Here is a 288358-nt window from a genome sequence, read left to right on the forward strand (position 1 = left end):
TGTTTGGTAGACTCTTTTATCCTCTTTATTCGATTGCGAAAGGACAAATTAAAACAAACAGCTCAGTATCAGGTGTTCTGTGAAGAGCATAACGAGTGTGTCCAAGGTTAGGTTTCTCAATTCTGATTTGTGTTTCCTTGAGATACTGGGTCCTCTGATTCCCATCATTGCTAATGTAGTAGGCCTGGTTTATATTATTCCGACTCCTGCAATCATCTCTATCTTCTGAAACTGCAAGGTAGGGGTAGGGTACGCATACATGTTCTTTTCCTGATTGATTGGGATCTGTCGAGACCAACGAGACCAATTAACTATCGAAATTCTGCGGACTGTCTATTATTCTGTTGCGAGAAATGCAACTAACAAAATCAAATAGCTTAGTGGGTGAAAAATATAATTTCTACATTAAGTCAAATAGGTCAAGAAAGATGATGTGTTAGCTTTCCACTTAACAACTTTACATATCTTTTTTCATTTATGGAATGTATAATGTACAAAGCTAGGGCAAAGAATACTAAAATAATCAATGACGAAAAGCATACCATAAAGAAATTATTTTTAAAAAATTATTGATTTCTTCAATTCGAACCCAAGGCTACAGGAAGATTTCACGTTCCCAAGAGTGAAAAGTTCTGACTATTGTCCATTTCAGCATGTTTACACTAAAATACGGAAAAATGTGTTTTTCGAGATATATTTTTAAAATGCTTTCTAGTAGTAGGAGATAATTATTAGTAACCGATATTAAAAACTTCCCACCACACACCTACACACACACCCACCCACACACACACTCCAAATTTAATCACTCTATTCACAAGTTAGTATAAAATCTACCCTAAATTTGTTTATGCTCAAGAAGCAAAATCTATATCCACTAATGCAAAACAGAAAGTTTCTTTTATCTTATTTAAATTTAATATAATACATGCATTTACTCCTAAACAAATTTTCAAAATAATCCAGTGATTTTGTTTAAATCTAAATTTAATGTACCAGATAGATCATATAAAGGTAGACCGACGTAGTATTACCAGATATTGTCCGAAAGAGTAAAAAAAAATAAACATCTGCCTACTAGCATGTTACAAGAGATACCGAAAGTATTCCTCGTCAATGTTGAGACACTTTTGTGAATGTCGCAGCACATTAAGTGACACCCAATAGAGTTTTACAGTAGATGTTAAAGATGGACTGGGTAATGCTTTGCTGCAATTCAGCCAGGGTAGGGCTATTTGCTTACAGCTTCTGCTATAAGCATTCCCGAGATCACAGAAAGACAAATCCTCGAAACGAGTTGGCAACAGCACCTTTCTTACTGTGGCTTCTTCTGTAAACAGTTCATCCACCAATGTCAGGGATTCCTTCAAAATATGACAAGTAACTCAATACTGTTGGAAGTAGAAGTATTTTCTTTCTTGTGGTGTCAGTTCACGCTAAACTATTGCAAGAATCCACGGCTATATTTTACTGTTCACTGTTGTTTCAAAGAATACTGGGCCCTCTATACGTAACTCAAACTGCGCAATAAACACCAATCTTTAGGTGATGGAGAGAGGTTTTAAGCAGAATACGTCGGTTTTCAGCAGACCAGTGCCGCTTTTTCCTCAAATAACGCGATAAATAAAATCACACTTCGTTGAATATGCAAAGTGCAAAAGAGAGTCCAAACGTTCGTCTGCAATCAGTGTGAGTAACCAATTAAAATATAAGACCTGTTTCTCTGTCCGGATCCTTCAGTTTCTGAACACATGTTACTCCGTATGGATTCTACTTCAGAGAATTCAAAACAATCTGCTACCTTGTTGTCACACACCAACCTGCTGGGATAGTTTCCGGATAGACATTTGCGGGCTTCGTTTTATGCGCTGTTGAATATCACGGACAATCTTCGCTATTCAAGTATTGTTTTGTTTCTACTAACTCATAGTCGCCAAAGACCTAGTTTGATGCCATTTTTGCATCAGGTTATAAATACAGTGCTTCACAAATGATTTTATTCCTAGATACATAGCAAATGATTTTATTCCTAGAAATCATCTTGTGCTTACTTATTTAACTCCATCTGCACATATTCTTCAACTGTCACAATTCTAAGCACAGAAAACACTACCTTGTCGAAGCAACCAGTTTAACAGAACTGAAGGATCAGAAAATTCCAGTTAAATACTTGTAAATAGAGCGACACATCGTTATCATCCAGTTTACTCAATGAATTACACTCAACTATTTGCTCGTCTCTTCATCCTGACTACAAGATGGACGTTTATGTTGTAAATTATTAACTTGTACAAGTAAAACGATAAAATTTTGTAGTGTGCTGATACGTTAAGAAATATTGCTTGACATAATCAGCAATACTACCTCATTAGTAGTGTTGCCAAACTACATAAAGTTGTAACTTTTCAAATGATATTTGATCACATTATTACATACGAGAATTAACGCAAAAGTCATGGTAACTATCTTTTAAGAAAACGAGAATGAAGCGAGAAATTTCCTTAATATATAAGTGGAAGGTTAGTAACTAAGTATGTATGGGATGTATGTACAGCCACCAGCAAAAGTATCTCTCCTCTAAATGATCTAATTCCATTACTTGGTGTTCAGATAATTTGCAGTTGTGAGAATGCCTGGACAGATGCAACCTAACTTACATGTAACTTCTCTCGTCACTGACAGCAGTTGGTAGCACTGAGTCAAGTCTTTATGCAAGTAAAATTGTGAGTAGATAACGTACGAAACAGTTCTCCATTCTGAGATGAATCTCTATGGTTCACAGCATGTTGCTCAATACACACCATATATTATGAACAATGTTGTTATAATGTATTATTTCGTTAGCGGCTGTATGTTCAGAGGAATAAAAATATTGGCCACATATGAATCAGAAAATGCTTGAAAGTAGATGAGAATATCAAATCTAGAACAACTGCTGGAAATAACTTTGTAAATGCTTGCCTCCATTCACAAACCTTCTCCAATTCTCTTCATTCCAACATCTTTTTCTTTCTGGAGAGGAAAAGATTTTGCTTGTCACATTGAGTATGCATGGAAATTGAAACATTTGAAAAAGTTTGAACCTGTCTGGGATTTGAGCCTGGGTCTGCCGAATAGAAGTTTAAAGCGCTAACCACTTAACTACCGCGTTACTTCTTCTTCCACCTAGACTATTAGCTAGCTAAAATAGTTGCGTGCACTGGCGCAAATCCCGGGATAATTAGGGGGCATGCCTCCTCCAATCTTGGAACTGAGGGGGACTGTCCCCCCAATAATACGATTTGAAATATGTTTTTGGAGGAGAAAGGTGTTGATTTGTGTCCGATTGCCACAAAGCAAAGTGAAATGAAATTGATGTCCCCGCACAATAAGCCTCAAATCTGTCAGCCTCCCAATGCTGGAAACAACTCTACTCCCCTGATCCTCCACAGCACTGTCTTCCAACTTCAGAAATATTTTGAATACCGCTTAAAAATGAGAATAGTCTTACCCGTTCCCCCTAATGTTGGAAACTGATTTGCGCCGCGCGCATGAAAGACCAAACACAAATTACTAATTCTCGTATAAGGAGACGTTCCTTGTGTGAGTGTCACAATGGTTTACTCAAGATTTCCTTCTTTAACTCAAAGAACTTATATAAACCTTCGTCAATGGGGAAAATGTCACGAAGGGTTCTTCAAGTTGAGGCTATCTGATCGTTCTGATCTACATTATTACTATTCTTAATCACCTTAACTTCTAATTTACAAAGAGGAAAAGACAACAGACATTATTTTCGCTTTCTTTGAATTGTATCTACACGTATAGAAACAGAAGGTTCTATTTTTGTTTTCGTAACTTCTAGTTTATTGTCTTATCTTTGTATGAAGAAGATAACACTAGTTTATGTCTTACCTTTGTTAGCGGAGTGGTAAAGTATTAAACTTTTATGGTAGAGACCCGGGTCAGTATGCCATCGTTGCAATTATTTTTTCTTTATTAGGAGGTATTGTTTACGTAATTGGTATTGTAATTCTGTTACTCCTATTATTATTATTATTATTATTATTATTATTATTATTATTATTATTAATGGAAAGTCAAGACTTGTGAACGACTATATTCCCACTCGCATTAGACTCTTTCCTCAAAACGTTGGACACCTTGCACTCCCTGGCCCCTTTCGTTTCCTGAGTCAGAATATATTTGGGTATGCGAACGACGTCACAATTATAGGCGTGGATCCCCTTCTTACAGCGTGGGTTTTAACAGTGTTGCAGCGTTTCGCACTTTGTTCCGAGTTAAAGTATAATGTACAGAACCCTAACCTATTAAAGTTCAATGGTTTTCATTTACCTGCCAACGAACCTGGAGTGCTGTGTGAATCTCACGTCACTTCGTTGAACTTTCTACCTATTAAATTTACGTTAGAACCTACTCCCCTTTTCGAGGAGATCTGGTTTCCGCTCTTGCTACAGATTCGTCAGCTTTTGTTCTCCCAGCTTTTCCGCCACCTTTATGTAATTCATCGTATCCACTTCATCAATATTTGCATTGCACCCTAACTGTGGTACCGGGCTCGATTTTTCCTATTACCGGAATTGTTTGCCACAAACGGTTTGACTGTTTATTTCTATGGAATATTTGGCGTGGCTTCCTTTTTCGCATTGCACATCCAAGACTATATCTTCTCGTCCTTCTCAGAGTGAAATATCAAACTTTGTTTATGATCGATTTCTATACTGCCGTTGCTCCTAACGATTCATTTACACACCAATGGATACGATGTTTCTGGCCAAGCTATGAACTCCCTGTGAGCCCCCCGTTTATTAACTTTGCTGATTGTTGCTCGGCGTACATTGCTTCATTAATACGTTATTCGGTATAGGCCGGTGCAGTTCTCAGACGTAATGAGCAAACTTTGAATACCTTGTATAACTTCCTTTGATTTACGATCACATTATTCTCCAAATTCCTTACCGATATCCTCAGACTATGTTGTCCCAAGTATAGGCTAATATCTCCGTCCTGGTATTGCCTTCATATATACAGATTGAATGGTTTGAAGTGGTTCGTCAGCTGGTTCCTACGAGCGCTCGCTTATTTGAGCTGAATCGTGTACCTGGCCCACTGTATTCTCGGTGCACCAAAGAGGATACACTAGCCCATCGGTACGATCAGTGTCATGTGCTCCAGTGATCCTGAATTGTCTCACGTCGTTCTTAGGACGAATTTGTCGACGACCTCCACATCACTTAACAGTGACATGTTATTTTGTTTCCGGATTTTCCTTGTTTCCCACAAACTAAACATCAAGCTGTGCTTTTGCTTGTGGCGTGTAAAATTGTCTATATACATCGCCATGTGTTTTTGCTTGATGCTCGCAATACTAGGATTTTTTAAAATGTACTCATCGAAAGCTCTTTTGCTCCGAGTTGGACAAGCAGTATTTTAGACGGTTTTTAGAAATGGTGTTATAGTAAGGTCCCTCTTTCTAGTATTGGGAAAACAACAACAACAACAAAAAATCAGTTATCATTTATGTATGTTTATCCTTACGTTTTTACTTTAATTCTGCCTATGATTGTTGTAAATTTCGGTGTTTATTCTTGTATGTAAGAACTATTATGTTGTACTAAAACCGGAGTAAGCCCGTTTCTAGTACACCTATTTGTATAAAGACAAGCACATGAACAATAAAAATAAGTAAGTTGGTAAGTGGTTAGCGCATTGAACTTCTATTCGGTGGACCCAGGTTCAAATCCCCGACAGGTCCAATTTTTTTCAATTGTTTTAATATCAATTGCAATGCATACTCTGTGTGACAAGTAGGATATTCTCCTTTCCAGAAAGAAAAAGACGTTGGAATGAGGAGAATTGTAGATGGTCTGTGAATGGAAGCAATCATTTACAAAATTATTTCCAGCAGTTGTTGAAGATTTGGTATTCTCATCTACTTTCAAGCATTTACTGATTCATACGTGGTCAGTATTTTTTTTGCTCTGAACATACAGTATATAACGAAATAATACATTACATACACAGCAGTATAGAGAATAATATATGGTGTTCATTCGACAACACGAACCTAAACATAGAGATTCATATTATAATGGAGAGCTTTTCGTTAGTCACCTACTTTACGATTTTACCTGCGTAAGCATGTTGCTCAGTGCTACCAACTGCTGTCATTGCCGAGAGAAGTTACGTGTAAGTTAGGTTGCATCTGTCCAGGCGTTCTTACAACTGCAAATTATCTGGACTCCAAGTAATGGAATTTGAACACCTAGGGGGAGATATTTTTGCTGGTGGCTGTACATACATGACCCCACCAGGTGATAGTACGAGAACAATTAGTAGAATGAATGTTTCATTTAATATGAACTTTACTTCGAAACTGCATTGCAAACCATTACAATTATATATAACGCCCAGCAACAGATACCTGTTACATTTAGAGTCCTTTGAAATAGTTTCCCAATGAATCCAACACATACTGTCAACAATGTGTAAAGTCCGAATACCCGTGATAGTTTCTTAACGTGTTCGGTAGCGTGTTATACCAAAAGACTTCTTCAGTTTCGCTATGAGGTTTAAATCTTAAGGTATCAAATCTAGTGACTATGACTAATGCTCAAGTACCTTCTATTCTCATCAGGGAAGAAGATTCTACACACACGCTACCATATGAGCTGTCCTATTGTCACAAATGATTAGTGTATCGTGCAGACGTTCAGGGCGTTTCTCTCGAATAATTCAACGTAGATGTTGTTGAAAGAACCTGTGGGATTAGTAGAATGCACTGCAGTTTTCCCTTGTAGCAGTTGCTATATTTAGTGTTCTGGCATTTGCCTGGTGGGACTGGCAGTGGATATTGGAGCAGTTTTTGTTCACCTCATCTTTTCTGTTTTTTATTCTACTTTATTTAACTTCTGCATTAGGCGCAGCAGCGAGCAAAAGCTTCGTCCCATCAATATCTAATTGATAGTCCGGAAATATAGGGCCCATTATTTCTGATTCCGAACTCCTGTGAAACGAATGTTTCCACACCATCTTTTCTATTCCTATTATCTACTCCTACACCAAATTTGGTGCAATTATCTTGAATTGACATCACACCTTTCTCTAGTAAGTACTATTGGTTACTCAGTGACTCCACTTTTGATCAGAAAAACTCAGAGCACATGTCAAAAGAAGTAAGATATAAGAAAATTGGTTTTGAGACAAGAACTGTCCGGGTTAGTGAATATTTCCTGATTTTATAGAAACAAGAAGAATACATGGTTCGAGCTTGATCAAGTTTGCGAAAAGGCTAGAAGCTGACGATATCAAGGTAAGATAATGTCGATCCTGCGTGTAACAAAGCTGTTGTGCCGTTAATCGAAAAATTAAGAAGAAATATCTTATTATGTTTTTTTAAAGTGACACTCACTCACTCAATTTGATGGGAATACATGCAGCAAACCATGAACATTTTGATTATAACTTTTCCTGGAACTATCGAAGTCTGAACACCTTGTTCTCTCCAACTCAACGGTGGAACAAACTAGAAATTACGTTCCTAAGATTCTAAAATCGGAGCCAGAAATTAAGTGGTGCGCAAAGATAGAAACCGTGAAGGGGATTACTAAGTATACTGTAGATACTGTATCAATTATCACAAGAAACATCATCCAAGTGTCCGGCTCCGATTTCAATGATGTTTTTTTCTGATAGAGGGCATATATGCATTGTTTGTGATGACAGAACTTTTTGCCCTGGTGCATATTTTCTATTTTTTAAAAAATATATAATTGTTAAGAGTTGTGATGTGGTTATTAGGGATTACTGCAGAAGTCCCTTACTACTCTTTGTAAACGAAGTGTTAATGAAAGAACAACCATGTAGATACATATAAGACCTAGGGGAAAGTCGTATGGTAGGTATGATCTTGACGGCAGCCATCTTGAAATCCGCCATTTTGAATTAAGGTCATGTTTTTTTAAACAGTAATATGGTAACTTGATGCATAATTTCGGACTAGAATTTAATCAGGGAAACAATGGTGAAGTTAGTTCTAAGATATGCGCATTTGGGGAAAAGTTACAGGCATATTAATTCTTTATAGTTACTATGTGCGTAAGTCTCTTACCTCTACTTCCAACCCACGTATTAATGATAATAAGTGGAAAAAAGCTTCGGTAATAAATATTAGGCCTAAAAGGAATTAGTACGGTAAGGGGATTCTTTACGGCCGCCATCTTGAAATCTGCCATTTTGAATTCAAGTGAAGTTTTGAAATATGACAATCATAGCATGTGCCACCTCATTTTAATAGCAAATTTCCGCAAAAATCCAATGGTATGCTTTTTTTGTTTTATACTTAACCATTATGACTTTAGGACTGCTTCTAATGTGCACCAAAAGTCCATTATTCGATCTTTCAAATTGGCAACACTCGTAATTTTCACTGCATGTTTTAAGATTCTAACTGGCACTTTGAAATTGTTGCCATATCTCATGTTTTCTAAATTTATTACATATGGACGTTTGGTGCACATTGAAAGCAGTCCTAAATTCATACTGGTTAGCTATAGAACAAAAATAAGTATACCGTTGGATTTCTGAGAAAATTTGCTACTGAAATCAGATGTCAAATGCTATGGTTTTCATTTGTCAAAACTTCACTTTAATTTAGTATGGCGGATTTCAAGATGGCTGCCATCAAGATCATACCTACCATATGACTTTTCCCTAGGCCTTATATGTGTCTACGTGGTTGTTCTTTCATTAACACTCCGTTTACAAACGGTAGTAAGGGACCTTGCTGTAATCTCTAATAACCACATCACAACTCTTAAAAATTATATATATATATAAAATAGAAAACATGCACCATGGCAAAAATTTGTCACCACAAAAAATGCATACATACCCTCTATCGAAAAAAAGATCATTGAAATCTGAGCCGGACACTTGGGTGATCCCTTGTCAGGTCATGAAAGAAAGAACAATGAAACAAGTTAAAATTTAGAGTTGTACGAAAGCTTGCTTATTTACAGATTGATAACTAACTTGTTGGTGATTTGGAGCAATGGTATCACTTCAATGAACAGCGTTCAAAAATGGCTCCATGATTCTGAAGCGGTTTCAGAATCCTGAGGTGAACTTCCACGACGTCTTCTAGATGAAAAATGTCAAGAAGATCTTTTTATGCTGAAATAAAACTTTAATTTGTGTAGTTCATAACAAAAGATTTAACCTCTGGCAAAAACTTTATTTTAAAATTGAAATTTGTCAGAAATGAAGAGGATTATTTCCAGAGACGTCTCGAGACACGAGGGACTAACCACTAAGTAAGAAATGGAGGAAGTAATGAATAATTATCTCGAGTGTGTTTTCATAAATTGTTAATATATTCACTTCCGTGTAAAATTCTGGTTTTAAGATTTGGTTCGTTCTGGACGTCAACACTCTGAGTTACAGTACTGGAAGTAACAAATTATAAAGCAATATAGCAAGACATACAGCAATAATACTAATGCATAGTGATTACAAGAAATTAATGCATACATTTTAGACTCTCAACTCGCGCCGCAAAAATTTTTATGTGTGAAAAGAGTGGAATTGAGGCTATGTTTCCCAATCTGTGAAACCGCATCAAGAATAATGGTATTTACTGTTGTTTTCATTTCTAACTATGCAATATGATTAAGTTATTATTAAGCCTATTAAAACATCCATGGGAGTCTTTTCAACACATTAGACAAGTGTGCTGCAGTTAATATAAGAAATATAACAGTAATTTATATATAGAAAAAATATGTTAATTACATTGAAAATTGCTATAAAATTCCTTTAATCGTTTCAAATACTTAGAACTTCCAAATGATTGGAGTAAACTGAAAATAAGTATTAAATAATTAAAGTTTGTTTTTCTCCAAACTCTACTTACATTCATATTTAACATGGAAGTAAAATGAAAAATACAGAATTGAAATAACGCATTAAAATGAGGAAATCAATATGGATGATGGGGTTGAGATAGAGAGTGCAAATTGTTTGCTTTCCTTAGGCGCTATTTACGCTATATGCACAACTGGAATGCTTTTTCCTCTCTTGGCATATTACTTTTTTTTCTTTTTTTCTAAATCAAAAAGTGATTTTTAGCAATCTCGTGTTGTTCATAGAAATACACACTGTACTAGTAATCATCAAAACTTACCAGTTATATCAAACTCCAACTTATCAGTTATTAGACCCAGCCGTAGGGTAGTGACATCATTTGGCGCCTCATGCAGTAACTTTATTTACCACATCTCCCCCTTCCCCAGAAAGAACACATGTCCTACTTGTCACGATTTTAAGAACATTACCTCGTCATAATTTTACGATCGCTAATGAAAATATCGAATTAATAAAAAAATGCAACATCAAAGAGAATGTATAAAAACATTAGAACAGGCAGGAAAAGAGCAGTCTTATATTTTTCGTGATTATTACTTTTTTGCATTTGCTATCCTGGACTTCATTCGGAATTTCAATATTCCAGTGTTTCGGTATCGTCTAGCATGTTCTGTATTTCGAAATCGTTTGATATTTTCAAAATTTGCACTTTTAGATATTTCAATATCGTTCGGTATTTAATATATCAATATTTTTCGGTATATAAATCTTTAATTTCCAACAGCCCTAAGTTAAACCACTGGCATTTGGAGTTCTGCAGAGCATGGGTGGATCTTAATTCTCTTCGAAGTTAAAACATTCGTGTCCCTGTTGTAACAATTAAAATACAAAAGAAAATAAGTTAACGAGGAAGATAAATGTCCTAGTTGGGGCGATAGGTTTTAAATTGAAACTCACTAACGTGCTCGCCTTTGGTACATTGGATCCTTTGTTCGATTCTCGGTTGGAGAAACTTCAAAACTTTTAATATATTACGTTGGATCAGAGCCCGTGTCTCATGTAGCCTCAGTGCTTGAAGAGGCACTAAACTCTAGCACAATAAACCACCAATAGTAATTAAGAATGTTCTTGAAGGGTTCTTGGGCATTAAGTCGTGTAATTACAACATAGATAACTTTTAATTTTGTAGTCAATACCATCAAGATTTATAAGCTGACCAAACTATCATCAAAAAGATAATTAGTTCTAAAATAAGAATTACACGACGCAATAATCAGTATCTCTTGATGAAGAATGTCGAAATATCGCCTTGAAGGTTTCAAACTACTCACAGTTATTAATGTTATTGGTGGTACATAAAATTATGCTGAGGACACTAGTCAATAACAATAAAGGGTAACAATGCAGTCTATTTTTTAATATGGCTATCTCACGTTCTTTTGATGAGCGAGCTCCTGGGTTCGATTCTCGAATAGAAAATATGAAACATTAGATTGGTGGAGATACAATTTTAAACAGCAGATCTCATTTCCATATAACGTCGATGCTGGTGCTGATAAATGGCAGAAATACAAAGCAATCAATAACTAGTGTACTAACAAATATGATTAATTTAACTCTTTGAAGCACGGTGGTACTTATATTAAACCATCTTTTACATCACGTTTTAGAAACACCGTGCTACAAAGAGTTAAGATGTCAATTAATTTTATTAAATAATCAGGATTTATAATTATTTAATTGATTACATTTCTTATATATCCTCTTGAAGGTCTTAATGATTATAGCAAATTGAAATAAATGTTAAGTTAGTTATGTAGTTCGGACGATATATAGCAACATACAAAGTAATTTTGATAGAACACTAAATCCTGAAAGATGTTCATAGTATCTACTTTGAATGGTGATGTGTGAGACTAGGTTGTAAAACAAAGAAATACAACATTGACATTATTACAATATATGTCAAACTAACGAATTTATTTTACAATCCTATTGGCGTATAGTGCAACATATGTACAAAATAATACTATACTAATCGATAGACCTCATTCAGCTGAACAAAAGGGTATTAATAGATGTAAATCCTCATGCGCAATTTTCTAGAAAAATGACTAAAACTAACTTTCAGAAACTTAGAAATTAATTTTGTACTATAAGCAAACAATTAATAAAAATTAAATTAATACTGGAATGTGCCCTCATCAAGATTTTCGCTCTGATACTAGAAAAAATACAGTATGCCATATGGTTAATAACATATAGTCAGAAAATATTATTATCTTTCTAGATTTATCTTTTTAACTATAATATTGTGCAACGATGATACATAAATGAATCTATACAAGGTGAAGGGTAACTACGTGGAGAAACTCAGACGGGTGATAGTGTATCTAAAAAGGTCCCAGTGAATATGGGGGAAATTCCGTCCCGTTTAGAGGTGACAGAGTGTCAAAAGCATGGGAACATAAACTTCAGAGACTAACAGCTTAAAAACAAAACATCGTAGAGAGTGTGGTTAAAAACGTCACTTAGGAAGTCATACCTACTCTATTGAAAAATGCATGTTTGAAAACGCAGCTATGCGTGCGCACAAGATTTCCCAAAGGAATGGAGGGATTCCCGGACATGATGTAAAGGAAAGAAGTGTCACACGTTGTTAATCCCGTGCGCACACGTAGCTGTGTTCACTGGGATTGTTTTGCTTCTTTTTAGATGTACTATCACCCGTCCAAGTTTGTCCACGTAGTTACCGTTCATCCTGTAGACAGCATTGAGTTGAACAAAATCATATACTTGAAAGTAAAATCTCAAGTTGACTTATTGGAAAATTCAAGGAATTAAATCTGTCTGTTTCGTGTTCGCTAAAATGTATGTTGTCAGTTTCCCATCATAATTGATTGCGTTTAATCTGTTGAAACAGATTGTCAGATTACTTTTTTCATTACGTATTGGATATGTAAAGAAATTGCAATTAGCAGATTGTATCTATTGTTTTTTGTCATACAGCAAAAACAGTTAATTGGTGTTGGTTGAATTTAGTTTAGCGTTCCGTTCAGTAGCGAGGCTACATAAGAGATAGGCATACAACTTAACGTGAAGTTCGAACCACATGAGTTCCCGCTGTAACGGAATTAACACATACTGGTAATGGTGACACGTGTGATCCTAATATTCATACATATGCTACTAACAGTGGTACACATATACAGCTTCAGTGCTGAAAGGGAAGCTTAAACTTGAATCCAACCTAACAGAATAAAAAATACTACTTATAAATATCAATAGTTACAACAAGGATATGAAAGAGGTCATATTGAATTTAAGAATATTGCAGCTAATAATTTTCTTAATTTTTAGTTCAATTGGTTACAATCGTCATTCTTAGAAGAAATTTGTAAGAATTATGCTAAGTTAGAAGAATAACTAGTTATTTTCATTGATTTAATTAAATGGTGAATGATTTAACAAGAGAAACACAAAATATTACTTTTGGTCACGCTGATCATCATAGGTATTCTGCCATTGTTGCCAGGTCAGTTGTCACAACTGAGAAGGTAACATCGGCTACGGTCTTCAGCTTACCTCTGCATGTTTACGGACGGCTTTGATAAACGTCCATCAATTCATTACCATCCTCCCTCTTTTACCTAACACAATACTCTCGAGCACGTTACTCATGAAACAGCGAATGTCAAAAGCAGTTCCTCTTATTCTTTTAAATTACACCTAAAATCGTATTTTCTGCCCTACTATTTCAACACTTTCTCATTCTTTTTGTATTCGATCCAGCTAATTCCCTCCATTCTTCTACACACCCACATTTCGAAGGTTTTCCATCTTTTTAAACAGTTCTGTCTAATGTTCATGTTTATGCCCCATGCAGTACAACACTCAACACGAAGCATTTTATGCGCCTTTTTCTGAATTGATTGTTCTAGTTTTTTGTCATAAAAAAGAGGGAAAAACAGTAAACAATAAAGCTTGTTTCGTAAGAAAATGACCTGTATCTTTTTAATCTGCAGCATTTTCCTAATTTTAAGAGAGTACTCTAATTATGATTATGGTTAGGAAATTCGTGGATTATTTCGTTAAAAGTTACGTGTAATCTTATTTTCTCTTAAAGTTCTATGGAATGACTGAAGTATTAAGCTTTGTGGACAAGTAAGAAAGACTACATTTACTTCAATCAAAGAGTCTTAAGAGTGCTGACTCCTTTCTTCTATCACAGAGAAAGGCAAAGAGTAATTTGTGGTTATTCATAGATTGCTCTCAGCCCTCTTCGCTGTTTCCTTCTGTTGGTAGCCACGGAACACGTTTGAAGTGATGCTCGAACCGCTTCTCATTTTCTCTCTCACGTCCACACCATACGCTCTCTCATCTCTCTCGCTATCCTTTGCTACCCCCGCACACAGTCTCAAACATCTATACATGCTCCCACACACTCAGATTCCCGGCAACTGGATGCTCTCGCTTCCTCACTCTTTTTCCCTCTCTCATTTCCTTGTACTTCCCTTTGCGCACGCCTGTGGTCCTTCGTTCAAACTTCTGATGCCAACCATTTGTTGATGTGCGGGTGCGCTGCTTGCATGGCATTGCTCAGTTCTAATCAAACGATCGGGGCAGTGCGTTTAACTTTTAGAAAATATTAAGAAATTTTCGATTTAAAGTTAACGCATTTTTTTCCTTCTATTTCCAATGAGTGTTTCGTGTGGTTATTTCGTTCTCTCGTAACGATTAAGAACTTTTTCAATTTTCTGTGAATTCTCCGTTTGTGAATAATAAAAAAATATTTAAAAAGCCCTGAAACATTTAAAATTAATAAGAATTCGCATAAAATTCTAAACTATATTCTTGACTAATCTTGGATAATATACTGAGAAAACGTAACTATTCAATACGTAATCTATGTAACGGTTGTCGGTGTAGTACCTAATTCCTTTTCACTATTGTGTATGTGGTTTCGTTTGAAGTATATGGTGTTAATAGTTTCACTTCTTCGTGTTCGTATTAGGAAATTTATAGTCTATAACACTAATAAAGCTGTTGTTATAAATTTTGTCAAAAGAAATTTGACGGAAGTGTTGGACTTAACAAATGTCAAAGAGCCATGGATGGAAATTACATTTCAAGTCTAGTGTACTACAATAATATTACTGTAACAACTGACATTTCAAACACCTTTTCCACTATGTCGTCTTATGACCTTTCTTTATCTACCAGTTTAATGTTTCAAAATGACACTAACATATCTACTTTTACCATATTCGAGCAAAAGAGAAAATTTACTTCAATATGGGAAGCTGGAAAAGTGCAAATTCCTCTTTACAGTTTGATATTCTTATTGGCGGTTGTTGGTAACGCTTTGGTGATTTTGACTTTGGTTCAGAATCAAAGAATGAGAACAATTACCAACGTGTTCTTGCTTAATTTGTCGATTTCTGATCTTTTACTCGGTGTGTTCTGTATGCCATTCACTCTCGTTGGTACCCTACTTCGTGATTTTGTTTTTGGAGAAGCAATGTGCAAGATGATTCCCTATTTACAAGGTAAGTGAATTTCCTTCAAATGTTTGTATCATTATCGTATGATGTATGTTTGTTTCTTTTTTTCTCGTTAGGTGAGAATTAAGATACAACAACGAATTAGACATTGTGAACAGATTTCAATTATATTACAGCTTGGCAGAGAATCTCCTAAAAGCTTCTGATTTCCAAAGATATTTAGCATTTTGATAAATATCCTCATATTCAATACTGTATTTTCTGCTTTTTTAGAAATCGCTATTTAAAAAAGGAAGTAACAAAATTTAATTTATATTGCATTAAGAAGTATCTTGTTCAACTCCTCTTTGGATTATTTTCTTAACTACTCACAATATACAGCTCAGATCCAATTTCGATTACTAAACTTTCTTCGTTTTCTCAGGAATTTAGAGTAACATTTAAAGCTATAATAGCTTAATATGTATTATATAGCTACTGTAATTTAATTGTAAGTGATGTTAATATGTTATGGAATAACATGTCGCTTGGGATAATATTAGAAAGAAGAAAACCAAAAGGAAATTAAATTGTCACCTTTAATTTATTTATTTATTGAGAATTTCTTGAAAGAGTTTCATTGCGCTTGACACAACCTTTTTTTTTTACTTGGTGAATAGCTTTATAAAAAACATAAAATATCGAACATTTAGTTAAACTGAGTTGAGTTTTGTCTGTTGAGTTACTGAGTTGCTTCCTCGTTCGACACTGAATGATTAAGATTAGGAATTAAATTTCTGGGATTTCGGCATTTATGATCATGTTAGAACTCACACGTCACTTGGCGATCACACTGCCTGGGATTTGGAGGGAAATAAAAGAATGGAGGAGGAAGGAAGCGGACTGGGACTATTGTGTTAGGTACCGTCCCAACATTTGCCTGATCTGAATGAGCAAAACCAGGAAAAACCTCACTTAGAATGGTTGGCCTGAAAAAGCTGTTACATCTTTTCAACAGAGTGTTCCCAACAGGAATAGAACGCTGGACCGCTCGTAGCAAAAACGAGAGTGTTAGTGTCTACGCTACGCGGGACCACTTCAACACCAAAGTTATGAAGGACGAGAAGTATTATTAAAGGTGGGTTCGGACTACGACCGAAACTTGAACTTGGTGCAGCTAGCTGGCACACAATCGTATGAGATCCACCTTCATGGTTAAAACATTTCTTGAACTCCTCCGTGGCTAAGTGATTAATGTACGAGTCTTTGGTATGGGAGACCCGGGTTCGATTCCCGGCGGGAGCTCATGAGGTTCGGATTCCATGTTAGTCAGTAGGTCCTGTTTCATATAGCTCCGGTGCTGAAAGGGACGTCAAACTAAAAATCAACTCATTTCAACCATTTCTTATAAGTCTATTTTTCCTCCAAGACAGCAGGATCACAATAACATTACCGTCCCTGGTGATCAAAACTTCAGAAAATGACGATTACTGCGGTGGCTCAGTGGTAGAGCATTCACCTCTGGTACTTGGGGTCCTTGGTTTGATACCAGCTGTTGGAAAGTGAGCTTTGTAGTAGACAAACACCATATGCGTGTGTTCTCTTGGTTCCTCCCACCTTCTTCATTTGAATATTTCATGAATTCCTTATCATCACCGTCTCTTTTAGCCTAGTCGACATAATCGTGTGACGTAAACCTTAAAGATTTCATTTTTTTTAGAAAGTAACCTAGATAGAACATATAAACTGATACTTAATGAACTGATAATTGTTCCTAGGTTTCCTTTTAGTTCTATAATCTAGAGGTCTAAGGGCTCAGTTTATGACCTCAGTATTTTCGGACGCCAAGTACTTTCACCACACAAAAATCTTGAAGAAAGCTTTTAGTTTAGTAGGTTGTGAGGAGTGATGCTGAATTTTACTGAAATAATCTACCTATATATTAAAATGAATGTATGTGTGTATGTATAGATGGATGTTCCAGTATAACAGAATAGCTGGAACAATTTTAACCAAAATCGATACATATATGACTTACACTCTGAAAATAGCACTATGGGGATGTGCTACGCCTAGCACCCATAGAGGGGACGATGAGAAAGAGTGATATGTAAAAATAATCAAAAACGATCGACGTTAGTGTCTACAGCTTTATGGGTCGCTCAGGTTAATAGTGACACATCCGATGCTGTTTAAGTCCAAGTTCAGCTCCATGATGAACGGGGCTAAGAAAAGGTTAAATGTAAAGGGCCTTACGCAGAGGGGTTCTGACGCCTGATTAGTGCCATATTAAAAAGTTCGACTAACATATGTTTCCAGCAGTAGTCAGGCCTGTAGTATGACGATAATCATAAGTCAAAACGACTCTGCATAAGGCGGAAAATGTGGGTCCTATACAGATTGGGTACAGTCCATATTACATTTGTGAATAAGTTAAGTAATATAGCTACAGGATCTTATGAAAAATTAGTATTTATATAAAAAGATGCCGTTCAATGGTTAAATTTGTACTATATAAAGTGATTTAGTCTTCTCCGTGGTAAAATACTTGAGATATCTCAGCATCTTCGTTGAAGAATTATTCAGTTCAGAGTTTAATAGCGTGAAAAAAGTTTACCAAGAAAAATTAACATTGAGTGATGGATTAAAGTTCGGAAGGAAGTGAAGTCTGGCATTTTTAATTTAAAGCTAAATGCTTAATTGACCTAGTGGCATAAAATAAGTGAAATGAAATATTTCATTTAGCATCACACATACATACATTTAGGTTACAAGTAAATGATTAATGAAGGTAAATGATAATGAAAACGTTAGTGAAATGAGAAAGTTAGAAAGAACGTGAGAACGCCACGAAAAAGATAGAACATGAGCTCAATGTTGTTTCCACAAAATCACATGGCCCGGCCTGGAATGGAACTGTGGACCCCTTATATCACATAAGAGATCTTTAATAGTGAATCATCGTAGCATGTAGTTCTCGGTGAGAAATTGTACTGTACATATATCAGCAATGATAGAAGTTGTCAATGTTTGATATTTCACATTCTTTGTCTTTTGATTAGAAAGAGAAAGTAAGAAAGAAGGAAGGCAGAAAAGAAAAAAGAAAGAAAGAAAGAAATAAAAAATGTCACATTCAAGTAGAGACGGGGAAGATATGAAATGTAGATAGGATGGAAATGGGAAAATTGTGGAAACACACATAGCTCATAATTTTCCCAACTGACCGGTATTTTACCGGCAGAACCGGAAATAATATTGCTCTTGTGAAATACTTCTGTATGAGATTCAACATCACTATTGCATTACTAAATCCAAGTTTTACTATTTTGTGCAAAGGAAGAAGATGGATGACTGCTGACTCATCAATACCTAAGCAAAACTGCTAAAATTACAAATTTATAATTTGGACACTAACGAAGAATTTTCCAGAAATTGAACGTTAGATGAGAATGGGGTTTACAGATGTCCTTATTCTTGAATCCCATATGGCAAGAGGAATGAAATTTTATATTTGAACTTTTCACTTTAACGCTAGAGCTCCTCCGTGGCTAAGCGGTTAGCGTACGCGCCTTTGGCGTGGGAGACCCGGGTTTGATTCCCGGCGGGAGCTCATGTCGTTCGGATTCCACGTTAATCAGTAGCTCCACGTCTCATCTAGCCTCGCTGCTGAAAGGGACGCTAAACTAAAATCAACTCAACTCAACTCTTCACTTTAACACTTAAGCACACTCACTAGCGGGTATTCCCCGCATTAGAAGAAAAAGGTGATTGCTTTACAATAGCTTTATGCTTGTAGGTGAAGCGCTTTGTACCTTTCTAATTTGTTTCCTTCTTCGTGTAAACGGCCCGCTCAGTTTTTTGTGAACTTTTGTTGTGGAAAGACCATGTTTTGTGGGGAAAACCTCCATCGCGTGTGCATGCGTTTCTATTTTTTAATGATCATACTATACTCGTGTTACTTATATCTGTGATCAGAATGGAGTATGAAGAAGAGCAGAGACGAGTTTTAGAACTGTTTAACTCAATAGGAGAAGACAAGGGTGAAGATATAGCTGAACCACCACAACCATTGTTTCCTATGTCAGATCGTGAAGGTGATGCTGATTTTATGTGTAGTGATGTGGATGAACCTACAAATATATTAGTTTTCCAAATGTGTTTACATTGAGATGTTTCATGTGTTTTCACTTAGTATAATCTACTTTTGCGTGCGTGGTTTCAAGTAAGAATAAAGACAACTTTTGGAAAACAGTATTAGAGGCTGCGAGGAAAATAAATTTCTAAAGTGCAGGCAATTCCCATCACCGCGTGCTTACGTTTTAAAAATTTTAACTTTTTTTGTTGAAATTTCAACATATTTGCAAAAGGTTCTTTTGGCGCTCAATCAAAAGCAATTACAAAACTTTCTTGACGTTTCCAAGAAATGGATGCATAGGTTAAAGTGGAAATTTATGGGCAGTTATTTTCAGAGTGATTGAAATCCCTGTACCTCGTGTGGTTACGGCACAAAATAGGCGCTTGTGCTTGAGTGTTACTCTTCAACAGCAAAATTGGTAGGAGTAGCAAGTATCGATCTCCATATCTCGGAATACTCGGAAGTTTAGATATACGAAATTTTGTATTTGAACTTGACATTTAAAATACTTATACACGTACTGAGGCATTCTTTTTATAGTAGTCTTACAAGGTACATTCCTGAAAAGTCCCCTTAGGAGTCGTGTAAAATTGATTCAAATGCTAAGTTCTCCGTGGGCCAATGTGTATATTAGAGGCTCATACCGGTAATTTGCATATTTATAGGTCTTCATATATCCGGAATTCAATCAAACACTATAATGCTCGGACACAAAATTGATTTTAGTTTCTTTATAGAAACTAGACATGAATGTGGGCATTTGCAAAACAAATTAGAACAAGTACTGCTTCTCTCACACATTTTACCCACTCCGGCCGCCATCTTGGATACGCCATATTGATTTCAACTTTGGGTTTTTCAAATGGAAATGGTGCAAGTGATACATGAAATTCATGTAAAATTTCCTCGAGAATTTACTGGAGTAGTGAATTTTACCCTAGCTTGTACCGTTAGGAAGGTATTGCCAGGGGCGAACCAAGGCAAAGTTTCCAAGCGGGCAAAGTGACTTTTTGGCGATCCCCTAGTCCTAGCCTATATTTTACATTTTATTACAGTAATTTTAATATGTTAAACCCATTTTTCAAAAAGAAAAATTAATACTCAAATACATGATATAAATTACATTGTGTTTATTATTATTATTATTATTATTATTATTATTATTGCTATTATGTACCGATATGTGTAACAAAAAACATCGAACAGCATTTATTGAATACTACTAATGGTGACATGATTACTGTTATATTGTAAATCGTTTTGTTATATCAATAACATTCGATGTCATTCTACCATATATACGACTATGTAACAATTTATTCTAATAAAGTGAAATACCAATAAATACATTTCACATCTGTTGAACTTGTTTCACGCACAGCAACACAAACAATTCTTTTTATATAGGTCCTAGTAGTTGAAGTCCATTGCATTAATAAAACTTATCTCATAAATTTATACAAAAGCTGAACCATCTTATAAGACTAAAGCTTAATAAGAGGTTTTGCCAGGTATTAGAAATAGTCTAACTTTCGGAAGTTTGATAAATAAGTAAACCATATCAAAGTCAATTTAGGGAACTTTATGAGTCCATATCTTTTTCTTCCATAAAGACAATATCTTAAAATCTAGAATAATTTACACAAATTGCTTTCCTAATTTTGCAACATTTGGCCTCAGATGTAAATACGTTTGTTTTAAGCACCTCCCAACAATTACAATATAACGTTATGAGCTTTTTATGTGTAAAAACTCTGACAATGACATCTATTTTAATGTCTTGAAGAATGTCGAACTCAATCGACATTATGGCGAATCCCACGAGTAGCTCCTGAAACATGGTAGCTCTCAAATATTTTAAAATTAATTTTAATTTTGAGAAGCTCGTTTTGCCTGAAGCCACGCTGACAGGAAGAGTTGGAGCAATTCTGAGTGCAATTGATACATTAGGAAAATTTTCAGTCAGCTGGTTACTCGTCAAGTATTTTAATACTTCAAGGGGGCTTTTGACATTTTCGTCTGATAGTAGGGAGAGTAAAACCAATAGTTCCTGTTGAAATTGGAAACTCTCAATATCAGAATGCTCTTCATCTGTTAAAGCCAGATGAAGGTTAGCACATTCTTTCATCAGCGAATCTTTGTCTTCATTTTTGATCCTGTATAAAATCTCAAATATTGCATGATGGTAGTTTAGTTGAGAAGACCGTTCTTCAAGTGAGCTTATGGCTTGATCAAAAACATGAAAATAGAAATTACTTTTGAAATAAATTTTGGGACCACAATGCGCTCATTAGCGGCCTCATGCTCAAATTGACATTTGGTTTTCCGTGGCCGTAATTGCAACTCATTTGGAAATAGGGGGTCGATTTCGAAATTCTCTGCAATCTCTCTTGCATCCACTAGTAGCTCTTCAAATCCTCTATCGGTTCGCATTGCTACAAAACGACTTTTCATTTTGCTATCATTTTAACTGCATTTGAAACGTACATTTCTTCTTTTTGAAGCATTTTGCTTACAAGATTGGTTCTGAATAGGACTGCATGACAAAGTACGAGACAGTAAAGGAACTTGAAACTCTTAATCTTGTGTACTAGACTATTAGCTTTGTTTTTCCAAACGCATCACTTCTGGGATCAATAGATAGTGCATATAATGCATCGTATGTTTTGCCTGCAAACCAAAAGTGTCAGTAGAAAATACGTTATAAAATTTACTTTTTGATACTTGTTTTGGCGCCTCCTAACTATGACTCTCCTAGCAGTTGCCCGGATGGCCCGGCTCTTGGTTCGTCCATGGGTATTGCATATTAAATCCCTCCAGGCACTTCATGGATAGACACTGCAGAGTAATATCAGTTGCGCTTACGTTTTTAATGTTGACAAATCAAAACAATTTCTAACTGGAAAAATACTGTAGCTATATACAAACTCTTTGCAACATTGGTGTCATAGCACTACTAAATGTCTGTGAGTTATTGTTATTACTTTCATGTTATACTATAACAAGGAAATATTGTATTACGGTCAAAATGCCTAATGTAAATCCAGATACGACCAAATTTAAATGAAGACCTACCATTTCCATATTGACGTCTGTGTGTTTGTATGTATACACGTTCAGAGAATATTTCATCAACGATAAATCACGTAAAAGATTACATATACACACGGGGCCCTGCACAACTTTCTATTTGGTTCAATATTCATGAAGTGACTGATATTTAACACGCAATAAGTTGCAAACGGTACAAGCTACGGTAAAACTCGCTACATCAACGAATTTTCGAGAAAATTTTACGTGAATTTGATGTATCACTTGCACCTATTCCTATTTGAAAAAACGAAAGTTGAATTCAATATTGCGGATCCAAGATGGCGGCCGGGGTAGGTGACATGTGTCAGAGAAGCAGTACTTGATCCAATTTATTTTGCATATGCCTACATTCATGTCCAGTTACATATAAAGAAACTAAAAGCAATTTTGTGTCCTAGCATTATAATAGGCCAAGTTATAATTGAATTCCGTATATATATATACAGTATATATATATATATATATATATATATATATATATATGTGCGTGTGTGTGTGTGTGTGTGTGTGCGCGTGCGTGAAGGCAACCATAAATCTGCAAATTACAGGTATGGGCAGCTAAAATTGCTACAATACACACTAGACCACGGAGAACTTCTCATTTGAATTAATTTTACACAAATCCCGAGGCAACACTTCGCGAATGCACCTTGTTAGAAAGGAAAATAAAAAAGAGATTAATAGTAAAATGCGCTAGGGTTACAATTGTGACAGTATATTAACATGTCCATATTTCGGAATACTTTTAGCCACACGGCATTTTGTATTAATATTTTTAATTTAAAATATCTAAAGCACAATAGAATGAAAACGGATGCTACAAACAGCCATATCGTTGCCTATTCAAGATAAGAAAATATATTAATCAAACAAACTTGAGACATTTTACACATACTTCCTGAGACACTTAGCTGCTACTAAATAGGATTGTTTTTCTGTTCTTTTAAATCTATCTCTAAGAGGGTTGGGTAAATATTCAATATCACTGTGGAATAATTTTCTTTTGGACCGTTGGGCACCTAGGTATAGAAGTTGTTTATATGAGATTTTTAAGTACCCAATATTTTAATATCTCATATACTTACGTCAATTATGACAATTCCCCAAAAAACAATACAAAACGTAAATATTTCTGGTGTTATGTAAATGTTTTTTTCAAACTATTTGACATTCATTCACGAAGTCCAATAATTTTCTTTCTAGCATGATTGAATATGAATCTATTAATCACTTGCTTGAGCTGAAAATGAGAATACTGAAATGTGGAAGGGGAGCAGGGAGCAAACGCTTTGATTGTTATGGGGATACAGTTTGCACTTTCTACTTCATCAATGGGACCGCGGTCACTCAGTGTTAAGAGTTCTCACCTTCAAAGCGTGCGGTCCTTAAATCGAACCCAGCTCCCGCCAAGTAGGTTTTGTGATCAACGAACTTTTTTTTTGCATGGATTTTCTCTCGTAATTTTCCCAATTTCTGCACTTTCTTCATTTCTCCGCTTTGTTCATTCTCATCATCACCGCTTCCTTAGCCTCAGGGCGTAAACGTGAGACGTCAAATTAAAAGAATACCCTACCCATAGATATATTACATAAATGAAATCGACTTGTCTGTTACATTACAACACGAAAAGAGCCCAACCTTTTGAAATGAAGTTTTGAACATATATAGCTAGAATTTATAATAACACGTTGAAATCTTTATTTCAAAGGAGAGGGATGCAGTTTGAAAGTATGCAAAGTGTAGAGTACCTCAAGAACTTCTCATCTTAGGTAGATTAAAATACATATACAAATTCTTTAATTAAAATAATCGGTAATGTGTCCTGAGTTTTAACAAATTGTGCTTCTAGGGTGACAGAAGTGGGCAAAGTAAGAAAAGGGTTTCAATCGTTTAGAAAGGAAATGTTTGGACGTAGTTAACACTTGCGCCCACCTGGACTTTTATCACATCCCTTAGTTGAAAGCATCCCTTTTATCACATCCCAAGGAGTGAAAGCAGTATAAATGTTTCGCAAGTAGTGACCGCACTGTCCGAAATTCACTTTTTATTTAAAACACAGTTAGCAATTATATCCATCTGAGTTTTCTTAATTCCATTTTAACTCAAACCTACAAGCCTACAATAATTAATTTTCTTCATTTTTGTCCTTCATTTGCCTTTTCTCTTAAAATTCAACAGCACTATATATTGTGCTAGTCCGACTGAAAATATCCGATCGAAATTATACTTAGCATGGTGGTAGATCCTGATCTTCTATATACCTGTGTGAGACAATATGATGTGCAGGTTTCCATTTCCAAAGTTGTGCACAGTCAAAGTTTTAAATCAATTCGTCGGGCATAAAAAAAGGAAACGTAATAAATACTCTTTAAGTAGCAAAAAAGACCAGCCTTGAACATTAAAATCGTCATATAAAGGACGATTTTTTACGACTATGACCATTTAATTTTAAAGATAAATCTATTTAGTTTGCACTAGAAAGGAGGAAGTTGTAAGTACCTTGTAATATAACAATTTTCAATGTGCAATAAAAATGGCATATTTTTTTCTCAGAGTTGCAATGTGTCATATATATATATATATATATATATATATATATATATATATATATATATATATATATATATATATATATTCAGTAGCGGATCCAGGATATGATCAAATGAGGCTAACCAAACCATAGTTTGCCGTTTTATTCAGTGAGAAGCAGGATTAAAGCCCATTTTATCCAGTGTCTGCCTGAGCGTCAAGGCGGGGCTGTAGCCTTGGATCCGTCACTGTATATACATTACATTTGAAGTACATGAGCTGCATTTAAAGTACATGAGCTTCTTTGTGGAGTCAGAATTGAGTATACTACTGCTACAGCTGAGCTACCAAAGATTCAGAAATAACAATTCGAGTTTAAGTACGGAAACATTGCAATTGATATCTTTCAGAAATAAGTGCTTCTAGTGTCAGTGGCAACGCAAGTATGGCTCCACGTTTGTCCGCTCACTTCAAAAGATATTATGGATATAATAAAGTGTCCATATAAAATGTCCGTATCTCCGAACGTCTGAAGAAACGTGATATTTATTCTGTACACTCGCAGAAAATATATTTTCCATCGCAAAGTATGTACGTTTGACAACATTGCATTCGATCAAGGATAAGAGCTTTACAACATGTTGCAAGATATGTGTGGCATATTGGTTTGTTGTTGCTTAAAGGAGCAGTTCGACTTAGAAATGCATTTTTTACAATTTATTTCCATTTGTAGAGTTGAAAATTCTAAAAGGAATGGTGTTTGTTTGATCGCGATACGTTCAGTCGTTAGCCAGTAACAGAGGAAGAAAGATTTTGTGATTACGTCATAGGTGGGCAAGGAGCGAGAGCAGGCTTACATATACATACTACACAGTGCCAAGCATTTCGTTTGTGAGAGGTGCGGTGGCACGTTCTAAGTGCGGCTTCCTTTTCCAGAACTGATTGCAAAGACTTACAAATATCATCTGCATGTAGAAAATGATATCTGATGGTGGGCTGTATAAACCTTTTTATAATATTATAAAACGTATCCTATAAAGCATTCGTTCAGCGTTTCAAAAAAAAAAAAAAAAATCGAAACGTTCACGTTTTGTTGCAATTTTTAACGCTGAACCTATAATTTTGTGCTTCAAGGTAAGTACAGGAGCGCAACATATGAGGCAAAAATGAAGTAACATCTGTAAAGTTTGCCAGAATACGAGAAACACTTCACCGATTAAATTTCTTTTATTCTTATAGCTGTTCGCGGAACAACTCTCATCACCCGTTTCATCATCATTGCCACATGATACAGAGAAATTAAATGATGAATCAATGTCTTGAGGAACAGTCATCGTCACTGATTCCTTCTACAAGCCGGTATATTTCACTTTCTAATTCACATTGTATAGCTTATTTCTAAAGCAGTATCTTCAGAATCATGAGTGACATCGTCTCTAGTACCCTCTAATGCCTCGTCTTGACTACAACCGTCAATTGCGTCTTGTACGATATTTCTACGTTGGTAACTGGACATAGATCGGTGCTTGTTCAATGGCTCGGATTTTAAAGCTTTCAATAATATACTTGAAACAGCATTCTTTCTCAGCTTGCATGTAAATAATTCTCCTGGCATTAGCCAGAAGTGAATCTAGACGGTAAAAACTCAGGGGGTGGGAGTCAGAACCCAGACTATGATATGTATATCATGTTTACTAAAAACTTTCAAAAATATCTAAATAATAGCTTAAATCAATTTCGTCACTCAAAAACTGGGGGACCTAGGCCCCCGATCCCAGCCTAGATCCGCCACTGGCATTAACTTTTCTTTCAGCGAACTTGACTTCTCGAAGGCAGGCTCTGCAAGACGTTTGGAACACGAGAGATTTTATTTGGTACATTTTTCCCCCCTTGATTTTCTTGAGCCATAATTTATATCGATCTGGTGATTTCTCACAACTTAGAAACGCAAGAAAAGATACTTTACGTCCTCAACTTCAATTGCACAAGAATTACAACCGAAAACACAGCAGGTGTTAGGCATTTCTACTTCACTTCACAGACACAGCACGCGCTGTACTAACACGTGTTTTCTACTTCACACTAGTGTTTCTTTCAGAAAAAATCCGGGGGTGGGGGGAAAGGGACACTTAGTATTCGGAGAGGCACATTATTTTTACACAGTACTATTATATTTATTACATTATAGACGTAATATTTTGGTCTCCTCCGGGGGAATCTCTCAGAGCTCCGGGAGACAGTGTCACCCTAAAAACATGTCTGGAAGAAACTGTTTCGCACAACAAACGTAATTATTGCTCTCTCTCTACTCTTTTTTATACTAATGCTATAGGAAAAACAACTAACAAAAACTTCCCTCAAGAATCAACACAGAGCAAGACTGCTAACAAATCCAAAACACAATCTATTAAATCCAATGCACTATTAAAGGTTTATCAGCTGCGTATAAGGGAGTGGTTGCTGACTCACATTGAGTTTCTCGCGTATCCCACCAGTGACGTCACTATTTACGATTCATCAAAAACAAATGTCTGTAGAAGCTGAACGAGACGGCCTATCAAGACATAAAAAAATACGGGTCTCTTATTTTTTGTTACTCTTTCTATTGCACCAAACTCGTTTTTAACTCGAACTGCTCCTTTAATGTATTTGCCTTCCAGGATACGCTATGAACTATGTCTTGACTTCTGTATCCGTTCTTCTCCGCCCATGGCTATGCTAGGGAAAATGTTTCTTTTCCACCTTTTGCATTGGATTTGCCATATTGTATTATCAGAGACTTAGCTTCAAGAAATTTTTATAAAGGAAGTTAATACGAGAAAATATATCTAATTAACGAATGACGTAAAGTAATAAAGTTGCTCTTTCCTTCTATGAAAAAGAGGTGGAAGTTTTCCAGTTTAGTATTTTGGTAATTCTGACTGCGATACTCGTTGAAAAGTCTGATTTACTTTTCTCTGAATTTTCTCATTCTTAGCCACATAAAGCAAACAATGAGAATAACCGAAGCTAGTCAATTTACTATTACTCAATCAAAAAGAATGTATGTTTTTTTTCTTTTCCGTATGTCCTGAAACACACGCACACCCACACCCAAAAAGAAAATACGGCCTTAGGAGCTTCCACTGCATTTGCCAGGAAGACGCTATTCTTCAATTGTAAATAAATAACTACGGTTACCCATTTGGAAGTGGAAAACTCATCTTGAACTCAATTTGACATGTGATTCTTTTAAATTCTGCACCAAGACTAAGAAAAATATGATAATGATGGAATGAAGTAAGAGGAAACGGAAGAATCTTGAGAACACCCACTTAGTGCAGGCTGGGATCATGCTCGAATCTCATCACAAATTATAAAAAACAAATGCGAGCCTACAATGTAAACAGTGAAGAATTTGCAGACAAACGTCTATGTGCACACACACACACACGCACTCCTAATAATGTGAATATTGCAGACGTTAAACATATCACTAAAACAAATATTAACTAAAATTGTGAAACATTTGGCTTGGCTTGGCTCTTTCCAGGTACTTTCTGTTCTTGGATTCAAAACATTCTTCAGAACGTCGTCAAAGTGGTTGTCAGCCTTCTAGTTTTCATCGATATTCGATGACCAACTTCATTAATGAAATTAGATCCTTCGTGACCCCAAGACCCACTGGTTTCTATTGCTACTGTTACAAACCAATATTTGTCCAATAGGTTGGCGTATTTTAGCCTTTTGTCGGATTCTTTGTGAGCGGCGACGAGACCGGCCTGAATTAAAGAATGGGTTATGTTGGAAGGAGCAAACGTATCGGAACATGTGAAATCCCTGACTAGTGCTTTTCCGTTTTTCCACGGCACCAAGGTCATGGCATTGTTCATTTGTGTGGCAGTTGTGACAATTTCTGCATGTGGGAGTTTTGACCATTTTTGTGGGAGTTTTGTCCATTTATGTGGGAATTATGACCGTTGCTATGTGTGGCTGTTTTGTCCATTTGTGTGGCAGTTATGACCGATTGTGTGGGCGTTTTGACATTTCTTGAGTGTGGGAGTTTTGGCTGTGGGGGTTTTGACCGTTCGTGCGTTTGGGAGATTTGTCCATTTGTGTGGGAGTTATGACCGATCGTGTGAGCGTTTTGACATTTCTTGAGTGTGGGGGTTTTGGCTGTGGGGGTTTTGACCTAGACCCAATTTATCATCCTGCCAGGTAGGGGAGCAAAGGGGAAAATATGGTACTCTTGGAAGTGAGAGTAAAGCTCGTAGTAAACAATAAGCGGAGCGTGCAGAAATTTTTGATAATTGAGAAAAGAAGAATTCTAATTTTGATATCTTGCCCAATAAAATTTTACTCCTTCATTCGGCAGAGATGGCAGCGCCTAAAAGTTCCGCATTGATAGGTAATAAGAGTTTGATACCACGTGCTACTTCGTTAAATGTTTCATAAATATCGTTCAATCGTTCCCCTTACAACCCTGACCTTGCCCCAATGATTTCTTCCTTTTCCTTCACCTGAAAAACTAGCTTGCATCAAAGTGTTTCAACTACAGTTTAGTAATGAAGACATCAGTTGTGGGCTGGATGCACTTTCAGGATGCAGATTTTTTAGATTTTTACATTGAGGGTAGGCTATACGAAAGTTTGTGACACGCTACCAGGAATGTCTGGAGGTTCATGGTGACTACGTTGCAAATAGCCAATATGTCCATATATCTTAATCATAATATATTTCTTCACCTACCATTTTCTGGTTTTCCATTTTCGTTTTTTTTTTTCTTTCTTTGTTTTTCTTCTTTCTTTAACATGAGTCTCGCACACAGATTTTAACTACAAACAATGAATATATTTTCCAAAAACGAAAGTTTCACTTTAAAAAATGTTATGGACAGGCTTGCCAACCATACGATTAATTGTCTTGATATACGATAATTTAAGCCTTAATGCTATATAAGACAATATCCTTGCGATGATATGTGAATATGCGATAATTTTAAAACATACTTTTTTGCACTTTTTGAATGCGCCAACAAATTGTAAATACACATTAAATAATTGTAAAACACACACATTTAGGTTTCTAATAGTCATTCCATAATAAAGTAATAACGATTCGAGAATTGGCAAATGGCAACCCCCCATCCATTCTTTAAATTCAATCATGTTTACGAGGGGCTATAAATATTGTTGTTCAGAGCGGTGTTAATAAGGATTTCTTTTTCTAAAATGGCAAATACTGTGACTCCGAATTGAAGCTCAAAGTTGTTATTGCTAGATAAGTTATTATATGCTATTGCTATGATTTTATTAGTATACTTATTTCTACAATTAGCACGTGCATAACAAATGTAGGATAATTTAAAGACGAAAATCGATTATATTTTTGTGTGAGGTTGGCAGCTCTAGTTGCAGAAGAACAAACAGTTGAGAAGGAGACTTTAGTCTCGGTTCAGACGAGCAGAAAAGTCTGCTGCAGACCCGCGGAAGTCGGAAATCCTACATTGGTTCTTATCATTTATACCACATGAGCAGACCTTTTCGCGATACTCTGCTGCGGACCCGCAGCGGGCAAAAATTGAGTTGCGGGGACTGCTGGCTCGCACTGAGTCCGCGCAAGGTGTAGCGGCTCGGCAAACCATTACTGGCAATGAGTCAAGCCACACAAGAAGATTCTCCCGCGCCCGCAGAAATGGAAATCGAAGGCCTCGACGAAAAACTCTTTATAAACGAAATTCAAAAATATCCCGAGATATGGTATTTAAAATGTAAAAAATATCGAGACAGAAAAAAAAGGCGAGAGGCATGGAACAAGATGAGTGACACCGTAGGCCTATGTGAGAAATTTATTGAAAAAACAAAGAAGAAAAACTGCAGTGATATGTACTGTTATTACTTTTTAACGTGAGAATTGATTTTTGATTTTTTTTAGTTTAGCGTCCCTTTCAGCAGCGCGGCTATATGAGACGTGGACCTACTGATTAACGTGGAATCCGAACCACATGAGCTCCCGCCGGGAATCGAACCCGGGTCTCCCACGCCAAAGGCGCGTACGCTAACCGCTTAGCCACGGAGGAGCTCAACGTGAGAATTGAATATTCATGTTCTGTTACTAATGACATAGTAACACTTTAAAACTAGAGGCAAGATATCATTGTCTTAATTGTTTTGTTTTTCGTTTGTTTGGTTTTCATTTTTGCTTTGTTTTGTTTTTGTCTATCAATCCCCTGTCTGTGGTTGTCCCTGACCTTCCCTTTCCTTTCCTGTTTTTCTCCCTTTTTCCTTCACTTATGAAATAAAGGATAACGAAAATTAAAAAAAAATAATAAATAAACATTCCCAATGATGATACCTCGAAAGTTTTGAATGCTCAAGGCACCGGCTGAGAGTTACGCGCCTGTATTATCAATAATAATAATTTCATGTAGTATTTATATTTAATTTTCGTTCAGCATCCATTTTCAGCAATAAGGCTATGAACACTTTATTATATTAACAACAATAAACAACAAATAGGTTGGAGAACGAGCCTCTATTGTTAATGCTGTTCCTTGATATTTCTTATATCACTTACTCCGGAGTGAATGGGCCATTTATAACACAGCATTATACTTTAGGTCGGGGTCACGTATTACATAGCCTCTATGCTGAAAAGGGACGCTGAAGTCTAAAAAAGCCATCAACATAATAGCAGAACAGAAAAGAAAGAAAAAAACATCGTTATTCGGCTGACAATTTGTCTTCCATTATTAACCTATTAAATTTTTAAAAAATATTAGATTTAAGACGAAAATTAGTTGAACATCAGGGTACTCATGAGGTTAAAAAAGAAAAAAGCGTACTGGATGCGTAAAAAATATTATTGGTTCTCGTGTAATTGATAATATTGTTCATATCGTTGCAATTTTAGAGATAGCAACTAAATGTTTCTTGATATAAAGAACAACTTAAAATTTTGCCATGGAACTCTACCTATGTAGCTTACAAAATAACCAGCCCATATTTTCCTGTTTTCGTTTGCTGCATTGCCTCCTTGATACACATATTGGGGATTTTCTCAAATTCTTTTATAGTTATTCGTAAAATGTTTGAACCACCTTCCCCTGATGATCGCATTTCAATAAAAGTGTAATTACAAAACCTTATTAGATACTCTATTTCTGGCATAAATTTTGAACTCCCCTTTCCACTTAGACTGTAAATAAATAAGTGGAAATTTCGATATTACATAAATGACCGCCCTTCCTCTTTTAGCAATGGAAAATACGAAAGCCTTGAAGCATGTTCCATTGTTTTATGTAAGAGTTCATATTTGGAATTCACTTCTTTAACTTAAGAGACTCTCACACACGGCACTGTGTGAATAAATAAAGTGAAATGTTACAATTATTTTAAAAAAGATATTCCCCTTTTCCCACCTTAGAAGTGAATTATTCGAAAAACTAAATTCAATATTTTTATTTAAGAGTTTACACTCGGAATTTCACACCTCCAATTTAAGCGAATCCTCACATTGAACACTTTCTCTTGAACACTTTTAATAAAATGAAATTTTTCTACTATAGAAATGAAATGAAATCTTCGAGTTTTACGTCCAACGATTATGACGGGTAGGGTAAAGGAAATGGTGATGATGAGAATAGATGAAATGGTAGAATGAAGAAAGTGGAACGAAACGAGAGAACCCCGGAAAACCCAAGCACACGGTGCTTGTTCACCACAAAGCCCACTTAACGCGAGCCCCGATCGAACCAGGGACACCACGCAGCAGAGGTAAACACCCTGACACTGAGCCACCGCGACCCCACTACTATATAGAAATCCCCGTTCTCCTCTTCAAGAGAAAAATATCAGAAACCCTGGAACCTGTGCTCGATTATTTTTATTTAGGGGTTTACATTCCGAATTTTACGTCTGTAACCGAAGTGATTCTCAAGTTCGTCTCTTTGTGAATAAATAAAGGAAAATTTTACTGTTACTTAAATGCCTTTCTTACCCTCTTAGGAGCGGAATATTTGGAAACGCTCAAACAAGTGTCTAATTTTAAATTTAAAGTTGCCAACATATGCCAAAAATTGAAATTAGTCACGCGACAGTTAAACCAGGCTAGTGGACGCTAATAACAATTGAAAATGCCTATGAATAGGTCTCCGAATGTTTTACTTTCTGCATTCATACAAACGATAGCTATTTAACATAATTAGCTTACATTTAATGTTACAGTTAACATTTGAATTGGTGATATCGGAAGTCTTATGATAGTACCTTCTGATTTGGTTTTGTCACTTAACTTATTATAATTAAGAGTTCACTAAACGAAGTGCTGCTCATACGAAAATAATTTAAAGAACTTCTCTTCGTCATTGCGTAAATCAATAAATATGGAAGACAGCTGTAGCTGAAAATAAAATAAACTGTTTCCTATTTTGGACTGAAACTTCCCTCCCCTCCCGAATTCATTGCGAGCCCACAGCAGACTTTTCTGCTCGTCTGAACTGGTTGATCTGTGACGCTCGCGCGAGTCTGCTGCGGGCCTGCAGCAAACTTTTCCGCTCGTATGAACCGAGTCTTAAGAGTTTCTAGTGAGTCGAGCAAATTCTATGAAACGTTGTATGTTATTTATGGATATAAGTTCCATATACTAGTTCTTTAGTTTATATCATTCAGTCAATCGTAAGCTAGTTTTTCCATTAGACTTCACGGAGATATGTCTGTCTGTTTCACGATTTTGGTGTAATATATAGACCAAGCCGTATCTACAGAGGGCGAGCGGGGCCGTCACCCCAGATGCTCAAACCAAGAGGGCGCCGAACGAGCAAGAAAAACGAAAAAGTGTTGGAAAAGAGTAAACGACATTGAACCCCGTAAAAGCATTGGCGCTCTGTTAAATCAATATTCTTGTTAGTTTGCAAACAAATAGGTTTGGTAAAAATTTTCTTGCTCACAACTTTCGCAACATAAACGTTTCAATAAGAGTCACAACAAGTTTTTACTTATTACTTAATAAAGGTTGTTACATGCTTTGTTAATGACAATGCTGTGCCGAGTAATGACTCAAATTGTACGAGGAGTTTTCATAATCAGAAACGGTCAAAGTCTGAAATACATGTTCGCCGTTTTGATGGTGATAAATTTATTAGTTAATCTCGCTTTTCTACAGAAACGGATTAATTATGACGGTAAGAATGAAGGAATGAAAATGACAGGGCTTTAAAGACACGCACAACCTGCTCTTTGAGCAGGAAAATTAAAAATGAAGGTAAACAAGGAGAATAATGTTTCCGAACTTGAAGCGGTTGTAGAATAGGGGGTTAAGGGATAAGAACCTAAATCCAATAAAATTCGTCTTTTTCAAAGACTAATCACTAAGAGTGACTTTTTATTCCATTGAGATATGAAATGCCTCCAATCTGAAGGAATTTATTGTGATCATTTCTCTATCAACTATTTGTATCGCCAAGATTTTTTATGTAAGTATTCGTATTTAGTTATGCTATTTTTACCTATCTACACACACACGAAACATACATACACATTATATATAGCCTGTATGTGTGCATGTATATTACTATATTTTTAATGTGTTAATAACCATAAGCAACCTTAAATTGAGCACATTCATTCATTAAGAGATTAAGAAATTGCTGTAATTTCAAAAATATGTTGTAGCCAACTACATTTTGGATTTTAAATACTAACATTAAACTTATTCTTCAGCTCCCTCGATCAATATTGAGAAATTCGCAAAGGAGGCTCCTTCTGAATTTCGGTTATATGCCACAAAATATTTTTTATCGAAAAAGAATCGAAATTAATATGCTATTTGTGTGGTCACATACAGAATAAAATTACAAAAGTTTACAATTATTACTGAAAATTAACGCTGTCACCCATTTCGAACATTTTAAAAACACATAGTTTCTAATGTGTTGAAATTTCATTTCTTGTCGATGATATGAAACGTTAGAAATAGTTATAAATTTCTATAACTGTTCTCCAAGTGGATACCAACCACAGGTAGCTTCGTGAAGTTTAACACTGCGTTGGTCGCGCCCTTCAACTTTACGTGAGTGGTCGCGCGTTCTACTATTGTAGAACATCAGTATTTTTCTATAGTAATATGATTTTTAGCGATATTCGGTCTTGGGTATGTTAGTTATAGTAATAAACAAGTTTAAAAATATTTTAAAATTATTTTGTTTGATTAATACAAGAACATTAACAGAAATAAACATTTGGTATATCGTATTTAATATATGACAATGTTGAACTGAAAATCGAGCAAGTATTTCGGTATAAGTGTTCATATAACAGCATAAATCATTTTTATTATACATCGTACAGGTAGAATGATTTGATGTACTCTTTTTGAATGACTGCCTACTCCAAGCAATCGTCACACACGATTTTCTGCTTGTCTGGGCTTACAAATCTCTGGCATTTTCCAAACGTTTTTACTTGTTGACTTGTTGCGAGAATGGCAACACAGGACACATTTTCTAAACCCAGAATCTCCGTCTTGTGGTAATGGAACACCTTCATTGAAGCCAACCAGAAATCTTCCTCTACGTCGAAGCTCGTTGGCAAGGATTCCACGGCTAAACGTTGGCTTATTGCTGGTTTTATAAACCTAGATCATGGGGGAAATTCTTTGGTCTGACATTCTCATTATTCTTATTTGCTCTAAATATATTAACCAAAAGTCCAAAATAAGCCTCTTGAAGACATTACTTATTTGTAAAATGATACATAATGATCGCTTTTGACTGTTGTAGTGGTCTGTCTAAGCAGATTGATAAAAATTCAGCGTAGCATAACAACAAAAGCTGTTTCTCTTGTATGTGAAAGAAACAGTTGGTGAGATAAGTATGGAAGGCAACGAATTCTACTTCGCCCGGGGCGCCAGAATCTTTAACTACGGCTCTGTGTATAGAATATTTTCTGTGAGCTTCTCAAGAACATCCATAGCTTAAAGTTGAAATTAGTTAATATTGTGGATGTGAATTTAGTACAACACACTCTGATTTAAAAAAAAAAAATGCGTTCCATTATTGTAACAATTCAATTTTATGAAAAAAAAGTACGTTTTGTTTGAGACTTACTTCAATTGCTTGACAATGAAATCTAATACAGTAGGACTTCAATAATTCGAACGTCAAAATCCGAACGCGATCCTTAGAAGCTTCCTACATTTTGTCATAGTGCTAGCGATAAACAAACAAACAAACAAACAAAAAAAGGTCGTCAATCGGCGTTATATGAAGACAGTGTTTTTAAGAAATCTCATTCATATGTAATTGTTTGTCATTTGTAATTGCTTGTCACATATTTTTATTTTCCCTTAGGCCTATAGTAGTTAAGTCTTGTGAGTTAAAGAACAGTGTAATTTAGTGTACAAGTAGGTTCTTCAGAAACATTAAATGTAAGTAGCCTTACGTACGGTATTGTCATTACTGTATGTACTGTATAACCACTATATCGATAAAATAACATACCCGTACATTTAACCCTAAATGAGGTTTTCAAGGTCATTTTCGAAAATCTGAACAATTTGAAACTCCGGATTACCTCTGGTCCCAATTAGTTCGAATTTTCGACTTCCTACTGTACAAATAAAATAAAGAGATTGTTTGTCTGTCTATCTGTCTGTGTGTCTGTGTGTGGCCTTGGGACCGGATGAATGGACCGAAAGTTACTAAATTTCGGTCACGGATACCTTGGACCAGGCCCCAGACCAAGACGAAGAGTTTATTTTATTTTTAAATTCGAACCAGGGTTGACTCAGGGGGTCCGTTTACCGAGACATGTAAAACTAGTAGAAAATGACCGATATTAGTGTCAAATTCATAGATTTCACGGCTACTGAGATCAATGTGGAAACTCAGATCGCATTAGCTTCCAAGTTCACACAATTCGGCTGCGGGGCGGGGGTCACCGGGGGATGGAATACCGAGAATGTAAAAAAAAAAAAAAACTCCAAAATAACTGATATTAGTGTCAAATCCATAGTTTTCGCTGTCGATGAGATGAATAGTGATGCTTTAACAGGTGACTTCCCAATTACAATCCCCATCGGCTGGGGGCAGAGGCGTTTTCTTTTCGAAATTCGAACCAGAGTTCTTAAAGGGCGTTTACCGGGATATCTAAAAGTAGTAGAAAATGATCGGTATTCTTTCCTTTCGTTATTCAGTTTGTTTACATAGATATTTGATCTGACCCATGCGAAGAATTGGTATTTCAGCTAGTTAATTATAAATAAAAGTGCAAATTGCCCAATTTAAGGAAGTGCATTTTTAGCTTATTTTTCTAGTTAATTTCTGAGATTGTTAATGGCTTTCCAATGTTGTCTCGTGCTTGTAATTGGCATCAATAACGGAAAAAGGGGTCAATTCATATCACCAACTTTGAAAACATGTTTCATTTTTATCGGTCGCTCATTGTTAAATTTACTTATTACCTGATGACGGCAAAAATGTCTTCTACCATGCACCTAACACTGCTAATTTGTCCATGGCAATACAATGCGTTCGATTTTAAATTGATCTCAAGATATATTCTATTTAAAAATGTCAATTTTGTTGCAAATAACTTTTCTTATTTCAGTGTTATGGCCGGCTTGTATGAATACTTGCAGCAGATGGATATGTGGGAGTGCTTTCAAGGAAAGGGGGAAAAAGGAGAAAGGAAGATAGGGAAATATAGTCGGAGAAGGCTATGCTATTCAATGAGTCAGCTTCCTCTTGTGTTGTTACTTGATTACTAGTTACATATTGAGTCTTTACTATGAATATTTCAAAGAACTGTCTCACCAGATCCGTAGACCACATCAGTCAAGATATTTTGCCGTGCGGCTATTTAAAACAAAAAAGTTTTACACAAAAGCGGGAATACGCATAACGTACCAGACTTGAATAAATGTATCATTGTTGTAATTCAGCATATAACCACAGGAGTTGTTCACAAAGTTGTAAGAACATTAATCCTTCTAAAAGAAGAACAAATAATTATTTCCAGCACGCATTTTCTGTAGCTCAAGACTTAAAGAATACTATGTATAGTATGTATGTTTAGCTTAGGGCTGGCCGGTTTAAAAATGAACGGGTTGTGCAGAATTATTTGACTCGAATTGTTAAAATTCAGCTAGAAGTGTCTTTTCAGATTTTACTTTGGGATTTTACTTTGGGAAGCAATACCCTCCGATATAAGTAAATTTCAACGATTTTCATGAGAATATTATTATCCTATTGATAAAATGTATTCAAATCTCAAACACAAGGAGGTGAATTGCCCTCCTGGAGCCCCAAATTATGTCCCTGATTCCAACTAATAGGGTTATGTACCTTCTTTTATTCCTCTGTTGTGTTGGAAGAATTTTAGATTAAGCATGGCACACATTTTCCTGAAGTAAAATAATTGTGTTTATTAGTTCGGATTTAAATTGGTCATAGGTAACGAAATTACAACCTTCATTAAAATTCTCGATTCAACATTAGGAGTTAGTGGTCTACTTACCACGCATAACGCACACTGGTAAGACGTGCTGCGGCCGTTCGACCTATTTAATGGATGAGTACCGCTAATTTAGGCATCCAGTCCGTAGTTTCTCCACCTGGTTGATAGACCTTGTGCACGAAGTGCACCGTCAAGATTTATCCTTTGACCTTCACTCCATTTAACGATGTAACCCCTATAATCTAAAGGAATGGGATACGCCCATTACATTGCTAGACTGAAGTCCTGAGTGTCATCCAGTTGAATACTATTTGAGGCGGTCTTGCTTGCGAGTCAAGTGCTGCAGGCATGGTGCCCGAGCGTTAAGGCAAGCTCACATCCCACCCATGCTCACCATTAGCTAGCTTCCTGGTACAAGCCCACACAGGCTACCGAATCCCACGATGTGTCCACAGCCCGGCAGAGTCTAATCCAATCCGGAAACCCATGCATGCCTAAGGCTGCTTGTTCGATCCCGGCCTTGCCTACCGCTACGCGTTTTATGGCTACCTCCTTCGCGTGTAACGGTACCATGCATACTTCGAGATACTGTATCTCATCCCGGATCAAATGGCACGCGTTAAGTCACAATTTGGTTTTGATACTTACCTAAATTTCACAGAGCTTTCTCCCATTTACTGAGATCAGAAGTCGTTACCCAGATTCCTGGGATAGGTACTTCTCCCCAGTCATCGTTCAGTACTCCTGAGCAGAGGGAGCATACTTCCTTTTAGGTTTGACTAAACAATACAGCTACCTATTTTTACGTCTTTAGGTACTACGTACACATTGTACATAAACTACCTTCCGAACCCAATGCTACGTATAGGCCACCATTAAGAGGGACCATCACACCCTCCCTCAGTAGAGTAATTCAAGCAATACGAAACTTCCTCTAATTACGCAGAGGTACACTGTACATTACCAGACCCAATGGCTGATGTAGACAGTCTCCTTTTACAGACAATGATGACTTGGGCTGCTGCTTCCATGGCAAACTCGTGGATCCTGCAGCCAGTAAGGATCTTCAGGAGAAAACTAGGACGAAGGATTCCATTACTCCATTCACTCATGAGGTACAAATGTGCATTGTCATACTGGGTATCCCATCCCAGACTCAAGAACACGCACGAAACGCTCTTTGATTGCAGTACCTACATCATCCTTCTGGTAAGGCGTGGGTACTCCCCTTATTTCTGGTATTGGCTCATAGTAACCTCAGAGGTGGTTGATGAAAGGGATACTCATTTCCTCATCACAGCCTCAGGAGAAAGGATTAAAGAATATCTCCGTAGCTCATAGAGGTCTCCGGAGGCAATTAGGTTGGTTAGCGATCAGCACTAGCACTGATGCCTCTCAGACCATACTTTATAGGCATCCTTTTGAAGAAGAAATCCTTGAGGAGAAGTCGGCCGTCTTCGTTTCCCTTCCAAAATATCTTCGTGTCTTCCTAGTAGCTTCCTTCTGTTGTCTCCTGCTGTTCATGTTCGAACATAATAACACATCTTCCTGGTAAGAGCATGTGTTTATAGTAAACGAACACAGTTACTATGCTCGAGGGTATATAACCTTACAATATTATCATTGAACCATATTAATAGTACGTGCTATGTAACATTAACCATGCTGGTCATGCACTTCGTAACTTTTGTTACCAAGAAACTGAAAAGGGGTTTAGTTTAGAATTATTATACTTGACAAATTCTTACTATAATTTAAAAATTCTGGTGTTAACAGAGAAAATATTTCCTTAATTTAAACAGTAGCGTTAACTATAGGTTCCTCCTCTCTTTTTAAATTCATTTATCCATTCATAATATTTAAAGTTAACATCGTCATGTGAGCATTGAATTTAATCGGCATTTAGTCTTTTCTATCCGTAAGATAAAGCATATTTTGTAACTGTTACGTGAGGATGTCAATTGTATATCATATTAATGGGAAATACGTATGGTTATCAAAATATCAGGAACACATGGAATTGGAATCACGTCAGATGTCTGAGTTAGCAAAGGTCAGGCGGAGACCGCAGTATTGGTAATAGTGTTTTAGAACAAACTCAGTAATGCGTCAAGAGCAGTAGATTGGTAGTACGCAGCAAACTAAGCATTATGAGAGGGCGATCGTAGCGACAGGTTACAAAATTCACCTCAAAAGCATATGGGTGGAGAGGAACAGTGGACGGAAAAAAACACTTACATACAAATCTTACACAGCATTAAAGCAGATTCTCGTTCAGAACTGTCGCGTGAGTGCGGTGCAAATGATGGAGAAACTCAAATAACTTCCCCCACCGCCTGTGTCGACAAGCACAGATCACAGTTTGTATGTTACCGTATGTTACATAGACATAAGAGTGAGTTGCACAGGCGGAACTACTCATAAGGGACCATAGCTCTTTAAAATACCTCCAATGGTACTGTGAACATGTAACGTGGGTTGCTGATGAGCAGAGCCGTAGCTAGAGATTTCGGCGCCCGGGGCGAAGCAGAATTCGGCGCCCCCTACACTCAACTTACCAATCATTATATATATATATATATATATATATATATATATATATATATATATATATATATATATATATATATATAAGCAAAACAGCTTTTGTTGTTATGCTATTTTGAATTTTTATTAATCTTCTTGGAAAGACCATTGCAAGAACCATGTACCTTTTTCAAATAAGAGCTGTTTTCAAGAGTGTTATTTTGGACTTTTTTGTTAAACTTGTTAAAACTACCTTTGGTTGTATACAAATTCACTAGGAGAACAGTTATCGAAAGTTACTACTATTTACAATGCTTCGTACTAACGATAAGAAATGAAATTTCAATATATTTAGACTATGTTCTTTTAATTGTTCGAAATGAGTGACAGTATTAATTGCCAGTAATAACTGTAAACTATTTAATTTTATTCTGTATGTGACGACATCAATAGCATTTTAATTTCGATCTTTTTACGGTAAAAAATATTTTGTGAAATGTAATGGAAATTCAGAAGGAGCCTTCTTTGTGAATTTCTAAATATTGATCGATATAGGTGAAGAATATGTTCAATGTTTGTACTTAAAATCCAAAATACAGGGTTTTCATAAAGTCTGGACGGTTTTAATTTGCTTATAATTTTCATAAAAATGCTCATAATGAAATCAAATAAAGTGCAAACGGTAGCGGAAGGATTAAATTTTTAGTTGGCAACACTGTTATATAAGCGGCAACTCTGAACACGTTGAGAGAGGGAGAGGGAGAGCAAGGGTCAGTTTCTTACCAAATTCCATCCATTGTTGTTTTCATTGTTGTTTCAATGTTGACTGTTAAAAGTAAGTTGTAAGATGTATTGGTGTGTGTGTCTTTTAAAGAAATAAATAAATGAAAAACTCCTCTGAGATGACTATTTTTTTTACCGTATCAATGTGTGGACGTAAATGTACCGGACGTAAATGTACCGTAATATGTGGACGTAAATGGCGCCCAGTTGGAGGTGTGGCGGTGAATGAACTGAGCTGAAATTTAATCCTTCCGCTACCGTTAACACTTTATTTGATTCATATGAGAAAATTATAAGCAAATTAAATCCGTCCAGACTTTATGAAAACCCTGTATATATTTGACTACTACATATACCTGAAATTAAAGTAATTATTTAGTACTTAATTTCTTAATGAATGAAAGTTCCGAATTTAAGGTACTTATTATTAATTGACATATTAAAATACACTAACACGTACATATATAAAGAATGTGTGTATGTAGATAGATAAAAACATCACACGACTAGACACGTATGCACAAAATAATATGCTGGCCATACAAAAAGTTGATGAAAAAATGACTCCAATAAATTCCTCCAAATTGGAAGCATTTGATATGTCAATGGAATTTTAAAATAAATCATAGGTAGTGACTAGTGTCTGAAAAAGTCGAACTTCGTTGGGCTAAGTTCTGATCCCTTAAGCCCCTATTCTACAACTGCTTGAAGTTCGAAAATGTTATTGTTCCCCTTGTTTACCTTTATTTTTAATACTCCACGCAAACAGCATCTTGAATGTCCCTTCACTCTTCTCACTTTCATACCTTCATTCTCACCGTCGCACCAAAGTGGGTCCAAACGCGGCAATTCTGAGCAAAAACTCGAAAAATGAAGTTAAAGATTGACTCGATATGATTTGTTATAATGAAAGCTTAATAGTGTACACATAAGCTAGTGTACAGGAAAAGAAGTGATAGCAGTTTACAATGAACTCATGGGACGTGTATATGTGGTTATCCGCCGAAGCCGGAGAGGCGCTGCTTAGCGACAGAAGATAGGAAATTGACTTTGAATGCGACTATTCCTACATTGCGTGTAGATATTCAGTGGCTGGTAAACATGGTGACACGACCGACATGTATGTATCGTTTTGTATATTTAGAATGTTGATGTGATGTGTAGTCAATAGTCATATTTGCAATGATGCTAATATCATTATCATATTCCTATGATAATCTCCTACTTAATATCATATTTGGAAAATGCTGTGATACTGAAAGCATATAAACTATGGTCAAACGATAGAACGGCATTTTAGTAGAAAATATGGCATAATACGAATGTCTGTGATTTTTTAATATGTCGTAGCGGAAACATTGTTCTTACTGTATGCAAAGAGAAAACCTGCACATATTCGCACTTTTGGGAAGTATAGTACATGAAAATGTTTGAAGAAAACCGCATTCTGGATGCAATGCTGCTTTTGAATTTAGCTGGGATGAATGTGAGAGTAAGTGTTAGATTATTAGACGTGTGATCCCCATGCACGCAGTGACGAAGTTGAATATAGGTCGATTCTGAGAATTTTGCCCCCAGACCTCGTTGGGGGTTTCGCCTCCAGGACCCATCTTGTTTCCAATATCTAGTCATACTTCTCTGGCATTCACCAACAGAACTAAACTCTAGTCAAATATATTTGATTAATGGTGGTGACATTTTGAAACGCCAATGCTAAACAATCTATGGACCATAACGTAGAACCATATTAAAAATGGTGTTGATCAATTTAGTATTGTGTTTTTTGTGATGTGTGCACAGAAGTGACATTGGAATCAACTGTAATGAGCCTCCGCTCGCTCCAGCTGAGAATGTTCCAATCAAGCCCTGAAATGAGCTCACGTAATGCACGATGCAATATATAAAACAACCTGGACAGGTTACAGATGCTTGTAAATCATAATATGTTTAATATATCTGATAATATATTCATATCGAGAACTTGTAATGAGATAATTTTTATGTATTGAAGCGTCCTTGCATCTTCATTGTCATAACGAATCCTCCACAACTTTGAAATAATTTTGAGAAACAAGAACTTTTCTTCAATTTTATTACTCTTCAGTTGTAAAATGAATAAGTACACTTTTTCCTTTCATGCGTAAGAATATAAGCCAATTGTAAATTGCCAAATAAATGCATATTGCCCACGCGTTTCTTTATGCCAATCACACAATCTGTTATTTAATTTAGGCGCGAATATAAGGAATAGACCTATTTCATTTTATGATGTAAAACTCTATGCTTTTGATGAAATAATGTCAAAATAACATTATTGTAGCCACTGCACACACCAAACTAATTGGTTTTCTCTCAATTTTCTGCTTCATATTGCGAATTCTTATTTTTGCCAAGAATTCAGTGCTTTGGCCCCACTGTGCGTCGTGTTTAATCTGATTGGGTAGATTTAAAAAAAAAAAAAACATTTTGAACTAAGCAAACTCATCACTGTTAAAACGCCGAACACGACTTTGATAGTTTCTGATTTTTAAAATGCTCCTGCATCAGTGGCGTATTTAAGGGGGCTTCGGTGCTTAACCCCCTCCCCGAAATCTTACTTACTATAGTAAATTATATGAAATATCTTGCAGAATTTTCACATTTTCAGGCAAAGCCCCCCCCCCGAAAGTTAGCAAAGCCCCTCCCGAAACAAAATCGTAAATACGCCACTATCCTGCATACACTATAAGTCATTACTCGGGACCTTGTATACCACATGTCATTAAGAAATCATCTATAATAAACTCTTTAAGTAATAAGTAAAAACTTGTGACTTATTTAAACTCTTGGATTGCGAGCGAAGCGAGCAAGAAAATTTTTAAGAAATCTGCGATTTCATTGATAACCGACAGCAATATTGATCTAATAGGGCGCCAATACTTTCTGGGGGCGACTCATATTTTACTCATGTCCAACACCACGTTTTCTTTCTCCTTGCTCGTTCGGCGCCCCCTTGCTATCAGCGCCCGGGGCGGGCGCCCCGCTGGCCCCCCCTTAGCTACGGCTCTGCTGATGAGTGGGAGCACGTGATATAGTCGGATGAACCATTGTTTAAGTAATTTCAAACCACGGACTATGTTTATGTATAACGGAAGCCCAAATAAATGTATGGTCCGTAGTGTCTCTTCCCAATAATGAAATGTGGTAGCTGTGAAATAGAAAACCACAGTATCCTGGTTTACAGTGAGTCCCATGCAGACACCTAACGATTGCGTCACTGATTATGACGCCATCTTAGGTGAATATGCTAATCCTATGGTGGAAATAGTTTTTCTTGTCAATGATGCCGTATTACAGAATGATAATAGCCACATTCACACAGCTGAAGCTGTTCTACCATGGTTTGAGAAGTTGAAAACTTTCGCTGAATAAAGGAGCCTGAACATAATTGACCATCTGTGGTCTGTTTTGTAGACACTAATCTGGCGGAAATTTTAACATTCATTTTTTGTTCTCACTTATGAGAGCTATTCTTAGGGCGAAAGGTGTCCCAATGTTATATAAATCTCTTAAGATGCCCATTTTAGTTTCTTTTACTATTATGTCTAATAACCGTCTTTATTTCACACTGTACTTTGTTCTATATTAATATGAAAGTTACAATATCCAGTAATTAATAATTTTCAAAGTGTATTACAAGCTGAGGTTTTCTGTCAGTAAAATTTTGAAGATAACGCTTGATGCAAGAAGTGTGGAGATTTTTCTAAATGAGAAAATTTATAACAAGTTCATGTAATCGTGTATCTTGTAATTGGCAAGTTGGATCTATCTCAAATGAGAGAAATAGTTATCTCGAAGAGAAAATAGTGCATTTTTTACCTTTGTGTAAATAATGCAAGAAAATAACTTATAAAATGTTTAATTGCTTTTAATGTCTCATGATTATGCCATTAGACTACAGAAAATAGACGATTAATGAATATGAAAACACGCTGAAACGGCGATATGGTAGAATAAACAAGAAAGACAATGTTGTTCTTCATAAACTCACATGGCTTGACATCGAACCAGAGACCTCTCAAACTCGAAATAACTGCTTCCTCACTAAACCACCGTGCTCCCAAAATCTGCTGCGTGGAACATTACACTCTGACAAACAGAAATATGAAAACTAAGAAAAAGAGGCGGAACAACCAGAGACAGTAAATTTTAACGTAGGGACAAATTAATAAAATTACTTGTGATCAACGGGAAACCAATGAGAAAGTGCTCAGAATAGTAGAAGGAGTAACCAGATGAGAATCTAATATGGAGTGTAATTGAAAAGAAGAAGAAGAACTGATTGAGCCATTATCTGGGAAACGAGTGTCTTCAGGGACCTGACTAGAGATAAATTACTTACTAAGAAGAAGAGGGAGGAGAAGATTTTCAACAAATTATTTTTATGACAGCTTTTAGATTACTTTTAGCTTTCACTTTAGGAAATCAATTTTCCATACAGCAGCACATAAGATGTTATGTTATTTTCATGTTGCTATGTGTTTCAATATATCACTTTTACATTGCTTACATTCTAGTTGCATGTCTCACCTGCAAATGTAATGTTGCATAGAATGCGCACTGCAGAATTGAAGAAAAAGCTATCCTATGTATAATGAGGTGATGTGAGTTTGAGTTTAACGCCCCTTTCAGCAGTGAAGCTATATGAGGCAAAACCTACTGATTAACGTGGAATCCGAACCACATGAGCTCCTGTCCTGAATCCCACCCCAAAGTTGCGTACGCTAACCGCTCATCGACAGATCCCTATGCATAATACATGGACATATCTGCATGTTAGTAGCACTAGTATGCAAATTTAAGAAAAGGAAAGAATTACGGGTTGCATAAACAACTAAGCGAAAATATTTAGATATATTTTAATTCTTATTATAAACGCTGGATGTCTCATTATGACAGTCACGCTAATTCTTAATAGTTCACGGTCAAGTTAATAGTTGTCGCTAGCTATTCTACCTCTGAGACACTGATAATGTCCATGCAACTGACAAACTAGCCGAAACAGAAAAAAACAGCTAGGCGATATCAAAAAGATAGAATAATTCGGAGGGAAGTGAACAGAGTAAGGATGAAATTGAAAAAATCATACACAGAAATAGTAGCATGGCTGATTGACAATTATATATGAATAGAATAGATATTCTGCAATCTGAAAGTGTAAGGATAGTGCAAGGATAATTCACATCGTGTCTCAAGTAATGTACACAGAAAAAAATCATACAAGGTAAATAATTCACTTCACCCCACACATGGGGATGAAGTGAATATACATATGGGATGAAGTGGTAAGAAGAAGTGTTCTTGAGATAATATAAATAACAAAATATAAACTGCTATATAGTGAGTATACAGCTAACGAAGAAAATCTGCAAGATGTAAAGGTACATAAACTATTGCTGTAGAAATGCTTAAATAGCAAATAGACGTACCAACCCGAGATCGTGTCCAAAGTACCGTCTCGAGAGCATTGAGTTGCTTGACCTTTCAGGAAAGAGCACAATATTTGAGTTCCCAATAGGTCTTGAACCCAGACTTCTCCTATACGAAACTGTGGTTTGGAGGATATACAAGAAATAGTTAGATGTAAATATGTTCTTTGATCCATATTGTATACCTGGGATGATTAACAGGACTATTCACATCACCCCAAAATAGGTTAGTCACTTCACCTCACCTCGTCGTCATTTATCAAAACATGTTTTGTATCTTTAGGTTCGCAATATATTGAGGCACATCTATGCGTACCTAATAATCGCCTCAAGCTACTGTGGAAATATTGGACACAACACGATCACTTAAGAAAAGAAATGCCTTAGTTTCTTACTGTTCCATATTACAATATCAATAAAAAAATGGTACAAATCTACTCAATTTGCCTGATGTCCGTGCTCGCTGCATTCAATATTTCGCTTCTTTCCAGTGTACAGTACTTTCTTCGTCAGCCTCAGACACAATCCTGTACACACCACAGGGGCTTAGCAAGGCAGCGTTGAACATGCTTTGTTGCCACATATCATTAACTTTAACTCTATTCACTTCACCTCTATGGTTACTTTCCTTCGAATTAATCTATTTATAGATAACATAGTATGTTCAATAGTGCACTGTGCTGATGATTAGCGATCCCACGTGACGTAATCGCTAACGCACTCGCCTTTGGTGCGAGCAGTCCCGGGTTCGATTCCCGGCGGGGAAACTCGGTCGAAAAGGGGTAACAGCTTTTTTAGACCAGCCATATTGGGTGAGGTTTTCCTGTCTTTCCCTCATTCACACCACGCAAATGCCAGGATGGTACCTAACATAATGGTCCCAGTCAGCTTCTTTCCTTCCCTTTCATCGGATGGTGTGCTCGCCGACGGGCTTGGTCTTAGATGCCAAGAGCCCAGAAATCTCATTCCTGATCCAAATCCTAATGATTACACTTATTACTTTCTTACCGAGGAGTGGAAATAGAAACGTAGATAGACGTTATAAGGAACATTATTTGGCAAAGAATGCGGCAATTGCGTAAGCGTCTGTTTCTTAGAGGTGAAGAGAAACAAGGTTTTTACTGCAATCAAATCAAAAAGGTGATTGTTTAGCTTTTCAATGAGATGTCAATGGAATGTAGATGGTAGAGGAACGAAAAACACAACAGGGACTATATAAGTAGATCCCAATTCAACAAGCTGTTACAGCAAAAAAAAAAAAAAAAAAAAAAAAGTGCGCCGAGACGGAGTACTTCGCTATCTTAGGAATTGATCTGTCAATGGTGGTAGACCTAAATATTAACAATAATCATTTGATGGCAACAAAAAAAATTGCGCAACAAAAAAAATCAAAGTGGCTCATATATCAAGAACAATCGCAACTGAAATAAATCGAAATAAAATAAACTTAGTCTATGCAAACAGATGAAGTAAAATAGGCAAGGTTTTAAACTTAAAGAGAAGTTAACGCGTGAATTTCATCTATCCGTGTTGTTAGTTTAATCCCACTGCTACGAAACTAGAAAACACAATTAATTGGTTTCGAAACCTTGCTGACAATCTGTTCCCTCTCCATTTAACATTTGCATAAACAGAATTGCTAGGAAATGACTTTGTAGTAGGCCAATTAAAGTTAAACAACTTGTAATGAATGAAGCATCAGCAAACAATAAATTTGCGTAACTGAACTTGTGAATTTATCAACGTACTTTCTGGAGGCAACAAAGGAGGATTTTGAAACGAGAAATAGCCAATTTCATATTAATTATGCACCAAAGTATAAAAAGGAAGTATTGAAACAAAGTTCAGTCTTAAAAATGCACTCAGCGGCGTGGGGGAAGGGGGGACAAGACGGTTCGGTTCATATATATATATATATACGAGAAAGGTTCAATAGTTATAGTGCGGTCCGTAAGTGCAATAATTTGTATGGATCGTGCATTTCCGGTTACCAGCACGAAATTTGGTCAGAGTGTTTAACTCGACATGTAAATGAGAAAAAATCTGGGAGACAGCTTCTCAATATGTTTCGTGTGACTCTGGACGCCATCTTAAAAAATGGCCTACTTTCCACAAGTTCTCCAAATTTTCTACAATTTACACCGTCTTTGGGCTCAAATTCACAGGCAAAATGACTATAGAAGACTGTGAACTGCTAGACAATAGCGGCAATAGCTTTAATTTCTTGAGGGGGCTAGTGAAAGGGCACAGGTATTCTAGGGGGGGCAGTTATTTTGTGTACAACTAAAATAAGACTATTGTTCTACTTGACCTATATATCAAGTCAACGTCTCTGGGAAGGGTTTCACGACAGGCCCGTATCCACGGGGGTCATGGGGGGCACCCCCTAAATTTCTACTGCCCCCCTAAAGTTTTCACGATAGGCTTGAGAAAAGCAGATATTACAGTTAATACAGTATTTTTGGATCGGGCCCCCTAACTTCTACCGCCCCCCCCCCTACATTTTTGCGATGGCTACGAGCCTGGCTCACGATGCCACTAGAGGGTGGCATAGTGAGAACAGAACAACAAACTTCTCTATGGGGAGCTTCCGATAACCCATTTACTCTTTTGAAGAAAATAGTCAGTTGTCCCGAAATCGCTGGTTTACTGGCTGAGTATGAAGACAGCAACTCTGTTGAGTTGCACGTATCGAGGTCATACCACGAGGACACGAATGCACTCCAAAGCAAATACAGGACACATGTGAAGAACGTAATTGATGTACTTCGTGATACTGGTAATCCTTTTAAAGAAGAGCATCTGTCTACAGTTGGGTTCACCAGATGTATAGCGCCGGAAGACTCGTGTCAGTCTGCCCGCATCGCAGTTACCAGAGGAACCTAAATATATGAGGACTTCGTTTATAACCGTCTAATGACATGCAAGCAGTCCATACACGATGTTATAAAGAAAGTTAGTATGCAGGTTTTCAACTGTAGCTGATTGAAAGTTCGTTGCAAAGATAAGATGAAACTTGCTAGTGCACACAAAGATTCCAACCTGTTCTGCAAGACGTTCATAGCATGTCAGGAAAGGGAGGGCGATATCAGAGAATTCTTTTCTCATGAGAACACAACTTATCCTCCATCAATATCTGAATTTGGAGATCTCAGACTTACTACCTCTAAATCAGATATTTTGAAATGTTTTGAAAAATTTGAGGGGTGTACAAGTACTATCATCCTCCATTCCTCTTGTCTTCTCGTCGATGGAGCGATGTTGGTACACCAACTGCAACCAGGAGCAGCGAAAACATTTGCAGAATATGCCGCAGTTGTGAATAAGTGTTGTTTTTTTTTTCACACTTCGAGATCCTCTTCCTCAGACAGATATTACTGGTATTTCTCCCTCATCCCCCATAGAAGCTGATGGAAGAATCCTTCTGCTCGTCCGTCATGCCGCCGAGAAGGGACACAAAAATATTACAGTTCGTACAGTTTACTCCGATGTTGTTGTTATCGCTCTCTTTGCGTTTCTACATCTGTCACCCACTCTGGAGAAACTATGGATTGATTTTGGTTCTGCAAAAATGCGACGTTTCATTCTTAGACACACCATGTGCACGAACTTACTTTCTGGAACGATAGATTTGCTGCAGATTTTTCCACAGGTTTACGGGATGTGACACAGTGTCAGCCTTCCTTGGCGTTGGCAAGACAAGTGCATGGAATACGTGGATGGCGTTTAGCGAAGTGGATACGCTTTCCGGAAACTGTCAGTCAATCATTCTCACGATGTTGCAAGCTACCAATCTCGCATGCTAATCGAGTGATTTGTGACGCTCATGTACGACAGATCAAATACTTGCGAGGAAGTCAACGAAACCAGACGTATTCAGCAAGAAAAATCGCACAATAGACAGAATACCTTCAACCGAAGACGCATTGAATCTCCATACAAGAAGAGCAACTCCAGTGCAAGATCTGGTTAACAGTGCCTCGAAAAGGATGTGCATGATGTTGAACCCCTGAACTGGGGTTGGAAGGAAACAGATGACAGACTCGGTTACCAACCTGTGTGGACTATTGAGGAGTATGTCTGATAACAGTCGACAACTAGTGACATGCCGTTGCAAACTGCGCTGTACTGGGAAATGTACTTGTATTAAGAACGGCCTCGTCTGTACGTTGTTTCGCGAATGTGAAGGACAATGCTCACAGTGATATCACTATGAACACAGCAGCTGAACTTTTTCTTTAAATGTGAAAGTGTATATGAGTTATGTAAATATGTAACATTGTAGCAAACGTATTAAAGTTGTAGAATGATAAACTGTATTAGTTTGTACTTGATATACAACACATCTACAATAAAAACTCACAGTGAGGTCGGGTGACCGGGAAAGCCATTCATGCAGTTAACCCTTATAGGACCTTGCCTTGTATGTAAATTTTAGATTTTCAGTCAAGCAGCTATTGCAACGAGACTATTTATCGTAGGATCATGGTTCATACCTCGTTTTTTTTGTAATGAAGCTGCGTTTCCAACTGTACTAGTCAAATTTCCTTATTTTGTACCTAAGACGGGAAATTCCCGCTTAAAGTGGGAAAAACGGAAATTACAAAAAAGAAAAAAATTGGCACCAATATCTCCCTTCGAACATGCAAGTGGTACATGACACGAACATGAAAGTGGTACCAAAAAAACTTTGCTTTATAGTAAATAGAATGAGGTATGAAGAATGGTCCCCCAAAATGAGTATAGATGCTCTTGCCGATTTACCAATTTCTCCCAATAATACATTGTCAGTCAATTGTTTTTCAATGAGCTTCAGCATAAAGACTATTCTTCGTAGGAACATGAATCGTACCTTGTTGTCTTTGGAATGAATCAACCTTTCGAGTTGTACCACTTATATGCGGGTACCATGTGCCTGTGGACGGAAAATTACCTCCAAAAGGAAATTTTGTCAGAAAAAAATCACTTTTCCAAGTTTGGGTCCCTCTCCCCCCTGTGTTAACGCTTGGATCTCAAAATAGCCTAAAACACACTATATGGTGTGTGTAATATCTGTGTAAAATATAAATCTCATATCTTGAAAACTAAGGGTGGTAAAGAAAATTTTCCCACGTGGAAAGCATAACCCGTCCTACTTTAAGGGAAAAACAAAAAATCCCTGACAGGTCCCTATTTATCCGAGGATCATAATTCTCAAACAATTTCGTGTCAAATTAGAATAGCTTTCAAATGATACCACTCGCATGTCCCTATTATGTCCCTGAGGGGGGAAATCCCGGAAAAGGCAATTTTTCCCTGAAAAAATCACATTTTTTTCAATTTGAACCCTATTTTCTCGCTTCTGATACACAATAGGGAAATTGTAATATTACAGTTGGAAACAGTGCTTTATTACGAACACAACGAGGTAAGAACCATTATCCTAGAATAAATAGGAACGTGTCAAAAAATCCCAAAAAAGCTCTAAAATTTACCCATTTTTTCTTCAATGTTCGTGACGTCACCAGCCGTAGGCATCGCACGCGTGACTGGAAAATGCCCATGAAACACGTTTTTTGATGATTCCACGCTTGAATAAATGCAAAAAAAAAAAAAAAACAAAAAAAAACGATGTGAAAAGCTTAACTAGAGTCTTATAAGGCAAATTCCAAACGTCGACACTATGGTACAGATCTATTCCATCGGTCCCCAAAGGGTTAAATGACTAAAATCGGAAAATTTTTGCTATTAACTATTTCTTATTCTGTTTGGCAGCAGACTGGAGAAGAAGAAAAGTGTTTTCTAAAGCTCTCATGTAAATATTTAGATTAAGTTGTTAGAATTTAGCCATTTTCCAATATGGCGTCCAGTGTCGGCCATGATGATCCTACGAACTGTCTCCCGGAAATTTTACAACCTTGATTGGACATGTAACAAAATGGCGAACTTTCATGTTGGTAACCGGAAATGCAGGATACTTACGCTAACATACCACACTATTATTGTCCCCGGCCATTTAAAATACTTGAGTTGGGATGGCTGATGAGAGATATTGTAGCCTAATGTCTTAGATGGCTATATGCTACATTTCAGAACCATAGCTGCTATATTAATATTCTTTTTTGTTGTTTCTGGCGTGAAAGGTGGCACCTAGCTTAAAAAATGAAGAAAACCAAACAACGAGCTGTCATCAAGTACCTGCAGAAAAAGGTGTTAAGCCCAAAAGAGATTTATAAGGACATGATCAGTGTGTTGGGTGATGGGGCTCCAACCTACCAGGTGGTAAAGAACTGGTTCCGCGACTTCCATTGCGGCAGGGAAAGCTGTCAACAGGCCCATGGGGCTGGTCCTCCAACAACAGGTCCTCCCAGAAAACATTGATACTATGCGTGATACGATTATAGTAGGCAGACGAATCACGGTGCAACAATTAGCAGACATCATGCACATCTCTGTAGGCTCAGTGGAAACCATTGTGCATGAACACTTAGAATTCAGAAAGGTGTCAGCGCAATGGGTATCCAAAATGTTATCTCGTGAAAATCAGAAAAACAGAGTTCGATGTTCAAGGGCTGGTTTGGAGGTTATGGGGGCAGACCTGAAAAAGTTCTGTAATAGATTTGTGACAGTGGATGATACGTGGCTCCACCACTATGATTCCGAGTCCAAACGACAGAGCATGGAGTGGCGGCACAGCAGTTCACCTCCCCCACGCAAGTTCAAGGTACAAGCATCAGCAGGCAATGTTATGGCCACAATTTTTTTGGATGCGAAGGAGGTTGGACACTTATTGACTACCTGGAGGTTGGACACACTATCACTGGGGCCTATATGCAGCCCTAAACCCTAAGTTACGCGAAGCAATCAAGGAAAAACGGCGCGGGATATAGCAGCGAACAGTGCTGTTCCACCAAGGTAATGCTTCGGCCCACAAAAGCCATCTTACTGGTGCCAAAATCCATGCTGCTGGTTTTGATGTGTTGGAACATCTTCCCTACTTACCAGACCTTGCCCCTAGTGACTTTCATTTGTTCCCAAAGTTGAAGGAGCGCCTGAAGGGGAAGAAGTTTCACTCAAATGCAGCTGTTATTGAAACTGTGGAGGAATGGCTCACGGCTCAGACAGAGACTTTCTTTGAAGCTAGCATAGTGGCTTTACAGCGTAGGTGGAAGAAGTGCATTACTACGAAAGGTGACTTTTTGGAAAAATAATACTGCTTGTAGGTCACAGACAATAATTACAAAATCGCGAAAAAGCCCAATTTAACCAGGCAATATTACGGATTCCAGAAACTTTAAATGTTTGTCCTAATCAGCGTAAAGGAAGCCATACATACGTAATCCAAAAATGCATATTTTATTAATTTTCAATCAGTATTCAGAGTATTCCATACAGGGTGAAATATCCTGATATGCCATCAACCGAATTTTGAGATATGCTCTGACTTTATGATTGGTCCAAAGTAGGCAAACGATAAGCCTTTATAGCAGTGAACACAGAATAAATTGACGCGATGCCGGAAGTGTTAAGGATCGTTAGTAGCACGGTTTCTCGTACTCGCTAAACGCATGCTGCAATGTTTTTTTCACTTTTAAGTGAAGGAACAGTGAAATATACCCTGACGAAACACATCGCGTCACGCATTATTCCGGACACACACACACACAAAGAAAAAAAACATGGAGCTGCCGGTTTCTAACACTTCCGACTTCGCTCCGAAGCATTGGATGTCCATTGTTGTAAAGGCTTACCTTCTACCTACTTTCGATCCTCCTTGAAATCAGGGTATATCTGAAAATTCTGTTGAGAGCATATCTTGGAATTACACCCTGTATACCTATTGAAAATTGACGAAAAACGGTTTTGGATTGTGTATGTGTGGCTTCCTTTATGCTGATAAGGACCACCATCCACAGTTTCTGGAATTCGAAATAAGGCCTGTTGAAATTTGGCTTTTTCGTGATTTTGGACAGCCCAAGCTCTGAAACTGTGCACTTTCCCCCATAGGTCCATATGAACTTTTCCTCTTACTTTGATGTGAGGAATCATCTCTTACAGTTTGTCGGTATAGTTCATTACCATCCTGCTGTTCGTGCTATCAAGCGTAAAACGAATAAACAACTAATAAGTAATTAGAGTTTTGTTCAGAAGCAGCTGATGCTTCATTCATTACAAGTAGTTTAGTATATATATCTACTCGAACAGTGTTTTGCACTACTGTAATATGAGGCGCCTGTTTACTTGAGTGATCCTTGGCTTATGGGCTCCAGCTTATCGATGGGATCAGAGTGCAAAATCCTCGTGACAAAGAGCACTATTCCCTCATCACTCGCAGATGTCAATCTCAACTCAGTGGTTACGGTGTCCAACGACTTTTGACAACGCGTATCTTGCGCTTCTATGACATCGTCAGTCCCTATCGTGGCTTTTCTGGTCGGGAGTGGGGTTTTACGCCTTCTCGTTCTCAACGCATTACTACGATACACACAATACCAGGTGAGATTTCAAAGTTGTCGAAAATATCACTTGAAATGGTCGTATCGGTTGCCTTTAATGATCATGATTCTTCCATTTGTATTTAGCTCTCGCTATCCTGTTGTTTGAATTGCAAACGCTTATATGGTCCTCTCCCGATGAGGTATAGTCGTCTCACCGCCACACGATACTAATTTGTCATAAGATGACGAGACTATCTGCCTTTCAGAGGTGTCCGGTGATTACTGACATGGTGTATATTGTACGACATTCAAATCCAACAATTAACCATAACTTCCCAAACACTTGAATCATAACGCTCGGAGATTTGCAAATGACTGCAGGTACGGACAATCACTAGATTGAAGTGTGTGTTTTCTTTCTAGTAAACGATGAGATGATGAATGTGTTGTTTTAGTTTAGTAAGCCTAAAGAACACAAATCATCACATTTCTCCCCAATAAACACATTTCAAATCGGATTATTGGAGGGACAGTCCCCCCAGTTCCAAGATTAGAGGGGACACGTCCCCCTCATTCCCCCGGGATTTGCGCCAGTGGCAGCACTGATTAGTCTTGAAAATTCAATTATCCTATTAGCACAACCATTCTGTACCGAAGTAGTCAGTATTTCTCAGTTCCTTCTAAGGAAAAAATAGAGTGAAAACAAGAATTAAACAAGTTTTTCACTGGGCTGATGAGACCTTTTCCTTGTAACGTTATGTACAAGTTTTTGTATTCTTATTTCGTCAAACAACATAAATTATTCATATTCACCAATAAATAATCCGTTACAAACGTAATTATTTGGGCTAATAATTACCCTTCTTATTTCTTTATTTATCCATTGATGATAACTATTGCACAATTATTGACCAGCTTTACATGATATTTTATGTTCATTCAAGTCAAGCACTCAATCAATAACTTTTTGAGACTGCATTTATTTATTTATTTCCAACGCTATTTAATTATTACTGTTAAAACTTCCACTTCAATTCCTTTAGTAAAGAATACTTTACAGTCAATGAACATTTTAATTATAACTCACGCATTAGGATCCAGAACAGTGTTGAAACCAATTTTTATGGAAAGCCTTAACGTTTCCCGTTAAACGAAGTAAACCGATGTCAAATGGAACACGATGCGATACACCGATCGTACGTTCCAGACAAACACGCTTACCCGATGGAGAAAAGGGACACGCTGAAACCACAACCAAAAATAATTTCTATTATTATTATTATTATTATTATTATTATTATTATTATTATTAGTAGTAGTAGTAGTAGTAGTAGTAGTAGTAGTAGTAGTATAAGCAGTATGATGAGTAATAATAATAATAATGAGAAGAAGAAAACAAATGTATTGTTGGCCCGTTCAGTAACGAAAGACTTCGGCCCGTCTTGAGTGTATTCTAGCACTGCTTTAATAGTTTTAGAATCCCAGCCAGGATTCGAAGTCAGGACCCTAGAGTCGCTGGCTTGACACCTCAATCCACACGAACACGAGGTCTGCAAGAAGAAGAAATAGTATAGGACAGAGTTTCTCAACCTGAGGATCGCGAAAATAAGCGAAAGAGATAAATATAATTAGAACCTAATACCACAAAACCTTTTTAAATAATTATTATTTTGAATTTTGTTCTGATACACAATTTTTATTTATATATATAATGTCAATAACAACAGACAATTGGTCTACTAAACATTTTCAACAGGTGCAAAGCTGGTTAAAAATCAATTTAAATGAATGAGGTACGATATGAAACTAGTGGGACCTGCATATTGAAATACCAGAAGAATGAAAATGCACTTTATTATTATTTTTTTATCATATGATCAAAATTGAGGGAGTTATGAAGTTTTAAAATTTTCAAACGGCCTTCATTTTGAAACAGTATAACGGATCGGATTCGATGTTTGATTTCTAGCAGCTACAAAATATATTTGAATAATAGTATAGTAATATTTAATATGTAATATTTATATTTAATATTTAATATGTTATAATATATGTAAATACACGTCGAAAAAGAGTAAATTTTGTTTTACAATGTTATTTTTTTTAAGATTCCTAGTCCAGTATAATAATGGCGAACCGTAGACTTACGTTGTAGCAGAAAATCTCATTGGTGCCTTGGTTCATTGAATCACGCTCCCTTGTTGGTCTCCAACGACGGTTCGAACTGGAGAATCATTGTGCATGGGCACCATCCACCAAGTCCATATGGCGTTATGTTGATCAGTTGAATAAGGCTGGTAATGTTACAGGATTTCGAAGAAGGGGGATCCAGATCAGCTGTGCGTACAGAACAGCGTATTGCAGTAGTGCGAGCATCTATTGTGAATAGCCTGAGTAAAAAAATCTCTGCAACGTTTGTCAGCAGAAAATGCAATATCCATAATATCATGTTGGCGTATTCTGGGAAAAGATCTGGAAATGTTCCCCTACAAAATGAAAAAGCTTCAAAAATTAACAGACATCGCAAAAAGGAGTCTGCATTTTGCAAATCAGTTAAGTGCATTAATTGCTGATGACCCAGACATTATTGAAAACTTGTGATGTACAGAAGAAGCTTACTTTTGTTAGACAGGTGAAGTAAACAAACAAAATGTAAGATTTTGAGCAACAGAAAATACGCATGAAGTGGTAGACTCACCTCTGCATCCGGAAAAGGTTTTGGTTTGGTGTGCTGTAACAAAACGTGGCATAATTGGACTTTCCTTCTTTGCTGGCTATGTCACATCAGAAAATTATTTGGAAATGCTTGAGCATTACTTCTGTCCTAGTCTTCGTCGTAAAAGGTGTCCACTTCGTCGGCAATGATTCCAGCAGGATGGAGCTAAACCGCATACAACAGAACCTGTCCTTAGTTTCCACCACACAAAATTCCGCAATCGTCTGATCTCTAATCGCTATCCATTGTTTTTGGAACAGGTTTAGAGTGGCCTCCATGCAGCCCAGACATTAACCCTTGTGATTTTATATTGGATTACCTCAAGCAGGAGTTATTCAAGCTTAAACTCCGATATTTAAATGAATTTTGAGCACACACTGAGCAGTGTACGGCAGCAGTAGGTCACTTCATCCTTGGTAAGGGTTTTGATGACATGCGCATCAAGATCAGGAAAGTGTCAAATCGTCAGAGTGGACACTTCGAACACGTGTTACATTAAACTTTAGTATTTCACTTATCATACCATGTAAATTTCTTTTACTATGATCATCAATAAAATACGTTGTTGCACTTCAAAATCACGGCTTTTTCACTGAAACACCCGTTAATATGAATGAACGGACCAAACTTGGTTTCAATCCATTCGCTTTTAGGAAAGTTACTGTATCCATTATATACAAGAAATGGACTCTACTATTATAGAAATACATGGATACAGTGAGACCTCCGCAATAGGTATATTACAAATCTAACACGAGCTTATTACAAGCCAGAAATTATAAGGGGGTCGCTGGCAAGAGGATGTGATAATATGGGGGTTGTAATCAGAATTATTTTAAGAACACTGGTTAATAACATTACTAATTATTATTATTATTATTATTATTATTATTATTATTATTATTATTATTATTATTATTATTATTATTATTTCTTTGTCGTCTTCTTCGTCTTATTGCCGACCTCATGTTCGTGTTGGTATGCGTCAAGCCAGCGATTCACGGGTCCCGACTTCGAATCCCGGCTGGGAATGGTTGTGGATTTTAAAAACTTTATAGCAGTCCTAGAGGAGACGGGCCAAAGTCCTTCGTTACTTAAAGGGCCCAACAATATTGTCTATTTTTTATTCTTCTTCTCATTATTGTTATATTTACTCATCATACTGCTCATATTAATAATGATAATCATACTACTACTACTACTACTACTACTACTATAATAATAATAATAATAATAATAATAATAATAATAATAATAATAATAATAATAATAATAATAATAATAATAATAATAATAGAAAGCATTTTTGCGATGTGGTTTCAGTGTGTTCATTTTCTTCATCGGATAAGCGTGTTTGTTTGTAGCTCACGATCGGTGTTACGCATCGTGTTCCCTTTGACATCGGATCGCATCAATGATGTAGTAGAGATTCCAATCATCATCGATTGTTATCATCTTGAGTTTGCAATATTTTTCTTCGTGAGAAAACAAAATCCAGTGTATCATATTCTGGCATACATGACCAGAGTATAATTTTCAGGGGCTATGGAGAACAAATCATTCTACTTCCGGTTCGATGACGTTGCGAATCGTAAGAGTAACCGTATTTCCATCTTTCAATATGTCCTTCCACTTGCGCAAGTTTCAATGCGATACTACTCGAGGAGTTGGATACTTTCCTTGTAAGTAAAGCACAAATCGTGTTTTTAAATTCTTGCAACTTTCTTCCACGTTTCAGCCATTCTACATTTATATAACACTTCTTGTTGTATTCCTAAATTTTATGTTAAAAGGGACAGCAACATTACAAGAAGTTAAAAACTGAATTTCGGATAGATTTGCAGTGTTCCTTCCTATGTGGTTTTTCCAACTATATCTTGTGCAATTGGGATATACTTTAGTGGGTAAATACTTACTAATTTCACATCATTTACGTATGCGTTAGTGGATTGTCTCAATACAACTAGTGGGAAACTAGATTTCTTTACAATACGCAATACAGAAAACATAAAAATTTAGTGCTTTTTTACCAGCGCTCGGGTGTTTCTTTTGTAATAAATTGGCAAGGGTGTAAAACTTGGGTGAAAAAGTTTGACTCAATTCTTACAAAGAACAATGACAAATTTCCGACAAAGAAGCAAACACAATGACGTTATACAGATAGTTATTTGTCAGCTACATAACTCCAGATTTTGTTTTAACTTTCATGCACTTGCAGTAAAATAGGAAGAAACATTTGTCAGTGTGGTACGTACATTTACGACATCTGTAGTATTCAATTTTCACGGAACCCAAATTCACTTCTAGCTTAAGCTCGTCACCAGGACTGTGACTATAAGGCAAGCTAAAGCTGCAACCGCAGAAGAAGAAGAAGACTGTGACTACTGTTGCCAGCACAGTCGTTTAAATTTCCGTAGTTCCACTTCAAGCTGGTACACAAAGAAATAAAATAGATACTGGTGTTTGTTTTCTTGTTAAATCACCAATGTTACTTGATAACACGTGATAAAGATATGCTATCCACAGGATCCGAATTAAAGGGTATTTTACAAGGGGAATAAAGTGTACGTCCCAGAAAATTTACGTGGGGAAATTGAAGACACTTTGGGAGACACCCAGTTCCACAGGAGGTTATTTCCCCCTATTCCCGTGATAATTCGGACACTGGATATCCGTTGTTAACACAAATACAAATTGACAATATGTGTCCTACAGTTTCATATTAAGAACTGTTTCCGGAGAAAACATTTATTCAAGCTTGCCTCTGTATTATTCAGCGCATAAGCCCACATATTTCTGCACGGCTGATTGGAATTTTAAAATGGGTGTAGTGTGGAATATAAATGTTGGGCGATATCTTAAAGACCTGAGGTGATAGAGCAAAACGGATTTCAGGTTTGAATTCTGTATGACAAATTGTATCAGAAAAAGTGAGTGTCATGTAAGATATCCACAGCTCGTTTTTCAGTGTTATCGAATCCGATCCTTCATACTGTTTCAAAATAGAGACCGTTTAAAAATTTTAAAACATAATAACTCCATTAATTTTGTATCATATGATAAAAATCTAAAGTGATTTCTAATTTTGGTTCGAAAAAACTTGACAGTTGTTTAAAAAGTTATTCATTATTTTTATTGACTTGATAATATACATCACGAAGATTGAACGGACATTGCCGCACTACCCTAACAATACAGGATGTGCTAGGCATGTACCATTTAGGTGTCCCAGCTACTTTTTAGGTACCCGACACTTGGCACATATGATATTCATGTGCTAACTATGTACTTCAGCTACCTACAGTTTTAGATACTTGTTACACCTAATTGATATTTGCAACTATGTACCTCAAATGTAGCATTTATATACCTGGATAAGTTTGGCACTCTAACAGTTATTTGTTTTTATGTCGTCACTTGGGACATATATCTGTCATGTTCTAGGTACGTCCTTGAGGTACATACTGTTTCAGATACTCTAACAGCACAAGATGTGCTACGCATGCTACATTTAGGTATTCTAAATTTATCTTCCATATTTGATGCATTTGTTGCTTCTCTTTCTAAGCGATTGTGTACAAGAAGCAACAAAACGCATCAAATTTATTAGATGGGAAGTGTCGCCGATTATATGAAAGTGAATATGGAAGAACCATGAAATAAAGTAAATATACACTCGTCATTTTGTTATAAAATTACATGGCGAGTAGATTTTATCTGATCCCAAACGGTTATAGTCGAGTATACGCGGGTTAAAGGAGCACTCTGGTTAGCTAAATTCAAAAGACCTCAACAATTTATCCCTCTACAAGCGACATTGTTTTCATTGCCTCCGTGGCTAAGAGCTGGTGGCAATAGCCGAGTGGTCTCGGGCGTTCGGTTCGGATGATGAGGTGCAAGCCACTAGGTGTTTGAATCCCTCTGAAGAGCAAGGTCATAATTTTAACTGTTCGGATATGTATGTGTTCATGTCCATGTCGAATATGGTAAAGGTCAAAGAGGCCTTGTATATGAGAAAACTCGGGATGCTTAGGAAACTGAGGCATGATCGGTTGATCTTTTTATTATAAAAAAAAGTCGGTAGAGCACGCGGCTAGTAATCCAAAGGTTGGCTATTCGCGCCTACCGTACTCTGGGGTAAATTTTTTTCACTTGTTTAAAGTGATTTTTAGAGTCATCTTAATGTAAACAAATTACACATATAAGCGATTTAACATATTTTGGGGGAGTAATTTTGTGGTTCATTGACGCTTACGGCATGGAGAACATACCTAGAACATACTACGTCCGTTCCGCAGGTACATGTCAGGGATGTGCCTAGGGGCGGACATAGACTGTCACTATCACTTGTTATCTATGTGATTTCTCTGTCATAGGTACATAAGACACATACTGGACACATTCCCATATACCGGAGAGAACATGATTGGCATATGCCTGCTATGTACTTGTGCTGTTAGGGTAGTGAAATCACCCATGCTCAAGTATCTTATTATCTTTTAATTTTAATTGTATTTTAATATGCTGGTTTTGCTGCATTTGTATTTTTCTGGTATTTTAATATGCAGTTCTCATTAGTTTCACACCATGCCTCTTTCATTTAAATGGGCTTTTAAACAGCTGTGCACCTATTGAAAATGTTTAGTACACCATTTTTTGTTATTCTTGACAGTATATACTGTATACAAATAAAAATTGTCTATCAGAACAAAATTGAAAATAATAATTTTAAAATATTTGCATTTAATAGCGCAGGCGAGTAACATGCAAGGGAAAGAGTGATATAATGAATGCTAAGTGAATTTTCCCTTTCTGCTCAATCGTTTTCCCGGGAAGAGGATTTGCTGTGTGAAGGCAATTGTCTTACGTAATATGCTCCGATATTAACACATTCAATATATAACTATGTCAAAATGTCTCGATCCGTGGCTTAAATGCGAACTAAACTCACATCCTCGACACATCCACGCTTTGAGCCAATAAGGGTCCAGTGTTTGCTAAACGAGAGAGCCTTGCAGCCACGAGAGTGGAATTCCTTCAACCAATAGCAGCGCTTGAAACGGAAGAGTAGATGTCAAGTCAATGTGATATATCTATACACCATTTGCATTTTGTAGTACTTTTCCTTGTGAGATATAAACAAGGAGATAATGGATATTAATTAACTTTTTTAGTTCATTAAGAAATTTGGTGTTTTATACGCAGAATATAAAACTACGTTTGCTGCAGTGTCAATAATTTACATTAGTTTTAAGAATAGTTACAATAAAATTTGTTTGTGGTGTTTCTATCAAAGATGAAGTCCAGTCAACTAATCATGATGGGAGAGTTTCTTTCATTTTAAAGGGAAACGGCTAAACGAGTTTTCAAACCCATGTGGTTTGTTGTGCTATTCTAACAAAACAATCCCAATTTAACCAACAAAACAAGAGGCAGTAGTTTTGGCAAAAAAAAAAAAAAAAAGTATTGTTACTCAGTAGCACTGTAGAGCTTACAGATGCTGCAAAATTGTTTTTAGTGGGAAGTTTTTTCTATAGCTTTTCTGTGGTTCTGTTTCTGTGTTTTCATCGATCCCTTTATTTGAAATAAAGTAAAAGAACAGCAATTGTCTGTTCGAGGTCAGATTTCATCAGAAAAAAAATCCAATAGTTGTTTGAAGTCTTTATTGAATAGGACAATTCCTTTAGTGCAAAACTGAGCTACGGTCATTTCTCACATGTAGTTTATATTAACTGTTAAGTAAAGATATGTATTAGGTTCTCATTTTTAAACATTCTATTTATTTATGTCTTATGTGTTTATCTCTTTCTTTTCCCTCTCTCAATCTATCCACCTATGTACCTATCAGAGTTGGCGTGGGTCAATAAAAACTTGACACACGACCCACTGACCCGCCGCCCACCGTGACCCACTCTGACCCACCACCCACCATGAACCACTCTGACCCACTCTGACCCACCGTGACCCACCACCCACCATGAACCACTCTCATCCACTGTGACCTATTCTGACTTACCAAAATTAATCGTCATCAACTCTGAACACGGCCTCTTCTGTACTGACTAAAGAGTTTACACTTGTGATAAAACAAGACTGTGAAATTATCACCAATCTGAGTTTGAATTTCTAGTCAATCGCTCAAGCACCACTCTGTTACAATAACGGTGGATCTGACCTTTACGATATAAAATGGTAAAGTGTTTGTCAGTGAGGAAATTGAAACAGTTCAAGGTGAGGGGAAATTAGTGCGTGCCTAAAATATACTTGTACTAAAAGAGTATTCTTGCAAGTGTTAATTTCTCAACGCATTCCAAAAGAAACTTCTATTCGCAGGAAAATACCGCTGTACAATATAGAAAAGGTTATTGTTTCTCAGTTCACAGTTCTCAGGTTATTTTTCTCACAAAAGATTTGAAAAATCAGTTTCTCATAGTGTATATAGGTGCTCGGGTACCCTATGTGAGAGCATTTCCATAAAGTATGCTATAATTGTACTTTGTGTAATCACTAAAACACCACGTTAAATTTTAGTTACAAATATGCATAATTGCAATTATTACGAATATTTATTCAAAGTAGTTTACCTAAAGCAAAGAAGAGACTTACTAAAAATTAGGTACAAAGTTGAATAACGCAAATAAGCCATTAGTGATACAAGTATACATTTTCCATAACTTGTAATTTTCCACCTTAAAACAAATCTGAAATCTGGTTTAATTCCTGTTGGTAACTTTTTCGTGGTAAATCAGCCGCAGCGGAATGATGTCCATCCTTCAGCCAAGAAATAAGTAGCTCGTCTATTTTGAGCTTGTCTAGCGGTGACCCATTAACATTGATGAACAAGTTAGACAATGTTTGAGCACTTAGTCTTTTTTTAATATCAGTCACCTGTAAATTCATAAGGGGAAATCCCCGTTCACACTCTATTATGGAAATTGATAATACTTCTACCCGATTTCTGCAACTCCTCATCGACAATCTGCTTGTTAGACTTAAGTCTGATAACGATTTTTCTTGGTTAGTTTGAAATACTCAGCAAGAAGTATCATCTCTCTATCACCATACAACATCTTTTCCATATCGACCATGTCAGTTCGCAATGTCGACTCATGGAGAACAGAAACTTCATCTACTACATCTTCGATAGGGAATCTTGTGAATAAATTATCAATTAAAGCCTGATAAACTGATGATTTCTTATTTGTTTATAAGTTTAATTTATGTAATTACACATGAAGGTTTGATGCCATTACCAAGTTCCCTCCCCCGTCTAGAAAGCGAAAGGGAACGAGGTTCCTGGAAAGTGTTCAGAGGTGAATGGGAATTTTCCTCCTTCTTTCTCTTCAATTACCACACTGCTGTTTGCCATGTGCCAAATTACGATGAATTTAAATTAAATTAACATAGTATAGTTATTTCCTTGTTGAATTATCAATACTTTCCAGTAGAAAAAAAGGATGAAATTTGAAAGTTCCAAATCAAGGTAAGTAGACCAATGTAAAGGGAAGAAAAGTGTAAAATTTTCCATACAATTATGCGTACAATCAAAACTTAAAATTTCCGTGTAATTAAGCTTACAGTACAAATTTTATGCCTATTTTTCTCACAACTTTAAGGGTTGATTGCCCTGTGCTGTAAGCGCTCCGTATTATAGTAGAAAGCAATGGATATATGAAGCCAAGCACTGTATTGTTTTTTTCTGATTTTTTTTTAATAACATCAATCGTTTTCGATCATTTTTACAAACCAGCTCAGTACCAATTTTCCATATATAGAAAGTGACCCCCCCACATAACGGAGAATTTAAAAAATGCTAGGACACATTCTGTTTATTTTCAATAAAGAGTTAATACACTGAATTTCAGCTCCGTAAGTTTAACGGCTTACGAGATACTCATTTTTTCGCAAAAATTCGGATCCTCACTACCTCCTTAGAATATTATGCATTATAATAAAATCAATATAACATCCACTTTGTTAACAATATAACAATAACAATATAAAATCAATATAACATCCATATATATTAACAAAAGTAATTTCATTTGACTTTGCAATTTGACCGTGATGATCAGGCACACATAGTTACATTCAATTTTTTATATAATAATTTATATTACAGTGATTCAAAAATGTATTTTTTCCAGTAGTTAGCTCCTCTAAAAACTCACAGGTCTCGAAAGCCAAGTAGTAGTATGAGTCTTATTGCTATTATTACATTTACAAATATAAATATTCAAAAGTGCCTGAAGTTCTTTTTTCACTTAGATATTGAGTTGATTGAGTTGATTTTGAGTTTAACGTCCCGTTCAGCAGCGAGGCTATATGAGACGTGGACCTACTGATTAACGTGGAATCCGAACCACATGAGCTCCCGCCGGGAATCGAACCCGGGTCCCCCACGCCTAAGACGCGTACGCTAACCGCTTAGCCACGGAGGAGCTCTTCACTTAGATATATTCTCAGGTAAATAGACAGAAACAAATGGAAAAGCAAGGGAAATGAAGGTCTTGCAAGTAAAACGAAGACAAATTTAACAGTCTTCAGAAGATACTATCTACAGTGCAGTGAGCAGAGAGGGTCGGTAGATCATACTGAGTCGGTGGGTCGCAGTGGGTCATGGTGGGTGGTGGGTCGTAGTGGGTCACGGTGGGTGGTGGGTCACAGTGGGTCATGGTGTGTGGTGGGTCGCAGTGGGTCACGGTAGGTGGTTGGTCACAGTGGGTCACATGCTGTTGACCCACGACCCACTGGCCCACTCAGAAAATTTGACCCACTTGACTCACTGACCCACTCCATCTCTGGTACCTATACACTTTGTATATTCATATGTACACAGCATATGATAGTAAGGTATCCGAGAAATTATGATAGTTTGGCTATCACAGAGAAAAGTGTCAGTGTAAGTTTTAGTTTATTATTTAGTACATACTACATAAAGATTTTTGTGTATTTTTCATCAATATACTTGCATAAACTAGATCACAACTCGATATTAAAATTTGTCCAATACTGTTACACCTCCTATTCTCTTTTAATCTAAGTACAGTTCTATATAATTAACAATGATGTAAATGAGCGTTATTAATATCGCAAAAGAATAATAATCTAAAATTTCTTATAATTAACGAATATTGATCATAGAAACTGTGGTAACATTTTAGCCTTACTCATACGTGTCCGGAACAAATATTTATCTGTTGTAGGTATATTTATAAATTGCATAAACACCAGGATATGTTGTTTTTCTTTAGAGTTAAATTAAGTATAGAGTGTAGTTTTTGTGAGAATAAAATACCAACCGGGAATCAAATCTGGTTGCATCCACACAGAAAGTAAATGGTTTAAATACTTGAGCACCAAGAGATACGTGCTTTTGTTGTCAATTTCGTTTGGAATACTAATGTGCCAATATCTCAAAAATAATGATAAATATCATACCCTCAATTTGACTTTTAAAATCCTTCCTCATGCTTTTACCACTTTCTTGCTTTAGAAAGCTATACTTTCCGCACGTCACAAATCTGTGGGCAGGTTCCATTTGTGCTTGAGTTCTACTTTGCTTAACTTAAGGCCCTAACGACAAAACTATATGTCTAACATACTGGAAGGCAATTCACAATCTTTTGTATATATTTCATTCACTGTATATCAAGTTGGCTCGTATGTTTTTATGCTACTACTGTTTATATCACTCAGAATCTTGTGCACAGCTGTGCATAGTATATTTTCATACTTGAGTTAAAACAATTCTCACTACCTCTCCTGCTGTTTCTATGAGTTCTAAGCTAGTGTTTTCACTAGAAAAAGGGAGAGAAAACCCACAAATTTAAAATAATTGCCAGATGTATATTTGTTGATTGTCAGTAGGTACACTTGAAAGCTCAAGAAAATCATAAATTTCGTCAGTGTACAAATGATAAGATTATATGGTGCAATTGGTGAGTAACTTGAAACGAACACAATGTTCTATTTTTTTTTACTCGCTTTACATTGTGTTTGTACTAAAAGGAGAGCTTTTATGGATAGATATTTTTACCGCGCTCGTATTTTATTTTGACTATTGGATGTGTAATAAATATAGTTTAAAAATCCGAAAAGTTTAGTGCGTATGAAGGTCTTAAAATATATTTTGTTTCATATTTAAGTTTTACATCCAACAAAAACTCTGCGAAATCCATAATATTACTTCAGATACATCAGGAAGTATTATATTATTTGCCCAAGGATAATTCCATGTAACTCTCATGTATTGTCAGAGAAAAGAAGTTTTAGAGAATATGAGCTATAACATTTTTATATTTTTTTATTTTATGTTCTTTATAGTCCGATTTAATTGCTATCTTCGATGATTATTTTGTATTTTGTAACTGTTTTTATTTGGGATAGTTTTCGTCGTATTCTTCATAGAGATATACAGAAAAAAGGTTTGGTCAAACTGAACAAAAACAATTGTTGCTGGTGACCAAATCGTTTGGTCAATATAAAGTCAACCAAACGTTGGGTCACCAACATGAAATTATTTGGTTACGATTAGTTTTGTTGCAACAACCTAGTATTTGTTGCATCTACTAAACATGCATTTGGTACTCCTGACCAAATATGTAGGATTTGGTTGGGAATACTAAAATAGTTGGGTAAAATTATCCAGGTTTGATTTTATGAACTAAATAATTTTGTTGTATTCATTTAATCTAAATAATCATATTCTAAAAACTTCAATCACTAAAACATTTGGTAACAATTACCAAATACTTTGATTACAAGAACTAAACTGAAAGTAATACACATAGTATTCTGTAAGAAAGACATGATGAAATAAAGTGCTATAACAAACTAGTGTACAAATAATCATACAATTGTAGTTAAATTATACAAGGCATGAATTTTATGCTATATAAAGTATTTCTCTACTATTTCCGTTTATGCATACAGTCACCGTCGTTGAGGCGGCTACTTCCCACAGACGCATCCCTTCGATGCTCTCCCTGTTGAGCTCCTGCCCTGATTCAGTTAGATAGCAGTTATGGATTTTAGTGACAACTTAGCACAAGTTGGTTAATGTACTGTAGTTTCCATGCCATACGTCCAAACTCTATTATACTCAGCCCGGGTTAGATGCCGCTGATGGGGCCCCGAAAGTGAACTAAAATTTGATTATTTTTTAATTTTCGTAGTTTTTATTACACTTTTGTTTAAAACCAAGTAGACGCCAAACTTCGAAAGAAATGCGCTTGTTTATTGTACAATTTACGCGCTTGAGTAATACAACTTTTATTAATGTGTTTCTCAAGGAATATCGATCTCACTGGTAAGGGTTCACATATTTGGATTCCTTACGAAATGTGTTTTCAAATGTATATATCGAATTTCTTCGTAAATATGAAATTTTTAATCTGTAAACTGTGAATCTACCAATTATTTTGCAAACATTTGGCTTTTGTGTTACTTTATTTATCCCTTTCCGGAAGTTTCTAGTGGTGGAATAGGAATTGTCCCAACCCTTCGCCATACAATTTTGCACCATGTTCTAGAGTCGTCACTGGACCTGGCCTCCTTCACTGGACCTGGCCTTCTATATAAAAGCCTATTTGTTACACCAAATTTACAGCCACTAAAATAACCAATATAAATTACCTAACAGTAAAGAAATATACACGAGAAAGTAAGCTTACCTCGAAACTTGTTTTGGTTCCTTTACGCACTAACCGTTCCGCTAGTCTATCTGTCATTTGAATTACTTCGAAGTCAGTAGATACATGTGACCTTGTAACTAAATAATTTGGTCAGAAAAAACAAACAACTTTTTGGTTGGCAAACAAACAAGATTAGGTTGGCATAACAAAATTAATCAACCAATTGATCTGGTCGAAAAAATATAGTGTTAATGACCAAACATATTTGGTATAACTGACCAAGTTGTGGTTAAACTGAACAAATAAAGTGAACAAATGCCCTGACCAAACAAATTTGTTATTCCTGACCAAGTAATGTTTTTAAGTATAGATTGGATGCCTGTGATATTATAATATGCTGTTCACTTCCCAAGAAATTACACGGAGCAGGTAAGAAACACTTCTTCAATAAAGGACACCAGTAATGAAGAATCAAATTATCAATATCGTAGTTCATAGCTTTATATACTGTATGTAGTACTAAAAAAAAAAAAAAAAAAAAAAAAGAAGAAGAAGAAGAAGAAAATAACTTCTCCAAAACTGCGAACACTTAATAATACATTTTCCTATCCTCTCTAAAGCCTTCTATAAATTTCACTTTTCACCTACTGATGTAATTATTTTCTAGGTATAGATCCCAGTAGTTCTTTCCTTCTTGCAATAATTTACATTTTATCTATGTTTTTCTTATCGTGAAAAATATTGTTTATATATATATATATATGGCTCCAATATTTTAAAACACTTGCACTGATCATTGTTCTCAGTTTCACAATGGCTTTATAAAGAATCTTTCATGAAAAGAAAGTCAGGATACGAAAGTGAGAAAGGAAATAGTAAGTATATTTCCTACAATAGAACGAAAAGTTAGATTTAAAATGTTACGGATTTTGAGACGGTCTAACAAAAGAAAGACACAGCAGAAGTTGAGAGATGGAATTCTAAGCAAAACCTTTCCTTCATTATTCTTGTTCAGTTCTCGTCATCGAAGTTTAATAATATTGAGTCTTGATTGAAAAAGAACTAGAAACTTTTCATCAAGTATTTCTAATACTTGCTTCCTAGAATTTTTACAGTTTACCAACAAATTTATTACAATTCAAAATTATTCGACATTCAACTAAAATAACAACAGGCATAAATGTTCCTAGAATATGTGAAATATGCTGAAAGTATTTTCATTTTATACGCTATGGTTCCTTTGTTGATAATAGTGCGCGTTAGTGCTTTGGACGTGACAAATCTATCATTAATCATCTTTGAGAATTCTATGATTCAGGTAGCAGGTTTAACTGTGCTTTAACGTGTGATATTACTTCTGTGCTGGAAATGGATTCAGAACTCCTGAATAATGAAGTAACGTATAGATGCTACAATGACAACTATGTGCATTGCTGCATTGTTTAATACAGAATGTTTATTTTGTGGGACAACAGGAGTGATAGAATTCCCGTGATAAATCGATGTAGAAATTTCAACTAATTCACATATTTCACATCCTTCCATGTCGAAAAGCGAAAAGGTTTTCGTTCCTCCTGTTGTTTCTTAGTTTCGTTACATGTTCACAGGCGTAGAGGTCATGCCGTTTAATGTCTGTAGAAATATTTTCAACTTTAAGAATTTTTAAGTGATTCAGCGCGAAGCTTTTGCAAATTTAGTATATTTTCTATTCGTTCTCAGTATTTTATAAATCTATATTTCAGTGACAACCCTACAATATGACATATGGTACGTTGAAAAATTCTTAAGGAATAATTTGTTAATAGGTGCACATTTTTAAAATGATTTCCTGAGAAATTCTTTAGGTAGTTTTGTTTACAGTTTATATACAACAAATTAACTAAGAATTTATAACACGACACAAATAAATTCTCTTAAAATTTTGAGTGTTTATTTTATTGGTAAGAGTGACTTTTTGGACCGTTTCTCATTCACAGCTTATGCGATCTTGTTTCTATTTTACAAAAAACTATATATATATATATATATATATATATATATATATATATATATATATACCGGGTGAGGCATTTAAAAATGTTTTTTTGAATATCTGGAAAACTACAAATCGAATTTTAAAAAAGTTGTAATAAAAGTTGTTCGTCTCGAAGGGGGACATCCAATGATACCACACTCGACCCCCTGCCCCCACCCCCCGGGGGCGGGAGGGGGGCAACTTTGAAATCTTAAATAGGAACCCCCATTTTGTATTCCATATTCTGATTCCCCGTGAAAAAATACGTAACTTTTGTATTGAACATTTTTTTCGTTGCGTGATAGATGGCGCTGTAATCGACAAAAATCTAAATGGCTCACAAACATTTGAAAAATGAGGCATTTAAAACTGTTTTTTGAATATCTGGAAAACTACAAATCGGATTTTGAAAAAGTTGTAATAAAAGTTGTTCGTCTCAAAGGGGGTCATCCAATGATACCACACTCAACCCCCTGTCCTCACCCCCTGGGGGCGGGAGGGGGGGCAACTTTGAAATCTTAAATAGGAACCCCCATTTTTTATTTCATATTCTGATTCTCCGTGAAAAAATACGTAAGTTTTGTATTGAACATTTTTTCGTTGCTTGATAGATGGCGCTGTAATCGACAAAAATCAAAATGGCTCACAAACATTTGAAGAATGAGGCATTTAAAACTGTTTTTTGAATATCTGGAAAACTACAAATCGGATTTTGAAAAAGTTGTAATAAAAGTTGTTTGTCTCGAAGGGGGTCATCCAATGATACCACACTCGACCCCCTGCCCCCACCCCCGGGGGCGGGAGGGGGTTCAACTTTGAAATCTTAAATAGGAACCCCCATTTTTTATTCCATATTCTGATTCCCCGTGAAAAAATGCGTAACTTTTATATTGAACATTTTTTTCGTTGCGTGATAGATGGCGCTGTAATCGACAAAAATCAAAATGGCTCACAAACATTTGTAAAATGAGGCATTTAAAACTGTTTTTTTGAATATCTGGAAAACTACAAATCGGATTTTGAAAAAAGTTGTAATAAAAGTTGTTCGCCTTGAAGGGGGACATCCAATGATACCACACTCGACCCCCTGCCCCTACCCCCCGGGGGCGGGAGGGGGGCAACTTTGAAATCTTAAATGGGAACCCCCATTTTTTATTACATATTCTGATTCTCCGTGAAAAAATACGTAACTTTTGTATTGAACATTTTTTTTCGTTGCGTGATAGATGGCGCTGTAATCGACAAAAATCAAAATGGCTCACAAACATTTGTAAAATGAGGCATTTAAAACTGTTTTTTGAATATCTGGAAAACTACAAATCGGATTTTAAAAAAGTTGTAATAAAAGTTGTGCGTCTCAAAGGGGGACATCCAATGATACCACATTCGACTCCCTGCCCCCACCCCCCGGGAGCGGGAGGGGGGGCAACTTTGAAATCTTAAATAGGAACCCCAATTTTTTAAATCATATTCTGATTCTCCGTGAAAAAATACGTAACTTTTGTATTTAACATTTTTTCGTTGCGTGATAGATGGCGCTGTAATCGACAAAAATCAAAATGGCTCACAAACATTTGAAAAATGAGGCATTTAAAACTTTTTTTTTTTTGAATATCTGGAATACCTTATCAAATTTTCAGTTATAGACGGTGATAACACAATATTCTTTCTTGAAGGAGAAATGAATGTAAATCCCGTGAAATTTAATTGTTTATCACTATTATCTTGCTTGCTGATGCAAAGCATAGCATTGGGACAAAAGACAATTTGAACCAAAAATGGCAACTAGTCATTCAATGGTTATAGAAAGGAGCCGTTTTGGAATTAAAAAATCCTTTCCTTATCAGTGCGCCATGTTGTTGTGGACAATATCACTTATGAACAAAAACCTACTTTCCAAATTACTTTTTTTTAAATGTTTTAGACAGTTTTGGCAAGAAACCAATTCATAAACAGAAAGATACGACCTGAAAGATTTCAAAGCTACTGATATCCAGTGTTACCAGACTAGTCAGTTGGAAAAGCAGGAGATTCCAAGATAAAAAACAGGAGAAAGCAGTAGACACATACAGTGGTGGCGTTTGAATGTAAATCCGGGGAGGCGGCAATAAAATTTGCCATTATTAAGGGGGCAGTAGTCAAAACAAGCAGTCCAGAATTCATTTCCGATGAACTACATTGAGCAAATGAAAGGGAAAAGTCCCGATTTATATTAATATTATTTGATACACACATGTGTGAAGTAAAACGTAGTGAAAGAGCAAAGTGGAGTGGGAAAATGTTTTTCATGCACGTAGCGATAACGTAGTTATATAGTACAGTCACACATGATCGTAGCGTAAGACGATTTCTTGCTGACGATCGTGGAGAAATGATCTAAGCCACTCTTCGAACCCAAGTCCCAATCTAAACAACACTTACTTGTAATACGATAACCATAATGCATATAGAAGATGGCGTACAGTTGTATTCTTTGGATTCATATTATATACAGTAAAACTCTATAGCTATATGCACTACAGAGCTTTCTGTATACAACAGAGGGAGCAGCGGTGGCTCAGTGGTAGAGCGTTCACCTCTGGTGCTTGGTGTCCCGGGTTCGATCCCAGCCCCCGCCAAGTGAACTTTGTGTTGGACAAACACTGTGTGCGTGGGTTTTTTCGGGGTTGTCCCGTTTCCTCCCACTTTCTTCATTCCACCATTTCATTCATTTCTCATAATCACCGTCTCCTTTAGCCTAACCGGCATATCTGTGGGACGTAAAACTCAAAGATTTCATTTCATTTTTCGTATTATAACAGAGAAATTTCATCTTTTCATGTGAGGAAACATTGAAAATTCAATATTAATAATAATATATTTGTTCAACTTCTCGAAGTAAGGAAAAAGCAGGAGATTGTTCACTTTTCATTTTCTTTCGCAGTAGATCAGTAGAACGTAGAAAAAGCAGGAGATCTTCTGCAAAATCAGTAGATCTGGCAACATTGCTGATATCTCAATTTAAAAAAGAAAAAATGGACAAGATCCGTTTTGAAAATACTCGACAATTAAAACTACTTTTAGCGTTACCCAGGAACAACGACGTGGACGTAGTAGTAATTTGTTCCCTTCGGGGTGCTTTTTTAATATGAGTCCCCTTGCCTCTCACCATGGGGGTGCTTGTTTTAGGTGAGTCCCCTTGCCTCTCACCATCGGGGTGCTTGTTTCAGGTGAGTCCCCTTGCCTCTCACCATGAGGGTGCTTGTTTTAGGTGAGTCCCCTTGCCTCTCATCATCGGGGTGCTTGTTTTAGGTGAGTCCCCTTGCCTCTCACCATCGGGGTGCTTGTTTTAGGTGAATCCCCTTGCCTCTCACCATCGGAAGCTCAATATTTTACCGAAGCAAATGTTCAGAATAGTGTCCGTTTTCTGCAATACACATTACAACTCTGTTTCTGAAGGACAATTCTACTGCTCTAAGTGTCTCTTCGCTAATGTTTGCACATGCATTGATTATGCGCTGCCGCATATTTTCTAGGGTTGTTGGTTCTTCCGTGTAACATTTTGCTTTTAGCGTTCTCCACAGGAAAAAGTCGGAAGAAGTTAAATCAGGGGATCGCACTGAGAAAAATCCATTATCCGGACAGCGGTATATTGTACAAATACAAGGATTCGTTATGTTTACTAAGGAAATCTGTACGGAGCGTACTTTATCCATATACTACATAGGTACTGCCTTTTACCCGCTTAGATATTACATCATGTCGCTGCAGGATGTCTGACATCTAACAATCTTCCGTATTTTACATACGTATACGTATGTTAAATACTTCAGCTATATGTTAAATACGTCCATCTGTGTGTGAGATCCAGGCCGCCTATAGACACCTCTTTCTTTCGCCATGGCTGACGTCATTGAACTACCGTCTTTTGCTTGCGAAACGAGGTTGTTTACAAACGGAAAAGAAGAGAGGAAGGAAACAAATGCTTGAGTAAGTACACTAGTTAACTATTACTTTAGTTAAATATTCCATTAATTATATATTCTTTTAGTGTAACTTGCTTTAATATAGTACTAAGTAAGTAATGTAGTTTATGAATACAATTCTTACTATTGTAAAACTCGTTAATGATTGAGGACAATGGAATGGGTGAATCTGAATTTTGAGAAATCTTTGAATATTAATGTTTTGAAACATTTTACATTTCAAGGTAGCAAAATGAATGTTATGTGTTTATTCATTCCGTTTTATATGTGACGATTTATTACTTGGTGCAGATTTACTACAGGGCTGCTTAACATAATTGCTAATAAACCGTTTTCAGCGCGAAAATTCCCTTGTGTAGTGAAGATTTAGGATTTAGATTTCTGGGCTTTCGGCATCAATGGTCTTGTTAGCCCGTCGCATATGAGGGATGACTTCCCTCGGTGATCACACTATCCGGGGAAAGGAAGGGAAGAATGGATTGGGGAAAAATGGGGCCGCGGTGGCTCAGTGGTAGAGCGTTCACCCCTGGTGCTTGGGGTCCCGGGTTCGATCCCAGCTCCCGCCAAGTGAACTTTGTGGTGGACAAACACCGTGTGCGTGGGTTTTCTCGGGGTTCTCCCGTTTCCTCCCACTTTCTTCATTCCACCATTTCATACATTACTCATCATCACCGTCTCCTTTAGCCTAACCGGCATAACCGTGGGACGTAAAACTCAAAGGTTTCATTTTCATTTTTGGATTTGGGAAGGAAGAAAACGGCCTGGGACCTATATGTTAGGTACCACTCCGGCATTTGCCTGCTGTGAATGAGGAAAAGCCAAGGAAACCTCATTCAGGATGGCTGGACTTAAAATCTTTTGATACTTTTTCGACCGAGTTCCCCCACCGGGATCGAACCCGGGACCGTTCGCACCGAAGGCGAGAGCGTTAGCGAATACGCTACGCGGGGCCACTAGTGTAGTTTAGAAAACTCATTTTTACTAGGATATTTGCAAGATTTTTTTTTCTTTTAGTTTAACGCCCCATGATTGTACATCAATGTAAGAGAGAAGGTGACGATGAGATACATGATAATGGTGAAATCAAGAAAATGTAAGGAAACTGGAAAGTCTTAAGAATAACCACACCTACAGTGTTCACCAAAAGCCTATTTGTCGGGAGCAGGAATCGAACCAGGGACCTACCGCGTCAGAGGTAAGCGCTCTCAGAGCTTTCTTTTGTTTAAAGAACTTGTTTACAATGAATATATATATATATATATATATATATATATATATGTTACGAAGATATTGACATATTTTACAGCGTTACTGAAATTTAAAAAAAAAGTAGTCAGGGAGAGCTTACTTGTCAGGTTTTTATTTTTTAATTTAATTTATTTTTATTTATTTATTTTTGCTTTGTTATGTTCCCTAGTTAATTAATGTTTGGGTTACTGAAAATTAAAACCTTTTTAGTATTATTGTTATGTCATCACTTTGGAACCAAAACGTTAGATTTTTTTCTTGTGTTTTCATATAGGAAGTTGGTGAGTTTGTGCCTTAGCACTGGTTTGGTTTCTAGAACGTAATTGAAGGTCATGTTGAGTTGAGTCTTGGTGGGTTTGAGTTCGTGAAGTGTCAGGCACTGCTTGTGCCCCTGTCTTCTGTTTGTGATGTTTCCTGGCTTTGGGCTGTGACGTATTTATGTTGAGGAGTACCAACGCAGGCCGCGTTATATACAGGTAGCTACAACACAGCTTCAACAGTTACGAGTGCCAGGTCTTTGAATTTCAGCTTTCGTTACGGCGTGACTAATGCAGTATAGTGCTAGGTTGAAATTCTATGGGTGGTAAAAACGGTATGGTAAGAAATACAACGTAATTGTTATTAGTTTAATTAGTGTTTCTTCATAGTATTGTTTCACTATTTCTAGAAGGAATTAAGTATTAACGAAGTAATGAATAAGCAAAAGCACACATTGATTGACGTTTACTATTTCTCATACTCCATTGAGAATGTTTTGATCCTCAGTTGCGCAAACATCCAGTGTGCGTTTATTGTCTTTCTTTTTTGGGGGGTTTACACTGCCTCACAGATGAGCTCCCTCGTGGCTAAGTGGTTAGTGAACACGCCTTTGGCGTGGGACACCCGGGTTCGATTCCCGGCCGGGGGCCGCGGTGGCTCAGTGGTAGAGCGTTCACCTCTGGTGCTTGGGGTCCCGGATTCGATCCTAGCCCCGCCAAGTGAACCTTGTGGTGGAAAAACACCGTGTGCGTGGGTTTTCTCGGGGTTCTCCCATTTCCTCCCACTTACTTCATTCCACCATTTAATTCATTGCTCATCATCAGCGTCTCCCTTAGCCTAACCGGCATAACTGTGGGACGTAAAAAGGTTTCATTTCATTTTTTCTTAATCTCTTGCACCGACCGACCGATCTCGATCAAATTTCCAACGTAGATGCGGTTCTGGCCTGGGAGTGTTTTTAGCTATTTACTTTGACAGTAGAACTTAGGGGAGGGGGAGGAGGGGGACAGAAAAAATAAATGACTTAATTTACTTTGAAGTGTAAAAGTGCGAGCGTTTTCTTCTCTCTCTCTCTCTCTCTCTCTCTCTCTCTCTTCACTTCTCCAGTCTCCTCTCACTTTTAGGGCCGCGGTGGCTCAGTGGTAGAGCGTTCACCTCTGGTGCTTGGGGTCACGGATTCGATCCTAGCCCCGCCAAGTGAACTTTGTGTTGGACAAACACTGTGTGCGTGGGTTTTTTCGGGGTTGTCCCGTTTCCTCCCACTTTCTTCATTCCACCATTTCATTCATTTCTCATAATCACCGTCTCCTTTAGCCTAACCGGCATATCTGTGGGACGTAAAACTCAAAGATTTCATTTCATTTTTCGTATTATAACAGAGAAATTTCATCTTTTCATGTGAGGAAACATTGAAAATTCAATATTAATAATAATATATTTGTTCAACTTCTCGAAGTAAGGAAAAAGCAGGAGATTGTTCACTTTTCATTTTCTTTCGCAGTAGATCAGTAGAACGTAGAAAAAGCAGGAGATCTTCTGCAAAATCAGTAGATCTGGCAACATTGCTGATATCTCAATTTAAAAAAGAAAAAATGGACAAGATCCGTTTTGAAAATACTCGACAATTAAAACTACTTTTAGCGTTACCCAGGAACAACGACGTGGACGTAGTAGTAATTTGTTCCCTTCGGGGTGCTTTTTTAATATGAGTCCCCTTGCCTCTCACCATGGGGGTGCTTGTTTTAGGTGAGACCCCTTGCCTCTCACCATCGGGGTGCTTGTTTCAGGTGAGTCCCCTTGCCTCTCACCATGAGGGTGCTTGTTTTAGGTGAGTCCCCTTGCCTCTCATCATCGGGGTGCTTGTTTTAGGTGAGTCCCCTTGCCTCTCACCATCGGGGTGCTTGTTTTAGGTGAATCCCCTTGCCTCTCACCATCGGAAGCTCAATATTTTACCGAAGCAAATGTTCAGAATAGTGTCCGTTTTCTGCAATACACATTACAACTCTGTTTCTGAAGGACAATTCTACTGCTCTAAGTGTCTCTTCGCTAATGTTTGCACATGCATTGATTATGCGCTGCCGCATATTTTCTAGGGTTGTTGGTTCTTCCGTGTAACATTTTGCTTTTAGCGTTCTCCACAGGAAAAAGTCGGAAGAAGTTAAATCAGGGGATCGCACTGAGAAAAATCCATTATCCGGACAGCGGTATATTGTACAAATACAAGGATTCGTTATGTTTACTAAGGAAATCTGTACGGAGCGTACTTTATCCATATACTACATAGGTACTGCCTTTTACCCGCTTAGATATTACATCATGTCGCTGCAGGATGTCTGACATCTAACAATCTTCCGTATTTTACATACGTATACGTATGTTAAATACTTCAGCTATATGTTAAATACGTCCATCTGTGTGTGAGATCCAGGCCGCCTATAGACACCTCTTTCTTTCGCCATGGCTGACGTCATTGAACTACCGTCTTTTGCTTGCGAAACGAGGTTGTTTACAAACGGAAAAGAAGAGAGGAAGGAAACAAATGCTTGAGTAAGTACACTAGTTAACTATTACTTTAGTTAAATATTCCATTAATTATATATTCTTTTAGTGTAACTTGCTTTAATATAGTACTAAGTAAGTAATGTAGTTTATGAATACAATTCTTACTATTGTAAAACTCGTTAATGATTGAGGACAATGGAATGGGTGAATCTGAATTTTGAGAAATCTTTGAATATTAATGTTTTGAAACATTTTACATTTCAAGGTAGCAAAATGAATGTTATGTGTTTATTCATTCCGTTTTATATGTGACGATTTATTACTTGGTGCAGATTTAGTACAGGGCTGCTTTACATAATTGCTAATAAACCGTTTTCAGCGCGAAAATTCCCTTGTGTAGTGAAGATTTAGGATTTAGATTTCTGGGCTTTCGGCATCAATGGTCTTGTTAGCCCGTCGCATATGAGGGATGACTTCCCTCGGTGATCACACTATCCGGGGAAAGGAAGGGAAGAATGGATTGGGGAAAAATGGGGCCGCGGTGGCTCAGTGGTAGAGCGTTCACCCCTGGTGCTTGGGGTCCCGGGTTCGATCCCAGCTCCCGCCAAGTGAACTTTGTGGTGGACAAACACCGTGTGCGTGGGTTTTCTCGGGGTTCTCCCGTTTCCTCCCACTTTCTTCATTCCACCATTTCATACATTACTCATCATCACCGTCTCCTTTAGCCTAACCGGCATAACCGTGGGACGTAAAACTCAAAGGTTTCATTTTCATTTTTGGATTTGGGAAGGAAGAAAACGGCCTGGGACCTATATGTTAGGTACCACTCCGGCATTTGCCTGCTGTGAATGAGGAAAAGCCAAGGAAACCTCATTCAGGATGGCTGGACTTAAAATCTTTTGATACTTTTTCGACCGAGTTCCCCCACCGGGATCGAACCCGGGACCGTTCGCACCGAAGGCGAGAGCGTTAGCGAATACGCTACGCGGGGCCACTAGTGTAGTTTAGAAAACTCATTTTTACTAGGATATTTGCAAGATTTTTTTTTCTTTTAGTTTAACGCCCCATGATTGTACATCAATGTAAGAGAGAAGGTGACGATGAGATACATGATAATGGTGAAATCAAGAAAATGTAAGGAAACTGGAAAGTCTTAAGAATAACCACACCTACAGTGTTCACCAAAAGCCTATTTGTCGGGAGCAGGAATCGAACCAGGGACCTACCGCGTCAGAGGTAAGCGCTCTCAGAGCTTTCTTTTGTTTAAAGAACTTGTTTACAATGAAATATATATATATATATATATATATATATATGTTACGAAGATATTGACATATTTTACAGCGTTACTGAAATTTAAAAAAAAAGTAGTCAGGGAGAGCTTACTTGTCAGGTTTTTATTTTTTAATTTAATTTATTTTTATTTATTTATTTTTGCTTTGTTATGTTCCCTAGTTAATTAATGTTTGGGTTACTGAAAATTAAAACCTTTTTAGTATTATTGTTATGTCATCACTTTGGAACCAAAACGTTAGATTTTTTTCTTGTGTTTTCATATAGGAAGTTGGTGAGTTTGTGCCTTAGCACTGGTTTGGTTTCTAGAACGTAATTGAAGGTCATGTTGAGTTGAGTCTTGGTGGGTTTGAGTTCGTGAAGTGTCAGGCACTGCTTGTGCCCCTGTCTTCTGTTTGTGATGTTTCCTGGCTTTGGGCTGTGACGTATTTATGTTGAGGAGTACCAACGCAGGCCGCGTTATATACAGGTAGCTACAACACAGCTTCAACAGTTACGAGTGCCAGGTCTTTGAATTTCAGCTTTCGTTACGGCGTGACTAATGCAGTATAGTGCTAGGTTGAAATTCTATGGGTGGTAAAAACGGTATGGTAAGAAATACAACGTAATTGTTATTAGTTTAATTAGTGTTTCTTCATAGTATTGTTTCACTATTTCTAGAAGGAATTAAGTATTAACGAAGTAATGAATAAGCAAAAGCACACATTGATTGACGTTTACTATTTCTCATACTCCATTGAGAATGTTTTGATCCTCAGTTGCGCAAACATCCAGTGTGCGTTTATTGTCTTTCTTTTTTGGGGGGTTTACACTGCCTCACAGATGAGCTCCCTCGTGGCTAAGTGGTTAGTGAACACGCCTTTGGCGTGGGACACCCGGGTTCGATTCCCGGCCGGGGGCCGCGGTGGCTCAGTGGTAGAGCGTTCACCTCTGGTGCTTGGGGTCCCGGATTCGATCCTAGCCCCGCCAAGTGAACCTTGTGGTGGAAAAACACCGTGTGCGTGGGTTTTCTCGGGGTTCTCCCATTTCCTCCCACTTACTTCATTCCACCATTTAATTCATTGCTCATCATCAGCGTCTCCCTTAGCCTAACCGGCATAACTGTGGGACGTAAAAAGGTTTCATTTCATTTTTTCTTAATCTCTTGCACCGACCGACCGATCTCGATCAAATTTCCAACGTAGATGCGGTTCTGGCCTGGGAGTGTTTTTAGCTATTTACTTTGACAGTAGAACTTAGGGGAGGGGGAGGAGGGGGACAGAAAAAATAAATGACTTAATTTACTTTGAAGTGTAAAAGTGCGAGCGTTTTCTTCTCTCTCTCTCTCTCTCTCTCTCTCTCTCTCTTCACTTCTCCAGTCTCCTCTCACTTTTAGGGCCGCGGTGGCTCAGTGGTAGAGCGTTCACCTCTGGTGCTTGGGGTCACGGATTCGATCCTAGCCCCGCCAAGTGAACCTTGTGGTGGACAAACACCGTGTGCGTGGGTTTTCTCGGGGTTCTCCCATTTCCTCCCACTTACTTCATTCCACCATTTCATTCATTTCTCATAATCACCGTCTCCTTTAGCCTAACCGGCATAACCGTGGGACGTAAAACTCAAAGATTTCATTTCATTTTTTCCTCTCACTTTGATTTCATGATTTCGCACTCTGATGAAAAGTATTAAATACCGCCAGGAAAAGTACTAATATATAACCTCTCTTTTAGGCGCCCCTCCAACCACGCGCCCGGGTCACGTGCTTTGCTTGCTCGCCCATAGCTGCGGCTCTGTGAGCTACATAAGTAACATACAATGCTTACGTAATACTTTGGGTCATAAGTACTATTAAGAAAGGAAGAATTGCATTTTTTTAACTTTGGGAAAGGAGCTACTATGGGATTAAAGATAAGGTAGGAAAGGCAACACATTCCAGTCTATGCTTTCACCCAGCAGACATATTGTTTGGAACCAAAAAAATGTGACTTTTGGAATCTTGTACTTAGGTTCACAGCGGAAGCGACGAAATAACTTGAATCATCCATTGTAGCTCTCCCCGCAGCCAGTTCCTAAAATGTTGGCAATAAGTTTGCGAAACGAGAGGTGACGACTCCAATTTTGGGTGAAAAGTCGCTATAAGAAATAATCGAGAAATTCATTGTCTATAAGCATTGTAAAAGTTGTAGATGTAAACTAAACAATATGTTCTACTCACTGGCGCAAATCCCGGGGGGGGGGATGACGGATACATGTCCCCTCCAATCTTGGAACTGAGGGGGACTTCTCCCAAATAATCCGATTTGTAATGTGTTTTTTGGGAGAAATTTGATGATTTTTGTCCGATTGCTACAAAGGAACGTGAGATGTCCCCCAGAATAAGCCTCAAATATGCAGCCTCCTAACGCTAAAGACAACTCTGATCCTCCACAACATTGTTTTTCAACTTCATAAGTATTTTGGACATCGCCAAAAAAAGTATGGTAACGGTCTTACCCTCCCCCTCCCCCCCAATGTTGAAGACAGATTTGCGCCGCTGGTTCTATTCACATCTTTGTAAACAGGGCGCAACCAATCCTTTAATTCAGGGATCATTTCAGGTTGTTTCGGGTACTTTTGTTCATGTTGTGGTCAAAATAGTTCCGAAATAATTAACACTACAGTACTTACGTTAAGCAATTTTTTGTAAAAGAAAAAGTGCAGAATAATTAAAAGACCCCAGAGGACAAATATAACAAACACCTTCTTCGCCTTTTTTCACGCATCTATAGCTAATCTTGTTGCTATCGGTAATGATGTATTACGTGTGTCTCTCAACGGAAACTCTGCGAACTAAAGGACATCAAGTTTGTAGTTATTCTTCGTTAGAGGGCAAGGGTAACATAACAATGCAGGATTGTGGAGTAGTGAGTACGCTGTATTTCCAAACTCTTCATCACTTGCGCTGATTAAAACAAACAAACAGAAAAAAATAACGTAAAAACTTTTTTGAACTAATAATGCTTCTCTACAGATGAACATTTTGTTTGCAGCAAAAAGTCGCTAAATGTGTAAGTAGGTAAATCGTCATTTAAAAATCACCAAAAAAAGTCTCCAATCGGATTTTTTTTTGTCGTTATCGTAGGGCGACCATACGTCCCGTTTTGACCGGGACAGTCCCGTTTTACGGGCGTGTCGCGGCCGTCCCGTCAGTAGATGGAAAAAAGTAGTATTCGTCCCGTTTTATGTAAATGAAAGAAGTAAATAACAAACCCAGTACCTTTACTCCTTTTAAAAGTATTAATAATAACAAAGCGGCAAAAATTGAACTGAAAATCCCTATATTAAACATACTCTATAGTTCGCAGTACTGCTCGAAAGGCAGCAGAGGTTTTAGCAGTTGGTTGTGTGTTAAACAAACTTCAACGTGTCTTTCCTTTTTCATAAGTACCCGCTCTGTAACGAAGAGAGAGAGGGGGAACTCTGATATCAAGGCACTGATAAGAACAAAGGTAGATCTAAAAGTCTAGTGTTGCAAGAACCTGTCCCGTTTTTAACTGAAAATTTTATGGTCACCCTACGCTATCGTTGAGGTCGAATTCCCCTTATTTAGCGACTTTACCCAAAATTGGCCACATTGACCCCCACCGAACAACACCCCGTCATCTTGAGCCTAGCCAGCATAATAGTAGGACGTAAAACTTAAAGATTTCATTTCGAACAACACTCCCAGAAACCTACTGTTATACTATTCTCAAACCACCCTTTCGTACAGTTCTCCCTATTCGAAAAAAAAAATGTAAATAGCAGTGTTCATACATAAATATGGAACTCAATTTCCCTGAATTTTGCAGGTTTTCCAGGTATTAATTTTGCAATTTCCAGGTCTAGTGGAAGAAACTAATAGTACGAGAACACATAAATTTTAAGAATACTATATTTATATATTTGAGAATGGCCACCCTTCTCCCCAATGAACGATTGCAATTAAATATTGAGTCACAAGAAAATAAATAATTAAAATAAATAAAATTTAAGTTGAAAAATATTAAGTTGAGAAGCCTACTAAGGGAATTATATAATACTTTTGTTCCATACTTGAATACATTCAAAATATACAAAAAAATATTGGCTTGGGGAAGAAAAAAGGGCCCGCGAGATTTTAACTGATTCTTGTAGTACTCGACGACAGAAATAGATTACTGAAAGAATTTTCAAAATCGGCACAGGTAAACATGAAGAAAATCGCATTTTCAGGTACCGGTTCAAAATGAGAAGAAAAAAGGACCGCGAGATTTTAACTGATTCTTGTAGTACTCGACGAGAGAAATCGATTAGTGAAGGAATGTTCAAAATCGGCACAGGCAAGCATGAAAAAAATCCCACTTTCATGTACCGGTTCAAAATGGGGAAGAAAAAAGGGCCCGCGAGATTTTAACTGATTCTTGTAGTACTCCACGACAGAAATAGATTACTGAAAGAATTTTCAAAATCGGCACAGGCAAACATGAAGAAAATCGCATTTTCAGGTACCGGTTCAAAATGGGAAGAAAAAAGTGCCCGCGAGATTTTAACTGATTCTTGTAGTACTCGTCGAGAGAAATCGACTAGTGAAGGAATTTTCAAAATCGGCGCAGGCAAGCATGAAGAAAATTGCATTTTCATGTACCGGTTCAAAATGGGAAGAAAAAAGGACCGCGAGATTTTAACTGATTCTTGTAGTACTCGACGATAGAAATCGATTAGTGAAGGAATGTTCAAAATCGGCGCAGCAAGCATGAAGAAAATCGCATTTTCATGTACCGGTTCAAAATGGGGAAGAAAAAAGGGCCCGCGAGATTTTAACTGATTCTTGTAGTACTCGACGACAGAAATAGATTACTGAAAGAATTTTCAAAATCGGCACAGGCAAACATGAAGAAAATCGCATTTTCAGGTACCGGTTCAAAATGGGAAGAAAAAAGGGCCCGCGAGATTTTAACTGATTCTTGTAGTACTCGTCGAGAGAAATCGACTAGTGAAGGAATTTTCAAAATCGGCGCAGGCAAGCATGAAGAAAATTGCATTTTCATGTACCGGTTCAAAATGGGAAGAAAAAAGGACCGCGAGATTTTAACTGATTCTTGTAGTACTCGACGAGAGAAATCGATTAGTGAAGGAATGTTCAAAATCGGCGCAGGCAAGCATGAAGAAAATCGCATTTTCATGTACCGGTTCAAAATGGGGAAGAAAAAAGGGCCCGCGGGATTTTAGCTGATTCTTGTAGTACTCGACGACAGAAATAGATTACTGAAAGAATTTTCAAAATCGGCACAGGCAAACATGAAGAAAATCGCATTTTCAGGTACCGGTTCAAAATGGGAAGAAAAAAGGACCGCGAGATTTTAACTGATTCTTGTAGTACTCGACGATAGAAATCGATTAGTGAAGGAATGTTCAAAATCGGCGCAGGCAAGCATGAAGAAAATCGCATTTTCATGTACCGGTTCAAAATGGGGAAGAAAAAAGGGCCCGCGAGATTTTAACTGATTCTTGTAGTACTCGACGACAGAAATAGATTACTGAAAGAATTTTCAAAATCGGCACAGGCAAACATGAAGAAAATCGCATTTTAAGGTACCGGTTCAAAATGGGAAGAAAAAGGTGCCCGCGAGATTTTAACTGATTCTTGTAGTACTCGTCGAGAGAAATCGACTAGTGAAGGAATTTTCAAAATCGGCGCAGGCAAGCATGAAGAAAATTGCATTTTCATGTACCGGTTCAAAATGGGAAGAAAAAAGGACCGCGAGATTTTAACTGATTCTTGTAGTACTCGACGAGAGAAATCGATTAGTGAAGGAATGTTCAAAATCGGCGCAGGCAAGCATGAAGAAAATCGCATTTTCATGTACCGGTTCAAAATGGGGAAGAAAAAAGGGCCCGCGGGATTTTAGCTGATTCTTGTAGTACTCGACGACAGAAATAGATTACTGAAAGAATTTTCAAAATCGGCACAGGCAAACATGAAGAAAATCGCATTTTCAGGTACCGGTTCAAAATGGGGAAGAAAAAAGGGCCCGCGAGATTTTAACTGATTCTTGTAGTACTCGTCGAGAGAAATCGACTAGTGAAGGAATTTTCAAAATCGGCGCAGGCAAGCATGAAGAAAATCGCATTTTCATGTACCGGTTCAAAATGGGGAAGAAAAAAGGGCCCGCGAGATTTTAACTGATTCTTGTAGTACTCGACGACAGAAATAGATTACTGAAAGAATTTTCAAAATCGGCACAGGAAAACATGAAGAAAATCGCATTTTCAGGTACCGGTTCAAAATGGGAAGAAAAAAGGACCGCGAGATTTTAACTGATTCTTGTAGTACTCGTCGAGAGAAATCGACTAGTGAAGGAATTTTCAAAATCGGCGCAGGCGAGCATGAAAAAAAATCGCACTTTCATGTACCGGTTCAAAATGGGGAAGAATAAAGGGCCCGCGAGATTTTAACTGGTTCTTGTAGTACTCAACGGGAGAAATCGATTAGTGAAGGAATTTTCAAAATCGGCGCAGGCAAACATGGAGTAAATGGCATTTTCATGTACCGGTTCAAAATGGGGAAGGAACAAGGTCCCGCGAGTTTGAACCGCTACGATGTATGTTCACGAATGTGCCCGTCTTCTCAAATTTAGTTAATTACTGTGACACTGAAACATGTGACACAGAGTCACATTGTGGATGACTCTGCAATCGGCAACCACTGCACATATACTCCTCCCGCCCCATAGTTTGATTATTTCGATCCATTCCTCACGTGCTAATTGCATGGTTCAACATCTGCAAGAAAGAGGTAAATGTAACGTTCAATTGGCAATAGCTTTCCACCAAATTAAGCTACATGAAATCTGATTGCATATTTGACATACTGAGAAAATTCTAGCCCGTGGCCATATGTATCACATATCCCACCAGTTCATAAAAATTTTGAACACAAAATTACGGTCGTCCGTGTGACGTACTCCCAAAAGGCCTAATGTGTATCACCCACCTCACATTCAATTTAACCACATCCGTGTAGAATTTAGAAAGGAACTTCTTATGATGTATACAGGATGTCTCAAAAGTTCCCTAACATAGGGTAACTCGGTTATCAGAGTTACAACAAAATGTAAGAGGAAAAAAAATCTCGAAATATGACGTTTTCAATCTAAAGTGAACACTTTAAAAAAATCGGACGAGATGTTTGTGCTGCATACTCTTTATGCACCCAATTTTAAATGAAAATGCAACGTTGTCATTTATCTGAACCCACAACATAAGTGAATGAAGTTACTGTTTGAAACGGAGGCTGGCCATCAACATGTTAGCGTAAAAGACAGTAACTTCACTCACTTATGTTGTGGGTCCAGGTAAATGGCAACGTTGCATTTTCATTTCACATTGGGCGCATAAAGAGTGTACAGCGCAAACGGGTCATCCGATTTTAAAAATTCCTTCACTTTAGATTGGACACATCATATTTGGAGATGCTTTCCCCTCCGACATTTTGTTATAACTCGGATAATAACAGAGTTACCCTATGTCAGAGGACTTTTGAGACACCCTGTATATCTTATTTAATATATGTTTGATGTCACTATATCTGTAGTATAATTTAGTTTGTTTAAATTTACAATTTAATAAGTACATTCGGATTTACATACGTAGGATTTTGTATGCATCTAACTAATGAATTCTTTTATATTCATACTTAACTTAGTGACTTGGCTTTGGACTGCAACTGATTATTGTAACCCATTATTGCTTGAGAAGAAACAAGATATCCGAATCTTCATTTGGAGAAATCAAAGGTCTATTGGAAAGCTGGGAATTACAACCATTAATTTCTACATTTCAAGGTGCGTAAATTATATATTCTGTGTTTATTATTACTATTATTGGGTTTAGAATCAATCAAGCATTTCATGATATTTTAGAGGGATCAAGATGGGTGCCGGATAGATAAGTATTTGAGCGTCAGGCTCTTATTTCTTTTCAATTTAATATTTAATCAATGATTATTTTTCTCCCTCATTATTCCACCAAATCGTATTCCAAGATCATAAATTTTCATTACTCATTTGTGACCGTCAGCCTACATAACATATTCGTAGGACGTAAAACAAAGATTTCGTTATTATTGTTTCTATCTCTTTTCTCCATAGCTGTGAAAAATAATGCCTTCAACATCATAAATTTGTATGCCACTTGCCTGCTTTCGCCTTCAGTCGTCTTACTCTTCGGACATCACGAAGCAAAGCAGGTACTTTGCAGTTTTCATAGTTTTGAAAGGATGTGACATAACATAATGATGTTGGTGTTGCGATGTTCAGTACCGTAGATAATTAAACAATGCTAGTAAACAAATCGAGTAGCAATTGTAATTTTTTAGCTTACATGCCTTTCAGACCGGCCATTTTTTTTTTTTTTACAACATATTGTTATTTCTACTCTATATGAAATATATTCTGAGGTTGTGTTTTGGGGGACGTGGTAGCTCAGTTGTGGAGCGTTCACCTCTCCTGCGTGAAGTTCCTGGATCGATCCCAGCACGTGCTAAATGGGCTTTGTGTTGGAGAAACACTGTGTGTGATTTTTCTCGGGGTTTTCCCGTTTTCTCACACATTTTCATTCTACTATCCCATTCATTCTCATCATCATCGTCTCCTTGAGCATATCCGCCATAATCGTGGAACGTAAAACTCAAAAATTTCATTTCATTTCATTTCATTTCATATAAACTTTGTTGCAAAGTAACCTGATAGCTGAAGATACTTTGCAACACATACAAAAAAGTATTTTCAGCATACGAACATAATGTTTCTGTGCAGTGTTTTCTCTCTTCTATTGATACATTTCACTTCCTACACAAAACTGCATGCAGTCTACAAATATTGAGGTTGGACTTACGGTACCGGTGTCAGTACTTAGTACGAATTATTGATATTTGTAAAGAAAATTATGTATTTTCTGGTACCGACATAGGAACCACGTTCTGATAGTTTAGTATGTCCCACAAAAATGGCAACTCAAGAACAGCAAAAATCTTCGAGATCTGATTTGCCTTGGTTGCTCTTTATATCCAAGAATATCATCCCAACCGTAATCAGTGGAAGATTTACGGGATTTGAGGCTTTCAGGCTGAAGCTCACCCAAATTACAGGATTTCTTTTTTACAAAATTCTGATGTTAGTCATTCCTATGCGTCTACGCTTCAAGCCCTTCAAAAAGTCTAGTCGTTTCTAAATAAAGGAAGTCTTTCTGTGTGAAGTCACTCTCAAACTATTTTTCTGAATCCGCCGCTTTTCGTAATTTATTTTCCAACAAGAAATCCATCCCGACATTTACCTGAATAGGAAATTTTCCTAAAGTTAGATGGCAGGAGGTACCCGTAGTAATAATTTCCTATCTGAGGGGTTACGTTTGATCGGTGCAAAGTAGCCCCGATTAGAGGCTGAAACAACCTTCTCCCAGTTTTATTTTTCTATGACTTTAAAACGTTTCACACTTCAATTTCAACTATTGTCTCAAAGTCCCATTATACACAGAGTATTCTACGAAACTGACTTGACTTTGACGAAAATTCTTGTAGGTGATATCTTTCAAATTTTGTCGGCCTTTACAGTGACTGCTTTCCATACCTCTACAACAACAAACCCTTCAGGTAATTAGAACTGATGTTAACCGCCAACCAAATAGTCAATGTTCTATCTTACGGTGACAGTTGAAACTTTCTCTTTACAGTCCATCATTTTACCGACAGAGGACTGTGAAACTTTTGCCGTATTTTGTGCAAAGTTAATCCTGAAGTGCAAAATAATCCCGTCTTATGGTACTTACAGAATATTAGTCAGTAATTTTCACATTAATTTTAAAGGTGACAACAGTTGGAGCCTAGGGCTGTGTGATATTTAAATCGAACGGTTGATATTTTCAAATATCAAAACATCGATATCGAAATTTTTGATCGATATATCCATATTCTTTTCTCTCTTTCGTATTTCTATATTTTCGATTTTTGATATTGTTTATATTTCGATATTGCTGTATTTTTCAATATTTCGAACAAGTTTCGATAGTTTGTCGATATCGATTATCTATATTTAAATTCGGATATCGCAAAGCCCTATCGAACCCTTCGGAAATGAAGTTTTTGGCTATGGACCTGATTAGGGATGCACACGAGACAAGACGAGACATAATTTTTGTTACGAAATTCGAGACGAGACAGAGCTCTTCCAATAGAAACGGATCCAGTTTTCGAGACGATACATAACTTTCGCGGCACCTTTTCGAGAGGAGACAATCTCAAATCTTTTCTCTTGCGCATCCCTAGACTTGATCACGAGTTCTCAAAAAAAAAAAAAAAAAAAAAAAAATTGTTAATGAGAAATAACATCTAAATACAATATCGGTAGCTAAAACATTTTTGTTTTCATTCTTCAGTAATGCATTGTTATTAATCTCAGTATTTTATAGTGTATTCTTAAGCTTAAGGTGATGTATAATTAAATTTTGAATTCAGTTAACTTATTTTGTTTCTTAGATTGTTTTCAAAATGTATGTACAAACGTTTATTTTCATTTTTGAGTGTTTAAAGTGACGTATAGTTATTAAACATAGTATTTAATATTGTACTCTTAACGTGAAAGTGATATACAGTTAACTTTAGAATTCAGTTAACATTTTTCTTTCTGAAATTGCTTTAAAAAGTATGTAAAAACTTTTTTTCTTTTCTTTCTTGAGTGCTAAAAGTGATGAAAAGTTATTAAGCTTACTACTTTATATTGTATTCTTAACCCTAAACTGATACACAGTGCGTTTTTGAATAAATTATGTCAAGTTATTTGAGTGACGAACACTGATAGAAAATCCTGACTATTACTGGAACATTTTGATTTTAAGGTGAGGACTACTGGTGCAAGGATTTTAAAATATTGTTTTTCCTTCTACTCCTTTTTGAATTCTGACTACATGGTCATTATAGGAAGGATCAGTGAGTCTTTCCAACTACGGTATAGCTCCGACAGATTCACAATGCTCAGAGAAAAGACAAAATAGTATGTTTTCAACCTTAAAGTGAGAACCACTGGCGTTTTTACCCTGCTATGCAAAAGTAAGTGAGTACTCCAATGGGGTTCCAATGCGGTCCCTAATTTCTGCATTTTAGATATATGGAAATACATGTCTCTGAAATGTAAAGAACTGATTTTTTTTTTAACTGAAAACTGCAATTCGGTAAGCCTTATGGATACCGAGATATGGGAAAATAAAGAGAGATACTATAGGTATGTGGTTCTTGCATACTTGACGCTACAATTCGGAAAATGAATTAAAATATGACTAACGGCCATCAAGATGATGTCAAATAAAGGGGGACCAACACAGTTAAGGGGTTTTCGTGTTAGATTTCGCTAAAATTTCCGAAATCGTTCATGGACAGTTAATAAACACCAGTAGCAATTTCATCTTAAAGTAATTAGATATATTCATGGGGTGTTAGAACATCATGGAGTCTACCAATATTAAATTTTAAAAACTTTTGAAAATATAATGTGACATTTGTAAACAGTATTTGAAATATGTGTTTACCCAAAACTTCCAGCTAGTACATCTAACATCTGGAGAAACACTGTGAAATAAAAGTGTATGAGGTCTTGAAATTTCGAAAACAATTATTGGTCGCAACAAAATTAAATAAGATGGTACTTCTATGGGTTAAAGGAGTACCTCAGTACAATTTCGATCGAAAGATTAGTTCAGTCCTAGGTTTTCTTCAGGCAATTCCAAGGGTTCATCGAGCTGTACAAAAGAATGAAAATTCGCTGTCAATATCTAAGATAGTAACCAAGATAAAAGGAATTATATATTTTATGGCGTAAAAATAGAGATCTTTATATATTTGTACTTTTGGGTCTTTCCTATAAGAAAAAAAATCAGAAAACTACTGTATATACCTTAATAGACAATTCAATGGGCGGGGACACAGTAGCTTAGTGGTAGGGTGTTTAACTAATCTTTTTTTTTTTTTTTTGCAGAAACTATTGGAGTATTCACTTAACCCATAGAGATACGATCATACTTAAATCCCTATTTAATTTTAAATTAAATAAAAGGAAATATTTCAGTGTAGCGACCCACGATTATGCATTTCAGTCTCAGGGAGATTTTGATTAAAGCAAGTGAATGTCGTTGGCAGAATTGATGGAATGCAAAGGTGGGAGGAAAGAGAGAACCCCGAGAAAACCCACGAATACGATGTCCACTACAAACTGACTTGGCCGCGGATAGAACCAAGAACCCAATACACCAGAGGTAAGCACTCTACCACTAAGCCACTGTGCCCCCGCCAATTTAATTGTCATTAAGGTATATACGGTTGTTTTCTAAAATTTCTTCTTCTTACAGCAAAGACTCAAAAGTACAAATCCATGTGGGTCTCTATTTTTACGACGTCATAAAATACACAATTCCTTATATCTCGTTTGCTATATTAGATATTGACAAAAAATGTTCACTTTATTTCAGAGCCCGATGAACGCTTGGAATTGTCCAAAGAAAATTTAGAGCTGAATTAATCTTTCGATCGAAATTGTACTGACGAGTCTGCGGTACTCACTTAACCCATAGAAGTACCATCTTATTTAACTTTTGTTAGGATCAATAATTGTTTTCTGAAATTTCAAGATCTAATACGCTTTTATTGTATGGTGCCTCTCTAGCTGCTAGATGTACTAGCTGGAAGTTTTAGGTAAATATATATTCCTAATACTCTTTATAAATGTCAAAATATATTTTCCAAAGCTTTTAAAACGTAATCTTGGTAGATCCCATGATGTTCTTAAACTCCATGGAAATACCTAATTACTTTAAGATGAAATTGCTACTGATGCTTATTAACTTTCCATGGCCGGTTTCGGAAATTTTACCACCTAACACGAAAACCCCATAACTGTATGGATCCTCCCTTTATTTGACAATATCTTGATAGTCATATTTTAATTAATTTTCTAAATTGTACTGTCTAATATGCAAGCTCCACGTACCTATGGTGTCACTTTTTATTTCATCATATTTCGGTAACTGTTAGGCGTACCGACTTGCGGTTTCGGTAAACACACACCTCTAAGGTTCTTTAAAACGTTATTAAAACATATTTTAGAATGTTTAGAAATGAGAGTTCTGCGAATATTATGGTATCCGAAAACCCCCATCAGGGCGTGTGTGTAGTGTATTTAATTGAAACTACTTTTGAGGTGGTTGTAAGCTCTCGTAATTACGTTTCCGAAACTGCCCATCTAGTACGCAAACCCCACATTTCTATGGTGTCGTTCTTTATTTTCCCATATCTCGATATCCATAAGGCTTACCGAGTTGAGGTTTTCGGTAAACAGATATCAGTTCCTTACATTTTAGAGACATACATTTCCATATATCTAAAAAATACAGACATTAGGTACCCCATGGTACCCCGAACACCATTGGGGTACCCACTTACTTTTGAATGGTAATACATTTTGAGTTGTTGTTCAGCATCAATAAACACCTCATATTTTTTCTACGTGCAACCCAAAAGTCCATACCTGACCGAACAGATTTTTCCATTTAATCTCAAAAAGGTTAAGATATTTTGTATTGTTAAGTACAACCAAATTAAACACACTGAATATAACATTTTAAATATTTTCTGATTTTTGTTGCAGGTATTTCGTGCTTCAAACCAGGATTCTGCTTGAAAGACAGTCAAAAGAAGCAGTGTAGGTTGTGGCTAAAAGTACGTCCTTTCTGAAGACAGACCCAGTTGTACTTACATTATTTTGTACGAATATATAACCCTAATAAAGATACTGTACTACAAATTATTTCTTTCTTCCATAAATTATAATAAAATATTATCTCTGTTTAAAGAAAATGATTGTTAATGTTAAGTCATTTTAATTCTTTTTCTCTGTAATAAGAACATTATCCCTCGCAATATTTTTTATCTTTGTGCTATTGCGATTGGATGAAGTAAAATTCTATACGAAGCACTATTATTTCAGACATGCATTAATAACTAATGTATTGTTCTGTATGTAAGACAATGTGTATACTGAACATGTCTAGCGAAGGTGTTGTTTTAATACAGAATCTATAACTCAGCTTTTCAGTAGTCAACTTTATTGGGAATCCGAAGAAAGAAGTTAAAAAAAAAAAGTTGGACTTGTGTGTGTTCGTGTTGTGTGTGTGTTCGAATTCTGGACTAATCCAAATTATCCAGAGAAATCATTATATATTTCTTTGTTGCTATTTCAGATGTATCCTTTATCCAAGTCGTATGAAACGGAGACTTCATACATCGCTATACTTTCTATGAACTATGTTCCGTATTTACTTAATCACTTTGTAACTTTCTCTAGTGTTGACAAGACCGCAGGTGTCAATCGAATAGTTTAGTGTTTCACTCATGTCACCTTGTGACTAAGGTACGTCCTGTCGGTATATATATGGTACTGGGTTCAATTAGCGATAAAATACATTTTTAGCGTTAAACAAATGCAAAAATCTACACGAAATGAGATACCGTGATCTCTGACTTACGGATAACACCAAGCAACTAATGGTACTGAGTGTGATTGAGTTTACTAATTACTATTTGGCTAAAATCAGTGTTCCTTTATCTATAGTTCTTTTCGTGCTTTGAATTGCAAAGTTTGAAATAACCGTTTTAAATTGTGTATATATATCTTCCGAGTAATTCTGAGAATCATTGCTCTTTCTTTAAGCAATGTATGAGACTGTTAAATTGCTCGTTGCTTAAAATGTTGCACTAAGAAGGATGCATCCAGGAAAGTCCAAATTTGCAGAACGTCTATAGCAGGGAAGAATAAATATGTTTAGTCGATGGCTGCACAACGCCTCCGCTGTCACCACGTTGTCACACAGCGAATACAGCGAATGTTTAAGAGTATTCTGCACTTACTATTAGGTATCGGCCTGGGAACTTTGGCGCATCTACCCAGTCTCCTTCTTGGTGTTGCATTTTTAATAGCGAGTACTGAGTAGGAATCATCTTGTAAGCGAATACGTTTTCGGCTGACACTACACTTTTAATTATTGCGACATTAAAAAAAAAGAAAAGACATAACTTACCTGTTAATTAAAATGTACAGAGAAGTTATTTCTGGAAAATTCTATTCAGGCCTCTTGTGGTAACAACTGCACTTTAGAAGAAGATACTATTAAGGAAAGGAATGAGGTAAACTAATCTTTATATCGTACAAGCAATGGATAATAACAGCTTAATAAATGATTGTACGTAAATCTTGTTTGAGTTTGAATATAGGATTGTATAAGGCTGTGCATTTTGCATTATTATTGAAGTGCTGCAACTAACTGCAAACCATATGATAAATTCTTACAGTAATATTGATTTACTCTGTATGGAAACGAAAATAGTTTAATATATGGTTAACCTCCTTTGTGCCCATAATTTTAAAATTAACGCTTGTGTCACTTTTCAACACTTGGCTTTGCAGTAGCTTTCCAACGAATTAGCAGGAAGCCCAAACTTATAGGACACCCTGCAGGTAAATACATTTCTTTGGACAGTTTCACTGCTCCAAACTAAGATTTGAAAACTGTAGTATTGTTAATTTTATTATTATTGGCACAAAGGAGATCAACCATATTTTAAGCTATTTTTGTTTTCATACAGAGTAAAACAATATTTGACAACATTACAGTAAGAATGTATCATGCACTTTGCAGTATGTTGCAGCACTTTAATAATGGTGCACTATACGTACACTCTAGATCCTGCATATGTCCGATCCATACATTACAAGAAGGCAATACGTATTCGATACAAGTAAAATCTGTATATTTCATATGGACAACCTATTAGCTATATACATCCGATCTATACATTACATATGGCCAACCTGTACGCGACATACGTATAATCTATATGCTGCATGCAGACAGTCTGTAAGCTACATATATGCACTCTGTATGGTGCATACGGATATTCTGTATGCTGTATCTGGACAAGCTGTGTGCGACATAAGGAAAATCTGTATAATACATACGTACAATACGTATACTGTATCTAGTCGTACGTATGGGGCACAAGTACAATATAGATGCTGTCTCGGGGTTGAACGCAAGAAACATACGTACAGAACGTATATTGCATACTTCTTGAAATCATGCTCCGTCCTGATAGTCAGTGTATGTCGTCATTATTAACCCACATGCTACATACGACCCTGACGTCACAAAGCTAGATATTACCTCCGTATATACTTGTTACTGCAGATGACGTCACACGAATGACGTCATTGCACTTATGCAGACAGTACGTATAATACATACTTTTTCAGCTATACGTTTGCTGCAGGATGTTATATACGGTTGTACGTTAAGTCCAGAAACTACAGGAATTACGAATGTAACCTACGTTTTTAAGTATGCCACCTACATTTTTTTTCTCAGTGCGTGCAGGCCAATTTTGAGGACCACCTCGTCCAACCCATCGATCAGGATATTTTCTATTCAAAACCTCACGAGATATCCGTGAATAATGCGCTGGATATCCGTCTTGTTGAAACCAAATATTCATTCTTGTTTGAAGTGGGACATCTTCCAGTAGTGTTGGCAAAATATTATCTAAAAAATCGGCATACATTTGACCATTCAAATTCCCGTCTACGAAGTATGGGCCAATTATTCGAGTACCTAAAACACCGCACCAAACGCTCACACTCCATGGACGTTGACGCTCGGCTTGCCTTAACCAATGAGGATTATCTACTGACCAATAATGCATATTATGCCGATTCACTTGACCAGTATTCGTGAAAGTTGCCTCATCAGAGAAAAGTATCTGTGAAATAAAATCATCATTAACTGCTAATTGCTGTTGTATCCAATTGCAAAAGATCAAGCGGTGTTGAAAGTCGTCCCCATATAGTTCCTGATGCAACGAAACGTGATATGGATGGAATCTGTGTTCATGCAGTATGCGCAGAACACTTCTTTGCGACATTCCTGAACTTCGTGCGATTTGCCGAGAACTGATGTGAGGATTTGCAGCAACTGCAGCTAAAACATTCACTGCGGCATTTTCGTTCTTCACAGGCCGTGATCGGACTCGTTGTCTTGGTTGAATACTTCCAGTTTCAATAAATAATTGAATAATACTGCGAAAAGTCGTTGCAGAAGGAACATTCCTATGAGGGAACATGTTAGCATACCTTAAACGTGCTTCTTCTACTGTCTATTTGACTCAAAGTACTCCTTAACTTCGTCACCTAATGTTACTGATATCTTCAATTGATCCATAATAAGAATTTTTCTGTAACTAATGAACAACTATTTTCATCATTATTGATCACAGACTCCAACTACATAGCAACGTCCAACTTCATCATACGATACGGACTATTGTCTTGTTGCCCATATTCTTTTCTTTCAGTTAACATCCCATTAAAAGTGAAATCCACAATCGAACTCCACTCAATAGAATTACATCAAGAAACTAATCCTTGAAACTACAAGTTATTCTCACCAATACAAAGAACGACATAACCCTGAATGACATGTGAACGTACTTTGTGAGTACGTTATGTAACATTGTCTTTCTTGGCGCTGTCTAATAGATGGCGCTCTAATAGACAACAATCAAAATGAGTAAACACCGCTGACAAGTGATAAGAAAATGTTCGAAATTGTGACTATTTTTTTGCGATATATTTTGCATTATTCAAACTACCGTCTACGAAGCAAGAACTGCTATCACGCGTAGCAGTCCATGGTTAGATTTCCTGTAGGTGTAACACTTGCAATTAGGGAGGGCACGAGCGAGTTCGAGCAAGTTTTCTTTGACACTCGACTCGACTCGAGAAACTTCCTCCAACTCTACTCGAAATTCTACTCGAATTCGGGTTAAGTTTCGACTCGAGTCGAGCCAATTCGAGCTAAATCCTGTGTGTAGTTCCAAATACTCTTTTCAAATATCCTACGTAGATAATATAATTATCAATGATATTACTAGAAATATACTACCACTACTACAACTTATTATTATTATTATTATTATTATTATTATTATTATTATTATTATTATTATTATTATTATTATTATAATTATTATTATTATTATTATTATTATTACTATACGAAAGATAGTCGGTTTGTATCTGAATACTAAAAACTAGTTGATTGTCTATCTGCGTAGTCGACAAGTCTTTAGGAGGCAAGGACATCGGTCATGAGGTTCTGGGTTTGAGTTCCGGAGGAGCAAGCCAAAAATTGATAAACATTATAGGGCGTCGGTCAAACATGTTCAAAACTGCTTGGTCCGGGTTTAGGGTTGTCAAGCGGTCGGCTCACAGCTTATTCACTATCAAGCCAAACAGAAAAGTGAGCCAACAGCTCACCCAAGCGAGCCGGCTCAGCCATAGGCTCAGTTAAGCTGAGTCGAACCGAGTCGATGGGCTGCTTTTAATGGAGCTGGCTCGAGCCGATGGCTCACATGAGTCGAGTTGGTGGCTGATCCGAATGGAACAGGCTCGAGCCATCGGTTCAATTGTGCCGAGTTGCTGGCTCGTCCCAACCAAGCCGGCTCAATTGAACCGAGCCGATGGCTTTCCATTCCAACCGAGCCGGCTTGAGCTGTTCGCTCAGTTCCAGCCGAGCCTATTGACATCACTGCGCGTATTGGGCTTCTTCTGGGGCTCAAAAAGTCGACCGTGCAGGTCTAAGCCTAGACGGTAAGAACAGTATATACTTATATTGGTGCTCACGAAATTTGAAGCTATCTCGTTATAAAAAGCTATTGTTGTCTCGTTTTCGAGACGAGATGACATATACTAAACGTACCCCCACCAGATGTACCTCTGTCGTGAGAAATATTAAAAGTATTCGACATTACTGCTTACATTTCTCATGGCTTTCGCTTTCCAGTCTAAACAGGCCATAATTTAAAAACGAGTTAAAAAGAGCTGAATGTGCGAGCCATTTATCAAACTCGACTCGACTCGAAACTCGAGCTCAAACCAGTGACTCGGCTTGGAACTCGACTCCAGAAAATTACCTTTGACTCGACTCGAATTCAACTCGAGTCGAGTTTAAGCTCGACTCGCGCCTATCCCTACTTGCAATGTGTAGTCTATTGCAGAAAAGGGGGACCATTTCGAACGTTTGTTCGTTTGTTCAGTAAACAATGAAGATGTGTGAGAGGCAAAGAGACAACCCCAAAACAAACACCCGAATGGTAGGATGCAAGAGGCTCAACTAAAACAAACACCTCGATGATGAGACTCAAGGGGACTTACCTGAAACAAGCACCTCCTTAGTGAGAGGCGGGGACTCACATTGAATCAGCAAACCAAAGGCAACAAGCTAATAGATACTACGTCCACGTAGTCCAATTGAAGTAAATTTCACCTACATCGGTAACAGAAATTACGCCAAAAATTTGGGCAAAGTAATGAATTATGTTCTGGAGAATCAAGTATTTTGCTTAAAACATTACAGTTTCTTATTAAAGATTTTAGAATAACCACCTTTCAGAATAACTGATATAGCGTTACGGTAGTCAACTATGGTGTCATTTGATAGCATTTACAAAGATATCAAAACTATCTACTTTAATTTTCTTAATCTGATGCGTATTTCTTGGATATTTTTCAATTGTTCGTAACAAATTTTCGTCGATTACAGCGCCACCTATCACGAAACGAAAAAAAAGGTTCAATACAACAGTTACGTATTTGTTCCCAGAGAATCCAAACCTTTATTAAAAAATGGAGGTTCTCGTATAATATTTCAAATTTGACCCCCTCCCGCCCCGGGAGGTTGGGCAGGGGCTCGAGTGTGGTATCATTGGATGTCCCCCTTTGAGGCGAACAACTTTTATTACAACTTTTTTAAAATCCGATTTGTAGTTTTCCAGATATTCAAAAAACAGTTTTAAATGCCTCATTTTTCAAATGTTTGTGAGCCATTTTGATTTTTGTCGATTACAGCGCCATCTATCACGCAACGAAAAAAATGTTCAATACAAAAGTTACGTATTTTTTCACGGGGAATCAGAATATGGAATACAAAATGGGGGTTCCTATTTAAGAGTTCAAAGTTGCCCCCCCCTCCCGCCCCCGGGGGGTGGGGGTAGGGGGTCGAGTGTGGTATCATTGGATGTCCCCCTTCGAGACGAACAACTTTTATTACAACTTTTTAAAAATCCGATTTGTAGTTTTCCAGATATTCAAAAACCAGTTTTAAATGCCTCATTTTTCAAATGTTTGTGAGCCATTTTGATTTTTGTCGATTACAGCGCCATCTATCACGCAACGAAAAAAATGTTCAATACAAAAGTTACGTATTTTTTCACGGGGAATCAGAATATGGAATACAAAATGGGGGTTCCTATTTAAGATTTCAAAGTTGCCCCCCTCCCGCCCCCGGGGGTGGGGGTAGGGGGTCGAGTGTGGTATCATTGGATGTCCCCCTTCAAGACGAACAACTTTTATTACAACTTTTTTAAAATCCGATTTGTAGTTTTCCAGATATTGAAAAAAACAGTTTTAAATGCCTCACCCGGTATATATATATATAGGGCTATATATATATATATATATATATATATATATATATATATATATATATATATATTCGTGAACGTATCTATGGTAGTGCGTTAGCAATTTCTCTTTAAAATGTATAGAAAGAATTGTCATTGGGTATGACAGTTTTGATAATTCTTTTCTTCAGAAATCGAGAGGAGCAGTTTCCTTTCGGGATAACTTTTCCTTTTGAAAATTTAGTTAAATGCATACAAAAGAACCAGGGTGGTTTACCAACATCCGTTAAGGCACAAAGGAGAACCGTGTGAGACTGTGAAATGCGAAATGCCACAATTACTCACTGGACATCGATCGCACATCCACCATATCGAAAAACAGACTCAAGTATTCAATCGTTGTGGAATAGCGAGAGTGAAACTGCATCGAGTGCAATCGAAGCGCTCGCCAAGTGTGTACACCATGATGTAAATCGATATTTCGGGGTGGAAGTTCATAATATAGTTGCAATTCATTGTTGAATGATTAAGGATTATGATGGGAATTTTAAGTGATTGATGTTGAGTTGAGTTGATTTTAGTTTAGCGTTCCTTTCAGCAGCGAGGCTATATGAGACATGGACCTATTGATTAACGTGGAATCCGAACCACGTGACTCCCGCCGGGAAGAAGTAATTGATGTGTATACAAGTGCTGCAGAGAGTTCAAAGAAAAACTTCCCAACGTACAAACAAGAATAGGCATAAAAAACTCTGCTGGAAGACGACTTTCATGAACAAGTGAATAATGTAGTTCGTGAAAGATATAGAGTATGAATTATCTGACCTCGAGGTTTTAAGTAGCCCAACAGCCACTTAAAGGTTGAAATAAACTACCCTCGAATCACATGATGTGTCCAAATGAAACCTCCCGTGAAGAAAAATAAAAATGAAACTTGCTCGTGATGGATCAAACGTTGGTGGTTAGTAGCCACCATGAAGGTTGGGACAGGCGTTCGTGTGCTTTACCAGGAGTCGCATTTCGACTTAGAAGTTCAAGTGTGCGCTGAATCATTCAATCGTTACATCTTTCACCTCATCATACTATTAAACATTTTTCTCTTGACATTTTTTTTCAAGGGCCCGAGCAAGCGGAAGTCACACGATAATAAATCCAGGTTGTAGCATGAGTAGGGTAGAACCTTCTATCGTGACCTGAATGTGGTGACCTCCGCCAAGTGAACTTTGTGGTGGACAAACACCGTGTGCGTGGGTTTTCTCGGGGTTCTCCCGTTTCCTCCCACTTTCTTCATTCCACCATTCCATTCATTACTCATCATCACCGTCTCCTTTAGCCTAACCAGCATCACCGTGGGACCTAAAACTCAAAGATTTCATTTCATTTCTCTGAATGTGGGGATTGTGTCGTGTTTTTAAACTTTCCGATATTCCTGAAGTTTTTTACAATTGTCTTCGATAAACTCTTCAATTCATAAATTACACCTATTTTCCGTGAATTTCACCGGACAGACGTCTTCTGCTGCCAAGAATTGAATTGATGAACGTTGGCCCGATCTGGAATCACCATTCTGCCTTTTCTCTCATAGTCAAATTATACGCATTAACAACTGGTCTGGTATACATTCACTCACTACTTTGCCAAGAAATGCTTTCGTTAATACCCAATGTCAGTAGAATGAGCAGTGTTACTCGAGATGATTTCATCTCAATACGCTTTGTAGTTTTATTTATACCGTAAACAGATATTTCACTAATGTTTATCGTATGCCATTATTAATGGACTTCATTTACCAAATGGGGACCGCGGTGGCTCAGTGGTAGAGTGTTCACCTCTGGTGCATGGGGTTCTGGGTTAGATAGCAGCTCGAGCCAAGTGGGCTTTATAGTGGACAAACACAGTGTGCGTGGGTTTTCTCGAGGTTCTCCTGTTTCCTCCCACTTTCTTCATTTCACCATTTTAATCATTTTTCATCACCATCGTTTCCTTTAGCCTAGCGACATAATCATGGGACGTAAAACTTAATTTTATCATTTTTGAAATGGAAATGATATAGTTTACTGCAGAGGCATGTACTTCTTTTCGAGGATATGATCAAGGGTAAAATAGGAAACAAGGTGAGACGTAGACCTAAAGCTTAAGGGGGAATACGAACTACGTTAGCTCCCACCAACAATCGAACCCGGGTCTTCTGCTCCGAAGATGCGTACGAAAATCATATTGCAACGAAGGAATTCAAGGCCAGAACAGAGGAGAAAATAATCTGGATAGTGACATTCTTTTCCTAACGTTCCAAAAATTTTACTTATGTCATTTATTTGTATCAATTGCAATATGAGTGCAATCATAGATTGAATTTCATTTCCTGAAATGGTAAAACGAATACCATATTTCTCTTTCCTGTCACGGTCAGCACATATTAGTGTAAGATTAAGGATGGTGGATGGGTACCATTTGGTGTGTGAAGGTTCGTAGTTAAACCTAGAAATGAACTCAATAGATAATACATATCAGTGTCCTGGACTTGCTCAATGTTCTTTAGTTTCTTCTCATTTTGTGTTTCATTTGGTTATTTAACTTTATGATTCATCATCTTTAATCCACACAAAATAAACAAGAAAAAAATAATGAAGATTTCATTTAATTTCATTAATATCTATTACCATATTTGGATTAATTTCATTTTTTCAGGTGGTTCGGAAAAATATATTCGTAGGTAGAAATTTTTATTACTTTTAGTGATTAGTGCATTATTACAGAATATAGTTGGTTTAATTAGATTATGGTTGCTGTTATTAATTGTTCTTCGATTTTTAATATTTTGTAGCGTATATGCATCTGTATAAAGAATAGTTTTAGGCAAAGAGAAAGTAACTACTGAGCGATAAATAACGTGATACTTGAAACAATAATTATCAATGTTATTAACATAATTAGTGGAGTATATTTTATTCGAATTTGTATTCGTAACTAAGTTATTACTACAAGTAAAACAAAAGACATATTCGAACTGTAAAGGAACGCATTCACTTTGAATCTAGGACCCAAGGGAAAATCTATATGTATACCTTGTGTTTGTGCGCCAAAATCGATATATTGGACTACTTTGAATATGACAGCTACAGTAAGCCAGTTTCTCTTTGTTTATTTATGTAAAACAAAGTAATGTAGTTTTCTCGAAGCGAGCAACACGGTAAAAAGCAAATGAAGACATGCATTAGCGTGCATTAAAATTCATTTTTTTAAGCAGCAAACTGACAAATGTTTAAATTTGGTTTTCATTTAGTTTTGTTGTGTGTCGTTTTATATGGGACTGCATTCACAAAAGTGTAGCGTCTAGTACTAAGCCGTAGCTGCACATATTAAAACCGGAATAATTCATGCATGTAGTTACCACTTCTTCCTTTTACATTCATACTGAATTATGTATATGTAGTTCTTTATTCAACTGGATATATTTGAAATCCGTTTTGGAAACTAGCCACTTGAATAGACTTTTCATTTTTTTCATCGTTAGTATTCTTTGCAATGTTGAAAATAGGCTCTGATACAAAATTTACGATTGATAGCTCCGCATATAATATTCACTCAGTGTTCTTTATATTCAAAACCTGAAGCGTCTCAAACACTTTTTTCAGTGTCTCGTATCATGTTGTACAAATATGAGATATAAGTTACAAATTTGTTTATTCTGATTAGTTATAATTTCAAAGTAGTTATGATATGTTAACAAGTATTCCACATAAATACTGAATACTGCATATATTTTTCCTGAAGTTTTATCACATTATTTACAATATTATTCGGCACACAATACACGTCTGCTCCTTACTTTAATTTTATAACATACATTTTCTACGTTGAAGGACATCACAGGCAAGACAGTGCAATTTCTGAGCTTGTGACACGTTGCTAAGAATAGAGATATTAAATTATTTCTTTAAAATCTTTGAATGTAAATGAATGCCCGGTTGAACTGTAGACAATCTTAACAACACCATCCATAGTCAGTGCATAGCTCAATTCGTCCTTGTGCAAGTTCTTCCTTAGGTAGTAACACATTTCAATGCAAAGATGATGCACAGAAGCATTTTGTTGGTTTATTTCGTGGTCTGGCAGTTCTTTACGTACTCACTTCGAAAGACATTGTCAACTGTAACAAGAAACAAATATTTCCCGCATCACAATATAAATGTCTTTCTGACATAAACTCACTATATAGCAAACTAAACACGCGGTGTTCAATGACAAGGACATTTCAATAACCTAATTTGAAAGTTTCAGAAACATGGTTTTGTTAAGTGATTTTGCTACGTTAAATTCAATCCACTGCTTTGGAATTAAAGTAATCTCAATAAATTGTTTGTAATAATGCTATAGAAGAAAAGGGGAAAGCATTCAATGCTTCCAGAAACTAAAATGGAATATTTAATTTTTCTAACTGTGAAATGGGCTTACGCCTACAATTAGAGCTACTAAAATTAGGTGAATATTGCTTAAATAATTTGAACAAATATGACAGTACAAATTGTACGTCCTACCTTTCTTTTCTATAGTCATTCGATTTGTACCATTAGTCACCGGTCGGTACAATGTCATAACAGGTGAGTTTCGTTTCACAGTGTGAAACTATGGTAGACTTACAAATTACATAAATTTAATACTCAAACTTCAAGTAGTACCCATATAACTTTTGGCTGAAATAAAGGGATAATATCAAAGATGGATTGCGTTTCTTGCACACTGAATCCATATCAAAAACCTATATCTAACTATCTCTTCCTATGTTTATCTATGGGGATTAACACTAAAAACAGATGTGGTAATGATTTGTATATCTTCGGTTGTAATAAAAAGAATAAACTGAGAGATTAAAAAAATCTTGGCACTGAATCCATATAATAAATCTGCTTGTCGCTATTTCCGTTTCATCAGTTATAGGATCAGTATTGTAATCGAATAAACGTAGTTTTTCATCACTTTCTGTTTCAACGACACAAAAAAAGTCAAGACGATGTTCATTCTAGGGGCATTCAATCTGTGCCAAACACCGTTTCCTGATATTTTTTGTCGTGTTTTTTTTCTATGAAAATAAGAACTGAAGCCGGAAATAGTAGAAAAGTCTAAGCATTTCCGCTTTAAATAGAGTATTGCGGATAGTGATGGTATGTTTCCTTGAGACACCAAATCGATTGCCAGAATCCACTTGTCACTATCTTTTACCAATTTTGTTCTATGGGGATCGACGTTAGAACCCAAAATGGTTAGTTCTTTTTATCATTTCCGATTTGAATAGAGGGCCAATAGAAGATTTGGAACCTATTCTTGAAATGCTGAATCGATTTCAAAATCGGCTTTCCACTACCTCTTGCCATTTTCCCTCTAAGGAAACCAATATTGGAACAAGGATCACTGCTCGTTGTTCCTCTTTGGTGAAAACTTCTAATGAAGCGGATATGATCTATCTGCAACGAAAGGAAGACAAATGGAGGAATTAGGATAAAACCTCTATAACATCATCAGAACAACATAACTTAAAATGAGAGAGGACAGAACAATCTAACAAGAACAATGAACAATGTTCAATATGAACAATGTAAGAAGAGTTACTTCAAAATTCCGGATATTTTTTGACTTACCCTCGTAGTATTTATAATTTCTTATAATTTGTCTTATAAACAAGATTCTTCATGAAACATGGAAATACTATTTAGCAGATACATTTGTGTTATAAAGCTTCACAGATAAAACAGGAAATTCACAATATTCTTACTATTCTTATTACCTTTCCCCACTGGCTCAGTGGCTAGCCCATGTATGTTTCGTGCAACCATTCAAAACTTTGAACGCATTGGGATTGTTGAAATTCCACCTCAAATTGAAAATTCAAGTCTTATACACCCCTGGTACGGAAATAGTCGCTAATTTCCAAAACAAACAATCAATCAATGCGTATAATCCATGTCCACTTATGATAGTGCAGTTTGTATTATTCCTCTCAAGAAGAAATGTTCCAGGATGGAACAATTGTTGCAATTATTCTGCTTTATCATGAAAAGTTATATGGAAGCTCTACCAGTCTTGTACAAACCATTTTTTTTTGGTTGGACATATAATAATAATAATAATAATAATAATAATAATAATAATAATAATAATAATAATAATAATAATAATAATAATAATAATAATAATAATAATAGTTCTTAGTTACATATATTAAAATCTTTGTTGCAGCAAGCTGGCCTCTATCTTCTTCAAATTTGTCATATTTATTGGCATGACAGGGTGAATAATGTTAGTTGATGATAAACTTCTTTCATCAGTTTCTCGACATGGTAAACATATAATATGATTTCTGTCTTCTACGATAAAATACAAAGTCTCCCAAGAGGAGCTGAATGAAGTTTGCATTTGTGATTTGCCTTTTACATTAGCAGTCCGCTCCACTGAAACTACTCTACATGGTGTCACTAATATCAAAGTGGAAACACTAAAGTTACTTTATACTTAGCTCATAACAATTTTTTATGCGTGCATGAGTAAATTGATTTACTGGCTTTTCGCAAACAAACAGAATTCTGAAGGACCACTCCATAGTATAATTTGGTCTAAGTTATATTATATCTGGTAGTGTGTTGATAATTGATACCAGTCTTTGTGTAAAGTCTAGCTTTATGTTGAAGCATATGAACCACAGTTAGTCGATAGTCATGTAAGATATAGGTTTGCTAGGATTGGTTAGATATACGAACGGCATTATGCATATCGTCAAGGTCATCTTTTTGGCGCGTTTATGCTCACTAGTCTCATCGTGGAGGAAGCTTTTGTCACTGTTTGTTTGTTACACGTTTGCGTCCTTCTATCATGGCTGTCGATTCTAATGAGGACAACCTTTAGTTGTTACAACTAGGGGTAAAAGTGGAACTGAAAAGGTATGGGGACGCATAACCATCCTTCGTGCTTATCTTTGCCCACTGTATTTTCTAAGAAGTGGAAGGACGCCATAGATATAAAGGTATGTGAGGTAATGGCATTCTTCCTTACTTTTACCCCTGGTTACAACCAAATAACGTATAAACGGTAAAGAATATGAGCAAAAGTTTGAGTTTTTGAAAAGCTGTCTAACTTTAATGTATAATATACGGCAGAGGTCTGCACGGGCTGGAATTTTTACCCCGGGCCCAGCCCGGCCCATGAATTTACAATGTGAGGCCCGACCCGAGTCCGAAATATATTTTAGCATTTAGGCCGAACCCAGCCTGAGCTTGTGTCGTAGTCAAATGAGCTCGAATTACAGAAGCGTAATAACGCAAAATTGTATTTTTATTTATTGCAATTAGAGGTTTAATTTTGCAGGTGTCCAAAGTTCTCTAGAAAGAACGGTGCAATATATATCGTTGTACAGTATATTTACAAAGTTAGGCTCGAGAAATATGGTTGTATATTCAAAATTTTACGGCCTGAGCCCGTGCAGATCTCTAATATACGGACGAGTCTGCTTTAATCATTGACGAGCATAGTTGAAAATTTAGTCTGAATCGCCTGTGTGACCCAGTGCTTAACTAACTGAAATTAAGTTTACAATAGACCATGCACTTCAGCGTTACTAACGCCGTGTGCTTGTTTGTTCTGACTCACAAAGCATTCAAATAAGCCTGCATTATGTTCGAGAAACAAATTCTCATACAAAACTTTATTCTAAACCATTGTCTTTCTATGAATGTCATCAGGTATATATATATAGAAGAGTTCTTGTCGTTTTTTGGGTACATGTCAGCATTCAATGAGTCCACAGAAGCACACCATGTTAGCAAGTATTGCACTGAAGTACTCTCTTTTACGCTGTAATCTCTCTAACCATTTCGTCCAACAGATCTACCCTCATTTACTAACTAAATGCAACCAGAACAATAAAAGTAACCTCCATTTGATAAAATCTATGTTCCGTTTTAGTTGCCGAGACGTGTTTGTATTGCGAGCACTGTTACATCACTCTTTCCTCTTGGTGCGTAATGGAAACTATCCATATTTTGGAAACTCTACTGTTCCGAATAACATTTGAGACAATATCGTAGAAACTCTGGAACATTAAATTCTTTAAAAACATTCATTACTTCCTAAAAATCTTCGATTTTTTTGTTGGAAGATTATACTTCTGATAGTAACCGTACACTTGGTTTCATGTATGCGATCAATATATGTAATGTACACTCATGTCCAAAATGATTGTCGCATATCTATAACTGTCTTCTTGTAAGAATATAATTTGACAATGATTTTGCAGGGTACCTTTAATATGTGTAATCGGGAAATGTATATTTGTGGTAAATTTCATACTAAAAGAATTATAAATACGAAAATTAGAATGATTAAAACAAAATGTTGCTAAATGGACAATACAGTTTTATTTTCGTCTTATTGTTCTCATTTACTGCTCTATTGACATGGAATTTGCCACATGCATGCCATTGCCGATTACACACATACTAACATTATAAGAAATACCTGGCGAATTACTTATCAAATTATATTCCTACAACATATTTATAGGCTTGGGGAGGGGGGCTCATTCAGACGCAGAAGGGATATATATGAAGATTTTAAGACAAATTGCACTCAAATTATGCCAAATATTGTACACTCGTAAATACAATAGGGAGGCCCACAAGACCTTTGGGGGGAACCCCTCGGCCCCCCAGGATCGGCGCCCTTGCCTGCGACAATAATTTTGGACATGGGTGTACTTTCAGAATTTTCGTTCTAGATCTTATTGATATTTTTTATTATTACTATTAATTTACTTATTATTTTTACCTTTTTACTTACTAGTTTAGCTTTTCGCAGAACCTTTCTTTTAATTTTACCTCTTAATTTTGATTTTAATTTATATTATTTTATAAAGTATAAGATGGATTTTTTATCTCTTTTTTTCCTCTTGAATAATGTTATTTAATGACCGATGTTACGAACTTTTTGTTCATTGTTTCTATGACGACAATCCTTTTACGAGTTGCATTATGAAGGTCATTTGGTCTTTTCGTAATGGAGATGATCAGCCTCGTCAGTGATGCTTCTATTGACCCTATATCAATCGAAACCAATAAACCAATCAATTTAATTACCTCTGTTAATGAATGGGACATGATTCTCACTGAAAACAGACATACACTTCGAACTGATACATGAGCGATTTTCCTTTCTACTTGTTCTGATATCACTTGGATTTTTTTTTTCAGTTCAATCGATCCATCTATTCGCTACCGGCGGCCACCGTAAAATGGTTATTATTTGCATTCATTTGGTTATTAACTAAAAGTAAATACATTCGAATGAATAGAAAATATAATGACTAGTCGTTCCTCTATCACTGAGAAAGAAGATAAAAAATTAAAAGAAAGAAGGATTCAAAGCGAATCCTTTGAATCAGAATGCGACACACATCATTCAATGAAAATATGCATTACAAACGCTGTTAGTATATTCAAAAATTCTTCACTTTTAACCTTTTTTTTTTTTTTTTTTTTTTTTTTTAGGATTTTTGGTAACTTTTGTTACCATGGCGTAGTATCGTTTCTGAACGCTTATTTAGGTTCTATAACAGATATTTAAGCCTGAGTTTTTTATTGTTCCAGACAAGGATGGATCAAAGAACACCCCAGCTGGGTTTTGGAACCGGATAGTCAAATTGGGGGCGGAAAGAGTTCACTTTTTATTGTTTCCTTAAGTCATATTTCAAAAAATTTTCCCGTCTTCAGTTTTCAAAATATCAAATTGAAGCCTTCCATACGGATTGTATGTATCTTCGGGTATTTCTCGTTTTTCTTGAAATCCCTACCCAAAAAATAGGGCCGGGCCCCTAGGGGGAAAGTGTTTCGAAGAGGTGATTTTTTCAGAAAAAATTCCGGTTATTCCGATTCAGATGTATGTTATGGACATGTGAGTAGTACTATTGGAAAGGGCTTATTAAACTGAAGAATTTGACGTTTGAACCATGACCCTAGGCCTATATATGAAACAATGGGTCATCTTCAAACTTCCAAAAATTTGTTCCGACCTTATTTTCCAATCTGAACCCTAGATCCCTACCTGAACCCAGGCCCGGGCCAGAGGGGCAGAAAAATTTCGAGAAAATTTATTTTCCAAAAAAATCTTCCGATTTACCCGAGCTTCGCACAGCACATTTCACAGCATTCCATACATAACTACCCTAAATCTATTTATAATTTCAAAAATGTTGGAGGTTTTGGAAAAATAACCTTACCATTCTGTTTCTCTTCGAACGAGGATGTTGTGTATTATGTCACACGACCATGTTGTCATTTAAAGTAAACAAGTTGACTCCAAGATGGCAAACTACAACCTTAAACACGTCATAATATTTCCCCCATCGCACCAGCGTTGATCTTAATTGACTCCGGATCGACTGCATTTAGTTTCTCAAATATTTAGCCCGGTTCAGATTTTGTATTTCACTTAATGAAATTATCATCTTCCAATTACTTCCGACATTTGGACATTTTCCAATATGTAGAACGAAGAAGTTGTGGGATTTTAGTATGTCATTTAAATAATTTTTACCAATATCTATGTCAAATTTTAATTTGTTAATAATTGCAACCTAAGTTGAATAAAATTTTAAATCAGTTTGACGGTAATTTTCCGCATTTTAGAATTTAGAACTAAATATTTCTAAAAGTGTGCATTTTATGAGTAATTGTTTCTCTATTAAAATATTGTGTTAACTATGTTCTATAAAATGACACTAAGTTTATCTCTTTATGTTCAGCCATACCAAAAATATTGTTATATTTTATTGTATTGTTGGGTATTGTTCATTTGACACTTCCAGCGGCCATTTTCCAAAATGGCGGCGAAGGTCACTTGGGATTTCAGGAACTTTTAGTATGTTGTTTAAAACATTATTCCCAACATCTGTACCAATTTTCAGCTTGTTACTAATTTGTTCCTTTCTTCATTAAAATTTGAACTTCATTTACTACACTATTATTTATCTTCTTTCTTAAGTTCATGTAACATCAAACGAAATGTGAGAAAGCTTCATGTTCTCGCGCGAAATACATATCCAAACCTGTAAGTCTATTGGGACCAAGTACTTGAAAAATCCTCCCAAGTGTTTGGTGCTTATTCCAGTTCATTTAATTAGTATTTTATTTTTCAAGGTAAAATTTAATCACTTTATTCTTTGATACGCTAAATTAGATTATCGGAGCATGAAAACGAATTCTGTAACAAACCAGAGATAGGGTGGTTGTGCCAGTCTTCGACCACCCCCTAGTCGACGACCACTTTTCACCTTAAAACCATATATTAGGTTTATTTTCCGATAAAAAAGCATGCTTTTCCGTTATAATTGAATTGCAGCTTATTCTAAACCAATCACAAAGATACTGTAAAAATTTATTGCACATGCATTCGGTAATAGCCAATCAAATGTATGCCTACGGAAGACGCACTGAGTTTTCGACAACTTTAACTGTTGCCAATGGGAACTACAGCGCCCTGGTTTTCGTGATTTTCTATAGTTTTATCGCACCAGGTAAGAAATGCACATATTATTCTATTACATGGAACTGTAGAACACATTTTAGTAATTAAATTTTAGTGATAACTGTAAGGTATAAGGAATAAATCAACAAAATGTAGTAGTCGGACAATGACTTATGAAATATTCTTTGTTAACTAGTGTTCGACCACGGGGTGGTCGAGCACTGAAAAATTGTAAAAATATCAATAACGACTAATTTTCGATTCATCTGCATGAAATGAGTACCTAGTTACCAATTCTGAAGTGATAATGGAATACAAAAACATTTACTAGTGTTCGACCACTACTTTTCGTAATAAATTTGTACTGGTCGAGGATTAGCTGTTTCTTTCTCAGTGTCCGACCATGTTTTGCGTTTGTATTTTCTCACAGAATTCCTTGCTTCAGGCACTAATTCAGTGGTCAATTTACATTTGTATAATAATCTTCTGAGTCTTACCGTTAATACGTGAATACTCACCGAATGGCCGTGGCTCAGTGGTAATGGTGAAGAGGCAATCCACTGAGGGTTCGAATCTTTCTCAAGAGCAAGGGTATTTTAATTGTCCTCTATATTTCTGTGTTCGTGTCCCTGTCAGGATTGGATTACCTCCAATTGGCTCGAGGAGCATTCAGCCTTAATGTCTTGGCTGAGATGAACTTTGAAAAAATAGTAAAGCATTGGCTAAGCATTCGGAAGGTCCTCGGTTTGACCCCAGCGGTCGACCATCTTGACTAAGTTCTTTTGGGTTTTTCCAAAGTCACACCAGGCAAATGCTGGGATGGTACCTTCAAAATAGGTCCTGGCCATCTAACTTCCAACATCCTCTCCCCCACCTTATCCCGGGCGGAATCGTAGATGCCTAAAGGCCATAAAATAAACTCAAATTCAAGTAACTGAATATTCATGCAGTTTCCCAACATTTTCATGGAAAATTAACGGCACTGTTAGGGTATGACATTTAATTTGAATAATAAATTTATTATATTTGGTCTAATTCGTTTAACACTGAACTACACTATTCTCGCTTCGTCGTGGAACGCATTCAAATATTGTTAGCGGAATAGCTACTATCAGCTTACGTCTGGAATACATCTGTTTTCCTTGCATGTCCATAAGAATGTTTGTTTCTTTCAGAGATAGTGAGTCAGTAGGCCTAAGCTTAAACTGCCAGCTTCTTTAAACAAGGATCTACAAGATGCTCTAGAGGCTTCTCGGAAAGAAAAGAAAACCTAGCGCTCTATACGAAAGGCATCAGTAGTCTATGGAATTCCTCGGGTAACGCTGATAGATACATTTCATGGTCACAGTCCCAAAGAGCGAAAAATAGATCCTGACACAGAAACAAGAAGGGGGATTAGCAAACTGACTCCTTAATATGAGGAGAAGGGCTTTCTACAGAAGAAATACGATCTTCTGAACAGTGTTTAAAAAATTCTCGATTCATAAAAACGCAAAACGCCGTTCAAAGACAATCGAGCTGGTGAAACCTGGTACCACATATACTTGAGGAGACACCCACGAATCGTGTTCCGAAACTTTGAACAAGGCGCGATACGCTGTAACCGAGGGAAACATTCGCTTGTGATTTTAGGACCTTGAGAAATACTTCAAACAAACGGGACAATCTGATATTCTAAATGATTCTGAGCAAATATTTAATGCTGATGAATCCAGCTTTAAAATGTGTCAAAAATCAGGAAAGGCGTTGGGGTCCAAAGCGTGGGAAAATATGTACGAAGGGAAGGGCAACGAGAAAGAAACATTAACACTGCTTTGCACTTTTCCGCAGCAGGAGAAATTGTATCCCCGATGGTCGTATATCTGTATGTAAGACATCTTCCAAAGGACGTCATCAGTGCAGTTCAGAGATTTTCATAGGCAGGTCAGGTCAGATAGCGGCTGTATGCAAAGTGAAACACTATGAATGGATAGCAAACGGCTTCCTAAAATTGGTGAATGATCCCTCTATTAAGAAACCAGTCCTTTTGCTAATCGACGTCCACAAGACTCATTTGGCAATGGAAGTAAGCGAATTTTGTTCCAGCCATGCTATAGTACTCTACTGCCTTCCACCAAACTGTAATGCCCCACCTTCGGTTATGTCATTACATATCATAGATGCTCATTGGTTGTTAATAGTTATTTATTGTTATTATTGTTTTGAAGTTGAATTACATAGTCTGAACGTATTTTACAAAATTACTGCTTGCCAACATATTCTAGATCTGCACGAAACGAAACATTCGATTTATTGGCAACAACAACCTTATTTTCTACGCCTGAAAGCAAAATTCTTAAGAAGAAAAGAAAAAATATGCATAATTCGACTTACAACACATAATGTATTGAAGTGTAAGATGGTTAATCAAATAAACCCACTCTGGGTTCTCAAATGCTTGCTCATTATTCCGATTTTAAGATTATGTTTTGATTTTGATTTCTCCACGTCAAAATTACAAGTGAATATGATGAATTATCTGTATGTATGCTGTTTAACGTTTGTCCATAGAACATCAACATGGCTGTGACTCCTGGTTATTGCTCACAAATAGGTAGTAAAAAGTTATTGAAAGTTTTGGATGCTCATTCATGTCCAGACTTACTTATCAGCTATTAGTGGAATATGTATGAATTATATTGAAGTTTATAGAAATGAACACTGGTACATGTTAATTTGAAATCAGGGTTGAGATTGGATATTCCCATTCGTTGATGCTACGGTTGAGGTATGGTTTCATTGATAAATATAATAAAGAATAATTATAATGAAATACAAAGGTAATTTAAAATACGAGTAATAATAATAATAAGAAGAAAGATTAATGTCGAATTGTAAGTAATGGTACGAGAATGAAATAATAGATAAAATGAAATATTAAGTTATAAAATAAAGTTATAAAGAATAAAGATATATGCAACTGTATACTCACCGAAAATCCAACATAATTAATCATAACTGATTATAATATCCAAGTACTAGTATTCATTCTTATAGTCTAAATATAAATACATTCCATTGAATTCAAATGCTACAAATACAAATATGGATAAAACATGCAATAGCAGGAAGACATCAATCCACTACTATCTGTAATAACAACAGACTTACTTACTTTGGAAATATAATAAGGAAAGTACTAATCTGAAGACCGAGATACATAATCACCTCTGGAATGTCGAACTCGAGGATGAGAAAATAATATAAAATGTTATTTGATTATGTACAGATAATTTATTTATGTATGTTATAGTATATTAGTTATTACACTGTTTCATTTTTCAGTTTTGGATCTATTAATATTTTAAATGCCAATTAATACCTTGTTTACTTTTATCATTATAGTAATTAGTTAAACTACCGTCCTCCATTAATATCGATTCTTTGAGTAGAATGTTTTCCACTCCGAATCTGGAAAGCGTTATCTGTTTGTGTTAATGTTTCTGGAGCTGCTCTCCAGATGGCGACCAATATATAGTACTGCGCAGAAGGAGAAAGAGATATAAAAAGGGCTGTTTCAAAACAGCACACATATACTTCAACCCTGCGTCGTATTAGTGTTCAAATCGTTTTCGAGAGTTCTACATGGGAACTGAGTAAAATGTTACACTTGTTATTTTTGCACCACTAATTAAAAGAGTAGTATACAAGGTAGCAACACCATTAGTAATTAAAAACGGATTTAAAAGATGGGGTTTATACCCCTTCAACCCAGAGAAGACGAAGCCTGTTTGGTGCTGCATTCCACTGAACCTTAAATGAATTTGGTGATCCCTTTCTTGACAAAACTATCACAAAATTACTTATTCTCAGCTATATTGTGCGAAACTGCGAAGTGATACCTGAAAAACTAATGATGTAACATCTTCAGAGACTATTAGTTTGGTAAAGTTATGCTTTAGAGTTCATACTTTAATTAAAAGCACATAAACCGAGTAGTGGTCGATGACTAAACGTAAGCGGTCGAACACTAACGAAAAATGGTCGAACACTAAAAGAAATCAGTCATTGGTTTTTCTAATAGTACATAAATGGTATAAGTTATCTCAGTTTTGGATAAAGTATAGATAAAATATAGTATTATTGCCACATGTGAACTACTTGCATCCTATTAAGTTGTTCCATTCAGTGAACAACGATTAAGGACCATAAGAAAATGAGTTAGGCACCATAAGAAATCGAGGACTGGCACATTTGCCCTATTTGTATAGATGTTTGAAAACATCAGATATGAAGCGGATAGAATAAGATAATTGAACTCAACACCAGAGTAAACTATTATACATTGTTGTTAAATGATTAGTTGAAGTTCGGCTAATTTATTCAATTAACGGAGGAAAATTTCTTAGCAAAAATCATATTGTTTATCGTGGTTACTAAATATCAAAGTAGGATCTGTATTCTTTTTTTTTAAATGAGGTTTGCGAAGAGAGCGAATGTGATTGAAACGAAAATGTAACTTAATTTCTGCTATTTACTATATACAATTTATTTAATGTAACACTTTTAAATATGCCTATTTTTCTAACGTAAATGTAAGAAAAAGAGAATAAAAATATTAAAATGAATTAAATTGACACTAAAGTTAGAATAACATTAAACTCAATAGAATGGAGTCGATGTCTGGGTGAGTTTTCAACTTGTCCTTAAGTAAGGAAATGAACATTTAAAGCAAACTAAACAATATCATCGTGTTTTTGCATTGTCTTCCAATACAACAGAATAGTACGAAAGCAGAGGTTTTGATTTGCTGTTGCCAGTGGTATGATCAAACTTTAGTTTAAGCTTAAGTTTGATGCCTTGAGAACATGATTTCGTAGACTGGAAAATAACACATTGCAAGAAACCAAATCTTTAGATTGACTGTTAATACTCACTGATTGTTAATAGTAGAAAACCAGCATTAACGACAAGAGAAGCCGATGTATTCATCACCCCAAAGGGATGAGTGCCATACACCACCTAGTAGTCTCTGTTCCCGTAATTGTTATTGTGCGAGGAGCTGAACTTAGTTTTAATTAAGAATCACTATCGGACAGATATAAATTCATTATTTTGAAATAACTTCTGTTCTTCCTACCTTCCTTCCTAGTATTCAATATTTTATAATTGAATACCAGGTACGGTACAAAGTGTGATTAAAGGTATCAATTAAATTTCTATAGAAACAATCATAAGTACAGTATGAATGCTTTTAATACTAATCACCATGTAATTTTAGATTTTGTACGCCAGAACTGTAGCACGACTTCGGTGCATTTCCATCCCCAGTTGGAGAATACTAAGCATTTCCATCCAAGACGGCGGTTCATATTGCATCTTAAAGTGCAGATAAATGTCTCATGTACCCTCGATGCCGAAAAGGGCACTAAGCTTGTTCTCCAATAAATTAGCAAACAAAGAAAAATCGCAACCTTAACGTGCTAACTTGCCTGTACCTGTAAAGACTTTGCGTATCAGGATCTCGGAGTAGTATGCATGTACTTATTCCTATACAACAAGTAGTCCAACTTTTGAACAGAAACACGATAGCTATCTGTAAGTTATACTAAAACGCTTTCTGCAAGATTATTGAACGATGTATCATACACCTTCACTGCTCAACCTTGTGACGACACCTCTGATAATATTTTATGAAGTTAATTCCTTAAAATCATAGGACGTATATTTGTCGTTATTTATTATTTCTACCTTATGAAGTGATTGGAGGATCAATTAAAGACTTTATCACTACCATTAACAATTTTGAATAGACACATCAAAACAATATGTAATTTATTTTAAAATGCTTCTTCCATCACAATCTTTTAAACGATATATAATTGTTTACAATTTTTATTGAAATAAGTGTAGTTTCCACGCCTACTGTTTCCACTGAGAGTCCAGGTGGGATTTTGTTAACTCATAAACTTAGTTCTTAAAAAGTTATTGGAGATCAGGGTTGAAAAAAGCATGTTTTTTTAAAAAAAACAAAAAGAACGTTTTTTGTTTAAAACATGTTTTTTTGTTTAAAACGTTTTAAACGTTTAAAACAAAGTACTTTGTTTTAAACAAAAAAAACATGTTTAAAATGTTTATTTTGTTTAAAACAATAATCTAAATACGCATGTATATTACATTTTTACACTCTTAGGTATTGCTTGCCATCTATATTCAACCGCTAGATCAAATTTCGGGAACTTCCCTAATCTCGATCCGCCCGAATGTTCAATTCCGGAGAAAGAAATTGGGTCTTTCCCGATCTCCGTTCACGGATTATGTAGTTTAGTTTCTTTGTGTTACGTTCTACTGGTCGTCTGCATTCTTAATCTTTAAATGCCCATTGACGCAACTGCTGTGTCAGGGCTTTAAACCTCAATGGCTCAGTCTTAAACCTCAAATTAAGGCTGGAAGATAGTTTTAGTACCAATTTATTCATGAAAGATGCAGCTTTGCTGGTGTGCATTTTATGTATATGGGAGGAGGGTAAATATCGTGTGTTTTGTTTCTTTTTCAACAGTTTTTTGGAGGGCCATTCGACCTCTTGGGGGATAGATTCATAAAAATTGTTATATGAAGCAATGAAGTAGGCCACTACATGGTAATATCGTGTATTTGTGCTTCTTGCTTATATGGGGAGAAGGGAGGGGGCAAAGTTAGCCATTTTTTGGAGTTTAAGTTTTTTGACGTAAATTACATTTATTTTTACAACAAACATCAATAGCTTAGCCTCTAATTAAGCTAGAAAGATGATTTGGTACCAAAGTAAATTTGAGGGATGAAGCTTTCCGTCAGTTGCATTTTATGTATTTAGGGGGTACGTAACTTATGTACGGCCGAGAAAGGAAGGATGAAGTTCGTTTTTTAATTTTTCATCATTTTTTTATCAGGTTTTGGCTGGTATCCCCCCCCCTTTGTGGTACATCCATAAAAATTGGTACCGGTATGTGAAGCAATGAGGTAGTCCCCTACATGATAGTAACCTGTATGTGTACTTGTTGTTTATAGAGGAAGAGGGGGTCAAATTTGGTTAATTTACATTTATTTTAGGGACGGTCCCATATAACACAAGATATATTTCACTGAAGTGGTCTAGAAGCATAATTCTTGTTGGTATACATGTTGTGTGCAACAAAAATGATTTGCATATGGACGTAGTACTAGTGGGGGAGGGAAGAGAATGTCCAATGAATGTTTTCTGCGCTTTTTTTTTCTTGAAAATATTTCCTACATAAAACGGAGTTTACATGTCGAAAGCAGCTGTAATTAACATGTTTCTACCTCCTAGGGATATAAGGGCGAATGACTGGTCAAGTGCACCTTTTCCTGAACTATGCCTAAGATTCATTCTTTTAGATTGGCATGGGAATAAAAATAAGTGGCAAACTTCTGTTTATTACTTTGATTTTATTTTTTCTTCTCAAAAATATATTGAAGTGTGGTGTTGTAAAAAAAAAGTATCAAAGTTACCGTTAGGCCATTTATTTCATTACGCAATGGCAGCAATGGCTACCATTTCTTACATTATTGTCACAAGTATGTGGCCTACACATTCATCATTTTGTCAGCGTAGGGTGGCTGTAAGGGTTGCCAGGGCCCCGCAAAGTCAATATTTTCATATTTTTAATACGGATACAGCGGGAATTTCACGAATGTTTCCTCATTGGAATTTGTGGTCTATAAGCTTTCCAATGGTGTATAACTCATAACTCTGTGATAATTAGGGAGGTCACGAGAGCCCCGAACATGAGAGTCTACCATTTTGTTAAAATCCCTGGCGGGCGTCTAGAGTTAATTATGTTGTTATGCCGCAGACATTAATCATTATTAGCTGCCATGTTGCAGATAAAGATGTATCTTGAAAACTGTTTAGTTCAAATATGTCATTTGCTCCTTGTAGGCTAGTCACTGTTCTTGTCTATGAGTTGTATTTGTCAGAGCAATTCTTCTAGCTTGTGATGTGAGAACCCTTCATTATTATGGAAATGATAGTGATAAAAAAATACCCAAGTTTTGAATTTGTGAATTTGGATCTTAGAATAGTGTATAGTGTGTTTAACCTCCGTTATTCTTGGAAATTAAGAAATGTTGAAATACCTCATTTGAATTTCTGTTGGTTTAGTTGTACGCACATTGATGTGCAGAATTTCGTTCAGTAATTGCTGTTATAATAAGAATATAACTCTGCTTGTAATTTTTTCCATGCACAAATCCTGCGGAGGATGGGTTGTTTGTTAGATAATTAAATTAACTTACTCAATCTGATATTTTAGTTGTTTTAAACATGTTCAACTACCATCGAAAAAAAACACGTTTAAAACATTTTGTTTAAAGCGTTTAAAACAAACTGAATAAAACAACAGCCCTCGTTTTAAACATGTTTTAAACACTTGTTTTAAACATTTTGTTTTAAACATATCAACCCTATTGGAGATGTAGGACGCAATACTTCTAATTCGATATTTTATAGGGCATAATTGCACGATATCGAACTAAAGTTACTCCCTTCATCACCAACTCCTAAACAATGGAAACAAGTCATTTTCTATTTAAAATGTTTGAGATGACACTTCTGCCTTCTCTAAGGGGAAGGCAGAAGCGAAGAAGGCAGAATCTTTTCTCTGAAAACATTTTGTTATTTCATGAAGCTATCACAAAATAATATGACACCCCTTTCTGCTTTCTTGTAATTGTTATGCTGATCCATCTGCAAATTAAATGGCACAAGCTTGTAACTCTACATTCAGCATCGCAATTTCCTTGCTCCACTAGCGGGTAATATGTAGTCAGAGAGGCAAAGAGACGCAACAGACAAATATGCAATTGGCAGCTGGGTCGAAGGTCATAAACTGGACTTGTATACGGATCTGAATTATAATTCTCGTTTTAAATCCAGATAAAATAGTAGAAGGATTACTCACAATTGTCATTTGAATGTGGTTTTAAACATTAATATACTTGTTTACTGCTCATTGCAATTACACTGTGTACATTATTTATTTGCTAAAACACCATTGCGTGCTCTTTCGTTTATTTTTCTATTATTTCGTTATATATTTTATATCACTGATTTACTCGTCAACGGTATACGAAAGTAGTGAACTGATTATTCACGAAAGATCCTAGAGACTGTATATTTGTTCGGCCAGAATTAGGGATGCGCACGAGTCGAGACATGTCTCGAATCTCGACTCGACTCGACTCGAATTCGAGTCGAGATTCGAGTCGAGACACACTTTGTAAAATTCGAGACGAGTCGAGACAGCTGGTAAAAACCTAGACTCGACTCGAATGTCTCGAAAATCTTTCTATAATTTTTAATATTCTGAAGAAAGTACTCTTTCAAAAACACTCGGCACGAGAATTTCGGAAACTGCAGGACTTGTCAAGTGTTCGAGGAGTGCTGTGGTGATTGTCTTCAACAAGTGGTGAAACCAAGGGAAAAAGACGTCCAAATGTCGAGGGGTTGGGCACCACCCACCTCATTACAGATGTCGGACGTCGTAGGCTGGGCAGACTGGTAAAACAGAACAGGCAGCGAACTAAGATCAGAGTTTAATGCTGGGCAAAGTACAAGTGTGCCTGAACTAATGTCAAATTTCCGGAAATTTTCAACGTTTTTTTAAAAACGTTTTTTTCGATTTTCCGGAAAAATTGAAAAAATATGTTTGTGTTAGGTTAATTTTACTAGTAATGATATCTCTCTTTTTTTTTCAAACACGCGAAAAATGTAAGTTCAAAAAATTCAATATTGCGAATATTCAAAAATAGCACTCGAAAATAAAACTATTCCAATTATTATCTATATATTAAAATACTAAATTTACGGGTATGCTAGAAAATAAAACTATTCCAATTATTATCTATATATTAAAATACTAGATGTTTCTCCTAACAGAAAAGTTTATATGTTTGTCTCCAATCTTTCAACAATGAGATCTCGAACCCACAAGTGCTAGAAACGTGCCGTTTTCATTTGTCGATTCCAAATTTTGTGTAAATTGTCCAGTTCTAATTGAATATTTAAAAAAATATATGGCCATTAGTTATTACACTAGAAGTACTGTGGGTGCGCGGTGGCTCAGTGGTAGAGCGTTCACCTTCGGTGCTTGGGGTCCCTAGTTCGATCCCAGATTGCGCCGTGTGGACTTTGTGGTGGACAAACACCGAGCTCGTGGGTTTTCTCGGGGTTCTCCCGTTTCCTCCCACTTTCTTCATTACACCATTTCGTTCATTTCTCATCATCACAGTCTCCTTTAGCCTAACCGGCATAACCGTGGGACGTAAAACTAAAGATTTCATTTCACTAGAAGTAATGAAATTTTTGAAAAAGTAAAGCATCATACCCTACGAGTTTTATATTCCAACATCGCATTGTTGGACAGTAAAATCTGCCTTCAACGGACCCTTTATTAAACGGAAAACTGTCTTAAACGGAAATATTTCACGGTCCCATGAATTTTGGAGTGCAAAACGTGTAAAAGTCCCTTCATTAAGTGGAAACTGTGTTATGCGGACAACGGAAAGCAAAATAAACCTTTAACGGAAAATTCAGAGTTCCAGACTACAGCGTTTAGAAAATGTTTTGACATTCTGTAAGAGGATAAATATATACATTACATGTCTCCGATAAATTCTTCGTTCTTTTAAATTTTTCTGGGCATTGTTGACCTTCCCCATATTCACCCCCACAATTTGTCCGTAGTCCCCTCACCTTATTCAAGAATGAAACGGAAAGTCGGAGGAGAAGATGAGGTGGAGGAAGAAGAGGAATACGGTACCGAGTTCGAAAAAGAGTGTAGAATAAAGACGTATCAAGATGATCTCATAAGTTTAAAGGAACTGCAAGAATTTGCCTTACGGAAAAATGACTCTAATTTACGTAGTGTAGTTTCTCAGGCTAAAGTGTGTACGGAAAGTAGAACAGCTAAGCAGCAATGTATACAGAAAACTCTGCTTGACTACTGAAAAAATAAAGAAAGCATGTGCATAGCATATTTTGTATTAATTTTAAACTTTTTGTGTATTAATTCGTAGAAAAAAGAAGCATTCTAATTGAAAAAGGTACGTACAACGTACGTACAATATTTTCTCAGTATGTCCGTTATATGCATGTATTAAAAAAAAGACAGCGTCTACCTCCATTAAGCGGAAACCTGACTTTAACGGAAATTTCTGCGAGTCCCGCTTGATTCCGCTAAAGACAGGTTTCACTGTATATAGGGGTTGTATATCTGTCAGGCGTTTGTTTCATGGCCAAATGATCATGAAAACGAAGAATAACCATTTCTCCAGTCTAAGATTAATCTTCATTGTTTGGAGAGTTTTCTTTTTAATAAACACCGTTCATCACTGACATAATTAATTGTGTGGGTAATTTATTTACTTATTAAATAATGCATGCAAATCCATGCATACACGATATGGGCATTCAGTAAATGGATACTTGAAAATTTGAATTCAATTATCTATACAAGGCGGCTACGAGTCTTTTGTTTTCGCCACGGGTGCAGTCCAAACTACTCCTCCTAACAATTTTACAATTAGGATTGTGCTTCTTACCGGATGTGTAGCCTACCGAAGGACCACACAGATGTAATCGAAACTATTGTGCTATTGTTTCTTTGTATGCTTTGGCACAAACTTGTGTAGATCTCGAAGCCCGTTAGTGAAGCCATATCTAGCATCTTGGTGCTAGATCTAGCATAATTCACTCCCATTTAGCATCTAGCATCTTGATTTTAGCATCTTGGCAAAATCTCATTCTTTCCTCTGGAGAACAAAAAAGAACGAAAATTTAGATGGCTCACTGACCGTTGGGAATTATCCTTTAGTTGAAGCGATGGTTGGAGTAATAAAACCAGTTAGTATTTCCGCTGTTGTATTGTTAAATTCACAGAAATGTTCAAAAATGATCATGTAAAAGCGAGCAATACCGAGACATGTAAAAGTAATCCAAAATGATCGATTTAGTCTCAGATCCATAGTATTTGCCGTCGCGAAAATGAAGGTAATACTTCCACAGGCCTTGACTTCCATGCGTAAAACTTCTTACGAATGTGAGAGCACTGTATCTTGTCCAGTTCGGATTAAAATTATGAAGACCCAACGTGCAAACCAACCGTTTGGAACATCTGTGCACGTGGTCAGTGACGTGGCGCTACCAGATATCATTTTGTAGTGTGGCGCTTCCAACACATTCCAGCTCCAGGATAGCTTTGTTCTCATTGTGTTTAGTGCATCACAAATCTACGTTCTCTGACGAGTCTCGATTCAGTGTGGAGCCTGATAATCGACGTGTTTTCATCTGGAGAGAGTGTGGAACACGACACAATCCCATGTTTGTGCAAGAAAGATCCCAGTATCATGGCGGTGGACTGACGGTATGGGCAGGAATCAGCATTGGTGGGCGTACTGAGCTCCACATCATCCGAAATGGCTCTTTGACGACTCTCGGATGAGATATAGGGATGAGATCATGAAAACTTTTGTTCTTCCTTATGCTGGTGCCATTGGTGATTCATGGATGACAATACTCGTCCTCACAGAGCTCCGCTAGTGGATGAGATGCTGGATGCTGAAGGTATCGCTCGGATGAAGTAGCCAGCATGATCTCCGGATCTCATTCCAATTGAGCACGTCTGGGATATGCTTGGCAGAAGAATTGCTGCTAGACCAGTAAATCCAACAACCATTCCAGAGCTGGAAGTCGCTCTTCTGGAGAGTGGCACAACATCCCCCCAGAACTCATCGATAATCTGATTGAATCCATGTCACGCAGGTGCGAGGATGTGTTGGCTATTCGAAGTGATCATATGAAATATTAAGGAACAATCAGTGTTGTTGCCTTGCCTGTTTGTGAGCAGTTCGAGAGGTGCACACATAACCGTCTTGTGTCATGAGCCATGTGAACAACGTTTTGCGTGCCCTAACACTAGTATGTGCCCCCTTTTTCTAGTGTATCTTAAAGCATTCCTTCTTGTATGATATACACCGGATATGAGTGAAACATAAGCTTATTCATGGATGACTATCTTAAGGTCTTGTGTGATATTTCAGATGAACCCCTAATTTTTTGAGCATTCATCATGACGATGTAAGGGTGCGAATCCGTCGTGTTCCAAGGGAACAACTCCTTGACATCTGTGCTGCGGGACGGAGACAAACTGGCTGCGGCTTAATTATTATCTGGGGAATATTCAGGTGAGCATCCATGTGTCTAGTGGAGCTCGAGCAAGGCACCATGACGGCCGAGGCGTTTCACGCTGCTTGCAGACTACGTACATCCCTTCATGACGGCCATGTTTCGTGGCATTTTTCGACAAGATGATGCACCATGTCACAAGGCCAGGGGTGTGATAAAGTGGTTCGAGGAACACAGGAGCGAGTTCCAAGTGATGTGCTGGCCCCCAAACTCTCCGGATCTGAACCCAATTGATCACATCTGGGATATGATTGAATGTGACGTGATGGCGCATCACCCCCTCCCCAGAATTTACGGGAATTAGATGACCTGTGTGTGCATGTGTGGTGCCAACTCTCTCCAGAGACCTACCGAGGAACATTACGACCATGCCAAGACGCGTTGCCGTTGTTATTCGTGCCAAAAGGTGGACATACTAACAATTAACTAGGTAGTCATAATGGTCTGGCTAATGTGTGTGTATATTTTAACTCGTATATTTTGTCTCGACTCGAATTTCAAGACGTCTCGACTCGAATTCGAGTCGAGTCGAGACAGAGACTGTCGAGTCGAGACAGCAACATATTTTCGAGTCGAGACACGAGTCGAGACAACATTTTCACGAGATGAGTCGAGATAGGCTTAAATCTCGACTCGACTCGACTCAGATCTCGACTCGACTCGACTCGTGCGCATCCCTAGCCAGAATAATCAGATTTGGAATGCGAACATCCATGCAGCTATTATAGTTACGTGGGCGTAGCACTTTGTTTGTCTTACTCTGTGAATAAGTTTGTCTAACATAACTTTTTCTTTGTTTATGAGTTGGCTTATACTGAAACCAGAAGTATTACGAATCTACCACTTTCGGTTTTAGTATTGTACCTCAACAGAGGAAAGAGGTAAAGGATAGCAACGCAAAATCTGAATTAGCATCATAAGAGTATATTCTGTTTATACTTCTTTTCACTTCTGGTTTGAATATTAAATCCTCATAGAGCAAAGTAGGAAGAGAGAGAAATGGTGTTTGAAGTGGGTTCAAAGTTCTATACAATATACTTCACATCCGTCCTTATCCCTCTTCTCAAGCCACAAGTAGCGTAAACTTTCCACTTCAGATTTTGGTATTGTATACACATAGAACAGAAACAGCAAGACGTTGCGAGGAATTATTTTGATGTACTGCTTGAACTTTACAGTTTGGAGGTCTGTGATAGTTTCAGAAAGGGAAACGATATTCATTTGTTTATTTATTCGTACCTATTGAATATAATAATTTTATATGATCACTAGCACACCATGGGAGAGATGTTCTCCAAAGATTATACATAGACTAATTGATAGTACTACTGAGCTGAACAAAATGACATTGGTAAGGGTAAATGCTTAAGCAAAATTTCCGAGAAAACTGATATTTTTGCAATGCTAAAAGTTTAGATTATTCTCTATGTGACCTATTAATTTCAAACTGACCTAGAAGTATATTCTCGTCAAAATTTCTATTATTTCACTCGCAAAATGAAAATACACCATACTAATAATGAAATATAATCCGTGGCGCCAATTTTTGTATACCCTGAGGGATCCCCAGCTCCATGTTCAAATGTGATATGCAAGAAAGCAGTGAGAATTTTAATACAAATATTGGAGCTAAGGCCAAGGGGGTAGTCCGTCTAGAATCTGCGCCCATGGATATTTGCGATTGACATTTACTTTTCCTTCTTCGATTTGTATGTGTTATGTAAAACTATTATCATATCTTGGTTTTCTACAGTTAAGTAGACTAGTAAAAAAAAAAAAAAGATTGGCCAGATTGAACAAAAAATGGTGCTGGTGTCCAAATCGTTTGGTCAATATAGCGCCAACCAAACGTTTAGTCGCCAGCACGAAATCGTTTTGTTACAATTTCTTTGGTTGAAAGAACCAGGAATTTGGTTACAAGTACCAAATATAGATTTTGTACTCCTGACCAAATATGTAGAATTTGGTTGGGAATGCCAAAATATTTGTTTAAAATGTCCAAGTTTTGTTCTTGGAAGTAAATTATTTTGTTGTAAAAAGCTGCATTTAGTGAATTCAACCAAATGTTCTTTACCAAACTTGATTTACCAAAACTTTTGGTAGCAATTACTAAATACTTTGATTATAAGAACTAAAAGGAAAATAATTCACATAGTACTCTATAAGAAACACTTGATCACAAGGCAGTGTACAAAGTGATCCCACAAGTGTCGTAAAACTGTATAGTCAGAAACAATACACAAGTCATGAATTTTATTCTATATAAAGTGTTTTCTACTATCTTCATTTATGAATATTGACACCGACGCTGACGGGCCTGCTCTCTACAGACGCACTTCCTCGCTGCTCTCTGCTAGGCTCATGCCCTGACTAACTTATATAATATTAATGCTTTTTAAAGACAACCCAGCGCAAGTCGGTTCGTATTTTATGCACTGAAATTTTAAATGCCGTACGTCCACACTGTATTATACTTAACTTGTTAAATGCCGCAGATGGCGGCCCCGAAAGTGAGCTTAAAATTAATGATCTTAAAATTTTCGTAGCTTTTATTATACTTCTGGTCGAAAACAAGTGGACGACCAAGTTCGTAATAAATGCGGTTGTTTCTTATACAATTTACGTGCTTAAGTAATTCAACTTTTTAAACATATTTCTCAAGAAATATCGATCTCACAAATAAGGGTTCACATATTTGGATTCTTCATGACATTTGTTTTCAAAATTAGATTTCATATTTCTTCGTTATTAAAAAAAATCGCATTTACAAACTGTGAATCCACCAATTATTTTGCAGACTTCTGGCATTTGTGTTACTTTATTTACCACTTTCCGGAATTTTCTAGTGGCAGAATAGGAATTTCCCGAACCCCTCCCATACAATTTTGCACCTTGCTCTAGCATCGTCACTGGACCTGTTCTCCTTTCTTCATCTGTATAGAGGCCTATTTGTTACGTAAAATTTATGGCCACCAAAATAGCCAATACACATTACCCAAAAGTAAAGTAATATTCACGAAAATGCTTATCTTGAAACAGGTCGAATAGCTGCTGAAACTTCTTTTTTCTTTCCTTCATACACTAACTGTACCACTAGTCAAGCGGCTATTTCCTTTTCACAATTACACAGAAGTGAATAGATACCTAAACCTTGTAACTAAATATTTTGGTCAGAAAAAAACTACATAACTTAAGATTTGGTTGGCATAACAAAATTAATCAACCAAGCTCTCTGACGAAAAAAAATAGTGTTCATGACAAAACACATTTAGTATAAAAGACCAAATTTTGGTTAAAATGAATAAAGTGACCAAATGCTGTGACCAAAATTTTTTTTTGTTCCTAACCAAGTCATTTTTTTTACTATATCACATTATGTGCCTAACATTTATGAGATACACTCTCTCAATAATTTTTCGATTGTTCATGGATTTGATCATTAAAATGCATGTTCCGTTATCTTACTGTACTTCTTCCTATATTTGAGTACACCCATTGGTAGATATATTGTTTACAGTCCTCTTACTAACAATTAAACAGTATTAAACATTGAAGTGAATTAGCATAGGACTAATATCACTGTTCTACACCCATTCTGTTACATAAATGTAAATACCCACCTTTAACTAATTGCAATGCTGAATCCGACAATGGCATTTGAAAAGTTCGATTGGCCTTTGTTTCATCGTAACAGAAAGGGGAAGTGATGTCCAAGCGCTCCAAACATTCTTATTTATTTGGCAACATTGTTGAATGTCTGGTAACGTCGCATTCCAATATATTACATCAACATACGTGGCAAAATATATCCGCAACATAGGTCCATAGCCAGAAGTGTCAAGAGGGGCCTAGCCAATTAAATTGTGCATGACCCTACCTAAAATTGCGGTTACAAAGGTAACCAAGAAACTTCTGTTGATTTTTCATCCACCAACTTCGAACATCGATATGTCACTTAAGACATATGTGGAAGATCAAAAATAGTCGCCAAGAGCATCTATGACCTTCTCCCAACTTTCTGGATGACTATGGACTCCATTGCGGTAGAACTTGTTTGGCCGTGAAGCGAAGAAGGTATCAGGTGCATTGTGCACCTCTATTACGGATTTGAACTGGCGTCCTCTAAGGTGATTGTCTAAGAAATGGAATACGTGATAATCGGGCGGTGCAATGTCCGGGAAGTATGATGGATGAAAACTGTTTCCCATCCAAGGTGTCCAGGGTCATCCTAGCCATGCGGGGATTTACATTGTCCAGTAACTCTGGGGAGGTCTTATGTTCAAAGCTCACCATGTAACTGAACTGCCACAACCAGGTAGTATGTTGGATATACCCACAACAATAACTGACCTTCGCCTTATCTCCATTCACATTCAACTCACGGTGTGAGGGCCAATTGAACACAGACCTCCACAAAAAGCGACAGAACTCTCTTGGTTACCTTTATGTTTGTAGAAAAATCGTAATAATTTCTTTGGGTTCGTTCCTTTCTAACATCCTTCCCCCCTTATACGTTACGGCTGGCATAAATTAATATAGTTACTGACTCCATACTTGATTTATTGTACGTACAGAAGAAATTAGATTTTTTCTTACTGAAATAGAGCCCTTAAACGTTAAAAGCACAAACACTACAAATATTGAATTAACGGACTTACCATTTTTAACGCCTGAATTTTTTAGTTTGCCATTTGTAACTAACTTCTGTTCCTTCATTCCTAATACTCCAACAGAAATCAGTTAACATCACTGCACTCCACTCCCTTTGTACCTTCTTTCCATTGTTGCAATTTTCTGATGAAATTGCTCCCCATACTCATCGCTGACTTCACTACAATTGTCAGTAAAGAAACGAAAATGGAGAACATGAAATTTTAGCGACATTCTACACCCAATCTTCTCGTAGAATTACAGAAGATTCTCTACAAGTACTTCATAGTTCTCGACTCTCCTGTTCCCCAGAAAACTATGACAAACTTGTCGAAATGCTTTCGTGTTGCTTGCTCCTCAACACTAAGTTTCTGTTTAAATTCAGAATCACTTGGCAGAAGACGCATCTTTGGACCAATGAATATCCCCTCCCTTTTTTTCCAAACTACAGCGTGGGAATTTGCGACACAAGTACTCAAATTCCGGACCCTCTTTATGCAATCTCTTCACAAAGTTCTTTATGAGTCCCAATTTAATGTGGAGTGCCGAAAGCAATCTCTTCGTAGAATCTACAAGACGTTGTGAAGAAACATTTTTCATACGATGTGTGTATGACGAACGTACAGGCCAGTCATTTTTCTTATAATGTAAATCTTTAGCACGACTGTCCCACTCAAAAAGTAGAAAAACTGTGTCTCTCCTTTGTAAGCCCAGCAGAATAGCAATAACCTTGAAATCACCGCAAGTTTGCCACCCACATACGTATATCACATTTCAGGTACCTAAGAGTTTCTTTCATGTTTTCCTAAGTTTCTTTAACATCAATTGCATACACAACAGGAATGAAAGGAAGAACATTACCATTGTGCAGTAAAACTGGTTTACGAGAAAATGTAGAGCAACCAATGAAAATTCTCTATTCCACGAGCTTATGATATATTCATTGCTGCAAATAGTCCTTCAATGTTATAGCACACAGTCAGATGCCCCTGTGCTTTGAAAAATGAAACAAATTCTTTATGTCTGTAGCAAACAATTTTTACCTCCGCATCATCCGCGAGGAGATTCCATTGTTGCAGCCGAGGCTAACAATTCGGTTTTGTTTTGGGGAAGTTCTATGTTCCTGATTAGTTCATTTAATTCGACCTGTGTTACCTTATGCGGCTCCCGGGCAGGGGAAGTTGTAGAAAACTCTGGATCTTAAAATGTTGAGGACTATTCTCTATCCTGCATATTTTATTCCTAATCTATAACCATACTGAAATTTTCTGGTGGACCTGGTATTCGCACGTCGGGATCGTGTGGAATAGGACGTCTGGCTGAACGTAGATCCAGGTACACCAAACTCTCATTTTTCTTTTTGGTATAGCCTTTCCAAATAGGCGGGACCAAACAGAAATATCAGTCAGTGGATGATCAGTAGGTTCTCGCCACACCACGGCACTCCAAACTTCACACCGCGACGTTTCCCATGCGCCCATGCGTTAATAGTGGAAGGACATTTTCGACCATTTTTAATATATCTCTTTCTCCTCCTCCTTCAAATTGTGGAGCTTATTTTTTATTTAAACCGGATCGGAAATGTCACTGTTCATCTTAATGATCCCGAAAACTATGGAGTAGCCACTAATATTGGTCATTTTCAATCATTATTATATACAGCTCCTCCTCCCCTTCAACCGTGCTGCGGCATACGGCATCAAAATTGTCACTGTTAAGCTCAGCAAATCCTAGAACTATGGATTCGACATTAATATTAGCCATTTTCGATCATTTTAATGTTTATTACCCTCCCTTACGTTGCAACTTTCCCCCTAACTATCAGGGTGAACTTGGGTTGTTACAGCATCAGAAGTGTCACTGTTTCTCTCATCGACCCCAAAAACTATGGATTCAACACTAATATTGGTTATTTTGATCATTTTTAAATTTCTCCTCCTTCCCCCTCCCCTAGGTTGCATCGTCGTAGCCTAAAGTAATACCTGCCCGAAAACTCATGTATGTTGAAAATTTGATTGAGATCGGTCGGATGGTTCAAGAGTGATAAAGTCACAAAGGCAGTCAATTTTATTTTTTTTACATATATCTCCCCTCCCCCTCCCCTATGTGGTGGCTCGTCATAGTGAAACGATAAAAAACACCCAAGGTCCAACCCTCATACATGTTGAAAATTTGATTCAAAAGTTATTAGTTTATTAGTTTTAATTTATACGTTCCCCTCCCTTTCCCCTTCCCTAGGATCTACCGTTAAAGTGAAATTACAAAAATGTTTCCACATCTGAACCTCATGCATATTGAAAAGTTGATTGAGATCAGTCGGGTGGTTCAAGAGTGATGAAGTCAAAAAACAGTCATTTTTATTTTTTTTACATATATCTCCCCCTCTCCGTCCCCTAAGCGGGCTCGTCATAGTGAAACGATAAAAAGCACCCAAGGCCCGACCCTCATACATGTTGAAACTTTGATCGAGATTGGTTGGGTGGTTCAAAAGTTATTAGTTTTATTAGTTTTTATTCATGTCCCCCTCCCGACCCCCTTCCCTAGGATCTACCGTTAAAGTGAAATTACAGATATAATAATATTTCCAGATCCGAATCTCATGTATGTTGAAAATTTGAATGAGATCAGTCGGACAGTTCAAGATTTATTAAGTTACAAAAATAGTCACTTTCAGTCTTATATAAATTGATTTTTATATATCTCCCCCTCCTTCCCCTCGCTTACGTTGCTCCGTCAAATTTAAATCATAGAAACGATCCTAGGCCTGAACCTCATCTATGTTCAAAATTTGATCAAGATCGGTTGAGTGGTTTTGGAGTTATTATGTTTTATTTTTTTATACGCAGTCCCCCTCCCCCTCACTTCTACCATCAAAGTGAGTAGCCTAAAACCAACCCAGCTTCGAACCTCATCCATGTTACAAATTTGATCGAGATCGGTCAGGCGGTTCAGCAGATTTAGTCACAAACATAGTGATTATCAATTAAATATATATAGATTTATTTTTATATATACACACACCTCCCTCCCCTCAGTTCTAATAAAAAAGATTTTAGGCATAGGGTTAGTTTTACGTAATATTCTTATCCGAGTTCTTACTGTGAATAATTCCTGTTGTAGTTACTAATTTTCTTTAACGTTTCAACAAATACTTGATTGACAACAATGGTGAACGCAGCCGCTGGGAGTTTGAATTGCTCTAGTTCCTGCTTGGAATACACACGTAGATGGCACTGCGTCGGAATACACACCGATCGAGAAACGAAATTTTTCAATCTGAACACACACTTTACACACACAACCGGCTGTATCCGTATAAACGAGCGGAGTCAAGAGAACTCGCGGGGGGACCCCTATTAGGGTCCTGAACGCGTTAAAAGTAAAAAAACATTTCGAGCAACCACTAAAAAATGCTCGCTTTGCAAAAATTGCTCAGAGTGCTGCTATGTAGACCGATCGACCTACAAAGATTGGCGGGTTCACCAACACACACACACACACACACAACACATAACTTGGTACATACGCACACGATTCTAGAAACTGGTACACAAAGAAAGAAAACAACTGAGCGCAGACTGAAGCGAAATAGTTCCTTGAACACATGGCATGTCTCAAATGAGTGAAGCATGCTACATTGCCAAACAACCAATAATGTTGCCAAGTTACTGCGCAGCCAGCATATATGAAATATCCCTAAGGCATTGAATGCATACAGCACAACTGAATACATACTAAACTGTTCAATAAGGAACGTAGCCAGACATTTTTTTTCGGGAAGAAGCACAAAGGCTTATTTACGAAAATTACAAGTGTTCGAAAGACAATAAATTTGAATATTTGGGAAGCCTGACAAACCAGATTACTAAGATTTTCCGCCAAACAACAGAAATATTAGGTAGGACCATAAATAATTTAGGGGTACTAGGCCCCCTTGACCCTTCTGGTTATGAACCTGTGTTGCGAGTATGTTTCGGCACCAATGCTGAAGTAATATATTTGAATGTGACCTTCAATAGTGTTGCCACATAAATAAAAACTTGTAGGGGCACTTAGATATACCGCCTCTGTTACGCCGAAACGAGAGCGAATCGAAATTTGTTAATGTCGTTTTCGTATTCAGCACCTCCAAATTAGTTAAAAGCGGGTATTTTCATTTATGTAACAGAAAAAGTTAAAATTTGTGGAACAGTGTATTTAACCACAGTGCAGTAGATAGTGGCTTCTACTCTTTAAGTAGAAAGTGTTTCGCACCTAATATTAAATTTGAACAAAAGTGGAGCATCTGTATTGTATTGATTTCTTGAAAAGCAGTTGAGAGAACATTAGCCTCTACGTAATACTGTTAATTTGTTCCTTGACTTGAGTTTTCAATCTCGATTTTCGTCTTTTTTTTCTGTTTCTCTTCCAATATTTCTCCAATTCGTTATTTCGTTTCGTTACTTAATAACTTTAAAAATGAAATAAAAATATCATCAGCGAACGTTACCGACTAATTAGAAGGAAAACACTCTGAAATGGCATTAACGTTTCTTGAGGATAATGAAGTAACGACCGTTTGCTCTGCTAATTAAGTTGAACTTATAACCGCCACCAGGTTATAGAAGTATTTTTTTGTGGACGCCCTGTATATTTCGTGAAGACAGTGATTATTATTTTCGATTTGTACTTTATTCTGCAACGCACATAAGTTCTTTCTTTGGTGGGAATTGCTTCTTTCCCACACAATTGGACAAAGAAGTCTTTCATCGTTTTTTCATATATATATTTAAAACGTTGCTTTCGCTGAGAACATTTCAGTTAGTGACTAACCATTTCAGTGTTTCTCCCTGACTCATTATATGCATAGTATATATTCTATAGTTAATGGGAACTGAATTAAGTGTTTTCTTTAATCGCTTATGGAAACATTATAATAGATTGGAGAAATACGGGCTGACCAGATGTTTCAGTAACCAAAGTGGCACCAACTGTGTTGTTTCGTAGCCCGTTATCTGTACTTTCTCACGCCAGTGTTATCGCCGTGTCTAGTGCATTATGGGCAGTTGACTAAAATTAACAAAAATTGTTTTCTATATTCTGTTTGTATGTGCATACAGGTGAGTTAACTGAGTAATTTTTGAAATGAACTGCCAACACTTTTCTGTTGACCATTGCAATCCGTAGCTTGAGCTTGGACGCTCGAGGAGTTTGACTACAGGTCTGGAAGATGCAACCACGCATCTCGCGTTGAACTTCAAACATAAGTTGTGTTAAGGGGCACAAGCTATTTAGCCGGTGAAGGACGATTTCTTACGGCTAGCCCCAATCAGTGAAATCCTAGGTCCTCAGACCTTGTGCGTTTCAAAAGTTTTATTCGCGCCCTCCAATATCAGAATTCAACTGTGAAGACCTTCTTTTCGTTTATTTACTCAAGATTTACTTTTACGCTGCAGGACTGTTCAGCGTAACAACTGGGTTCATCTTGGGACGATCCAGACAACTTTTCCCCAGTGCGAATCCCCCAAGTGTGTTCATGGTGTGAGCAAAGTATTTATAGTGATACCCGAATTATAATCATATATACATAGAAAGGGCTATATTTCCCGTAAAGGGCAAAACGTAATTTCAGCGGCAAAATTTATTAGTGTCCAGTGTTGTATTCATTTCTCTTCGTTATTTTTTTCAAAATAGTGTTCCAATAAATAAGTATAGTGTCAATTAATCCAGTGTGTTTTCGTTGTGTGTATGAGTGATGTTTGTGTGTGTTATGGTCTGGATGACCGTCTGATCGTCCGTGAGGTTTTCGAGACGAGACACCCGAACCTCTCGGCGCCTAACGCTCATCTCATTATTGAGACCGACGAGCTTTTTGGGAAACAGTTTGTAATCTTCTTTGGAGAGGTCTTCGTCGTCCTGTCCAGGTAAGTTAAGGTATCAGGAATATACTTATTGGTAATACCACGAGCCAAGGACAGCGACCAGAACTACAGGCGGTTACAAATAAATAGCTGCCCGAACAGGGACCACGACCTCTAGTTGGTTACAAATAAATGACAGCCCGAACAGCGAACGAACTCAGGACGGTTACAAACTTTATACGTGAGAAGGTCAATAGCTGAATGAACTATTCTATTTCTGTTTGGAAGTTTCCCTACTTTTACGTAATAACACTTTGTGCTCAATTACCTAGAAACATTATATAATATTCAACTTAAAACTGAGATATTGTTTCAAAAACCTTTTACCTAAGTAGAGAAGAAGTATTTTGGAATGTGTTTAAATTACGTTGCATAGATAAAATTTAGATAACTTACACCAACATTATAACACTAACATCAAGCTTTAAAGTTTCGAATGAATCTAAAATATATTGATTGAAGAAAACCAACTATATGTGCACTGCTCAGAGCTTTACTAGCGCTCAAACTAACAAATATAATTAACACATCCATCAGAAAATCAATGATTTTAATGTTGTGAATATGAAACAAATGAATACTGTTTCATAGTGTAAAACAAAGACTTCCAACCTATGCAAATTCTCTACTCAAACTTGAAGTAGTGCTTCTATAACTAATGGCTGCAATAGAGGAATAAGACAATAGATTGAACCTGTTCCTTGGACACCGAATCCATATCAAAAAGCCATTATTTGCTATCCCTTACTGTTTTTTTGTTCTATGGCGATAAAGGTTAAAATGAAAAATCGTCCCCCACTTCCGGTTTGGAAAGATTTTTAAGGGAAAAGTCAGAACCTATTCCTGAAACACTGAATCGATTGCAAAAGAAAGAGAAAACACTTCTCGGCATCTCTTACAGTTTTTGCTCTATAAAAATCTGAACCCATATAAGTACTAGTAAGTTCAATCATTTTCGCTTTTGATATAGTGTCGCGAGTTTTGATTACATATAACCACCTGATACTGTATCGATAGCAAAAACAGTTTGTCAGTGTCTATTTTTATTTCTGTTTTATATCCAGTTAACATATAAAGTTTTTGACCAGAAATGGTTAATTTGAATCACTTTCTGTTTGAAAAGCGGTTTAACAGAAAAGATGGAAGTTATTCTTTTCAGCAAATGGATTGCAGAAAGCCCATTTCGACATTTCTTATCGTGTTTTTTCCCTATAAATTAGTATGAATCGAAAGTAATAGTAAGTTTGAACCACTTCCTGTTTTTGTAGAGTGCTGGCGATAGTTATATTGTAATGTCGTGAAACGCTGAGTCGTTTGTAAAATAATAGGGGGCGCGGTGGATCAGTGGTAGAGCGTTCACCTCTTGTGCTTGGCGTCCCTGGTTCAATCCCAGCTCGTTCCGCTTAGACTTTGTGGTGGACAAACGATGTGCTCCTGGGTTATCTTAGGGTTCTTCCGTTTCCTCCCACTTTCTTCATACCACCATTACATTCATTTCACAACATCACGGTCTCCTTTAGCTTAACCGGCATAACCATGGTACGTAAAACTCAAAGATTTCATTTTATTTTTTTCGATTCTAAAATAACAGCATCAATCTATCTGTTTTTGTTTTTGTTCTGTGGCAGTAACAGTGAAGAGAAACTGGATAATTGTAACCACTTCAGGTTTGGATAGAGCTTCGATGGAGAAGACTGGACCTATTCTTAGGACGCTGAATTCATTGCAAACATCCGCCTGTTGACATCTTTTACCGCCTTTGTTCTGTGGAAATCAGTATTGAAACTGTAGATATTTGAATATTTCAACGAACCACTTCTGGTATTGGTGGACTGAAGTGGACAGTCTGATACGTTCCCTGATAGTCTGAATATTTTCCAGAAAATATCTTCTCGCTATTTGTTAATGTTTGCGTTCCACAGCGATAAACTTTGAAACCGGAAACGGCTAATTTGAATCCCTTTTGGTTTGAATAGCGGGTAAATGGAGTAAATAGAAGCTTTCTTTGGACTCTGAATCGATTGTGATAAACAGCATCTTCATAGTGTTTACTGCTTTGCTCTATGGAAATTTGTATTGAAACCGTAAGTAATAGTAAATTTGAACCTATTTCGTTTTCGGTAGTGTTGCGGATAGTCATAGTATGTTGCATTGAGACACTGAGTAGTTTGAAAAAATATCTTGGTATCTGTTGCCACTTTTGTTCTACGGTGATAAAAGTTGAAATCTGTATTGAACCGGAAGTAATAACAAATTTCTGATTTTGGTACAGTGTTATAGATAGTCATGATATGTCGTCTTGAGAGGCTGAATCGGGCGTAAAAATCGCCTGTCTCTATCTGTAACCATTTTCGTTCTACGACGATAAATGTTGAAACTGGAAACGACAAATTCAAACTAATTCCAATTTGAATAGAGTATTATAGAGTATTAAATGAACAGAAGGAACCTATTCCTGGGATATTGAATCAATTGTTAAAACTACTTCTTCATACCTCTTACCGTTTTCGCTCTGATATCTGTCGACAGACGGACGTCGTTCTGTTAGACCTCCGACAATTGTGTATAGCGTATTTTGGAAATCTTAGTTCTTGCTTTAACCATCTGGAAATACTTGATTAGATACAACATTACATAGGTTTTAACACATTAAAACAAGACACTATATAGACATGCAAAAGAAATAATTGTGCTTGAGTCAATTTGACTTCGTTCAAACAAGACACGCAATCATACACCTGTACAATACGTAAGAGACCTACATTTTATTATACGGTGTTAGTTCGCCGCATTATTTAACAAAAATGCTATTGCGATTTTTAACATACAAAAAATGCCTTTTGATTATTTATCACATAATATAGCATTCTGTTACGTGAATTTCACTGGGAAAGCTGATCATGAAAATGAGATGAAACTTCAAACAGCGTGTAATATGCAATTAACTGGAGGAAAATACTATTTGCAAGTCTTATCCATGACAAGGACGTCTTTGAGGCATAGACGTCTAGTTAGGAAGTCTTTTTGGAAGACACTTTTGGGTAGAATTAAGAAAAAGAAATACTCTCATTCGAAGAAGAGTCATAGTTTTCTTCACTGGTCTAATGGGTTGGTATGTTATAGTCGATCAGTTTGAGGCGTTAGGCAGTTTGAGTTCTTCTGAAAGCACTGGCATTTTTAATATTCCTTAAAGTTTCTGAATTCAAGTTTTTGTCGAATAAGAGTAAGAAACCTAGAGTCAGAAAGAACTTCTAAAAATAATAAAAGTGTCTAGTACGCGCTTCTGGTGAACGTGGTTTCGGTTTTGATTCCCAATGATAAATTACTGAGTGCATTACAGCAGTTAGGTTTCTAATTGAAACTAAAATCCATGGCTTTCAGTTAGTCTCGGTGTTCAAAAAGAATACTAAACGTTAGTAAGCTAACCAAGAAAGGTCTGAAACAAGTGGGTAAAGAAACTCTTGATTAGATTGGTTTCCCAGAAAGTGATACCCAACTGCGAGGTTTTGCTTTTGTATTGGCGAAAGCTCGGATTCTTTAATGATTGTTAATTTAGTCATAATTACCATAATACGGTACATAACATGTAAATATCGTACACATCATCTCATTAAATTAATTTTTGCTATTATGGTACAGAAACAAATGGATTTTACTATCCAGTATTAATTGCATTTTCTAAAAGTATGTCTCAGAATTTCGTGGTATCATTATTGGTTCGATTGAGAGTTATCTTCCCTTGCAGCACCGATGATACCTATATTCAGTGGCGTATTTAGGGGGGGTTCCGAGCTTAAGCCCCCCGAAATCTTACTTACTTATAGTAAAGTATATGAAATATCTTGCAGAATTTTTACAATTTGAGGCAAAGCACCCCCGAAAGTTAGCAAAGCCCCTCCCAAAACCAAATCCTAAATACGCCACTGCCTATATCAGACAAAAGTAGTTACAACACTGTTTCATACTGTTAAGGGAATGTGAAGCGATGAAGTGTGACGAGTGGTAGCAACTGTGTGCCATTTAGTCAAAAGCTGCAGTGTCGTAAAGTAGGTGAATAATCTGGAAATGCCATAGCAATATGTTTTGAATTGAATTGAATTGAAAACGGTCTTATTGTTTATGTTCCAAGGTGATGAATGGCATACGTGGATCACGATTGAAGTGGGACATGGGTAGAACACAATACGATGGTTGAGCGCCAAAAGGGCGTAACTGTCGAATTTTCATATCTTGAGTTAATGCTATGAGGACATGTATAATGGATTGAATTTTCTTGTGCCAAGACGCCTTAATGAAAATCTCTATCCTTGGAACGTTATTCGAAAAAGATATAAAGGTATAACTGAGTTACTAGCATTTGTTTCTGTGCCAGAGAGGCACATATCACTTAAGCCTCTAAACTAATAAAATTGCAGTTACGTCTTTTTGGCGCTCAACCATTGTTTTTAGCGACTTCGTGACAACCATTTTCGGAATAACGAAGGAACAACTTCGCTTAAAGAACTACGACACAAAAGAAGCAATGCTCCATTTCATATAGTGGTTTCCGCGAGACATCGACATAGATTGACACACTGAAGGTGTGCGACGTCTTTCACACATGTGACAGAAGACAGAAGGATTACATTCAATGAATAACGGGTGTTCTTCTGTGCATAAAGCTAGGTGTGAATTGTAACACTATTGCCTCTATGTTTTATCCAGTTGTTGTATATGAGACATGGACAGGGACGGCACTAAGGGTGGGCGGGGGTGGGCGACCGCCCACCCGATGAATGGCCTTGTCCACCCATCCGCCCACCCCAACAGAAGTAGAATAATGAAGGTGACATCCTGTACTTCAAAAGCAATAGGTATTACTATTGATTGTAATGTAATAGGTTCGAGGACTCTGATTAACTCTGCAATGAACAATGATTTTATTTACAAACATAATTCCAGATACAGCTGAAAGCCAATTTACGCTGGAATAAGTAGTCTTCATCCTAAAAGTGAACATTTTCTCTCATTTGAGAAAATTGAACCACTTGCAGTCATTATGGATGTGATGTCGATAGTGTAGAGGTGGAAATGAAACTTCTCCCTGTCGCCATTCCTGTTATCTAGTTCACCATGTGAACGTTCTTTTTCGTGTCTTAGAAAGGTTAAAACATATCTAAGAAATCGAATGGCAAACTGTAGCCTAATCGATCTTTGTTTCCTTTCAGTAGAAAGAAAACTTGTAATGACTATTGCTGTAGAGAATGTGGTAAAATTATTCTATGTTGGACATAACAATCAGCGCAATGTACTCCATTAAAGTGCAGGTATAAAAGTTTATTGTGAGCTTGTTCGTACCATGTGATCAGCCCATCATAATTTAAAATACATTATTGTTTCTGTAGATCATGATGAAGTTTTGTTCATTGCTATTTACATCTTTATCCAATTTATAATTGTTTTATTTTTTTCTTCAACTTGAATTTCAGTTTCAAAGATTTCTGTGTAAGGTATGATCAAACAATTATGCTGTCGAATTTCCCTATTCTTTTAGTAACATAGATCTTTGCTGTTGCATATAGAGATTACGTCAAAAAGTCTAATGTGCACAAATTAAGGATATACGAGAGAAAATGTAAATGGTTTATATTTTTTGTCTCTTGCTTTTTGTAAAAAATGCTTCAAAGACAAAAATGTTTGCAATAGCCTATTTTATTCTTGTTTTACTTTACTTACTTATTGTGTATTTTATGATATTAACGAAAGGTAGAGTATTATCTGTTAGTCTGTGTTGTTTGAACCTTCTTTATCTCTATGCATTCATGTGCATTCTTGGAGGGAGAGAAGGTAAAGCTGTCTTGAACTTCATCGACTACACAGTACACACCGTTATTATTGTTTAAAAAACTGGAAGTAGAGGTAGTGTATCTGCTACGGGGAATTCGGTAGGTCGAGGATATAGCCACGAACTCCCGCAGCCCATCCTAAGTCCTGCCTTTCTTCAGACACCAAGCAAATGCCGGAATTGAACCTTCTATAAGGCCAAGACAGCTGTTTTCCACATCCTTGTCCCTCCCCTATTACGGTCTGAGCCTTAGCTACCAAAAGAGTTTAAAGATTGAAACTTATTTATTGTCCAAAAAAATGTTTACATTGCCCAATTCTTATTTTCATTGTCCGCCCTCCCAGCAACTAGGTCCGCCCTTTTCCGCCCACCCCATCAAACTTTTCTGGCGCCGTCCCTGGACAAGGATCTACAGTATAAGCTGGAATCCTAACTACCATAACGCCTTCATGTTTATCAAGTTTCTCTCACCGTGAAACGTGGCAACGGCTCTGTGATATTGTGGGTGGTAGTGGGTAGTATGCTGACACCTGTCGGTCGTGTCACTGCTGTAATTATATCGTCATTGTAGGGATCATTTGAATCCTATGCCTAGATTTTTTTCTAGTTAATAACTTCAGCTTTCAGGATGGTAATGAGTGAACTCGCACAGCGGAAGCTAGTCGGGTGTTGTTTCAGGATCATAAAGGTGAAATTCATCATCTCCCTGGTCCGCCTAATCAACAGACTTCAACATCTGGGACCGTTTTTGAGACACGAATCCGACCCTGATTTATGCCTTCATTCCCTGTCACGGTATTGTGTGAGGCACTTAACCGGAATAGTGCAATATTACCTTTCCTAAAATCACATATTCTTTTACCTTATTCCACATCATATAAAGCAGTTCTTAGGTCGAAAAATAGTTAAACGCCTTATTAATCTAGTAATTGCGCCTTTCTTAGGGTTTTATTACTTTGGTAACTATCTGTATATGCAAATATACTACCTTATGAACTTATAATAGAATTTAAAGTTCTAAAAATTACATAAAGCACTTTACACTTTGGTCAAACTGTAAGAAACAACTAGAATCATGATTGATGTATGTGTTTTGTGGCGGTAGTGTTGCTAGATCAGCTTAGTAATAACACATTTCCTTTGATACACATGAAGGAAAGAACACTTGAATTCAACTCCGACACGTCCATAAAGGCCATGTTATACTAGCCTATATTAGGATTTCTGATTGATTGTTATATCTATTCTGCGAATTGGCTACTTACTATTTATCCAACCGAAAACCGATGTTTCTTTGATCTAAGAAGGGAAGACCCCACAAGTTGTCTCTCAAATCTGATTGCCACATAACACATCTGATACAGCATCTGGTGCTATGGACCAGAAGGATAGGGTCTACGGGGCTTCAACATTTGAATATCCAACTAATTATATCATTGAGTTATGTACGTTAGAAGTAAATATCTTGAAAACCGTTCAGCAATCAAAACAAAAGTTGCCCAATATAATGAGAACAAAATACTTTATGGAAAACCACAAACAGCGTTGCCATAGATGAAACAGTTTTGCCAACTCGGCATAAAGATATTTTGTTTGAAATAGCACCATAAACAAATGTGCACAGATTTAAAATGCACTATAATCATTAAACATAACAGTGAAGTGTAGTGGTACAGTGTTGCACACTGTTGGAGGTACATGTGCTGAAAATGTACAATAGAGAAATCTGATATGTGGAAACAGAGGATAATAAAGGAACGCATTAGAAGAAAGTGAGGGATCTGCATTACACTTCCGTAGCCCAGGTGAATAAACAGACAACTCTCGCAAATAAGATTTTACGCACTAGGAAAGAAACCCGTGTGTTCTAAATCTGTAAACTACTTTTCCAGATTATCTTATCAATATTTTAGAGTACTTTTTGGTTTATATCTTTCCTGTTAAGTGGTATATTCTTTTACTTCCTCTCCTACAAATCATATGATTAGGTTGTTATGTACCATTACAGTTGAGGTAATGAAATTTTTGTTTGGAGGGACCCAATATTTTTTGAACGTACTGTGTACTGTAGATTTTTCAATATATAATTTTCAGTCCACGTAGTAAATTCACTTGTTCTTTTCTTAAATCAAAATCGATGTGGAAGCTTTGTATAACCCAGTGAAAATTATATTTTGTGGAATAATATCTTTATTTATACATTATTTAATGTAAACCCTGTATATGGGCATTTCAAATGGATGAGTATTAAAATTATACACTTTAATGCCATACGAAAACGTAGGCCGGCAATTGGATAAAAATTATTGAAATTGTCCACAGTCTGATATTTGGCAGGATAATTTAGACCCCTTCGTCCCTCTGAGATGCTATTATCCTCCTACAAATCCAGTTTCATCTAGTTTTTACTATTTTCTATTCGGTTTATATTTTTCGCCGCTAAAACTCTTTGTTCTGATTGGGACTATTTCCGAAGCTCTAGTATTAAGGCACGCTTCTTGTCACTTTGCTAACTGGAAGGTATCGAGCAACAACCTGCTAGTCTCGCTTCCGAAATATTTAGGAGTTTGGGATAGAAAAGCAATGAAATCAAGGTAAACAGCCTTATTTAAGAAATGAACCGTCCAGGAAGCCGTTGGGAGTCTCACAGTGTTGAAATTTCATTCTAGACAGTCAGAAAATCGTAAATTAGGACAGGTAAGTCAGAAACGCCATGTTCGTGCATATCGATTGTGATGGACAGGCTTTACAGTGTAGTGTATTAATTCTCAGGTGCAAGTGATTTTTGAAATGAAGTTTCAGTGATTTAAATATTTAGTTTATCCTTTCTACCCCTCCAAATTCGCGTAAGGTACCTTAGGCCTGTCCACTTATAGTTCTGTTTATGTAGTATACGTGATTTTTTTTCTATTAGTGATATAGCGGTAGGTGTAGGTTACTTTGTAGTTACATTGAATTTCACAATGTCCGTGTAAGTTAGACCTGGGATTCTCACTTATTCCTGAGTTGACCATGGCTTCGAACATATTATGGGCTAAACAAAGAATCAACAATGTTTTCCTTTCCCTTTAGGAAAGGGATACTTACTATTAGTAGTTCCAATATGTCCTTTCTGGGGCATTGAAAGAAATTGGAAAACCATAATGTAATGGGTAGAAGGGCCATTGGGCTCTGATTATTCATTTCTATTTGTAGTGCATAGAGCCAGTTTAGGATGGTGCTTTTAGTAATTTGTTTGACGTGCCGGAAGTTGGCCCCCCCACCTCTCCCAAATTACGCCAAACATTGCACATCGTTAGTGCATCGTTAGTGCACTTAAATACACTTAGCACTACCATTAGTGCTATCATATTTTGGGATTTATTCAAGATTTTTGGTGGGGGGGCCAACTTCAGAAATATCAAATTCTATACAAATAGAGGTAGAAACACGAGGTTAGCGGTAATCGTTAGTGCATCGTTAGTGCACTTAAACACACTAAGCACTAACGTTAGTGCTACCATATTTTGGGATTTATTCAAGATTTTTGGTGGGGGGGCCAACTTCAGAAATACCAAATTCTATTCAAATAGAGGTAGAAACATAGAGCTAACGGCAATCGTTAGTGCATTGTTAGTGCAATTAAACGTTAGTGCTACCATATTTTCTAATTTATTCTAGATTTTCGGTGGGGTGGGCAATTTCAGAAATATTAAATTCTATCTAATAGAGATAGGAACATAGGGTTAACGGCAATCGTTAGTACATCATTAGTGCACTTAAACGCACTAAGCACTAATGTTAGTGCTACCATATTTTGTGATTTATTCAAGATTTTTGGTGGGGGGGGGGGCAACTTCAGAAATATCAAATTCTATTCAAATAGAGGTAGAAACATAGACCTAACGGCAATCGTTAGTGCATCGTTAGTGCACGTAAACGCACTAAGCACTAATGTTAGTGCTACCATATTTTGTGATTTATTCAAGATTTTTGGTGGGGGGGCCAACTTCAGAAATATCAAATTCTATACAAATAGAGGTAGAAACACGAGGTTAGCAACAATCGTTAGTGCATCGTTAGTGCACTTAAACACACTAAGCACTAACGTTAGTGCTACCGTATTTTGGGATTTATTCAAGATTCTTGGTAGAGGGCCAACTTCAGAAATATCAAATTCTATTCAAATAGAGGTAGAATCATAAAGCTAACGGCAATCGTTAATGCATCGTTAGTGCACCTAAACGCACTAAGCACTAACATTAGTGCTACAGTATTTTGGGATTTATTCAATATTTTTGGTGGGGGGCCAACTTCAGAAATATCAAATTCTATAGAAATAGAGGTAGAAACATAGAGTTAGCGGCAATCGTTATTGCATCGTTAGTGCACTTAACGTACTAAGCACTATCGTTAGTGCTACGATATTTTGTAATTTATTCTAGATTTTCGGTGGGGTGGGCAACTTCAGTAATATCAAAGAGATAGGAACATCGGGTTAACGGCAATCGTTAGCGCATCGTTAGTGCACTTAAACGCACGAAGCACTAACGTTAGTGCTACCATATTTTGGGATTTATTCAAGATTTTTTGTTGGGGGGCAACTTCAGAAATATCAAATTCTATTCAAATAGAGGTAGAAACAGAGTTAACGGCAATAGTTAGTGCATCGTTAGTGCACTTATACGTACTAAGCACTATCGTTAGTGCTACCATATTTTCTAATTTATTCTAGATTTTCGGTTGGGTGGACAATTTCAGTAATATTAAATTCTATCTAATAGAGATATGAACATAGGGTTAACGGCAATCGTTAGCGCATCGTTAGTGCACTTAAACGCACTAAGCACTAACGTTAATGCTACCATATTTTGGAATTTATTCAAGATATTTGGTGGGCGGCCAACTTCAGAAATATCAAGTTCCATACAAAGTGTCAGTATTTTCAGGAAGCACTAACGAATGCACTAATTACTTTGTTAGTACTTGAAGTGGGCGCAAATTCACGCTGACCACCAAAGATATTTTACTTGTAGCACCTACACTAATTAAGCTCTAACGTTAGGGGTTGGTGCACGAAGAAGCACTAACGATGCACTGAGGATTGTACTAGAAGTTATCATTAGTGCTTTTTAATTTGGAAGAAATTACACACAGTGAAAAACTCTCCTTAAATTTCTTATGAGAGTTTCCTGAGATGTAACTGGTCATAACTACACTAATAGTGAAGCACTAACGAAACTGAAAGTGTTTTTAGAACCACGAACTATGCACTAACGAACGCTTTAATTTTTCGTTGTTGGTTGAAGTGGGGGCCCCAAGTTCATGAAGGCTTCCAAAGGTTTTTTTTTTTTTACTTGTAGGACCTACATTCATGAGGAACTAACGTTAGGTGTTAGTGCACTATGAAGCACTAACGATTTCAGTAGAAGAGGTCATTAGTGGTTTTGATTTTGGCGGAAATTTGACGCAATGAAAAATACCCCATGAATTTCTTATGGGATTTTTGTGGTATATAATTGGCCATATCTACATCAAGAGTTAAGCATTAACGGAACTATGGGTGTTTTGCAGAAGCACTAACGATACATTAACGAATGGACCTGTTTTTCGTTAGTGCTAGAAGTGGAAACCAAGTCCACAAACGTTTTTTACTTGTAGCACCTACACTAATGAAGCACTAAACTTAGGTGTTGCTGCAATAGGAAGCACTAATGTTACAAGCAAAGAAAACTTTCGAAATTAGCGGGAACTTAGCCCCCACTACAAGAACTAACGAATACATTAGTTTTATTCGTTAGTGCATTGTTAGTATCTTTAGAAGATACAAGTAGTTTCGATAGTGTTTCACCATTAGTGTGGATACGGCCAATTATAAGTCACAAAACTCCCATAAGAAACACATGGGGAATTATTCATTGCATCAAATTCCCATCGCATTCAAAAGCACTAATTACCTCTGTTAGTGCAATTGTTAGTGCATCGTAAGTGCTTCTTAGAGCACAAACACCTAACGTTAGTGCTTCATTAGTGTAGGTGTTACAAGTAAAAAATCTTTGGGGAAGTCAGCGTGAATTTCGCACCTACACTTAAGCACTAACGGAAAAATAGTGCCATTCGTTAGTGCTTCTATAAAGCACTAACAATTTCATTAGTGCCTCACTATTAGTGTAGTTATGGCCAATTACATATCACTAGGCTCACAAGAAATTTATGGCAAATTTTTTTATTGAACCGAATTTCCGCCAAATTCAAAATCACTAATGATCTCTTCTAGAGCAATCGTTAGTGCATTGTTAGTGCTTCTTAGTGCATCTACACCTAAGGTTAGTGCTTCATTAGTATAGGTGCTACAATTAAAATACATTTTGAGGCCAGAGTGAACTTAGCGCCCCCACTTCAAGCACTAACTAAAAACTTAGTGCCATTCGTTAGTGCATTGTTAGGCTTCTAGAAAACACTAACAGTTTAGTTAGTACTTCACTATTACTTTAGTTATGGCTAATTACACGTTACGAAACTCACATAATAAATTTATGGGAAATTTTACATTGCATCAAATTTCCGTCAAATTCAAGAGCACTAATGATCTCTTCTAGTGCAATCGTTAGTGCTTCTGGAAAATACTAACAGTTTCGTTAGTACTTCAATATTAGGGTAGTTATGGACAATTACATGTCACGAAACTCCCATAAGAAATTTATTGGTAATATTTAATTACATTAAATTTCCGCCAAATTCAAAAGCAGTGATGATATTTCTAGTGCAATTGTTAGTGGTTCTTAGTGCACCAATCACTAACGTTAGTACTTCAGTGGTGTAGGTGCTACAAGTACAATATCTTTGAAGGGCACGGGAACTTGCCCCAACTTCAAGCACTAACAAAAAATTAATGCCATTCGTTAGTGGATCGTTAGTGCTTCTAGAAAGCACTAAAGGTTTCTATGGACTTTGATATTTCTGAAGATGGCCCCCCAACAAAAATCTTGAATAAATCCCAAAATATGGTAATGCTAACGTTAGTGCTTAGTGCATTTAAGTGCACTAACGATGCAATAACGATTGTCGTTAACTGCGTGTTTTTACGTCAATTTGTATAGAATTTGATATTTCTGAAGATGGCCCGCCAACAAAAATCTTGAATAAATCCCAAAATATGGTAGCACTGACGTTAGTACTTAGTGCGTTTAAATGCACTAACAAAGCACAAACGATTATTGTTAACCCCATGTTTCTACATCAATTTGTATGGAATTTGATATTTCTAACGTTGACATCTAACCAAAAATTTTGAATAAACCCCAAAATACAGTAGAACTGACATTACTGCTTACTGCGTTTAAGTGCACTAACAATGCACTAACGATTGCCGTTAACCCTATGTTCCTATCTCTATTTGTAAAGAATTTGATATTACTGAAGTTAGCCACTCACCGAAAATCTTGAATAAATCCCAAAATATTGTAGCACTAACGTTACTGCTTAGTACGTTAAGTGCACTAACGATGCACTAACGATTGCCGCTAACCTCATGTTTCTACCTCTATTTGAATAGAATTTGACATTTCTGAAGTTGGCTCCCCACCAAAAATCTTGAATAAATCCCAAAATATGGTAGCACTAACGTTAGTGCTTAGTGGGTTTAGGTGCACTAACGATGCACTAACGATAGCCGTTAGCTCTACGTTTCTACCTCTATTTGAATAGAATTTGGTATTTCTGAAGTTGCACCCCAACAAAAATCTTGAATAAATCACAAAATATGGTAGCACTAACGTTAGTGCTTAGTGCGTTTAGGTGCACTAACGATGCACTAACGATAGAATAACGATAGAATAACGATGCACTAACTTCATATGAAGTTGGCCCCCCACCAAAAATCTTCAATATTTCGTAAACGCTGATAGCACTAACGTTAGTTCTGAGTGCACTAACGTGCACTAACGATGCAGTAACGATGTGCAATGTTTGGCGTAATTTGGGAGAGGTGTGGGGGCCAACTTCAGGCACGTATTTGTTTGATTTATGTGCAGGTGAAGTGGGTGATAAGATGATTTAATATGTGTAGTGATATGTATTAATATTTGTATTCTTGGTCAATGTGTGATGTATCATGCATGTGCGTGTAAATTTTAGTATTTTGACCGCAGTGATGTGACTGAAAATGTGATTTATTTTTTTATAGACAGTGTATTGCTTAATTAGTCATCTCTCGTAGTCAATCTAAACGGATAAACCAATTCTCATCTCAAAATTCATAGTAACACTGTACTGTAATTACTCCCTAGATTACTCATAGTTATCGGTGACAAAGTACAAATTACATTTACTAGTGCAAAGTTAGTTTGCGTATTATTAATACCATCTCGTGCCGAGTTGTGAATTATTCGCCGCCAGGTTTTTGTTATGCTGATACTTAGTAAACAGGTCAACACCAAAATATCCCTTCGTTTGCGATTAATGATGAGTAAATATTATTTCTGGCCCATATGCATAAGAATTTAGATAACTTGCATTGTAAATTAATTTTCCTAAAAAGCACAGTCATTTACATGGTCTAGTAATCAAATTATGAATAATAGTAAACCTCGCTTTTTCCTTTAACTTGAAGTTTGTCTATATGGCATTATCTTTTAATGTCAGGCTGCAGTTTTAAATTCTCTATTTCCGTTGCTTTCTGTGAACGATCTCATTGTTGACATTTGCTGGCATATAATTGCATGTAGTTAAGAATATTGAGTTTCCATTGCGTGTATAAAATAATCCGAAGCCGTAAAGTGAAATATACTATCATTTGTTTTGAAAGAATCTGATATCAGTTCATACAAGCTCACGTGTGTTGGTTAACGCGCTGGAGTGATGTGTTGATTTTAATATATACAACACGACTGCTTTGAACAGTCTTGGGCGTAATGATAGACTATAGGGTATCTAAAAAGTAAATCGACATTACAGAAATGAATAAATATATAGATAAGTGATTAATGATAATATTAATGATACATACATTAATATATATATGTATATGTATATGTATTTATATATATTGTAGTAAGTATGAATAAGTAGTAGAACACCCGTGCATATGTACCCAGTTGTAATTTTTGCCACAATGTATTGATTATATATATATATATATATATATATATATATATATATATATATATATATATATATATATATATATATATATATATATATATATATATATATAGATAGATAGATAGATAGATTACAGTAGTACGTTAATCATTACGTCAGAATATTTGTGTGAGGATAGTGTGTTGTGCAAAAATGATGGATTGTATTTTCACTTTGTTGCTAGACATTTGATAGTAAACATATATGCTAAGTGATCAACCGGCCTGACGATACAAATGATGGTCATATGGCAAGCGATTCCGGATATTTTCCAGTTAATCACATAATAGAATAACCATTTGCAGAATTGATACAATTTTAATATACGCGCTCAGTTTATATTTGCGATACTACTCAGCAACCTTAATTTTTTGACGTCACCTTATTAAGCTTTGAGAATGAGAAAGGGCTTTGAAGAATATGGGATGAAAATAAATGTTAGAAAGACAAAAGCCATGGTGATTGAAACGAAAGGGGTCAGTGTCAAATATAAAAGTAGGAGGGGAGAAAATAGAACACCTGAATAGTTTTCCATATCTGGATAGTATTCTTAGTAATAACATGAAGTGTGAACGTGAAATAAAAGCAAGGATAGGAATGGCGAAAGAAACCTTTAGGAGGAAGAAAACTCTGTTTTGTGGGACCTTGAATAAAGAGTTGATAAAAAGACTCATAAAATGCTTGGTGTGGAGTGTTGTACTGTATGGGGCAGAAACGGGGACATTACGTAAAGGTGATGAAAATCGACTGGAAGCATTCGAAATATGGGTATGGAGAAGAATGGAAAGAATTAGTTGGGTCGAGCGGAAAACGAATGAGAGAGTGTTAGAAATGGTGGGTGAAAAAAGAACGCTTTTAGACATTATTAGGAAGAGGAAGAGAAACTGGTTGGGACATTGCCTAAGAAGAGATTGTATCATGAGGGACGTCCTAGAGGGTATGGTGGCGGGAAATAGAGGGAGGAGGCGAAGGAGACTTCAATTAATGGATGATATAAAGCAGAAAGATCATACGCGAAGACGAAGAAGTTAGCAGAGGACCGTGAAGCATGGAAGCTTCTTAGCTGCGGCAAGTGATCTGCCAATAAAGGCAGAATATCTATGATGATGATTATTATTATTAAGCTAGTTCACTACTGTCCGCAGAGGTGACGCTGTAGATAGATTCGAGGAATACAGAAAATTTATTACTGTAGAATCTCAATATTCTCTACCAAGGTGTCGAACTCCCTCGAAATATTTGTGTTTACCTCAGTTACCTAAATAGCGAATGAAATTAAATGACACCTGAAGGTTGCCGCCATTGCGGAATTGGGAGCTACTAGTAAGATTTGGTAGATAACTTACTAGTACAAAATTTATTTTATTTCTTTTTTAATTTTTGTAAATCCTAGTTAGAATTTTCTCTATTTTATCGACTATATTCTAGTTTCCAAACTTTACTCGGAACTCTTCCCCGTTTCTGAGGGGGCCGATAATTTTTTTAGAAATTCTACATTAATTGACTAAACCAAGTTTACAGCTGGACCGCCCGTAATCTGAACGAATTAGACTAGGAAACGTTTAATAGTCAATCATTCCACAGGGGTTATTCCTTGAGAGATGGTTGCCCAGAAGGCACGGACTTGTACTTAGGCACTCAGAGACCCCGTTGGGCCACGCATTTCAGTAGACCACCTCTTTCGGGATATGAAAGCATATTTGGCTGTGGATTGTTGTATATCTAAATTCGACCACTTATCTTTGTACTTTTAGTGCCCTAGCTTATTCCTTTGGCACCGCTTTTACTTTTCTTTCTTTTCTCTGTCTATTCCTCTGTTCTTTTCTTCAAGATCTTTTTTTTAATTTTTAGCCTTCCCCTCCCGTTTTGAACTTGACGTATATCAACCATTCAACATATATGATTTGAATTTGAAATACTGAGATGTCGCGAGACACGATTCGTAGAGGTAATCGTTGATGTGGAAGGTTAAGGGAACGTTTCTCTATCATATTTCGACCCACTGCGATACTGAGTGATGGTTCAGTACCAATAAAATGTTATTTTTTTAATTATCCGTTCAGAATTCTGCGTTAAGACTATAAGTTATTTCTAGTTTTGTTTGTATTGGTAACCATAAAAGTAAATTTTGTTGTAGTTATTCTGGGCACAAAAGTAGTGTTAATTTTTTAGAACCATATAGTTATACATATTTATGTATTTACGTGCCTGTCATGTGATTAAATGTCTACCAGTCTTAATAAAATGCTTGGGAATATTAATCTTATTATTATGCGTGGTCAGCTGTTTGTAAATGTGCTATATATTCGGATTCTCTCTTAGGTGAAGTATAGCAACCTAGAAATTTTAATTTGTCGGAGTTATTGATTTGAAAGTTTAAACGGTTATTGAATATATGCATATTAAGCTAGAAATATGTGTGGAATATAAGTATGATATTGAAATAAAATGCATAATGGAGAATTGAATAAATGTGTGTAAAGGGTCTTGGTACCTACCCCGAACGGTCCTTGGTTGCTGTAGTTCCGAGATATCTGATAAATGTAAAATATGAATATTAGTAGATACCGCCGCATGTTGCAGATATTCTCTTCAAACTTTGTAACATTATTAAATAACATATATAATGACTAACATAATGTGTATTAAACTAGCTGTATGTAGCATAGGATTTAGGCATGTCATCGTAACCATATTGTGTCCTTAAATCTACCTTCAAGTTAATAAATTAAATCCTTCCGTAAAACTACGTTTCGATTTCCATCCCTCCCATACGGATAGTCAAACTTTACCAGTGGTCCCACCTCAGCAGATGTGTTCGCAATACAAACGAAAATCGTTCTGAACTCGGAAAATTATCGTTTCTATACATATATATAGTGCGAATCTAACAACAAATATGTACTTAGTAGTACAAAGTGATTTTCACTGAGAGATAATTAGTGAATGGAACAGTTGACAAAATGATTCACATTAGTCACCGTGATATCAGTGACAAGACTTTGATATCTTAAAGCCCAGAAATAGAAGAAATGTATTCGATAGACATTTCGACGAACAGAATATGTGTTAATGGCGATTTGTAAAAGTAATCTTATGTGTGTATAAGAAATGCAATAAAGTGAAATGCATGGACACCTCAAATGGTGCTTCTACACTATGTATTATAGCTCGTCTGAAAGTACGAGAGAAGACTCGTATAACTACTTTCAAAATGTTCAAATATATGACATGACTCATTCCTAACCCTCATTTTAAGATTTTTTCATTCATCATATTGCATGCTATACTTATTTACGGACGTATATCATATTTCCCATGTTAAATAAAAATATATATTTTTTCCTTTTCTGTAATTTTGTCCGTTAATATATATATATATATATATATATATATATATATATATATATATATATATATATATATATGTGTGTGTGTGTGTGTGTGTGTGTGTGTCGCATGTATATAAAAATTTTGTGTTTAATTTCTCAGTAGATGTAATAAAAGTTCACCAAATTGTAGTTAGATGGATTCTTTTAAAACAATTTTCACCCGTGACGATACGCTGTCCTGTATGTATGTGAGTGTGGGTGAATTAATGATAAATTTAGTTTTAAGTGGTAGTATTTAATATTGATTTACTGTGATAGTGTTCGTAATAAGTGTGTAATAGCATGTTGTATGTATTAGTGTATGACGGAGGTCATGAAAGATAACTAACTCTTAAGTAGTTTAAATTGGCTCTGGGAGAAAAGCTAAAATAACAGGATGTGCCTGAATAACGATGGTCTTTCCAAAAATCTCAAAACTTCTATTTGTGGAAAACATATACATTACTCTTTTTTTCTTGGCCGCTTCAAATAAGAAGATTTCGAAATAATAGACAAGAATTAAATTAAATTTCTCGGTACCTGGTCTGGATTAGGGCAACTCCCACTTGTTCTGTTGCCTGTATCCAGGTCGGGATAGTATGAGGGAACACGTGTCTCTTCGGAATGATTTCAGAATTGATCCTTAAGTAATAACCGAATATGAATCAACTTTTTAATAACTATTCAATTCCATTTACCATATTTCCATAATTATCCAGTAATCCTTCATCTCTAGTTCATTCTTCCTTTCTCCTTTTCTTCCTTTTTCCTACCTCCTCTTCTTTCTCACTCTTTCTTTCCTATTTCTAATAAAACTGAAGAGGGGCCGTGATTGGAAGTTGTCGCTATAGACACGGTCGTCAAATTTCTTTGATCTTTCTCTTCGGAAATCCGATATGAATTAGTTAATTTTAAAACATATATGTGAAGCAAAAATTCCAAAATGCAATTATTTTTATTTCACATTTGGCTAAATAATCATAATTACAAAATAATCAGTTTTAAAATAAGTCAGGGACCTTTTCCATTCCCTACCTGCGTTGTTCTATTTTATTGTTACTGTACATTGTAGGAGTACTATATTCACATTGGAAATATAATTATTTTATTACTACTTTATTTCGTTTTTAGTTGATCCGGATGATGACCATGTGGTGTAGAAAGCTAGACCTCCGACTTATTAAAGATCGCATTTGTATATGCTTCTATTTCAAACAAAAGAAATTTATGCCGAGTTGGTAACACTGCTTTATCTATGACAACACTTTGTGGTTTCGATACAGAGTTTCTTCTCATTACATTGTGCACCTTTTGTTTTAATTGCTTTAACGGTTTTCAAGATATTTACTTAAAACATGTTTCCATTATATAGGTTTTCGGATATTCAAATGTTGATGTCCCGTAGGTCCTATGCTTCTTATGCATATAGCACCTTAAATTGCGCTCATTTTCATTTCTCATGATGCTCTATTAGATATGCATTGTGACAATCAGATTTGAGCAACTTTTGAGACTGTCCCTTGTAAGTAGCTTATCGATTGTCCTCATTACTTTGATCGAACACAGTATAACCAATATTAGAATATGAGTGCCAAGGATTTACTTGTCCTGCCACAGACCAGTTATGACATTGCTTGATTTCAGTAATTTCTCGTCATTCTAAAAATATACGTGAGCAAAATAAAGAAATAAATACGAAAGATGTAGTTGTTCCTTTTGTTAATTTTCACCTGAAATATGATTTTGTTGCTGATTTGTACAGCAAATTTCTTATTTTTTCGAAAAATTACAGGAAATACATATGTTAAAATACAGCAATATTTTAGAATTAATTAAACACTGTAGTCTAAACGCATGCGCAAATTAACTTAAATATGTACTTTCAAGAATAATAAAGAAACTTTACAACACCACCATCTATTTTAGAATATATCATTTTGCGAAGACCATACTATTCAAATTCTGGTATGTAAGATACCTGCATTTACTACAGTACAGTGAAACCAGGTTACTATTGAAAGTTTAGACCCTCGGTTGGGCTATCTGCAGACGCCTTTCTGCCAGTTCCTTGATTTTAGGTAACAAATAGAAAGTCAGTCACTGTTATTTTTACTATCTCCTGGTTGGGAAAGCATCGTGATTTTTAGGAAGCGCACCATGCAGAGAAACCGGTAGTAATCCGAAGGAGTAATGTCAGGATTACATACAATGTACTATCAGTTCGATGCCATCAATTTCTGAACATTTTTTTTGCGTTTATCAAGCCAAATGTGGTTCTAGGTTAATCTTTTGCAATGGTACTCACTTTTGATTCACAAATACAGGATTATTTTGGTGTAGGCACCATACGATACATTCGCTCCAACTATTCGGAATAATGATTGTAATATACCATTAAAGTCTAATGTGATGATGTTTTTAATAGGAGGGTGCCCGAAATTTTTTGCACCGACTGTACTTGACGTTTAACAAAAAATTTCTGGCTGTTCATATAATTCGTAATTTTGTTTGTTATTCTATTTCAAATTAACATGGAAAACTGTAAAACTTCATTAGGAATTATAGTTTTTGGGAATCGATATCTTTATTTATATATTACATTAGTTATAAGTCTTGTATATGGATATGTAAATGGATTATTACAAGTCTTACGGTATCAGTGCTATCTGAAAATATAGGTCCACCATTGGACGGAAATTTTCAGATAAATAACCAATCTAAAATTCGGTAGAATTTTCTGGACCACCCTTCACCTCCCTTTTAGATATCTATGTCCTTCTGATATCTAGTTCAATCCGGATTTTACCAAAATTTATTCGTTTCAAAGCCCCACCGCCAAAAATGCTTTGTTTTGATTGAAGGATTCACCCACGCTATGATGTTAGAGCGCGATTATTCCCATTCCCTGCCGAAAATTTGCTGAAGACAGCCGACCCAGATCTTCCCAGCTCGGAAAACGTAGAAATTAGCTTCAAAAGCTGCATTAACAAGGTAAATCTAGTTCGATAATTGAATAAAGACCATCCAGGAAGCTACGGAGCCATAATTCACTAAATTTCATAGTAAAAAACCGGACTGAAGAACTGAAATAGGAAGTGTAATTCAGTGACGCCATGTTTCGCAGATATAATTAGTGATGGACAGGTTCTACCATGTGAAGTGCATCGGTTTTCTAGTTGTTCTTAAAGATCCATAGACAGTTTCGGAAGAGTAGTGTTTTCTCCCTTAAAATAGTTTTATCCTAAAAATTATTCCTTTTAGACTTACGTAAGGCCTGCCCCACTGCCGTTTGTGTTCGTGTATGTAGTGAATGTGATTTCTTTTGTACTTATCTAGTAGTAACATGGCGGTATTTAATTCCGTTGTAGTTAGGATAGTGATCATAATGCGCGTGTAAAGTTCAAGAGGGCTCCTGTTTACTCTCAACTTGGGGGTACAGCTTCCAGCAGGGATGGGTTGAACGTATAGTTATTATAAGGTTCTTTTCCCTTCAGGAAAGAGGCCTATATTTTTCCAATAAATAGTTTGGGTATTAACTAAACAGGTTGAATTAAGAATGTGATTTAGTGAATACAAGGGCCAATTGGCCCTGTTCCTTTCTTTCCCTTTCCTTTCGTAAACCGATAGAGCCGATTTTAAAGAAAATGGTAAAATTTGAATGTTGTTTATGTGAGTAAATAGTAATGATTAATATGTATTATATCATGTATTAATGTAGTTTGTAGTTATGGATGTGGCATGTATGTGATTGTAATGTAGTATCAGTAGTAGCAATTGTAGTTAAGTGATGAAAGAGTGTGTGAGATAATGAAGTATGGACAGTGTATCATTCGTATTCGATCAATAGCTAAACGCAACATACCAATCCGTAGTAACATCAGAAAATGAGAGTGTCGTAGTATCAAAATTCCGTGTACAAGGTCACATTCAGTGGTTCAAGGGTTGATCATATCGTCGCTAGCCCCCTAGTGTCAAAATTCAGTACGAACCGTCATTCCTATGTCGATGTTCTTAGTGATTTAGTTTCCAAGAAATTGACCTTTCTTTCTGAAACAAAACCTAGTAAATATAATTCATAGCCCAAATGCATATACAGTTAGGTTAAGTGATCCAAAATTAATATTTCCTGAAAATTACAACATTCTACTTAGTCCAGAAATCGAAATATTTAAGTAAATAAACAATACGTAAATTCTTAACAGAAGTCGGGCGATATGATGCTAGTTTTTCGCTTTGAAATTATAATAAATGTTCATTTTTTTTCTTTCTCTCTGGCTGCAGAATAATTTCATTGTTGTCAGAATTTCTAAAATTGAATAATATCGCGGAGAACTCTGCTTTCTGTGAACATACATACATATTTTTTTTTACATGAAGCTACGAAGTATAACATAGTATTGGTTGCGTGGTAAGGGAGTCTTGAGTTCGAGGGATGTTTTGTGTGGTGGCCGGAACATGAAACGTTGGCAATGATTTATAGATTTAGAAGTATATGACGAAGTGTGCATATAGTCTGGGTGTAGTTAAAGAAATAGGGTGGTTATGAAAAACGACGTCGTAATAAATGAATAAAATGATAGTATGAATATATTATGAAACGAAATGAATGAGAGGACAACCATATACCTATATATATATATATATATATATATATATATATATATATATATATATATATATATATATATATATATAAGCCCAGTTTATGATTAGTCACGTTTCGGTAATATATATATATATAAGGATCATGTATAGCTAGCAATATCTCGGGTTCTGGCCCCTACACCGGAGCATCCTGGGAACATGTGGGTGAGATATTGCCGGACTATGTTAGTGCTATAGCTTAATTTGTTATTGCAGTCGTATTCGTTCATAATAATCTCGTTTAATAATATTTGTAGCATCATATAATCGCTGACTGGACATATTTAATAATCAATTATGGAAAGACAATAGTTGTTACACAACGGGGCTGTAATGAATTATATTTTTTTATTTTTATTTTTTCCTTGGGGTCGGTCTTAAAATAGAATATCCTGCTCCGTGAGATTTTTTTTCTTTCTTCACGTTACCTACTCGGGCTAGCTTACAATATTCATGGAGGCGACAGCTCTGATTGGGTTACAGAATTAAATCAATTAGTTATTGAAATTTATTTTCGCGTACCCGGATGTCGACCCCTAGTCCCCTTAAGTATTTTCATTTCTTTTCTTAGTTTAATTAGATGAGGGAAATTAACGACATCCCAGACTGTGGCGTGTCTGCACAGGGTAGCTATCGCTGATGTTTTGGTAATTGAAATCACCGATCCAAAATTCAGTTTATTTAATTTTTTTTTATTATTTTGGCAAATCATTAGTTAGGGATGTCTTAGCTATTACTTTTACTCTAGTTTCATTACTGTCCCAGAACCTTCTTAGTTCTTCTGAGGGGTCGAATATTTTTCCTTAGAGATTTCAAAATTGGGGACGCAGTTACATGGTCCCTTCCCCCTCTCCTTTTATCCTGCTGGTCTGGGCCGGATATGGGGCTCGGATTTCAATCTTACAAGCAAACTCTTGTGGGATTGGGATCTGATGGACACAGAACTTGCATCCTTGGCAGCAGGACCTCCCTCCTAGTTTACGTATTTAAGTAAACCACCTTCTTTCGGCATATGTGAATATTTTTGGCTATGAGTTATTATATATTTAAATTCGATCACTCTTCTGTGTAGTGAGTAGTACTTTAATCTTTCTCCTTTCGTTGGCGCCGCTTTCTCTCCCTTGTCTCTTCCTTCTTACTTCGATTTTTTTAAAAATTTTCAACCTTCCCTTCCCCCCGATTTTGAACTTGTCGCTTACAATTTATTTAACGTACAACTCTGATCTGAAATTACCAGCTGAGACGTTGCAAGACACAATGCATGGATAGAGTAGATAGTGATTGGGTCCTCCATCACATTTTGACCTATTGCCAAAATGAATAACGAATTTATATTTGACGACACTTCAATTACGTTCTTTCATCGTCGTTCCGCTAAGTTTTTTTCATCGTTCACTTTCCTTCCGTTTTGGTTTTCGTTTATCTTGTAGTTAACCTGGGCCCAGAAATTGTATTTTTGTTTATCTATTTATATCTTTAAAAATGTTTTGTGTTACGTGCCTGCCTCACAAAGTTTTTACGATTCATGCACGAATTGACTATATGAAAGTTGAAATTTATAGATTGCGGTATCAGGTAAAAAAATCAATTCTGTTTTTTTCTCATATGTAATGTCGGAAGTCATTTGTTTTTCTTGTGCAATGTTTGCAACCTTTTCTGAAATTATAGTTGGGGTTATTACTTTAAATATGTGCGCATTTATTAAATATATATATATATATATATATATATATATATATATATATATATATATATATATATATATCATATATATATATATATATATATATATATATATAGATAGATAGATAGATAGATAGATAGATAGATAGATAGATAAATGAGTACATCGAAATGTACATGCGCTTAGTATGTGAATATGATGTTAGAGTAAAAGTATGATATTAAATGTATTATATGGATATATGTAAGAGCGCTCGTGTCTGTCCCCCAAAACGTGTACTGGTTGCTATAGTTTACAAGTAAGTTTCCGACGAATATAATAATATAGATTTTTGTCAAGAATACCGCCGTGCATTCAAATAATTTTCCTCTCTTCTGGATAGATGTAAATCATAACCTATGTGATCATTATTTAATGGCATGTATTAAGAAGTAACGGCAGGTCTAAATGTAACCCACATCATAATGAATATTATTCCTGAGCTACCAACCTAAAACCATTGTGGAAAGTGTACCTTTAATCCCTCTCACCTGCATATGTATCCTATGACTTGACCAGTGTTTTTCCTTAATTTAAATCACTATACTTCTTACACCTGTGGAAGACCATCTCAAATCCAATATATATATATATATATATATATATATATATATATACATACACAAAAGTGATCCTGGATAAATGAAAGGTCTCGTGACGTGTCCCAGTGATGAACAAGTAACTCAAAATTATCTGATTATTAAATTTGTAAATGGACTGACTAAGAGGTGAAGCATCCTCTGGCGGAAAGTGAATTTTAAAATCCCTAGATGGGTATAAACGTCGCAGTATGCGAGTGCAGATATAAACTGCTAATAGTCACAAACTAAATATAGTTGATGAATGGTTTTTATGAACCAATAGTTATATATATATAGATAGATAGATATAGATATAATAGATATAGATATAGATATAGATATAGATATATAAACACAAACTAAGTTAAATGGACCGAAATATTTTGGACGCTACGAGTAATGCGCGATTTGTGATTTGAACGCTCGGAATTATTAATATTTTATTGCTCAATGTGAAGTAAAGACTCATAAGTTCTATTACACCCAAGAGCTTTTTTTCTTTTCTTTTTCTTTGTCCATTTTTTAAGTAATATAAGTGTCTTCTTTGCGTATGTCGCAAATCATAATTTCGCTTTAGCATGCCTAAGATATAATATATGTAATAATTATTTTTTTTCTTTTCCTTTCCATTTGTCAATATGATCAAATGTATAAAGACTTACTAAAGTAAAACCCTATGTATTCTATTGATATATAACCAGGAACTTGTGCTTTTTTTATATAATTAATTTTTTTCTTTTCACTATGAATGTAATAAACTATTTGTACCTTTGTAGTTAGTTGGTTTCCTTTAAACATATATACACTGTCCTGAGTGAGTGAGCGAGTGAATGCATGATAGATTTAATTTAAGTAATTTTAGTAATATCCTTTGTCATATTAACGTCTATAATATATGTGACATGTTTTAATATATGTGTTAAGGTAAATAATCTAGGTCATGAAGGACCGCTACTAACGGTTTAAATCGGCTCTAGGAGTGAGACGAAAATAGCAGGATCAGCCTAAATACGACATCTTTCTAACAGGAAGTTGAAATCCTTATTGATGCGATACATAAATTTATATTGAGTTTATAACTTTGATTTTTTTTTGGCTAATTCATATGTGTGGTCGATCCTACAGATACTGGATGGTTATCAATCATCGTTCGAATTAACTTTACGAGGAATAATTTCGATTTTCTCCTTTCTTGGTCTAGGTCTGGGCAACCCCACGAACGTGGTGCCTGGAGCTAGGTCAGGGTGATATGGAGGAACATGTGTCTATTCCGAAACATTCTAAAATTGATTAGTCGTTAATAACACAAAATGATTCATCTGTCAACGACTTTCGAGACTTCTTACTATATTCCCGGAATTATCCAGTAATCTATTTCTTATTAAAATATTATATTTGTTTTCTTTCTTTTTCCTCCCTTCTCCTACCTCCTTCTTTTACCCTTCTACTTCCTTCTTTTCTTTTCTATTTCTGGATGAAAGAAAACGGAGTCATGACTGAGAGTAGTCGCTATTGGCGCGGTCAATAAGTTGTTTCGATGAGTTTCTTCGGAAGTCCGATATGGGATAATTAACCATGAGATGAGTATACATTGAGGGACGAACAATAACAAGAAAGTTTATTGAATTTTACTTTATTGGAAAATAATCATGATTTCAATTAGTAGGTGATGTTTCGTAATAGCCCTCGTTACAAGTTCATTTTAGCGACTCCTCTACACTACATGCAGTTCTTCTTCGTTAACTACTAACAGTAGTTTTTTTGTTTTGTCGTAATTGTTTGGTTTGGGTTTTTTTTTCCGTTTTCTTTCATGATCAGCATTGATGGTACCATTTGAAATGAACTCGAAGTGAATTCCTTCTCGTAGTTCTACCACACACAAAATATTAATTTATGCTCGAAACGGCCTTACTTGACTACCTTCTGGAAGTTATCCCTTGTTCAACAACTGTTCGTTTTCTTGAACTTTCAAATTTTGAAAGTACCACCTTTCTCTCATTTGCTTCAAGAAACTCGAATTTTACACCAGTTTTCGGCACACATTCACTTTCGTATGAGCCTAAGCAAGGGTGAACTCATGTGGGACAATGCAGCACCTCCTACTAGTGTTCCCGTGTTTTTGAAGGTGACGCACTAGAGTGGGTGAAAACATGCCAAGTTGGTTTGACAATCGTCGTCTGCTTGTGAATGGATTCCTCAATGGCGTGTCGTACGATCTAAGAATCTGACTTGGCTGAGCCTTGGTGGCTGGACCTTGACTGGTCTTCTACACTCTACAACTTGCACAAGATTGGTGGAACTGACAAATTGCACTCCGAGTTCGAACTTAAAGTAACAGTTTACGTATCAGTTGTTGTTAAGCACTCATCGTCACTGGCATCAATAGCTGAGTGAAGGTACTGACGGAGTGGCAGCTTCTGTGTTAAATAGTAAGTTTGTCACATTATCTCTTGGGTTAGCTTTCCTAGTAGTAAACAGTTACACCAATAGACATCTCTACCTACAATTTGCTAGATACTTAATGATCTAAGTCAACATAGTGTTGCGTCTAAGGAAGTACTTGAATAATTACATAAATGTGGTGCAGAGATATGAGTACTTGATGAGCAGTTTGTTAAAAATGGACATTTAGAGCTTTTAATTAACTACGTTTTACCTGATAGTGTACTTCGAGAAAACAACTGTTATACAACATATATACGAGGTAGTATCAGAAATTTTAAAGACTAGTTCTGTAAAACGCCAATAGATAGCAGCTCAAGGCCGCACTCAAGGCACAGGAAGCACTTACCTTCATAACTCAATGTTCCAAGAGATATGGTGTTGTGTACATCGAGAGCTGGTGTTATGCTGACCTCGTGCATCTCCAATTTCATCATGGACAGCAAGTTAGAACAACATACGAACGTCAAATTCTGTGTAAAACTAGCAAATCCCCACAGAGATATTTGACATGATTCGACAAGTTTATGGCGATTCTAAAAATAAAATAAAAACTGTAGAACTAAAATTCGGAAGTCTCAATTCAAATAAACGTTGAAAACAGCAGAAATGTCTAATATTTCCTATCTCTGTTCAAGTTTCCCTTCCTTTCAAAACATTGTTTTACCACGCACAAGCGAGAAATTCCTATACTTAAGGTAATTTCAGTATCAAATTCAGTAATTTCCAATGCACAGTAATTGCCATAGATGAAACGGACGTCTCAGTTCAAGTATTAGTGTAAAGGTATCTTGGAGGTTAAGAAAAAGAAAATAAAATGAACTTTAAAATTCTACATTTGCTAATTTATCCTTACAATAGTACACAAAATATAGGATCACTAAAAATAAAATTTCTGTCCTTTGTATTAATATAAAAATATTAATTGTTTACTGATAAATAACTGAATAATTCTCAAAGATAATATTTACTGGTAATAAATGCTGGAAGGCATATCTAATTGACTTTTTAAAATTATATACCATTATGACAATTTTAAAAAAAATGTCTTGTATATTTTCGAAATTACTTAAAATATTTCCTTTTATTTCCGTGGCTATTGTTCTTCCTACCGATTAAAATTTCCATTATCCATGATTGATAAAATATACAAAAAATCTATCTATTAGTTCTTTGGAACAAGACGATTTCAATTTTCCCATATGAAGTATGATAATATACAAAACTGAAACATGTATAACACGAAAAGTTGAAGAAATAACTAGATATTTTCCAGATCTAAATATTTGAAGAGGAAGGCTAGTTAGATCTAATTGAGAAATAACAAATATATAAAGGAAATGTAATGTCTAGTTTTGCATCGCATACATATGACATGTAAGCTAAAAGATGCTGGTGGCTAATGAAAGTTAATTATTATGAAATAGTCGATAGAATGATAATATGGGAGGAAACGGATAATTTTGACAAAACTCACGGACCCTCTTGGTTTGTGATCGAACTAGAGACTTCTTGCTCCACAGGTGAGCACTTTACACTGTAAAACATTTCACAGGTAAATTTACAAAAAACGGTATCGATCTGTTTGGCATGACTCTATGTAAATCCATTTGCACTTATAAAGTAGAATTACTAATACAAAATGGTGTAAAACTACATTTTTATCAATAAGTTATATTTTCTTATAAAGTTACTGTAAATTTGTAACAAAACAGCAAATTTGGTAATTTAATCTAAGAAAATGTAATCTAGAAATCTAGAAATAAACTTTTGGTTTGCTTTTAATATATAAAGAGCCTGCTCCCCTAAAAAAAAAAAAAAAAAAAAAAATTGCAGGCTACACCCCTAAATAAGTATGTAGTGATTTCTGCATTCGTATTGTATTGCATATTGCGTTAGTAATTTATTTGTTGATTTTGTTTTGCTTATACGTATCAACTCTATCAAAGCACACTGTGAAATATAGTAACTGTATTTCATAATAAATGTTCTTTGTTCAATTTTAAATTTACTGCGTTCTTAATGTATACCGTTGGTATTTAATGTTCACTCGTGAAATGTCTAGTGAGCTTTTGTCCTAATTAAGTAAAACGTAGCTGGATATTTGTCCTACTCTTAATAAAATACACTCCACACAGTATATATTGCAATTTTGAATGTTTATTTGGTTTCAGAAGCATGGTAAAGTATGCTCTTCAAACATTTTTATTTAATTCTTCTTCCTTTTTTTCAGGAATTTGTCTTGGGATTCTCGTATTTCCATTTTAAAGAAACGAATTTCTTAATCAATTATATAATTAATTCTTAGAATGAAATAGGTTATATTATGTAATTAGTGTATAAGTGTAGAAAAGATAATGATAACAATAATCTTAGTAGTACAAATATAGCTGTTACCATTATAATTAGCTATGTTCGTAACATTATCCCTACTAGTTGCTGCATCTTTGCAATTTCGTATGGTGGTGGCGAATTTCAGAATTAAAGCAAGTGAATGAAAAAGGCACAAGACCTACACGGCACAAGACCTAAATATCATTTTGCGGCACAAGTCCTAAACGGCGGAAGTCCTAAACGGCACAAGACCTGAAATCTAGGTCTAGTGTCTATATTTTTAGGACTTATGCCGTTTAGGACTTCTGAATGTCACCCCACAAAAACACTATTAAGACAGACAGAAAATAACATATTCTTTTGTGGGACTCAAAAACACGATTGAAATCTCTTCGCAATCTGTTGGCAAATACTTAAGATCATTTGATCATTGAGGAAATTGAAAAGGGAGACTTATTGATTATAAAATTATATTATGATGAGTGTTACACAAAGTGAAAACTAGCGGAATGTGACTGAACGACTACATTTGATGTGTGGAGTTATTGGCACTTCTAAACACCGGAATCAAAATAGGAATCAAACCTAGTAATTACTAGGAATCAAACCTAGTAATTACTGATGTTAGTGTAAATACTGCTTCCCTTTTACCCTTCCTTTCTGTAAATTGTTTATAATTTGTAATGAGGATTCACCAGTAATTACACTGACAAGTAGACCTCACAACTTCGCCGTTGCGTTAGCAAAAGGAAACAACTACTGTCCTAGAGTAGGGTTAAATATAAGATATTGACAATAATTTTAGCTGCTAATGAACACTAGAAATATGAGAAAACGAAATAGAAACGTGAATGTGGGAAAGCCATCTCCAATATAATTTGATAGTTGAAAGACCCTTATTTTTTCGAAATGGATGGAGGAACAAGAGTTATGACTTCAACTATATAAATCGAGTTAGGAGAGATGTTTCTATGGCATTCCAGATCATGGCCGCCATCTTGAAATTTGCCATATTGGATCGACATCATTTTTTTTCAAACGGAAAGATGGCCATGTGAAGTATCAAACAACAATGATATTTTCCACCCAATCGCATACACTAATTAGTTTGTCCATATCTAGAACGGTTTACAACTTACAGTTCTTTGAATGTTGAAAAATTCGTTGTTTGTAGCAGATAACAGATAACTATAGTGAATAGCGATACTGAAAATAGCTCCAGAGATAGCATTCTTACAGGACAAAATTACGGCAATGCAAGAAATGAAGGTCCTCAGGATTCATAAAGTGGTCAAAAGAGAATTTTGCATAGCACCTTGAGCACCTAATAAAAAATGAAGCGTCAAAAATGTCACAATAGTTAATGCCGGGAATATTGAAAGCGTACTTTTTCGGCACCTCGAGCCATTCGATCGGATCATCAGTATATACTGATTTAAAAATGCATATTGAATCGTTCCTGTGAAGTGAGGAGACTGAAATGCAGAGTGACAATAGTATCTCTGTCATGCAGTTTTGAACGGAAATGTGCGTCCTTTATTGCATAATCACATGTGAAACGCCAACGTTTTGTATTGTCTGAAAAACAGTACATTCAAAGGTTGAAATATGCTGGTGGTACCTTTTACAATTTGTCGCATTTCCATTGATTTCCCAGGTGGAGCTGTTCTACGTCGCACCTCTTCATTATTAAGTGATTCTCAGCTATTCTCCATAAGTAAATTTCTGCTATCTGCATTCGGCCAATAGCAATTCACATACCATTCTCGCAGTTCATGTAATTCCATTTTATCCGATGTTGATGCTGTCACATGTATCTTGCCAAATTTCTGCACTAACCTATTAAATCCAATGTGCAATCTTACAGGCACTAGTCCGTTCTTTTCATGGAGAACAATGAACAGGTTACCAACTAACTCTCCCTTTAAATTAATTAAAGGTATGATTGTGTACGAATATGTCATAGCATTTACATTTATTGCAAGGGCCTCGATTTTCCTTTTGTCTTTTATATCCAAAGTTCTCTTTACATTTCAAATTGAAAACTTTTGGTCAGCATTACAGACACATTTAAACTCAAAATTAGGCAACGTCTGTTTGATGCTGTGGACTTAGTCTTTAACTGTCAGTTTCAGGTATGACTGGTGATCATGATGAAGTCTTGTTTTAATGGTTGTCACTTTCCGTAGCCCGATATTATAATGTCGTTTGAAGTTCAGGAGCCAGGTCTCCGAGGCTTTAAATTGTTTATACCCAATATCACGCGCAATGTGGCATGCCATTCGCTGAAGATCACTGTCTGATACCGTTTGGAAAAGTGCTTCACGTGCGTGGATAAACTGCACGTACAATGCCTCCTGTAAAAGGGAACGCTTGACTTCGTTAGAGAGTCATTTATTTTTCACTCTTAACACGATCGTAGATCCACTCGCTAATACGAAATCGGTTACATATTGTCTTTTTAGCGTGGTTTGGATGTTGTGTCATGTAGTTAATAATTTTCTTCGTCTTCTCAACCGAGAGGGAAGCGCCTTTCTTGCGTTTCGCTGGTGATGGAAGTGATGCGTCTGACGTAGTTTCTTGGACACTTGGTGTTCTGTCAGCATTTTCGGAATGTGTTGTGTAATTACTCCCTCCCGCTTCCACACTAGCTTCTTGATTGTTTATCTTATGATGTGATTCCTCTAGAACATCCCGAATATATTCCATTTCGAATTCCAGTTCTTCATCCGCTAGGAATACAATTATGCCATCTTAGATTGCTCCTTACTGTTCTGATATATCTGTTGCTTTGTGCTCCAACCGTAATATCTGCAACTGCTGCAAGAGGTACATCGCAATGCTTGCCTTATTTAACGAAATATCATGTTGTTTTAGTCTATATTTGTTGCTTGCACCCACTCTCCCTAACACACACACGCACGCACCTCACAGAATTACGGGTATAATACAATAAACGAAACAACTATTTCTCAAACAATTCGAGTTTACGGGTAGAACTGATAATGAGAATAAATATTTCCTGAACTTGTCTCCTTACAAAAGAGTTTGCCGCTGTAGAAAGGTACACGATGCACGTAATCTCCTACCTTATACCGTAGCTGCTATGACCAAGAATGCCATTGGTAAGCAATATTGCTATTCGCTTCATCGTGCTGCCCCTGCTGCTTATAGTGTCAGTTTGAATGTACAAACGCACACACAAAGTAGCGAGGTCAGAACCACTTTATGAATGCTTAGGACTTACATTTCTTGCATTGCCGTAATTTTGTCCTGTAAGAATGCTGTCTCTGGAACTATGTTCATTGGCACTGTAGTTATCTGCTATCTCCTACAAACAACGAATTCTTCAACATTCAAAGAACTGTAAGTTGTAAATCGTTCTAGATGTGGACAAACTAATTAGTGTATGCGATTGGGTGGAAAAAGGCATTGTTGTTTGATACCTCACATGGCCCTATTTTTGTTTGAAAAAATTACGTCGATCCAATATGACGGATTCCAAGATGGCGGCCATGATCCGGAAGGCAATAAAACATCCTTCCTAACTCGATTTACATAGTTGAAGTCATAACTCTTGTTCCTCCATCCATTTCGAAAAATATCGGTTTTGCAACTATCAAATTACATTGTAGATGGCTTTCCTACATTTATGTTTCTATTTCGTTTTCCCATATTTGTAGTGCTCATTAGCAACTAAAATTTCTGTCAGTGTCTTATATTCAACCCTACTCTAGAACAGTAGTTGTTTCCTTTTGCTAACGCAAAGGCGAAGTGCTGAGGTCTACTTGTGAGATAACTTTTATAAATTTAATGAATGTACCAAACCACAGATGATGGTATAACTTATATTCGTGTATTTAGGTTCGAATCCTGGAACATATGGGAATTTAACTCTACACACTCATAAGAGATCAGTGCACAAACACAAATCTTCGATTGTGAAGTCGGTTTCGAAACTTTAGAGTTCGAAATTTAAACTCATGTCACTCAGTAGAAGAAAGAATTGCAATATTTATTTTGATCCTAAATGTTTCGATTGAAATTTCAGTCGGTAGTTTATTGAATTTAAATATATCATTTCTTTGCTTGTATTCACGTACGAAGGTTTACAGTATTTGAGCCAAAACAGGAACCCAATTTTAACGGTTCTTCATAGGCAGAGACATTTGTTTACAACGAAAATATTGCTGCGGGCGATTTGCAGCTGTGTTACGTATGTTGATTGATCGTTCATTGTTAAACTCACTATTTGATCAGTGTTTGTTGCTCTACAGTTTGCTCCGTTTATTTTTCACTAGCTACAATATGTCTATACAATGTTTATGAATATAAGAAAACTGACATTGTTGAGAATCGAATCCAAGATACACAAGATAAGTGTACTAATCATCAATGCACGTAGAAAATTTTAACATAAATTTAAATTTTGAATTAAAGTACCATTATTATCATTATTTGCTACATATTGCTTTCGAAGATAGTTTAAATTTTGTTTCATGTAGTTTGTTTGACTTACATTTTACGTCCATTTTCAACACTTGTAGCATGTTTGTAGCATATTTGTAGCATATTTGTAGTATATTTTACTAGATTTTAAGCTCAACATAAAATCTGAACTACATGAATTCTTACCGAATTAAACCAAAGTCATGCGATAGTTGTTTTCAAAATGAAAAATAATATATCTAGGTTAGCCTCTGTTTCGAGGAAGATAATCTCTTATGATGTTGGATCATATTGTAAATTGTAAAACACTATTTATAATCGTATTAAGCTCTTAGAAATATATAATATAAAATAAAGAAACACGCTTTTAAATAAACATTCATCACAAACAAATAGAACAAATGCTCTTTAAAGTGTTATATTTATGTCATAATTATGGTACAATTAATAATTTCAGAAAATTTAGAAATTACTGTCACTTTAGTGAATATCAGAAACGGAATAAAGAAAGTCAAAAAATCCAGAAAGTGAGAAATGTATAGAAATACAATCCAGTAAATTGTTTTAATTTATTTTCTTATTGGTCCCATATCTGGATGCGCAATTTATGACGTAATTATTGTGTTCAATCAAATTTCTAAATCACGGGAATAGACCTGAAAGGAATTTTTTGTTTGTTTAACAACATTTTGGAATTATTAAAATGCCTTTTTGTATTAGGAGTTAGTTTGTTTCCGCTTTTTTAAAAAATCATCATTGAAAGTTTGAAAAACCTAAATTAAAGAAAAGCATATATTAAGTCTAGGGTTTTGCAATATTTTAGCTATTTACTTGTTGTATGCTTCTAGTTAGAACAAAAATTGCCTAGTCGAAAGCATATGCCATCGTCTCAGGTAACGTTTTAGCTAGTTTCTCATCGATGCAAAGAATACAGCAGCTTTCACCTCATCTTCGTTTCGAGCAATCGTAAGCGCAGAAAGTAGGTAATAAATAGGATTACTAACTAGTAATAATCCTAGAGATCAAGATCCGGAATGTATGTGCTAACGTTCCGTAGGTAAAGGTAAATGTACACAAGATTACGTTGTTCCGTCATTATTTCATTATAAAAATCTTAAACTTTATTCAGTCTATAATATAATTCGCTCTAAAATCAAGATCCAAAGATGTACTAGATGCATCTTTTAACCAGTATAATGGTGTGAGATGAGCGTCAGATAGGGAGTTTATCTGATGTGGATAAAGGTTAGACTTGCAAGTATGTTCCACCCCATGTGAGCCAGAACGTGATAAATTGAGACCACAGCAGCCTATCATAGTGTTAGATAGCATGTTAAAAATGGTCTTTCTCGCACAGCAACCGAAACAGGGTTAGGAGTTATATCTTAGTACACAACAACCGAGAGGGTAGTATGAATTATTTTTCATCCCACAGCAGTCAAAAGAGGTTTCGGACTAATCTCGCAGTCCAAAGCAACCAAAAGAAGATAAAGACAAGAGAACAGAATAATAGATGCCGTATGTCTGAGTTGTGTCTCAATGCTAGTTACCGAACATGACCCCACAACTTGGAGAACGATGTTAGAATCAATATTTTGCGGCTTAGCTTACCTTTCCTATTAGGCCTTTAGCAAAAATGTCGTGTACTATCTGATTGCTGCGCTGTGGCTAACTAACTGTTTGGATTTTGTTCAATAAACATTCTGGTTTCTTCGTTTCGTTACGGCTAAATTCGAAGATAAATCAAAATTTACAAAATTAAATTTAGGCACTATGGGCATCTTCATCTTTGTGGCTGCAAAATCGCAGATAGAAATAGGACACTTATTTTATCAGACATATATTACCAATACCTATAATCGTACACTGTGAATTACTGGAACGAATTTAGCCACGTTACATATACACAAGAAAGGATGTAATATTGCAAAACTTATTAATCCAACTTGTATTATGATAAATGAATCTCTGAAAAAACACCAGCGTTAAATAGATGTGTTTATTGAACTAATTTGAAGTTTAGTTATATACTTATTCCACTTTCTTGTTTTTTCAGAGTTTTAATATCCTGAGTTTTCATATACTTTACAGTTATGAGTTACAAGCACAAGTGATGAAAGTGAAAGCAAACGTACACTTTCATTATTCTAAGCTATATAGGATAAACAATTCTGTCACTCAATATATAATATAACTTACCTTTCCTCTGGGGTTTCAACCATGACTTAAACTTAGAACTTCAAGTTATTAGAGTTTCACTATTTCAGAATATTCTTCAAGAGGAGTCTACTATGGGTTTCTGACTGATGAAAATAAGATTTAGCGGAGGTTCATACATAGAACGATTTTAAAAAAGAATATCTTTTATAAACTTAGAAGATATTTTGGTAAGAAGAATACTTAGCACCTTTGTGAACCACTGAAAGGATCGTCTACAGAAAAGTAAAATATGTTTACCTTCATTTGCTTTGAAAATATTAGAGGAACAAAACATTTGGTAATATCACCGTTTCCATCCGAACATCCATTTGCTAATATCCGTTTCCATTTGAACAAATTGTATACCGCGACACCTATCAAGGAGGTTTTACAGAAATCAAACTTCACATGCACCAGCCTCTCAGCTGTTGCGCAGAAGAGTGAAAGTGTTCTAATGGGCAAACCATTACCAAAAACATTTACTTTTGGAATGAAAGCGTTATGGGTTTTCCTCATACAAACTTTAACATTTACGACATTTTGCAAGAGTGTACTACTAATGACTTTGTGATGGAAAAGAACTACTGTTAGTGTTGTAAATAACTGTTTTGTGTCTCACCTTATCAGTGAACCACTTCCAACCAATGAAATCTCATCCAAAGAGAGAATCAGTGAAGCTCACAAGACCTGTGCAAAGGAAAGTCACTGATATGGTGACCTGTGAGAATCATTATAACAACACGCTATGGTGAAAAGAATTAGGTGTAGAAATCAATAGAGAATTTTAGAATCCATCACAAATAGAGCCTACAAACCTTATCCAAGATCAGGGTGCTGAAATTACATATACGGAATATGTCAGAGCGAAAGCGCAAATGGTTGTGCAAGGGAAACTAGATGATGACCGCTGAAAGATAATTGAAACAATAAGCGAAGCGTGGGTGGAAAGATTCAGACTATTTCTACAGTAGTATTAAGTCATTCTTTAAAATGACAAAACTTAAGTCATTCTTTCATTTCACAGATACGTCGGTTAAATGGTTTTCGTTCGTACATTCAAAATAGATATCAGCGTGTTTCTGTTCTGGACATTCAAAGTTCATGGACAACAGTGCACTGTGGAGTCAGTCAAGGAACAGTCTTAGCACCGATCCTGTTCTCTATATACATAAATGACTTGTCTCAACAAATTCGTCACCTTAAATATCACTTATATGCAGATGATGTACAAGTATATACTTCGACAGATCTTGGAGACATAAATGACACTATCTCACTCATAAATTTAGACCTGGAACGCATAAGTGCCTGGGCCCAATCTAATAATTTATATCTAAATCCCAATAAATCTAAATGTATCATAATTGGTTCGAGAAATATCCTTTCCAGACTGCAGAGCACTGAGCTTCCTAAAATTACATTAAATGACACACATATAGCGTTTGATGAAAAAGTGAAAAATCTTGGCCTCATATTTGATCAGAATCTTCTATGGGCGGATCATATAAATCATGTATGCAAAAAGGCGTTTGGTGCACTGCACTCTCTATACCGTTTGAAAAATATGTTGCCGTATCCAATTAAGGCATCTATAGTACAAAGCCTCGTACTATCACATATTGATTATTGCATTGGAGCTTATGGCAATGTAAATAAAGAAGCGCTAAGAAAGTTACAGAGGGTTCAGAATGCATGCGTTCGGTTTGTTTTTAATCTCAAATGTTCTGATCACTTGACGCCTTTTTTTAATGAATTGGGCTGGTTAAACATCCAAGCTCGCTACATATACCAATCAATGACAATTTTATTTAAAGTTTTGAAATTTGGTGTGCCTATATATCTTTACAATAAACTGCAGTATGTTAGAGATAGCCACAATCGTGATAGATCAACACTGTTGTCGATACCTCGTCATAATACGAATCAAATGGCTAATTCATTCACAATCTCTGGTATTAGAGAATGGAACAGACTTCCACCAGATGTAAGGAATTCACCCTCAATTGCGACATTCAAAAGAAATTTGAAGCAATATCTGATAGCCTTAGCCAATGTACACCAATCTCGGGAATGATGTTCTTTTTTTTCTTTCTTTCTTTCTTTCTTTCTTCACAAAGATGAGCAGTAGCAACCAAATGTAAACAGAAACTTGAGGTATGTATCTATAATACTAGGTTTGTGGGAAGGTATGAGGGAGGGGGGAATGTAAGGTAATATACTTTTAAGAATATATATATCGTTCTGTGTATGCTGTATGTATAGTTTTCTTGTTTTTATGATAAATAGTATGAGGATATGGGGGGATGGGGTATGTAAGGGAGTATATTCGTGTGTAGGGGTATATATGTGTGTATATACATATGCATTAATGTAGTAATTGTAATCTTTATGGATTAGATGATAATGGTAGTATGTATATCTCGTATACATTTTAGTTGGTTGAGTGTAAGAAAAGGCAAATATAGCCTTAACTCTGCCGTTAAATAAATAAATAAATAATAGTATTAGTGGAAGAGGTTGAGGTATATTTCTGCTTCAATGAAAAGAAAGTTCCTCGAAAGATTTTGTGGTTGTTAGTGCTATTTTCTCCAGAGGAAAACTCTCAGCTTGTAAAGTCGAAAGTACTGTCAAAATTAATGTGGCTTCTTAGAAACATGTCCTAAACTTAGTTTACACAAAAGAGACATGAGGATTGTATCGCCACAATAATGATCATGCAGAAATGCACTTAATGAGACTAAAACATTTTTCTCCTTTCGACACATGGTAGCTACAACTGATATCCATTTTGGTTCGCTCGTGTATATATTTGTTAAAAGTGCAGATTCTTAGTCTCACGGAATAATGTGCATTGAAAATGGCACCTTTGTTCAAATTGCGTTCGCATAGTAAATAGTCCCAGGATAGTCTACCTGCAGCCGTTCGCTGCAGTAGAGACTGCGATGTCGTGCAATGGTCCATACGGGCGTCCATCAAGTCAAGCTTGATATATAGTGTCGGTCTTCAATGTCTTAGGCATCAACAACTTTAATCTGTTCTTATAGAAACAGATCAGCTTTTGGAGATAACCAAATGGTTTGCTTTCTCGAAACGATTACTATTTTGATTTGGCCGACTTCGAAGCAAAAAATTATGAATGATACGAATTTGCATTAGAAAAGTTTTCAGATTATTCAATTACTGGAATTACTTTTTGGAATTACATTCAAGTCATGAAGGTTCCTACCCTTCTATTTATCGCTTTCCCATACCTTACTTTTTGTGTTAATATATTATACAGGTTTGAAAAAAACATAATTGTTTGAATTTGTTATTGTGTTTACAACAAAGTGATTTGGACTCTTGGCATCTTTTAATAGACTAATACTCTCTTGTAACTTTCACATAGTACTGAAATCTGAAATCTGAACCAGAGTGAGCCACAATCGGGAATTTACATCGAGTAAGAATTAACTCTGCTGTAACACAAACTTCTGCCTACTTAAATGTTTCCTATAAAACACTCACGCAACACACAAAATCCTTAATGATCTGAAAGCTCCTGTAATATATATATATATATATCTTTCGCATTGACCATATGAATCGCTACATCAAGTAACGATTAAAAGACAGTACGTCATTTGATAATATGTAATACATACTAAGCTCACAAGATATTTAACATTAAATTAAGCGAATCTCTATTCTGCATTAGTGGAACATGAGGCTTTAAAAACCATGTAAAAAGTAGAGTAAATAAGCATAATAGAGTATTTTGGCAAAATAGAGTATATATGTTATCATGTAAAAATATTCTAAAGCAATGAAAATTAAACGAATGTAAAACTCCAATCCATATATCTGAGCACATATACGTGTACTTTCAATTACTTTTATTCTTGTTTTCTGTGTATGTTGTGCTTGTGCTTGTGATTTTTCGGAACTGATCAAACATTACCTTTCCTTCCTACAGAGATCATGTTATTCTGTGTATTATTCTAAGAAACCTATTGACGTTGCATTCCTTCTTGAGTTTCTAACCAAATCATTATATTATTTGGATATATATAAATCTTTGTATTATCAGGTTATTCTTCATCTCTTTCATAGGAATATTCAATGTGCAGGTAGTCCTTATATAACATTCAGATCACACTCAGACTTCACTTTGTTTAGTTTCCTTATACATAGAATTATAAAGAAAAGTTCTCTCATTTTGTGCGGAAAGTTCAGGTAGAATTTCTGAGAGTATATATAATTTCGTTCCCACGTTAAGCTACAGTTGAAATCTTAAAGTCTCAACGCTTGCCACAGATACTAAACACCACATGGATTATCACTTTTGCTTCCAAGTGATGATAAGAGAGAAGAAATTATGGTGTTCGTGAAAGATATCAGTTTCGAAGTTTCAACGAGTTAACGCGTTTCATAACATCAACGTGTCACAAAAGTGAGTTTAGAATGATTAATCTTCTGTTTATGCGTTCGTTTGTCCCGATGGATACAATATACGCAGATACGTATATTCGTCTAAAGGCTATGTCATTCAACGTATAAGCACCAAACTTCAAATATAAATTTTTATTCCTAGGTAAGATTCTCCAGAGGCATTTTATTCAAATTTTCTTCCTAGCTCCAAAAGGATGAATTTATATATATATACTCGGAAACGGCCGTGTGCGTGGGTTTTCTCGGGGTTCTCCCGTTTCCTCACACATTCTTCATTCCACCATTTCATTCATTATTCATCATCACCGTCTCCTTTAGCCTAAACGGCATAATCGTGGGACGTAAAACTCAAAGATTTCATTTTTTCTCGAAAACGGCTGATTTTGTTTCTATCTCATACCTCAATATTACATTAATAATCTCTTAATATAGTATAAGTGATTTCTATTTGAAGAGAATCCAAGAAGGTGTTCTTTACTCTATTTGTTAGTAATTTTGAAGGGATTGTCCATAAACGATTCAGGCAATTTAAGATATTCCATGAACCAATATTTCATTAAGAACACTAATATATAGCATAAGCAGTTTTACATGAAAAAATCCAAAATGTAGTTTTCTTCAAGAAACATAGTTTCTTCTCACAAGCTTTACGAAAACAATTTATAATTTTCTTAATATTTCATAAATGAATATGTCTGTAAGAACTACAGTAAAACTCGATTTAATAGAATAAATTGGAGAAATAAAGCTTAGTCTAGTGATCCATATCACTGTTGCTAAATTGGGCTATAAGTAGCGGATTGGGCATTATTTTTAAGTGGTCTTGCTACCAATATCTCAAAAATGGCGATGTGCTACTATGCGGACTACTTTTAACTTTCTGCAGGCTATAAGAATGAGATGCTTTCTTATCTTCATATATGAAATCAAAAAATTTAGTTTTATATATTGTAATAAAAATTTATTTGCTGAGTATTTTATTCGCAATGATCAATAAAGAACAGTTTTACTAAAACTAATAATTTTCCATACTAATTTAATAATTTGCTTTAGTACTTTGTAATATCCAGATCCGACAACAGTAGACTTCTTCAGTTTGTGCTCTTACAGTATCACAAACCATGTTACTGTCTCACAGCTTTTGTAGTTGAAAGAAACTGTGTAGATGTGAAGTTGCGAACATAATTGTCTTACTGTATTGCTCACATTAACGTAATGGAATAAGTATAAGATAAAACTTACAAAATTCGTGGATCTCAGATAAAGAATTCTACAAATGAATTACAGAAGTAAGGAATAATAGCAACAACGCATATTGTAAACGTTGTAAAATGTATTAGAATGATCACAAAACTGACTTAAGTAAACATGTCTTCTATGGATATAAGAAAGGTCGGTCAGTCTACACTATCACTGTATGTCCAGTTCATTACATACTGGAGTTCTAAGTTTAAGTCTTGTATTTTGCTTAATTCCAAACATTTACTTTTTCCGTATCTAAAACTTTTAAGTCTTGTATAGACCATTTCAGGAAATATCACTAAATCGATATGTCATGAAATTTTAAAAATGTCTTGTTAATGTTCGATTAATTTAAACGCAAATATTAATATATATGCAGGAAAATTGTCTAGCTAGCTTTTGCTTGAATTGAGAGAGCACTAATAGCAACATGTTTCGATGAAAAAATTCTTCTTCTCAAAATTTTTGAAGAGGATAGTTTTTAAGTAGTAACTCTACATCTCAACCACAAGGTATGAATTATTTTGAAATGCAAGAATATTCGTGGCAAAAGTGTGTACTTTTGATATCAATAAAGTTAGTTGTGAAGTGGAAACAATTCTTTGCGCTGAGGGAAGCTATATCATCCATGGTCTGAATGTTCTGCAATTCCAAGAGGTTGTAATTAATCAAAGAGCATATAGGCTAAAGCTAGAATTCTTCTAAGAGAACTTAGAGAGGATTTTGAGACATAGTCTAACTTATTGGAACAATACGGCAGATTTTCTTATCTTTTGATAGCAATATTATATTTAACATATTTTGACTATTGTCCTGCAATGATACTTTAGAGTGTTATGTATACACTGGCATGCAAAACATAAAGACGAAAGTAAGTTTCGCATTTTGTGCCACTCCCAAGTGGAAGAAGTCAGTGAAACGTGAACCATACATATGAAATATTGTTAGAGTATGGCACAAAAAACTACAGGATGAAAAAGGCTATTAGAAGAACAAGATAATATTTTTGTACAGATGAAATAACTTACACTGAAGTCACTTCGACTCATAATGCTCTACTGGCACTACAGAAGGAGCAACATTTTTTAAAGGGTCTGTGATGACCATCCTCACCGATACATCCTCTACAATGTGCTATAATTCTGTTCACAGATTTTTAAATGACTTTTTAGGGTATGGAGTCCCATTACTCCATCAGAGCTTTCAAATAGTGCAGAATGGTCCTTGGTACAACTGGACGTGCTCCAAGCTTAAACACTGAAGTCGTTCTGCAATTGTCAATGAAAAGCAAAGTTATAGCCGTGGGAGCAACCGCCATCCCCATGTATTCAACGTGTCACTGTAAAGTGTAAACAGGGACCCTTGCAGTTCTGTTAAATGTTTGCTATTGGAAACGCTGTTTGACATCGGTAATATTTGCATCAATTGAGGTCATTCTTGTCCCCAGTCAATTTCTCAGGATCATAATTCGGTAGGGGTGGCCGTTCTGGTAGTGAACTACCACCGACATAGCTCTAGATTTCACTGTAGCATGCAGTTCTCCACTCGACAAGTGTCTTCGTAAAAGTGGTGTTTATGGGGGGAGGACATAGTATGTAGCAACCAATAAAGTAGTATTTCATGTATTTCTGCGGAATAACTGTTTCCGCGAAGAAAATCATTTCAAAGATTTGCCTCCAAGAACAGTTTTTCCACGGAAAATGGCAATAATAATAAACAAACATGTGTTCGTTTTTTCCATGGCTAATATCTACCTATCAAATTGGATTGGAATCGACTTCGCTCACTAAGATCATCCTCTTTGTTAGGTATAAATACCAAATCCTGAAACTAATTTAACATGATTCTCGGCGTTGGTATTTATTCTTCATAAACAATACCAAAGATATTAAGCTCTCAAGTTCTCCTCAAGGATTAAGTTCTTAACAGAGCTTCAGAATAAGTTTAGACAACCTTCTTCCATTGCATCCGTTTCATTCCTCCCATCCTACCCTTTTCAAAGTTTTCTCTTATATAGAGTAAGAAATTTTAGCTTCGAGGTACTTACGTCAGAAGACCACGAAACCGTCAAGAGTCTATTGTTCTCGACACTAACGAGATTTCTGCAAACACTTTTATTTTTTCTTTCTTTTTCTTAATATGTATATATCGTAATAGCAGTATAAGAGCCATAATAAGTCATTGGCCGCATACAATGTCCAATGAAAGACGGATGTACGTAGGAACGTTGTATATTCACTTAGTTGGTATGGTATTACAATGATTTATAGGTCTGTATGTTAAATAGAGGATAATAGATATACTTTGTTTCCGTATGTACCTAGGTAGTTTCTCATTGAATTCACTTTATCTAAAATACTTAAAGTTTAACTACTTGCAACATCAACATTCCTTTATTATAGAAGGTAATTTCAAATTTAACTCTACCATTTCATTATTAATATTTCGGAGACTTTAGCGGATCTTTTAATTTTTTTCTTGATAATACAACATATTGTTCACAAAAATATTCCTTATTTGATTACAACCGACATGTGATTAATCTTCCCATCTAATTAGATGTTTTTCTCCTCAGACTCCCAGTTTAGACATAAAATCATACTTTATTTAGCCTTCCTTGACACTGAAACAAAATGGTAAATTACGTAGTATTTGCTTTGTAGAGTAGTGCTCTCAAACGGGTCGGGTCAGGTCAACTCGGGTCGGGTTGTCGGGTCAGGCTACTCGGGTCGGGTTGTCGGATCGGCTCAGCTCGGGTCGGGTTGTCGGGTCGGGTTGTCGGGTCGGGTTATTGGGTCGGATTGTCGGGTCGGGTCATTCGGGTCAGCTCGGGTCGGGCTATCGGGTCGGGTCAGTCGGGTCAGTTCACTTTGGTCAACTGAGTTTAGGTTGAGTTTAAACTCGGTTGGAGTCGAAAACTGCTGTTTTTCACTAGCTGCCTAATTAAAAATAGCAATTATCAATTGATTTTATAGAAGCCATAAATCTATTTTGAACACTTGCAGCTAGTGCTTTTATGGTAAATGCTTATTTTTGTAATTATGTGTACTTTAATTCTTAAATGTGGAAGATTGATTTTACCAATCGACTGTAATATTAATATCTACGCCAATATGGAGTCTGGATTTAGAACAGAACTAGAAGTTGTTTAAGCAAGGCCAAAAGAGATATTGGATATGGACGACCAAGCCCAATCAGTGCTGGGTGGCTCAGTGGTAGAGAATTCATCTCCGGTGCATGGTGTCCAGTAGCGTAGCTAAAGTTTTTTCAGGGGAGCCAATGAAGGGCCCAAGAGGATTTTGAGGGGACAATCTCCAATATATATATATATATATATATATATATATATATATATATATATATATATATATATATATATATATGTGTGTGTGTGTGTGTGTGTATTAGAGGTGAATGTTTCCATCTTTGTGGTTCATGATTTTACTCTTTGGAAAACAGTGAAAATATAAGAAAGTACCTCAAACAACTACGATTCATTAATGCAATTGATTTCTAATAAAAGTAAATAGTTATTTAATCATGGCGTTTAAAATATGTGTAGCTGGTTGACTTAAGTGGAAACAAACACACTTTTACAAGTAAAGAAAATAACTTATAGGTTCATGCCTCTACTTGAAGAGGATTTTTCTATTCCTGTGGGCAACAGTAAACATATCCACAACTTGTTAAAGATCTAACGATTTAGCAATTTTCTTCTCAATATAAAGTAACACTAAGTTTTTCAACCTATCATGAGTCGTTGAATTGCGTATACAAGTCTTTAATGTTTTCAAAGAAGAGAATGACCTTTCACATGTAGCACTAGAAACTGATATAATCACAGAGATGATACATAGCTTGTAGGTTTCTAGGAATGCGTTTTTGTAGACACAAAGAAGGTCAACGAAATTCGTTAAGGAATCAGCTTTGGTTTTCTTCTCGTCTTCATACAACTTAATTGTTAGAGCAACCCCATTATGCTTTATTTCTTGTTTAATTATGCATTTTTTTAAATTATGCTTTATTGTTAATTTCAATGTTTATTTTACATTAATCGTGTATAATGTATAATATTTATTATACATTAAATATTCTAAATATCTTGACCTATTTATTGATAATGTTTGCAACTAGTTTCTCTCATATTTAATGAACTTTCTACTTAATTTATTGTAAAGAGATGTGCTTTGCTCGAATAAATTTTTTCTATCATTTGTATGCACCTTACAGGTACATATATACAGAAAAAGAAAATAAAAGATGCCACCAGAAAGTACAGAAATTGCCTAAGTTCAAAAAGTCAACATAAAAATATAGAATGGAGTTCTTGCATACTATTCATCGTTGGCGGAAAAATTTCTTCTTTTACTTTTTTTTCTTTTCTCCACATCAAAGGATTACACCAAAAAGTTTACAGAAATGAAACTAAGCTTTTCATTGTTGCATTGTTATGTTCTAAATGATTTTGCATTGTAAATATTGGTTTTAAAAAATATTAACACAGTATGTTAAACTTTCAGTTAAAGAGAATTTTCCAAGAATTGTGCTATATATTTTAAATTATGTTTTATGCTTTATTTTCTAAAAGTATGCTTTTAAAACTAGTTTCTTCTGGACCCTTAGACAATCACAATCATGTTCAAGGTACCAACCATATGTGTAAATAGCTGTTATGCTTTATATGCTTTTGGATTGCTCTATTAATTGTGTTTGGAAGGATTTTGAGTTCTCACTTTAATGTTTGCAGATCACTCCATAATGCTGGGTTATAGGCTCGACAATGTTGTAATTTAAAAACGGTTTTACTTTTTGAATGTAGAGTGGTGATTGATCTGATGATTTTGAAACATGATACAAAGCGGTTTTCCATATCAGAGATTGTCTATCAATAGTAGGGAGAAAAATGTATCTTGATAGATATATTATCTTTAGAAAATTCGTTTTCTGCATCCAATGAAGGAAAAGATTCATCCAAAATGAATTTGTGATATTTCGATGGCGGATGTCTAGTTCGTTTCCACGAGGAACCCCTATATTCTATTTGTTTCCGGCTCTGGAATTCGAGACCATTTTCTTTGCACATCTCCAAGCATTCTTGATTAATTTGTTCGAATATTGTTCGTTGAGAGTCATATTTACCAGACCTCATCTTCGACAGCGTTTGCTACAAGGATCAAACCTTCTGACATGTCTGCATCTACTTGAGATAAGGCGAAACTCAAAGTTATAGCATATCACCAGTAATCTTAATTTTAGCAGCCCAAAAACATTCCCTCGTGTACAGATCACACTAATTTCCAGTACGGAATGATGGAGGTAAATAAATATCAGAAGTTCCAGATTTGTTTTAATACCGCATGATAATATAATGCTTTGAAACAGATTTTATGAAAAAAAGGAATAAATGGATATGATAATTTGTGAAAAAAAAGTGATAGTGCTTAAGTGAAATATAAGAAAAAGCCTTGAAAAGTAATCAAGAGGAACCATTAATATGTTTTTCCTTTGTTATAATAACTTGTCCTAAGAGATAACGGTGATAGAAACTAATGAGACTTCATAATTGCAAAAAAATCAGAAAGCACTTAATTTGAAATTAAAGATTGATAACATTTGGTAATATAATGGGGATTCAGGCTGGCAGAGGGGGAGAGTGAAAACGGAGGCAACATATATATGTGCAGAGAGATTAAGCTTGGACTTCAGGTGAGAGGTTACCATGTACTCATGTGAGTTTCAATTGCTACCACTTGTAAAAGTTAGCTAAGAAAGACAGTTTGAGCACAGTTTTAGTTTCCTAGCGTAATTAGTTTTTGTGGCAAGTAACTCGTATATGCAAATAGCATCGTTAATATCATCTTGTATGTTAGAATTGTCTTTGTGTAAATAAAATTGTAATTAAGCATTTCGAGGTAAAACAGGTTCTTTTACTTAACTTCTACAAAGAAAAGATTAGAACTTACCTCTTATGCACAGATACGACAGCGTGGGATACTGTCGGTCAGTAAATAATATAATCTGAAGTCATCTACCATACGTAACTAAATATAATTGATTAATCACTTTAGTAATCAATAAATAGTTGTTTGGTAGATAAACTCATAATAATAATAATAATAATAATAATAATAATAATAATAATAATAATAATAATAATAATAATAATAATAATAATAATAATAATAATAATAATAATAATAATTCGAGACCATTTTCTTTGCACATCTCCAAACATTCTTGATTAATTTGTTCGAATATTGTTCGTTGAGAGTCATATTTACCAGACCTAATAATAATAATAATAATAATAATAATAATAATAATAATAATAATAACAAATCATTTAATGGATGCTGTGCATTTGTTCTATGTCACCATAATCAATGGAAATCAATTACTTAGTGTACGAAGAGTTTTTTCGTCCAACACAAGTGTAATGTTTTACTGCAGTGCATGTTATTTGTAAGTATGCCTATTATATTTTAGTATGACTTTCAATATTGAAGCGAATTAGAACGCCGACTGATTTTCTATTTTTCTGGTTGTTTGTCAAAAACAAAGGAAATAACTAGATAATGGACAGAGGTTAAAATGAATGTCCAGGTGGCGACGTCAATGCAAGCATCCCACAGATTTCCGTGAATTAGATCTTCCCGTACTACAAACTAAACCGAGTGGAGCTATTTTATTCGGAACGCAACGGTATTCTGCAGTTCGTAACTTTGTTGCCGAGAGATGTTTTGGAAGTAGTTTCACTTGTAGCCACTGGCAACTCACCGTTTGTCGACCTATAATAGCATCATCTGTGGGGGGCGGAACTAGGGAGCCAAGAATTTGAGCATGGGCCCTGGCCCCCCTTGGCCCTCCCTTGGCTCCGCCACTGATGTATCCATGGTTCGATCCCAGCTTGTGCTAAGTGAGCTTTGTGGTGGAAAAACGCCGTGTAGTGGGTTTTCTCGGGGTTCTCCTGTTTTCTTCCAATTTCTTTATTCCACCATTTCATTCATTTCAAATGGTCACCATATCCCTTAGCCTCGGTGCAGAATCAAGGGACCTTAAACTGAATATTTCATTTTATTTCACCAAGCCCAAGGACACCGATACAAGAACAAGATAAAGATTGGATATGCAAGACGAAGTGCATAGTAATCTTGCTCTTGGCCTTGTTTTGGTGATCACCAAGTAGCGATGAGCGAATTTTCTTGCTTTCCGTATAGTATGAAAGACCATAATCAAAATCACACTTGGTCTTCATTTGTACCGATGAGGCGAGCATTCTTGGCTCTTGTATGGCATGAAAGATAACCAAGACTACGAAATGCAGGACCAAGAATTCACTGCAAGACAAAGAATAAGACGCAGTATTGATGACCAAGACCCAAGGAGCGAATTGTTTGAATTTCATTTGTTGGGCTGAAAGTGATGAAATAAAATTAGTGCTTTATAATTAATTATCATACTGTATTTTTAAATTTTAAATTACAAAATTCATATTATGTATCTTCGTATGTACAACTATATATACTGTAAAATACGTTTTAATTACCGAGAAAGAAAAATCAAAGTGGCACGGGTCCAGGAATCATAGGAACGTATTTTGGAATGAAAGTTGAAGGGTTGGAAAAAATCACAGTTGTTCTCCCGTTTCCTCAACCCTTATCATTGTAGTTAAACGATTTCCTTTTGTCTGTGCCAAGAGACTCTTGCTACTGCCTTCCGAGAAGACCCCCTGCCGTCCGAGCAAGTGAGAACACTGACCTTCAAGAAAAGTTTCGTCACATAGAACTAAAGGAAGAGGAAAAATTTCTCCCACGACGGACATTGGTATCAGTTATAAAAAGAAATAACTAAACCTGAAAAGTGCCAAATATTCATTAAGATGCATATACAAATCCCCCGCTTGATCTAGGAATCGGATAGGGTCAGTTCGGGTCGGGTTACTGGTCGGGTGGGGTCAGTCGGGTCAGCTCGTGTCAGGTTGTCGTGTCAGGCTACTCGGGTCAGTTTGTCGGGTCGGGTCAGTCGGGTCAGCTCGGGCCGGGTCAGCTCGGGTCGGGTTGTCGGGTCGGGCCAACCGGGTCAGCTCCGGTCGAGTTATCGGGTCAGGTCAATCAGATCGGATCACGGTTCGGGTCAGTTGGGTCGGGCCATCGGGTCGGGTCAGTCAATTCGGGTCACGGGTCGGGTCGGGTCGGTCTTCAACCCGACCCGTTCAGAGCCCTATTGTAGACTCACTATTGTTATTATCACACTCACTTATTATCTTACGAAAGAGACATTTGGAGGAGTCATAATTTTTTTTCTGTATCACTTTACATGTTTACTAGAACATATGAGCAACAGACGTTAGTAGACATACGACGTCATTCTATATCGGTATTCGCAAAATTTGCAGGTCTTAATAAAATGCAAAAAATTACATCAAATAATAATAACTAAAATCTAGATTTTGCGTTGTGTTGACTTAAACTGCAGCTAAATGACCTCCATAAACTATTTCTCGTTTTGTTTTGTTATTATGTACGATTATTGAAGTGATTGTTTTGATTTGAAGAAGAACACCGAAACGTAAGAAGAATCGGCACACAAAATTATTAGCTCCAATACTGGAAAATATATATGTAAAGTAATAACATTCTGCAAAGAAAACACTCAACAGCGTACGCACTGTTTATGAATTCATAAATATTTATTGTAATGATCTCCACATCACAACATGATCACATGTTTATACACGATACGTGCTACGATTTATAAACAAGCAGACGATACACTGAATGGAAAGACACGATGATCAATATCGATGGTTACCGAAAGACGACGAGCCACCTGAATAGGAAGCCTACAAAACAGGAACCATAGAGGATGGAGGCATCAGTTGACCACTGATCGCCAACCCACAACAGTTCTGAAGGTCGCACTGGACTAAGGGGCTTTATCAATCGTAACATCCCTGGAGGCTGCTCTGAAGCGAAGGGGATTTCTCAACACAAACCATACCTCGCGAGGCTGGCATGAGCAGAAGAGGTTTCCTAGGATCATAACCTGAAGTTGCTGCAAGACACTTCGGTGGATGCCATGAGCCAGGTTTTTGTACATTATTTAAAGCTTATATGTAAGATGTCAAGTCGCCATGCTCTCTTCGTTGCGGGTGCAAAGCACTGCCACATATCCTAGGTGTTATGCTACAACCCGATCTGATCTACTTTTGTCATAAGTGGTCTTGTGACTACTGTATAGCTCATTCTCTTGTTGCATTGTGTGACTGTGATAGTGCCATAGTGTTAGCGTCGAGACTCAACATACCCGATACCTGCGCGTTCTGTAAGAACGATGGTTCTGGTTATGATATCAAGAAGTACAGTTTAATAATCAGTGTACTACAGCAAATAAGTACATCCAGTGACTTTGATGGAAATACTAAGGCCACAGCAAGAATTTTACGAGACAAATGGTTCAAATTCAAATCTCTAATAGCAGCAGTCCTTTACACAAGTTATTTGAGCTTACAACACCAACTTCTAATTAGTTACAATCCCAAACATGAACTATTTAATGGCTTGGGAAATGGTCCAAACACTAGCAACAAGTTTGAAGTCACTCAGAGAGAAATTTCCGATGCTGTGTGGAAACGTTAAAATGTTGTCGGAAACTTTTTACAGATAATTTGAAGAAAACGAACTTCGTCTCAGGGTGGACGCTGATTTTGCAACGAAAAAGATTCGGCGTAGAAAGCGCTTTTTTTCATGAAAACTGCTCTGATGAAGACTCGTCTTTGCGAAAAGAAGGACATTGGGAAACGTTACAAGAGAAAACCTTCTACAGAATTTGTGACACCGCTTTCACAAGTGTTGAGGAGAGAGATTTGCTCCAAATGAACATTTAATGAAAGATGTATCTGTTTGGATCCAAAGAGATTTGAAGAAATAAAGACAAGTGAATTACCAGATAGGCAGTGGCAGATCTAGATGGTAAAAACTGGATGGCAGCAAGAACTCACTATCAGACTATGATAGGTATATCATGGGTTTACAATTTTCATGGGTCCTGCAGAAATTTACATCTTAAATCTCTCCCGATGAATATTATGGCTAGGTTGGAAATTGATATTGTAAACCTCAAGTATGTTTTACACATTGCATAACAGAAAAACTGCAACTGAAAGAATATCTAATGTTTCAAAAATTTTCCAAAAAAGAATAAAAGGTAACACTTACTATAAATTTTCAAAAATATTTAAGTAATAGTTTCCGTTATTTTGGTCACTCAAAAAACTGGGAGCCTATGCCTCTCCACCCCAGGACTAGATCCGCCACTGCAGATGAATTTCTGAAAACATTAGCAGTAAATATAGGCGTGTGTAATGAAACCCTGCCGTACGAACTCAATCAATTTGGCACCCATTACAAAGATTACTTCAAGAATCTGAAGGATGCTTCTACTAGTGACTTCGACGTGGTTCAGTGTGTAACGTGCCCGTTACAAGTCACAGGAAAAAAAAAAAGAAGAAATTATAAAAATAAAAAATGTAAAATCTTCGATAAGGAAAATGGTAAAATTACTATTATTGTATTTAATATTAAGTGTTACAGCAGGAGACACAAGCTTATACAAAAGAATTATCTGCGAATTTTTTTAATTAAGAGAGAAAGAATTAAATGTAAAAATAACGTTTGTGAGAAGATTTCCTTTGCCTTTCGTAACCGAGAAATATCAAGGTCTTGGCTTATGCGCTGGTCGTTGACTGCGCATGGTCACGGCTTTGCGGCCGCAAGTAGCTGGCCACGGCTAGCTCACTTGGGCTGTGTGGTATGAACGGGTAACATCTGGAAGGATTAAGCTGTTCGAATGGATTATGAATCTAAATGGACGTTTCGTGTTGGTTCACGTTTCTTGTATTGAAGTCTTCGTTTGTAGAAGAGTGTGTTATAGAAGGAAATAAGAATATCCATTACAAGTGAGGATTATGATTATAGTGATATTTCATTTTCTGCAATATTTAGTGTATTTGCGTATTTTTGAAAAATTAGTGAAAATAGTGTTGCTTGGAAATTCGATAAAAGTGTTGGAAGGGAGGCTTGGTTTAGTTCTCTCTGCTTCTATTAGCAAGCAAATTGCAGAAAGGTGCATGAGTAATACTCAGAATCACGTAATTATAATTGTGTATATATTTTTTCTCGATTTCGTGAATGTGGGAAATTGTGGATCTACGTCCCATTTTCTCAATTGAGTTTCTAATTGAATTGAGATCATTTAAATTGAGTCCTGAGCATAACCTCACGTTACAGTGGAATATTCTTGTTTTGATAAGAGAGTCCGAGACAATTGAGGGCAGAGAAACTACAGAAAGTTGAGGTAAAAACGTGGATTTTCAGAGGTGAGTTAATTTTCAATTTTTCTATTAGATTGTCTGTCTACGTCTTTATGTGTATTCTGTGGGTTGTCTTGTTGGCTCCATTTGGTTAGGTTTTCAGTGGAATAATTATCGCGAATAAGCTCGGCAAATCCAGGGGAACAAAGGTGGAGGAATTTGTACCCGAAACCTTTGAAATGTGCTATTCATCCTATGTTTATTACAGGTCTGAAATTCATGTTTTTTGATTCAAAGAGTAAAATCCGAAAGGCTTATTAATGCTGTTTTTGAATTCTGAAGAATTGATAGTAAAATTTGATTCTTTTTTCTTTAAAAAAGAAAACTTCGTTTGACTTGTTCGTACTGTTTGGAGTATGTTTGACCGGTTTGTGTTTCAGATGTTTCGATGTTGGAACGCATTCAATTGAGTATAGCAAAGTTGTTTGCGGTTGTTTTTCGTCGGGAATTTTCTATTTTCAAACTAAATTGCGACAAATTAATAAGAATAATTTCTTTTTATGATAAGAATTTAAGAAACTTTTTCTTCGGTTTGAGAGAAAGGGAAATCTTCACTCGATTAAAGGTACAAATTTATTTCTTATTTTTAAAGAAAGGAATATATTAGTACTAGACTAGAGACAGAGAGAGGTCCTAGATTGGCCTTGAGTGTTCACATTACAGTTAAGTGTGAGAGGTCCTTGACTGGCCTCGAATATTTGCGTCAAACTTCAGAGGTTCCTGACTTGACTGGAGAATTTGCTTTATTATTCAATTTTTGAAGATTTAAAATTCAGCGAACAATTCTTTGAATTATATTAAATATTTTTTTTCTTTTCTCAAACTGAGAAATAAAATATTTATTGAATCCAGATTTTGACTTGGCGGCGAGAAGACAGATTAATTATTGTAATTTATTTGTAATAAACATTTATTTCCTGAATTGGTTGTGTTGTTATTTGTTTATATATATATATATACATATTTACTGTTAATTTGTGAACTTTTACTCCTCTGGATTTCCGAATTGAAAAAACAGCCTGAGCTATCCGGATGCTTGCTCGTGTAAAGCCCCTTCTGAGGCCAGGCTGGATTGGTTTTTCCCACCTTGTCCGCTAGGCTACGGATGGGGGCGTTACAAGTGCCCAGTTGATTCTGGAAATGAACACGAATGAAATGAAAACAAAACAGATGATCTGGATCACTGAATCCTCGCAGTTGTAAAAAGGGTTGCATACACTGTGTATTTACATTCTTTTATGAATTGACGTTAAATGTAAGCACTTATAGCAATTTATATTGTGTGTAACCAGGTAACGTGTGAATGCTTATTTTCTAAGTTGAAGATCATTAAATCAAAACTGAGGTCACTTTTAGGACAAAGTAACTGCAAAACGTAATGCTCCTGAACAGGCCCGCAACCATAGGGGGCTAGGGTGCCTGGCTTCCCCTGAACCTTTCGTTGCCCCCCCAGACCTTAACACAAAATGCTATTATTAATACAAAAAAAAAACACAATTTAGCTATTTGTAAGAGAAATTTTAATGACATGAACCCTAACATATTCATGGTCCCCCAAATTTCTGTGAATCGTTGCGGGCCTGCTCCTTAATATTGAATATGTCCAGAATTTTCCTGTAGATTACGATGTTATTATAAGCGTAATAGCAGAAAGCTCAAGATATTTTTTAAACGATTACTCAAGCTGTGATATTTAATATAGTCACAGACAGTTGTACATAATATTATTGTTCCTTCCGTTTGTGCTGGAATAGTTATACTACTGCTAATGTATCTATCCAACACTCACACTTTATTCGCTGTAATTATATTATTCTGTGTTATGCGACATTTACGAAATTTAGTCCTAGTCGTTTTCTGTGTAACTGTGTATACGTAATACTAAGACATTTTAAAAGCAAAAATGTTTACATTAATTTGTCCATGAGGCACCCCTCTAAGATCCCAAATCCGCCTAACTCTGACAGTTCTAGTCAGATACTGCTAGGGACGTTCCCATCAGGAGCAACATCCTCCTGAACCTTAGTTTTCCACTTTGTCAATAAAATGGCGGAGTTATCATTTGTAATAATAGAATGAAGTTATAGAAAGCAATAAGGATTTAGGAGGAGGAACAACCAAAAGCATAATAATAAAGGGAATAAAAAACAGAGACTTTCTCAGAGGACCTATATTAGTCTGTTCCGTGTGTCGGGAGCGAGGACATGGAGCTTCTACATGTTATAGGCATCAAAAACCACGTAGGGCCCCCCTTGACAAAGGAGCCGACAGTCAAAATTATCCAGATTATAAGGAAGAAAATGTAGAAATTAGTAATTATAACCCAAACGACATAAATTACAATATTCCTGCTCCAGAAAACCAATCGGAAAATTACCAGATCGGTTTGGAAACATCACTTTAGAAGACCAAACCTAGTAATCAATTCAAAATTAGGACTACAAAGTGAATAGTCGATACAGGGGCACAATTTTAATCTGGCCTTTGGATAGTATACTATCTGGGACGGACTTAATTTCATTCCAAACGGTAGTGAAAGAAGTATCAGGAAGAAACATTTATTTGAAAAAAAAAAATAGCACTAATTACATTCAAGATATTACAAAAAACATATAGCCACTATATTTGGATACTTGATACGACAATCCCATGTAATTGATCTCCTTCAACGTACTTATGCACCATCGATTTAAACCAAAACATAATTTCTTTCTTTTAATATTCACGGAAGCCAACACTACCAGCTGAAAAGACGGAATATGCATTTTCACTTACCGCTTGAGTCATAATGCAACCTCAGCAAGATTGTTTTTACCTGACTAAGAACATAACACTTCCTCCACGCTCGCATACATTCATTCCTGTTGTAAAAAAATGGATGAAACAGAACCTTTGTATGTGTCGTTGCTTAAGAAATATAGATTACATGATCTTGGTCAGAAAATTGACGTCAACAAACTGACAATTTTAATCTCGAATCCTAACAGCCTTAGCATCATTATAAAGAAAACTACACCAGTGATGTTCTTGAGGAAGATCACGAAATTTCTTTTAACGCTCTAGGAACACCAATTTCTCTAGAAAAAGCGCATAAATTCACAACAAAAGAAGCTATTGAGAAACTACTAAAATACCGGCAAAATTTTTAAGAAAAATTTTTAAAAATTTTTACCGCCAACCCTAACTTTAATAAGACTCACAAACAGGCCGTTTATGACTTATTGTTCAATTATAGGGACGTTTATACATATGCTACTGATGATACTGGGTATTTTAGAGGGTACGTTCACAAGATCAGAATTTTAAAGCCACCTGCATTTCATGATCATTCACCGGCCATTCCTCTCCATACGAGACCAAGTAGATAAGCAAGTTCAAGAACTCCTCAATGCGAAGATCATTAGACTCACAGACAATAATAACTTCAGTTCCTCACTTTTGGTTCTTCGTAAACCAGGTACACAAGAATTTCGGATTGTGCTCAACTTGCAAAAATATAATAGTTAAACCAAATATTTATCCGTTCCCTTCCAGTCTACAGAAGACATTTTAAGCTCTCTCAATGGTAAAACTTTCATAAGTGCTTTAGATTTATCAGCTAGCAATTTCCAAATTTTGCTTCATCTTAAACGACGAAAATATATGACCTGCGAGGTCAATCACACGAGAAAATCGTAGGAATTTTTGAGGTGCGTGACGAGACATCAGACCTCAAGTCAGGCTTTCAGTCTCACAAGGAGAATGATTTTGGACGGATTGTCCAGTAACATTACTTCTTTTGCTGATGATATTATGTGCGGGAATTACGACTTTCAGCAGCAATTATAGGATATAAAACTTCTATTCAAGAAACTTAGAAAACACGACTTCAGTGCTTCTCCTAAGAAAACTCTCTTATGTTATCACGAGTTTAATGTTTTGGAATATCTTGTCAGCAGAGAATCCACCAATTATCACCTAAATTAACTAAGTGTAAAGACACTTTAAAAGGCTAACTACAAAACGAAACCTTAAAAGTTTTATTGGGTTATGCTCGTCTTTTAGGACAAATATAAAAGATTTTACGACAAATGAACCATTTCAACATTAGTAACTCCTAACTCTAAATTTAAGTGAACAAAGAAACATAACACTCTTTTTGAACAATTAAGGATTACATACTTCAAGCTCCCTCTCTCTCATTTTGACGATTCCTTAGAAATGAGGATGCAGACAGCGAGGTCCAGGCAGGGGGTATACTTGCTTGTTATAACCCAAAACCTGACACAGAGAAGGTATTGGCGTATTGCAGTAGGAGATTGAAATACGACCAGAAGGCTAGTATTTGGCAAAAAGAATTATATGCTCTTATATATATATATATCTTACGAAAATTTCGTTACTTTCGTTACTTTCGGTACTTACGAAAACATAGTATGAGTGTCTCCGACACACAAGCACCCAAGTTTAGCAGTGTTGCCAAACAATGTGAACATTCAAGGTTTTAGCATAAAGTTTACATCATTGGCGGACATAATTACACTGTGACCCATCCTATGTTCTCCATTGTTCAATGTTGCTTATGTCACATTTGTTATACATTCGTTCAGTAGCATTCATACCATTTGCAACATTCCGATGTTTACACTTGGTTGGCAACACTGACAACCTAGAATGGTGGGAGACGGTCACACTGAACGTCTTTTTGCTATAGTGTCGTGTGATATTTCTGCCAAGCTTGACGAATAAATGTGTTATCGTATGGAAGATGTTTTACACTTTTTCATTTTTGCAATTGAATGGCAACACTGACAAACTGCGGTCCTTGAGAGAGGAATACGTCCACAGTATATTTTCTCTAGTGATGAATTATGTTTATGCCACGTTACATGAATATACATCCAGTGGTAGAAAAACTATCTGGCACATTGTATTTACAATTCGTTGACAACACTGACCAAATAGGTACGTCTGGATGCAAAGTGATATTATCAAAGCTTTGCCCGAGTCACGTTCTAGCTATAATCCAAAAAAGGACCTAATAGGCTGAGCCGCTTACGCGTGATGCGTCGTATTCATTTTTAATTCTGTCGAATATGCCATACATAGGATCACGAACATCAAAAACGCTGGACCTCGTAGTGTCAGATTATGGGTTTGCCCGCGATTTGGAAACGGTTTCGTACTTCTCATGGCAAGAGCTTTCAGGCGACATATAGGTTTTATCCAGTTACTTCGTCTCGGTATGGAATCATCCATAGTCAGTGCCGTAACAAAACTCTTCGGGACCCCGGTGCAAGAGGATATTTGGGGACCACCCACAAGCAATCGTATTTTTCAATATAATAGTAAAAGCAGCAAACACAATATTACACACACACACACACACACATATATATATATATATATATATATATATATATATATATATATATATATATATATATATATATATACACCTTTCTCCAAAGTAATTAAAAGTTGTAATACCGAAACCGTGAAAAAAAAAACTGTTATGTCAAAGTTGCAATAGTAATCTAAAATTTCACAATGATTATTTCTTCCACATAAAAAATAAATAACAGAATATAAGTATCCCGTAATAAACGGGTTCGCCGGGGTCACTTGGCTTGGTGGCCCCAAAAACGTAAAAGAATGCTACAAAATTGCTAGTAACCTAGAATTTTACAATGATTATTTATCAAGCATATGAAATGAATAACATAATGAGTACCTATTAAATACTGGGTAATAAACTGGTTCACAATGCTCGTGGCTTGGGGGCACAACAAAAGAAAAAAATGTTACCAAAGTTCCCTATAATCTAGAATTTCACAATGATTAGTTTTTCCACGTAAGAAATAAATAACAGAATATAAGTATTCAGTACCGAGTAATAAAGGGGTTTAGCGGGGACCCCTGGGAACCGCAAAAACGAAAAACAAAACGCTAGGAAAGTTACTAGTAATCTAGAATTTCACCACAACGATTATTTCTCACACATAAGAAATGTTACTATAGGTTTGAGGTGCCCGAAAACAGACAAAAAGAATATTACTAAAGTTGCTAGCAATTTTAACATTGACAATGATTTTCTCCACACATATAAAAAGTGAATAATAATATAAGTAGTTACTACTGAATAATTAAGGAGGTTCAGCGAGGCTTCTATGCTTGCCCCCCCCCAAAAAAAAATGCTGGAAATTTTAAAACTAGTGACTTTCTCCCGCACATAAGAAATGAATAATAATATATACTGTATGTATTGAGTAGCTTACTGAGTAATTAACGGGCTCGACGGGTCCTCCTACGCTTGGGGGCCCCGGTGCCTTACACCGCCTATTGTCACGACACTGATCACTCTTTTTCCTGGAGTAATTGGCTTGTTTTCATATTACGTGACCGCAGTGAAAATATTTGTATCCATTGTTCTCGTTGCGTGCTCATGATCTTTCTTCCTACAAAATTATAAGCTATCAAAATAATGGAAACATTTCAATGAAGTGCAAATTTCTATATTAATATGATGTTGGACTACTTTTGTCCTCAGAACAACTCTGATACACGCCGTATGACCTGCCCTCTTCGGCTCCAAAGTGTATAGTATCTTTCTACTTTTGTTTCGTTTATATTTATTTATTTAATCGGGTAATGACTCCAATGATAAAGTGACTATACTCAGTTACTTTTTTTCTCATATTCTTAGCAGGCGTTCAAATATATCAGTCATCAGAAAAATCCACTTTCTTTACAACTACCCTGCGATCACTCACCGGTGGCGTATTTACGATTTTGTTTCGGGGGCTTTGCTAACTTTAGTTCTGGAAATGTGAAAATTCTGCAAGATATTTCATATGTATTTTAATATAGTAAACAAAATTTTGGGGGCTTAAGCCCGGAATCCCCTAAATACGCCAGTGACATTCACATACTGACACAACCACAGAAGAAAATTAAATGAGAGAGAGGGCGAAAGGCAAATAAAGAATGGAAAGATTACGTCTACTCTCTCCAAGTGCGTGTGGCTTTGAAGTTTGATCAGTTCAAAAGTTTCCTTGTGATATTCATATTTTCTTTATATTCCTCAACACAGTCATTGTTTTCGTTCCCTAACAATAGAACTCAATGACCCAACACTTCGTAGTCAGATAAAATGCAACGAGATCTGACCAATATTCGTAGTTTGAGGAAAATTTCCCTAATCTGTTGAAATTCCCTAGGTAAATTTAGTGAAAAGAGAAAAAGGGAACTTTTTGATAAATTCTGAAAATCCAGGGAACGTAAATTGTTCTTTGCTCTTCAGAAATAAACCAATGCAATAGCAATTATATACATGAGTGTGTGTGTGTGTGTGTGTTCAAAGTAACATAATTTGCACACATTCTAGGCTTGTTATATTTGTGTGTATTTAAAAAAAAAAAAAGGTGAAGGAAAAAGTAAAAAAAAGAAAAAACGAGAAGCAATGAAAAACCAAATGTTGTTGGTACTTCCTTTAACATAGCTAACTTAATATTATCACAAAACTTCAGTTGTAGAAATAGGACACTCAAAAATCTAGACACCTCTCTCCTGGCTAAGCGGTTAGCGTACACGCCTTGGCGTCGAAGGCCCGGATTCGATTCCAGGCGAATCATCATGTGGTTGTTCAGATTCTGCGTTAAAACTGCAGGTTCACGTTTCATATCGCCTCGCTGCTGACAGAGATGCTAAACTAAAAGTCAAATTAAATCAAATGAACAAACTAGGAACAATTTGATAAGAAAGGGGAAAGTTGTGTGTCAGTTGAGGGAAATTTTCTTAAGGAAACCTATGCAAGACTGGATCTGATACCTTGAGTAAGCTTCACATGCAATAAAAGTAGTAGCTAGAGAAACAAAAAAGCTTATCATATATTTGGTGATTTTGTGGTTGTATCCCAATGGTATATTGTCTCTTCTTTCTGTAACAATCGACCGACAGTTTGCTAAAAAGTTTTCTTCTTAAATGTGAGAATTAATTTCTGTTGTATATTAAGTATTAAGCAATTGTTGCCTTTTTGTCGAATACAATTCGTTTATTTTTTAAAAGAAATTCTTAAAAAGATGGGAACAAAATATATTCTGCAAGAGATGTTGACCGGAAAGGACGTTCTAAGAAGATGAGTGCAAGAAGAAAAAATGAAATGAAATGAAATCTTTGAGTTTTACGTCCCACGATTATGCCGGTTAGGCTAAAGGAGACGGTGATGATGAGTAATGAATGAAATGGTGGAATGAAGAAAGTGGGAGGAAACGGGAGAACCCCGAGAAAACCCACGCACACGGTGTTTGTCCACCAGAAAGTTCACTTGGCGGGGGCTGGGATCGAACCCGAGACCCCAAGCACCAGAGTTGAACGCTCTACCACTGAGCCACCGAGAATGCAGGAAGAGTAAGCCATCAGAAGGAGAGCAGTTGGTTAATTTGCATTTGAGTGTGATAGTGCGAACATACAAGGTGGTACGAGAGTGCAAGAACAAAAACTCTGTCCATAGGTGCGAACTGAAAGCAAAATATGTTTGACTTAGTGTTAGTGAGAATAGTAAACTTGGGTGTAGTATTTCTTCACCTGTTAGGAAATTAGGTCTGTACTAAGAAGAAAGAGTTCGTATTTGTTATTTGGAACCACTACAAGACTAAGGCATCTGGAAAGAATAGAGCATGTCAGCTATCTAAGCTTCGACCAAAAAAAAAATCTGAAGGGCACTAAATTGATTCCAAAGTACAACATATATCGTAGGGAAAGAGCATCGAACTGAAGGCATGAAACTTACTTCAGTTGCTGAGGATAGAACCATCAAAATATATCAAACATAGTGGACTGAAGTTCATAGGAAATCACTTTGGAAAAGAGTGGACTAAACGATCGTTGTCTTCGTCAATGCTACTGACGCTACACTACGAATTTATTCGTGAAGAAGTCACAGTGAAGCCTATGGAGCACGCCTATAATGCAAGGTATGTTTACCCTATTAGTGCAGTAGAATAATGCAAAAATATTTCATGACTGGCTACAAGCGGTAAAATTTTCAGGATAAAACTACACTTATAGGAAATCTGAAAAACAACGGCTTACAAGCCGCTAGCTGCTAGTTACGTCGCTTGTCCGCAGTGACGTCACAAACATGGCCGATCATCTGAGACTTTAAATTATCATAACTCAGAAACTATTGGTTCTACGGACTTGATTGACACACCATTGGAACCGGAATCACACGCTCTACAAATCATTATATCAGTCATATCCCTAAAATAATATCTTCATGGGGAAATTTGAACTTATTTATTTTTTACATCCGTTTTAGTGAACATGTTTGCGTTTCAATACACAACGTACTCACAAATCAGAATCTCTCAGAAATGTTACCAACACTTAAAAAAAGACTTCCAGAAGAACAAGAAAAATATGAACAAAAAAGGGAAGAGATATTTAGATCAGTTCCTTAACAAAATAGATTTTCAGTGGAACATTCGTATCTTGATTTCAACATGCTTATGCTAAACAGTGATATGCACATTTGAAATATTTGAAATTTGTTCACACTCAGGGCTTTCACTTTATTTTTCCATCAAATATGTTCTAAAAATTGAGTATATCAGAATAAGTTATAATAATCTACTTGGCCTTGTTAGAAAGATTGTTTTATAAGTTGTAATAAAGTAATTGGTGTTTCCATCAATGTGATCCCGTTGTGTATTGTAATACAAAAATATTAACTAAAATGGATGCAAAAGTGAAAATATTCAAATTTCTCCATGAAGATATTATTTTAGGGATATGACTCTGATATAATGATTTGTAGAGCTTGTGATTCTGGTGTGAACGGTGTATGAATCAAGTCCGTAGGACCAATAATTTCTGAGTTATAGTAATTTAAATTTTCAGATGGTCGGCCATGTTTGTGAGATCACTGCGGACAAGCGACGTCACTAGCTGCTAGCGGCTTGTGTCCCGGTGTTTTTCAGACTTCCTATAAGTGTACTTTTTTCCTGAAAATTTTCCCGCTTGTAGCCAGCCATGAAATATTTTCGCATTATTTGGTTCATATCTACTGCACTATATGCAACGTGATGAAAAAGAAGTGTCCCCAAACGAAAACTTATATTCCACTCCTTGACAACAAACTTTGCGTAACCATTGCAGCAGCTTTTTACTTCAATGTCTAACTGGGTATTTGCACATAAACCCTATTAGCTACCATGCATTCTCCAGTTTATCACAACATTAAGTGTATTTACAAGAAGTACATTTCAGTGGTATTCAGAGTACTTAATGTGGTGTAAGCGAGCGATTTGGACGCGATACCCATTATGAACTTCCTCGGTACTTTTGGATCACCTGTGTAATCATACAGAAAGTTAGTATCGAGACTAATTTGATTGGTTTGTTGATTTGAAGTGCAGCATCTCGTTTCAGCATGAGATTTGTAGGTACAGCTTAACTTGGGATTTGAACCTTATTAACTCAAACCGCGAATCGAAACCGAAGGAGCTGAGAGATTACTTTGAGTCTGTGCAATCGAAAAGTCTAAAATTCCATTAGTTTTGACATAATAATTGCATTGTTTCATTAGTTATCGGACACATTGCATCATCTTTTGCGTATGTGGAGTTTATGATATGTCTAAAACATAGAGATTGCGAATCAAAGAATAATTTTGCTCAAACAATATAGAAGAAGGTAACGTTTATTTTTATAAATAACTTAAAGTTAGGCCGTTTACCAATACATGTGGTAGCGTAGATATTGACTTTCCCCTTGTTTAGAATAATCAATTTCTTCCTTTAATAAGCGAACGAAATTTAAGTTATATCTTCTTACAGAAATCGGAAGTGCATGACTGAAATTCCACACACAAAGAGAGAACCAATAAAAATCCATTATACAAACGGAGGATGAAATTATTAGTATTTCAACTATTCTTTATTTCATAACGGAGAACAACAGATGTATATATTGAATAGAGTTGAGTAAATACTTGCAAAAGAAAAAAAATGATAAGGACTAGGAAGAGGTTATTCAACTTAAGAATAAATTTGATGAAACATTCGATACTAAAGTCCCTTTCTCATAGAGTATATCTGGAAAGAAAAATAAGTTTGTACAATAAACTCAAGAAAGCTTCTAGAATGTGTCAAATCATCATATTCTTCTTTTCGAACTATTTTGCGGTATACTTCGGTTTTCACCTACATTAGAATAATCTTTTCTAAGTACCAGAAGATGAAAGACTATACAGTATATTAACTTTTCGAATATCCGAGAAAGAGACAAATAACATATTTACATTTGTTCTGTGACAGACGTTCGTAAAACCACCGGTTTGGTTACAATAAACCAATTAGTTCTGGTACGCACATACAGTACATGATGCGAATAAACCAATTGTATCATGAGGGATGTGCTAGAGGGTATGGCGGCAGAATAAGAGGGAGAGGGTAAAGGAGGTTGTTACAATTAATGGACAGTAGGTAAGAAGCTACTTCTACACGGGTACCGTTATTTTGGAAAGTGGGTGTCCTGATTATGTGTATGTTCTCTTTTGAGTGTGATTACGTGTATGTACCGTTTGGAAAGTTTCTGTTTTCTTTTTTGGCTGTGATTACTTGTGTGTACCGTCTGGAAACGTCGTGTTCTCTTTTTTGAGTATGTATACGTGTATGTACACGAAGTATACTGGATATTTTTAAAAATAATAATGGAAATTTAAATTTGAATTTTAATTGGTTCGATTTGAATTAAATCTGATCATATGTTAGTTAATTAGAATATTGGTATATATGATGAAACTTTATTTTGTATTTCTTACTTCCGCAGCAGTGATTAAATTAATAATATTATTGAATATGTTTACATTATTTAGCATTGAGATGAAGACCCTGTTCGAATCTTGTATTATACAGATGGTTTTTGAGTACTAGAAACTTACAGTGAGATGAAGACCCCCGTTCGAATCTCGTATTGATAGAAACTTACATTGAAATGAAGATCCCCGTTTGATTCCCGTCTTAAACAGATGGTTTTTTGACTAATAGAAACTTACAATGAGATGAAGATCCACGTTCGAATCTCGTATTATACAGATGGTTTTGACTAATAGAAACTTACAATGAGATGAAGATCCCCGTTTCAATCACGTATTATACAGAAAAATGGAGACTTGTTATTGTTGTTGTTAATTATTTTATTCTCTCACATGTATAAGATGTTCGACCAATATGTGAGTATACTAAAATAAGCTCTTGAAAAAAGTATATAGAAAGTGGAAGGAAACCATTTTGTAAAAGGTATTGAAACACACACACACACACACACACACATATATATATATATATATATATATATATATATATATATATATATATATATATATAAAAGTTTATGTGGTGGGTGCTGGGAATGAACCCGGGACCCTTAGCACCAGAGGTGAACGCTGTATGATGGGCGGGAAATATTTATTCATGCGGGACCTTATTTTTATTTTAATTTTTCTTATTGATTACTTGAACAGTATGATTTTTGAAGAACTTATTGGTAGTTATTTATTGGTTTGCTTTATTAGAAGCGTATTGGTAAATATACGTATACAGAGCGTGGTTTCCGTACGTCTTTTGCTGGTGAACTCAAGAGACGAAGTGAATGTTTACGTGCTTTTGGAAAACCGGTTTGGGTAGGAGTGATGATGTGTGCTTGCAGGGCGGTGTTAAAACTTGAATTCAAAAACAAAGGAAGACCGTTGACACGTTTGGTAAACATCACAGAATACCGCCAGACTAATAGAAATAACTTTGGTGCCTCGGTAGATAAACAAAAGACATTGCCGGCGAAAACATAAAAGAAAGAATGCGTACGTGGATGATAAACATCACAAATTGGGGACAGACTAACAGAAATAACTTTGGTGCCGCGGTAGGTGAACAAAAGACATTATCGGCGAAAACATAAAAGAAAGAAAGATTGGGGATGCGGTAGGTGAACATGTTGAAACATGTCCGTATGGTATTTGAGAATAGAAAAGAACTTTAATGTTGGGAATGCTAAACACGTGATTACCTTGTGGCTATGAAAATAGTTTAAATACAGGTTATAAGAGACAAAATATATAAAGATACATTATGCAGTCGTATGAGAAGAAGAATCACTGCGAAAGCAATATTGAAGCATCATCATCTGATGTTGGAACAGAAATATACAAATCATCGTCAGATGAAGAATTTGATTTTGGCGCAATAGATTCACCGGTGCTAACAGTTTCACCAACACCACCAACATCTCCAGTTGTATTATCAAGAACATCACGATTTTGGGCTTTAGATTGTTGTTGTAATAGTTGGAAAGTAGATAGCGAATGTATAAAGAAGGCTATTGAAAATGGAATTTTAATGAAACATTAATATGTGAGGGATGTACAGCAGGATCTAATCATGATCTTGCTCATGATTGTATGAATATGCGTCCAGAATTATTGGAAACCCGCGCTTGGAGTATTATAGCAAGTCCTAGTGTTGAAGATGATGTGTTTTATTTGTACGCAAACACGCATATTATCGGACTATTAACAAGAGAAAAATTTTATGATGCATATGTGGAATTATTAAATGATACAGACTATTTACCGGAATTACTAGAGATTTTCATAAGAAAAGAGAAACGGGAAGCTAATATTTCTGATTGAAAAAATGTATTCGAATACTGCTAGTGTTTCATGTGTGCTATGTACTGGTGAAAACATTAATGTGAACTGTGTATTAAAAACTGTAAGAGTATACTTACACAACAATAATCCAATGGAATGCGTGGAATGCAAGTTAAATCTTTCTCATGAACGTAAACATTTTCATAATACTGGAACATTTGCAGTGAAGTATTTATCTCTTGATAAAACTCTTAGTGAACTCCTTGAAGTGTTTGAACAAGAACATAGTGAAATCTCATTTCTATGCTTTATGAATAAAACTTGTGATCTACAAAATACATAATTTGTTGGACAGATAATTCTGTCTTTTTATTTTTCATACAAATGAAATTTCACCATGTGTGAATCAATATGTTGTCAAGGTTTTAAATTGTCTGATAAATTTATTATTCGTGAGTTTTGTTTAACGGATGTGATGATACAGTAAATTTACATTGCTTGGTAAAATCACCAGTAGAATACAATTTATTATCACTAGGATCTCAAAAACAAATTGACTGGTTAACATTAAATTTACATGGATTGAAATGGAATAGCAAAACTGGATATACTGTATCATGCATACGAAACCTTGTATATCAATTATGCGCAAAGAATTCAACCTTTTATTGTAAAGGTTTAGAGAAATCTTTTTGGATTAAAAGAATAGTTGCATTAGATACTCATTGATTTAGAAACAAAACATTGTCCTTCATTAAATGAATTATGTGGAAATACATTTAATTAATATTGTTCTTTTCACACAACTATTTAAAGAAATCAGGATGTGCATATCGTAATGCACAACAGTTGAATTATTGGTGGAAATATAAAAGATCAACAGCATTAACTAATGCATTATCAAGATTGTAATGAGGAATTGTAAATAAAATGCATGGATGTAAGTTTTAAAAATTTATTGCAAATTAAAAAAATTGCAAATATATAATAAAAAATAAAAAATAAAAAATATTTTTGCTTTCTTTTTAAAATTTTGTTTACATGTTTATAAACGATATCTTTTTTTTTAAATTTTTCTTGTTAAACTATTTTAAACACTGTTCAAACGATGCAGAAAATATAAAACAAAATAGCCACATAACACAGAATTATCATGTTGATATTGTTGAATATTTGTAAAGTATATTTTAATATTTTTCGACATTTTTTTTATTTCCTTGGGAATGTCCATAGCAAGACTCAAAGTAGAAACCATGTTTTTTCTTACTGATGTACACTGCAACCCAGTGGGAACCAGCAGAATCAGATGTATCAAGATTAATCACAAGTGAAGCAAGAGGTTTTACCGTTACAGAAAGTTTATCAATAGGGTAAATTCCAGTAAGACTTGCACCAGTTACTTTATCACTTAGTAACAATTTTAATAATTCGTCACTATACATGATGAAGATTATTATTTTTTTAATTGTAGTAGGTATGTAATTATCACAGTTATTCACATGTAATACATAGTCATACACTTTCACTTATTCACTATACAGTAATGCTTCATGAACAGTTCACCTATATTGTAACAAACGATGCTTATTATGTGCACACCGATGAACGTGAAAATTTAATGCAGTATACTTTGAACAGTTTATTTCTTCTAAATTTGTAACTTCTCTTTGAAGAATTTTTTGAAGAAAACACTTTTTATTTATTCCGTATGTGTATATGGTTGTAGTATTTGAACAATATGTTTGAAGTATTTCCTTAAGATGTGAATATTCTACATCCCCTTCTTGCCAGGTAATGCCATACACATTTTCACCTAGATATTTGTTCGTACTTGCGATTGGCTCAGCTAACATATTTAAAGGAAATGGTGGTTTAAAAACCCAATTTTGGAAAAAGTGAACGTCAGGATTTACAATGCCTAGCTCTTGTATAATAAAGTCATCTTCGTTATCATGATACGCCGAGAAGTGAACAACAACCCTCATCGTACTCAACTGAATAAATTAGAAGATGTTATCAGTATAAATATTTCTGTCTTTGTCTACTTGTGCTAAAGAATTGAATTGCGCATACAGAATGCATGTAACAGGCTCAGTTAAAGTTTCTGAAAATGACACTTTTAAATTTACAGGGGAATCGCGTACTACATCCCACGTGTTATCATCCAAAATCCCTGTTGGAGATAGAATAAAAGCATACAGAGCATATCCGTTTGGGTACTCATCAAGAGTAACAGTATGTGAATAATTTTGATAATATATACGAGTACCTGAAATCTAAGTATAGTAACTTAGAAGGTATAAATTATTTTTAAAATCAGGAGTGACGGGGGTTGGGAGGAAATGATTTTCAACCGACTTGTAATTGCAGTTTGTTAACGTTAAAGTTTCGAAGTTCAAAGGGATTAAGATGTGATTTCCCATTGACGGCTGTGTTAGAGATGAGACCAATAATCAGGCCTTTAGGAACATTACCCAAGAAAAGATTATCAATGTTGTAAGACTTTACTTGTGCAGGTATAGTATAAGATCTTGTTTCCACTCTCGTCAGAGGTAACTTGGCTGCTTCCGAACCCATTCGTATATTTAATTGCATAGCTAAATCTGCAGCTACATCAATACGTCGTACATGAAGAATAATTTCCTCAAGTGCAACTTTATAACTTGTATTTTCAGGAGACATTAAGCAAAAATTATCTTTACTACGATGTAGTTTTACACGCAAACTTACTTTGTTAGGGAGCATACGATCTAAACTTACAATATCAGTATGAAGACGTCCATACATTTCAAGATTTACTATTTTTCACCTTATTAGCACGTTTTTGAAAACCATCATTTGTATTATCTAATTTATTAAAATTTTTTGCAGTATCTTTATGCCACATGACACATGCTAAATGTGTTTGAGAAGCATCATAAGAATAATTTAATAATGTTTCAATGTATGCACGATAAGGATAAGATCCTGATGAAGAACTTATTAATTTATCATTTAACGAAATATCAATTTGACTAAATAAAGAATGTAAGAAATTATTTACAGGTGCAACAATATCATCATTAGCTAAAGTTGTACCATCAGCTTTAGTAATTTTACAACGTACATAAAGATATAGATATGCAGGATGAATAAGTTCTCCTGTTTCGCCAGGAATAACAAATTCAATAAATTCTTCTGAGGTTAATGTGGAAATAGGACGATATTCAGCATTTGTAGCTGCTTCAATAGCTGTTTGTGTCATTGGTTTAGAAAAGAAATCAAATTCATTGGTACAACATTCAAAACTACTTGAATTTAGGAGCGCCATTATGAAAAGATGTCGAGTATATGTTTACGTTTTGTTGGTGGTCCAAACTTTACAATTGCAGAAGCTTTCCTTTTGCGTGACCGTCTCTTGCCGTTACCAGTTAGCAACTGCCCAACTTTATTAATTGCTTTTGTCTTTAAACTATTACCAGGTTCTTTTACACGCGCAAGAACCGATTCTTTAAATGGTCGATTTTCTAATACATCACCCGCAACTTGCATACCGGTTTGTAATGCTTGACGTCCTACAGTTTTTGCACCTTGTTTAAGAAATGGTAAAGCAAAACGAAATAATCCTTTAAAGGAACTACCTATACCATGTCCCCTTTGATATACAGGTCCTAAAAATATGGTATTCCACGTCCACGGTGATAAGTGACACGTCTAGCTCTCATTTTTTACTATTATTATTAATATTATTTAGAAGATGCAGGAGAGCGTTTAAAATGTAGTGTTACGGTCAGTGTCCCAGAACGAAATGGCAAATTTCGCCCTGCATGATCTTTTAATAGTATTTCAATTGTGTTAAAACAAAATTTTGCAAGCAGCATATAATGAATATCTTCAAATGTAATTGTTTGAACTTTTCCGTATTTAACATCAGAGATTGTTGCTATACGTATTAATGGTGCTTTTGTATCACCTAAAAATTGATATTGTATATCTGTATAAATAAAAATTTGATAGTGGATATCCGATATCTATGTATGGTTGTTTGAATCCATGAGATTCTTTTACAAGATCTGATTTTTCAGAAAAACCTAATTGTAAAGCTAATGTAGGCGACAATGTATGTGATTCTACACGTTCCTCACATTCAACATATACAACATTTGAGAAACTAAATCTTATAAAACTCGATATTGCGTTTAATTCTTCTAGTAAATGATGAATGGATGGATAATATCTAACAAGAATTTTACTTTTCATAGGTTCTGCATTTTTAAATTTGTACCATATAACGTTTTCATCTGCGGTAACATTATAACATGTTAATGGAATATGTACTTCACTTAATCCTACATGCCAATCGGATTCTGATAAACGAATATTATTTTTTAATTGATTAATAAAATGTGTTGGACTATTTGTAGGATATACATCTGTACTAGCATTTGAAACTAATGTAATGTAAAAACTATCATCAATACTTTCAGAAATCATTTTCGTTTAAAGTGAAGTGTTAGGTTTGAAGTTCCAAAACGAAATGGTAATTTTAACCCGTGTTCATCTTTTAAGTTTACTTCTATTGTATCAAAATATTTCTTTTCAACTTTAACATATTGTGGTGTGTGAAACACAAAAAATTTTACATGACCGTGTTGTACATTATATACACTAAGTTTTCGAACTAATGGACATATTTTTTGTTCATGTTTTACAATATCAATGCAAACATTAATTGTATTGGGAATATTATAATCTAAATCACATGGAAATTTTCCACGTGCTAATATTAAGTCAACATTTTTAACTTTTGTGTATATGACATTTTAACATCAAGCGTATTTTCATTAATAAATCCAAAAATCTGTTGTAAACCTGGTGTAACACCAATCATACATTGATCTTCTAATTTTAAAGAATGTTTAATAACAATTTGATTTATATTTTGTAAATAGTGTAACATACAAACATTTTCAGGAATTAATTGTAGAATCGATTCAATTGATGAATAACATCCAGGTGTTATTGGAGCATGGTAGCGTTCAACTTTATCATCGATAACACTAGTAATTATAATTTCTTCATTTACACCAACATTGTAAAAACTCCACCGAATAATAATTTGTGTTAATGCAACACCCCATTCCCCATCACTTAAATCAATAGGTTGTGTCAATTTAACTCGAAATGATGATGTTGTATTATTACCAAAAGATTGCTACTTGCATTTGAATGAAGAGTAACGTAAAAGTCGTGTGTAAAGTTCGAATTCATTTTGCAGATTGAATAGAATCTGATCTAATCCACAAATTCATACTTGATGGATTTTTCTAACAATTTTACATATATCCACCCTTTTTGCGTTATAATACTTTTTCAATGAGATATGTGTTCTTTGGATTTATAATTACTTTTTGTAATTCTTGTGCATAAAATATTCCTTTAATTTCTTCACCGTTCCAATCTTTTAATTTGTAAGTGACAGGATCTGACTTAATACATTTGTCAACAATAAATATTTCTTGTGACCATTCTTGTGACCATCCATTTTCTAATATATGTTTATACTTACTAACACAGACATAATCACCTGGACTAAATTTACATGTTATATTCCTTTTAATCTTTTTATTTCCGTATAATTTTTCCCACACTTGATTCCCATTGGAATCATTTACTTGTGCAGGTGCCATTTTAATACTTGAATCGTATCAATGATTATATTTTTTTACAATTTGATCTAATACATTAATATAACGATAAGTATTCTTTGCAGTAAAATAACGATACAATCTTTCTTTTAATGTAGTATAAAACGTTCTGCTAACGCGCATTTAATTTCGGAATTAACACTATAATGATTAATTTCATATTCTTTAAACAATTGTTTTACATGACAATTATAAAATTCACCGCCTAAATCTGTTTGTACGTTAAACACAGGTAACTTGAAATTTAAAAAAAATGTTATTGCTTTCACAATTTCAGGACCTTTCTTTGTTTTTAACGGAACACAATATGCATAACGTGAAAAAATATCAATACAACATAATATATATTTATAATTATTATTATACTTTGCAATATTTTGCATATCTGCTAAATCCATTTATAATGTTTCATTTGGTGCACTAACATACTACTTTTTACGTTTAAAAACTTTAGGAGCTGGTGCATGTAGTGTATAAGCATCTTGAGAAGCTAAAAAAATTTTAATTTTCTTTTTAGATAACTTTGTTTTGCGTTGTAATGTTTGTATACTTGATAAAGAATCAGGATTTGAATAATCATAATATATTTTTGATAATTTTGTCATTTTACATACTATATTCTTTCCATTGTTTAAATAAATTAGCAAATACTGCAGGACTAGGAGTTTTTCTTACTTTACGAATACGTTGTCTACTACTACTACTACTACTACTACTATTCACTTTTGATGCAGGTGTGCTAATAGGTGTACCAATAAATTCTTTAGGAACATTAAGATCTTCTAATAAATTTTTAAATTCAGGAATACCTATAGGACTTCTTGAATATTTTCTTGTACAAACAATATCATTTATTAAATCTATAATATTTGAACCTGGTATTGTTTTTCCTTGAATACGTACAATGTCAGACTTATCCCACTGAATTTTATCAGAACTTGTCAACTATTTTAATAATAGATCTGTTTTCCTACGAAGTGTTTTCGGTACTGATTGTAAAATGTCTGATACAAATGGTAAAATAGAAGTATTGCTATGTAGTTTGTAACTTTGTTGATTATTTTTCTTCTTCTTCTTCTTCTTCTTGAATGGTAGGTAAAGTAATAGATTTATGTGAAGAAGATGTATACTGTAAATAACGATGCAAAGCTTGTTGATATAATTTATATTCATTAATTCATCTAAAAGTGACTGATGTGGAACTATGGATTTAAGATTTGATTGAATTTCATGTACGGCATTTTCAGGAACTAAAATCATTTTACGTAATTCTGACATATTTCAGGACTGAAAATACTACTTCCTACTGCTACAAGAAGTGGTCCCAAGATTAACGGTAGAAGCGCCCCACCTTTTTGTAGTAACAACTTCTTCTTTTTATTCAATGCAGTACGCTGCTGAGATAGAGCACGTAATATCTTTTTATGTCTACGTAAACGTTGCTTCTGACGAGAATTTAAAGGAATGTCTCCTTTTATTGTGTTTTTAGCTATTTGAGATATTGTTCTTATTAAATCGCCTGAAGCATTTTGTAAAATTTGTTTTCGTATTGCATTTTTGCATTTGCACAGAGCACAGAGCGTGGTGTAGTGTTGTTTCACCTTCAACATCTTGATGCAGACTAAACATAAATTCCTTTATGCATGTCTTTTACGTTAGCGTACACATACATGATTTGATTCGGGAAAATATTTGTACGTATTCGCAACGCATCGTTTGTTTTTTGTGTCAAGTCAAATAAAAATAAGTGTGGGGCTCCCGTGTTACTTCTTCGAACACACTCACGACTTCTTTACTATACCGAGGCATAATTTGCCTTGTTAAATATTGTATTTGTAATTTATCACGTGGATTTTTAAATACTAAATATAATGTGCATTTAAACTAATATCACGTGCATGTTTTCCTTTTGGAAATAAATTTTGAATAATAAATATTACAGCTAACATTTAACGATGTGCATACTTTGTAAATAAATTAGCAACATCGCCATTAGTTTCCGACATTAAACCATCAGGTATTAATAATGAATTTTCTTTAATTTCAAAATTTTTCATGTCAGGTATTCCCTCTACAAAACGTGTTTTTGCATTTGCATCTAATTTTGGTATTACTGCACCATAACACCAAACAATATCACTAAATTTTATACTAAACATTTGATCACATACGTTAAGTAAACTATTTACAAAAGAAGTTTTACCAGCCTTTGAAGGACCAGCAATTAAAATAGTAGAGGGATGTTGAAATTTTAACATCTTGTAATCAAATGAATGCATACAATGGAGACTCTACTTTATATATACACTCAGACTCATACAATAAATATTTTCACAATCATTTTTATGAAGGAGTTTCCAATGAAACGAAAGAATACAAAGGTAAAGTTTACACAGTAAACGAAATGAATAAAAAAATCACTGCGATATAAAATTAAACCTTGAAATGACTAGTTTATATATTGTTTGCACAGCAAACGAAATGAATAAAAAATCACTGGGATATAAGATTAAAGCTTGAAATGACTAGTTAATATATTGTTTGCACAGCAAACGAAATATGAAAAATAAATTAGGAATAAATTAAAATAAATTAGAAATAAATTAAAAAATAAATATTTTTTACATTCGATGATTGTTTTGGGTTTCATTCCACAAACAGATTCATACAACTCACATTCATTCATTCGTGGGTCTATAACCGTAAGGTACACTTGCACGTTTTTGTATTGGTTCATCGTCAGTTATGTCAGGTTCGTCAATACGTTTTCGTGTTTTGTTGACCTCACGGTGTGTCTTTGTCTCTTTACAGCTAAAAATACGGAACCCCGGTCTACGAACGATGGTATTTGGGTTTTCTATTACTGTGGACTCTAATTGTCCGGACACTAATTTATAGAAACTCTCAAAGTTAATTTTTTTAGAGGTCTTATCATTTAGTGTTATCCCCCTAATTTTGAAAATATGCCGAACATCCCCTTGGGCATTTGTTAGCCGCTTTGCATAGTTTTTACAGCCTAGACCTATAAAGGTTGTAAACTCCCAACCTTCAGGAATTTTATTTGTCAGATCACCCAAATAGTTTCCGAGTGGTAACAAGGGTTCCTCATCTTTTTTTCTGTAGGTACATGATACTGTCAGTGTCACAGTAGATTACTCTTTCAGGTCCTACAGTCGTCAGTAGTTCGTAAAGTCTAAGTCTAGCCCACGAAGTAATAAATGCGGCTAGTATCACATTGGAAAACTCTAACGGAACGTTTTCATTTTCAATGTCTCTGTATGTGAGAATGAGATGGTCATCATCAATTGGTACCACACTTTGAATCTCATACCTTGCCGTAGTTAACTACCTAAGAAATGTGACCTCATCACTAATGATTATACTTTGTGTCATGTCTGTGCGTTGCCCCCACTTTCCATACAATGAATTGAGGTATAGTTTCGCACATTGCCTCAATCCCGGGTTCATCCTAACATTATCATAATTTAATCGTATGCCTTCATATGCATAATATTCATTCATATATTTATGTTTGTCTTCTTCTGTGGTACAGTAAGTAGGAAAACCAGAGGCTTCCTGCTTCATCTGAAGGAAGGAATGCACATAGGTCCCGAACAGCCCACCTGAATTCCCCTCTTCAGGATCTAAGAGTTCAAATTCCCATATTTCATGTATATCGATTATTTTGTAACCATTTTTAAGAGCAAGGTGTAACTCTGGAGTGCAAAATGTTTCTGTGAGAGCACACTCAGCGTCACTATTGGTACATTCGTTAGTGTTTTCTTCTTCCATGCATGTGCAACAAATACCGAAAAGTAATCGACCTTCCGCAACGTATGGGAGCACCGGAAAATAGAGTTCCTTTGCGGGGAGGATTGTGCATTTAACTACACCGTGAATACTTTCCACATCTGGAAAGTCCGGCCCCGTGTAAATCTTAGGTGATTTAACCGGCATAGGTTTACGTGCCATTACCCATGGGTAAAGACTAGTTACATCGGCATAGTAAATTCGCTCATCACTCGCACAATTGACGTAAGAACGAAAGACCTCCGTGCGACCACCATTGTAACAGTTCTTAGGAATAAGAAAATCAGGCAGATTAGTACAACGTTCTTGAACAAACTTTTGCACTTCCTTGTCCGTCTTTACCTTATAGTCCCAAGAACATTCCCATATTTCATATAGGTTTACACCTATACTTTTCAGGTACCTACGACGCCGCATGGTTTGCTCATATCGTTTCTCCATCGTATTGTACGAATCTTGAGCATCGTGCCAAACCGCGTCACGATTAATGGGAAAACAAAGGCGACTGGCATGGAAATAGCACCCATAATAGTCGAAGGCAACGTTGATTCCTTCGTGCCATCCATCGACCTTGTACCTACCAATATACTTTTTCCCACCTCTCCTAGCATGCTTGATTTTTTATCGCTAATTGGTCTTCCATATACATAAGCCACTACATATATTTTGTACTATACTTGGTCTTATGATGAAATCCCAACGCGGGAATAATAGGAATAGTATTTTCCGGTAAGTGCAAGGTACGATATGTAGGCATTGCAAGACTTGCAATGGTGAATGATGTTATGAAACATTGCAAACCCTCCGTTTTCTCTTCAATGATATCGCTAAATTTAATGACCGCTTCTGTTAGAATTCTAACGTCATTTTCACAATAAGCCAGCATATCCTTCTGCAGGTTAAACTACACGACACTTTCCGCACGTTCTTGGTGCCAGGCTTCCAGTTGCTTTATTTCTTCCGTGCTTCGCCCCTCAGGGTCATAGTACTCAAGCGGAGGGTAAGGACCGACATAATTTTGATTCTCTTCAGTATTAAACAAATATGAGAAATCTCCCTTCTTTAAATATTGACTAAGGCCTAACGTTTTCGGCAAGTTTGATAATTTCACACCAGTATAAAGGAAAGAGTCGCGAAAAAAGATACGGTTACCTATGTTAATATTAAAAATCTTTTGACCCTGGATAAGAACACTAGGTACAATATGCTGGTCTTCTATTAGAGTTCTAAGACAGAAGAGGCCATCGTATAGGCTTCCATTATGGGCGATCGCCACGATCTTCTGAAAGACAGGACGTTTTACTAACACGTGGTTAATAAAATCCGTCATTGTCTTAAAAGAAAACGAACGATTTTCAATATTGTCACCGCACGTTTTACAAGGCTCATCGATACCTTTCCTTATACAGGCGTGAGAAACATGATGACAACACACCAGTACAACTTTATGTTCCCTTTCACCGCGTTCATTCGGTGCCTTCAACATCGTCTCTACATCATAGGTGATGTACATAAACCTTTTCTTATGAACAGGTCGCTGTTTCTGAACAAAACATGTATGGTTTGTATCAACATACGCACGGCACGTTGAACAAAAATGTTCACCACACATGTGATCAGATTTTCGCCCCCTGTTATCAAAGATGATACCACAATCGATGCAGAGCTTTACATTATCACATACGGATTTAGCCGCTTTATTACGTGTCACATGGTTGTCAAAACATATACCCTCAGCAAACTCTATTGCATGCATTACATTTAATTCTGTTTGGAGTATAGTCCCATTCGTGAGTATGTTCGCAAAAAGTACAACGAGTTTTAGACTTGTGTGTCCAATATCTCCCATCATGACCTTCCAAACAATAATAGCAATACTTCCGTGCCTTGAGAGAAGTTCTAATATTACGAATGGGTTCGAAATGACCAATAGTATTACTTCTTTGATACAGGATAAAAATCTTATTTTTTGCATGTTCTCCCGGGAAAGGTACTATATATTCCCCATTATTTTTTCAATCTCCTCATAAACCACGAAATGATACTCTCCTTTCAAATATGCTTGAAAGGATTCCAAATCAGAGAAGTCACAACCCTGCTTATTTTGAACGTCAACACCTACCATCTCTAAGAGAACTTCTGCTTTAAAAAGCCACCTATTATAGGCTCTTGTTCTTAAATTACATAAAACTTGACTACTTGAGGTATGTTTTGTTATCCAATATATTATGGCCATGGGGAGGCAGTACATATTTTTATTTTCAATGCGAATTAATCGCTTTTCCAAGTAATCTTGGTATTTTCCATACTTGTCAACGGCACTCGTTGTAGTATTTCTTCCCTGGCCGTGCAAATTCTCAGCTATGTGAAATCGAAACAAAACTTCTTCCCCCAAAAGGAATACTTCATTCGAATTTAGTACTCGTTAGAATGAAGTAAGGACTGTTCTAGCAGTGAAAATGCCCTTTCTTCTAAACGGCACATACACTGGCTTGTTATTAGTACTATTACTACTTTCTATGTATAAACCAATGTAGTCCATGGGGCGTGCATTGGAGATCACATGTTCCAACGCAAAATCAATTAAATTTTCAATATAGGCCTCTGGGTTATTAATATTCCTTTCATCACGCACAGGTCTGACGGCAATTTCATGGCCCGTAAGATGAAATTTATGAAACCTTTGTCTTACAACTTCAAAATTACTATTTCTTTTATTATCCCCGCCATTATTATTATCACTTCTACTACCACTTGTACTACCACTATTAGGATAACAGTAGTACTACTTGTACTATTTTTGTTCATGTTGCCATGTCCAACCATTGGTGGAACACTAGCATATGACGGACCAGGCTGAGGAGAGAAGATCATTTGGTTCCCATAGTCATGATTATCCTGTACACAGTATTGAGGTGGATTGCATACATGATTTTCTCTCTGGACCTGTTGCGTGGGAATAACCACAGCATTGTCCTCATTTTCAACCAATCTCCTAATTTCTTCTTCAATTGGTATTTCAACGGAATTTAGATTGCCAATCCCATCTGCTTTATCACTTAGAAAAGCTAAATCTTCATTCGTTAATTGATGTAGATTATTAGGACTCAAGTTATAAGTTTCTTGAGGGGTCATGACTATGGCATTATTTTCAGATGGGATTAACCACGGTTCCGAAACAAAGCGCTTGCCAAAATCAAAAAAGTCAGATAACTCTGTATCTTTTATCCTATCCACCTGACCTTCCCCACATGATAATAAATTAAAGAGTTTTGCCTGCGCCGCTTCGTAAGTATCATAGGTACGGAAAAACCCATACACAAATAAATCTATTATGTCAGCACTGCTTACGCAGTGCTGGAGAAGTAATGTATCATTACCTTCAAAGGCACGAAGGATCTGCAATATGGCGTCGCATCTCACCGATCCCCTATGGCCAAGCCTGTTCAATTCCATAATGGATCTCCAGGTATTAAAAACCCTCGGGTACTCGTTGAAACCGTGCACCAATTCCTGAAGATAAACTTCATCTACCATGTTCAATTATTCCGTTATGCAGACGAAATCGATCTGAAAGAAAAAAACAAAGAAAAGCTATTTTGAGTAGTCAAGTTGACATTAATATATCACTTTAATATAAAAGAGAGAGAGACCATTCAATTACTTTTAATCTATAGTTAAATTATAATAATATATACAGAAAAAAAGCAATCACTTATTTTAAATCTATAGTTAAATAATGATATGTAAATATATTCACTTATATTGAGTTGTAAACTATTCTATTAAAAATATCCACACAAAAAAGTCTCTCTCTGTTCATTAATAATGCTTTAATACAACTCAAGTACAGTTAAAAAGTAAATAATTTCTTTCTTTCTTTTTTAAAAAAATCACAATAACCATAAGAAATACACACCTTTCAAGCCTTAGTTATTCGTTCACAAATCCAAAAAAACAGGAGAAGAAATGTCGACTCTGCGTCGGTACTTTTAATGTCTGGGTGTTTCAATGCGCTTGCTACCACCACTCAATCATTAGCAAAGCTTCAATGTTTGGAATAAAATATGCTTCAATAAATATAGTGATAATCCAATGTATTTTATTTAATACTATTGGAATAGTTTTTAATAATCAGGAAAGTTTTCTCTCTGATCTTTAACGCACGCTGACGTAAGAAAAAATGAAAAGCGTACACATCAAATGCAGGTTATATCATGTTCTATCAAGTGTTCTCCCACCACCACTAACAGTGACACCTAGCGGAAAAATTTTAAATTAGACCTTAGTTTAGTTTTACCCGTGTGCCGTGTTGACGTATTTCGTCGATGGTACCGAATATATTTCTATATTTTAAAGTTAAAGTATGATATATATTTCTTTTTAACCGTAACAATACTACTGATAGCATTAAATAAGTACGATAAACCCTTCTCGCACTTGTGTTGTGTTAATAAAACATGCTTTGTGAGGCATAAACCCTTCTCGCACTTGTGTTCTGTCAATAAAACATACTTTGTGAGCCATAAACCCTTCTAGCACTTCTGTTCTGTCAATAAAGCATACTTTGTGGGGCAAAGCTTCTATCAGTAATACAACATATGTTCATTACGTTAAAAATCCCTAAGGGGGACCTACCTACCTACCTACCAACACATAGGCCCCTTCAGTTGAACATAACCATTATGGTATTACAGTATACTATTACCTATTCAGAAAAGAAAAAAGCCCCGCAATTGTAGGGACCCTAGCTAATGGGGAACACGCCCTCATTTAAAAAAAAACATGGTAGCAATATCCGTACATAATTTAATTTTGCTATAATATAATATGTGTTCAATTTATTTTTAATACTGTTAAAATCTACGGGGGACATTAGCTAATGGGGAAAACGCCATCAGTTAATGGGAAGCACATGTTACGGTTAGCCGTACATAATTTCCTTTTGCTATAATACATGTTCAATTTATTTTTTAATACTGTTAAAATCTAGGGAATCTATCTAGAGGGCAATACCCCATCAGTTGGAGGGACATGCTACAGATAGCCATACATAATTTTTCTTCACTTCGAAAATACACAACAAGTTTTCAAAATCAAAAGACAATCTTCAATAACCAAATGTATTTTATTTAGCTGAGGGCTCCACCCGTAAAATTTTCATCCTCTCTCTTTCTTAACATTAAGGCTATTGTGTGCGTTATGGGGCTACCACCCCATTAATATATAACATTCAGTAATATTTACTATTAAAACAAAAAATAAAAAAGTACTAGGCATCCACGTATAAGTTACAAAACTTTAGGACAGTGGGCTCCCTCCCCCAAAACAGAAACTTTTTTCTTCGAATAAATCATTACTAGTCCATATATAAATGTCTTCAAACATTTGCTTTCCTAAAAGATTATCAAATATACTACTACCAAGCGTACTTGTATGACATCTAACGGCAAAATTCTAAATTACATCTTCGTTCAGTTCAACCCGGTCTGTAGTGGAAAAATATATCGAATATAAGTAATTTTAAAGTGTAAAGTGATCATATTTCAGTACACAATCGGTGTAACAATATGCATTACAGTTAAAATTCGTAACAAATCAATCAAACATATTGTAATTAAGCAAACTATAATTAAGCAAATAGAACTCTACAAGTAAATGCTTCGTCTTTAGCCATTGGTAAATCAAAGTAAATCTTAAGAGAGAAAAGACCAGTATATCCATTTTACAAATGTTCATTCATATATTCTTAAGTAAAATATCTCATCTCCCCCAAAATATGTACTCCTACAATATTAATAATAACTTTAGTAATAAAAATCGAAATTACATTTCCACCGCTCCCGGTCTGTCACAAATCATAACCCTCTTGCCTTTATTACAAAATGCTCCTAGGTTTATTTCCCAATAGACTTACAATACAAATTGTCCCGAGTTCCTTTCCTAGTACACCTACAATGCGATTCTAAAAATAATTAGTCACGACACTTCCATTATAATTAAGTGAATAATACAAGCAAGTTTAGCCTTTAATATATATATATATATATATATATATATATATATATATATATATATATATATATATATATATATAAGATTACCTTTCCACTGATCCCGGTTTGTCATAAATCATAACCCTTTTGCCTTTATTACAAAATGGTCCTAGGTGTATTTCCTGATAGATCTACAATATAAATAGTTCCGAGTTCAATTTCTCAAAAGCAACTCGTGTGGTTCGGAAAATAATTAATCACGAAACTTCCATTATAATTTAGTGGGTAATACAAGCAAGTTTAGCATTTTAAAAAAGTTAAATGATTCTCACCTTAAATCAAACTTCCTTCTAACCGTCAGAATCAGAAAAAAAGAAAAAAACTTCAATACAGACACAAGAACAAATAAACTTTTTTCAATATTCACTCGTGCACTATTAAAACATTAATAAAATTCATCTTTATTTGGGTAATATTTATAAAGCATTTCAATGTGTTTTCCCCTCTATCATCTTTTCGTCATGTTTTCAAAAACCGTTTTTTCATTAATTATAAATAAATTCAACATGTCTGATAACCTCGTTCATCATGTTTAAAAATCTATACAATCAATTTATTCAGTGTTCTCCTCCATCAGGAAATCTAAAAATTCTTATTTACAAGTTTATCAACCGGGGTAGGCATCTTAACAGTAAATGACCTCTCGATTAAAAGCTACCATTTTTCCTCATTCACGACAAGCTGTCGCCATTGGGTCATGTAGGGATGTAGGGTTCTGAGATATACACTCTTTCTCAACTAATTAAGGAAATGGTTACAAGTAAAACTTTCACGTTGCCAAAATCAGATATCGCCAAAAATACATTTATGTGTTTCTCCATAACATCTTGTAAATGGAGGAAACATTAAATATCTATCTATCTTCATCACTGCAGATAAATAACTCGATGTTAATCATGTTTAATGGACGTTATTTCAGTACACAGGGGAAAGTGCAATGACACTGTGTAACTATGTGTGTCGCCACTCAAATTTCAACCAATTTCTAACGAGGGCAAGCGAAAGCGTGTATAGGTCAACTACCCAGAAGCCAATCCTTTTGCAAAAAATAAGACTGAGTGTTCATTTCTAAGATAGCCTCTGTGAGAGACGCAAGAATCATTTGGTCTCTCCGCATTTCAAACTTAAAACATGCTCTAAGAACTGAGTTAACTATATGCCATGAACAAAATCAATAGAAATGAATATTAACAAAATAAATAAATAAACTATTCAATCCACACACATTGCCTATCTCCCAAAATTTTATTTTTTTCTCTTCAAGATACATATGAGGATTGCAATAATTTTCTCATACAGCGTTCACCTCTGGTGCTAAGGGTCCCGCGTTCATTCCCAGCACCCACCACATAACCTTTTATAATATATATATATATATATATATATATTTCAATAGTTTTTATAAAATGGTTTCCTCCCACTTTCTATATACTTTTTTCAAGAGCTTATTTTAGTATACTCTCATATTGTTCGAACATTTTATACATGTGAGAGAATAAAATAATTAACAACAACAACAACATGTCTCCATTTTTCTGTATAATACGGGATTCAAACGGGGATCTTCATCTCAATGTAAGTTTCTATTAATTCGAGATTTGAACGGGGGTCGTCATCTCATTGTAAGTTTCTAATACTCAAAACCATCTGTATAATACGAGATTCGAACAGGGTCTTCATGTCAATGTCAATAATGTAAATATATTCAATAATATTATTAATTTTATCACTGCTACGGAAGTAAGTAATACAAAATAACGTTTCATCATATGTACCAATATTCTAATTAACTAACATATGATCAGATTTAATTCAAATCGAACCAATTAAAATTCAAATTTAAATTTCCATTATTATTTTTAAAAATATCCAGTATACTTCGTGTACATACACGTATACACACTCAAAAAAGAGGACACGACCTTTCCAGAGGGTACACACACGTAATCACAGCCAAAAAAAGAAAACAGAAACTTTCCAAACGGTACATACATGTAATCACACTCAAAAGAGGACATACACGTAATCAGGACACCCATTTCCAAAATAACGGTACCCGTGTAGAAGTAGCTCCTTCCCTACTATGGACGAGATAAAAAGAGAAAGATCATATTTGAAGACGAAAAGATTAGCGGAAGACCGTGGAGCATAGAAGCTTCTCGGTTGCGGCAAGTAATCTCCTAGTATGGGCAGAATACCTATAATGATGATGATGGTGGTAGGATAGTTAATTAAATAAACAGAATCGTCAAAGCCGGTTTTATGAAAATAACATCTTTTCACAGCACTTTTAAGTAAACTCTTTTTATTTTGGGGTAAAAAAATTTGAACCCGTCCGGAGAATTTTATTAAAACCTTAAGTTTAATATTTGGTCGAGATATCTGTAGACAATCCATGACGTAAATAAATCCATGACGAACAGTCGCACAGATTTGGAAAGCTTACTTTTTCGGTATGTAAGCGCAAAGGAACGTGTATATCCGATGAATCCCGAGTTCGTTTCCTTACAAGATCAAGGTACTTTCTTCTAAATTTCATTGCTCGAAAGTTATATCATACACATGTTTAATTTATGAGATGTTTTTTTGATAGTTTTAGCTAGAAATATATTGTTTGCTGTATCGGTTCATGAAATCATATTAGCTAAGAAATTTTGGCTCCTTCATATTAGAAGCTCTTTTGTGAAATTTGGAATTTTATAAAGTTGCTAATTTTTAAGTTGATCAGAAGTGTATATCCTGATGTAACACATTCAAAGAATTTATATTTATTTTCCAAAGAATACTGTGTAAAATAACTGATTAGTGCTATTATTTTTTTCAGGTAAGAGCATCAGTAATAATGTAAGATGGAAAATACGCTGAGAAGTACATGTATTATAAGAACGGTAAGTGCCTGCTCTTGTTAATGTTCTCGGTGGCTGTAAATACTTAATATTTAATCACCATGCCTGTTGACTACCTTCAGTGCAAGAAAAGAAGAGAGCGTAAAATGTTTAAAAGTTTGTAAAAGAGGGTTAAATAATGTAATGGAAAATTGAATGCTAGAAGAGGAGACTTGACAACTACTCAATCTCTGAAAGAGTTTCCTATCATTAACAAGTGCTGTTAATATGATACTTTGCTCTATACAGCCCATAGTGCAAAACACGTATATTTAATTATAATTCAAATGAATTACAGTTTTGCAATAGCTTTCTTTATATTGACTGAGAGTTTTCTCGGTCTTAATAACTGACAGTAATATATATTAAAGAAAGTTCCTTCATTAAAAAAAAATCTATTGCTTTAGCATTGTGAACAAAAAACATCAGTTTTTCATTTGTAACGTGGTAGAACTGGGTCCTGAGAGAAGAAAGAAAATTACTTGTATACAATTTTGCATATTAATCATGAACATCAGGGTTCTTCCATCAATAACACTACAGTGATCCTATAACATTGTACTATATACTACGCCACAAAAACTCTTCGGACCTCATAGCATAAGCACATTAAATACATAAAATATATGTGAAAAGCTATTATTAATGTATCAGATACAACATACAATGCATGCATTAGTACGGAGTCATGTTGCCTTTACTTTTGAGAACAATGTGAATGTGCTTGAGCATGGAGTCACTAAGATTTCGGAAATAATTTAAGTCCATGTCATTACACCACATTTCATTCAATTCTGTTTGGAGGGTCTATAGGTTTTGATGCTTCTTATGTCCCAAAAATTTCTTTATACGATGGAACAATTTTGATTGCAATTAGATCGGGGCTATTCCCAGGCCATTCTAACATCTTGATATGTTGCTCCTCAAGAAAATGTGCTCCATTTTAGCCTCGTGACAAGAATTCTTATCATGCATGACAAATCACAGTTGTGGATATGGAGCATATCCACTAAATGGTCCTGAAGAACGTTGATATACTGATCTGCGTTCATCATCACATTTTGTGGTAAGAACTATAAACCTCCTCTACCATTTTCACCTGAAAAACATACCCACACCATTATGGACTGGGAGTGCCTAACGGTCGAAACCGTATACGGCGGGTCGTATCGACCTGAAGATGATGGACGTCGAACCTTAACAGTTCCCATTCGGAACAGTTGGAATATGCTTTCGTCGGAAAACATGACTTTCCTCCACTGTGCTGATGTCCAGTGTGCATATCTTTGCATTTCCTTGCGAAAGTAAGACGTTGTTTCTTCATGCGGTCGGTGAGTAGAAGTTTCTTAGCAGCAGTACGACACGGCAAATACAGTTGTTTTTGCAAATGGTGCTGAATTATACGAACACTAACGTTTTCCAACAGACTCGGGTGCATTTCTTTAAGTTCGGCCGCTATAAGTCGAGGGTTCTTCTTTATTTGTCTCATTAGGAGAGTGTCTGAAAATTTCGCTGTCTTTCTTTCCCCCCCCCCACTACCGAATTCGTTCTTTGGAACCCAGTCGGAGATGGTTCTTTGGCAGCAGCCAGAACCTTAATTATGGTTGATTTTGCACGACTTGTACGTTTGCATATCTTCTTTATGGGGACGTTTTCATTTCGCCATGCAATGATGCTGGTTTTTTCTGCACTGCTACAGTACTTTCCTGGCATATCACAAATGCTCAACACAAATACAGTACTAAAGTATAAAATACGAAGTGCACCATACAAAAACAAATCAATTTATAACACATACTATAGCAGAAAACCACCCTTTACATGTTAACCAACAATACAAAATGAACTGAATTCGCTTATCAGCAGTAATAGACTGTTGTCAGATATATTCATGCAGATACAATCTGTGTTCGAAACAAAACAACTCTAGATACAAGAATACAAAGTGCATATCTCCTACTACAGCAGCTTTCATATGAGGTCCGAAGAGTTTTTGGGGCGGGTGTAGGTAGTACCCAAAATGACCTTTATTTATCGTAATTGCTCCAAGAGCTCCTTAAACATCTAGATTGATGTACTTTAAGTATTTGCTAATTATATTTTCTAATATGAAAATTACTACACACCTGACGAGTTACTGCTCTTGTTCTGTAGAAGCACAGCTATTGTACAGTACTTAAGTGATGATACTTAATGAAGGAGATGTTGGAAGGGTAGACGCGAGTAGATTTCTGGATTACTTTATGAGGATATCAGTATATAAGAGCAGCAGTTGTCAGGAGACATAGTTTATTTCTAATTGTATTTGATGTTGTATATGAATCTTTGAGCTGAAGAGGACAATGGAAGTGCTAGAAAAATTGCCACATGAGATAAGTCGGTCAGATACTGAAATGGCAAACTTTATATGAAGTATCGAAATTCAAGTTGATCAAAAATGATAGTCTGAATGAGTAGCTGTTTGTTTTAGACTCAGAGATACGAGTTTGAAAAACTTCTTAATGGTAGGTTGAACATAGTTCTATGACTAAAATGACTGAGATCTCCTGTAGAATTGAACTATTGTTCCAACCTTTCCGTGCGGACTTTTAAGGAGAAGAGGTATTTTTAAATATATAACTCTACATATAGCAGAGGCTGTGAATTTCATCTGGTTCAAAAATGTATTATAAGAGATTCACGGTGTTTAGAAAAAATAAATTATCAGCACAGAAAGTATAAAAATATATTTATGTTATCGTTTATTATTTATTTATTATTTGTAAATATGAGTTTCAGTTCTATACCCATAAAAACTTTGTTTTTCTAACGTGTTTGAAAACGTTACAGATTGTTGGACAACACATTGTGTATTACGAAGCAATACAAAATTGCAATGTGTAGTCATTATAGTTTTATAGGAATGCTCATTTTCTAAAAATTAATTGATAAATATAAAGTGTATTTCGAGGAAGTTTGGAAGCAATTCATGGTTTAACTGCGACGAAAGTGGCAATACAATATCTAGACTACAACTTTTATTAATAAAATAATAATAATAATAATAATAATAATAATAATAATAATAATAATAATAATAATAATAATAATAATAATAATGACATACTGCATATTTCAGTTCATATTTATTGCTGTATGGCGTGTCCCACGTAACTTAATGTTTGACATTTTAATCTCATCAGCTCTCTCTCTCTGCATACACACTTGAGCCTCAGGCTGTTCTGTTTTATCTTTAGTATTAGTCAAACAATAGTTCGACACCTTACTATGTATAAGTCCATATGTCAGGAGCTTGTGTTTTTGTGGTAATAAACCTTAGAGCTCGTTATTCCACTTCAGACTTTTCTTCAGAAAAGTAAGCAAAATTTGACTTAGCAGGTGGAATGTGATATAATACAAATGGTGGGTATGCTGGCTGAATGGTAGAGCACTTACCTCAAATGCTAGAGATTCACACTCGGTCTTACATCAAGTAAGCTTATGATAAAATATTTCTTTTCCTCCGAGTTGAGAAGTGTGTAATGTAAGTACAAGAAATTTGTTATTCTTTTATTACCATGTTATAATGTGACCCTCAATACATAAAGAAGATAAAGAATCTTGAAATCATATTAAATAATTCACAATAGATAATAAGGAAACTGAAATTCACCCACTAACACCTTTTAGAAATCAATCATCTTCACATTCTACGTATGCCTGTTCATTCAGGCACCTAATATTGCACTAACTTAATACAGAACTTTTAAAATCTTCAGTTGAAAACATAATAAAAATATAATAATGGGAAATTAGTTTTAAAATTATTTAAAAAAAAGGTTATCACATTACAGTAGAAAGAACCCTTGTTTCGTTAACTTACCTGTTTTTGAACTTATATTGCTTGTATAAAGGTAACTAAGAAAGTTCTCTCGCTTTTTCACCAACTTCGAACATCGATATGTCACCATCTAAGACGTACCTGGAAAATAAAAAAAAAATAGTCTCCATTAGCATCGACGACCTTCTGCTAACATTCTGGAGGGCCATGGATTCCATCGCTGTAGAACTTGATGGGCCGTGAAGCGAAGAAGATATCAAGTGCATTTTACACCTCTACTAGGGATTTAGACTGGCGTCCTCTAAGGTAATTGTCCAAGGAATGGAACAGGTGATAATCGGACGGTGAAATATCCGGGTAGTACGGTGGATACAATAGTGTTTCCAATCCAAGGCGTAGAAGGGCGTCCCGGGTTATGCTAGCCACGTGGGGCTTACCGTTGTCCTGTAACAAGAGGAACCCTTGCAATTCAGAACTGCTGCGCCAGAATTTTGAGTTTATCTTGAACACGGCTGAACTACTTACAGTACACAGTTGCATTGATACTCTGACCAGCTGGTAGCAGTTCCTGGTGCATCATGCCGCGAGCAGTCCAACTAATACACAGGAGGACCTTCTTCTGGTGCAGTGCTGGTTTCAGCTGTTTTGAAACCGGTTCATGGAATGCTAACCAATGATGACGGCACCGTGGAGCTTCCTGCAGGACCCACTTCTTATCACATGTCAACATCCTGTCCAGAAATGGCCTCTTCCTCAGAAAAGACAGCTAGGAAACACTGCTGTCTGCTCGCGTTGCCTTCTGGCCCAGAGTCAAATCTTGTGGGATGCATCGACCCAACTTGTAGTGCTTGCCATGTTGATGGAGATGCTGCCAAATGATTTCTCCACTAACACTGAATTGTAGTTCCAGTTCCTCACATGTCTGGCCACTGTTCACCCCAATTGCTGCCCGAAGATCATTTTGAACATGTGATGGTCTTCCGGCACGTGGTGCCTCTTCTAGTGTTTCGTCACCGTCCTTAAACTTGTTAAACCACCGATGCACTGTCCACGTAGTCACGACACCATCACCAAAGATCTTTGAACTCGTATAGCATACACGCCCTTATAACGGTCTGGGGAGGTCCCATTTTCACTCTGTCCTTGCGCAAGTTCACGTTGTAACTGAACTGCCAGAACCAGGTAGTATATTGGATATACTCACACCAACAACTGACCTTCGCCTTATCTCCATTGGCATTCAACTCGCGATGTGAGGGCCAATTGAACACACAGAACTTTCTTGGTTACCTTTGTACTACGCGTATTTATAACCTCTTCTTAGTTTTATAAGTTATGTAGTTTACATCAGTGTGACGTGCGGCAAATAACTTCGATTGCTACAATACTGTGATGCTATAATATTTTTCTGTGATGTTTTATAAGTTGCGGGCTTAGTTGTTGCTACACTTAAATAATTTGTTTAACTTAAGATTCTTGTAGCAATGTTCATGATTAAGTTAAGAATGGTATAATAACCGCAAGCAGATATGAAATAAATAGAATGGATCATTATTCACTTGTATATATCTTTTATAAATAAACAGTTTGCAATACTTCTAAGTGATAATATGAAACAGCTTAATGATAAAGTATGCAGACAATCATACTTTATCATTTGTTCTAATATGAGTTTATACTTCTAATTAGAAGAATTTTTCCTAACATGCCAACAGAAAAGAAATAAATATTTATACTACCTTCAAGTAGAATTATTTTCTAAGAGTTAACTAGTACTAAACTCATTTAACGTAACGTCTAACTTGAGAATATAGTAAATTAAACAGTGCTCTTATTTTGTTAATTTCAGTTAGTTCATTCGAGTTGAATATTTCAACTTAAACCTGACACACTTCCTCACTAATTAAACTTAATTTTGTTTTTAAATTCATACGTAAATCCGACAACAGCATAGTATTTCCATTTCCGCTTCGCTGTAGCTTATCGTTTTAAGTAAACTTAAGATATTACAATTGTGTATATCGTTGGAGAAAGTCAACTAACAAAGGATTACTTTGTTAGATGGTAGAGTGGCAAAGTATGATTTGGGACATTGATTTGGTGGCTTTAGCATTAGTATTAAAGGTTATTATTCTTCGAGTATTCAAATTATATTCTTTTACAAACATTTCGAATGAACTGTTGGAAGTCTTCTAGAATGTTCTTAGAAAACAAAATATGTGAATTCACACATTGAAGTCATTATCTAGTTCATGCTAACTTAGCTTTAGTAATTTTATTATTCTAACATGTATATTCTATAGTGATTGTATTATTCTGTAATGAAATTGTGTATTATTTTCAAGTTCAGTAAGTAATAAATAAAACGTTGAAGGCAAGTTATGGAACAAAGAACAAAAATACAATGCTTTTAGGAATTAAACTAAAACTGAGAATATATTTCTTTTGGACGGGTAGTTCAGTGTTACTGCCATATATATACTTATGCCGTATATATTTACGAGGCACATTCCAAAATAATGGCCGTCGACGTATAGTGAAATAAGGGTAGGCAAGAACACAATTTCAGGCATATAGCACCAAAGACGGATTATTGAGAAACCACTGCAGTTTTAATCTTGAGTCAGTAGAATTTTATCATCCGTGGATTGCAGATCGCAATGGCCGTGAGAATTGTTTCTCCCGCTAGTTGCGAAGGACGCGGTGTGATAGAAGCTTCTGCTGCTGGTATCCATCGGGAGTTGTGCCTAGTGTATGGACCTACAGTAATGAGTACAGGAAAGGTTTGCAAATGGTGTCACGAGTTTCAAAATTTTCGCATCAACGTGCGCGATGAAGACTGGAGTGGCAGGCTTAGTGTCCAGACCAATGACCTCCTGAAGCAAGTGAACAAAAAACTGCGCAGTGATTGCCAATTGACGCTCAGTGCTTTGGCTAATAACTTGCCCACGTTGCACCAACTGTCTACAGAATTGTTGCAGAAACTCTTGCATATCACAAATTTAGTGCAAGCTGGGTGCTAAAAATGCTAACGGACCAGCACAAAAAGCAACAAATGTGTAGTGCCCAACAGTTTTTGGATCACTATGGACAACAAGAAGGTGATTTGTTTTCCCACATTGTGGCGGGTGATCAGACGTGGATCTCGTACACCAATGCCGAATCCAAATAACAGTCCATGCAGTGGCGGCATTCAGGTTTCCCCAAATCAAAAAGTTTAAGCAATCGCCTCACTCGATTCGCAAACTGATGTCTACCGTTTTCTGGGACGTCCTAAGGACAAAACGTTAGTTCTTACCCTTAGGAAGAGCGCCCATTGCTTTTAGTTTTGTTTTCACTTCTTGATTTTATGCCACACCTGAAATTTCTTTTTTAGCACATTTATTCAAACTTTTATTAATAATGCAATAACACCTAATTATTCCACGAAAAACTTTCTCTTCTTTAGGGTATTTTATAAAAGCATTGCTTTCAAAAGATTTTTTTAAACAATGTTTTATTTTGAGTTCTCAACTTTTAAACTGACTCTTAAAACTTAACATGAATCAACCATGCTTTACTAATAGGTTGTTTAGAATAAAATTTCCGCTTTATCGTCTGGTGGGAAAGACCTCAGTAATTCAAAACAGGTACGCACTAAGGTTACACGTCTAACGTCACAAATTCAGTAGATGTCTACCATATCTTTATGGTATCCAAAGAATCAGGTGACACTGCGTTATTGAAGAGGTCTATGAAACTACACTATAAAAAACACATAATCGTGAGTGATTTTTCTTTATTAATTAACATAGGGACATTCTGCACAGTAAACTGAAAAAAATCGTTAACAGTGTATTTGACCAGGAATGGCAAATGGACGCATCCCTTACCGTTACGTTGTCAAATTTTGTTCCGATGACAGAGAGTTGCAAACTCAGCTCCATGTCACCAATTAACATCGTATTCTAATAAGCTTCTCAACATCATCTTGAAAACTGACTCTCTAAAAGGTGTTTATGCCATGGTACCCAAGTTATGCATGCCCATACTACTGTCTATAGGTTGTTCTGTGCAGTTGCCAGGCGAAAAGATTGGACTCGTAAGTGTCACTTGAGTTTACATTAAAAAACCTGGGTCCCTGTTCTGAGAATGCACTTCCCTGAGTTTAAGGAATAATTGGAAATACTTCATGGATTTTCTACGATAATCCTAAGTCACCGTTTGAAGATGTTGTAGCTGATATTGTTATCTGTCTTCATAATCTCTTACTTTATCAAAGTAAAACCTTCAAAAAAAGATTGCTACAGTGATGAACTGCATCAAATGTATCGCAGACTGGTCTACAAGGCAAGGTCAACAGATGTGATATTCTTGTATTACATTCTCAAATATCGTTCAAACATCAGTTTAGACTTTACATGGATTACTGTTTTAAATCCTTCTTCACGTACCTTATTTCACGCTATTTCTTGCTTCGATTACCACCTTGTCTGACATTACCATCACTTTCTTGGATGAGAAATCTTTCCTGATTATTGGACAATGCAGCGTCTACTTGAGGATTTCTTCGAATCCCTGACTCCATACTTCGTTTTCACGGAATTTGATATTTACCTCACCTTTGGTAAGATGTGTGATAGTAGACGGCAACTATTTATATTAACCAGGTATTATAGTTTTCTTTTTATTCATATATTTGTCTATTCCATTTTCACACGATTCATAGTGGGTGAAGATTTCATTAGCACGAACATAATATTAACAATATCGATGTAGAAATTTATTACAAATAAGGAACTTTTCTTTATGTTCCTTCCCTGCCTATTCAGTTGTGATACCTATGTAGGACACTCGCGGTTTTTGTTGGAGTCTCAGAAGAGGATGCCAATGAATATCTTTCTCTCTTCTGAGATGGACATGCGCTATGCTGAACTGCGTTGGTTGAATTCCCTTTTTTACTTACAACTTTGTACAGTGAAGCTCGCATAGTGAAATATATGTAAAGACATTTTCAAAATTCGCATTTTTTACATTCTTAGTTGTTCCGGGTTATGTTCTACTATTTGTTTCGATTTCAATGTTTTTTTAGTTTGTTGTTTTTCTTCTTATTTCCGGACCCACATCTGTCTGTCGATCGGAATTACGGTTTAGTACGCTTTTCATTCTCTCTGATCAATCCTGCATCACGATGATTAATTGGTGAAGGTATGACTACAAGATTGAGGGGAAAGTATCGTTAGTTTTAAGTAGAGTCACTACCGTGTGGTGTTCTGGTGCTCACCATCATTTTTCAATCTATTACGTATTATAGATCAATTCATGAATAAATCTTCTTTAAATTCCTCTTGGATGGGCGTTCCCTAAAAGATATCGAAAACAAAATTCCTAGAGCAAGATGTGTCTTCTTAAAGATTTAGGAGAAAAGGTAAGGATTACAACTCCAGCGGTTTATTAGCTTGTTATTAAAGATAAGTATCTAGCGGAAACTGCATAATTGAAACTGGCCAACTTACTTCTGGCCATTCATCAATTGTTATGTGTTTCAATGAAACTCATTTTCTGTATACACAGTCACTTTGTTCCATCTTGTTATGCAATTTACAGGTATGTAGGATATGTACATTAATGTTCGTACTACAGATAGCACACAGTGATTCGGATTATTATAAAAAACGTGGCCAAACTCAGGCTGGTATCTTTACCGTTAAAAACACTTGTTTTTAAGAGAAAAATGCAAATACCTGCTTTAGAAATCTACTTCAATTTAAGCGCCTATTAGTAGCATTCTATAAACTTAGTATGAAAGGGAATACAGCTTTCGGTCAGGCCTTTTTCCCTGTGTTTGCTGTTCTTATGTTTTTCTAATAAAGTCAACAACTGGATGTAAGTAAATTTCAAGTATGGGAGTAAATTGTAGTAAAAGTGAATTGGTATTAAATTCTTATGCTTTACAGTTATGCTTTATTATGCAGAATTTATAATATCATATTATTATGCTTTACAGTTTGAATTGCAAACAATGATTTGCAGAGCTGAAACGTTCTACGATAACCTATTCTAAAACAAATTTTCGTACTTTCTAAACCATTCTTGAACTACAATATAAAAGATAGTTTACCTTCACTTTTCCCAATTTGTTCAATATTTTCTATAGTTCAATTTTGTTTCTGCTGCTACACATACTTTTGATTTTAGGCATGCATTGTAAACTTGAATTCTGTATCATGTAGAATGAATAAAATCATTCAATAAAATGCAGTAATGAATTTGTTTTATCATTAATGCAATTCCAATTTAAAATTAGTGATGTGAAAAACTCGTAAATGTCCTTTCTAATTGAAATCAAGTTCTGTTTATTTTAAGACTACGATGGAGGTTCCGCCATTTTCTGCATGCGAAATATAATATGAAATTCATACCCAGATTACCAATTTTAAATTAGATCAAACAATTTTCATTACAAGTCTGCTACTTTAAATTTACGATTTTCTTTTTAGCTTAGCTCTAAAGTCACTAGTCTCCAAAATCCATGTACATTGAATCTTAGACGAACTACTTTTTTAATTTACATTTGGAAACTGCGGCATAACAATCGCTGTTCTTGTGGCTTTCGTTCTCTGTGTATTAAGAAACTCCCTGTTGCAAATTGATACGGTGTTAGAAATCTTTTCTCACCCTATTGTCATCTGTTCTGTGTATATTTCTAGTGTTAAAACTTCGAATTTGATTTAGTTTTACAATCTACTTGCGTCACTTATTATCGGATTTATTATCGGATATCCCAATGTATATCGTCTCTTGTGTGTGTGGGGGGGAGGGAAGGAAGTTCAACTGTACTGACGATTGTAGTGGTCATGTAATGGAAGTCATGGATGTTATCTTTCATCATGGTAGTCCTGTTTATTTTTATACTTGATGTGATATCTACTCATGCATTGCATTAACTTCTACACGTAAAGTGTTTTCTCTGTTACTTCCCTCATATGGTGAAAGTAGGAAGGTTTCTATAGCAGTTATTATTTTCCTTTGATTACTCAGGGTCTGTCTGTTTATAATTTGTATTGTCTTCGAAGTTCCAATTTGAAGCATGCTGATTGGTAAATATTCCAAGGAAGGGTAATGGTAGTTGTCGCACAAATTCATTGTAGATATAGCGCATCTGAGAGAGCATGATAGATACGGAGATCAACAAAGTTTAAGATGCTATGGACAATAGTGAGAGGAGCTATAGAAACTGGAACATGAAAGGTTACAAATAGCACATAATAGTCAGTATGCAAGTTGAAATTGAATATCTTAAAAACAGTTCGAGCAAGCGGAATGAAACATTAGGAACTTAATAACGACGAAAAGAAGTAACGAAATGCATAAACAGTGTTGCCATCAGTGAAGCATTGTTGCCAACTTACAATAAAATGTATTTTTCTATTTTATATATTATATATATTATGTAATATAAAATTGAAAAGCACTAGTAAGAAAGACAAATCTGGCAAAAAGTCTGGCGACAGAGTGGTGCAAACTATGTACTATATCAAGTTCAATGAGAACTGACATTGTCTTGATTGAATCTGGTATATTTGTGACGGTTTGCAATATTGCTCTCTGAGATTTACATATGTTAGAGAGTAAGAGGTATGCAATAAACCGACGTAGTACCATTTGAAGTAGTTAAAATTTATAACAGATTGGAACTTCGTTGTTAATGAGTTTCGTTCTCTTGTTGATTTTGTTGTATATGCCGCTTTATTTCTGTTTGAGTAGATTGCTATTGACATTGCTTTTCAATAAATTCCACAGTGCGAAGGGTACAGCCCGCGATTGCGAGTTTCGTTTTGATCTGAAGAAATTCGTGAAACAATCCTTGTTCATCACTTTCTATTCTAGTCTTTAATTGCTATTCAGCTGCTGAGAATATTCAGCAGCTTTGCGTTCTGCGTGCACGTGCCATATTCTTGAAAAATACTCAAAGCGGTAAACTTGGAATGATCTTTTAAAGTCTCTCACCTATCATGTAGTAATCGAACACCTACGACTACAGTCCAGCGTTGGATTCTGTCATAAACAGTGTTCATTTACCGTTGCAATGATTAGGTTTTCTTCACGGCTCACTAATTCGACTTTGCCTTCCGCGAGTCGTCAAATATTGCTTCAGGGATTGATCTGTATCTTACGGCATGTTGTGCTGCGTCTCGCGCGAAAAAACACATTGCATCATTGCAACAGTTTAATTGTATCTTGTTAAACAAGACGTTTCAATCACGTTTCCATCTTACAACCAGAAAAGCGCAACAACCGCCACGAGGTACAGACTGGTTCCCCTTATAACTTGCGCCTGCAAACTTCTTGAGCGTGTTGTTAACAAGCATCTTTTTTGATTGAAGTGAAAGTTAGAATCATTTTTAGAAACGAGGTTATTTGTCTTGTTTAGTACCTAGAGTCAAACTGTCTGTAGCAATTATCAGTTTATTTCGCTCTTCCCAATCTACTATATATAATTTTGCTAATATTGAAAGTCGGATCCAAGATGCTTTCTTCCATCATCATCAACTTATTGTCATAAATCAAATTGGTTTGGAAAGTGACTATGACTATTCGGCGCTTGGAAACCTTGAAACGGTTGTACGACTAGGATCTTTGATGTCACACGAGGAAAATAATAAATATATCCATAGATGATCATTATGTTAAAGCGTACTTGGATTCCAGTATTTCAGAGCATTTCTACAAGACAATTGAGTTCTACGAGGAGATTTTAATGTCACATTTTCTGCTCTTGTTATTAATAGTGTTCTGTGATCTACTTTACATTGGCGATCTTTTTATTTATAGCCTCTCTGGATTATTTCGTGAAATTATTCTTTAGCTTCAACCGATATTTAATCGTCTTGTCTGCAGTTCTAATACGACTTGATTTCTGTTTTCTCAGCAAACGAACAGTGTGTGCTCTTCCATTACCAATGAACGTGCCTTGTTGAATCGAATTTGTCTCTAGGTAACATTTGCCTCTCATTCTGCGACAAATATAGCTTTCGGGTTTGACTTTTGAATACTGCTTAACTTTTGCACTACCCATTCGGAATCTTAAATACTATTGTTTCGGAGCTCTAAACTTGTCTTGAATACCTTTCCGTCGCAGTGTAGTTCTATTACAATTGAATAATAGCTTAAATCAATCCAAGTTAGGGGATAATTATATTGCTTATTCATCATCAAGCTCATCTCAGTCAATTTCACACTGTTCATCACCCGGACTCTAGGCTAGCTACTAGTGCATTCCGTATTTGTCCTGTTGTAAGCTTTGCAAAGCTTTCTACGACAGCAGGAAGAATAACAAGGTATGAGAGAAAATGCAAAAAAAAAATCTATCTCGCGTCTCGTGTCCTCGTGTACTAATTGTTGAGATGAAGTGATCCTGTCATGTGTCCTATCTTTTACTTTGGAGACGCTCATCTAACTTATTCCTATTTACTACTTGTCCCTAACTTCTGTACTGTTAAAGACTCTACAATCTTCCTGAGCAGTTGTCATACTTTCTGGAATAATTCGAATAGTCAGAATTTATAGAACATTTATCAACTAGGTTTCAGATCGTAATGCGGTATTCATTGAATATATTTTCACTCTTAATCATGATCTTCGAGTAGTAAAGATGATATAAGGTTTAACTTTTAACATTTTTGTTTATGTGTTTTCCTTACTATTTTTGACCTAATTTTAGTTATACATTTTATATTAGGTTATTCATTTATTTAAGAATATTGTAACCTTTGTTCTCATTTGTATATATTGATTAAATTTTCTTTTCTTTTTATATATGTTTCGTTTCAATACTTTATTTGGATTAACTTATACTTAAATTTCACTCATCTTATGAATTTTAATTAGCGTTTTTAACGTAAAGAACGTGTTGTCCATTGGACAAAACCTGACGAGAATTTATAGCCTAACGCTCCCATTAAATACCCTGTAATCAATCAATCACATTTATATGATACTAATATTTCAATTTCAACTATGCCACTTTAATATATATAACAAATTAAATTAATATGGTATAAAGCAATCTTGAATTAATACTTGGAATTAATGATATTAAAACTAGAGAAGATTTACCAGATAACTTTGGATGACAGAGCAACCTTTCGGGAAACGATCTGTGTTTGAAGATTAAGTTAGACTTTAACGAGAAAGGAACACCAACCTCCAGGGCAACAGAGTAAAGGAATTATATTACAGATTGATAACCCTGATGACAGATGCAACACGTGTACGACTTTTTTCTTCATTTTTCCTAATCAAACTGGAACTGGCGACAAGGAAGAAATTCAAGAGGAAATTAAGGAAGAAAAAGGGAAATTTCTGAGCTGATACCATCAAGAAAATGTTCAAAGCATAGAAGAAGCTGACATAAACTAATTCGTGCACATCTTTTTCTTCCTTATAGTCTCTAGACTCACAGATTCTTAATACTAATATTAGTATTTGTTTAATTTTCATATTCAATAAGTTTGATCATTATAAGTTTAACATTAAATGCATTTTAAGAACATTTTATGTATTTCATTTCTGAATAATTAAACCCAAAGTTCATCAGTCTTGAATCTGAGTTTCTGATACTATAAGAAGGTGCATGGCCTCTATATCTCATGAAACTTCATCCATGCAAGTAAATATTTATGTAATGAAGATTCTTTTAAATAATAATCATAATTCTAATTGTTAGCTTATTTCTAATTCGAGTTCCTTTATTCATACTTTTTCATATTTTACAGAGTACAAAGCAAGGAAGTGATCATACGAATATATATATACGTATAGAGTGACCGCGTGACTATGTTACAAAATGTTAGGGATAATTCCTGACACGGAAACAAGAAAAAAGTTCAAATAAACTTTTGTCCAATGTACATAATTTCGGAGCTACAAGGTGCCGAAAGCGTGGGAAAGTGACATTCAAAGCTCTATAGCTCGACTATGGTGAATGATAGAGCTAATGCGGTATGGTCACGTCAAAGTCACCGAAGCTGCTGTATTCAAAAATGCTTAGGTCGAGACCGTGCAATTCGCGCACAAGGGATTCCCCAAAGGAGCGTAGGGATTCCCGGATAATCTGTCTAGAAAGATGGGTCGAAAAGAATACGGATGAATAGCTGTCCCAACTGCTAGCAATAATGCGTCAGTACTAAGTCGATATCTCGCACAATTTCAATCTCTCGCAATAATTTCATAAATAAATCCTTTAAAAGGTTTCTAGAGACGGACACCAAATATTTTGATTCGACAAGTATTGACATTGGTTTTATGATTAATTTAATCTCTTTGATACATTCCCACTATGCAGTTCTAGAATGGATTTTTGTAGAGAAGGTATTCAGCAATAAAAGTAAAAGCAACTCTCAGATACCATGTTTTACATTCTTCCTGCTCATTTTAATAACTTCTTCTTAATATCTAAATTAGGTCAATTGATTGCTCTTATATTTATTTAATAATATACCATAAACATTATTATTATTAGCGTTATTGTCTCTCCATATATTCTTATTGTTCGTTTCAGCATGGTTCTATTACTCCGGTAACCATTGAGCCTAATAACCTTATAATCTAGCTTCTTCCTTTATATATAGAGAATAAATATTAATTATTTATTTCATAAGGAAAACAAAACAAGTTTAATGCCCAGTTATTGGGTCGTGTACATAATTATCTAATATACACTATTGTACACACACAAATTTTTCTCGTTTAATTATGCAGAAGTTATTGCCTGACAATTGCTTTGAATTTGTTTTCGCACATATTAAATACATTTACTATATGAAATCTAATCATTTCGTTATGTGAAGCACATATTCACCACACAGCAGACTTATGTAGTATGTTAGTTCTTGCTTTTCTACAATAGAAAGCCCCAGTGTTTGCTGTACTACTCTTACCTACTGGGACACGTAATAACACTTCCGAAACTAATTCTGGACAATGAATCTTACCGTTTAACAATTTGTGTGAGAACAACAAATCAGAAACCTATCTCTTTCTCTGTAATGTTTGAAAACTAAAATTCGTTACTAATTCTTCATAGGGGACATACTTTGGGTAGAAACCGTTTTTTTTTTTTTTTTGTATGTAAGCATTTTTTAAATATAAATTATATATTTTCTATTTCATCAGAATATTTAGTGATATTTGGTGCCTAAACCGCACAATAGTATTCTAATTTTGATCTCACATACGAAAACTATAACTGTATAAATGTTGATTCTTTAAAGAAATTCTGTTCTATCCTATAAATTAAACCTAGGTTTCTATATGCATTACTCGTAATTGCATTAATGTGTTGAGCAAAGGTTACTTTGCTCTCAAGTATAACTCCTAGATCTTTAAGAGTATTAGTTGTAGTCAAAGAAGTGTCACTTACTGTGTAGGTAAAGTTAATTGGATTTTATTTCCTCGTGAAACATACAGATATACGTTTGGACACAATGAGGTCTAATTTATTCTTATCACATCTTATTTGAACTCTATGTAGATCCTGTTGATTTTTTCACCAATTCACCAGTGGAAGTCATCAATTGAATTGACTTTGGAGTATAATTGGAGGTCATCAGCAAAAAGAAGAACTTAAAAAGTTTCAATACTCAAAGAAATACCATTAATAACAAGAAGAAACAAGAAGAACCTAGATTAGATTCCTGAAGGATTCCCGATAGAGCATTGATTTTTTCAGTAATAAATAATTTGTATGAAACGTATTGTTTTCTTTCATGCATGTATGATACAAGATACTCCATTGCTTGTTTCGAAAACTTCAGAGATGCTACTTTAAATAGAAAGATATCGCAATCAGCAAAGTGAAATGCTTTGCTAAAACCAGTATAACCACATCTACTTGACAGACTACATTTTATATGTTGCTGTAAAATTTGTTGAAATTGATAAATTTGTCGAAGTAGATCTATTGCGTAAGAAGCCTTGTTGATAAGTTGAAAGAACAGGTTTTACATTATTTAAAATTCGCGCATATTATATACTTTTAAGAATTTTGACAATGGGTGGCAGAACAGCAATTGCCTGCAATTTTCTATTTCTCTCTCGTTTCCACATTTTCGACAAAATAAACTTTCTTTCCATTTATTTGGTAAGGATTTGTTCTGATAGAAATATTAAATATAATACGGAGTGCATATTTGAATATATCACTGCAATCTTTCACAACATAAACAGTAATGTTATCAGGGCCGGAAAATGTTTCTGGTTTCAACGCTCATATAGCATTTCTATTTCTACGAGTTTTTAAATCTAATTCAAAGCTGTCTACTATATTACATTCAGTTCGATTAGCAAGCAAAGAGCCAACGTTGTATGTGACGGGTACATTGTTGTAAACTGAATGAAAATAATGAGAAAATGCCTGTGCTATTTAATTGGCATGTTGAATATCATGGCCATTGTATGTAAGGTAGCTTGATGACAAATGCTGTGGTTTGCGTTTAATAAAGTTCCAGATCTGGCTTTTGTATTTTTCGATAGAGAATTCTGAGTTTAAAACAAAAGTTTTGTTGGCTAATTTTATGTCATATTTTACTTCTTTACGCAATCTCTGAAATTGATCGCGATGATAAAGTACATTTGTTGATCCATTTTTCAATTTGTTATGGTGATATGTCTTGAATTTTATTTTCTTAATTATACTGTAAGTAGCCCAACATGGATAACTTCCTCTGATATGTCTTTTGGGGGGAACACATACAGAAAATATGTTGTTAATCATTTGGCAGAAGATTGTTAATACAATATTTACATCGTCTAATTGTGAAAGGCAATCCCAGTTCATTTTAGAGAGTGGTATGTTCTTTTATAAATCTGCTTTTCTAAAATTAAAACCCGATACCTTGACTTCTCTCCTATGTTTCTGCAGGTATTGAAATGGGGAAGAGGTAAGTATAACTGGGTGATGCCCGCTTTTGTTAGTAACAAAAGAACCTCTTTTACTCTTTACAGAAACGTCATTATGATTTGAGAGTAAGTCCAAGATTCAACCATTAATGTTTTGAATGTCATTATGGGACATTAACTCATACAGGGATATACAATTATTTAAGTCTTTAACCACATTTATTTGTTGGAAGTAGAAGTTCAAAATTAGAACATGTTTTCTGATTTATATTAAAGTTCGCTATGCAAAGAACGGTGCTTCCTATTGGAATATTGCTCTCCGTAAATTCATAAAACAATTTGTATGTTGCTATAGTTGAATCAGGAGGAATGTTTACTGCACATATAAACATCTTTAGTGAATGACTGGAAAGCTTGATAATTACACATTCAAAATTTAGATCACAAGAGTTTATATAGAAGCCATTGTAATTTCCATGTACTGCTATTATTACACCCCTTCCCTTACAATTATTTGATAATTCAAGATTTCTATCTTGACGAAAAACTGGTATCTTTTATGAAAGAATTCTCCATCAGTATGACAGTTTGTTAAAAAAACTCTCGGTGATTGTGATTGCATTATAACTATTTGATAAGACATTCATATAGAATACTAGGGCTTTGGACCGTAAGACAAAAGTATTTTGATAAAAAATTGAAAACAATTTACATAGTAAGACATAGGAAAACTTTTGTTAAAACAATTTACATGTATGGTTTTTAATCGTGGTTGCATCTACATAGCTATTATCTCCATCACATGACAAAGAATGAACCTCGAGGCTTGGTAATACAGAAAACCTTGAAGGCGGAGTTCTGCTTTTAACAAACCTGGCATGTACTAATTTTGTTGTATCTACAAACACTTTCTCTCTTTCTTCTGTTAGGAACCTTCTTTCTCTGAAATAAGTAGAATGAGTTTATGTTTTGTTTAATTTCTTGTGTTTCCAGTTACTTTTCACAGTTTTTCTTTAAACTAATTGGTTTTAAGTGAATGACTAACATAATCAGATTACTATCATTAGATACTGCTTTTGAATTTTGCAGTATAGCGCTACTATTGATGTTTCTCTAGAATTTCCACCATTTCTACCAATTAAATACTGTTATGATAGTCTTGAACACATATCCAATATCTTCATATAAAATTCGTGTAAAATTATAGTATAGTAGGTACTATTATTCTAAAAAATAAATAATTAATTCACTCGTGCATTTGTGTGTTCTTTCTCCAAGTGTAACTGTTGTTGACTTTCCTAAAAGAACGTCTCTTAAAACTGTAGGTACATCATTTACAAATACTAACTCGCAAATTGTACTACGAAGCCTGAATAAATTGCGGAACTTTTACGACTTTCTTCTGTTTTACTATTAATTGTGACTGAACTTTTACAATTACCATTGAACACAAAATATTTCATATGGGCCTTTGTAAAGCACGAAACAGTAGTGCATTAAAAGTATCAATTATAACATACTGTTATCCATGATTACAGGTATTGTAAACAAAGAAAAAACACTCATTTTATAATGAGTCATTATTATAAGTAAGGACAATTCGTACTCGACGTAGAGTATATAAAATTGTGATAATAATAATAATAATAATACCGAAACGTGATAATCATGAAACAAGTATGCACACGTATAAGGTAGGTGAATGGAGTGTTAGACAAACAAATGTGACGATTTGGGACTATTATCTTATTTAGTCAAATGCTGGAATATCTCGAAGTAATCGGAGTTTCCATATATCCTAAAGAGACTTCAAGAGCTCTAGCAAACGAGGATTTGAGACGATGAGAGTTTTCAAAAATATAAGGACATACAGACGATGTACACAGGTTATTAAGGGCTTCAAGAAGTATACAGTCAGCTCTGTACCGAGCAATGGCGCGATAAGTAAAGTATTTCGAGCAGGCAGAAACGCCCTTCAGGATGACTCCTAATCGGATAGCAAATATATCAGTTATTTCCTTCTCCGATAGACTACGTGTGAGATTGATGCAGAAGTATACTATGTCTGAAAAGTATGCTCCATGTTTTGCACAACAATTTCAGATTCAGTAGATTTGCAGCGCGTTGGACAAGCTGTCATATTACTGATATGCAAAATTGACAACTCTACACAACTAGACAGCATTCTTTGCCGCTACTGAGGAATTTATAAAGACTTCCTTAACGTTTCGTTACAACAGCCAAAGTTTTTGATCACTCGGATGAACCATAATTATAGCGGCAATCCAATGAGTGGAACTTCTGGTCTTATAGCATCTGCGAACTGCTGCAAAAAGTTGTTACCAAGATCTATTGCGTAAACTATTAGTGCAGTTAATCATCTTAGTGTAGAGAGTGCCCAGTCTTCTGTTTTCTATTTTGTATCCCTATTTCTGTGAGATCAATCTACATATTGCCCTCTGACCTTCACCTTGGTCTTAATAAAGGTGGTTTTCGGATTGGATTTCTAGTTAAATTGTTTAAAACTTTCCTACTTTCTTTCATTCTGGGTACATGACGTGCCCACCTGAGCCTTCTAAACTTGATTATCCTAATAATGATTGGTATACAGTATAAATTATTTACTTTCTCGTTACGAAATTTACGTCATTCAACACTCACGTCTCTGTTTATACGTAATATTTATTTCATAGCTCTATTCTCAAATACTTTGTGTCTGCGTTCTTCCTTCAGACTCATATATCACGAATTTTTGAATGTATAACTACCAAGTTGCTGGCATAACAACATAAAAAATACTTATTTGAAAAATATATTGGTATTTCATTACAATTATTTCTGAAGAAGTGTATATAGTACTCCTTAAAACTGTGGATCACTCTATTATTACTACAAGACCTAAATAAATCTAAAATTGAGGATTACAAAGAAGTGGCAACAAAGACAATAAGGAATATCAGACTAAACCAGAGAATGGTACAAAACTTGCTATTTATTAATTACGTGCATCATGCAATAATAATAATAACACCTCGTAACAAACTTTTTAACTTCCAGAAACTTATCCTTATTTATTAATAAACAACATTTTCATCTATTTTAACTATGTGAAATTCTTTTCTTTTAGCGCAATTTATATAACTCTGTTAGAAACTATGAAAATGTATGAAGTAACTACCTCAAATTCTCTGTATTTACTTTGGCAACAGATATCAATACTTTGTATATGATAATATAAATGTGAAGAATTCAGCACATTCGGAATTAAATTCTCTTATTTTGTTATTTTGATATGATATGTCTACAAGATCTCTATTGAAACTCCTTTCAATAATTAAATGAGTCACGTACCAGAAGCTATAAATAACTCATAGGTGCATTTCGCCAGCCCCCCCCCCACCTTGGAGTTTCGAAACAAAACCTATGCCAATCGTTTGTGCTACGTTTGTGTCGGAATGTACCGCAAAAATTTTCGTTTGTACCACTTCCGGTACGAAGTTATAATAGTTTTAAAGTGGGGGGGCTGGGGAAACGGCAGCCCCCCCAACCTTGGAATTTCGAAACGAAACCTATGGCAATCGTTTGTGCTACGTTTGTGCCGGAATGTACCGCAAAAATTTTCGTTTGTACCACTTCCGGTACGAAGTTATAAGGGTTTTAAAGTGGGGGGGCTGGGGAAACGGCAGCCTCCAAACTTGGAATTTCGAAACAAAACCTATGGCAATCGTTTGTGCTACGTTTGTGCCGGAATGTACCGTAAACATTTTCGTTTGTACCACTTCCGGTACGAAGTTATAAGGGTTTTGAAGTGGAGAGGCTGCAGAAACGGAAGCCTTCAACCTTGGAATTTCGAAACAAAAACTATGCTAATCGTTTGTGCTACGTTTGTGCCGGAATGTACCGCAAAAATTTTCGTTTGTACCACTTCCGGTACGAAGTTATAAGGGATTTGAAGTGGAGAGGCTGCAGAAACGGAAGCCTCAAAACTTGGAATTTCGAAACAAAAGGTATGCCAATCGTTTGTGCTACGTTTGTGCCGGAATGTACCGCAAAAATTTTCCTTTGTACCACTTCCGGTATGAAGTTATAATGTTTTAAAGTGGGGGGCTGGAGAAACGGCAGCCTCCAAACTTGGAATTTCGAAACAAAAACTATGAAAATCGTTTGTGCTACCTTTGTGCCGGACAAAAATTTTCGTTTGTACCACTTCCGGTACGAAGTTATAAGGGTTTTAAAGTGGGGGCTGGAGAAACGCCAGCCTCAAAACTTGGAATTTCGAAACAAAAACTAGGCCTATGGCATTCCTTTCTGCTACGTTTGTGCCGGAATGTACCGCAAAAATTTTCATTTGTACCACTTCCGGTACGAAGTTATAAGGGTTTTAAACTGGGGGGCTGGGGAAACGGCAGCCCCCCACCTAGGAATTTCAAAGCAAAATTTATGTCAATCGTTTGTGCTAGGTTTGTGCCTGAATGTACCGCAAAAATTTTCGTTTGTACCACTTCCGGTAAGAAGTTATAAGGGTTTAAAAGTGGGGGCTGGGGAAACGGCAGCCCCCCACCTAAAAATTCAAAACAAAACCCATGCCAATCGTTTGTGCTACGTTTGTGCCGGAATGTATCGCAAAAATTTTCGTTTGTACGACTTCCGGTACGAAGTTATAATAGTTTTAAAGTGAGGGGCAAACTTCAGAAACATCAAATTCAATACAAATAGAGATAGAAACATTGAGTTAACGGGAATCGTTAGTGCACTTATAAGCACTAAGCACTAACGTTAGTGCTATCATATTTTGGGATTTATTCAAGATTTTTGGTGGGGGGGCCAACTTCAGAAATATCAAATTGTATACAAATAAAGGTAGAAACATAGTGTTAACCGCAATCATTAGTGCACTTAAACGCACTAAGCACTAACGTTAGCGCTACTATATTTTGAGATTTATTCAAAAAATTTGGTGGGGTGGTCAACTTCATAAATATCAAATTCTATACAAATAGGGATAGAAACATGGGGTTAATGGCAAACGTTAGTGCATCGTTAGTGCACTTAAACGTACTAAGTACTATCGTTGGTGCTACCATATTTTGGAATTCATTCAAGATTTTCGGTGGGATGGGCAACTTCAGTAATTTCAAATTCTATACAAATAGAGATAGGAACATAGAGTTAACGGCAATCGTTAGTGCATCGTTAGTGCACTTAAAATACTAAACACTGACGTTAGTGCTACAATATTTTGGGATTTATTCAAGATTTTAGATGGGGGCCAACTTCAGAAATATCAAATTCTATACAAATAGAGGTAGAAACATGCAGTTAAAGACAATCGTTATTGCATCGTTAGTGCACTTAAATGCACTAAGCATTAAGGTTAGCATTACCATATTTTGGGATTTATTCAAGATTTCTAGTGGGACCAACTTAAGAAATATCAAATTTCATACAAACATTTAGTGCTTTCTAGAAGCACTAACGATACACTAATGAATGGCATTAATTTTTTGTTAGTGCTTGAAGTTGACGCAAGTTCACCGTGCCCTCCAAAGATATTGTACCTGTAGCACCTACACTAATGAAGTACTAACGTCAGGGGTTGGTGCACTAAGAACCACTAACAATTGCACTAGAAGATATCATTAGTGCTTTTGAATATGGCGGAAATTTGATGCAATTAAAAATTCCCAATAAATGTCTTATAGGAGTTTAGTGACATGTAATTGTCCATAACTACACTAATATTGAAGGACAAACGAAACTGTTAGTGTTTTCTAGAAGCACTAACGATGCACTAACGATTGCACTAGAATAGATCATTAGTACTCTTGAATTTGACGGAAATTTGACGCAATGAAAAATTTCCCATAAATTTATTATGTGTTTCATTACATGTAATTGGCCATAAGTAAACTAATATTGAAGTTCTAACTAAGTTGTTAGTGTTTTCCAGAAGCACTACCAATGCACTAACGAATGGCACTAAGTTTTAGTTAGTGCTTGAAGTGGGGGCGCTAAGTTCACTCTGGCCTCAAAAGGTATTTTAATTGTAGCACATTTACTAATGAAGCACTAACCTTAGGTGTAGATGCGCTAAGAAGCACTAACAATGCAATAACGATCGCTCTAGAAGAGATCATTAGTGATTTTGAATTTGGCGGAAATTTGATTCAATGAAAAATTTGCCTAAATTTTTTGTGAGTCTCGTGATATGTAATTGGCCATAACTACACTAATTGTGAAGCACTAACGAAATTGTTAGTGCTTTATAGAAGCACTAACGAATTGGACTATTTTTTCCGTTAGTGCTTAAAGTGTCGGTGCGAAATTCACGCTGACTTCTCCATAGTTTTTTTTTTACTTGTAACACCTACACTAATGAAGCACTAACGTTAGGTGTTTGTGCTCTAAGAAGCAATTACGATGCACTAACAATTGCACTAACAGAGGTAATTAGTGTTTTTGAATGAGATGGGAATTTGATACAATGAATAATTCCCCATGTGTTTCTTATGGGAGTTTTGAGACTTATAATTGGCCATTTCTACACTAATGGTGAAACACTAACGAAACTACTTGTATCTTCTAGAAGTACTAACAATGCACTAATGTATAAAACTAATTTTTTCGTTAGTGCTTGTAGTGGGGGCTAAGTTCACGATAAATTCGAAAGTTTTCTTTCCTTGTAATATTAGTGCTTCCTAATGCACCAACACCTAAGTTTCGTGCTTCATTAGTGTAGGTGCTACAAATAAGAAACCTTTGCGGGCCAGCGTGAACTTGGTTCCCACTTCAAGCAGTAACGAAAAATAAGTCCATTCGTTAATGTATCGTTAGCGCTTCTGCAAAACACTCATAGTTCCGTTAATGCTTAACTATTGATGTAGATATGGCCAATTATATGCCACAAAAATCCCATAAGAGATTCATGTGGAATTTTTCATTGCGTCAAATTTCCGCCAAAATCAAAAGCACTAATGACCTCTTCTACTGAAATCGTTAGTGTTTCTTAGTGCATTAACACCTAACGTTAGTTCTTCATTAATGTAGGTCCTACAAGTAAAAAAAAAACCTTTGGAAGCTTTCATGAACTTGGCGCCCCACTTCAACCAATAACGAAAAAATTAGAGCTGTTTTCGTTAGTGCTTCACTATTAGTGTAGTTATGGCCAGTTACATCTCAGGAAACTCACATAAGAAAATTTAAGGGGAGTTTTTCACTGTGTCAAATTTCTGCCAAATTAAAAAGCACTAATGATCATTTCCAGTACAATCCTTAGTGCATCGTTAGTGCTTCTTCGTGCACCAACCCCTAACGTTAGTGCTTAATTAGTGTAGGTGCTACAAGTAAAATATCTTTGGTGGTCAGCGTGAATTTGCGCCCTCTTCAAGCACTAACAAAGTAATTAGTGCATTCGTTATTGATTCCTGAAAATACTGACACTTTGTATGGAATTTGATATTTCTGAAGTTGCCCCCCACCAAAAATTTTGAATAAATTTCAAAATGTGGTAACACTAACGTTAGTGCTTAGTGCATTTAAGTGCACTAATCACGCTCTAAGGATTGCCGTTAACTCCATGTTTCTACCTCTATTTGTATAAAATTTGATATTTTTGAAGTTGGCCCCCCACCAAAGATCTTGAATAAATCCCAAAATATGGTAGCACTAATGTTAGTGCTTATTGCGTTTAAGTGCACTAACAATGCACTAACGATTACCGCCAACCCCATGTTTCTATCTCTATTTGTATAGAATTTGATATTTCTGAAGTTGCCCCCCCTGAAAATCTTGAATAATCCCGAAATATGGTAAGACTTACGGTAGTGCTTAATGTGTTTAAGTGCACTAACGATGCACTAACGATGCGCTAAGTTTAGTGAAAATCTGTCTGCATGAAGATGCGTGGGGGGCTAACTTCATATGAAGTAGGTCCCAAACCAAAATCTTCAATATCTCGTAAACGCTGATAGCACTAACGTTAGCTCTAAATGCACTAACGTGCACTAACGATGCATTAACGATGTGCAACGTTTGGTGTGATTTGGAAGAGGTGGAGGGCCAACTTCAGGTACGTAATTTTTTTGCGGTACATTCCGGTAAAAACGTACCACAAACGATTGACAGTCTTATCTCGAAATTCCAAGATGGGGGGGTTCTGGAAACGGCAGTCCCCTAGTTAAAACTGTCATACTTTTGTACTGGAAGTGATACATACAAAAATGTTTGCGATACATTCCGACACAAATGTTGTTAAACGATTTGCATAGGTCTCGTTTCGAAATTCCGAGGGGGCATCAAAACGGCAGCCCCGTAGCTTGAAACTCTCGTATCTTTGTACCGGAAGTGGTACAAAAAAGAGTTTAGCGAAACGTTCCTGTTCAAAAGTAGTGCAAAGAGTGGGCATAGGTTACATTTCGAAATTACTGGGTGCGTGGCTGCCGTTACCACAGCCCCTCTTGAAAACTCATATAACTTCGTACCGGAAGTGGTACAACCGAAAATTTTTGCGGTACATTCCGGCACAAAGGTAGCACAAACGATTGGCATAGTTTTTGTTTCGAAATTCCAAGTTTGGAGGCTGCCGTTTCTCCAGCCCCCCCATTTTAAAACCTTATAACTTCATACCGGAAGTGGTACAAACGAAAACTTTTGTGGTACATTCCGGCACAAACGTAGCACAAACGATTGGCATAGATTTTGTTTTGAAATTTTTAAGTGGTGGGCTGCCGTTTCTCCAGCCCCCACTTTTAAACCCTAATAACTTCGTACCGGAAGTGGTACAGAAAAGAGTTTAGCGAAACGTTCCTGTTCAAAAGTAGTGCAAAGAGTGGGCATAGGTTACATTTCGAAATTACTGGGTGCGTGGCTGCCGTTACCACAGCCCCTCTTGAAAACTCATATAACTTGGTACCGGAAGTGGTACAAACGAAAATTTTTGCGGTACATTCCGGCACAAAGGTAGCACAACGATTGCCATAGTTTTTGTTTCGAAATTCCAAGTTTGGAGGCTGCCGCTTCTCCAGCACCCCACTTTAAAACCCTTATAACTTCGTACCGGAAATGGTACAAACGAAAATTTTTGCGGTACATTCCGGCACAAAGGTAGCACAAACGATTGCCATAGTTTTTGTTTCGAAATTCCAAGTTTGGAGGCTGTCGTTTCTCCAGCCCCCCACTTTAAATCCCTCATAACTTCGTACCGGAAGTGGTACAAACGAAAATGTTTACAGTACATTCCGGCACAAACGTAGCACAAACGATTGGCATAGGTTTTGTTTCGAAATTCTTGCGGTACATTCCGGCACAAACGTAGCACAAACGATTGGCATAGGTTTTGTTTTGAATTTTTAGGTGGGGGGCTGCCGTTTCCCCAGCCCCCATTTCAAAACCCTTATAACTTCGTACCGGAAGTGGTGCAAACGAAAATTTTTGTGGTACATTCCGGCACAAACGTAGCACAAACGATTGCCATAGTTTTAGTTTCGAAATTCCAAGTTTGGAGGCTGAAGCTTCTCCAGCCCTTCCACTTTAAAACCTTATAACTTCGTACCGGAAGTGGTACAAACGAAAATTTTTGCGGTACATTCCGGCACAAACGTAGCACAAACGATTGGCATAGGTTTTGTTACGAAATTCCAAGTTTGGGGGCAACCGTTTCTCCAGCCCACCACTTTAAAACCCTTATAACTTCGTACCGGAAGTGGTACAAACGAAAATTTTTGCGGTACATTCCGGCACAAAATAGCACACACTATTGGCATAGGTTTTGTTTCGAAATTCCAAGGTTGGAGGCTTCCGTTTCTCCAGCCCCCCCCACTTTTAAACCCCTATAACTTCGTACCGGAAGTGGTACAAATGAAAATTTTTGTCCGGCACAAACGTAGCACAAACGATTGGCATAGTTTTTGTTTCGAAATTCCAAGTTTGGAGGCTGCCGTTTCTCCAGCCCCCCCACTTTAAAACCTTATAACTTCATACCGGAAGTGGTACAAACCAAAATTTTTGCGGTACATTCAGGCACAAACCTAGCACAAACGATTGACATAAATTTTGCTTTGAAATTCGTAGGTGGGGGGCTGCCGTTTCCCCAGCCCGCCACTTCAAAACCCTTACAATTTCGTACCGGAAGTGGTACAACCGAAAATTTTTGCGGTACATCCCGGCACAAACGTAGCACAAACGATTAGCATAGTTTTTGTTTCGAAATTCCAATGTTGCAGGCTTCCCTTTCTGCTGCCCCTTCACTGCAAAACCCTTATAACTTCGTACCGGAAGTGGTACAAACGAAAATTTTTGCGGTACATTCCGGCACAAACGTAGCACAAACGATTGCCATAGGTTTTGTTTCGAAATTCCAAGTTTGGAGGCTGCCGGTTCTCCAGCCCCCCCACTTTAAAACCCTTATAATTTCGTACCGGAAGTGGTACAAACGAAAATTTTTGCGGTACATTCCGGAACAAAGGTAGCAAAAACGAATGCCATAGTTTTTGTTTCGAAATTCCAAGTTTTGAGGCTTCCGTTTCTCCAGCCCCCCCACTTTAGAACCCTTATAACTTCGTACCTTAAGTGGTACAAACGAAAATGTTTACGGTACATTCCCGCACAAACGTAGCACAAACGATTGCCATAGGTTTTGTTTCGAAATTCCAAGTTTGGAGGCTGCCGTTTCTCCAGCGCTCCACTTAAAACTCTTTTAACTTCGTACCGGAAGTGGTACACACGAAAATTTTTGCGGTTCATTCCGGCACAAATGTAGCAGAAACGATTGCCATAGGTTTCGTTTCGAAATTCCAATTTTGGAGGCTTCCGTTTCTCCAGCCCCCCACTTTGAAACCCTTATAACTTCGTACCGGAAGTGGTACAAACGAAAATTTTTGTGGTACATTCCGGCACAAACGTAGCACAAACGATTGGCATAGGTTTTGTTTTGAATTTCCTAGGTGGGGGGGGGGCTGCCGTTTCCCCAGCCCCCTCACTTTAAAACCCTTATAACTTCGTACCGGAAGTGGTACAAACGAAAATTTTTGTGGTACATTCCGGCACAAACGTAGCACAAACGATTGCCATAGGTTTCGTTTCGAAATTCCAAAGTGGGGGGGCTGCCTTTTCCCCAGCCTCCCCACTTTAAAACTATTATAACTTCGTACCGGAAGTGGTACAAACGAAAATTTTTGCGGTACATTCCGGCACAAACGTAGCACAAACGATTGGCATAGGTTTTTTTTCGAAACTCCAAGGTGGGGGGGCTGGCGAAATGCACCTATAACTCATATTGTTTCAAAAACAATGGCGTTAACCTTTCCATATAGTTAAGCGTATCATATACACTTTGTGTATTTTTGTCATAGCATTGGTTTAATTTCCTTGTGATTTGAACTTCTCATATTTATTATTATTATTATTTACATGAAACGTTTTTGTCAATTAAAAGATACATCTATTTAAGCTGTTATAACGTAGCTTCAAATATCATTACGTGTACATTATCGTTCGTTTGTTGAAGTTTAGTACACCATTTCAGCAGTGACCTTATATGAGATGTGGATTTACAGTTTAATGTGAAATCCAAACAATATCGTGCGTTCAAATTTCATTTCTCTCGAACTTGGGCACCAAGTATTAAATGTGTGTGCACATAGTCTTAATTCCATTCAAAATTATGAGGAAAACAAATTCTATTTAAAAACAATTTCTTATGTGAATTTAAAATCAGATTACGTATACATACATTCCCAATTCTCATATATACAGGGTGTTTCAAAATAACACTGACAAAGTTTGGGAGATGATTCCTGACACCAGGATAAACAAAAAGTATAAATCATCCTGGGTGCACGAATGCTTTCTTTTAGAGTTATAAGCTGCATAAAAAAATGATCTTTAAAGTTACATACCTCCAAATCTTTTGGGACCTATCGTAGTCGGGTCAAGACTTTGCAAAGAAACTAATATGTGTACTATCCAAAAATACAGGTTTCAGAGTCTTAAGATACTCACGCAACAATTTTTATAGAAAGAGTTTTGCTACGGGCATATAATTTGAAGTACTCACCAACTATCTCCATAAAAATTGTTGAGGAAATACTCCAGTATTACGAAACTTGAATGTTTGGATAAAGCACATACTAGTTCCTAAGTGAAATTTTGACCCGCCTATGGTAGGTCCCATAGTTTGGGAGGTATGGACCTTTAAATTTCAGTTTTTCATGTTTCCTGCAGCCGCTTTTCCTCGTATACCTCTGAAAGGAAGCATTTGTGCACCCAGGTTGGTCTATACTTTTTACCGTATCTTGGTAACAGGGATCACCATCCGAACGTTGTCGGTGTTGTTTTGAAAAACCTTGTATATTCTGTGAATCAGGAATGTTAAAACAACAGATTTTATCCGGTGGTATTTGTAAATCTGGAGACTGCCAAGACAAACAGAGAAGTTCAGTAACTTTTATTTACAATTCCTTAAAAACATGTTAGTCCGGTTTTCATCAGATATTGGAAACAACACTTCCTTATCGAATCTTCGCAGAGCTTTATCTAAGTTTTTTTTTATTTCGCAATAATTTAAATTTTTAGCAATTGTATCTTACTTTTCGTTAACTGCGTATCCCAAAACAACGTTTGTCATTTCTATTGATTATTTTCTGGTTGCTTCCAAATTTGTTACGCAAAGCTATGTGTACCCTGCATTCTACTTTCTCATCGATCTATTTGCATTCAAGACCTATATTAGTTTTCTATCAAGAACAAACGAATTGTGTTTTCACTGATGTACGTTGCACATTATTCTAGTTGTCTAAACACTATTCTCGTTTATTTTTGTGTCCCCAGTTTTATTTGTAGACACTGAACTCAGTTTCTTGTTTGTCAGAGTCAGATGAGGAAGAGTTGTTTGCCAAGCCATTTCATCTTCATTAGCCATAGCGTTCCAAAAGATTAATCTAAAAGTGACAGGTGGCAGGCAGTTCCAATTATTTTCATCTCTCGTTCTCTCTTACACGCTTTATTATTTTTGTCTGGAAACACATTCGTTCTCTTGGTCTAAGCATTCATGAAACACCAACACAACTCTTACTTGTAATTGTCTGTCGGGAAGAAACAGAAGTGGTACCTCTCTTTCTGTGGAAGATTTCTTTTAGTTATTTTCAACACTTTATGTGCCAATAAAAATTGCATGTTCAAACTCGTTTGTCATAGTAACTCCAATTAAGTACCTAATAGTGGTAACACACTTTTACTTGTTTAAAGTTTACATTTTTTTACATGCAGTGTCTGTATGGCATGTGGATCACTATTTAATTCTTTCTTTCCTCACAACAAATTAGCCTGAAAAATTTAATTAGATACCGGTACTTTCACCCTATACACAAGTGTAAGAAGAAAGATGTTTTTACATCTTTTCATTATATTCTTTTAAGTGCTAGATGCATTGTAGCTCATATTAAGTTCCATGTAACTCGGATGCTATCAATATTAAGTATACAGAGTGTCCAATATACAATGCAACCCGGAGTCTGGGATAGGAGAACTTTGGAACCCGAAACGATACACAAATAATGGTTATACTAAAATGAAGCTTTATTCATGCATATATTTTTAAATTAGGAAGCAAGAATGAAGTACACTGGGATCCACACAGGGTTGCCAGATGTAATTGAAAGTGTAATTCTTTTTTTTTTTTTTTTTTTTTTTTTTTTTTTTTTTTTTTTTTTTTTTTGCAAAACGTATACATTGACTCATAACTCATACATATGGATGTTCTGTTATTAATTTTCAATCTGTCTAGTTGGAGTAGCTTGAAAACTATGAAGCAGAAAAAAGTATTTTTCATTTCCACCGATAACTAGTCGGATGAGGCCTCTGTAAGAGCGAACTAAGAAAATCGTAGTTTTCATAAATTAACACTCTGAATTGGCAAAATTGCTTATGTTTCAGTGCATCAAAAGATGTGCTAAGGATCTGTCTACATTATGCAATTCCTGAAAACAATGATAAGGAAAGTTCTAAATTATCGTAATAAAAGTTTTACTTGCATGCTCTGCCAACAGTGCTACTATCACGAAACGAGTTACCAGCTCTACGGCGATGCTGGGAGTGCCCCTGTTTTGATTCAAACACTGGTTTACACGTTTCACTACGTTGGCAGCAACTTTACGAAGAGTAGAAACGTTAATGTTCTCAATGGCACTACGAATGTTCGTTTGCAGGACTTATGCAGTTCCAGAATTGTTCTTGTATACCTCTTGCTTTTAGTAGCCCCATAGAAATGAATAGCAGTGTTGCCGGTTGCATGTAAGTAAAAGTTTTAATATGATAATTTCAAATTTTCTTTTTGGTTGTTTCCAGGAGTTCCATAATATAGGCAGAACCTTAATACATCTTTTGATGCACTAAAAGATAAGCAAGTTTGCCAATTCAGATTGGTTGTTAATTTATGAAAACAACGATTTTTCTAGTTCCACGTTACAGAGGATTCATTCGATTACTTATGGGTGGAAATGAAAAATTATTTTTCCTGCTCCATAGTTTCCAAGCTACTCCAACTAAACAAACTGAAAATTAATGACAGAACACAGATATGTATGAGTTATGAGTCAATTTATATGTTTTGCAAAAAAAATTGATTTACACTTTCAGTTAAATCTGGCAACACTATGTGGTTCCCACTGTACTTCAATCGTTGCTCCCTAGTTTAGAAATATATGCATAAACAAAGCTTCAATTTAGTTAACCATTATTTGCGTATCGCTTCAGATTCAAAAGTTCTACTATCCCAGACTCCGGGTTGCAATGTATATTGGACACCCTGTCTTATGTAGTTTAAAATACTAATATTTTCTGCATCTGGTTAATATTTTCTCTCGTTCTTTTTGATACAGCAAAAACTACAAAAGTTGCTTTACATAACTAGAGTTAGCACTCAATATTTTTATCCAAAGCATAGATGACCCCTACTCAGCTAATTTACCTCATACACACAAGAGGAAATTATGCTTTAGATATACAGACATTAAGATAATGACCGAAAAGTTTAGTGTCCTGCTTTAAGTTACAATCGGTTGTAGTATCTGTTTGACTTAAAAACTATAATCTACTTCATGGATCGTTTATCACGTTTGCTCATATATTCGTATACAAAAGTCTCTCACATGATTCTGTATATTTCAAGTGGGTGTCTCCTTTGAAAAGTCTCCTTATTTCGTTTTATAGAGTATTTGGTCAAGTTCTGTCTCCTGACAAAAATTAACACTGCTATGCATTGTAGATCTGTTAGTTTTGAAGAGGTACCGATTATCGTTAGAAGAAGTTCAAGTCTAGTCTGTTCAACAACACTCATGTAAAACAAATAAAGAAAAAGAGATATGGTATATGTTGTAACCATCTTCTGGGTAAAATATTTTTCTTTACATGTTCAAAACTATTGATATTTTCAACAGGATAAAAGGTTGTTGATGAGCATATTTTACATATTAGCATGCGCGAATTTAAGATATATTAAAAAAGAAGATTGAATGTAAGATTGTTTGCTCACTGCACTGATTTTGATGATTTTGGGTACATAAGTTAACCCTGGCCTAACTTAGGGTTTTAGCATACTTTCGTCAAGGATGGAAAAAGAGTGATGGGTGATACGTAAAAATAGTTGAAACCGAGAAATATTAATGGCAATCCATAGTTTCAGACTCTCTACAATGAATACTGACACACATGATGAAGTTTTATACAAAATTCACCCCATAGGTATGGTGGAACATGTTAGGGGTGGAAATGGTTAACATGTAAAATGAAATGAAGTTTTTGAGTTTTTCGTCCCACGGTTATGCCGGCTAGGCTAAAGGAGACGGTGATGATGAGAAATGAATGAAATGATGGAATGAAGAGAGTGGGAGAACCCCGAGGAAACCCGCACACATGGTGTTCGTCCACCACAAAGTTCACTTGGCGGAAGCTGGGTTTCAACCCGTGACACCATGCACCAGAGGTGAATACTCTACCACTGAGCCACCGCGTCCCTGTAGTTGGCATGTAAATATGATCAATAATGATCGATATTAGCGTCCAATCCATAGCTGTTTGGTATAGTTAAGTTGAATCGTAAGACGTTCGACGTGGTTTAAGGCAAAATTCATTCTTCATACATATTCTAAGGGATGAAGTGGTTCAAATATTTTGCATAAACGTATTCTCCGGCATTTCAGCTATTTAAATTAAGATAATGACCTAAAACTGTATAAGTGTTTATCCACTACAAGCAAGGATTAAATATATTTTACTAGTAAACTCTACACATTGATTAATTTTAGTGCTGCATTCTATCGTAGAGCCTTGGTAACCTGTAGCTTACAGCTCGGTGATAACCATTAAGCTGATTAGCGGCAATCACATAATGTACTTTTCCCTATTGCTTTATAACTTTGGGTTTACATTCTGAAGAAAGTAAGCTCACTTATACCTAGATTTTTACAGACTAAGCTGCATTTTTATGCCCTATTTCACCGTTAATTTTGTGTAATAATAGTGGATGTAATGCACTCAACAAGTAGTTCTAAGCTTTACAATCAAATGGTGTCTCACGGAGCAATGGCAAAATAAACGTTCGTCATTACGCTGAAGTCAAATGGGGGATAGGACTCATAAAATAATTGTTGGGGCTCATTTGTGGTTAAACAGTTAGCGTGCATGACTATGTCGTGGGAGATCCTGGTTCGACTTCCGGTGGGAACTCTTTATGCTTCTGATTACACGTTAATCAGTAAGTCCCGTCTCATATAGCCTCGCTGCTGAAAGGGACTTTAAACTCAAAATCAACTCAATTCAAAAAAGGTTGTTCTTGCAAAAGAAACGCTTACGGTCACATTTTGATTTATGCACTTGGACCTAATGCTATGTTTTCATTTTTAAGACAATTTTCCTAAATTCATATTTCTTCCCTAGGTAACACAAACCGGACCATGAACGTCTTTTTTGGGGGTTCGAATTCAAAATGACGTCTTTTGAAAATTTGGAACGTCTTTATCACGTACCAAAATGGTAGTAAAAATGACGTGTCAAACATGACCGAAATTGTACGTGTTTATCACGTGCCAGAATGGTAGTAAAAATGACGTGTCAAACATGACCGAAATTGTACGTGTTTATCACGTGCCAGAATGGTTGAAAGAACTGACGTCTCAAACATCACCTAAAAAGGACGTCTTTTTGAGGTGCTAAAAGCGCGGACGTTCTTAGAACAGTGCATGCTGGGAGTCGTGCTTGATAGAATCACATGATAGAATAGCGCGCGTCCATCATTTAGAAAGTCGCGTAGTGTTAATTTAATTTTTAGTAGTAAAAGTACTCGTTTTACAGCAAGATTGTCATAACAGACCACTGTGCTACTATACCGGAGGGGAAGGTAAATTATCTCATTTTATCTTTTCAGAACATTGCATTTAATTAGTGTGAAGAGGAACCATGTATTGTGTCATTGAGAAAAAACCGGATATATAGTTGCCTGAAGGCAATCCATTTATTATTGCCAACGAAATTTGGTTCACTCCACGAAAATGTGAAGTTCTATGGCCTCCATATAAAATGTCTACTCGTTTCGAACGCGCGCTTAAAACAGGGGAACAACCACAAGAAAATTGGCTTGTGAAAATAAAAAACATCAGACTTAAGACAAGTGAGTATTTTCATTGAATTTCCCGTACAGGTTTACTTCTGGCACATGACTTGAAATAATTGTTGATAAATTATAAATCTTTCATTAATTTCCTTCTTATTGTTTCCTAAAAGCTTTCCACTTTCGCATAGATACAATTCAAGGGTGCCACCGGAATTGTTTTAAAAATTACAATTATACATATGTCTAGCGGAAGAGGTACAGCAATTTTTTCTAAGAAAAATGTTACAATTTTGGTGATTTCTTTTCACATTAGCTTAGGTTAGATTAGTTTGTTAGATTGTTACTTTAGGGTCCAGCATAATTTTCGAATAAATCATAGAATTTCACTTATTTCTGTTAATAATAGGTTTGGTTAGGGTTATGTGAAGTCTAAGTACTTGCATCAACCCATTTCTATAAATTTTATATTTTTTACGTACCTCTGGAACCCTTCTGCTAACATACCCCAACGATTGTTTTACGATTTACTTATTAATACGGCTTCTAGATGTGTAGCATAAAACTTTAAAAGTAAACTAACCTTTGCTATGTTGCCACTAAGAAGCACGAATACTATCTAATCAAGTCAGGGCAGTGCGAACGCGCGGGAATGCGTCCGAAGGGAGCAGGCACGTCAGCGATTATGGGTATACGCGCTAGTAAGGGTAGTGGAAACAAATGGGTTTTTGACAGTGATACGAGTTTTACTAGCACCGGTCATGGTTTCTTAGGAACGCTCCAATTGTAAACTTAAAAACACAAGTGGCATTACTTGAACACGCGGTTCTACCAAATTTTGACATTTCTCTTACATGATTACAAATGGGTACCAGGATAACCAAAAGGGTACCTCAAGTAAGTACCAGGATGACGTGATTGAGGTTAAAAAGATGACGTACCATGATGGTATCATATAGGTCATCAGTAGACGTCTACGGACGACGAAATCGAGGTGAAAGAAATGACGGTGCACAAATCGTCCTCTGTAGACGTCTACTGCACCTTACAGAAGACGTCGCAGATCACGTGATATTTGATGACATTATCACCAAAAAAGTGACATCATGTGATACCCTTTAAAAAACGTCTTCTGTTCCAATTTGTGTTACCTGGGTCATTTCCTTCACCAGAGTAGCTTAGCTTTTGTCTACCATATGAATAGCTTTTCTTTGAATTAAATTGAAATATTCGATGTGTTTCTTCGTACTTTTAATCAAGTAAGTTCCTTACGAACCAGAATATTTATTAAAATTATAAATTATAAAATTGCAGTAAATATTCCATGCATGTACACCACGTTCCGGACTATCCTGTCCACCGAACGATCGCGAATAAAGATATATGTCTTTTAGAAACTATAAGTTTTGATTTTCTTTTCCTCTTTAGTAAGAACAATATTTTCCAAACTTTCTACTACATAATATCTGAACTTTATCTCTGCGAAAAGAAGAATTATTTATACTACAATCATAAGTGTTCGTGAGTACCCCATATTTGAGCAGCTTAGGGAAACATAATGATTTGTTGCATTTTCTTAATTTCGAATAAACAGGAAAGGAAAAAGGAAAATTCAACGTTATCAGTACAATGGCACATAACTAACAAGCTTCCTCTGCTATGAGCAGGTACATTTCCGAAGTTAAACTTCTCACATACTTTGCTGTGGATCGATACAAATCCATTCCACTTAATGACTCAAACTGGAGTGAACCAGCTGGAAACGAACTAGGAACCTCATGCACCAGATGTGAACGATCTTCTACTGTCCTACCGCTGCTTCACTGTTCTCAACTAAAAGAATATAAATAATAAATTCCCCCTCCACTGTTATATATATATATATATATATATATATATATATATATATATATATATATATATATACAAATAAACTAAAGAATGGAAAATACTTATTGAAATAGGGAATTTTGAAAAATAAGCACGTGCAAATTCAAGAAGCCCTGCCAGGACTAGATATAAATGACAAACAACAACTATATTGTTGTTCAAACTGGGCATGGAAGTTTACAGGTTTTACAGGAAGTCAAGTTGTGAGGAAAGTTCGAGCAAATTTCACAGCAAGTATGAGGCAATAGAGATGAAACATTGAGAGGCCGACATCGTCTACACCAGGAAGTAAATAAGTTCATGTCTGAACAAACCATAAGTCAACTCATCCATCAGCCTGTGCAAACAGGTGAAATAATGGATGTTACTATGTAAGGAAACACAAATCCTGCTGGAATATTTTTCTTATTCCCTGTAGAGTTTCGCTTTTCGAGTTGCCTGGTTGAAAGTTTTTACACAAATCTGCTTGATTTTAAACTAACAAATTATACTTTAGTGTACATCTCCAGTGGGTTAGGTTCTTTTCTTGTTTTTCATTTTTTACTTTTACAAACATATTATCATTTCTTGAAATTAACATACCATTCAACGACCTTTAGGGACCGCAGCTACAAAAATAAAATTTCTTTAGTGAAGTTTATTCTTACACGAACATGAAGTTTATTCTTACATGAACATGAACACGTACATGAAGTTATTTCTTAAAGAATAATTGGGATATATTTTCTTATACTACCTGTCCTTAGGTGATCGTCTGTCTATTTCCTCATAATCTAACATATTTTTCTCGAAAACTTTCCAAGTAGGACTTTTTACACCGCAACCCGCGTCATACAGCTTCGGTGACAAAAGTCATTTTTAAACCAATTCCCATACGAGTAACGCATCAATATTACACATCTAAATTTGAAATCTGTATTGTTGTCGCTTTAAATCATTTTTAATAGTTGTATTGTATGGCAATCATGACAAATGATGTCTATGGAATACAAGTTACAAACATAAGAGTTCAATAATGAAGAACAGAGATTCTGATTGGAGCAACTAACACTACTTATATTGTGAATATTACTTTGTGCTAACTGAGCATTTTGATTATTTGTTTTGTTGGGAATACTTTAAATATACGAAAACTGATTCACATGTATTTCCACCTCTGTTAATATGGAGATAAATTCAAAGGAATAATACATAACATCTTAACAATAGGACTGAATCACAGGAATTATAAATCTTAGTGAATCAATTATTTTCGGATTGAATGGCATCCTACTAAAATAAACAATGAAAATACTTCTTGTAATCGAAATTACGTGATTATGTTTATGTAAAAGGACTTTGCATTAAAAGTTGTATAAGAGTAATCAAAGTTACGAAGATATTCGTTAGTGAAGGAGTATGAACGAGAATACTCTGTCAATGTTTTTTAACCATGTGATTAAATGAAACACTTAATCATGGAAGAAGATCTTTATACATCATAACATTATTTCAAGTTGTATTGGTTCCTTACGTTTTAACTCAAATTTCAAAATATGCGAATTAAAGAAAAAAGTTAGGTTAATTTAGAAATCAGTGTTCTAATAAAATATGTGCAGACGAAGGACAAATTTCCTTATAGTGATGCCTAGAATTACATTCATTCCGTGTATATTATAGACTATAATTGCAGTAAATAAAGGAATATTATATCATCTGCCTGCTATTGGACTTACAGTAGTAAATCTCACTACTAATTGTAACAATATTTGCACGATTTCTGGGATGATTTTAATTTATAGGTAAGTGGATAGTTTTTATCTTTACCATAAAAGTTACATATTTTCAAATAAAAATCAATCAACTACTGTTAAACAGGGAAGGACTAAATTGTTAGTCATAATTGGAACAGGAACGTCAATGCACGCTACCCCGATCTTTGTTTTTTTTTTTTTTTTTTCATTTTTTTATCGAGGTGAAGTATATAGATACCATGTAATCTAAAGAACGAAATCAACCCTTTTCTATAGTTAGGAACAAACTTTGTAGGAATACACTGCTACAAGTAACATTGGTACGCGTTTAAGGCTTCTCCCGCTTTTAAATGTTTCGTTTGATTAGAAGAGCAAACTGTGCCACTAAGTTTTAATAAATTAATTTATTTTTTAAAATATTTTTCATATCACGTATCAGGTTGTCTAAAACGTATTTACATTTGGGGGGAGGGGCAAAATTGAGAAAACTTTTATTGTGATTTGGAAATAACATTACTGGAAAATACACATCATTATCTTCTATTATCTTCTGCCTTTTTTCGGCAATATGATAATTCACTTGCTACAAATTTTGTGTGGTCTCTGGTGAAGAAACTAGGGCGTAGAGTTTTGACAGAGCTTTTCTGAAGTTATGTAGAGACTGAAACAAACAATTTTTTGACGGTGCAAGGATCCAACTATACGATGGATGCATAAATTCTTTCCAGAAAAAACATCTTAATTCCTGGTGCGTCGTTAACATGTATGCGGTCTGGCTTTGTCAGAGTGCCCTCCGATCATTCTTTGTATTGACCAATTCCGAGTGTTTCCTGTTTATCTCTAGGTGCATTCCCGTTAATTTTCTACAGTTCATCTACCTGGTGCCAGCAGCTTGTGATGCGCGATAGCCTTCCTCTGCTCAGCATAACATACCTGCACCTCTAGCAAAACAGTGCTTCAACTCGATCTTTTTCATGCGTTGTAGTCGTAGGTTATCCACGGTTCATCACTCTAGATCACTCGCTTCAGAATTGGCTTGATTTTCTTATAGACTAAGGGCCAAGGGGGTGATAACTCCCCCTTGAGGAACTTTTGCCACTATATTCGAAATGTTTTTTAGGGTCCTTAGAATCAAAAAATAGTTGTTGCTCAACATATAAGTGCAACATCTGGGTCCTGGGGCCCTTAAGCCTTTAACACCCGTGTATATTTACAGACATCTATGGGATCTTTCTAATGACCGTAGATGAGACCATTAGTGCAATACTGGAACAAGTTATACCTTGATCGATTTGTAGAATTATAAACTTTTAGTTTACATAACAAACGGGACATTTCTGCGTACGAAGAAAAACTAATTGAGGGATATTTTAGAAAATTTTCCTTAAAAACGCCTCTTCTTGCAATTCTTTTAGTTATTACGTGACAACAGTGCAAATTAGGTGAATAATAAAATGCATTTATGTATACTATTTTATGTTCAACTCAAACTGAAAATTTGGTCTTGATCCTTCAAGTAGCAGCAAAGGAAGTATGTCTTTTATAGTCTTCACAGGGTTCATAATAATTGATTTTCATGCAAGTATCAGTAGGACTTTGTGTCAATGTAAGCTATTACGTGGCAGCACTGCAAACTACGTGATTAATAAAATGTATTTAATTGTCCTATTTTATGTTCAACTTAACTGAAACTTTCGTTCTGATCCGCCAAGTAGCAGCAGAGGAATTATATATTTTATAGTTTTCACAGGGTTCATAATAATTGATTATCATGGAAGTACGAGTATGGCTTTGTGCCAATGTTCCCTGTTATTTTTCTATAGAAAACAAGTTATTCTAGTTGATTTTCTAATTTGTTATATTATGACAGATTCCCAGTACCGAGAAATCCCCCAGGATGGTTTTATGGTTTGTTGGCCCATAGTATAATAGAAATTATTTCAAAGCAATAATTTTACCGTTGTGTGGTTACGTTATGTTCTTTCGAAAATATTTGTTATTATGGTATTCTACAATGAATACATCTTCCAAACATGTCTGTTGGTATGTGAAGTTATCAAACAACTCTCGAAGTTACTTCATAGCGCATGTATTCTTACTACATGTGCACACAGATAATCACACTTTATACAATAAGTAACATGTAGTCTTTAATTACCGTAACATTAAACAATTTGTTATATTCTTTGTGGTCTTGTCTGTCTGTAAGTTGATAAGAGTAGCTCATTCTCCCTGAGATCCACGTGTTCTCAGTTATTCTGAAAAGTTTGGAAAACAAAAAGAAGGCAGTCAGCAAGACGGCAATTGCAACCACTAGAAAAGATTGCTGTTGTGAAAAATCGAAAATTCTGTGTAATACAATTCGCATAAAACGAAACTGACATGACGAAGACAAAGGTAATCGAAATAAGGTTCCGTAAAAACTTGCAGGCCAAAGAACTGCATCAAGAGAGTGACACTGCAAAACTACGCCGTTTAACACCAATTTTCATCCAAATTCCTACAGAATACGACGCAAACAGACACGGTGTATCTCTGGGACTACCAAAGTATCACAAAATTACACGATTGCTAAGTCAGTCTGCTGAATGATGTATGGCGGAAAATTGTAGACTCTTAGTGGATAATTCACCATATTTGGAGCGTACGGACAGACAAGCCCACAAAGAATATAACAAATTGTTTAATGTTACGGCAATTAAAGACTATATATTACTTATTGTATTAAGTGTGATTACCTGTGTACACATGTAGTAAGCATACATGCGCTATGAAGTAACTTCGAGAGATTTTTGGTAAATTCACATACTAACAGACATGTTTGGAAGATGTATTCATTGTAGAATACCAGAACAACAAGTATTTTCGAAAAAAACATAACATAACCACACAACAGTAAAATTATTGCTTTGAAATAATTTCTATTATACCATGGGCCAACAGGTGTCCCGACAAAACGTACCAGCGACAAAACGTACCACTTGAATTTTCGCGACAAAACGTACCACTTTTGACGACCTGTCAAAAATGACAACCTGTCATGGATTAATTAAAGCATTTCTGATATTTATTCCACGACAAAACGTACCACTTATATAAATTACAACCTGTCTTGGACTAATTAAAACATTTCGGATATTTAATACGCGACAAAACGTACCACTTCAAGCTTTTTTTCTTCAGCGTGTTCACAGATTATTCTCCAGATTGAACAAACTTCTTTTAAAGGTTCTGTACGTGACAAACGTAACATTAAACACGTTTATCAGCGAGCAAGAGAACACGAGTCTTCCAAAATACATTAGACCAATGTGGGTGCTTACATATCTAACAAAAGAGAACATAATGTTAAGAAACTACTTCTTCATGAAAGGGGAAAAAACGGCAGTATAAGGTGGACAAGAACAGACAGGTAATGTATCGAGTTGTCAAAGTGTAGAAACTCATTGGTAAAAGAGGGCTCATTTACAGAGGAAATGTAGCAGCCTATAAACTGAAAGACATAGCTATAGATCATGGAAACTTTTTGGGTATTATTCCTTTCTTAAGCAAATTTGATCTTCCGGTTAAAAGTAATTTAGATAAAGTCACCGAGAAGAGTCATATACGAGAAAGTAAGCAGGATAGTGGTCGCATAACTTTTACTAAACACGGTGAATTATGTTTTGAATGCTATCAACACACTTATCAGAGAAAATATTTCGAAAGAAGTCTCTCAAGCTTCAATATTTTCTGTTCTATTAGACACTACTCAAGATATATTAGTTTCAGGCCAGTGCTCTGTTGTTTTACGGTATGTTCTTAAAATGGTTGTTAAACAAAGTATTGTTGTCATTGTAAAATGCATATCTACCACAGGCCAGTGTCCTTGCGGTTTACTGCAGGAAATTCTGCAGAAGTTGAACCTTGATATTAAGAAGTGTATTTGAAATTCAACCGATGGCTCAAGTAACATGGGAGGACAATATTCGGATTTTTTCAATTCACCTATGATCAGTTACACTGTGATTCAGTTGATTTTGAGTTTAACGGCCCTTTTAGCAGCGAGGCTATATGAGACGGGACATACTGATTTGCGGGAAATCCGAAGCACATGAATTCCTGCCAGGAATCGAACCCAGGTCTCCCACGACAAAGGCGCATACGCTAACCGCTTAACCACTAAGAAACTCAGTTACACGTGTGGTGTTAAGCTCATATACTCAACCATGTCATATGTGATCTGACAAAAAATTGCATTGATTCTATGTCATTGTTCTGCTGAATGACTGTGCGATATTTATGCGTGAGTCTTATCAGCGAATGGACATTTGGAAGATCAAATGTTAACAAAGGCATCTTACAGTTATTGCGGAAACAAGATGGTAGAAAACACACTGTTTTTCAGAAAAAGTTTGGTCATTTTTCGAACCCAGAAAGTGCTTTGTATATAGAGTCAGGGGTGTAGCCAGCAGGTTTGTGTAGGGGGGGTGCCGTCGTTTTTGAGGGGGGTGGCAGCTACAATGTACAAAGCCAAAAAAATGTGTTGCTGCTAGTCTGCAAAACTAAAAACACTATTTTAGCTTCTTCTTCTTCTTCTTTTTATTATTATTATTATTATTATTATTATTATTATTATTATTATTATTATTATTATTATTATTATCCGTAAATTATATTCAATATAGTTTTTATTATGCTTAACCAAGTACTACTGCCCAGGACCAAACGCTATACTTTTGTGCATAACTATAAAGGTAACCAAGAAAGTTCTGTCCCTTTTCGTGAAGGTCTGTGTTCAATTGGACCTCACATCGTGAGTTGAATGCGAGTGGAGATAAGGCGAAAGTCAGTTGTTGTTGTCGGTATATCCAACATACTACCTGGTTGTGGCAATTTAGACACACCGTGAACTTGCGTAAAGACAGAGGGAACATGGGACTTCCACAGAGCGTCATAAGAGCATGTATGCTGAACGAGTTCAAATGGAGGTCAAACGCCGCTGTAGCGGGACAGAATATATGCCAGGCCTTTGGTGAGGGTGTCGTGATGACGCGGAGATTGCAGCGATGGTTTAACAAGTTTAAGGACGATGACGAAACACCCGAAAACACCACGTGCCAGAAGACCAACACATGTACAAAGAGGAACTGGGACTACAATTCAGTGTGTGGAGAAACCATTCGGCAGCACATCCATCAACTTGTGAAGCACTACAAGTTGGGTCGATGGGTCTCTCATATTTTGACTCTGGGCCAGAAGGCTACGCGGCAGTCGCCTGTGTTTATTTACTGTTTCGGAGCCATTTCTGGACAGGGCGTTAACATGTGATAAAAAGTGTGTCCTATACGAAGCTCTACGGTGTCGTCATCATTGGTTAGTATCCCATGAACCGATTTCAAAACAACCGAAACCAGCACTGCACCAGAAGAAGGTCCTTCTGTGTGTTTGGTGCATCGTGCATCGGGAACTGCTACCAGCTGGTCAGAGTATCAATGCAACTGTATACTGTCAGCAGTTGAGCTGTGCTCAACAAAAACTCAAAACTCTGGAGCCATCACTTCTGAATTGCAAATGTGTCCTCGTTTACGGGACAACGCTAAGTCCCACGTGGCTAGGATGACTCATGACACCATTTTTCGCCTTGGATGGGAAACAATATTGCAACCACTATATTCCCTGCGTATTGCACCATCCGATTATCATCTGTTCCATTCTTTGGACAATCACATTAGAGGACGCCATTTCAAATCCCTAGTAAAAGTCCAAAATGCACCTGATACTTTCTTCGTTTCACGGCCCACCACGTTCTACCGCGATGAATTCCATGGCCTTCCAGAACGTTTTCAGAAGGTCGTCGATGCTGATGGGGACTATTTTTCATCTTCCAGGTTAGGTGACATATCGATGTTCGAAGGTGGTGGGTGAAAAAGCAACAAAACGTATCTTGGTTACCTTTATATTTAAATTTAAGACCTTGTATACAGAACCTATCTACACAAGATTGATTTTCTTTGAAATTTCACTTAATTTCTTTACGGTTTCCTGACAAATATACTTATTTATTATTCGTGACTAAAAAAAAAAAAAAAAACATAATTATTTTATTACACTGGGTAGAAATGAAAGAGAGAGCGAATGAAATCCAAATTGAATAAAAGCATTGTTTCTCACCAAATTTTCCATCCTCTATGCCTTTTAAAACACTTGTTAAAGCATATAAAAATATACTGTAGTTACAAATCAGTTTAGTACTTTCTTTTATGGCTGTATTTGTAGTACCTTGTTAAAACGTTTGTCTTCAAACTGTCAAAAACAAATCGCAGTAAATTGTGTAATCTGCTGTCACAAAAAGTATCCTATTTTTCGATCGGTATAAGGAAGAGATAGTATACTATTTTTCGATCGGTATAGAAAAACAATATTTCTCCATACTATTTTACCATAAATTATTAATTGTCAATAAACTTTGTTACTTTTAAATGAATGAAGCGAAATAATTTTACTATGATGTTTTAAAAGTTGGTCATTTGGGGGGGCCAGGAAACCATTTGGGGGGGCCCGGCCCCGATGGGCCCCCCCTTGGCTACACCCCTGTATAGAGTTGACCATAATAATTAAGAAAATTGCTTCTACAGAAAATATCAAACCAAAGGCTAGGTGTAAAGCGAAAGGATATATAAAAGATCTTCTGAAGTTCAAAACAATTCGGACAGCACAAATGTTCCTTAAGATATTTCAAGTGACGACCTCTCTGTCAACCTATCTCCAAATAGAGGGTGCTGCTAGTTTAGTCCTATCGGATGGTGCAGACTACTCTGTTCCAAGTGAAAGAGTAGAGAGATGATTTTGAATCCGTTAAGAATGCAGCATTAAGCTTTGCAGAATGGGCCAATAACAAATTTGAAGACTTAGAACGTGATTTCTTTTCTTTTTTTTTTCTATTGACCTGTCCACAATTCGCCTTCAGAGATGGACAAAGATTTTCTTGTAAATATGAAGATGAAGCTGCTTCTATCCAATGACCAGGAATTGCATCGAAGCATTCAATACAATATTGGACATGGTAGTTTCGAGTATTTCTTCAAGATTCAAGAAGCAATGTACTTTATGGATTATTTGGACCCTAGCCACTTCAACCAAGTAACAGAACTTCCTGACGTGCCTTTCGATAACCTTACATATTTTCTGAAAAACTTCAGTAAAGAAGTTTCCAAGTATACTATAAATGTATTCTCTTGGACTTTTGAAGGACGTGGATATCCTTGAAAGTCAGTCTTGATGACGAGCACAACCGAGAAAAAATGACTGTCCTGATGGTGCAAGTGATTCAGAATTAGGAGAAAATACATTTGTTTACAAGGAAAGCGAATGCAAAACGTGTTGCAAAATTGTCCAATGTGCTGCTTTTTAATTTTGCAGAATTGTAAATTTAGCAGTAATACTTATCCAGGTTTCCAGCATACAAATTTTTATTGACTTTGCCCGTAACTCAGGTAACATGTAAGAGAAATTTTTCAAAAAAATAAACTGAAATACATTAAAAATAGGATAACGAGTACCATGTCTCAGGAACATTTGAAAACATTTATGTTGATGTCTATTGAAAAAGATTTATTAAAAAATATTTCGAATACAAAAGTGATAGATACAGTAGCATCAAAAACTAGTACACTAAAACATCTGCTAATTTTGTAATATAGTATACGTTCTCCTTGAACTTCATATAATATTTTGAACAATTCAGAATAATATACAGATGACAGAATATCAGGTTTTAATTGTCAATTGTTAATACTATTGACTTTCTGTAGAAAGAAAACTGCAATTGATTTGTGACATTGAGATGCTGGTGGCCCTTGTGGGAGAAAGCGCCCGCGTCCCTCTAATAATGCCTATCCGTCTCTGGTCCAAAGCCTGGATAAAGTGTGATGGAAATCAGCAAATATTCAAATATTGCAAATGCAAGATTCTGGCTGGTCTTGGTCTGGCGAGAATCTTGCAGGTATTGTCTTGGTGTTGCCAGAATCTTGCAGACATGGTCTTTGTCTTAGTCTTGGTCTTGCATCGCTACTTTTCTCATCAGCAGTCTGTTCAACTTTTAACCTTATTTTGACCGGTATGTATATACTTATATACCGTCCTATCAAGTGGTACGTTTTGTCGCCTGTCATTATTTGATGACTGATTAGAAGACTCTTCACAAGTAGCCCTTCAGGCAAGTGGTACGTTTTGTCGCTTGTCATTATTTAAAGTGTTTTTAGAAAAACTTTCACAAGCATCCCTCAGGGTAAGTGGTACGTTTTGTCGGTGGTACGTTTTGTCGCGTATTCGGGCCAACAACCCATAAAACCATCCTGGGGGATTTCTCGGTACTGGGAATCTGTCATAATGAGAAAATCAACTAGAATAACTTGTTTTCTATAGAAAAAGAAAACGGGACATTGACACAAAGTCATAGTCGTACTTCCATGATAATCAATTATTTACTTACATATTACTTTTTTTAGGTGTCGAAGTTAAGGCTCTGCAGCCTTCTCCGAGCACTTAACCACGTGCATACATTATTCAAAATATATATATATATATATATATATATATATATATATATATATATATATATATTATGAACCCTGTGAAGACTATGAAATACAATATATATTTCCTCTGCTGCTATTTGATGGATCAAAACGAAAGTTTCAGTTTAAGTTGGACATAAAATAGAACACATAAATACATTTTATTATTCACGTAGTTTGCAGTGTTGCCACGTAATAACTGTACATTGACACAAAGTCATACTGATACTTGCTTGAAAATCAGTTATTATGAACCCTGTGAAGACTATAAAATACATATTTCCTTTGCTGTTACTTGAAGGATCAAGATCAAATTTTCAGTTTAAGTTGAACATAGAACAGAACACATAAATATATTTTATTATTCACCCAGTTTGCAGTGTTGCCACTTAAAAGCTAAAAGAATTGCAAGAAGGGGCGTTTTTAAGGAAAATTTTCTAAAATATCCCTCAATTTATTTTTCTTTTGTAACTAGAAATGTCTAGTTCATTACGTAAACTGACAGCCTACGCTCTTACAAATCGATTAAGGTATAATTTGTTCCAGTGTTGCAGTGACTGTCGGAACATTGACACAAAGTCATACTCCTACTTGCATGAAAATCTATTATTATGAACTCTGTGAAAACCATAAAAGAAAAGCATATTTCCTCTGCTGCTATTTGAGGGATCAAGAAAAAATATTTCAGTTTAAGTTGAACATAAAATAGGACACATAAATACATTTTATTGCTCACCTAGTTTGAATTGTTGTTACGTAATAACTGAAAGAATTACAAGAAGGGGCGTTTTTAAGGAAAATTTTCTAAAATATCCTTCAATTAGTTTTCCTTCGTACACAGAAATGTCTCGCTCATTATGCAAAATGAAAGCCTATAATCTTACAAATCGAACAAGGTATAACTTGTTTCAGTTTTGCACTAACAGTCTGATCTACGGTCATTTAAAAAGATCCCATCGATGTCTATAAATATACACGGGTGTTAAAGGTTTAAGGGCCCCAGGACCCAGATGTTGCACTTATATGTTGAACAACAACTATTTTTTGATTCTAAGAATCCTAACGAACTATTTCTAATATAGTGGCAAAAGTTCCCTAAGGGGAGGGGGGAGTTATCACACCCTTGGCCCTTTGTGTACTATGTTTGAGTAGAGACTCGCAGATAGAATTTCGATGGAGTAAGTGTTTTTGAGTCAAAGCGTGAAATACCAAAACATCGCCCATATTATTAGCCAACTTTCTCAAGATAGTTTAACTCTGTTAAACCATGGACGCTTAGATCATTGGCAATGTTATAACTGCTCATATTCTCGCCTTTCTTCACTATTCCAAGAATATTGTGCACCTTTTCTGTGATTGTTCGCACACTGCAAGTTGCATTTTGGATATTAAAGTTTGCTGAACGAAAGCAACTGAACCAACTTTTGGCTGTTGCTTTTGATGACGTACCTTGCCAATAAACAATATAAAGTTCTTCATAGCCTGCACAGTGTTTGTACCTTTATCAAAGTAAAATTACAAAATGTAGCGAAATTGTGTGGTAACTTCACTTCTGTTCATATCGCAATATCTTAGTAAAATCATAAGAATTCCAACACATTATGCGCATCTGCTAGTTTCAAATATCAGCTGTCAAACGCGCTATGACTCACCTACCATGAGATTTGGACACTAATGCAATTTCGTTCATAAAAGCCTAAATACTTTTTAGACAACCTGATAATTTCCACTGTTTACTTCGTACATACGTATGTCAATATTTATATATAGACTATTTGGAATGATGAAATTATTATTTGTAATAATTTCATGAAAGAAAATATTTCGTATGCATAGTTTAATAACGATATCCTTGTTGTTCCGAGCGACCTCTCAATGTTCGAAGTTCAGTAGTAAAATTACCATCAGGATATTTTATATTTTGCTTCTAATTTAATTATTGTATGGTATCAAAAATATAATTCCCAAGTTTTTCCATCTCTTGAAGTTTGCGTAAACCCAACGGAGATATTTTAAGAGATAATCTTATCTGTCGATCTTCAACCTTCCGTAAGAAGCACAGCGAAGTGCTTTTGTAAGTTAAGAAATGGAAATTTGACAACTTCCACAGCAAGATAATGATGCTCTCTTCATCTTCCCATTTTTTCCGTTCTTGTTAGGTAGACGCTTGGAAGTACAGAAGTACACACTAACAGAAATCAAATGTTAGTAAATTAATTGATAATTTTCATGAGTGTGAAGGTAATAGGAATTATTTAGTTAACGATACCGGCTTAAGAAAAGTTATTTCCAGTGTTTTGAATCATATAAACAAGCTGGTTTATAGACTTTGTAATACATAACGGATAAATATTGGCAATACTAATGAAAACCACCTAAGATTGTAAGTCGATGTTAAAATGTAGTTTTGCAACCAGCTGCCTGACATCATGCTTTTCACAGGCAAATTTTTTATTTGTTTTTTACCTTGTGTTTGAACTAATCTATTTGTTTCAACAGTTGATCGGATACAGGCATTACATTCAATCTTACTTGTTGTGAACAGCTGAACATATTATATGAAGTATACTGTTTAACCTGACATGGCCATGTGTTTATAAGTAATAGATAAAAAGCTAAAATTTAGTGCGATGTAAGCAGAGACAAGGGAATATTGTCTTTTATATTCACAAATTCATTTTGAAGTGAAAATACGTTGAATGCTTTCACTGTATATTGTATAGAACTTCAAAAATTATACTATAGAAGATGTGATTTTAGATTAGGTGGGTTAACTAGAAATAGATGATGTTGACTGTTCTTTAGTGGAAAATACAACTGTATGTTACAGACAGAAACATTATTGCTAACACACTTAAGTCTTTTTTCTTTTTCTTTTTCTTTTAATCTGTCATTGCAGAGAAGGTATCTAACTTTGACATTTTTAAATTTCGCTTTGAAGCTGTAGAGTTTCTAATGTTTTCTCTTTTCTCTCTTTTTCATCTCCCTTTCGCTTCAGCTTCTAATTCTTCTCAGTGTAGCTTCAGTCGTCTATAATTAGATGAATGCAAGAGACTACATCGTTACGTACACATAATCATCCTGGAAAAAGGTTTCATTAACAATGCATTACTGCCTTACGTTGCGTATTTAAGAACACAAAGGGAGGTCTGAAAAATTCGCAACGGAGTTATGCAGTAGACTTCACGACAAAATAACATAGGTTCCTAACAAATATGGGAATGTGAAAAACAGGTAATTTTGTGCCATTGAGACGGAAAAATAGACACAAAAGTCTTTTCTAACCATAACTATCCGATCTAATAAAAGTTTCTTAAGACAAACATCCAAAAGAAGAATGAGAAAGATATAATCAAGTTATGGTATATTTATGACTGTTGGGCCAGAGAAGAAATGCAGATCTGTTAGAAATTTAATTTTCCGATTTTCGGATTTTCATACAATTTGGAATCTTTTCGAAATATTTTATACCAAAACTATCAATTTTGTCAAAGATAGTATAAAGAAGTATTTGAACTACGGTGAATTAAAAAAAAAGAATATGTAAATATTAAAACTAAATCCGAAACTATGTTACATTCTACGTAAATCCAAAAGTCCGCGGTGGCTCAGTGGTAGAGCGTTCACCTCTGGTGCTTGGGGTCCCGGGTTCGATCTCCGCCCCCTTCAAGTGAACTTTATGCTGGACAAACACCGTGTGCGTGTGGGTTTCCTCGGGGTTTTCCCGTTTCTTCCCACTTTCTTTATTCCATCATTTCATTCATTCCTCATCATAACCGTCTACTATAGCCCAACCGACATAAAACTCAAAGCTTTTATTTAATTTCTATGAAAATCCGAAAATCGGAAAATTAAATTTGCAACTTTGATTCTGGAAACAAGTTCTGTAAAGTATCACCTCAAGAGGTTTTTGCCAGGAGTTCTCAGCATTAAAGTTTCAAGTCATATCTGTTTAAATATTGCATTCTTATAGTTCGGAAGTTTACTATAACAATGCAATATTGAAACAGGTGTGCAACTTACAGCTGCAATTTAGGCATAGTGAAAAATTAAACTTGTTCATCTAACTCTGATTATATGAAACAGTTCCTTGCTATGTCTTACAATTATTACCATATACGAATTAATATTGAAACCGATAGTTCTAATATTTCTTATTAATTCAGGTTTCAGTAGAACAATAAAACTGAAATAAATAATATTCTTCGGATACTGAATCCAGATAAAAATAGTCTATTAACGACTTCACTATATTGCAAAAAATATTACAATGTGAACTAATACAGTGAAACCTGTCTATGATGTCCACCATAGGTTCCATCGAAAAGTGGCCAACTTACAGAAGTGTGATTTGTGTATTTTTAGAATAGGATTTCTAGTATTACTTTATTGTAAAATTTAAATAAGCAGTGGTACGACAGCTACCTATAAATAATGTATATAGAGTAACCATAAAAGTATACAGTACTAGAAAATATTACTATATTATGTTTAATATATGTGCATACCTTTCTGTTCCTGAAAACTAGTGTAATAGATTGATTTGTTCGGATTGAAAACACAATAACACAAACAAACATGAAATAGAAGTGTATGAAAGCAGTTTATTGAAATTGATATTATAGCACACTGAGTTATTCAGATTGAAAACAAGAAAGGCTAAGTTATAAATTGAGGAATTCATATGCAATTTATATGACTTCTTTTCAGTTGTTACTGAATGGTGGTTCATTCTAGACGTATTTGTTTTATTCTTTTTGGCAGATATTCACATTGTAATATTGTAGTTAACTACCTCTTGTTAATGAGCTAGAAGTGTTTCCCTCGGAGCAAAAGATGTTTTGAGAAAATTTTCAGGGAAGTAATACCTCAAAAACTCCGCTATATTTTGACAAGCCGACAGGTACAATAGTTGACAATTGAGATGGTTAATTTTAACCTTGAGAATTTTCCGGAATTAACTTACTAAAGCTCCCCACTGATGAGAGGAGTTGATGTAGCTAATGGGTTTACCAAAACAGACAGGGTAAAGAAATGCGTACAACCATTTCCTGAATTCCTGTACGTCCTTTTTCTTATTCACATTTTCTTTCACCACCCCTTTATCAGGGTAGTCTTCTGGCCATTGACCTCCTCGCGGGAACCTTGCTTCTTTTCTCCAGTCACAAATACAGAACATCTGCCTCTCATATGAGAATTCGAAAGAGTTAAGAAAAATAACGGTATTTTGCGTGGCCAAGATACGCAGGTAAATTTATCATTATTATCACAGGGTAAACATTGCTTCAGTGTGGCCAACTTCCAAGATAGACAGGTGGCCAACTTATAGAGTAGCAAGTAACGAATGTCTTATGGGAAAATGCAGGTTCAAGACGAACTAGGCCAAGATAAGCAGGTGGCCAACTTAGAGAGGTGTACAAGTTGACAAGTTTCACTGTATTAAATTTCTACCGATTCAGATTACAATATAGGAGTAAAGTCGGAGATAAAATGTTTTCTAGCAGTGCACAATCCATATAGAAAAAGAACTGCTTCTTGCTATCCATTACTGATTTTCAGTATAATGATCCATGTTGAAATAAGAAATTTCCACCACTTCTCCTTTCAATACAGATAAACCTTATTCTTGGAACATAGAGTCCATCTGAGATCAGTAGCATCATTTCAGATTTTATCAGGGAAGCAATATTGTTCGCCGACAACAGTTTGACGTTTTCTGCTAATATATTAGTATACAATTTATTTTTTAAAAAAATCATGTGTTTCTCAAACTTAAGGGGGAACAATTGCTTCCCTGGCCTCCCCAAATTAGGGTCCTGTATTAGAGAGCCATTACTCACGATAGTTTACCGTTTCTGATCTATGATAATCAAATATAAAACCAGAAGAACTAGAAAGTTTTAACTACTTCAGTCTTTCTAGAGTGCTAAGAGTAGAGATGCAAGGACTCGGAAAAAAACCGGCTTTTTTAAAAAAAAACTCGGTTTTTTCTGCTTCGCTTTTTTGCTTCGGAAATTTTGGGCTTTTTTCAAAATTCTGCTTTAAATCGATAAAGCAGACTTTGTTTCGCTTCTCTATAACACAGAAAGTCATTTAATTAGTGGTTGATGCCGATAATAATATAAAACCTCGAAAGTAAACCATGAATTTCGAAAATATATTTTAAACAATTTTACTTCAACATTTTTACATTATGAATTTTAAAGGATTAACCAATGTATATAATAAACACATTTTAACCTCCTATATACAAAAGTAAGCAGAGTTGGCAAGAACCATGGTTGTTTCTGAAAATGCCAAAAACCCGTTTTTGGGGGGCAGTTTAAACCAGGCTTTTTTGGGGTTTAAACCAGATTTTTTGATTTAGATATTTTGCTTTATGTATTTATATTACATATTCACAGAAATAAGTTTGTTTCGCCTTGGTGTTATTATTCAACAACGGGGTTATGCTGGAAGAGGTCCCATAAGCTTAAAGAAGTCCGGTCAGTAAATTTCTTAAATTGAGAAACTCCCGCCCTAGCCATCGGGAAAATCCCGTCATTATTTTAAATGTAAAACAATAACGGGAAAATCCTGTAAAATTTAATTTGCATGTAAAATTTAAAGGTCAACGTATTATAATCAGTACGCTAAAACTGAGATATTAAATTATAAATTTAGTATGTAGGTATCATTGAAAGTCCAATCCAAGCTAATGTTGGAAGCTAAGTAGGCAATCAATAAATTTTACCAATTTTAATCAATATATTTAAGCAACCTTCGCTTCTTTATAAAACAACAGGCATGCAGAAATATATATAATTTGGTTTCGTTTCGTATGTTTAGGCTTAACATCCTTACGTAATACCGAGGTTATCAAGAAGAAGACTTTCGCTTAAAGTGACATCCGAAAGAGTACTTGGTTTACACATGAAAGAAGGGTTGTGGTTCGACCGAGAATTGAACATGGGACACCTTGATTAAAAGGTGAAAAGGAAATAAGACTAATGCAAGTGGTTTGACATGTGAAACGTCACCATGAAGTTCACACGATTCGCACTTTTGTTCTTTTAATTTTTTTAGTTTAAACCAGTTATTAAAAAAAAACAGCTGGTGTAAACGAGCCAACCCTAACAGTAAAAACTTCTTTTAAAAAATACACAAATAACTAGCAAAATTCTATGTAGTATTTTTACTTCAAAATATTCCATACCCTCTTTTTGAAACAAAATAAAATTAAAATAAATCATAAGAGAAATACTTAGATTTATATGATACAATTAAAGGCTGCACATCTGGAACTTTTGGTTCTGTATATTCTTGAAATTCTACAGTCAAGTTTTTTATAACCACCATCAAGGGCGCCCATCAGGGGGGTTAAGAGGGCGCTTGCCCCCCATAGACGAAAATGTACTTCAGAATATTGAAAATCCAATAGGATTTTTACATTAGTTACAGCAAAATTTGAAACTATTTTTGAAACGTCGCTTATACTTACCCCTCCTTGGAAACCACAACATGGGCGCCCTTGACCACCATCACGGTTTATCCAGTCCTCAAGTTTTCTGAATTTTTAACAAGAGGGATTCAACATATCATTATGGAACTTCCAAAAAAAAAAAAAAAGACTACGGAATATATTTAAGTTAAGCTAAATACAACTGCACAACAAACGTGACTGAGTTGTTGGCTTTTTCGCTTCTATCGGGAAGTTCGGGATTCAACCCAGCATTCGACCATTCTGATAAAGCCTTCCTTCATTCCATCTGAGAATGTAGAAATAGTGTGTGTACTGGCCGACTAGGAGTGTAGGAGTTGGCTGACTTCCTTTCTTATTGTTTTTAAATCGTTATTATTACTAATTACCAGCAGTGACGGTTTTGCGAAGGTTAGAGGATCGGTCTTTCGGACTGAAGCCTGTTCTCCAAAGTTATGGAATGTCTAAAACGAACGAAATATCTATTATTTATGCCTTTACTCATAAACTTTAAGCTCCCGTCAAATAAAAATTACGAATGTTTAGAAAAACTAAACATTAGTAGTAAGAAAACCCCTCCCAAAACACTTTTTTAAATTCGCCACTGATTCTCAGTATAAAATGATCTTCAAGGTTGTATCCGGAAGATTATTGCTAAACATATAAACGAAACGAAATATTAGTTATGCCTGTACTCATAAAGTTCAAGCACCTCCCAAATAAAATTAGGACTTTTTAGAAAACGAAACAATCAGAGAAACCCCTCCCAAAGTACTTTTCTAAATCCGCTATTGATTATTTGTATAAATTGGTATTCAAGGTTGTATCTGGAAAATTATTGCTAAATCATTGCACAACTACAGTATAACAGAAATGTGGAAATACGGTTTGACGGAAATATTGAAAAACGTATGCTTTGACGGATATACAGAAAAATGTAAGTTTAACTTTCGTGCTGGAAGCTGGAGTACTAAGCTCTTAGAAATGAAACACGGATGACAAACTAAAATGATCTAGAGAAGGAAAAAAATGTCGATAACTCAAAAGTTAAAATAAAGTTAAATAGCCTGTAAAATTGCCCTCAAATACTACATTCTTCATGTTAGCCTTAATTCGTAAAATATGTGCTCCATCCATCTTGATGGTGAATTACAGAGCTAAATATGGCATTCAGGTCGTGGAAATCTTATCTAACTATAGAATATACTATAAGAAAGCTATTTAGATAGAAAAATCATGAAAATGAAAAAAGCCAAAATTTCCAAAATTCTCGGTTTTTTTTTTCAAAAAAGCCGGCTTTTTATGTGAAAAAAACCATCGATTCAAAAAAACCGGCTTTTTTGCATCTCTAGCTAAGAGTGCAGATCGTAAGATTACTTGAAACACTGAATCGATTTCCAAAAACCGCTCGTCCTATTTGTTACCTTTCTATTCTATGGCTATCAACGTCAAAATCAGAAATTGTTGTATTTAACCAGTTCAGATTTGAATAAAGAGTTGACGGAGTAGGTGGCACATTCTTGGCCACTTAATCGATTCCTGAGAAATGCTTCTCTATATCTCTTGCCCTTTCTGCTCTATGGAAATCAATATTGAAAGTACTAGTAAATTTCAAGCATTTTCGGTTTCAGTAGAATGTTAAAAGCAAAAATGATATATTTTCTTGAAACTCTAAACCAATTCAAACAAAAAAAAAAAGTGTTGCTATATCAGTGGTCCCCAAAATTATGAAACTTCCGAGCTACAGTAAGTTTTTAAACCATACTGTGAGCTACCAACCAACAGAACTACTAATTTAGAACAAACAAACAAAAAAATGTTTTTTGTTGTTGCTTCAACTCATTGAAGGAATCAAGGTTAACCAACCGAAATGTTAACGGGATCTACCAAAAATGTCCCTGCGAGCTACTAAAGTCTGTTCCATACAACCTGATAGGAAACTCCCCTACCTCCTATCACTTACCACTGCAGAAGGGGAAAGCAAGTCGCTGACCTTCACAGGGAGGGAACCGTTTCTAATAAACAGAATCGTGTAAACTCTAAATTCGTACGTCAATTCGCTCGCATCTGATGTTGAGAAAACACTGCTGTTCGTTTTACCTATCAACCTTGAGTAACAATAAATTACTGTTTTTAATTTTTGTCCTGTAGAAAAGTATTGCATATTATTTATATAGTAAAGTTTACCCTACTGTGAAACGTTTTATTGTCTTAAATATCGAAAACATTAAAATCAGTAAGACTTCAATCTGTCCAATTTTGTATGAATGTAGAAGTTGATACTTAACACGAATACAAAAACGGGAACTACCGGTTTTCGAAAATAAGATGTTGATAAAAATATTTGGACTAAAAGAGGCATACATTGAGGTGAATTAAAACGCTATACAAGGTTTTATTTCACAACAACTATAGGTCACCGAATAGAAATAGTAAAGTTAATATGAATAAGATAAGCATGACATGTTGCTTGTATGGGAAATAAGCACTTAGTAACCAAGTACTATTCAAAAAGTCTAGGCGAAAGAGACTATTAAGTGGACTTCCCACTTCCGGACAATGTAAAGCAGATCTTTGAAGGATGGTTAATAACAAACATGGTACATTGACTTTACGCAGGTTATAATCTAATGGAAATGTTTGTTTCTGGTATGATGAGCCTTTGAGCTCTTTAAGCCAAAGCGTTCGTTATTTTTGTATAATTGAAGAAACTCGTATTCATCGTTACTCTTATATATATATATATATATATATATATATATATATATATATATATATATATATATATATATATATATATATATATATATATACAATAATCAACTCTTGTTACAACATTGGACTATCCTGCACGCTCGAGGCCGCTGTGACTCAGTGGTAGAGTTTTTACCTGTGGTCCATGGGGCACCTGGTCCGATCCCAGCTCGCACCAAATGAACTTTGTGTTGTACAAACATAGCGTGCGTGGCTTTCCTCGAAGATATCCCGCTTCCTCCCATTTTCTTCATTCCACCATTTCTTTCATTTCTCATGATCACCGTTTCCTTTAGCCTAGCCGGTATAACTGTGGGACATAAAACTCAAAGATTTCATTTCATTTTATATTCTGCACTCCATAACCGTCTCTCGCTTGCAACTTAATTATTGCAAATGATTATTCCTATTAATGGAAACCAATAATATTTCTAAGACAATAAAATGTCATTTTCCCCTTTTCTGCAAGAGAGGTTCAGCAAACAAAACTGTTATTGGAACACTATTATCAATGTGTATATTTTTCTTCTTGCTGCTTTTAATCTAAGAACATCTGTTAATAAGAGAGGAAACGAGAATTTTTTTTTTTTTTCATTTCAGGTTCTATTGTTATCGTCTTAACGCTCTGATAATTTACCCATACATATTGTACTTGGTTTTCGATTTTACACTATGTACGTGGATTTCCTCGAGTTCTCCCGTTTCCTTCCACTTTCTTCATTCAACCATTTCATTCATTTTTCATCATCACCGTCTTCTTTTGCGTAACTGGAATTACCAACCCTGCCATCCCTTGCTATTCCAACATTATGTCTCAAGCCCGACTGCCAAGAAGAAGGAAAATAAACAATACAACTGTTCAATAAAATTTCCATTATAATAACACGTGTTACTATAATGGAAATATACGCAAATGTAATTGTGTTTTAAAATACGTAGTGTTATTATGAAAGTTGTAATTTATTATTTAGACATATTTAGATACAGTCTATACCTCCGTGTGCGGGGGCTGATGGTGGAAGACGGAACACCAACATTCACCTGTACTTTAGCGTGGTGGGGGAAAAACTTCCTCTTTTTCCTATTAGGTTACGTGAAACAGATTATAGTAACTCGCGATCGGCAGTTCGGCGATCATTGCTATATATTATCGTTTTCGTTGCAACCTTTCTATAACACTTCCGATATTTATGCATAGTATAGTTTGGAAGTCTAAAATTGTTAGCTAGGAAAATCTGAGTAGTGGTTTGGGATTCCACTTAGGTCCCGTCTCCCATATATAATCGGCGTTGAAAAGAGATATAAGCTATATTTATTAGGGGGCTAACTACACGATTCCACCAGATTCGACATTTTTCTATGCCAATCGTTTGATCAGGAAATACTTGACTTCGTAAAGAATAATATTTATGCAAAATCTTTAAAAGTACAAATATATATAACGCTGAATAATGCCTTCAGCATTGCTTTTATATTACAGTCGTGCAACCTGTTTAAAATATTGGCTATATGGAAGTTCAATTTTTAAAATAAAACATCTTAGGTAATAATATGTATTTTTAAATGTAATTTTCAATGGTGTAGCGTAAACTTTCAGATATATTAACAAATATTCAGAATGGTATTCTGTGTCACGGTAAGGGCGCCGAAAAGGGACAGGGCATGCCGAACTGTTTCTAGAATATAAGGGGAACAGCATCTCGTAATACCTAAAGCCGTTCCTGGGCCCACAAGTAGATAAACGTTTAAATTTATTTTGTTCGCAGTCCACACTAAAAAATTACATACAAATAAATAAGAAGTAAGTACGAAGAAATGCACAATAAATATCACAATTATTACCGTAAATAATTGATACATGAAGATGCTTCGGATGATATGTGGTGTTCTTGATTCAGATTCTTCAGTTATTCCATGGTCCAAGAGAAAAAAAAAGTCTTTATTTCATGTTAGCTTCACATTATGTTGACTCCCTTTCTCTCATTATTGGTAAATAAAGCGCTATTTCAATCACGTGAAAACAAATGAGAAGAGAATTGGTACTCTCGAACTTTCTGCATCCTTTTTCTTTCGGGAAGAGAATGTTATTGTCAAACATCTATGAAGTTGGAGATGTTAAAGCTTTTTATTTATCCTACTGAAAATTTGTAAATGCTTGTAATTGTATAAATAATAAAAGATAAGTTGTGTTCACTTTTATTGTTTTATGAAGATATATTGAATCTCTCTTTAAAATAAATTAAAACTTTTACATCAAATACATTATTGTTAAAATCATGTCGGTCTGTGTTACCTTCTTCCCAAACTATACATCTGTCATCTATAATGAATAAAAAGTTTATGCTGTTAGTAAAAAAAATATATATGTATATTCTCAGAGCAGATCTTCGAAAATTTTATCTTATTATGAAATAACTTCTGTCCTTATGATTTCCGGGTGAAGTCCATATTATATTATGAAGAGATTGTATACTCCTGAGATTTGAACGCAATCTTTATCCAAGTTTATACAATGATGAAAGAAATATTCACACAAGCTACCACAACAAAAACTATTTATGTATTGCGCATTGTTGAGAAATAGAAGTAATGTCAATGTGTTATTTTTGTTTCTCTACAATCTATAATAACTGAAAAACACAGTTACACCATATGGAAAACAGGTTGCGAAAATATACCGGACAGTCAAAATGTTTCCGGAATTTTGTTGTATCTCTCTATTACCACATATGAGTACACATTTACTTAATCGCTTTCAAAGTTGGCACCTTCGGAACACACATGCTAGCTTCACCGCCCCTGCAATCGCTGGAAATATCGACGAAAGGCCTCTTTTTGTATGTTCCGAAGTTCAGCCCTCACGTTTGTTTTGATCTCGCGGGTGAGAGAGCTCTTAACTCAAGTGAAAACAGATATGTAAACTTTGGTTGCGGAAATGGATTCAGGAGTAAATTTCAGTGCTATTTGATACCCTACATGACCCCCTTGCCATTTAAGTAATTTAGAAGAAGGGTTAAGTAATTTATCCTCTATCTTGGCGAAGGAAATTCAAAGTTCCGGATTCAGTTTCATTGCAGCTTATGTCTCCTATTTGTGCTAAATTTCAAGTTTGCATGTTTGCAAGAGATATCCTATAGGTTTTGAGGCTTATTTAGTGAGATACATTTACATTTTTCATATTTTTTTCTTTCTTTGCATTACGCTTTCTCCATTTTTGCAAAATTATGCATTTCCCTGAAACAGAATATATATTTCCAATTAAGTGATGTAACTATTTAAATTTGGGCCTTCTCTCATAATTTTCCATCTTGGAGGGTGAAATTTCCAGTTCTCATAAATTTTACTTTACTGGAATCACAAAGTATTTGTGCTAAATTTTCTATAAGCTTTGGGTCAAGGGATGTAATTTTGTTAACATCGCCTACTATGGAGTTCTTGGATTTTTTTCTGTTACTTGCATCACAAGATCTTAGATTTGTGACAAATTTATGTATACTACTGTGTCTACATGAAGTATCCTATGGGTTTAAGTCAAGCGACGTAATTTTGGTCTTGCCTCCTCATTTTTCCCCTTAGAGGGGGAGAAAATTTCCAGTTTTCGTAAGTTTTATTTTACGTTTATAAAAAAGAATATAGTATTGACAAATTTCAGGTTTTCACTTCTACAGAAAGTGTCCCATAGGTTTCGATGAGTGAATGAGTGCCAAACTTTGATTATTCTTGAAGGTTTCATAACGCTATATCTTGTAAATGGTTAGCGATAAACCTTTAAAATATTACAATGTTTTTTTTTTTGATCAATTAAGTAATGGAGCTAAGTTTCTTACATTGTTTTTATGTTAAGCGAAATTATGACTTTTCGAAAAATCAAGTGACTTTTTAAGTTTGACTTTGCCCTATAATTTTCTTCTGTAGAGGGGAAAAATTTCTGTTTTCAGACTTCTCTCTGTACTTGTAACGCAAATTCTACATTTGTGCCAAATTTGAACTTTCAGCATCGAAATAGGGTACCCTATAATTTTGAAATCAAGTGACGTACTATATGAAATGTATTATAACATTTTCTATGTCCTTTAACTTTTCTTTTTGGAGAAAGAAATAAGCAGAATCAAAATGTTTCCTTTGTATGTATCACAAATTCTATGCTTGAGCCAAATTTCAAATTTCCATCCTACTCAAGGTATCTATGCATTTTGAATCAAGTGACAAATTTGGTCCATATCTTCTAATTTATCCTATTAGAATGGAAATATACCTTTTACTTTATTTGTGTCTGCTACATTAGCCCCAAATTTTATGTTTGCATGCTTACAGGAAATACCTTATAGTCTTTGATCTATAGCTTTGTCCCAAATGTTCCCCCGTTTAGAGTGCAAAATCTCCAGTCTTCGTAGATTTTACTTTCCGTTTATCACAAATCTTATACTTGTGACAAATGTGAAGTTTGTGTATCTACAGGAAGTGCCCCAGAGCTTTTGGTGAGTAAATAAGTGTCACAATTTCTTAAGTTTATTGATTATTTCATGATTCTTTATCGTGTAGACTGTTAGAGATAAACATTGAAATTTACCATCGACATAGCTTGGTACAGATTAGTGACGTAATTAATTTGAGTTACACTCTCTTAATGGCAAGCGAAATAATAAATGTTAAAATCTCAAGTGACATAATTTTGGCCTTGTCCGTTAATTTTCTTTCTTCAAAGGAAAATATCTGTTTTCGGGCTTTCCTTCTTTACTTGTAACAAAAATCGTACATTTGTGGCAACTTTCACTTTGAAAATCGATAGGAAATAATCAATAGGTTTTAAATTGACATATAAATTTCACCTAGTTCCTTAATTTTCCTGCTTGGAGGGGAAAGTTTCCAATTTTCGAAATTTTTCCTTTACACTATCAAAAAATCACTACGTATGCTGGATTTCAAGTTTCCATTTTGTATTTTAAGAACCCTATAGATTTTGACTCGTAATATAACTACGTAAATTTGGGTCTTACCCTCTAATTTTCAGAGTTTTCGTAATTTTAAACGTTGTGTCGCCAATCCTACCTTTGTGTCAATTTTTAAGATACCATGTATACTAGAAATATCCTATAGAGTATCAATCAAGTAATGTAACTATATGTAATGTAACATTTCTTCCGCTCTCTAAGCTTTCTTCTTGGAGAAACATTCATATTTATTGGATTTCCTATTTACTTGAACTACATATCCTATACTTTCGTGAATTTCAGGTTATCATATCTACTGAAAGAACCATATAGACTTTTAATCAAGTGATTTAACTATGCAAATTTGAATCTCTAATTTTCCTCCCTGCAGTGGAGTATTTCCTGTTTTCCGATTTTTCCCCTTATTTGTGTGACAAATCTTATGTGTGTGTCAAATCTTATGTGTGTGTATATCAAATCTTAAGTTTCCATGTACCAAGTACCTTATAGGTTTACAATCAAGTAACGTAACCATATATGCCCTAGCTCCTAATTTTCCTGGGTGGAGAAGGAAATTTATAGTTTTTTACTCTTTGGTTTTGCACATAAATGCTACCTTTGTGCCAAGTGTGAAGTTTCCACGTCTACAGGAAGTCTCTCATAGGTTTTCGTGAGTGAGTGAGTGAAAAATCTGAGGGTTTTCGAAGATTTCATGTCCCTCATCTCGTAAAGAGTTGCAGATAAAAACAATGATTTAAAAAAGACATGGCCTAGTAGAGATGAGTAACACAACCAATTTTCGTTGTACTATTGTTATGGTAAGTGAAATTGTGGATCTTGGAAAAATCAAGTGACATAATTTGACCTTATACCACACCTTTCTCCCTGGCAGGCAAAATTTCCAGTTATCGGGTTATTATAAATAGAAGTAATATTCGTCTTCCCTTATTGCATAGAAAATGTTTATTTATTCTATTTACTTTTGTTAAACGTTTTATATGTTTCTACATAAAAGTAAACAAATTAAACTGCAATCCTAACTACTTTCTCCTATCCAACTTATATTTGAATCATGAAAAATGAAACATGTTCTTAATGATAACAGTTGATAAAATCTTATTTGAATCATGAAAGCCGAACCATCTTTTTAAATAACTACGGTTGATAAAATTTTCCTTTTACTTCTACGTTGTCTAAAACTTTAATTCTATATGTCGGTAGACTCGGAAGATAAATTCACCAATAACACATTTCCGTTGACCAAATTGGTATAGTTTGTTTCTCAAAGAATCCTTAAGATTTGTTTATACGAAGATGATCACCAATTCATACTTTGATTCAACGCTTTTTTTTTTAAAAAAAAAATATCTTTCCCTTACACATTTTCAAATATTATTTGTTCGTATTTCCATTCACTGCTACAGACTACATACCACTTGTCCTATGAACTTTATTGTTATACGCATTAACTAGTTTTTGTAATATGAATAAAAATAAATTTCGATATGTGATTTTAATTATTATAAATGTGAGATGTTATATGCGTTTAAAACAACAGTAATTGTATTAAAATGAATAGGACGATAATAACTGTTTATTAATTTGCATTAGTTTGATTTACATTAAAGGAATATGTAACGTTTCTGATTTAAAAATAATAGAAAATAAATATAGGCCTAATAATTTGCATAATGGAAAAACTTATGTCGATATGGAAAATAATTATAGGCTTAAATATATTCGAGAAGACAATGATCTGTATTCGTTGTTAGTTTTATTGTATTAAGGTCAATTCATCTGTAGTGGTCCAGAAATAGTGAAAGTGGTTGCTCGACCATCTCCAAAAATTATAAACATTTGAGTGTAATGAACCTTGTGTACGAGGACAATAACACTATTCACTTTGTCGTATGTACAAGTGTTCCTTAATGGCGGCCACCTTTGTTGTCGGTAGAGTGCCAACTTTTGTATTTGCATGCGTTTACGGAAACTGCAGTTACTCAGGACGTACGAAACGAACGAACACCAAACAAAAACGAATATTTACAGGAGAGAATGAGGTACACGGAGAATATACATATTGCTTCTAAATAAATATGCAGGGTTAGCAACAAATACATGAGCATCAGAAAAATACAGAAAATTACAATTTTAAAGGGACTGTATGTTAGAATGGCATAAAGTGGGGGCTCATAAGTTTTGTACTGAATACTGTTGCATGTAAAGAGTCTGCAGAAATAATATTACTGGCACCGTAGAATTATGAGGGTCCGAAAGTTGAAGTTTGTGATTGTGATCCCATTTTTGGGGCGTAATATATCAGGAGGGCAAAGTGCTAAAAATTGCTGCTTAGGCCACAAAGTAATTATGTATGTAAATAAACTATTGCAAAAAAAAGGAAAAAAGAAAAGAAAAAGAAAAAATCGACTGATATTACATGGAGAAAAATGTAAGCACATGGTAAAAACACGATTAAAGCACGTGCGTGAATGAAGTTTTTTAAATTTTCATGTTAGATCTCAAAAACTACGAATGGTTCAGCAATTAGGCCCGCTTTCGTTTGCGTTCAATTGTGCAAATGTTTGTGAGTGGTCTTTGTTCCGTCTTTCTAACTCCATAATCATTGCCACGTATATATGGGAGAGGGGCTTAACTCCTCTTTGCACCCACGACACCCATCGTGTAAGTGGACCGAGGTAGCAAGTCACTTCGATCAATTTGGTTAAGTGTTTTTTCGTCTGGTTAGGTCCAAGTACAGTAT

At 35.7% G+C, this 288358-nt stretch overlaps 1 long non-coding RNA gene across 1 annotated transcript; it reads right to left on the reverse strand.

Moving 5' to 3' along the window:
* Positions 1–104838: 104838 nt before the first annotated feature.
* On the reverse strand, positions 104839–226935 carry LOC145681546 (uncharacterized). Its single transcript, XR_014130808.1, has 3 exons — positions 226835–226935; positions 165225–165411; positions 104839–107352 (listed from the first exon to the last, which is right to left on the reverse strand). It is a non-coding gene; the product is annotated as an uncharacterized LOC145681546 (long non-coding RNA).
* Between the last annotated feature and the right edge of the window lie 61423 nt (positions 226936–288358).

The sequence above is a fragment of the Thermobia domestica genome, chromosome 3 (assembly GCF_964235325.1).
Source record: "Thermobia domestica chromosome 3, izTheDome1.hap1.1, whole genome shotgun sequence".
NCBI lineage: Eukaryota > Metazoa > Arthropoda > Insecta > Zygentoma > Lepismatidae > Thermobia > Thermobia domestica.